Source organism: Carassius carassius, chromosome 49, assembly GCF_963082965.1.
Source record: "Carassius carassius chromosome 49, fCarCar2.1, whole genome shotgun sequence".
NCBI lineage: Eukaryota > Metazoa > Chordata > Actinopteri > Cypriniformes > Cyprinidae > Carassius > Carassius carassius.
The window spans coordinates 2,522,501-2,725,017 of record NC_081803.1 but is presented as its reverse complement, the minus strand read 5'-3'; the positions used below and the strand labels follow the sequence as shown (position 1 = coordinate 2,725,017).

Genomic DNA, 202,517 nt, shown 5'->3' with positions numbered 1-202,517 from the left:
AAAATTGTACCTTTTATACTTACCTGGTTGTCCGTCTGTGGTGTCTCTGGATAAACTCCTCGAGGTGGTACATTAGTGGGGATCGGGAACCGGTCCGTGACAAACTTGGCGTAGTCGGCAGGGTTCCCCCTCGAGTGGAGTGGCCAGAGACCCACGATGGCAGATGAAGACTTGCCGGTAGTCCGGCCTCCGGTTATGCCTGTTTTTATGGGTGCCCCGTGGGGCCAGAAGTATGGAGGACCAGGGTCAGAATGGAGCTTGGCAGAGTGGAAGGCCCAGGTGGAGTACCTTGCGGGACTGCAGGGGTTAAGTGCTTCGCAGAAAACACAGTTTGTGCTGAATTCATTTGAAGGCGAGGCCAAGAGGGAAGTACAAGCCGCACCTGAAGCAACCCGAGGTTCAGCTCAAGCAATCTTCGATTTCCTGGCCGGGCAATACGGTGATGCCACTCCGGTGGCTGTCCTGAGAGCGCAGTTCTTTAATTGTAAACAAGGACCCCGGCAGACTCTGCGGGCCTATGCCTTGCGACTACGAGAGCAGTTTGCTAGGTTAAAGGGGCGACGTGATCATGGCCTAGGGGAAGAAGAGACCTTGTTAAGAGATCAGTTCCTTCTGGGACTCCGTGAGGGGCCCATCCGGCAGAGTTTACGTGTACAGCTTCGTCGGGACCCTGGGCTGACGTTTGAAGGACTACGGCAAGAGGCCTTGGCCCTGGAATCAGGTCATGCAGAGACTGTTGATTCCTCAGTGTGTATGGCCACTAGTGGGAGTTGTGCCCCTACATCTTCGGAAGTCTCCGATTGGAAACAGACCTTGCGGACGGAACTTATGAAGGATGTAAAAGAACAAGTGGCGGAGTTGTCTAGAACGCTCTTGGAAGAGCTGTGTAGGGGACGACCCCACCCCCCGTCTTTACCCCGGGAATGTTCCTATTCTGATGGGAGTCGGGAGCTGGGACGACGTCCTGCCCAGCCAACTGGTTTGAGGTTTCAGTGGGACGAACAGGGACGGCCAATATGTAACAGCTGTGGAGAGCCGGGGCACATAAGCCGCCAGTGTGGTCAGCGCCGTGGTTCACAAGGGGGTTTTTAGAGTCACCGGCCACTGTGGGTCAAGTGGTCGGGATTTCGTCGACGGACCCTTCTTCGTTGTTCGTTTCTAGGGACGGTTTGGTGGGGCACTGCCCAACCGTGGAGGTCCAAGTACATGGCGTCGAGTTCCGGTGCCTGGTGGATACTGGCTCCCAAGTTATCTTGTTTTCCGAAAGCGTGTCCCAAGAGCTCTCTGAGGCCTGTCAACTGCATGGAATGGAAGCCCCATGGCTCACTCTGAGAGGGGCGAATGGCCTGGATATCCCCTACGTTGGATACTTGGTAACTGATTTTAAGATTCATGGAATTACTGTACCACAAAGAGGAGTTGTGGTTGTACGAGATCATTGTCTGGGGGTACATCGAGCGCTTCTGGGCATGAATGTTCTTACAGATTGCTGGGAAGGTGTTTCGTGTCAGACCAGCTCGAACCGTTCCAATGGCAGAAAGGAGAGGATGGGAGAGGATTGTGGCGGATTGTCGTAGGATCCAGATGGCCGGTTCCCAGGAGGATTGGGAGGATACTGGCCGGGTGGCTTGTCGATATGCCCTTTCTGTCCCAGCAAGGAGTGAGACTGTTGTTTGGGCCCGGCTACCCGTTCGATCGTACGGACCAAATGATTGGGTCCTGATGGAGCCTCATTGGGACTGTCAGAGTGTGGAGGTGGCTCGATGACTTGCAGTGGCCCGTGGAGGCCGTGTTTCTGTGAGGGTGCGGAATGTGATTCCCTACCCTGTTACCCTCTATCGCCATCAGCGGTTGGTCCGAGTTACTTCGGTGGGCCCTTATCAGGTGAGGGGAGGCGAAGATGTACACTTTTGTCAAGTGAGTTTCACAGTGGTTGAGGTGGCCCTTGGGCAAGTGGATCCACGGAAGGGCCCCATTGAAAAGGGGATGCCGGCCCATCTCCTGGGGGAGTCGTTGCAAGGAGAGGGTCTGGAAGAGGAACAGGCACGACAGCTCCAGGGTTTCTTGGCCAAGTGGCAGCACATCTTCTCAACTCATGACGAGGATTATGGGTGTACGGATATTGTGAGGCATCCGATCCATACCGGCGATGCCGCGCCCAGCCGGGAACGATACCATCCGGTACCACCAACTTTGTACTCTGAGATCCGTACCTTGTTATGAGGGATGCTGGAGAAGAGGGTTATCCGGGAGAGCAGTAGCCCGTGGGCTGCCCCGATTGCCTTAGTTCGGAAGAAGACTGGGGCTTGGAGGTTCTGTGTGGACTATCGGAAGCTGAATCAAGTCACCAAGAAAGACGCTTTTCCCTTGCCGAGGATAGAGGACTCTCTCAACAGTTTAACACCGGCTGCATGGTATTCCACCTTAGATCTCGCCAGTGGGTATTGGCAGGTACGGGTGGAGGAGGGGGACCTGAGAAGACTGCGTTCACTACCCCCTTTGGGCTCTTTGAATGGGATCGGATGCCGTATGGCCTTTTTAACGCCCCAGCTACATTCCAGCGGTTGATGCAGCGGTGTCTGGGTGGTCAGTTGGTGGATTCTGCATTGGTGTATTTGGATGATGTGATCATTTACTCCCTGGATTTCGCCTCACATTTGCAGCATCTGGAACAGGCGTTCCGAGTGATGGAAAAGTATGGTCTGAAGTTACAACCAGACAAGTGCCAATTGCTCCGAAAGGAGGTGCGACTCCTGGGCCACTGCGTGAGCGCTGCTGGAGTTTCTGTGGACCCGGACAAGGTGGCGGTTGTCCAGGGGTGGGAACCACCTAAGACGGTGCGGCAAGTAAGATCCTTTCTGGGTTTTATAAAGGATTTCTCTAAGACTGCCAAACCATTGAACCCACTCCTTGCAGGTTCAGGCCGCCCTGGAGAATGGAGCGAAAACTTTACAGTAGATGGGAAATCGATTGCTCCCCCGTTACCTTTTGTAAACTGCATTTATGATAAAGAACTGCACAGTTACAGATATTTTAACAATTTATCAATAAACACATCTTGTGTCCTCTGTTTGTGTTTGAGTCCGCTCGCGCTGCTCCGTCTCGGTCTGTGGATTGAAGAACACGCTGAAAACCGGGGAGGAGACCGATCTGTCGCCATTCTCATATGAAATTTAAGAGGACTGACTCTGAGGCAATCACAAATTTGTGTTCAGTTTCTAGAGCTAAATGCTATAGCCCCGCTAAAAAGCCTAGCGACGCCCATAATTCTTGTGTACATTTCGGAGAACCAGGACAAATATTTAAATCAATCGCTCAGGCATTTAATATCAGTGCATACCGGTTCTGTAGGTACCCGACCCTAGTTTTTAAAAAAGTTTGTAAACACGTAAAAATTATGAAACTTTTACTCTATTAAATTTTTGAATTAATCCTCTGAACACATGGGGCCTAGTCATGGATCACTGCTTCCTTCACTAAAATGTCATGGTTCCTAAACATGATAACAAATAATATAGATAAATAATGACTATACATTTATAGTCATTATACATATATTACATATACATACATTACATATATAATACACGAGTCTCACAATTTTAGTTGAAATACTGAAATAAATTACCTTTTCCACATCATTCTAATTTATTGATATGCACCTATATATATATATATGCTATAGAATTTTATTTTGTCATATTAGTGGTTTATGATTTTTATGAAAATGTCGTTTTATAGAATATCTAGGGTATTCGACATGGTTGTATATTGCTTATGATGAAAATTCATTAGCCTGGCCTATTTGTTAATTTGAAATTCTTCATAGCAACTTTTAAGAAGTTAAAAGTCAAAATAAAAGAAATTCTTGTATAGGCTAGTGAAAATTTATTAGACTGCAGATCTGAAGGAAAACAATTATTGATCATCTTTAAAATAAGAGAAATCACTGTCATAATTTAGGCTATACTTTCTTCGACTGCAGAAAAAAAGAAAAACGAAACAACGGGCGCATCATGTACAGTAGTCTACACTTCTTGTAATTTGTTTACCACCACAAGGTGTCACTGTGGCCCCAAAGCTTACCCCTTGTCTACGCCCTTCTCATTACCTTAAGGCGGGCGTACACGGTGCGATTTTTGCTGTCGTACGAGTTCGCATGCGATTTTATTTTTTTCAAATCGTGTGGAAATCGCGTATGTTCGTATGGTCGCGGCTCGTATCATTTGCGATGAATTACGAGCCGAGCAGAGTGGCTTACGAGCACTTCCCGACCTCCCGATCATTTTTAAACATGTCTAAAAAGTTTGTGAGCTATCGGTTTGAATTCGTGACGTGTGCGCAGTTGAACGAGCCGATTTGTTGATTTATCTGAAGTTGACCAATCACGAACTAGGAAAACCACAGAAGAAGAAAGACGAAGACGGCAGTGCCACAGCGAATGTGGACTATTGACCAGGAGGATAAACTCGCTGAAGTCTGACAGGAACAGTGAGCGCTGTATGATGCTTCTAGCAACGTGTTCCAATGCCTTTTTAGTTCTCTCTCTCTCTCTCACACACGCATATGTAGTTTACAGGGACTCTCCATAGACGTAACGGTATTCTATACTGTATATCCCCATACACTACCTCTATCCATCACGGAAAATGCATGTTTAAAATTTCTATTAAACACCGTATAGTATTTTTTAAGCCATTTGGTTTACGAGGGCACAGTAATTGTCCTCACAAACCATGTTTACATTGTAATACCTATTTCAGATATTTATAAACCATATACAAGAACACACACACAGGGTGACCAAACGTCCCGGTTTCCGATTGCTGAAAAATAACCTGTACGTGTAGGAAACAGTCACGGCTCGTATCAATATTTTATATGCAGTTATGAGAGAGGGAGAGCAGTTATATTAGGCGCGTTCCACTTGAAGTAGCGCCGCACAGAATGATCACCTGTATGACATCAAAGTACCGCGAGAGCGATTCGAATGCATTGGATATGTGTGCTCTCTTATCGCTCTCGCGGTACTTTAATGTCCTACAGTGATCCTTCTGTGCGTGCAGCGGTGCTTCAAGTCGAACGCGTCTATCAACTTCGTGCGATTGCTTCTGGAATTCGCAGGTTGTAAAATCGTGCCGTATATCATCTCGTCCGTACGATTTTCATATAAACTCACTCGTGCCATGTGCGTGGACATACGATCTTCCGACCATCCGAATTCGCACCGTGTACGCCCGCCTTTAAGGCAGGGATTCCCAAAGTGTGGTGCGCGCACCCCCAGGGGTACGCGAGCTGCCACCAGGGGGTGCGCGAGAGGAAAAATTTAATGGCGGTCTGTTTTTTTTAAGTGGGTTTTTTCCTTACAATAAAAAACATGAACAGTAAACATTTCCTTTGTAAACGCTTTAATTTTAAATAAAAAACTATAATTTATTAGTTTTCGATGGAATCTGTCTTCTACGCACTGTTCTTCTTTTATGTACTGCAGGCTAATATGCGTGCCAACTCGTTTCATTCATTCCATAATATATATTATAAATATGCTTAACTGGCTGAAATCAGAGAAACTGTCAAGTCGGACATCTTATGATAAAGTTGTTAGCCAGGAGGAGAGGGGCCAAGAGAGAGTGAGGATTTGGAGGCAACAGAGACGATAATAGAGAAAGAAAATGAGCGAAGAAAAAATCTTGAGGAAATCTCTCTCTCGCTGCAGGCTGAGCAACTTTTGCGCTGCACTTGAAAAGTTCCAGATGCATCCTCTTTTATTTTATTTAATGTTTGAGCCTATGCTCTTTGCAGCTTAATTATGTTGTGGATTGTGTGTAGGCTAATTTTATTGTCACACTTGAAAAGTTTCAGATTGATCCTCGTTTTTATTTATTTGGTCTATTTCGGAGCTTATTCTCTTTAATGATGTGGATCGTTTGTAACTTCATTGCAATTTAATTCAATGTACTGCCGTTCTAATTTCCATAACTGTTGTGTTATAGTGGTTCTCACCCTTAAGTAGACCTCACTTCCTTTCTTTGTTTCTCTTCCTTTGGTGGGGTGTGGGTGTTTGAATGGACATCCAACCATGTCCTTTGAGTCCTTTCCTTAGGATGACTTAAGACCATATTGTACATGTTGTCTATCCAGTTCATCCTGTCCATCCATTAACATCTGTCCATCTCCATGCCATGGGAATAGTCTATGAATAATCATCTTGAACTTAACAATAAAAGAGAGCAAAGGACTGGTATCTGTACTGTGTTTTAATCAGACACACCATCAAGTTTCTACACCTCTAATGAACTTTGGATATATTAACAGCTGATATCCTTCAGACAGCTGACTCCTGTCCTGTTTTTTTTTTTTTTTACCTTTACACCATTTTTTCTAAAAGTGTGCACCATCTTTTAGGTCAAATACTTGCATTTTGGTGGTTAACAAGCAAATGCAATCAGTATCAACAAAATTGATCTTTGAGAAAACCATTTAGAGTGCCATTTAGATGTTTTACACACTGTTTAATGCAGCTCGGTGGGACATGGACTTCTTTAACCTGCAGTTACAAATGAATAAATAATGTTTTGATATTTTAAACATAAAACATTAAAAACTGATGTTTGAAATTATTTTTTAAATGAAAAGGTACCTTAAATGTGAAATTAAAACCCCCAGTAGGTGGCAGCGATTCACTGTTAATAAGTGAGTCATTGCGATTGAACCGAATCATTTAAACTGTTGATTCATTCAGGAACTAAACATTTTCATGTTACTCAGAGACGCAAAACAGTGGCTGTGTTTGGAATGATTTTTGTTTTTAGAAATAGAGCAAAAACTGAATATTTTGTCTAAATAGTAAATCTCTTGATATTAACTTGTTTATTGAACTATTGTATAAAATCAGTAGGGGTTAGGGGTGTAACGGTACGTGTATTCGTACCGGACCGTTTCGGTACAGGGCTTTCGGTACGGTGCACGTGTGTACCGAATGCAATATTTTGTTTGCAGAACATAGGTACATTTTCGTGTTTCCAAATGAACATATTAAGTGGCGGAAGTCTCCGCGTTCAGCGCAAATCCCGCCTTGCAGCTGATTCTAAGGCCGGTGACACACTGACTGCGTGGCGTGAGCGTGGTGTTTCTGCTGCGTCTTATCTTGTCTTCACGACAACAATATCTATACTTCATGTTGAGCATAAATATAAAGCCTACAGATAAAGGACACCGTCAACAGTATTGACGGCAAAATAGACTATGTTTAACAGATCCAATATGCCAGTGTGTCACTGGCCTAATGTTCAAAAGGCATCACGCGAGTGTGAACATCACTACAACTAGGAAAAAAACGATTGTAATTCAAATGCAGCTCCCGTCGGCATTTAAACAGAACTTTGCTCTTAATTCCGATCTGTCCAATGCAATAAGAAATCTGAGCAGGTCTTAAAACTGAAACTGTTCATGCTGGACTTTACACTTTGGAAAAGTTATATATATTTGTAAAATATTAGCAGGCCTACAAGCTGGGATTGGTAATGCTGCACTATAGTTATTTATTTATATTTTTCATTATATTTTATTATATGATATTGGTTTGAGACTGAGAGTATTTTATTTAGTGGAGAACTTTGCAGCAGTATTTTATTTCTTATTCTTTTTATTTTATATATATTTTATTAAAAAGTATTTAAAAAAGTGTAAACAAATTGTTAAAAAAAGTTTAAACAACCTGCAGTTTAATGTTTGCATTTCTTTCCCTTACTGTACCGAAAATGAACCAAACCGTGACTTTAAAACCGAGGTACATACCGAACCGTGATTTTTGCGTACTGTTACACCCCTAGTAGGGGTGACCCCAAATAGTAGACGAATCGATGCTTTGATTCGAGGAGCCTGATTCGACTACCAATCTCACAGTCGAATATTCGCGGGCTGTTATGATTATGCCATTCTGACTATATGTGAGCGCTCAAATGTCTGATTTCACATACAACTTTAGGCTTTCTCCCAATAAGTTAATATGCAGCCTATTATGATAAAGCCTGGAATAAGAATCTGGATATAAAGAAGCTTTAAATATTTTATTTATATAAAGTGCGTGAATAAATTCAACCACCCCTATAGATTTATGTTTCACTTTTTTCATAATCCGTGAACGACAGAGGAGCATCTTGTCAAACTTTAACAAGACTCAAACTGACACAGGCAGAGACTGGATTTTTTTTCGAACAGGTATAAGGTTCAAGTGATTTCAAAACATTTCAGCCGGTGTGTATATATATCGTGGATCTATTATTCACCTGATATAAAATGCGTTTGGTTGTGTCAAGTGCTTCATTGTAACGTTAGTAGCCTACTATGATGATTATTATCTTTTTACCGCGCAGCGCTAGCAGGACAAGCAGCAGTGGAGAATATTAATAAATATGACTGGACTGTCACACACATACCGTTATAATGAGAAGACCATTATAATAAAATGCTGAAAATTTTTTAGTTTGGCTGTTGTGTTTCTGCACATTGTTTCGTGAAGAACGCGTCCACAAAAGGCTTCATTCAGGCGCGCAGACAGATCATTTGCACTCGGGCTCTTTTTGCAGATAGCCTATAAGTCTTAATATTACCATTATGTTCTAAAAATAAGTGTATTCAACATTAAATTATGAGTTTAACTGTTTAAATTACTGATTAAAAACTTGCTATCAAATGCTCACTCTACTGGTCATCTTCAGCGCGCGCAGCTCTAAACAGAAATGCAGAACATTAATAACTACTGTCATAACTTTATCTGTTGTATTTATTTATAAATTTCTTTGTCCTTAAAGGTTCCGTTTTTCGTGCTTTTTTGAAGCTTTGACCTTTAAGGACAAATAAATGTAGAAATAAATAAATGTGGCAATAAATGTTATTATTTGTAATTATGGAAGAGATGGCATTCCATAAAATCTTTGCTTGGATCATGATTTAAACGCATTGTGCCTCTATATGGAAAGAGCACAGGCAAAGACTTGGTTTTTGTATATGAAGAGATTTGTTTTGTGTTATTTATTTGATTTGAGGTTGGTTTTAAATTTGCTATTTAGTTTTGTTATTTGACATTTCAATTTCACAAAGAAAAATGTGCAACATTTTGACCAACAAATAATAACTTTTCATCTATAATTTATCTTAAATCTCATTTTGTTGAAAAAAGATTGTGAGAAAATCGTATTGTGAGATCTGTATCATTAATTGTAACACATTGTGAGTTGAGTGAATTGTTATATCCCCACAAGACTGTGATGCATCCGGTCAGCACACAATCTTGCTGGTTTTCTAATTATGAGTTACATTCACTCAGATAGGTTTATGTGGTGAGTTGACTGTTGTCTGCTGATTTGAGGACTTGTGAAAAACATGAATATTCATAATTAATTGCACTTAATTAATAAACAAGTGCAGTGCGGACTGGGCAAGAGACAGCAAAATTAACCAATTTTGGTCTTGTTTACAGGGAACATCACGAAGAAACTGCTGGAAAGCTTGGGTTTGGTGGAGTACTATGATAAGAAGCTCACTCTACACACTGTGCCAGTATGACCAGTGACCAGTATTACAGATGTGACTGTCCAGTCACTTTCAGATCTGCCATGGCTGTTCCTGAAGAGACTGATGATGCTACAAAGGACAGCAAGGAGTGTGAAGTGTTCCTCATCAGAAGGGACAGAATATTCAGAGTGGGATGATGATGATCAGGAGAATGAATCAGACAGTCCTCAGTCAGTAAATCCTTTAGATATTTTGACTGCTGTGTTTCTTTGTTCTGACAGTTTTCTTCAGCAGGAAATGATCATAAAAATGAACATGTGTCAGTTTGCTGTTCCTCTCCTGCCTCCAAACAGTGAAAACAATCAGATCACCCTTATGCTTTGGGCAATGAGAGATATTGTGAAAAAATACAGACCACACACCCTGTCAGATCCAAGTGCATTTGTGGAAGAAAGGATTGCTCTGTCAGAATTACCTTTAGTGTCTTTTGTGAGACTTGGTAGATGCAACATTTCCAAATCGGAAATTCTGAATAAGTTGCTCAGTAATCCACAACAGTACACAGATATCTTTGTGCACTTCAACATGTATTGTGGAAATATCTGTAAGAAAATATCAGATGGCTTAGTTGAGATTGCCTGGTATCTTCCTTGTGGAAACGAGAACATTGATGTCTTTCCTGAACCTGTAGCGATTGCCAACTTGAGAGGTGATATTCAGAGCTTTGAAACACAGTTCACTTTTCTTTGTGAGGCTTCAACTGCTGTGTTTGTGTTCTTTGAATCCAAACTTTTAGATTCACAGTTTATTTCAGTCCCCAGTCAGAAATCTATGCCTCAGTTATTTTTTGTGGGAGACTCCAACAACAAAAGAATAAAAGCTACAGTCAGCAAGCTCAATCTGAAGAAAAGTAATTTCATTTTTAAAGCCATGCAGAATGATGCAGACTTCGTTGACAAAATTCAAAGCAAGTTGCAAGATGCAATTAAGAACAACAATCACAAAATGTCAGTTGTTCGTTTAGCTGAGATTGCACGAAAACTGGGAATCCTGGTGGATGAGGATACTGAAGAATTACAGCGTGCCAAAGCAAGTGCAGATGAAATCACATCAAAAATAAGTGATATAGTGCAGTTCAAGAAGGAGGAGCTGCCCTTGCAAGGAGAAATATTGATGAAACTGGCAAAGTTAGAGAAGGAGGAATGCCGAATGAAGAAAGTTGGGGATAAGAGTGTTGAGGACTACAAAAATGAGCTTCAGATTGAGAAAAAGAAGCTCAGAGAAGAGCAAATCAAAACAGGCATGTCAGATACTATGAGCTGCTTTATCAAAGAAATATCAACACCAGAAAGAGCCTACTTCTTAAAATGGTTAAGAATCACTTTAGAGAATAAATCTCATGACGTATTGCCTCAACTCAGAGAACTGTACAAACAGAAATGTCAAGATGTTTGTGGGAACAAGACAGAAATTGCTGAGCTTGATAAAAAGATTTCAAACAGTTCTTTAGGAGTGGAGCACTTCATTTGAGAGATGAGCCAGCTTTATGAAGCTGCAGTCTCACTCCCATAAGATACACTTTACCGAAAACAGCTGGAAGATTTACCTAAACTCTTTGCTCAACTACTCCTGGATGGATTTTCACTTGAACTTGTGGATGGAGATTATTCAAATATCCCTGAGAAATGGATTACTAGTGTCTTTTCTGAATTAAACACACTCTGTCTGAGCCCAAAAACAAGATTATGGTTGTCACTGTTGGGCGTGGGCGTCCAGAGTTCAGGAAAGTCAACGCTGCTGAACACCATGTTTGGAGTTCAGTTTTCAGTGAGCAGTGGAAGGTGCACCAGGGGAGCCTTTATTCAGCTCATTAACGTAACAGAAGAGTGTGAAGCAGAACTCCATTGTGATTATATAGTGATAATTGACACTGAGGGACTGAAATCCCCTGAGCTCGCACAACTGGACAACAGCTATGAACATGACAATGAGCTGGCAACACTTGTTGTTGGACTGAGTGATGTAACAATTGTCAACATCGCCAAGGAAAACTCCACAGAGATGAAGGACATTTTACAGATCATTGTTCATGCCTTCCTCAGGATGAAGGAAATAGGTAAGAAACACACATGTTTGTTTGTACACCAGAATGTTGCTGATGTCTCAGCTCATAATTCAAACATGAGAGACCGTAAATATCTGTTGGAACAACTGGATGAAATGACTCAAGCTGCTGCCAAAATGGAGAACAAACTGGAGTTAAAGAAATTTACAGATGTGATTAATTATGACACTGAGACAGGTGACCACTACATCCCTGGGTTGTTGCATGGAAACCCCCCAATGGCACCAGTGAGTATTGCCTATAGTAAGACTGTGTATGCTCTCAAAAAGCATATAATGGAGATCTTCAAAACTAACAAGCCCAGTGACATCAATGAATTTCTCAAGTGGACAAAAGACTTGTGGACTGCTGTGAAATTTGAGAAGTTCATCTTTAGCTTCAGAAATAGCCTGGTGGCTGATGCATACATGAAACTGTGCACAGAGTACAACAGATGGCACTGGACATTGAGAAAGCAAATGCACACATGGGCATTAGAAGCTGAAACGAAGATCTTAAACCATGGACAATTTGACAACTGTGAGAAGCTCACCATTGAAGATGTTCACTGTCATTTACTACAAGAGGCAGAATCTGTGCTTTCAAAAGGACAAGATGAAATAATTGACAAGATCCAGTCATACTATAAACAAGGAGAAGGTCATGTTGAACTTGTGGAAAGTTATCAAAAAAACTTTATAAACGCTGCAAAGTCTTTGAAGACAGAACTTTCTAATTTTATCACTAGAAAACTGAATGCAACTGTTTCACGTCGAAATGGAATGATGAAGGTGGAAGGAATCATAAAGACATACAGGGACACAATAGAGAAAAAGGTGCTGGACTTGCTAAAAGACGGTCGGGAGAAAAAGTCAGACAAGTCAGACCTCATGCTGGATGAAGCATTTGAAAAGATGTGGCAGGAGACTGTCAGGACATTTTCATACACAGGGCTCCAAAAACAAGATATCATGACAAGAGTCTTTCAGCATTTGAGGAACAATCTTCAACCTAGGGGAAGTTCAATGGCTCAAAGCTTAGATAAAGTGAAGAATCTGCACAATCAAGGCCATGGAAATTTTGGTGTCTACAAGGCTAGCAAACAAACATACCATTTTGTCTTCACTGACCTTTATCGTGTCCTATACCACTGCTAGTTCATGCACATTTGGTTATAATATTGAAGAATATTCTTGATCTTTTTACAGTTTTTTTTTACAGATGCTAGGACACATTTCTCAATACTTGGTTCACTTTTGCTCTTCACACATTTAGCACAACAGAAGTCTATGTGGGCTAAACAGAGGATCAATTATCATTGCTTTGGCACAAAATGCATTCAACGACTACATCTCTCAAATTTCATGAATTCTTTTCTCACTCAGACACAACAAGAGCCAAAACTATTTGTATGTACAGGCTTATCTGCACATGCTTACAAACTGTTTTCAAAACTTTTAAACTTATGTTCAAAACAATAACACAATACAAAACTGAATAAGACAGCAATTTGCTACATTTCTACATTAATATTTTAATGAAAATGTTTATATAAATGAATAATGTGCAGTAACCCATGTAGTATGGATTAATCTGAGTTACATAATCAGATTACAAAAATCATGATTTGTGATTATATTTTAAATGTTCATAGTCAAATTACAGTTACTTGTGTATCCATTACAAAGTTTTACAAATGCACATTTCCTTTTGTGATACTGTTTGTGATGTTAATTCATGAATAGAAATGGTCTGATCTGTTTCTAAACACAGTTGGAAGACTCTCACAAAACTTTCCCATTAGAAACATTAGATTCTTTCTGTTGTTAAGGACAAACTGCTTTATCAGCATCACTCCCTTCATATTGAGCATGTAAATGCAATTTATGATCCACTCTTCTGTTTGTGACAAAACACAAAAGTAACACACATTCATTACATAATGCCTTTTCATGATAAATAATTATACATGTTACCAAACACTGTTGATGTATATTTGTGAAACAAGCTTACTATTTAATATATCTGCATTTAATTTGATTAACAATGTTTTTTTGTCTCGAGTCTGTTATGAGGACTAGAAAACTCCTTCTAATTTTAACATCCCATTTAACACAAATCATTACAAATCTTCACTTATGGTATTTTATTACCCTCCGGAAAATTCACTAGTTAATATTTTTATTGATTTTTTTAGTCTTTAGGGGCAATGAGCAGTCTTGCTATGCAGGCCTTTGAGAAGAAATCAGAGAACAACTATTCTGATATTTGAAAATTTCCTCATTTCAATGATCCCATCCATCCCTTCTCCAAGAAGCTTTAATTTTCATTGATGGTTTGATAAATGAACACATGATTTAGAACTTCAGTGTACTGCATACTCTCAGTTATTTGCTGTGTTTGAAATCACTCCCATACCCACATATTCACTATTCCCAGTATTAGTCAATAATATAGACTAGTTGAAGATATGAACACAAACAATCAGTGAATTACTACAGAATTTATCTGTGCACATTATTTAAAAAAATATTCATGTCTTCATAATCTTTCATTAAAAAAAAACATTAACATCCCCTTAACATCTTCTCTGATGACTGTGTAAATTGACACAAGAGCTGAACAACAAGGGTGTTCAATTCCCAGATTTATTTCAGTCACTCACTTCACAGCCTGTCACTCACATGAAACAAATAAATTACTTGTCTTAAAATAATTTCTTATACTATTCTATTATCCGTAGAATCCTATAGTGGACAACATTTCTTGTTAAAATTAATCAAAATGGCTTTGATAACTCTTTTTTTGTTTATCTACTGATGATGCAAACCAAATTTTGTGTAAATTAGACTGTAATGAATTAAACCTTCGTATTCATCCGGAAGAAGGAGGCGGGAACCGGCGGACAATCAAAGGACATTTTAATAATAACAAAATAAACACAAAGCAGCGCACCAGCCCCTCACGGACGACTGGTGCGCTCAAATAAAACCAAAACACAACTAAAAGCCCAGGCCTGGTCCTCTCTCGTCCTTCACTGTCGTCGCTCCAGTTTTATATCCTTCCATCTCCTACGTGGGCTCGAGACCGGCAGTGGGTCGCAGGTGTCACTGATTTCCCAATCATTGCCGGCCTCCCTCCTTGTTCCCACGTCCCTCGACCCCGCCCCACTTGCCACATAGACAAACCGTGTTGAAATTGTTAAAATGAGATTGAAAAAGTAGGGTTTTCAGGGTTGTTGTTGTTTTTAGTACACAGTTTGTTGAAATCACTTCTGATGAAATTACTTAAAAGCTATTTTCTGCAGCATTCACTTTGTTATAATTTTTTATTTTATTGATGTTATGTGAATAAAAATGAGACTTGATTCCCCAACTCACCCAATGAGAGAATTGGGTTTTCTCTATTCTAATATCCTTCTCCTTCACCTTCAGAAAGAACAGGTACATGACAGTGACACAAAGTGAATTGTACGCACAGCAGAGAACGCAGTACTCGTTCCCTCTTCTAGAGAGACCCGAGGTTACATTAGTAACCGAGTACGTTCTCTTACGAGAGTTCTCTCGTACTGCGTCTTAGCTAAGACGCTACGGGAACCCAATGTAAAACGCTGTGCGTGCAGAGATCACACACCAATAAACCTGGAAGCGACGCCCAGGATTTACAGTGCACAATCACCAGAGGGACTCACAGAGAGTCCTACAACAGGAGGGGGAAACCTTCCGTCCCATATCTAGCAGCGTCCGTAGACGCGGCAATATGACATCATATATTCAAGGCAAGGCCTGACCAATGTGGGAATGTGGGTCTTACGCAATACTGCCCATATAACAGTCGGCAGCGCATCGCGCTTGCGATCTCAGAGTTCCAATCAGGACACTGATTCAACTATACCGACAACAGCTTTGCTTGCAGAGCGGGAACCTCTAGGTTATAGAACCTGATAAATGTAGACGGCGAGGCCCATCCTGCTGCCATACATATATCCTGTAAGGAAATCCCACTAGACCACGCCCACGATGAGGCGACGCCTCTTGTGGAGTGTGCTCTGACACCCAGTGGGCACTGAAGGCCCCTGGAAGTGTAAGCTAACGCTATAGCGTCAACTATCCATCTGGATAGGCTCTGTTTCGAAACAGCCATTCCCTTGGAACGTCCACTGAACGAGACAAACAGCTGCTCAGTCTGTCGAAAAACAGCGGAGCGAGACACATAAGCTCTTAAAACCCTAACGGGGCAAAGAAGACTTGAGTCTCCATCCTCTTCTGACACCGACAGGGCAGACAGGGAAATAACCTGAACCCGAAACGGTGTGTTGAGGGATTTCGGCACATAACCGTGCCTAGGTTTGAGTATGACTCTTGAGTCATTAGGCCCAAACTCCAAGCACGTCGGGCTCACCGAGAGCGCTTGCAGGTCACCCACACGCTTCACTGAAGCGAGAGCCAACAAGAACACTGTCTTGAATGCCAGATGTTTGAGGCTAATCGTTCGGATAGGCTCGAAAGGGAAACCTTTCATGGCCCCCAAAACCGTCGAGAGGTCCCATACAGGGACTGACGGAGGTCTGGGAGGATTCAGCCTCCTAGCTCCTCTAAGGAAGCGAATGACCAAATCGTTCCTTCCTATTGACTGACCCAATGTTGTCTCAGAAAACGCTGCGATAGCCGCCACTTAAACTTTGAGCGTGGAGGGGGCTCTGCCCTTATCCAACAGCTCCTGTAGGAAGGAGAGAACCTCCGTCACCTCAAAACTAAGGGGTGAACATCCCCGAGCTGTGCACCAGCTGGAGAATACTGACCACTTCGAGGCATATAACCGTCGAGTCGACGGAGCTCTAGCCTGAGTGATAGTATTTAGCACTCCCACTGAGAGATCAGCGGGTAACCGTTGAGTGCCCACACATGGAGGGACCACAACTCCGGTTGAGGGTGCCAAATCGAGCCCCTGGCCTGCAAAAGGAGGTCCCTCCTCAACGGCACTGGCCACGGGGCAGTGTCTGCTAACTGCATCAAATCTGGAAACCATGGTTGGTTCTTCCAAAGTGGTGCTACAAGCAGTACTGAGCATCTTGTTTCCCTCACCCGTTCTATCACCTGCAGAAGGAGGGAGAGGGGGGGAAAAGCATAGAGCGGGCAGCACGGCCACCTCTGTGACAGCGCGCTCTCGTTCTTGGAAAAGAACGCGGGCAGTGAGCGTTTTCGTGGGACGCTAAGAGGTCCACTTCCGCCCTGCCAAATCTCTCCCACAGCAGCTGGACTGTCTGTGGGTGTAGAGACCATTCGCCCGTGGGAATGTTGTTTCTGGACAGTCTGTCTGGACCCAGATTCTGTAGCCCAGGCACATGAACTGCTCTCAGCGAGCACAAGTTGCGCTGAGTCCAAACCAGGAGGCGTTCCGCCAACCTGTACAGGTTTCGGGACCTGAGACTGCCCTGGCGATTTATGTAGGACACCACAGACATGTTGTCCGAACGGACTAAGATGTGGTGGCCCTTGATTCGGGGCCCTTGATTAGGGGAAGTCGTGGCCTAGTGGTTAGCGAATGGGACTCACAATTGAAGGGTTGTGAGTTCGAGTCTCGGGCCGGCAGGAATTGTGGGTGGGGGGAGTGAATGTACAATTCTCTCTCCACCCTCAGTACCATGACTTAGGTGCCCTTGAGCAAGGCATCGAACCCCCAACTGCTCCCCGGGCGCCGCAACATAAATGGCTGCCCACTACTCCGGGTGTGTGTTCACAGTGTGTGTGTGTGTGTTCACTGCTCTGTGTGTGTGCACTTCGGGTGGGTTAAATGCAGAGCACAAATTCTGAGTATGGGTCACCATACTTGGCTGAATGTCACTTCACTTTCACTTTCACTTTTTCACTTTCAAAAGCACGTCAGCGCGTTCTCCACTGCCAGCATTTCCAGACAGTTGATATGTTGGAGCTTTTCCCGTTCTGACCACAGGCCAAAGAACAGTCTGCCCTCGAACAGTGCTCCCCATCCCGAAGTGGAGGCGTCCGTCGACACCACTTTCACTTGCAAGGAAGTCCCCAGGCTTACACCTGATTGGTACCAGTCGTTCGCTGTCCAGGGTTTCAAGGCTGTAACACAGCTCTGATTGACCTTGAGACGCAACTGACCGGATATCCACGCTCTGCGCGGTACTCGCACTTTCAGCCAGAACTGCAAGGGGCGCATGCGGAGCAGGCCCAACTGAAGAACTGGTGATGCTGAGGCCATGAGACCTAGCATCTTCTGAAATTCTCTGAGTGAGAAGGTCGCGCCGCAGCGGAGAGAGCTCGCTGCGCGCTGAATGCCCAACGCGCGCTGTGGCGACAGCCGCGCCGTCATGGAGCGTGAGTCCAGAGCTATACCCAAAAACAGTATCGTCTGACTAGGGTTCAGCGAACTATACGTCCAGTTGACACTGAGACCGAGTTTCTCGAGGTGATCGAGTAAAATGGCCCTGTGTTCCACGAGCTCTGATCGTGATTGAGCCAGAATCAGCCAGTCGTCCAAATAGTTCAGCACTCGCATGCCTCTGAGTCTGAGAGGAGCGAGCGCTGCGTCCATGCACCTCGTAAACGTATGAGGAGCCATGGACAAGCCGAACGGCAGGACTGTATACTGGTATGTCTGGCCCTCGAAGGCGAATCTCAAGTATCACCTGTGACGTGATGCTATCTGTATAAATATGCGTTCTTCAGATCTGTCGACATGAACCAGTCTCGTCTGCGAATATGCACGAGGAGTTTCCTGGTTGTAAGCATTTTGAAACTGCGTTTCGCCAATGCTTTGTTCAGCTTTCTTAGATCCAGTATGGGTCTGAAACCCCCGTCTTTCTTGGGCACTAGAAAGTATTTGCTGTACAGCCCCCCTTCGCTTTGAGCTTGAGATACAGGCTCCACAGCCCCTTTGCTCAACAGTTTTGATATTTCGGCTCGAAGTAGGTGTGCTACTTCTGTTTTGACCGTAGTTTCGACGCGTGCTAAAAAGCGCGGAGGGCGTCGAAAAAACTGTAGCGAGTAGCCTCTCTTTATAATGTCTAACACCCAATCCGAAACCCCTGGAAGCGCTGACCATGCGTCTGCATAAATGGCTAAGGGTTGGATGCGAAGCGCGCTCTGTTGGCTGGGCAACGGCAGCACTTCGATGTGCTGTAACATGGGCGTTATGCCTGTGACATTTGAGGCAGGGAGCGCTGATCACAGCGGGCAGATCGCTCGTCCTCGACCCCGCCACGGTGCTTAACCGAGTGAGGGAGGGCTGAGCGGGACCCGTGGGACTCGTGCTGTCTGTGAGTAATTGTGGGCTGTAAGCATGCACATTTACTGCTTTTGACTATCTGTCTGCCTGGGCAGAACGAACATGCACTGGTTTCGTTTTTTCAGAAACCACATGACGTGTGTGACATAGTGTTTGTGGGCACTGAGGAGTGGGCACGTTTACTATGTAGTGCGCGCGATCGACCTGAGTCGCTTTTATTGGCGCGAGCCCTGTGTGAAGGGCTGTGCTTATATGTGGAGATGGGCACTGAGCAGTGGGCATCGTCACTACATTTATAGCACCATCGGCCGTGGCCGGGACACCAGAAATTACACTCTTTACGGGAAATATCTGGGTAGCCGTGATAACGGCTTTTGTGTGCAGGCAAGCGGGCAACTGTACAGGCTTGCGCGTTGCAGAAGACGCTGAGACAGTCACAACTCCTGGAACTGAAACAGCGGCGCGCTTGGGTGAGAGTTCGGCCGCAGCGGGACTCGTACACCGGCACTTTCCTAGGAGTGCTAGGATGACTTCGGGGCTTCCGGCCTCACCGTAATCCTCTGCTGTGGTCCCCGCGGCGCGGGGCGACGGCCGGTAGAGTGAGAGCGGGGACTCGAGCTGCGTTGCTGACGCTGTTGCGATGAAGCAGCAGGAGGCGGGGGGTGTGGCTGAGAGCTTTGCGGGGCCGGTCTAGCACGACTCGCTCCAGAACCGGAGCGCTTCGAGAGGAAGTGCTTAAACGCTTGAGACGCTTTCTGGTCCTCGACGAATCTCTCAACGAACTCGTTGACAGAAGATCCGAAGAGGCCAGCGGGAGTCAGCGGGGCGTCAAGGAACGCAGTGCATTCAGACTCTGCCATGTCTGAAAGCGTCAGCCATAGATGCCTCTCAGCCACAGTAGTGTAAGCCATAACTTGTCCCATGGCCTGTGCAGCGGACTTAGTAGCGCGAAGAGAGAGATCCGAAGCACTCCTCAAATCCGCGAGACAGATAGCCTCAGGTCCCATCTCGTCCAGCTTATGGAGGAGATCACCCTGGAATATCTGCAGCGTGGCCATGGTGTGTAGTGCAGACGCAGCCTGCCCAGCAGCAGAAAAGATCCACGCAAGCAGAATGACGTCATGAGGCAGGCTTTAGATGGCAACACCGCTTTCGTCCGCCGTCCAGCAGAGGGCGGGCAAAGGTGCGTCGCTATCGCCTGTTCCACCGGCGGAAGTGACTGGTAGCCTCTGTTTTTAGCATCATCCAGTGTGGAGAATGCTGGTGAGACAGACGAACGAGTTCGTGCTGAATATGGCGCTGGTGCAGACCACTCGAGGCCGAGGCTCGTCGCGGCCAGCGTGAGCACTCGCATCAGCTCCTTCTCGATGTCAGCTCGTCTGCTGGGCTTCTGAGCAGAAAGCGCGAGATCCCCGGGGCTGAAGTGATGAAAAATCAGGTGAGTCAGCCTTTTCGAGCTCCCTTTATAGGGCTAGGCCACACCCGTTTCGGCGGGAAGTGGCATGGAGGGCGCGAGCGCCCTGATTGGTCTGATGTTGCATCAGCCAGCGCTCGATAGGCTTATGCAGTTGCCGCAGAGCAGCCAATGAGCGAGCGAGCCTTCTCGCCTATGGCTGTGTGCTGCTGCAAATGCGCTTTACAATATATTTCATATTGTATATATATATAATTTAATATATATATACAATATATATATATAATTTTTTGCTTCAGTGTATCGTGAAAAGAGACTTTTCCCGTAGCGTCTTAGCTAAGATGCAGTACGAGAGAACTCTCGTAAGAGAACACCTCATACCTCTGGGCTGTGCAGTGAAAGACGGCCTTGTCATCATGAATATATTGCCCACAGTACATATATATATATTAGTGGTGGGCATAGATTAATTTTTTTAATCTAGATCAATCTCACTGTGATCTTGAAATTAATATAGATTAATCTAGATTAAAATGGCTCATTCAAATTCTGCCGAAGGCATTCAGAATACGTGTGTTACCCAAATAAAATTGACAAACATTAAGTCTTTGAGAAGGGGTTTATCAAGCTAGGTGGTGCATTAGAAAAGGGGCTCATCTCCTGTTTCCAAAATGCATCACAAAGTGCTTGAAAAAGCTGTAAACTAATTCCACATTACACAAGGTGCATACAACCTTACGCCTGTTTCACACATACTCCATCTGCAGTGTGTATGTGTTGCATATTTTTTTACGCACCCATGTTAACGGATTCCAGTTGCGTTCCAGGAGCGTTGCGTCTGCAGCAGTGCAGTGATCGTTTATGTACCGAGTAGCGAACTGGAAACGTGTCCTGTGCGAAAGCACACGGACTGCATACGCACTGCAGACGGAGTATGTGTGAAACAGGCGTGAGCAGGGCCATAGCTGGGGTCAGCGGGGCCCGGTGAAGGTTGTACCAGTGGGCTCTGTTTTAAATTGTTTAATTTGTATGTTCGTTTATTTTTATTTATTTGTGCTATTTACACAATGTTTAAGTTTTTTTCAAGTTTGTAGGTGTCAAGGTACAGAAACCAAATAATTAAATGTAAAATAGCACTGGATAGTCTTCAGTGTAAAAATGAAATATACAATCAAACCTACATTTATTCAGACACCTTCAACATTTCTCACATTATTACAGTTTTGCTATATATATCAAAAATTATATCTGGTGTCTGAATAAATTTTGGTTTGACTGTTAAAACTACAAAGTAATTCAGTCAAGAGCAGTGAGTGATTTTCATTTTCATTTTCTTGGGTTAACATTACAGCAGCCAGTAGCTAAATTAGGCGCGGTCACTTTAAGAGACGATGAACGCATCCGCGTTCTCAGTGCGCACTATCTTTTTTTTTTTACTTACGAGGAGTGTCCGTGGGTGTCTGAATTGTGCTGGAGGCTGGTCGCTTCTTTCTATCCGCAGAGTCCATTTGAAAACACTATTGCCGCTGCTTACTATAATGGCTGGCGTGCCATACGGTTGTAAGCCCAAGTAGACGAGAACGCGCATGACGTCACATTTTGTGAATTTTCGCGCCAATTCGGGCCCGACTCCTCCACACACAATTGAGCCTACAGGTTGATAGAGGCAACAGTGGTGGACAGTCGAGGTGTCATTCTTTTTTTTACATCATGGTTGGCTCATACATGTACAAATGAAAACTCTATCTTAAATATTTTTTTTAAGTAAAAACTTCCACATAGCTCCTTTAATGTTTAAATCGACAAGCGGTAAGGCTTAAAAACATGTGAAAAAGATAAGCTTTCGTGACGATGTGGAGTGGCTCGTCAACTGTCCTGAGCATCTTTTTAGGCTGACCTCAGCCAGTCGGTTATATAAAATATCAAGGTGAAAGTCATCATAGCTTGCTTAGTATAGACCCAGCTCCCAACCCAACTTTGAGAATAGATTAATGGCGATATTTTTTTTATCGCCCGATAAGACACCAATAACGGCCCACCACTAATATATATATAGCCTATATATATATATATATATATAATTTTTTTCCTTATTCACTCAGAATTGTGACTTGTATTCTTGAATTACATTATATGAATCTTTACAAAAAGAGAAAACAGAAGGTTGGATTTTTCTACATTCATTTTTTTTTCTTCACACAGTCAATGATAAGGTAAGAATGTTTTTACATAAAACAGAAAAATCAATTAATTGTAACTTTTCACTCTTTAAAACCAAATTGTATTTTATTTTTTTCTGAAGAATAAAGTTCTACTAATTTCTATCTCATTCACACAATTGAAAGCAAGAAACGTGAGGAAACAAACAGAGGAAGAGAGTGATATGGAGATCAGAGAAGAAGAATCCCGTTCCTCCAGACCACAGGTGAACCAGTCTGATGTGCTGCTAAAACAGGAGTGCATTGATAAAAGACCATACTGTGAGTATTATGGAGTTGTAATACAATAACTTTTATTTGATATACAAAGTTATGCAAATTACAATTAGCAAAATATGGCAGATATTCTTCCTTACTTTCATGAGCTTCATGTACTTCAGTAGATACTGTGTGTGTGTGTGTGTGTGTGTGTGTGTGTGTGTGTGTTTGTGGGTGTGTGTGCTTCACAAAATCTGATTGATAACAATCATATAATGCAAAAATGTCTGTCCACCACATATAACTGTGTATAAAGAGAATGAAATGTATTGTTTCAGTTTCTCATGATTCTGGTGGTCCAGAACAGTGTCGACCTGATATATCTGAAGAGGTCCATGATAAGGTAATGGGATCACATGCTATTCATTATTTTAAGTACTTAGTATTGGCTGTGGTTAAATGTTTGTGTTGAGAATGTGACGTCATCAGCCTGCTCTACCAACGGAACCCAGTGGAGGAAAGGTTTATAAACTTATTTGCTAATAGAAATGCTACAAAGTGACTCTAATGCTTAATATGTCTTCCCTAGTCTATTAATGGGAATTCACTCATTCAATCATCAAATGTGATGATTTGTAGATTTATATGAATCTTCTGTTCATATTATTTCATACTCTTTTGTAGTAGATGTAAAATGAATAATGGATACTATAGAAATGTATAATAAATTTGTTCTAGATTTTATGTAATCTGAGTTATATAATCAGATTACCAAAACCAGTAAATATGTTATATTTTAAGGCTATCTGTATTTAATTTGAGCAACAATATTTATTTATTTAAAATGTATTAACTACGAAATTCCTCCCAGTTTAACATCCCATTTAACATGAATCAGCCATTATAAATCTTCACTTACTAGTATCCTTAAATTCTATTAACTATAAGTCAAAAGTAAAGTAACCTAATTTAAAAGTAATCAGAAGTAGTCACAGTATATTGACTACATTGTCTAGTGTTTTGACTGCAGTTTACTGACTAGAATGTTAATCGTGTCATTTATAATCATGTGAAGACAGCAGCACTGAATTAACAGGCCAGTGGTTTTCAAACATGTCCTGGGGGCACCCATGACCTGCACATTTTGTATGTCTCCCTTATTACACACACCCAAATCAGGTCTTACAGTCTCTACTACTGAGCTGATTATTTGAATCAGGTGTGTTAGATGAGGGAGACATGCAAAATGTGCAGGGCATGGGTGCCCCCACAGGTTTGAAAACCACTACAGTAGCCTATAAGCTCTCTTAAGTCTTTCTACCTGTTACATGACCAACAGTAATTATGACAGCATTGTAACGGGGGCATCTTCTTCATCAGGGGTCACCAAACTCAGTCCTGGAGGGCCAGTGTCCTGCTGAGTTTAGCTCCAACTCTTATCAAACACATCTGAATCAGTTAATCAAGGTATTTCTAGGCATACTTCAAACTTCAGGTGTGCTGTGGTAAGTTGGAGCTAAGAAATGTGTAAGAAATTGTCTTAGAAATCACTCAAGTAAAGCAAATAAAGCTGTTTTTTCTGAATACTCCATGAAGTGCACTTGGCAGTACTCAATCGGTAGAGGCGTTGGTGAACTAATGCAACACTCCCACTAGTGGCGCATTATCGCTATGACAGGATTGAACTCGTGTTTATTGGAGACGTGCATTAACCAAATATGCAGCTCCTTCACCTGTCTCTTCACCTTGAAATGATGCTGATCATCTCCAGTTTTGCCATCTAAGCTTCCAAATAAAAATAAATAAATTCCAGCATAAGTGAATCTAAACTGAGTATGATCAAATGTGGACAATGAAATATTAAATATGTGAGTCATGTATTATGTTCTAAATTTTTATGACTGAGTTTCATTCATTATTAATGCTGAATTATTTATTGTAAATTTAGGCTGATTTAAGGCCATAATATAATATGTCAACTTTAATACTGAGCATCAGGCATGCCATAAGAAAAAATGCTTTATATTTTCCTCCCCCTCATCTACTGTACAGGGCCGTGCAGAGACCTTTGGAGGGGCAGGTGCTCAAAGTATAAAAGGGGCACATGGAACAAGGCTTTAAATAGCGCTGCTCAAAATATCAATACAACAATATATTGTGTTGCATTCCTTGCTGTGTCACGTATAGATATGGAATGGATGATTATGTACCAGCCTCTTTCTCCATGCTTGCTTCTTTCTGCACTGTTTCTGTTGCTTGTACCTCTACATTTTCCTCTTTCTCACCAGCCTCTGTCTCCTGGCTTGCTGTTCCCTGCTCTCTTTCTGTCACTTGTGCCTCTACATCTCCCTCTTTTTCTCCCTCTATCTCCATCTCCTCATCTGATCTATTAATTTCCACTCTCTTTCCATCTAGGAACAAGGCACAATTTACTATTTCAGCATTAATCTATTATTTTAACCATCACTACTACTCTTGCTGATTGATACAAAACATAAAAACGGATACACTGGAATATAGTGAATAATATTATTCTTACTGTTGTAGTTGTTGTTGTCTAAAATTGAACCTTTGCCGTGTAAACAAATTACAGGCTACATTTTTTTATCCTCTCTTTGCGAGGCATCTTTGCACTGCAGAACAAACGCAAAAGGACATTTCATACCTTTTCCTAAAATCTACTAGGGTCCCATGACCCCATCTCCTTCACACTGCACTTTGATGTCAGCTCAGGTATATTATTCATTTAATACTGACATTGATATTTTTACATAATAAAGAGAGATATTATTGAGTTTACAGGCTAAAGTGGTCTTGCTGTTGTAAACACTGTTGCTATTGTAGAAAAAAATATTTGTCACATTTAAAATATAATTATATTTTAATTCATTTCTGAATTGTTTTTATTTTTATAATGATAATTCAGAGAATGAGAAAATCTGAATAAGCCTTACCAGTGTTGTGATGATCATTTTTAAGGCACTCTACGTTAAAAAATAAATAAATACTGTAATATAAAAATAGTTTAGTCAAATAACATAAAAAAGACCAGACCTCTCGAGGCCAGTGAAACTTTTCTCCCTCAAACAGCACGATAGTGTTACTTCTGCACTACAGGCTACACACAGCAATATAAACAACATATCTGCTTGTGAATAAACCTCAAAATCACATCGCTGAAAATGAAACACCACTTACCAGCTGCCGCGATAGCCGCGGTGTTGTAAATATCCTCTGGCAATTAAAAAATGCGCGTGCGGCGTGAGGAATCGTCCTGGTCGGATAAGGTCGTCGTCGTCGTCAGGTGAAAGGTCATCATGTGGGTCATTTTATTTGCGGCTAAATTATTATCCATAAATTTGACTAATATTTAGATTGGGCATGGGCATGTTATTACAAAACAATTAAAGGAAACTCCTTTGACAAAAGTTAACTTTGGGCACCAAGGGGCAAAGGGGCAGGTGCTCAAGCACCCAATGCCCCCCCCCCCCTGCCCCCCTGCACGTGCCTGCTACTGTACATAATGTACAGTCAGTGACCTGCACATTTTTAGACTCTCATTTAAATTAAATCCTACTGAATATAAATATATATGGAACAAATATTTATTTCGGATCACCAAAAATTTTAATTATTGTTTTAATGAGCCATTTTATTTTATTATTTAAAACATTATTATAATAATATTCAGATATATAAGCTGTTATAGTCACAGCTGTTTGGAGGAAGGGTTAAAATAGGCCACAGTGATCAAGCACATTCATTTAGTCTCCATTTAGTGATTGTGCTCAATAAAAATAAATAAATAAATTTAACTTTAGATTGGGCAATTACGTATTTTTTCCTGCACGTAAAGAAGAGTTGACCGTGAAGTTAGGCTGCAGATTCAACACCAGGGGGCGTATCACTGACACAGATTGGATTTACAGTAAATGTGTTGTATTGATGAGGCTCAACAGAAAAGCAGTCTGTGCGATCTTTTTTATTATTATTATGTTGCCACTGAGCCATAATAAAACAAATTACAAGTTTTGCTTGGCAGTTATTTTTTTCAATATGTTTACCGATGCACATTTTAATATTCAGTACAGTATAAACTTTGGGAGATAATATAATTAAGGCCAGATTTTGTTTAAACAGTTTAACTGTTTGCATATTTTACTATAATGGAGTTACAGTTATTTTGCCTAATAAAACTTTTTGTTTCCACCAGGCCAGAAAAAAAAAAAGTAAATTCAAGGCATACAGATAAGAGACAGATAAGTCACATAACAAGTAAATAGTTTATTTTCAAATAATGCTCTCAAGTCATTAAGATGTGACCAAGTAAAGTCACAAGTTACTGTGGGATTTTGCTTAATCTGTGTCTGGGAAAGCAGCCCTCCTGGTGCATTTAAGGTCAAGGCATTTTAGGACATTCATTTGGAGACAAGCACACATCAAGCATAGACTTGTTTCTATTGGTAATGTCTGTAGGTTCTGCAGAAGGGTCTTCCTTCGGCCTGTGAAAGCTCTAGGTGTGTGGTTCTTTGTGCAGGGGCCACACTCCTGTTCCTGCTGAACTGAGCCAGTGAATCAATACAACTGATATCAGCTCAGAAGGCACCGGAGCTCAGGTCCTGATCAGACACACAACTCTACACAGATCATCAATTTACTGTGCCATTTATTACATTATTACACTTTGAATCTTGTTCATTTGTATCTTTAAAGCCGGTGTGATGTTAAAGAGCTCCTGTCCTATTATCTGAGTGAGTGAAATGACACGCTTAACCTTTAAGAATGATCATCTGCTTTGAATGAAACTTTTTCTCACACAAAGATATCTTGAGCCACAGTCACATGGGAGCCGTGTTCTTTTTCAGCTTTGGCACATTTCTCTGTTTTTAAGCAAGATTTATCATCATCCATGTGTGTTTAATTATGACAGTGAACATTTATCATCTTCAATTTAATATGTTTGTTAGTCGTTATGCTTGGCTGATGCTAATAACTTCCTTGTTAACATTTTGAAAGATGGAAAATATCGAAAAGAGCGGCATGAACATCTTTCCACACAAACAAAGAAAGTCATACAGATTTCAAATAACACAACAGTGAGTAAGTGATGACAGCATTTTCATATTTCGTTAAAATTATAACTGGAACACTTGTAAAAAAAAAAAAAGAAGTATGCATGATCACTTGTAGAATACTTCAAATTGTGAAGTATACATTTTTAAAATTTTGCAGAAAATATCATAGTAATGAACTAACAGGACTATTAAGAGGGTACACTTTTATGACCATTTTTACGTACACTTAAAAAATACATTATAATAATTGCAATAATGTAAAAAAAAAGAAGTATATTTATTTTGATGTGTTGACTAACATGCTAAAGCACATGTAAAATACTTTATTATACATTTAACTGTCTTATTTGATTTTACATTTAAGGTTAATATATTTTAATGTGCTAAATTGCAACTTCATCATTACAAATGTGTAATTATGAATATATTTAAAAACAAATTTCTGTAGAAATTATATTAAAGCACATATGCTTGTCAGTAAATTGAGCAGTACACTTTAACTCTATTTCAAAGTAATTATGAAATTACATAAGTCCTACTTAAAGCACTCTAAAGTTGAGCTAATTGCTTTTAATATACATTTTAACATTTAATTGCAGTTAACTTGTGATTAAGTGTCCGATATCACTACATTCAGTTCACTCTTCAGTATATTCTTTTGAAGTGTGCTTCTTATTCACAAGGGGTATTTACATGTATATACAACATATACATGGCATAGTCTTTCCAACAGAAAATAACTGCAATTTCTTAGTTTCTTTTCAGGTGAAGAACTTAGCCACTGTGAACAAAAAAAACAAAGTGAGCATGTTCACCAATCAGCTAAGCTCTGCACCCGCCGAGAGCGACGGCACAATTGCAGTTGTTTTGCTGTTCAAGTACAAAAACCCCAATGAAGTTCCCCCGTCTCATTCTTCCATGTCAGATGCCTTTTTCCTCAAATTTACTCCATTTGATTTCCTCCATTTTTTGTCCATTTCCTCGTGAACTGCTGGTAAGGCCATGGCAGTGTGGTAATCCCTGGCAATGTGATTTTTCCCTACAGTCACAAATCAGCATGCCAGGAACCCACACAGTCACAACAAGCCGGTAACCCCCGCCGTCCCATCCCAGCTCCTGCTTCTCCCATGCTTGGCTTAACTCTAGGTATTTCCCTAATTATCCACTACACCCAGATAAGAAACTTGATGCAATTTTCTCTCTAAAACGGCAAGAAAGATAAGGGTTTTGAAATGAACAGTTAACATCACTTATTGCATCCAAGAAGATTCATTTGCGGTCTTTGTGAGGCAGATGTGGAGAAGAGGTGAGAAAAAGATGGAAATCTGACTAAGTCTCTGTACATTGAGGAAAATATTGCTATCTGAAGTAATATATCTCTTGCTATAAAAATATTTGCATGGTACTCTGAGATACTTTAAAGAACACTAAAGTATTACCATGTCAGGAAAAACATGGCTATGTTGTAATAAGTGTGTAGCAGTGCATGCATTTTGAATCACAGTCATGTGGGCTGATCAGGTTTCACAGTTTAGAGTGCAACCCTTCATTTATGCATTTACTTGCCACCCAAGTAGTGCAAACGTGATTAAATCATTTTAAAAAATCATTAGTCTTGTGAAATCATGTGAAAATGCCGTTGAAGTTGATGTTTTTTGGAAATAAATTTCCTATGATGTCCTCCATTTGGCTTTTCTCTCTATCAGATGTTTCTCATATCTCTAAATTAAGTAATTTGCTTTCCAATATGTGGGGAGGGAAGTGTAAAGGGTTGATGCCACATTAAACGAGGATGGGTCGAACAGATTGCATCAAATTCTTGTAAAATAAAGTGCAGTCTGGCGTGATGTGGAAGCCTCACAGACTCTCCAGTGATTCTCTTAATGTTCCTCACTCTTCTGAATTATCCATGCCAGTAGGACAGTTGTGGAGTCCGGCGAGGTTATTAGGCTACAAAATAAAATAAAAATACATATATATATATATATATATATATATATATATATATATATAAATCAGAACTCAATGTCAAATTCAAATTTGAAAGCATAATAGTAGTAATAATCAGTGTTGGGAGTAATGCATTACAAGAAAGGGCCTTTACAGTTGCCAAAAATATAACATTTATGTTTTTTGTTATTAAAAATAAATAAGCAAGTCCAGCTCAGGTGACAAAAAGTAAAGCAATATAACGCATTACAAACCTGATTCAAAAAAAGTTTGGACACTGTACAAATTGTGAGTAAAAAAGGAATGAAATAATTTTTCCATTTTCTAACATGACAATGGCAGACCACATACTGCATCAATTACAACATCATGGCTGTGTAGAAGAAGGATCCGGGTACTGAAATGACCAGCCTGCAGTCCAGATCTTTCACCCATAGAAAACATTTGGTGCATCATAAAGAGGAAGATGCGACAAAGAAGACCTAAGACAGTTGAGCAACTAGAAGCCTGTATTAGACAAGAATGGGACAACATTCCTATTCCTAAACTTGAGCAACTTGTCTCCTCAGTCTCCAGACGTTTGCAGACTGTTATAAAAAGAAGAGGGGATGCCACACAGTGGTAAACGTGACCTTGTCCCAACTTCTTTTGAGATGTGTTGATGCCATGAAATTTAAAATTAACTTATTTTTCCCTAAAAAGAGAAATTTTCTCAGTTTAAACATTTGATATGTCATCTATGTTGTATTCTGAATAAAATATTTACATTTGAAACTTCCACATCATTGCATTCTGTTTTTACTCACAATTTGTACAGTGTCCCACCCTTTTTGGAATCGGGTTTGTACTTTCCATAAGATGTAACTACAGTAGCAATTAGTGTCTTTTTTAAAGAGTAACACAATATTGTAATGCATTACTTTTAAAAGTAACTTTCCTTAACACTGGTAATAATAACAGTAATAGTAAATGGGAGATTTGGTGCTCAAGAAACATGAAATATTGCTATGCAGTTGCTAATGTGTTGAATTAAGTCAAAAGAGCAAATTCCAATATTCCAGTCCATAATGCACAGGCTCCATGATCTCATGGTAATTTATAACTACTTCAAGTTTTGGCCAATTGGTGGATATTTATATGAATGTGTACGATTCATGTGCCACACTGATGGTTAGGGGTTGACCTTCATGTGTAATCTTCCTATATTGTACAATGTACAAATAAAATAAGAAATGTATATTTTTCTCATCAATCAAAAATCATTAAATCACTTAGAAAAGTAATAGCAACCAATAAGAACTACAATTACAGTTACATGTCTGAGCACAATGTTCCCAGTTCCAGCTGTGCTGTTACAACTTTTGTCATATTTTATATTTTTTATATATTATCCAACACAATCTCAAGACAATCTGCAAACATTTTTTTGTGTTGGCAAACTGCTGGCTAATTCATATGAATTTGTATGATCTCATTCAGATATTTCATACAATCTGCTTATGCCCTGCTGATTTTTATTTATTTATTTATTTATTCTAAAAAAATCACATATCTTCATACAAACTCAAACTAACCACATTTTAAAATAGCTCTGTTCCTGTGAGATCGGGTTGATATTGCCTGGGAAAAATTTATATTTATACAAACACACACCTCATGGTCACACCTCATCTATACAAAGTATAGATTATACAATATTTTGGTTTTGACCTCCTGAGGCAGACTGCCAAAATTTTCTGAAAGTTAAGCACTTCTTTCACTAATCCAGTTCCTTCTTCTGGTTCCAGCTGAGCTCTTGACAGATATTGGGGCAGTGTGCTTCATCTGTGTGGCTTTGAGTGCAGGCCAGATTGTGTTTTTGAGGGTATGACCTGTGGGCTTTGTTTGATAAGAATCTGTGATACTGTAATAATGTCATCATTGTGTCTGGAGCAGACCCTGATTACAGAGGCTAATCAAACGCTGCTTCCGTTCCACTGTGTGCAGAGTGATGTGGGTGTGAGTGAAGAAATGGCCTTCTGTCCTTAGCAGAACTGGAGGAATATTACATTATGAGATACATTGTGCATGAGGCTGTATCCTGCTCTTCAGGATCATTACTAATATTATTACTGATTATAGTTTTCTCTTTAAAGTAACTTTACTTGATACACATTTAGACTATATTTAGAGGCGACTTTAGGGAGATTTATAGACATAAGATTCTAAACTAGATAGCACTTCATGGCAATTCATACTATTTAACGTTTTGGCCAATTGGTGGTTAATTCATGTGAATTTTTGAATGTTTTCATATTTTTCATATTTGTATTAATTAATGCATTCAAGATTCTTACGTTTAGGGGAGGACCTTTATTTTCCCTAAAAAAATATATATTTTTGTGTACAATGTACAAATTCATTCAATATCACCATCTCTAGTTATGTTTTCCCATGAGATCATACAGCAAGAAATACTTAGATATTTCAAAATATACAAAACATTTTTTTAATAAACTATAATAATACAATTGCCGTAGTATGTATCAAAATATATTTGCTTAAATTAATTTTCTACCAAAATATTTGTTTGGCCATTTTTTTGTATATTTTCTTTATATATATATATATATATATATATATATTAAAAATACATTATTTAAAAAATACAGATATTTTTATATATTTAAATTTAAAAATGCATTAACATAAGTCATATTTAAAGAAAAACTGTACATTCATCCTCCCAGCAAAAACTCATCAATTGCTTTGAAAAATAATATGAAACAACACTAATAACTACACTTACAATTGCAAATCTGAGCACAATGTTCCCATCTCCAGCTGTGTTATAACCTTTTGTCAACACTGGATCCTCTTTACCTCATTTTTTTTAGCTGTGGAATAATGCAAGAGAATTGCTTTAATGTGAAATGATTTATGAGCAATTGCATAACAGACAATTTTTACGATTGTCAGTCACCATGAATTTATGAAACTATAAAGTCATGTGAAAGCTGCCTTCCAATTTTACTTTTTTTTTTTGCACAAACCACAAATCTGAACAGAGGTTTAGGGTCCTAAAAGAAAATTTTATTGTTCAAATGTTGCTCAAGAGACAAACAGGAGTTCTCAGTTCATCATCAATTGTATCTAAAACAGCAACAAATGAAACAATTGCTGACATATTACAAAATTATAGATATATAAAAAAGATTTATATATTTGACAAATTTGTGCACAGTTTGAGTCATTGTTGAGATCATGTGTGATCCTAGGGTCTTTTTGACAAAATGTAATCTAATTTAAATCCCATTTCTGATTTTTGTGATGTGTTGAACAAAACTGCATATTCCAGTAATTTAACAATGTAAATTTGAGCATGTTCCTCACAAAATTACGCTGGAAATTTCACTGAGAAATTGCTTGTAAATTTCACAAATAATTACAAAGAAAATGCACTTAACACATTCAATTAAAACATGAAATGTTGTATTAGAAAGACTCAAGTAGTATTTTCTTGTAAATTATTAAGAAACTTTGTTATATTCACAACATTGAATATTTCATATTTCATGTCTTCAGAAGAATAGTGAGCTGTTTTCCTCATACGTTTTTTTTGGACACTGTGAAACTTTATAGGTCAAAGAGCCACATGCACATTTTTCAAAAATTCGAATTTTTGTGTTATACATTAAAACAACAACAAAACAATAACTGAATGCAATATTTGGGTGAACTATCTTTCTATGTCTGACCTACCCTTTGTAACTCTTTTGATTTTGAACAGAAATCACTTGTCACAGCAAGTCTCCATCCAGTATCTGATGAGTAGTTGTTCACACATGCTTTTGGATATAAGAGACAGAAACAGGGCCTCAAAACATCTCACCCATGACCTCCACACGTGATCCTTTGTTTCACTGCTGTTTTCTGCCTTTGAGCGTCTCTCACTAGCCTAACCGAAGGTTTTTCTGATGGTCTGTCCTGGGAATTAATGACTGCTAATGAAGAAGGGGGGCCAAGCCCAAAGCAAAGTGGTAGGAAATGATCTGAGAAATTACAGTTCCTGTCTCTCAGTGCCTCCATTACCAGCGTGAACGTGCACCCTCTGTACAGGGAAACAGCACTGATCCTCCCCCATCAAGCCCGCTCATCCTGAACACATAAGAGCCCAGACCCCGGTCTAACCTTATCATGTGAGCGAGCTGAGATTAGAGGTATTGGCCCCTCGTTCAAAGCAGAAAAACAACATTGCCTCACTGGCCACGAGTCAAGGGTGCTAGTTTAAATTAGAGCGCAGCCTTTCACACTTGACATTTAGTGTGGCACAGTCAATCTTCACCTTACTTCCACCTCGCCCCCTCCTGAACGTCCACACCCCCTGAGTCTTATTAACACACACAGACTCTGTTCAGTTTGAACTGGATTACTCATTAGACTGCTTAAATCAGCATGACTTCAGTAATGGTTTGATGTCCTCTGAGAGGTTGGTAAAGAAGTCTTTACAGTCACTGCTAAGTTTAACTGTTGGTGGGATGCCACCCATGCGAGGCTGATTTCCTTTCTTAGAGCTGAGATGCATTTTAAACATTTGATTTTTAGTTGTTGGTGTTGTATTTTTGCTGTCTCTTGAAAAAAAGTGCACTTAATTTTATTGAATGTGTACTTAACTTAAAATCTTAAGGCCCGGTTTCACAGACAGGGCTTAGACTAAGCCAGGATTAGACCATAGATCAATTAGGACATTTAAGTAATTTTTATAAACATGCTTAGAAAAAAAACATTACCGATGTGCATCTTAAAACTAAAAAGCCACTGATATATTTTTAAGATCAGTCACTGCAAGTTTATTTCAGTGGAAACAGCTCAGACTTACATTTTAGTCTAGGACTAGTCTTAAGCCCTGTCTGTGAAACCAGGGGTAAAAGTTTTTTTTTAATTATTAAAATAATATATCAATGAAATAAAAGGCTGTTTAAGTGTATTTAAAGAGAGTACACTTTGACTTAAAAGTGCACTTTGTAATCATTTCAAATTAAAAGTTTTAAGTATATTATAAATCATTATATTTTTATGTTTAAAAGTACACTTATTTAGATGTGTTGATTAACATATACTAAAGCACATGTAAAGTACTTGAAATGTAATATTGAATAACAGACTACAGTTAAAATTATGATCAAGTTATATATTTTAAAGTAAAAAACTGCAACTTCATCATTAAATGTGTAATTACAGATAAATTTAAATACATGACACACAAGTTTAAATGGAAATGACATTAAAGTCTATTTTAGATTGCCATAAATACTTGTCAGTATATTTGACAGTAACTATATTTCAAAGACAATAAAAGTAAATATGATATAACATACTGTATAAAGATGTGCTTAAGTCATACTTATATAGATGGAAAGTTCAGCTAACTGCGTTTAATACCAATTTAAACTATAATACAGTTTTCATTTTATTACAATTAACATGCAATTTTTATTTCTGTAAAAAGTCAATAAATGAAACCAAAGTTTCCTTAAAGAAACATGGTCACCATTTGTCACTATGGACATCTATATAAACTTTTTTGAGGAAAATTATTTAGTCTACTGTACATCACACTAAAATGGCAGATACTTATAATAAGATTTAGAAATACATTAAAATACCAGACAACATTATAAGGAGATAAATGAACAACATACCATAAAATCCCGAAGAGAATTTCCCAAAAGATTTCTCATCAATTTTGTCTTAAATGTTTCTCTTAAAATTTCTTGTGACATAAAAATAGACACAAATGAGATAACTTTGAACATACAGTAAGCATACAGCAGAGTTAAAGAGCATGCAATTCATAAGTCAAATAATTTGATTACAGAGGGACTTTACTATCTTGAGCATATTTTGAGATATTGTAGAAATTTCACTGGAATCCTTGATGACATTATACTGGCTTTTTCCCCTCAGGAGAGAAATATGAGAAGCATGAAACTTAAGAAAACTTATCACTTTGCTCTCAATATCATTTCTAACAAGCAACTAACTAACTAACTAACAGTTTGTCGTTTTACTTTCCTCTGAGATATAACTGAGTAATAGATTATTTACCTCTGCATACATCATAAAAACAGAAATCCTTACCTTTTTATAGCCTCTTTTAGCTTCTACGGGATCAAAGCAGAATGGACTGCCTAACAGAGACAAACCAGAAAAGCGGATCGTAGAATCTGAAGGAAACTCCCCACTGTTTACCCCTGACGAGCTCAGCCAGTCTTCAACATCATCCCTTCATACCACTCATTATAGCCTCAGCCCACTCCGCTCTCACAGAGACGCTCCAGCATCCAGCAGTGTGTGTGTGTGTGTGTGTGTGTGTGTGAGTGAGTGCTGGAGGAAACTGGCAGTAATCCTGTAAAAAGTTCCTAAACTCTGAGCCTTGCTGTAATCGAGTGCGGTCGTTAGATGAGGGGCTCATAAAGGAGAACTTGAGGTTTATTCATCGCTGTTTTTCCTGCCAGTCCCACCCTTTTGTCTGTTGGATGCCAAGCATTACTGCTCTCTGCTACTCTGTGTTTCTCACTCCGAAGGTTAAAGGTAGAAATCTTAACTCATCCTGTACCATTTCCATTAGATTAGAAATAGGATTAGAAATCCAGTAGACTTACATTGTAAAAGAGACCCAAGCCAACTTGAGACCAACGTATCGTAGAGACTTGGACCAGTAAGCAACCATCAATTATTGCCTTACAAACCACTCAGAACTGCATAGCAACACTCTGGGACCAAAACACCTTAAAACCTTCAGAAAGCTTAAAATGTAGTTGGTGTTTTTGTAGTACACTTGTAGTACAGAGTGTGAAGAAAAACTAGCAGGAGCCTGAAGCCTAATCATGTGTGTAATGTGTAACCTGAGCACTTTTGCCTTCACAAACTAGTCTTATCCGTGCTTTTATGTAGTCATTGTGTGGATCTTAATCCTGTGCACAAAGAGTAATAAGAGCTCTGGACACAGAGTAACATCATATCCTGTTGTGTTCAGAAAATACTCTGACAGAGGATTCGTTACACGCTCTGCCTCAGAGCTCAGTTCATGTACAGTGTGTCCATGATCATAGGGTGTTGCCATATGATGGTTGCTATGCAGTTTCTAGTGTGTTCTGTGTGGTTTAGTTGCTTGCTTACAGGCCAAGTGAAAAAGACCCATACCCAGGTGTCTATAATATTCTTGTTTATGAATATGGCTAGATACTGGGAATTTTTAATTTCCCATTTTATCATCTTTAAAATCGTCTCAGGTTGCGAATGTAACCATGGTTCCCTGAGTAGGGAACGAAACACTGCATCCTCTAGGGATCGCTATGGGGAACACCCCGTCGTGACCCGTTTCTGAAGCATAAATTGAAAAAACACCAACGAGTTGGCCGGTGACAGCCTCTGACGTCACTACCGGCGCGACTATAAACAGGCAACAGGAGATCACGTCATTCACTTCTTCGTCTGAAAGCTTGCGTCCAAAGCATGGCAGGGAGCTAGAGGATGCAGTGTCTAGTTCCCTACTCAGGGACCCATGGTTACATTCATAACCTGAGACATTCCCTTTCAAGGGAACTTTAAACTGCGTCCTATAGGGGTTGCTATGGTTGAACAGTATACCCACGCCGCCATGCTGAGGGGAGTGCAGGCCAGAATCATGGCGAATACTAAGTACCAACTCTACCATTTCCATGGGAGTTGCCCTTGGGACGTTTAGACGACTGTCTGTGACAGTACCCCTTACGGCCAAAGGCCTAAGCTACATACCCAACTTAATCATTAGGGCTTCGGCTCGGGGTAGAGCTGAAGGCTTGGAATCAGGAAAGATTCCTTTAAAGGGATACGGCTAAGAACCTAGCATTTTATACCAAGTCTTGCCTGTCACACAGGGGCTACCGCTTGCTTTCGCATAAGCTTGCTGAAGGAGCTGTCTCAACAGATTTCCTAGTAGCAACACCCTGTTTAGATAGGTATCCGAGGATACAGAGGAGGAGTGGCGCCCAAGATGAACAGGGCTTTTACCAACTCAAGAAAGGACACAAAAGCAACCGCGCGAAGCCCTCACCATACAGGATTTTACAAAGAATGCAGAATACTAGCGTGCAAACTTACCACAGTGTGGATTTCAGAAAGTGTGCAAAGACTTTACATACACACTTACCATAGCATGGATTTTCAAATACTGTTCTAAGGAGGGGCTCTCGTGGCACTCTGATAGAGCAGCTCATAGATGGAATGGTGCATCTCAAAACAGTATGTTTGAGAGTCATCAACTCGATCTGTGGAAATAATGCTGGAGTGCTCTGGGAAAAAACAGAGAACTCAGTCTCATATGAGAGGAGAACTTCGAATTCAGAGTAGTGCACTCATAGGCTACCCTTCTTGGAAAAGGGGAGCGCTGCTAAACTACCACAAGAATCACCCAAATAACCCCTCGTGTTGAGGGAAGCGATGCATGAAGTGTATAAACAAATACACACTGGCTGAATGGAGCCCAAGGAACCAAGGTCTAATTATCTCAAGAAAGGGAACGAGGCAGAGCACTTAACCCTTACCGTACAGGATTTCAGAAAGTGCACAGAGTCTTGCGTGCACACTTAACACTTACGTGGATTTTAGAAAGTCCACAAAATGTTAACGTGCACACTAACCAAGATGTACCTAAAGGTTCCTAAGGATTGCAGAGGCACTGAACCACACGGGAGAGGCAAGCTCAAATTTTATAAACCTCTATTGAGGGGAGCATCACCTGAGGCAGCATATACAAGAAGACTTCTCTAACTGCAACCTCCACTTCCCGCTGGATGCGACAGCACAACTAAGGAATTCTATGGAATTCCCTGCAGTGCTGTGCCAGGCCTGATGATCAAGGAGGCTGCAACAGAGACCTGTGATCTGAGCCGCCTAAAACCGGAACATTAAGCCGGATGGCTGGTGCTGGCGAGTGTTTAGTAAACACTTTAACTGACCACAGCAAAAGGAAACTCATAGAGTTTATTAGTAGACACATAACCAACAGCAATTTAATACACATAAGTATATACAGAAAGGGTTACATACTCACCCACCCTCCTGCGCTGGAGCCCCGCTCAAGGGGTGCCTCCTTTTAGTCTGGACCATCAGTAAGGTGGTTGCTATGAACATAGAACCACCAAAAACATTATAGGTCCAGCATAGGAGACTGTTATGCAAGATATTTCTACCTAACCGTGATTAGGTGGAGAGCTGGTGGTTACAGGGGAATTAGGAAGGGCAGAAGTTAAAAATCCCCAAAGGGAATGAATAGATACCTATCACTCTGATTCGGACAAGAAAGCTTGCCTCTTCTGGATCACATCCCTTCTGTTTACCTCCTCGTGACCCATGATTCCTCTTTCCCCCGCAGGTGGGGGAGGAGTGCGAGTCACGACATTAGCTTTCTGTGCCCTGTCTTTGATCCTCAGATCGAGACAGGAGAGGACCCCTGTGTTGTTCGTGCTCAGACCTGGACCTTCGTGGAATGAAGGATCTGAAAGCTGCGGAGCACGCCTTCATTTCCCTGAACTTCTCGATCACAATCTCAATGGAAATACAAAAAAGTTCAGAAGGTGAAACCTGAGCATCGAGAAGAAAGACTTTTCTTTCTTCCCGATGTCTGCCAGGTTCATCCACACATGTCTCTCCACTACCACCATGGTCGCCATAGTCCTGCCCATGGCAGAGGTGGCCTGCTTGGTAGCACAGAGAGAGATCCGTGGTGTGGCGCAGCTCGGCTACCTGATCAGGAGAAAGGCCCTCGCCTCTATCCAGGTCTCTTAGCAGATCAGTCTGATATGCTTGAAGCACCAGCATTGTGTGTAATAAAGCCAAAGCCTGACCTGCTGCTGCGTATGCCTTGCCATTTAAGCGAGATGTATTTATAGAAGGGGCCTAGATGGCAAGGAGGGAGATTAAGAGAGGATGTCTCCCCCGCAGAAAGAAAGCTCTTTCTACTGGGCGCATCCTTTCATAGCCGCTTTCGCGCATCGCCTGGATGTCGGCACAACTCTAATGAAGATAACAGCCTCTTTCATTTATTTTCGATCTCTGTATGGAGATCAGGCAGAAATGGAAGGCTAACCTGAGCTGGAAGACTATGGTAAGAAAGATAACACTCATCAAGGCGGCCTCACGTCATCACCTTGTTAGCGCACTTTCATGGCAAGTCCAGCTTTGCTGTGGCGCGATCCATAACGTCCAACAGCTTTACATATGCAGGGCAGGAGGATTGAGATGGTTCAGCCTCTGTTTCTTCACTTTCACCATCAGTGAAAGCAGATGGCTGCCTTTTTTTCTTTTTTTCTCAGAAAGAGAGACAAATGAGAGCTGAGCTTTTTCATTGAAAAAACGCTCACAATGCACGCAGATTGCCTCCTCAAAGACATCTTCACCCAAACAAATGACGCAAAGATTGTGTGTGTCATCGGGTGTCAAATAACGCAGACACAGATGCACACATTGTCTTAACGCTTGCTAGTAGTCACCATGAAGATAGAGAAAGATCGCTCTTACCAGTTCTTTCAGATGCACGCTTCAAACAGAACAGTCAGTTAAGACAAAGAAGAGAATGATGTGTTCTCCCGGTGCCTGTTTAAAGTCGCACCGGTAGTGATGTCAAAGGCTGTCGCAGGCCAACTCGTTGGTGTTTTTTCAATGTATGCTTCAGACACGGGTCACGACGAGGTGTTCCCCATAGCGACCCCTAGAGGATGCAGTTCGAAGTTCCCTTGAAAGGGAACAGACAGGTTAGAAAAGTAATAATGCACCTTTACTTAACAATCTGTAAAATGTGAAGTGTGTTCCAAATATGAGTTTTTAGTATTATTTGATATGCTCCTCTTAGGACTTCCAACCGTTTGCCTTTAAACTCAGTGAACATGATCTCATAATTATTAATTCATAAATATCATTAAATTCATGTGAATTGTTACAAGCCGAACTAGCCCTGCCTTGCAATCAAAAGGCTTAATTATCTGAAATTTTATCTGAGAGTTATTGACCTTAACACAGTCACAGGTATCGTTTAAATGCTTTTTATTTGTGCATGTTGGTGGGACCTCAAGTTTTTAGAATATTTATAATATTTAAAACAAACTGCTCTAATCATAAAATATTATGACAAACTACATAAGATTTTCTTTTCAGTGATTTTATTCTATTTAATTTTCTAAATTTAAATTTAAATTTAAAAGTCAGTTCTATCACCCTGATGTGTATTTATGCCCTCCAAAAATATATTAATATATAGTGTATTTTTGTGTGTACTACCTTTGAGTAATTTAGTTTTAGGTTATTAAGATATAATATGATTAATTAAATAATATGAACACATTTGAAGGAAACTCTATCGCCCCCTTGAGTACTGGAGTTTGTTACCACCACAGAGATAAAAGGTTAATTTAAATATTATTTTAATAGAACATAACAGCTATATGACTTCATACATTTATATTAGAAGCTAACACAAAACTGGTACTTACCACTCCTTGACAAATCACATTAAAATTCAAAAGCTGATTTAATTAAAAAGAAATCCACAATGAATAAGGAAAACCCTGACCTAGTGACTTAATCAGATCAGAGAATGGATAATGAGGCGCCTGACGCCTCCGTGTCGTCCTCTAAATTGGGCTTTATGAGTTTGTATTGTGCTGTTTGTGCATTAATCTCACCCCACAACAATTCAATGAGAGATTTGTTGCTGTGTCCTATGTGACACAATGAGTCTCATTCACCACCCGCTCCCTGTGTGGGAAGATCTAGCCTCTCTCTCTCTCTCTCTCTCTCTCTCTCTCTCTCTTTCTCTGTCCTGAGCCAGTACCAGGCAAATAGTTCCTTTCATTCTTTATACCAGTTGCATCAAACATTCATTGTTATTTCAGTTACATCTGTGTACAAGATCACACATGAGGATTTAATCACCATTGTGATTAAACTCCAGTGTCACCGATTATGAACAAAGTCAGATTATGGTTGTTTGTTTGCCACTTGAATAAATCTCATTCTAATAAACCAATATACACACTTCATATCTCCAAAGTGCAATGAAACGTGTGTTCCTTTAAATCAATGACTTCAGATGTCTGGTATTCCCATCCTGCCACTGCCACAGATGGAGGGCAGACCAGTGGGCGTCTTCTAGAAAGAGCTACCCAACGGCAGACCATGTAAGGCCAGCCAACGTGCCCAAATATAAATATCAAAGATCACTGGGAGAGGGTGGGAGAAATGGATGTAGAAGGAGAGAAAGTAACCTAGCTTCACAGATGTTTTTAACTCTTCAGGAACGACACCGCCACTGCCGCTCGGCCATGGATGCGGTCTGTATGTGCTTCTGGCTGTATGTGGAGGATCACAGAGCACTTCTGTCTGTCTGCATGCAGCAAAACCCCAGTGCACAGTAGTTAATGAGATTGCCCCACTCTACTTTAGAGTAGGGCCGTCTACTTTAATGTAGTTAGTCTGACTTTCCTGCAATTTCGACACTTAGCACATTAAAATAACAAAGTCCAGATGTCTGATTAACGGGACTTTTAAAATGATCACATTTTGTTGCTTTGCAGCTTGAAATGAAGATGGACACAGCAAAAGGTTCAACAAAATACTGAAGCAAGGGGGTGATCCTTTTTCCAACTCTGATTCTGTTATTTATTTTTTATTTTTAATGTTGGTGTTAAATCTTTCACTTGGATGTTACAAGCTGCATAGAGTAAATACAGCTGGGTAAAACAAAACCATTCGTTTCAGACTGCAAAGCAACAAAAATTTTATTATTTTCTACCACTGTATATTGTATCACAGTAGATGCTTTTTAAAACTGATGCTAAGTTTCTGTTTCTGCTCTTCTTCATTCTGTTATGCTCTTCATTCTATGCAGGTGGAGTGATTGTGTATCTTTTGAGTAAGGAAGAAATGCTTCATTTCTGCTGGTATATTTAAGCACTGTCTCACTTCCTTACTTTATTACACAAGCTATATCCCCTAAGACAGGCTGAGGAAAAATTAGGGCCAGGTCAGGGTGCTGATGAAAGCTTTATCACAGTCTTCTGAGTTCTCATTCATTTATGTGAATGCATGGCATCCCTACTTCCACGTGGGAAACCCAGAGGGAAAATAAGCGCCTGAAATAACCGAGAACTCATGAGGCCATCTAGTGTTGAGTATTAGAATTACTTCAACTACTGCAGGACAAATCCTCAATGTACAGTATATAGAGAACCTCAGTGTTCATCGAAAAATATCAATATCTCTTAGAATGAGTGTAAAATATTTTTTTATTGAAAGTATCTATAAACTTTCTAAGATTAGAAAACATTTAAAGGAAGTCTTCATAGGCTAACATGCTTGTTTTGGTGACAAATTATTGTTTTATTTTATTATCAACGCAATGATTGTGTATTAATGTTTGTATGTATTGTGTTAATAACGCATCTTAAACATTTAAAAACAAACCAAAGTGACTTTTTAGAAGATTCTATATGACGAAACAACTGAACCACCAGCAGCGTTCTATTCTAATTCAGAACAGTGGAGAAGATCGCGCGGTATAGAGTTTCTCCTAATACTACAGCTTTTGAAATATTGTTCAATCATTTTAAAGTTGAGAGTTTCAATTTCTCGCTAAAGCTCCACTTAACAACTGAATAACAACATCTGGATTCGAAGATGAACCACAACAGGAACCAACTCAAACATGAAGTTAAGTTATTCAGATATTTCTGTGTTTTGAATCTTTGATATTTGACTCTGAGTGTGAAAGGTTGCCAAAAACACTTGTTTTAATGCAGTTCACTTGAATAAGAAGTGGGTAAAATAATGATAAACATAAAGTTTTAATAAATAAAAAAGGTGCTTTATTGAATGTTACATTGTCATATGTGCATATGAAAACTCAAAAGCTGGAGAGGTAGATCCTGATTTGTCATTTCAGTGTCTAGCTGGTGCAAGAGGACACACAGTGAGGTAAAATAAATCTCTGGTGAATGCCAGGTTAAAAACTCAAATAGGAAAAGTACAGGTAAGTAACGTTTATCAAGCATCTCTTCAGACTGTGGTTTGAAAGAAATAGCTATGGTATATCTTTTATCATTCATTACAGTAGCAATCATTTTGCAAGCGGAAACAGCCAGTCAACAGAGGTAAAATAAAACTCTGGTAAATGCCAAATAAAAATAAAAAGAAGCACAGGTGAGAGATAATTTAAAGCATATCTGTTTTCTTTTGTAGACTCTATAGTTTGATTTGATACTGTGTATCATTTTTCTTTCAGTAGAAAGAATAGTGAAGTTCACTGCCTGAATGTTCAAATCTGAGGAGACAAACAGTAGCCTGCCCACTAAGGTAAAATATAAATTATGGTCAATCCCAGATTAAGAATTTTTTTGCTGTCTTTTGTACAAGTTAGTTTAAATTGATATTGTCTATCTTTAGTCATGCATTACAACAGGGATGTTCGCTGCCTGGATGTTACAAGAGGAAACACTGTCAGTAAACTGAGGTAAAATAAACTCTAATGAATGCCAGAATAAAAATAAACAAGTACAGGTGAGTAATATTATCTCTATTGTACAACCTGTTGTCAGGGTTCTCCTCTGGCAGTTCTGTCTGTGTTGTCTCTGATCAATGTGACCTTGTTTGCATTGTGTCCATGGCTCTGTCTTTCTTTGTGTTTGCCATGTGCTCCTCTTGTCCTGACTCCTTTTTTCTCATTACTTCGTCCCCTTGTTTTGTCCTTGTTGACTCCTCTTTTATCTGAGTGTTTTCACCTGTTCCTCACATCTCAGATCCCTTTATATTATGCTCCTTTTCGGTCGAGTTGCCAGTTCATCTGTCTAAATACTGTGCAACTGTTCTTGCTTGTTGCAATAGCCTGTAGTGTCTTGTTAAGATAGTTCTACCTGTTTATTAAAGTATTTTTTCTTCCTATGCATCCTATTTAAGTATTATTTAATGTTATCTGCTTTATCTTTAGTATTTAGTTTCCCCTTTTAGATTTTCCCTAGCGTTAGTTTTATGTTTTAATTTTCTTCTGTAGTTAAAGTTTTTCTAGTTATTGTTTGGTTTTGGTCACCGCCTTCTGTCTTGTTGTGTCTTGTCCTGTATGGTGGTGTGTCTTGTTTGTCTTTAGTCCTGTCCTGTCCTGCAGGCTGAGCTCTGCTCTCTGTATCTGCCAAGCAGCACGACCTGTGCCTGTAAACCATGAGTGTGGACTCAGCAGCCTCTCTCTCAGTCTACTTGTCTTCAAACCTCTTCCCATCTCATTGTATTCACACCCTCCACACCTTCTCTTGTCTTGTCTTGTCTTTTCTTGTCAGCAGTATTGTCAATGAACCTGTGATTACTCATTCTGCATTTAAATCCTCTCTCACAGAATCCCTGACACCTGTAGTTGGGATTCAAATCTTTCTGTCAGTCATTACAAAAGGGCTGTTCAGTGCTGGAATGTCCAAGAGGAAATGCACTCTGTGCATCGAGGTAAAATGAAACTCTGAGTCTGATTAAAAATAGAAAAAGCACAGGTGAGTAATATTTTTCAAAACATCTTTGTTCTCTATTGTAGTTTGAATCGATACTGTATATATATTTCCTCATTCATTGGGATGGCAACTGCTTGGATGTTGCGAGAGGAAATTGGCATCAGAAGGTGGAGAAGTGTGAGGAACTACCAGATCACCCTAACCATCCATTGTATTATCCACAAGTAAACCTCCTCTTTGAAATGTTGTTAATTTAGCCCAGATCCTTCCAAATCATTTGACTATAACAGGAATGACTGGGAGAAGTCTCAGTCAAGCAGGATGCAGCACCTTTCTCACTGTCCTGCTAGACTTCATCGGACTATCCTTTCTTGTCAGATCTGTGGGAGGACAGGCTAAAAACTGGCATCCAGCCAACTAGATGAATTCTCATAACTTTTGTTGTGCACACTGGTTTGTTTGATAGCAGAATTTGGTTCTGTTGAATGATCTGAATGCTGTTTTCTGAACTCGGTGCGCTATGCAAACTATTCCTGGAATAGTTTACATTGTTTTTTCAGACCGATTCAATCATCAGTCTGATTAATAATTAGATTATTAGGCTGAATTTAAATGTAGATAGTGACTGCATGAACCTGGAATTGAAATTTCAGTGACGGTGTCTGTCTTTCAGATTATCTGTTACAAACCTCTAAAGGAAATTAGACTGTTTATAGTTGTGTATACTGTAATTTTTTTTTATTAAATAAATAAAAAAAGACAAAAAAAATTTACCAGTGAATTAAGAAAAAAGTAGGTATTAACAGATTGTTGTATTATGGAATCACATTTCTTTGTCACCTTATTTCTAAATGTGGTGTCATGTATTTGACCATACAAGTTCCATTTTTAGGCGACCCTTTTGTACCAATCAAAACATTTCTGTAAAACTGTGCTGAAGGTTTTAGCTGTTATTTTTTTAACACTTAAGTCATGACCTGAAAGGTTTCCATAGTTCGGTGATCTGGGTGATCTAAGATTATTGAATAATTGTCACGCCCATGGACAGTTTAGAGTGTGTTTTCCTGTTCCCTATGTCATTTTGGATTCCCTTTGGTTTTTGTTATAAAAAGTATTATTTTGAGCAACCTCTTGTGTCTCCTTGTCTCCTCCCTCTGCGCTCCCTTTGATGTGTGACAATAATACTGTAATGCTTATTACAACTAGTAATATTATTATTCAAGACAGAATTTTCAAGGTAGTTTTCCTGAAATTTTTGGCACAACATTTTTACCAACACCACAACAAGGTTTGCTTTATGAATGTAGAATATGTTTCAACAAATGCTCAACTGGTAAGTGTTAATAACTTATATTTTGTACATTATTTTCCGTTAGCGTCGCAAGTAAAAAGGAGAAAGAGCCCACAGAAATTGTCCTTCATGAAAAATAAAAATAAAAAAACGTCCAGAAAACATTCAGTGTACAAGGCATGGCTCAAAAGGGGCAGTGCGAAGACATCACTTTTCTATTGGACTCAGACTATTTCATTAGTTGACAGTGCTTGTTTCTCGTGTTAAGCTAAAACATTTTTACAATGTATAAACTACAAGTAGGCTGCACGAACATGTGCGCGTGCGCGTGGGCGGAGAGAGTTTGACAGTCAAACTGAAGCTCGACACGCTCGCAAATGTCACTGAGAAACAAACATGACACTGAAATACATTGTGTACTAATAGGCTACAATATATATATATTTTTTTTTCTGAGAGAAACACTAAAGGTAAGTTCAATGTCTCTATATTTTTCTTTTATAGCCTGTTCTGTTTTGCTTAATGCTTTGTTTAATGTAGTTATGAGCTGGCATTCGCGTTTTTGAGCGCTCATCAAACGCGCTTTAATGTTCAAAGAGAAGAGAAACATATTGTTCATAAACATCAACTGAACATACTGAAGTCGAATATGTTTATTTTGTTCATTTAGAAGGCTGAACGGGATCTCTGTGCTTGCTTTAAAATTCTGCATATATATATATATATATATATATAGCTATAGTAACCCTATCTGTTAAAATCTTATGACTGAACTACAGGGCTGCACTTTGTTCCAAGGGAAGGTGGATTAGTGTTAGAGAAACATGAACTTCCTCAAACCCTCTTCAGCATTAGCGCACTAACCTCGGCTACTTTGCATGTTATGCTGCAGAAACTTTAAAGAAATGAATGTTGCATCACAGGCTGACGTTAGTAATTGAACGATGCGATGGAAAATACAAGGTTGTGTCTTCAAACCTGAAGTGCTCGCCCACTGCCTGGCTTTAATGAGCAAGGTGACTGATGGTTTGTTGCCAATGTATATAATACAATTTTTCTCACAAAATTTAGACAAAATATCTGTTTTATAAATTATTTCACACAATATTTATTTAAAATTTCACAAAAACAACAACAACAAAACACTTTATTATCCAGTGAGAGGTGGTTGTCAATAGACAGAATGAGGACTGTAATGGATAAAATATGGAGGATATTGTTCAGTCAACCTGTTATTACACAAAATAAGCCTTGTATCATTCTGAGGTGGTTTATTTTGTCATAACAACTTACTATATGTTATCGGACTTATTACTAGTGTGGTTATAAAATAAATACTTTGGATGTATAAACATGAAATATTGATTTACAGTGTAATTTTTTATTGTGTAAATAAAGGAAGTACACAGAGGGACATGAAGGTGCATTTTAGTGTTCTTTAGCATCATTATACAAACATATTTGACTGCAGAATGTCATTGACCAATCAGAATCAACACTTCCAGAGCACTCTGTAATAGCAGTATGTGTTTGGTAATAAAGCCAATGAGACAGATACAAAAAAAAAATCGTAATTTACCATTTATTTTACACAAATTTCACTAAACATCATTCCATGAAATGCAGAACATCGGACAACGTTTCAATTAAGTTTTTGTGTTCAGGTCAAAAAATAAAAGTAATATGTCAGAATCAACAGACAACATCTAGTGACCACCACCAACTGTTACAGTATAATGAGACGACATGATTATCAACCGATGCACACAATCTAAGCTGGGCTTAAACATTCATATCATAGATGTACACATATGAAAGGCAATATACAGTATAGAAATAATATGGATATAAAGCAGATCTATGCTAGCGTACACTCTTAAAAATAAAGGTCCTTAATTAGCATTGATGGTTCCACGAAGAATCTTTAACATCAATGTCAATGCAACCCTTTCCTTCCACAAAAGGTTCTTTTTTTTGGTGGAAACAGTTTCTTTTAGATTAATAAACCATTCTTGGAAGAACTGTTCACTGAAAGTTTCTTTATAGAACCCAAAAATAGTTTTTGTGTGGCATCAGTGCACAGACACCATTTAAACTTTTTATTTTTAAGAGTGTACGTATATGTTTATAAGTGTTGTACACAGGTTAGTTGCTTGATCTCATTAAGTGAGTTTGATTACTGTGCTTCAAGTTTGACATATTTACAATACATAACATCTAACCCGGGGTCACAGCAACCATCTGAAGTCCGTTGGTTGATCTCCAAAAGCTGTGTTTCTGTATCCTGTTTACACTCTTGCTTAGATCGGTGCTGGTTACTAGTGCTCTGTTTTATTAGGTGCCCCATGTTTACAGAGGCAAATCTGAGCGGGTCACGAGATCATTGATGTCATGACTCATGTGTCATTTGCGTTCCCCTCACTCCACGCCAAATGCAAACAGTCCTTACACTTCTGTGCGTGAATCCACGCCTCTCCCTGCTGATAAAGACCTATTGTTTCAGTCCAGGCCGGGTGTGAGGCTGTAATGATGATGTGATAGTTTAAAAAAATTAGGTTATTGTGCACTTTGTAGGGTTTGAGGAAATTTCAGCCCTGCTGATCCTGCCGTCCTGTGATTTGGCTTGCAAATATCCTTATTTCTGGCAAAGCCTTTGTTCCCTGTCTGAAAAAACACGATTAGACGCTTGAGAACATCTGGTTATTAGATCATCTACCCTGGAAAATTTCCATTTCTGTGTTCGTCTAGCCAGTTGTGGTGAGAAATTTATTCATAGGCTTTTTTAGGTCTACCCACACATACCTGTATAATGCACTGGTTTATTACCAGTCAGAATAGTTATGTAATCATTTGGGTCATGGGAGTTGTAATTAGGGGTCAGAAAATGTAAACTGGGAAGGCCTCGGACCACGTTACATTTCTGAGCTTCATTTATTACTTTGTAAACCTTTTTGGAACAGTACTTTTGACTATACTGCTACATCTCTGATTTAGATTTGAGAGACGAATTTAGATAACCAAACTATTTAGTTCTTATAGTCTAAAGCAACATTTCTGTAGCTAGTCTGAACCTTAAGACGTTTGAGCTCATTATGCAACTGGCTGTTTATGACCTTACATCACCCTTAATAGCTTGAGATACTTTCATTTCTGTCTAACACTCCATACAAGCTGTGAGAACATTTCTGCAAAACCAATAAGGAAACAGATTTTTACACTTTCCTAAAAGTAGTGTTGCTACGTAGTTTATAGTGTGTACTGAATGCTTGTTAGGGTATTACATAGTAGTCTCAAAAATAAAAAATAATCTCACCCCCACCACCAAAAAACAAAATTTCTTTGGCTAGGGTGCTGATGGGTGCTTGGACAGTTTTTTTTCTGTTTATGTATGTTTCTACAATACTTTGATTTGGCAGACAAGTTTATTGACTATGAACAAGCAAACAGTGAAGCAAATTTTATTTTTGCAATATTGCAATGCAATATTTAGTAGAATATTGTAGAAACAATACTAATGCACTTATTTTAAAGAAAATGCTGCTATTATTTTTAAATAGTGACTAAATTTGCACTTAGTGTAAATAGCATATCACTAAGAAAATGCTGAATTTTCACTTTAGTGTAAATAGCATCTATATTGCAAATAGCCACTGCCTTTTTTCTTTATCATGATACCAGGAGAGTTGAGACACATTAGATTTTAAACTTCATATATGAAGTATATGATAATATAGTAATATATAGTATATGTGTGATCCTGGACCACTTATTTTTATTTTATTTATAGTTCATATGAAAACTAATAAATAAGCTTTCCATTGATGTGTCAGGACAATATTTGGCCAAGATACAACTATTTGAAAATCTGGAATCTGAGAGTGCAAAAAAATCTGAGATGTACTGAGAAAATCGCCTTGAAGTTGTCCAAATGAAGTTCTTAGCAATGCATATTACTAATCAAAAATTAAGTTTCGATATATTTACGGTAGGAAATGTACAAAATATCTTCATGGAACATGATCTTTACTTAATATCCTAATGATTTTTTGCATAAAGGAAAATAGATAATTTTGACCAATACAGTGCTTTTTGGCTATAGCTTAAAATATACCCCGGGGACATACATTATCACACAATATTTGGTTGAAAAAAAGAGCACTAAAGAGCACTGACCCATCATTCATATTGTGTCTGTAACAAGCAACACGAATAATTATGTTTATATTTCTACTTTTTTGTGGTTGTTGTGATTCTATTTACATATTTATATACTGTATGTAGCACATTTTCACTGTGTATCCTAATAATTTCAAGAGGTAACCATTTTATGATCCTAATGGTTAGCTATGCCAGCTGTTCATGTTAAAATCCTGTATTCAGTGCTGAGCAATGTTAAATGTCTAAAACTGGTCATAAAATCTGGTTACAGTTAATAATGCACAAAGTATAATAAAGCTCAGTGTTTATAGCTTTGTGTCCTGTATATCTGATCACCAGCAGCGCTGACAAACATACAAGCAAATCAGCAAAGCCGTGAAAACAATAGATCCTTAAGCAATATCCTCCTTACCTTACAGGCCATGCCTCGGGAATCAAGACTCTTACGTACTTACTTACGCCTGCGACTGTTTGCTTACTTTGTGGGCTGGGACATTGAGGACCAGACTATCTTAAGAAAGATTTCATGATTAATTGCAAATCCGACTTTTTTATTTTTTATTTTTAACTTTAAGCCTCTCATTGCGGTGTTGGTTCGTGTCTCTGAGTTATGTACAACTCATTTCTCATCTCGATTAGCAAGTTCTGTTAACGTCATTGAAGAAGCTTTCAACGTCAAATAATGTCTGACTAATCAAAGCCTGCAATGATTCTCCTTAGCTGTGTGATGCTTTAACATTTCAGATCTTTTTTATGTGGGAACTCTTTCTTTTTTCAGCGATTCCTCATCGGCGTGAGATATGGCAAAGAAACATGTTTGATTAGTGGCTCTGCCATCAGATTAATGGGAAATGAGCATCATCTGTTGCATTTGAATATCTTGCAGAGTCTGTTTTATAACATCCCGTGGCGTGTGGGCATGTGATCTGTCATGGAGCCTCACACAGCGCTTGCCATGTGTTTAATGCATGTTTAAATAGCTTTAAACGCTCACTTATTCCATTTCCCTCATAAACATATTCTTTCCATCTTTGTTTACTTTCACTTTAGCACTGTTTCCTTTGCTTGTGCACTTTCTTCATGTCTTTCTCTTTCACTATCAGTCACTGACAGACCCCTGACACCTACTCATGTTCTATTTATTCTTTCTGCACTAGACGCCTGGAGTCTTTTTCGGCTGGATATGCAGCAACTTTAATGTCTAATGAACAGCAGAGCAGTTTACAAGGTAAGGAAAATGCAACGCTGTCAGAAAAAAAGTGCGTTTAAGAGTGCAACAGCTTATCACTAGGGAAGTATGCTTAAAATGACAACTCTATACACCCCAAATAGTGCATATCAGTACTTTAGAGCACTACTATGAAACTTTAAGGGGTAAACAAGGTACAACGTTGTTCTTTTAAGATTTTTGCACACATGAAAAGCATCTGTACCCCGAAAGATATCATTTTTCGGAGAGAGTAAAAGGTTTGAGTTCTGAACACAAAATTGGCCAAAGTGGTGTATACAGTTTAGCATGTGTGTTTATGTTAGGGTTAGGGTTGTATTTGTCTCCAAAATAAGAATGAAATAAATAAAAGAAAGAAATTATATCTGCTAAGGTGTTGTGGGTGGTTATTGCTGGAGTATTTCAGATAGCTGCTTTTTCCTGCATGTTAATATATATGTGACCCTGGAAAACAAAACCAGTCATAAGGGTCAATTGTTAAAAACTGAGATTTAAATAAGCTTTCCATTGATGTATGGTTTATTAGGATCGGACAATATTTGGCCGAGATACAACTATTTGAAAATCTGGAATCTGAGGGTGCAAAAATATCAAAATATTAAGAAAATCACATTTAAAGTTGTCCAAATGAAGTTCTTAGCAATGCATGTTACTAATTAAAAATTAAGTTTTGATATATTTATAGTAGGAAATTTACAAAATATCTTCATGGGACATGATCTTTACTCAATATCCTAATGATTTTTGGCATAAAAGAAAAATCTATCATTTTGACCCACACAATGTAATTTTGGCTGTTGCTACACATATATCCCTGTGACTTAAGACTGGTTTTGTGCTCCAGGGTCACAAATGTTGGTTGAACCTTATGACTTTGATTTGTTTTGAAGTTTTTCATATATTAATATGAATCATATTGTCATATTCATATTAATTTGAAGCATATTTATTACTTATAATAATAATGCATTATGCATTAACTAATTCTTAAGGTTTTATATTTATTTATTTATTTTTCATGATGTCGTCAGATGGAACATACTGGAATTTAAATTATGTGCCCCCCAAAAATATCAAAATGAATTTTATTTCAAAAATTAAAATTAAAGTCATTAAATTATATAATAAATATATTGAGACAAAAAAACTAAATCTAAAAACAGGACTAACACATCATTCATATTATGTATTTAGCAAGCAGTGCAAATAATGATGTTCTTTAATTATGAATTTTTATGTAGCAGATCTATCTATCTATCATTTTCGTGACAATTATCCCCAGACCTTTGGGTGAAATGAGACCCGGTCATGATTTTGTAACATTCACTCATACGGACAGACAGCTTGTATGGCCCTGAGGCTATTGACAGCTTTATTTGAATAGAGCACTGCTCTATGAAAAGGAAAAGTATTAAATTTTGCATGTGTTTTCCCTCCTTTGTTTTCTACCAACATCCTGTTGCTAAGCAGAACTGCAACTTCTCTAGATTTCGTGTGATTATACACTGTATATGCCGCATCATTCAGATACAATCAGACTGAAACGTTGAAATTCACAGCTGAAGCTACCTTTACACATTCTCATTTTAATAGTGCACTATTATAATGTTGATTTAATCTTTTTGGGGCCCCTTGAGACATTCATATTGCATTTTTTATGATTTGTAACTGTTATGTATTTTTTATATTTACCTTAAATAATAGATGAATTCAACGGCAGACGAGACCGGAGGTGGAAGACCTCAAAAAACCGAAGGCAAAGACCACAAAAAGGTGTGTAAAATATAGAACAATGTTTTATCTGTATGTATCGGTGATAAACTGATGAATTGATTGAGTTTATTTACACTTCTAATTTCATTTATTACTGACTGAAGTGGAAGAATTATTTAGATTACACATGGATGAGTCAATAAACTAAAGAAGTTGGACAACATGCACATTTATTTTAAGTAACTTACATTTATATTTTAGGCCTATTAGAAATCTCGAAAGATGCATGCTGCACAAGTAATAATGTATTGCTAATGTAAATAAAGTTCTGAGTTGCATTTTAAGTATCAATGTAAATAACCAAAATTCCTCATAAACAAAATAGTAGCAAATGAGACAATAGTTGACATATAGTGCGAATATACATCTTTAAAATGAATGATAGTGTCACATAGCTCTTCTGAAACTTATTCTAAGTAGGAAAATATACCGCAAGCATCTCTGTATTTAATTTCATTGTTTAGGAGTAATGATTTGTCTTTTTCTGTTGGTCTGGTTTCTGGGCTTTGGTGTGCAATAGATTATTTTTGCTCAACCCAACATATTTTTCTCTGTAGCACAATGTGGCGTTTGTGCTGTGAGCTCTTTTGGGATTTAGTGGGATTTGATTTCTGCATATCCCACTCTGATTTGTCACTTGTGCACTGAAATGCTGTTTTCCTGCTGATTCTTACATAACGGTGAGCACACTATAGCCATGTGGACCATAGATCAGGAGGCTCATGAGATCAGATTAGCACATTCACATAGTGGATGTTTGCCCATAAAATGGCTTGCGGGCTTCAGAGACAGTTTTGTCATTTCCTGTATATAAATAGCTGGAACAAGAGATGACAGAAATAATTGGGCAATAGGTTTAAGAGAAAAAAAGACACAATGTTAAAATGATACATTGTATCATGAATCTTAATAAATGTCACAAACGGTGTTTAAGAATACTTCCAGAATATGGATATGTCCATATTTTATGTATGCATATGCATAAAGCATATCCATATACTCACCCTCAAATCAAAAGAATTAGAAAAATTTGAAATGCATAAAGATTATTTTCATATTAAGCAGTATATTTATATATGAATATAAATATGTGACAACAATATCACAATACTCTACATATGTGGCTTGTATGGGAGGTGTGTAAGAAAAGCCACTCCTCAAGAAAGGCCACATGCAGCAAGACTGAGCTTTGCAAACACACCTTCAAGATTTTAAGGAAAGGAGAGACTAAAATGTAATTATTTGGCTTCAACACCAAACGAAATGTCTGACAGAAATCTAGTACAGCTCACCATCTTAATAACTGCATTCCTGCAGTAAAGCATGGAGGTGGTGATATCCTCCTGTGATGGGGTGTTTCTCTGCAGCAGGGACTGGAGCACTGGTCAGGATAAAAGGAGAAATAGACGAGGCAAAATATTGTCAAATTCTTGAGGAAAATCTGTTGCCCTCTTTCAGAAAGTTGTCAATGGGATGAAGTATTACCTTCCAACATGACAATGATCCAAAACACACAGCAAAACTGAGCACACAGTGACTGAAAGAGAAAGAAGCGGATGTCGTTGCATGGCCTTGTCACAGCCCAGAGCCCAATGAAAATATGTGCAATGACTTGAAGACTGCAGTCTACAAACAGTCACCATAAAACTGAACAGAACTTCAGTTCTGCAAATATTGCATGTCTAGATGTGCAAAGTTAGCAGAGACAGACACATATCCCAGCAGACTAAAGACTGTAATTAAAGCAAAAGGTGGTTCACCAAAAACCTCAGTGATTCTGTTTTATTATTATTATTTATTTTTTTTTTTTCCTGACATGTTGGTGTTCTATCTTTCACTTGGATGTTATAAGTTGCACTGAGTAAATATAGCTGGATAAAACAAAAACTGTCTCTGCTTTATTTCAGGCAGCAAAGCAACAAAATGTGATTATTTTAAAGGGGGTGAATATTTTCTTTACCCACTGTGAATCTAAAATATTTACTTTACATTAAAATTATAAACTAAAATGATTTATTAATAAGATATGAAATTATACTTTGACCAATTGAAAAATACTTATATTTATGATTATTTATAAAGTATTAAATGACTAAGTGTTTATGGTACTACCTTTTATTTACACTAATTTAAATTTTTAAAATTAATTGTCTGGACCAGATTTTTTACTGAATGTATTATGATAATGATGAAAAATATGATAAAAATAATGATAACAAAAATAATGTTTCTGGACACATTATGTTACCAAGAATTTGGTTTTAAAATTTGCTTGATTTTCATGAAAGAAAGCAGCTTATTTTTTATGCAAAATATTTCTTTGGATTGTGAAATATGACCTGGGCATGTGTTTTGTGCATTATTGCTGTATTGGAGGCCTTCATACAGTAAGGTTATCATGAGTCCAGGATTAATTTTCGAAAGTATAATTTATGAAATGTATTGTGACTGTGAAAGAGTTAGTTTGGAGGGATAAATGGACTCATTTTTCTATTTTTACACTTTCTGAAGTAGGCTCGTGGGTGGTTGTCAGGGCGTTGCTAAGTAGTTACAATTTATTTGCTCACATTGTGATACTGTAACGAATTAAAACTCCATGATCACAGGAAGAAGGAGGCGGGAACCGGCAGACAATCAAATATAAACTTTAATTACAAAATAAAGACAAAACAGATAAAAAAAATAACAGCACAAATAAAAACCAAACACAAACTAAAACCCAGGCCTGGTCCTCTCTCGTCCGTCACTGGTTTTATATCCCTCCATCTCCTCCGTGGGACTCGAGACCGGTGGGTCGAGCAGATGTCGCTCATCTCCAATCACTCCACCGGCCTCGCTCTGTTCCCACGTCTCTCGGCCCTGTCCCACTCGTCACAGATACTCTAGCAGAAAATGACTTCTTGTAAATCCAGGCCTCAAACGTGGCCATATTCCCTGACTTCCTTATCTTCAACTTCCTCCCATGTGTGTGCTTTTAGTGCTGATAAGAATGGCATTATCTCTGCAGAGTGCTGATTGATTTCCTGTACTTGTCAGTATTTGTTCATGACCGGAGACCTGTTCTACATTCATTTTCTGTGTGTGTTTCTCTCCAGCCCACAGCTGAAGCCTTGAGAGGAGCCATCCAGCTCGGCATTGGGTACTCAGTCGGCAACATGACCTCCAAACCAGACAGAGATGTTCTCATGCAGGACTTCTATGTTGTTGAGAGTGTCTTTCTCCCGAGGTATTAGCACACACGTACTGTGCTTGACACTTGACAGATGCAATGTGTGGTTGCCATAGACTCACTATTCAAACACTGAGATACAATTGCTCCGTTCCAAGTGTCAACAGTTCTGTTGGAGTTAACAGTTTGTTTAATATCTTCTGCAGAATTAATTAGTACAGCTGGATACCGTTTGTGATTGTCTGGCAATTGGTTGATTCCTAACAATGCTGTATAGGATCACTAGGTTTTGAAACAGAGGTACACTTTATGTTTTAATAACACAGTTTTTAACTATTGTCTTTTGTCTTTCAGTGAAGGCAGTAATTTGACCCCGGCTCACCATTACCCTGACTTTCGCTTTAAAAATTATGCTCCCTTGGCTTTCCGTTACTTTAGGGAGCTCTTTGGGATTAAACCAGATGATTATTTGGTAAGACCAATAAACCGCGGGAGACTTATTAATACTATCATGAAAGATGATGAAATAGTTTACTGTCAAGGATCATGAAACTGTAGACAGTAATCAGATCATTCTCTGGAAATGGTAAAAAAAAAATTGTTAAATCTAAAAACATTTCTGCTTTACTTTTCAAAATCATATTGATCACAAAAACATTTCAATTAAAATGTAATGGTGATCAATTAGACATGCTAATGGAATAAAATGTATATGAATAATGTTTTTTTTTATTACTTTATAAATGTTTAAAAAAATATATAAAATAAATATTTGATATATAATTAATATATCTAATAAATAATAAATAATTTAAAGTAAAGTTTAGCATCCTGTAAATTATATCAGTGCAAAGTCAATGGAAAAAAAAAAGCTATATTATTTTATTTCTTATTATTATTGTGTCTGTGTGTTTGTGTGTGTGTGTGTGTGTGTGTGTGTGTGTGCATGTGTGTGTGTGTGTGTGTGTGTGTGTGTGTGTGTGTGTGAATAGAATAGGGAACACTTATTCACAATTAACTACGACTTTTTCCTCAATAAATTCCTAATTTGCTGTTTATTAATTGTTAGTATGGTAGTTGATAATTTTAGGCATTGGGTAGGATTAGGGATGTAGAATAAGGCATTAATATGTGCTTAATTAAAAAATTGCGAATATTCTTGTAATATGCATGCTAATAAGCAACTAGTTAATAGATCCTAAAATAAAGTGTTACCATTCCATTTCGATTTAACCCTTGTGGATTGTTCAAATTCACTACCCTTTCGGTATGTTCGGGATGAAACATCCACTCAATTAAACTGCTGTAAAAATGTATCAGATTCATATTTTTTTTTTAATTATTTTGCATAAATCTGTTAATCAACTTCAGTTCTGATCAAAACTACCAAATGTTTTTAAAAAAAACCCAAGATTTTAACTCTTTAATTGCCAAGTTCATAAAAGATGTCACTGATTTGGGGGGAAAAAACACACAAAATGACTAATTTTCAATATAAAAGTGATTGTGGCTGGATTTTTTTTTTTTTACTTTTTATAACAGTCTTGCATTTTTAGTTTTTGTGCAGCATTAGATTTAAATTGTTTCTCCCTAAATTGTTGTTGGTGGCTGTTTTTGCCCCATTGACTTCCATTATAAAGACATTTTTTGATTGCAAAGCCATGACACCATATAATCATGCATTCTTGATTGTTTGTGGTTTTCCCTGTTGGGAAGAGGTAAAAATTTGTTATTTTTACAGTTGATCACTAGGTGGGACCATTAACCCTTTAGATAGGCCTGTGCAAAAAAAGCTTAGTTTCTGACTTGTATATGAAGCTACATGGAGTATAACAGCATATTATATTGTGTGTGTGTATGTGTGTGTGTGTGTGTGTGTGTGTGTGTGTGTGTGTGTGTGTGTGTGTGTGTGTGTGTGTGTGTGTGTGTGTAAGAAAGGGAGAGAGAGAGTGTGTGAGAGAGACCTTTGCGCACTTACCTTGATGTATTTCAGAAAATCACAATGTACACCTCAGCTCTCAGAACTACATGGAGTAAACAAAAGTGTATTTATGCACCTGCTGCCTTTTAATGGTGGTGAAAGTATCAGGCCTCAACTCGCTTCACTTGAGAATATGACCTCAGCAGCCGTTAATGAGCACTGTTTATTCATATTGATAATTTAAGCTAAATGCTTTCAAACTTACGATATACACTAGAGCCTCCGTGCTCACACCCAAATAATTTTTACATATTGTTTTTATATTTATATTTTCATTGTCTGGCTATCTGGGACTTCGGTATGGAGTTAAAAGTTAAGATTATAACTTTTTCGCTAGTATTCTATCACATTGTGAGTTTATATTAGCACCTTTTGTTGTTTTCTCGTGGTAACTGATAGAGCGTTTGGACACGGAGGCGCTGCTACGTGATATCAGACTTAACAAGCGAATAGACTAAACAAAAGCAAAGTACGTGGATTTAAACACTTGCATGCCATCGTGCTGGTCATTTAATGGTGAGAAGAGCAGCAAGCAACACGAGAAAGGGCTTGACTTGTACCAAAGTTTTAGAAATGATTATGAAGCTTGACCCCTCCAGCGAGCTGCAGCTTATTTGAAGTTGGTATTGCATTTTGGTTCATAATACATTATGTCTGCATAAATTTGATGCAAAGTAGATTTTTTTACAGGATTTTAAGGTTTTAAACTGGCTTTACCATCAAGAAAAGACGAGCATTTCACATATAGGCCATCTGTACTTTTCACCATCAAAAGGCAGCAGGTGCATAAACACACTTCTTTTTTTATTGTTTACTCCATGTAGTTCTGAGAGCATGAGGTGCATATTTGGATTTTTTCAGATACTGTACATCAAGGTAAGTGAACAAAGGTCTCTCTCACACCCTCTTTCTCTCTCTCCCTCTCTCTCTCTCTCACACACACACACACACACAAACACACACTATAATTTGCTATTATACTCCATATAACTCCATATACAAGCCAGAAACTAAGCCTTTTTTTGCACAGGCCTATCTAAAGTGTTAATGGTCCCACCTAGTGATCAACTGTAAAAAATAACAAATGTTACCTCTTCCCAACAGGGAAAACCACCAACAATCAAGAATCTCCAACACACACAAACACTATAATTTGCTGTTATACTCCATATAACTCCATATACAAGCCAGAAACGAAGCCTTTTTTTTGCACAGGCCTATCTAAAGGGTTAATGGTCCCACCTAGTGATCAACTGTAAAAATAAAAAAAATACCTCTTCCCAAAAGGGAAAACCACAAACAATCAACAATGCATGGTTATATGGTGTCATGGCTTTGCAATCAAAAAATGTCGTTATAATGGAAGTCAATGGGGCAAAAACAGCCACCAACAACAAATGAGGGAGAAAAAATTAAAATCTAATGCTGCATGTGGCCAAAATAAGACTCAACTTTACCCCCTAGTGGACGAAAACGTCCCCAACAACGCATAAGGGTTAATTTATATTTATTTCAGTTTTAGTTTTACTTTCTTTAAAATGAAAATGAACCAAGTGCACTTGTTTTTGTATTTTCCATAGAATCTGAATTAATAATGCATCTTTTTTCATCTGCAGTACTCTATTTGTAAAGAACCTCTGATAGAGCTGTCAAACCCTGGAGCGAGTAGTTCATGGTTTTACTTAACCAGTGACGACGAGTTCATCATAAAGACCGTGCAGCCCAAAGAAGCTGAATTTCTGCAGAAGCTGCTTCCAGGTTACTACATGGTGAGCCACACAATCACCACAATAAAAGGAGGAAGCTGCACTATACACTGCTAGCTCAATTCAGTTGCTCATATTTACTGTTATTATATTAACAGAGAAAAAAACAACTATGGTTAATAATTGTACAGCACAGTTACATTACAGTTGGTTGATGGCCCTGTTTGCTGTAGAAATACAGGACTACACAACTACATATTAAAACACAAAATATTAGGCCTTATTTCTTGACTTATTTTTAATCATTAATGCATTTTATTATTAAATTGTAATAATTTTTTATTATTAAATGTGCAAAAATAATGCATTTAGCTGAGCCTCCACCATTTTCTGACTGATTTACATTACAGTATTTTTTACACTAATAAATGTTGTTTTCTAGACTAAAATTAAATCTATTCTTGTTGACTGCAGAATCTGAATCAGAACCCGAGGACCCTCTTGCCAAAGTTTTACGGGCTGTACTGTATTCAGTGTGGAGGTGTTAATATCCGATTGGTGGTGATGAACAATGTCCTGCCTCGCTCTTTGAAAATGCACTACAAATATGACTTAAAGGGCTCTACTTGCAAACGCAGAGCTTCACGGAAAGAGCGCGCCAAACCCTCCCCGACCTTTAAAGATCTGGACTTCCAGGAGATGCACGAAGGTCTTTACTTTGATGCAGACACATACAGTGCCTTGATGAAGACTCTTCAGAGAGACTGTCGGGTGAGTCGAGCTGTTGATCGCCAAAGAGCTCTTCAGGATTATAAGTGGTTTGTGGTTATGAATTCCATTCATTTTATTCCACAGGTGCTGGAAAGCTTTAAAATCATGGACTACAGTTTGCTGCTGGGCATCCATGTTCTGGACAGGAAGCTGAGGGGTAGAGGCGGGATTGGGGACAGTAAGCGCCAGGGTGGGCAGAAAGTCCTGTACTCCACAGCCCGCGAGTCCATTCAAGGAGACGGCAAAGCAGCCGAGCCTCTTCCTGATGCCGATGACGACACGTGAGTGGAGCTGCTCAGAGTAAAAAGAAAATAAAGACAAAGAAGTTGTTTAGTAACTTTCACCATGCCGCTTGTCCAAGAATCAAGATGTGAAGAATGTCAGACATGCCAAATATTTAATTGTACACTACTGTTCAAATTGTTCGGGGTCAGTACTTTTTTTTAAAGAAAGTAATTTTTTTATTAAGCATGGATGCAATAAATAGATTGAAAGGGGCAGTTGTCATGGTGGGTCAGGCAAGAAAAAAGGATATGTGGAGCTATGTGCAGCATAAATACTTTTATTAAACATTCAAAACAAATGAAACAAAAAATATAATCCAGTAATGTAAGAGAAGCAGAAAAACGCAACAGTTTTACACAAAACATGCAAAGATGATACCGAACAAAGGACTGAGGAACTGAGGGCCTATAAATACACAGGCTGATGAGGAACTAAACAAGACACAGGTGAACGTAATCAGCGAACCAATGAGTAACTGTGGCAACAAACTAGTGATCGAACAAAGGAAACAGGAAACATGAAAACAAGGTGAAACTAAAACTAAAAGGGAACATGACAGCCGTAAAGACAGAAGAACTCTGTTTCAAATAAATACTGCTTTTTGAAATTTCTATTTGTCAAATAATCATGGAATTAAAAAAGTATCACGGTTTTCACAAAAATATTAAACAGCTCAACTGTTTTAAGCACTGATAATAATCAGAAATGTTTCTTCAGCAGCAAATCATCATGTTAGAATGATTTCTGAAGGATCGTGTGACACTGAAGACTGGAGGAATGATGCTGAAAATACAGCTTTGATCACAGAAACACATTACATTTTAACATGTATTCAAATATAAAACAGTTATTTTAAATTGTAATGATTTTTCACAGTATTACTAGTTTTACTATATTTTTGAGTCAAATAAATTCATCTATTGTAAGACATTTAAAAACATTATCAAATATATGTGAAATATAACTTACCTGATGATGTTGAAATGTTGAATAATGTTTAAAAGCTGAAAATATGTCCTCGATGTTTCTAAAATATTTCTAATATACGTTTTATGACTGACCGTGGATTAGTTTTGAAATAATCATGTGTTTTTGTTCTAGATTGGGTGGCATTCCTGCTAAACACAAAGACGAGAAGTTGCTGATTTTTTTGGGGATCATTGATATCCTGCAGTCCTATAGGTATGAATCACCTGACCAAAGATAAGAATAATTACTATTTTAATTAAAGATGACTTATTTGAATATGAAACATTTCTATCTCATTTAAACAGATTTATAAAGAAGGTTGAGCACTCGTGGAAAGCTCTTGTGCATGATGGCGTATGTATTTTTCTTTTTACATTAAATATATTTTTATATACTTCTATTTGAACTTTATCATGATTTATGGCTCTTTGCTACTTTGCATGCTAGGACACAGTATCTGTCCATAGACCTAATTTCTATGCTGACAGATTCCTGAAGTTCATGGGCACCACCGTATTTAAAAAGATTCACCGTAAGTTTAATACTTTTTTATTATCTAGAATGGAATTCAGTTTAAATGATTATGATCATTTGAAATGAAGTACCTCACATTTTACCCTCTTTCTTTTTACCTTTAGCTCTCCGTGGTGCGTCCTCGAGAAGGAAGAAGAACTCTATCCAGCCGTGTCGGTCAGCCTCACAGGAAGTTCTGTCGACTGTAAAAGAAGAGAGTAAAGAAGAGAGAAGAGCACAAAGCCTCGAAAACCTTGATGATACAGGTGCTTATTGATTTTGAAGAGAACTAATACACACATATAAAAATCATACGTTTTTACTTTAAGGAACAGTCCACCCCACAGAAATGGAAATTCTATTTTTTTTTATATACACCCTCTAATCATTCCAAACCTTCATGCTGTTATTTCTGTCATGAGTTTGAAACAATATGAGTGTCAGTAAATAATGACAGAATCTTAATTTATTCAGTAATAATTTATTCATTGTATTATATGTCCAATTAAAGTTTACTTCAAATCTTAAAAGTATATATATATATATATATTTATATATATATATATATATACTGGTGCCTCTCAATAAATTATGTCGTGGAAAAGTTAATTTATTTCAGTAATTCAACTCAAATTGTGAAACTCGTGTATTAAATAAATTCAGTGCACACAGACTGAAGAGGTTTAAGTCTCTGGTTCTTTTAATTGTGGTGATTTTGGCTCACATTGAACAAAACCCCACCAATTCAATATTTCAACCAATTAGAATATGGTGACATGCCAATCAGCTAATCAACTCAAAACACCTGCAAAGGTTTCCTGAGTCTTCAAAACGGTCCCTCAGTTTGGTTCACTAGGATACACAATCATGGGGAAGACTGCTGATCTGACAGTTGTCCAGAAGACAATCATTGACAAACTTCACAAGGAGGGTAAGCCACAAACATTCATTGCCAAAGAAGCTGGCTCTTCACAGAGTGCTTTATCCAAGCATGTTAACAGAAAGTTGAGTGGAAGGAAAAACTGTGGAAGACAACACCTGAGAGAACCGCAGCCTTATGAGGAAAATCGATTCAAGAATTTGAGTGAACTTCACAAGGAATGGACTGAGACTGGGGTCAAGACATCAAGAGCCACCACACACAGAAGTGTCAAGGACTTTGCTGAACCACAGACAATGTCAGAGGAGTCTTACCTGGGCTAAGGAGAAGAAGAACTGGACTGTTGCCCAGTGGTCCAAAGTCCTCTTTTCAAATGAGAGCAAGTTTTGTATTTCATTTGAAAACCAAGGACCTAGAGTGGAGAAGGGTGAAGAAGCTCATAGCCCAAGTTGCTTGAAGTCCAGTGTTAAGTTTCCACAGTCTGTGATGATTTGGGGTGCAATGTCATCTGCTGGTGTTGGCCCATTGTGTTTTTTGAAAACCAAAGTCACTGCATCCATTTACCAATAAATTTTGGTGCACTTCATGCTTCCTTCTGCTGACCAACTTTTTGAAGATGCTGATTTCATTTTCCAGCAGGATTTGGCACCTGCCCACACTGCCAAAAGCACCAAAAATTGGTTAAATGACCATTGTGTTGGTGTGCTTGACTGGCCAGCAAACTCACCAGACCTGAACCCCATAGAGAATCTATGAGAAAGAAGAGACCAAATAATGCAGATGAGCTGAGGGCCACTGTCAGAGAAACCTGGGATTCCATACCACCTCAGCAGTGCCACAAACTGATCACCTCCATGCCACGCCGAATTGTAATTAAAGCAAAATTATATTTTATTGGTCTTATGAAGTATTCTCATTTGTTGAGATTGTGTATTGGTGGGTTTTTGTTAAATGTGCGCCAAAATCATCACAATTAAAAGAACCAAAGACTTTAACTAAGACTGTGTGCATTGAATTTAATACACAAGTTTCACAATTTTAGTTGAATTACTGAAATAAAAAACTTTTCCATGATATATATATATATATATATATACATATATATATATAATAGAAAAATAACAAAGTGGGTTACAAAAGCACACTAAAGTTTTAACTATAATACATTACAGTTTAATAAGTACTCTTAATACAATAAGTGCTCTTACAGTAAGTATGCTAAAGTGAACATTTGTTTCACAAGGGATACCATTCAATACCATATTTTTACACATTGAAGAGTCATCATTTATTCCAATGCTACTTCTTTTTTGACAGAAGCACACTCCTCTCAGAAACCTGATGTTATTCCAAGCTCCACCAGACAGATTTCAGCCGCCACTATGTCTTCTGATTCCTCTCTAGATGATGTGAAGACTGAACCACAAACACATTCAGAATACAGGTGTTTACCTACAAACACACACACACAAACACACACACTTTCCCATCAGACAGACGTATTAGCAGAGGTGTAAAGTCTTTGAGTAAATTAATTACTGTACTTGACTATCTTTTTGGTAGTTTTACTGATTATCAAAGATATTAGCAACTTTCACACACTATTTCACTAAATTTTTTAATACCTGTACCTTTTGCTCCATTTCTAAAGAGTGTTGCAATTACACATTACATTTTGCATGGCACCTAGCTTTTCTGCAGCAATAGAAGAGATATCGCCAACTACAGTGCACTGAAAGTGTTATATCTTATGTTTTTTGAACTTACTCACCCAAACTTGTAAACAAGGCTACTTTATGTGAATGCAAGTTTCTTAGCAAGTAGCTGTTTAATATGCACCTTATTTTTCCTTTGAGTGTAAAATTGTAAATTGTAAAAGTAATGTGTCTGGCTTCCGGTCTCATCTGCTTCCAGCTATTTTTAGCTGTACAATACATCTTGTTTTGCTGCTTGATATTGCAAACTGGTGTGTCTTACCTTATTATATTAACTTATTTTCTTAATTATGAACATACTCTGGTTTGTAGTGCAAACTGTTTTACCACTGCACTTTGTTATTCTTCTCGTTATTTCCCTACAGCGGCAAATGAACAGGAAGTCTTACAGATTCACAGAAAACAGCTTATTCGCATTGAAAAATAAGGTGGATATGAGGAAATGATAGCAGCCAGCAATGAGGCCGAAACCAAACCCAGCACAGTCAGTGCAAGAACGCTTTGACTTTTTAACTTTACTTATCAATATTTTATTTATCCTTTATACTGAAGAGCTTTTTTGGGATTTACAAAATAAAAGTTATTGCTCTTAGAGCTAGATTTACCTATTTTCATGACATAGGCAAAACTAATTTTTGGATAATCCCTTCCCTATTAATATAATAGGCCTAATATTACCAACCAAGCAAACAAAAATATTTCTTAGGAGTGTCTATTTACACTAAGTTCAAATAGCCTGCCTTATTGGCAGAGGCTATTTACACTAACTCCTCCCCCCAACGTGTGATTCAGCTAGTCAACATTACAAAAGACAGCCCATGGTCACGTGTGTCATACTCATTTTAGCCCAATTTCCACCGAAGGAACTTTCCCCAGGTACTAGGAACTTTGGACCGTACTCTGTGTGTTTCCACCAGAGGAACCAGGATCTAAATAAAGTTACGAGTAAAAAATTGCCCCTCAGAAAGTCCCTGCTGGCAAGGTAGTGGCTGGACTTGGGCACTAAACATGCTGATTGGTTGAGTTCACGCAGCATTGTATTTCAACCACCGTATATTTGCATATATATTTTTTTATATTACTGGTATTGTGTCATGATATGTACTTTTAAAAGTATTTCAGGCAATAATTTAGTTGTTTAAAACTCAAATCTGCTGTTTATTTATAAAGACAGTGCCTATTTGAAAATGAGCTTCGCTGATTTCAGAGACATGAGCTCCATGCGATCAGCGGGAGCTTAGTGCTCATGTTTCCCAACGAGAGCATCCTCAACTCAGCTGGTCCATCTGACATTTGCTGCTGGCTCTGATGTCTCTTTAGTCGTGGTTAAACATAAGATATAATTTGTTTTACCCCTATGTTGATCCAAACCCGTAAAAGCTTTGTTCGTCTTCTGAACACAATTTAAGATACAAATCTGATTTCAACAAGTTGGGACACTGTACAAATATTGTGTTTAAAAAAGGAATGATTTAAAAATCTCATAAACATATTTTATTCACAATAGAATATAGATAATATATCAAATGTTGAGAGTGAGACATTTTGAAATGTCATGCCAAATATTGGCTCATTTTGGATTTCGTGAGAGCTACACATTCCAAAAAAGTTGTGACAGGTAACAATAAGAGGCCGGAAAAGTTAAAATGTACATATAAGGAACAACTGGAGGACCAATTTGCAACTTATAAGGTCAGTTGGCAACATGATTGGGTGTAAAAAGAGCCTCTCAGAGTGGCAGTGTCTCTCAGAAGTCAAGATGGGCAGAGGATCACCAATTCCCCCAATGCTGCGGCGAAAAATAGTGGAGCAATATCAGAAAGGAGTTTCTCAGAGAAAAATTGCAAAGAGTTTGAAGTTATCATCATCTACAACCCGAATTCCGGAAAAGTTGGGATGTTTTTTAAATTTGAATAAAATGAAAACTAAAAGACTTTCAAATCACATGAGCCAATATTTTATTCACAATAGAACATAGATAACATAGCAAATGTTTAAACTGAGAAAGTTTACAATTTTATGCACAAAATGAGCTCATTTCAATTTTGATTTCTGCTACAGGTCTCAAAATAGTTGGGACGGGGCATGTTTACCATGGTGTAGCATCTCCTTTTCTTTTCTAAACAGTTTGAAGACGTCTGGGCATTGAGGCTATGAGTTGCTGGAGTTTTGCTGTTGGAATTTGGTCCCATTCTTGCCTTATATAGATTTCCAGCTGCTGAAGAGTTCGTGGTCGTCTTTGACGTATTTTTCGTTTAATGATGCGCCAAATGTTCTCTATAGGTGAAAGATCTGGACTGCAGGAAGGCCAGGTTAGCACCCGGACTCTTCTACGACGAAGCCATGCTGTTTTTATAGCTGCAGTATGTGGTTTTGCATTGTCCTGCTGAAATAAACAAGGCCTTCCCTGAAATAGACGTTGTTTGGAGGGAAGCATATGTTGCTCTAAAACCTTTATATACCTTTCAGCATTCACAGAGCCTTCCAAAACATGCAAGCTGCCCATACCGTATGCACTTATGCACCCCCATACCATCAGAGATGCTGGCTTTTGAACTGAACGCTGATAACGTGCTGGAAGGTCTCCCTCCTCTTTAGCCCGGAGGACACGGCGTCCGTGATTTCCAACAAGAATGTCAAATTTGGACTCGTCTGACCATAAAACACTTTTCCACTTTGAAATAGTCCATTTTAAATGAGCCTTGGCCCACAGGACACGACAGCGCTTCTGGACCATGTTCACATATGGCTTCCTTTTTGCATGATAGAGCTTTAGTTGGCATCTGCTGATGGCACGGCGGATTGTGTTTACCGACAGTGGTTTCTGAAAGTATTCCTGGGCCCATTTAGTAATGTCATTGACACAATCATGCCGATGAGTGATGCAGTGTCGTCTGAGAGCCCGAAGACCACGGGCATCCAATAAAGGTCTCCGGCCTTGTCCCTTACGCACAGAGATTTCTCCAGTTTCTCTGAATCTTTTGATGATGTTATGCACTGTAGATGATGAGATTTGCAAAGCCTTTGCAATTTGACGTTGAGGAACATTGTTTTTAAAGTTTTCCACAATTTTTTTACGCAGTCTTTCACAGATTGGAGAGCCTCTGCCCATCTTTACTTCTGAGCGACTCTGCTTCTCTAAGACAAAGCTTTTATAGCTAATCATGTTACAGACCTGATATCAATTAACTTAATTAATCACTAGATGTTCTCCCAGCTGAATCTTTTCAAAACTGCTTGCTTTTTTAGCCATTTGTTGCCCCCGTGCCAACTTTTTTGAGACCTGTAGCAGACATTAAATTTTAAATGAGCTAATTAAGTGGATAAAAGTGTAAAATTTCTCAGTTTAAATATTTGCTACGTTATCTATGTTCTATTGTGAATAAAATATTGGCTCATGTGATTTGAAATTCCTTTAGTTTTCATTTTATTAAAATTTAAAAAACATCCCAACTTTTCCGGAATTCGGGTTGTACAGTGCATAAAATCATGAAGTGAAGTGAAGTGACATTCAGCCAAGTATGGTGACCCATACTCAGAATTTGTGCTCTGCATTTAACCCATCCGAAATGCACACACAAAGAGCAGTGAACACACACATACACTGTGAGCACACACCCGGAGCAGTGGGCAGCCATTTATGCTGCGGCACCCGGGGAGCAGTTGGGGGTTCGATGCCTTGCTCAAGGGCACCTAAGTCGTGGTATTGAAGGTGGAGAGAGAACTGTACATGCACTCCCCCCACCCACAATTCCTGCCGGCCCGGGACTCGAACCCACAACCTTTCGATTGGGAGTCCGACTCTCTAACCATTAGGCCACAACTTCCCCCAAACTTCCCCCATCATCCAAAGATTCAGAGAATCTGGAACAATCTCTGTGCGTAAGGGTCAAGGCCGGAAAACCATCCTGGATGCCCGTGATCTTCGGTCCCTTAGACGGCACTGCATCACATACAGGAATGATACTGTAATGGAAATCACAACATGGGCTCAGGAATACTTCCAGAAAATATTGTCAGTGAACACAATCCACCGTGCCATTCGCCGTTGCCGGCTAAAACTATATAGGTCAAAAGAGAAGCCATATCTAAACATGATCCAGAAGCGCAGGCGTTTTCTCTGGGCCAAGACTCATTTAACATGGACTGTGGCAAAGTGGAAAACTGTTCTGTGGTCAGACGAATCTAAATTTAAAGTTCTTTTTGGAAAACTGGGACCATGTTATCCGAACTAAAGAGGACAAGGACAACACAAGTTGTTATCAGCACTCAGTTCAGAAGCCTGCATCTCTGATGGTATGGGGTTGCATGAGTGCATGTGGCATGGGCAGCTTACACATCTGGAAAGGCACCATCAATGCTGAAAGGTATATCCAAGTTCTAGAACAACATATGCTCCCATCCAGATGTCGTCTCTGGAGAAGACAGAGAAGACCCGAGACAGTTGAGCAGCTAGAAGCCTGTATTAGACAAGAATGGGACAACATTTCTATTCCTAAACTTGAGCAACTTGTCTCCTCAGTCCCCAGACGTTTGCAGACTGTTATAAAAAGAAGAGGGGATGCCACACAGTGGTAAACATGACCTTGTCCCAACTCTTTTTGAGATGTGTTGATGCCATGAAATTTAAAATCAACTTAATTTCCCTTAAAATTATACATTTTCTCAGTTTAAACATTTGATATGTCATCTATGTTGTATTCTGAATAAAATATTGAAATTTGAAAACCGGGAGGCTTGTGACTGTCCCATAGACTGCCAAGTAAAATACACTGTCAAGGTCCAGAAAAGTATGAAAATCATCATCAGAATAGTCCATCTGCCATCTGTGTTTCATCCGTAACATTATGAAGTGACAAGAATACTTTCTGTACGAGAAGAAAACTAAAATAACAACTTTATTCAGACAGAGGAGATGAGACACAGGATAAGTGAAGCCTGTGATTTTACTCAAATTTGCTGATTTATCTCCCGGATACCCGAATGCCAAGGCTTTGAGAGTTTTTCATCATCACATTTGTAAACCGGACGGCTTTCTTCTTTCATGAAGGAGTTTGGCGTCAAGGCATCTTTGTTTCCAGGAGGAACATTAAAGAAGGTGACACACAGCCGGAAATCCTGTATAATTCAACCAATCCGATGACGACTTTGACACTCCTGAAGTGTTTCCACTTTTGTGTGCCATATGCATCAAATGTTCAGCCAATGATTTAGATCACAGACAATCCCCGCAAATGTTTCAATAAAATAGTTTCACAGCTGAAAATCTACTTGACATTTCTCAGTAGCAAGGTTCTTGAAGCAGTTTAACTTAAAGATTCAAAGTGCTCAAAACTTGCGTTTGAATCATCAGTGGCAAATCCTTTACATATGAAAACATACTTACAGACTGTGAGTCAGAAGCACCGCACTGTCCTTGCAAAGTTGGAACTGCACCATTTTATAGAAGCAGACACCGGCAGTGTAGGCTACTCTCACAGGAAACAGACCTCATCCTCCACAAAATGCAATGCACACAAATTTGGGTTGAACTGTTCTGGAACAGTGTTGTAAACACAACTTAACCACTGATTTCTAGTTGTGTCCTCTTTTGGAAGTCCAAACAAAGCTTTCACAGCGAACACACAGCATCTCCACAACATGGCAGTGGTGAAAACAGCGAAAATAAAAGTTATGCCTTCTTTCTTTGCGTGAACATTTGGGCAGCATTATGCAAATCTTCCCACATCGTCACGTACACATGTGGAGGCGTGTTTGAACGAGCTGTTTTAGGTAGGAGTGGTTGATTCTTAACTTTTATAAAGAATGTCTGTTTGGATTTGAGACTTAAGTGTTTGCAACTTTACAGATCTTCTTTATGCACCGAGAGCTTGTAACACTCCAAGGAGAAAGGAAAAATTGAAATCGCATCATATGACCCCTTTAATATATTGGATGAAAATCGGGAGGCTTGGGACTTTCCCATAGACTTCCAAGTAAAAGCTGTGCCACAAGGATACATTTTCTATGTGTATATATGCTTTCATTTGAAAGAAAATGGTGTATCCTTGTGGCGCGGCTGACACAGAAGAGTGTGTGCAGTTTGCTTGATGTGGGGAGACAGAAAAGAGACAAATTGTTGAATAAGGTCATTATTTTTGTTTTCTTCTTGTACAAAAAGTATTCTCGTCACTTCATAACGTTATGGTTGAACCACTGATGGCAGATGGACTATTGACGATGGTTTTAATACTTTCTGGACATTTTCTGCAGTCTATGGGACAGTCACAAGCCTCCAGGTCTTCATCCAAAATATCTTAAATTGTGTTCAGAAGATGAACTGAGCTTTTAAAGGTTTGGAACGACATGGCGGTAAATGATTAATGACACAATCTTCATGTTAGGGTGGAGTATCCCTTTAATCTCTCTCTCGTTCTCTCGGGATGAGGTGCGTAAAAATAGTTCAACACACTTCAGGATAGAAACATGTCAAATGTCTTGAAAAAATCATCTGAACAAAGTCTTGATTTGTGGTTGTGACACCTGGCCATTAATATTATTAGAAAAATAACTCCTGAAGTGGTATGCTGTGCCTATTAATGGAATGGTCTTTCTGAGTTCTCAAACAAATGAAGAGCTGCATTTGATTTTTATTGACTGAAAGAAAGCGCTTATTGCGATAGAAGACACTGTAACGTTCCCACTGATTAAGAAATAGTCTGTGACTATTTGCACTAAATGTAAATAGCAATAGAGGCTATTTACACTGTGCAAATAGCAATACATGCTATTTACACTAAGTGTAAATATTAGATGCTATTTACACTGAGTGAAAATAGCATATCTTCTATGAAATGGATGCTTTTTACACTAAGTGCAAATAGCAGCATTTTTTTGTGAAATGCAATTTACACTGCTCTCATCACAAATCAACTCCTTCTTGTCCTTCTTAGCATGTCTCTTCGACTAGTGCATCTTTGAGCCTATATTTAGTATAAGTAAAATACTTGCAATGGTTTAGTTTTCACTGTGAGGTATCTGGACTTCTACTCAAGTATGGGTTTCAGGTATTATTTACACCTCTGCATATTAGATTAACTCAAAATGAACTTCCATATTGCTTTACAGATCTTCCTCTTAATGTTTTTTTTTGGGGGGGGGAGGGACACAGTGTGATTGGCACCTTCTTGTTTGACTGATGTCACTGTGTTTTTTGTCCTCAGAGATGATCGTAGGACATCCAGCTCGACTCTTGCATTGGAGGATAGCACTCTTTCTGCTTCACACTCACTGGCGAGCACACCCGAGTCCGGTCTGGACGTCTACTTGGTCAGTAATTGTTGAGTCGAATCACATTAGTTCTCACCAAATGACACATGATCTGAAGTTCCCCTGGAACTCAAACTCTTTTGTGTCATTCACGCCAGATCCGTGTTTGTGGCTCATGTTGTTTTCTTTTTTAGTGAAGTGTGAGGCCTTCTGAAGTGGACCGGACCATCTAAACATGTACTAGATGTAGAAAGAATGGAAATGCTGTCTCACCCACCAAAATTTTGCACAAAGGATATCTCTAGCTGCTAATACACACGGACTGAGAAAGGCCTTATGTTTGAAACAATTGAAGAGCGATTGCCACACTATAGTACTGCAGTGCCTTACACTGTCTGTGCACTTTGTACCCACTTGCAAGCACAAGATTGTTGTATAATAATAGTTACACTCCCATTTGACCAGTGTGCTGTAATTTCATAAGTGTGCTGGATGGTATGCATGTTAAAGGTGTGACACCTGATTAAACCATGTGTCGTATAAAGAAGTCGTTTTATTATATAATTACACTGGTATAATTATATTGTGTGTCCTTCTGACTTGTATTGTGTGAGTAATGATTTCATGTAATCATTACAGTACAGTGACTAGTACCAAAAGTTAGTAGCATTGTCAACAGTTAGCATGAATTCTGTTTGCTCATGTGATTTTGATGCACAATCAGCATAATATAAAAACATGGGGACGGATGGGGTATTATAATGGTAAATGTTACATTTGTGTATAGATTTACATAGGTTCAGATGTTAAAAACCATAAATCTTTAAAAATGTTTTGTAAAATTTATTTAAATTTAAATGTATTGTGATTCAAGTAATATATAAATTAAATGTGCTTTTATGTAGAATGTTTTTAAGTTGTTATTATGTGGCATCTTAACAAAAACTTTTCCATTTTTTTCTGCATCACATAAGCATTGTGTGAATGCTATCAATATAATTCAATATGCCTGTAGAGATGCAAGACACATTAATGCACTAATCATTTTTGTTTTAAGTTATTCTAATACTAATTTATAATTATATCAGAATTAAAGATGGCAGTTGTAATGTCTCACATCAGTGCTCTTCATCTGTTACTGATGAATAAAACTGCACTAGTTTTCACTGCTTGCTTTCACTGCACTGCTTGCCCCCATACTGTCCACTAGGGGGTGCTTTTGTGTTGTTTTTTACAGTAGGACAATGATCTTTGAATACCGTAAGTACTTTAAGAGTAAGAGTATTTTACTATTTATTTATATTAATTTAATGGTTTTGCTTTCTTCAAATTAATATATTATGTATATGATATATTGCATTATATATTAATATGTTTATTACAAGATAATAAAGCAATATATCTCAAACCAATATATATATATATATATATATATATATATATATATATATATATATATATATATATATATACATAAAATGTATATATATATATATACATAAAATGTATGTATATATATATTTTTTATATTATATGTGTATTAGAATAGAAATGTTGATTCAAGCAACACAATTCATGAGAAAACTAATTTTAAAATAAGTTTATATGATTAAAAAACATTTAAATATAAATACAGTGACATTTTACTGCTAAATGTCACCATAAACAAGATATTTTGAGTGATTTTAACTACATACCTATGAAAATGACCTCTTTAGCAGTTTTTGTTTGTTTCAAATCACTTTGGGCATCTGAATTATTCACAAGTGTTACATCACAATGTAGCGTGAAAATCATAATAAATACGATTAATGCAAGGAATATAATTATTTATAAATTATTTTAAAAACATTTTAACATTCAGTAAATGTGTTTTTTATTATTATTATTATTATGACACTTATGATAACGCACGATTTCAAAACATCTAGCCACGAGTCGACACAATACTTTTAATTCATCAGACTTTAAAGATGACATATGATCCATAATGGAGACTAATGTGATATGATTCAATCAGCTGCTCGCGCGCAGGTATGAATCGGCGCGGTCACGTGACTTGGGAATGTGCTGCTCGGACTCACCTGCGCGTTCATGGACACGCCCATACCTGGAAGGTTCAGGAAGTCTGGGATTGTACACAGAATCGAGCTGTTGAGTGTTTGTCTTTAAGTGTTTATTCTCATAAAGACCCCGCCGAACCCCGCGTGTCTCCGAGACTCTGTGGCTCTTCAGTACTGGCTCCTGTAAAGGTACGTGCCTTCCCTCTGGACTGGAGGTTTGGTGTCTGTGTTGTTTCCCTGTTGACTGGTTTCGGTTGTCTATTGTTTAGGGAAGGAGGCGGATAAAACTAAAGTACTGTCAGTTGAACATAAAACTGGCGCTTTTAATATAAACTTGGGATCAGACTTGTATTGGTTTCGTCTTCTCTTGAGCAGTTTTGGCCGCGTGTTTTAGGCCTTGTGTTTCATGTCATGAATATATTGTGCTCCCTGTCCAGCGTGTCTCTCACGAAACTTCACGCGCAGTTTCATCTCAATACACTGCGACGCTGAGAGGTGCAACGAAGCTTATTTTACACTTCGCCTTTGTAAACAAATCTATTTTAGGATTAATCGATTGAATGTTTCAATTGTAAACAGTTTAGAAAATAAGAAAAAGTCTAATAAAGTTGAATTCGAAAGAAAATCTAGCAGTAGTAGTTTCGCATAATCTTGAATATTTTCTAAATAATAATAATAACCTAGTAATTATAATAAACTGCCTATATTTGAAAATGTGACATTTTCTGCCAAATCTAAACCACATGTGGGGGGGGGGGGGGCTAAACATAAAACAGGAAGTGATATCATAGAGAACGACCCATATCAAAATCACCACTAAATTTAGAAGACAAAAAAATCTGAAAAAACTTTTTAAGATCTAATTGTGAAAATACACAACGATTTTAACAAGTTTTTGAATGAATTTCTTATGTTCATGGTTGTATTTAATTGATTAAAAGTTCAATAAAAAGTGTAATACTTTGACTTATTATTATTACAACTTTAAATGTTTTAATATATTTTAAAAATGCAGTTTTATTACTGTAATGTAAAGCTGAATCTTCATCATCATTACTCCAGTCTTCATGATCCTCCAGAAATCATTCTGATATGATGATCAAGAATCTTTTTTCTTCTTATATCTTATTTAGTGAAATAAATTTTTGCCACTTTAATATTTTTGTGTAAACTGTAGCATACAACCATTCATACATTTTGGTGGTAATTAAGATTTATAGCCTTATAAATGATTATTTCAAAGAATTACCATTTATGAAAGAATCCTCAGAACAAATGATAGAAGTTTACATAAAAATAAGTGTGTACAATTTAGGAAGGTAGGAAGTTACATAGTTTTCCAAAAGTAGGTAAAACTGTTCTCAACATATAAGAACTATTATTATTAATTAATAATCAGAGTAACAGTAGTAACTGATAAAAATGAAGGACAAAATCAGCATAGAATATATATATATATATATATATATATATATATATATATATATATATATATATATATATATATATATATAATTTTTTTTTTTTTTTTTTTTTTTTTTTTTCATTACTGTATTTCTAATTGAATAAATGCAGCTGTGGTGACAAAAACAAAACAAAAAGTATGAATTCTCAATTATTCCAAACTCTGACCTGTAATGAAATAGTATTTGGTAGAGCATGAAACATTATTCTGTGTCTTACTGTGATTCACCATGTCCAGGTGTGGAATGTGATGGACTCATAGTTTTGGACAGTGAGTCAGAGTTACTCACATGAGGACAGCAGTGGTTAGAAAGGGACAGACAGGTGACGTCAGTGTTACCCTTTTTGTGCTTCTGCTTGAGAAAATAAACCCATAATAACACCACTAACCTTTAGTCATTTTCATGCATCAAAGGTCATTTTATTTTGAGTTGGACTCTATTTTTAACCTGACAGGATCCTTAAAATCTTAAAGTCATGATACAGTTTATAGTGTAATTAAAGTGAGATTTGATCAAAGCCACAACAGTTTGAAATAAACCGCTTTATATCATGAGTTATTATTACAGGGTTATACATATGTATACACAGTGACGCTGTCTGAGGTGTGTTTCAAATATGATATGATTTAAATGATAATTGAATATACATCCGTCAGAGAACAGTGGTACATGTCATTGCACAATGAAGACGTGATTCAGCATGAGCCGAACACACGGGAAAGACCCCGGCTTACACTGCCACGCAGTAGTCCAATTACACAAACATACACAACCTGTGAAGACATTTCAGAAATTTATACAAGGTTTAAACCATAATGTTGTTTGCTTGCATTTCATATGAGCACAGCAGAAGCAGTGGACTGAAAATAGTGAACCACTGAAAATAGTGACTCACTTTTGTTGCTTCTGCTTTCATAATGCATCTGAGTTCTTTTTTTTTTTTTTTTTTTTTTATTTAACAGACAGACATACATATCAAAATAGTGCAGTAACAAGCAATCTAGTAATTCCAGAATTGAAATAAAAGTGTATAAATGTATAGGTGTGTGTGTGTGTGTTTGTATATGCGTAAGCAAAGTAACCATTTATTCTTTATTACCATCTTCATTACCATCACCACCACCACTCCTCACTACCATCATACTGCCAACATTGTATTAGTCAATTTTTTATTTTTTATTTCTATCTTTTCTCCTATGTAACAATTACCAATGTCAGCCCTCTCTATAGATAAATTAATTTTTAGATAGTAAGATAATAATAGAAGATAATATAAGATAACCCTCCCCCCGCATCTCTTCAGTCATTATTTTCTCCTATACTATATATATATATATATATATTTTTTTTTTTGTATGTTATGTGTAGTGTCTAAGGTGCATTAAAAGAAGGGGTACAGTGTGAGAGTGTCTCAACTTGGGACAGAGATGCTGTCCTATAGAAACTACTTCTCGCCTGTCTTGCCTGCCTGAGTGTTTATGTGGTTTTTCAATTGTGTATATGTGTGTATATATATATATATATATATATATATATATATATATATATATATATATATATATATACTTTTTTTTTTTTCTATTCTACGTTGTGGTGCATTAAAAACACATGAAAAGATTAGGGGGGAATTGGAAATAATCAATTGATTTAACTATAGCAGTACTGACAATAGTGGACACCAGGTTAGTAATTTCAAAATGCAATAATGATGATGATGATGATGATGATGGCAATGGTGATAACAATGAGAGCAACGGCAATAATAAGAGCAATTACAACAATAATAAAAATAATAATAGTAATCATAACAATAACAGTAATGGAAAAAAAAATAAAAATGACAAAAATAACAAAAATGCAGTAATATCTGTGAGTTGATTAAAAGGTGGGAGGAGTCGGAGTTGAGAGGAGAGAAGGGATTCATAGATGTAAAAGGTCAGAAAGTGTTGGATAATAGAGGTCGGTTTCAGATTCGTAATTATAGGGGGGAGATGTATATTCCATTGTAATGAAGTCTGTAATGAGATTTTTCCAGTGGTTAATGTGTATGTTGTTACGAGTTTTCCAGTTCATGAGGATAGTTTTCTTGGCGATGGTTAGAGCTATGAGGAGCATTTTAGAGTTTATATTTTTATTAGTAATTATTGTGAGGTCCCCCAGCAAGCAAAGAGAGGGCGATAGCGGGATGTGGCAGCCGACTATAGTGGATAGTGACTGTGTGACCTCTTCCCAAAAGTGTTTGATTGGAGTGCAGTGCCAGGTTGCATGGATGTATGTATCTATAGTATTGTGATTGCAATGAGTGCAAACCTCTGATGTGAAACCCATTTTAGCTAATCTATTGCCCGTGTAATGTGTTCTATGAAGTGTTTTGTATTGTATTAATTGAAGATTAGCATTTTTGGACATGAGATAAATGTTTTTACAGATTTGGGTCCAGAAGTTGTCATCAGGAGCTATTGAAAGATCGTTTTCCCATTTTATTGTTGGTAAGTATATGATCTGAAGTTGATTTGAAATGATTTTGTATATTTTAGAGAGTTTCTTTGGAGAGGAAATGTTAACAAAGTCTGCTATTGCTTGTGGAAGTTCTAAATTTGTGGCTCTGATGTTTATTTTTGCCAGAACAGAAGATTTGAGTTGTAGGTATTTTAAAAATTCATTGCTCCCGATGCCAAACTCCTGGGCCAATTGCGGAAATGTTGTTAACGTGTTAGATTTGAAAATATGGTTAATGTGGGTGATACCCCTTTCAGCCCATGTGCGAAAATTCAGTATTTTTATAAAGTCACGGTTGTTCCACAGTGGGGTGAGGTTAGATGGAGCTAGTATAGAATTTGTGATTTGGTGAAATTTCCACCAGGCTGTCAGAGTGGAAGCTATAGTTACAGCATTAAAACATGTGTGTTGTTTGATTGATTTGGTGAGGAATGGTATGTAAGCTATATTTAATTCTTTGCATAGTGATTGTTCTATATCTAGCCATATAATATCGGATTGGGTGGGGTGGATCCATTTGTATATGTATTGCAGTTGGTTAGCCATTGAGTAATAATGAAAATTTGGTGCTTCTAGTCTTCCTTGATCCTTGTTTTTTTTGTAGTGTGGTTCATTTTATCCTTGGCGTTTTGTTTTTCCAATCGAAGTGAGTGATAATAGAGTCTAGTGATTTAAACCAGGTGAGTGTGGGGTAGGTTGGAATCATTGAGAATAGATAATTAATTTTTGGTAAAATTGTCATCTTTATTGCTGCTATCCTGCCTATTATGGAGATTGGAAGGTTGAGCCATCGAAGCAAGTCGTCTTCTATTTTTTTTAACAGTGGTGTGAAGTTGAGTGTTACCAATTCTGACAGTCTGGAGGAAATCTTAATGCCTAAATAAGTGATGTGATCATGACATATAGGTGTAGGTGCTTGGTGGGGTGCCACATCCCATTTGGTTTTATGTAAAGGGAGGATGGAAGATTTGTTCCAGTTTATTGCGTAATCTGAAATTTTTGAAAAGGACTGGATTATTTTAATTATTTCTTGAGTAGATGCTAGGGGTTCTTGTATAAATAGTAGAATATCATCTGCATAAAGTGAGATTTTATGTGTTTGTTGTGGTGTTTCAATACCTTTGATTGCTGGGTTTTGGCGGATAGCTGCTGCTAAAGGTTCAATAAAAATAGTGAATAGAGATGGAGAGAGTGGACATCCCTACCTCGTCCCCCTGTGCAGTGTGAAGCTTTGTGATGTTAGTCCATTGGTTGTGACTGTGGCAGATGGTGATGTGTATAAAATCTTGATCCAGTTAATAAATGACTCTCCAAAGCCAAATTTTTGTAGAGTGGTGAATAAAAATTTCCAGTTGACCCTATCAAAAGCTTTTTCAGCATCTAATGTGGCAATGAGAGTATCTTTCTGTTGTACTGATGAGTACTGCATTAAATTATATAATCTGCGGGTATTGTTAGATGCGTGTCTACCTTTTATAAAGCCGGTCTGATCAGGATGGATGATATATGATATAATTTTCTCAATTCTATGAGATAATGCTTTGCTAATGATTTTTATGTCGACATTTATAAGTGAAATAGGACGGTAGTTAGATGTGAGGGTGTGGTCTTTGTTAGGTTTAGGAATGAGTGATATAAGTGCTGTATTCATGTGGGATGGGATTTTATCATTTTGTTTTATTTCCGTTATTGTTCTACTGAATAGTGGGTATAAAGTTGACCAAAAATGTTCGTAGAACTCAGCAGGGAAGCCGGTCCTGGTGCTTTATTATTTTGCATGTGTTTCAGCGCGGAGTGAAGTTCTTTTTCAGTGATTGGTAATTCGAGAGAGGTAATTTGCTCCGGGTTATCGAGGAATTGGTTTATGTCTTCTTGATTTGGGTCCATATCAGATGAGCATAATTTTGTATAGTATTCTTCAAATATCTGAGTTCTTAATCCGTTGACTTTAGGGTTTTTCTGAACTTTATGCTGAAAAATTCATCAGATTAGTGTTTAGTCTATTCTATTCTACTCTAGTCTTATTATTTCATAGTGGTATACTAATACTGCAACATTTTGGTATCTTATAAAATATTATAAAAAAAATATTAACTATTCAACTATTCAGGAGGTGACCGGTTTTGAATATATGTTGTCTGCTTTTCGTATAATAGGAAAAACTTCTGTTACTGGCGCTATTTAATGTTGTTCAGGCATATTTCGCAATGTGTTTGGACAGAGTCTGACATGCCTGAGCAGATTTTACAGATATTTTTTTGTCAGAGTAGAGGACAAAGTTCATTTGTTCATGTAGGTCAACAGTTTGGAAGTACAGTATCAGCAGAATATGACTACAGGTGCATTTCTCAGTTATTATTAATGGTGTGCTTGCTAATGCATGATAGTAGACTTGCTTATATCTTGTTTCATACAAATCCTTGATCTTAGTATTAAACGCTGGTGTGAAACCAGTGCTGCATAAATGACTCTTATTTAGAAAAGTTCAATCAAAAATGAAAGTTAGGCCATCCTTTACACACCATCAATGTTGTTCCAATTCAGCATGACTTTATTTCTTCTGTGGAACATAAAAGAATGTTATTTATATTTTGAAGAATATTATTTAGTCAACGTTTACCCAAATTATTTTGGTTACCAACATTCTTCCAGTTATGTAAGTTTTTTAGAATGCCGGTGATCAAATAATATTGGTGACTGTTACTTCCATTGTATTGCTAAAAAGGTAATTTTTTTTATTATTGTGTGGGTTGCTGATGAAAGGTGCACATGAAAGTATATTTGGCCAGTGTTGTTAAATGCGGCTGTAATGCGTCTCTTAAACTTGTGAAGTGGTTACTACCATTCATAGCATGTGATTTGTTTGTGTTGTTATTGGTAGCTGCTTAGACTCATGTTTGTTTACTCGAGTAGGTTGCTATTATACTTTGCAATTGTTTACCAAAAAATACTTCAGATAGCATTGGCAAAATGTGGAAGCTTGGTTTATGATCACACCTAACAGTCATTGTAGGTGACAATCAATATTAATTTTTCAGTAGGTGATGCAGATGTGTGCAGAATGGCCAATATAGTATAATAATAACAAACTAATGCTACATTTGTGTGGTTTTTACCAAGAGTTCAAAATCCATGACAAAGCTGTCAGATGTTGGAGCCACCACTTCTTTTAAATGGTTAACTGTGGTCTGCATCCATACTGTATGTTGATCAATAGTCAGTATATGATTGCTTTATATTTATATTTAATTTTTATTAAATTCTACATAGGCAAGCTCAGTTCCTTTCAAAAATACTGCCCAAATATTATCCTAATATATTTGAGATATTTAATATGTGAGAGATAGAGAGAGAACATTTCCATTGTATTTGTTAGGTTTTCATGCCATTGTTAAATTCTGTAGCATTCTGAATATTGAAATGATTTTAAAATGCTTATTATTTGGCTATTACATATATTGAAGTCATTAGTTCTGCAACCCCTTTGCATTTCTGTGATTTATAACTTGCAAACAGATACTTTTTTTATTAATTTCTTTAAAATAAAAAAAAGATAAATGTGTAAAAAATCTAAATGTTAATAATATTTATAATAATGTTTTAGATTAAACATCTAGAATCTAATTTGCAGTGGCTTTGTTGGTTTAAATAATGTTTTTTTTTTTGTAAATGAAAAATAAATCTTTTTTTAAGGCCATTTACCGTAAGTTGATCCTGAATATCATCAAAACCCTGAAAGTTGTTTCCAGTATTAAAAAAGTGTTAGTTATATTGCAGTAACTATTAATATCTCTATTTTTAGGTCAAATTATATCACCTTAGATTTTTTGCGATTTACAAGTTACACGTTACAAGTGTTTCCCCCTCACATCAATGTGTGGTGTTATGGCAGCTCAGGTGTTTTGCTGCTAGTCCGCCAGCACACAACACCACACCACACTCTGGTCTCTGTTTCTTGTCTGAAGTCTTAACTGATGAATCTTAATAGTTTTAACAGTTGAGCGGACCTTACCAGAGCTGCTCTGTGGAAACGTGACCTGTCAAAAGATGTCCCACAAACAGAACGTGCATGTGAAACCAACACTGAAAATAGGCTTTATGTGATTTGGAGGGGACTTTAGAGCCCCTGACCCTTGGCAGAACGATCTCCTCCTGCCCATAATCCACTGCACAAACAACTGGATGACAATGTCATCACATATTGGGTGGAGGAAAAGTCCTGGATGCCCGGTTACTCCATCCCTACACCAAAGTAACACGGTGAAAATTATCTCTAGGATGCTGTGTTTGTGAATGGACAAATCTTGCACATATGTGTGCATGTATTGGTGATGGCAGATGGGTGATAATGGGTGCAGGCAAAGCCAGCGACGAAGGAGGGATTACAGAGAAACAGACCAGAGCGCATCCATGATCTGTCACGACTTAGTACCACAATTATCCCCCCTCACAGCATTTTCATTAGACTGATGTTTGAGATCTCCAGAATTATGTAAGAGTGATGCTCTGCCAGCCCTGCCCAGCGTGGTCTTCGTTTTCTCTCTCTCTCTCTCTCTCTCTCTCTCTCTCTCTCTCGTCCTACGAGGAGAACGAAATGGGCATCTATGAGATTCCACAGAGCAGGACCGATTCAGTAATGCAGGTAGTGTGTGTGCAATGATGGGTCTAATAGAAAAATGACTGCTTCCGAGATTACACTTAGCTTTGTCGGTGATGTTATAGTCGGTAAACAGGGAGGTTAAGTGGCACTGAGAGCCTCTGTAGGCCTCTGTAGATCGAAGGAACGGAGAAGAACCAGAAAACATTTAAAATGAAGTACAAGAAATTCATCACCATCATGCAAGCGGCCATCGGGATCGCGCCTCTCAACAAGCGCGAGCTGCTGCCAACCGGCCGGAGGCTGTGGAGAACTTCGGGGTGAGTTGTGTAGATAATACTAGGGAGCAAAACTGAGAAATGAACATATGATGATGTTCATGACAGGCGTAGCTGGTATGGTGTGTTGTTAACGCTAATGATTGGATGTGTTTATTGTTGCTCGTTCTGTACTATAATTGTTGCTCCATGTTTGACATGACCCTGGAAAAATTCTGAAGTGTGCATCAGATGAACACTTTACTATCCCATGAGGCCACTGGAGAGGATTTATACATGACAGAAAAGCAGACCTGTATACCTATAGGGCACATGACAACAACAACATGGTGGATGTAGTACATCAGAATTATTCATACTATACAGAACATACTTTTCTGAACAGTTGAGAAGTAGGTCCTTTAAACAAATGCCTACTCTGAGAGTATTTCAGGCGCAGTCATAGAGGCTGGATCTTTTGACCTGGGCTCTCAAAAAAAAAAAAAAAAGTAATAAAAGTTTTTCCAATAAAATTAAAGGCTGCACCAGTGTGTGCATTTCAAAAGGGCCCCTTTGGACTAAACAGGAATATATAGTGATTAAATCACCAAGTGTTTACAAATTAGTACCTGATATGTGCATATTAGTAGGCCCCAGTGACAGCTTTTGTACATTTTTTAGGTGAGTGCATTTGTGTGGCCCTCTTACATTATAGGTTCAAGACTATCAAAGCAAAGTTAAGGCCGACTCAGACATCAGTGGTGAGTTTAGTCAGAAAGTGTCATTCAGAAATGCAGTTTTCTTTTGAACATTTCTTAATTCGCTGTTCCAGTTTCTTGAAGCTGAGGACTCGCATGACTGAAACAGTAGTTAGTCTGTTACTTCTGCTGGCTCCTTATCTGACCGAGGTCTCTTGAACACATCTGAGCGGTCATGCTGAACAGCGCAGTTCATAATCACCAGTTTTTTTGCCAGGGAGATCAAGTGTGCTCCATTCAGAGCAGGTGCTCACACTTGCAATACTTTTGACATGCTTTGGGAATTATAATACAGCTTCTTTATGTACTAAAAGCCCTTTTGTTTTAGCTAGGCTGCTATTTTCTTGTCAGGCTGAGCTACAACAAAGCTGCATGATCAGCTGTACTTGCAGGGTTGGACATTTTATTTAAATGCATACACAAAAACATTTAGTAAACATGTTTTAGCTATTAACAGATCAATGAGTTCTGTACAAACTGACATGTGTTTATGTGATTAGGACTCATAAAAGTGTGTGATCAGTGTTATTAACTAAACATGTCTTTTTACAGTGACCAGTCCAACCAGATAGAGTTATTCCGATCCAGCCGCTCCAAAAGGTTTTCCTTGACCCACGAAGTTCAGTATTTGTGTCTGCGACGCCTCTCTGTTCCCAGCTACCCGGCCCTTTTACAGGTACTGCACTCTACAGAGTTTCACATGAAAACATTGACATTATTGCTAGAGATTTTTCCATGTTGACATGTATTTTGTTTCCAAACAATAAGTTGGGGTTGAATGTAATGTAATGCACTAAACTAAAATACAACTAGGAAAAAAACGACGGTCCAATGCAATAACGAAATCTGAGCAGGTCTAAAAACTGAAACGGTTGATGCTGCACTTTACACTTTGGAAAAGTTTTATATATATTTTTTTTAAATATGAGCAGGCCTACAAGCTGGGATTGGTAATACTGCACTGTAATCATAGTTATTTATTTATATTTTTCATTATATTTTATTATATGATATTGGTTTGAGACTGAGAGTATTTTATTTAGTGGAGAACTTTGCAGCAGTATTTTATTTCTTATTCTAGAAATAAAATTTCTTATTTCTTATTCTTATCTATATATTTTATGAATAAATATTTTTTAAAAAGTATAAACAAATTGTTAAAAAAAGTTTATAGTAATAAACAACCTGCAGTTTAATTTTTGCATTTCTTTCCCTTACTGTACCGAAAATGAACCGAACCGTGACTTTAAAGGTGCCATGTGCAAATATTGAGCTAAAAATATTCAAAAAATGACCTACACGCATTAAAACTATGAGGAGAAATAAGGGCGATGATGTCATTAAAAAAAATGTCAAGTTATAGTGCTGCAGAGATATCAACCTTAATTAGCAGTAGCATTACTAGTCCCAGCCCGACAGGTGTCGTAATACCAGTTTCGGCCATGGGAGGCGGTATGCGGGCAACATAACCACCAGCCAACCTGCAATACACGAATAACTCGCACGGCTTGTAGGCGTAATCTAACCTGATGTCAATCATGTGGAAAGTACAGCCCACTACTTCATGTGACTTAAGCCCTTGGCAAGAGACCACCACCCGCCACAACCTCGCTCGGAATCACAAATCAAATTCGATAAGAAAAGGAGCCGAACCAGAGTAAACAACAGAGTAAACCAACTGAACTGACACCGAACTTGCACCATTTATTTTGGATTGGTAAGTTAGATGCTGTTAGTATTTTGCTAGAAGTTTGTTTTATATGTTTGTGTATTTTTTTTCGGGAAGTTATAACATAGAAATGTATCGAAGGCTGTTCTATAAACGTGCTAATGTTAGCGATGGCTAACCGTAGCTGCGTTTGATAATTAGCTAGCTGTAACTTACCCATTTTTTTATATCATAAGTAACCTGCCCCGTCTAGTCTGTTGGTCTCCGTGTCCTCTTTGCTTCGTGGTTTTTCTGTACGTGAGAAAATTGATGTGTGGCGTGAAAGCGTGTGAAAAGAGTCAATTGCGTGTGTCTCACGGTGAATGCTTGAGAGTTGGCAGCTCTGGTTACTGTTGGTTGGCGCTAGCTTGGTCAACATCAGCTGTCTGATGTTGACCAATGATGTTGACAGAATGCTGTCTATTAAAATTAATTTAATTCAAATAATGTGTATATACAACTCAATGTAATATGAACAGAACGAATATGAACATATTCACTGGTAAAGGTGAAGGGGAGTAGCTTGAAGATGTCATGTTTCAAAATCACTTGACATCACCCAACGTTCCTCTGGAGGCAAAACGTCCTCTTATAGCAGCGGTTCTCAATTCCAGTCCTCGCGCTCCACTGCTCTGCATATTTTGCACGTTTCTCTTTGTTAACACACCTGATTCAGATAATCAGCTCGTTAGAAATGAACTCCGTTCATGAACTGTTTTTCAAATGTTCATTGCTCCCTACTCTCTGAGCAGGGGAAATCTGTTGAAGTTTACCTCACATCGAAACATTCATTCACTGATTTGTGCTGTGCAGCGTCTTTAAACATGGACAACTGTGACATCATATACCTCTGTAAATCAATACAATTTAAATTCACGTCTTGCACACTTCAATGCACTTTGATTGGAACATATAGCTACGTTCGCTTCGAACTGGAATCATGGCTGAATATCCTGTGATGTCCACTTCGCAGGGCACTTATGTTCGAATAGAACAAATGTCTGAAGCGCTAAGAGAAACGTTCAAAATGTGCAGAGCAGTGGGGCGCGAGGACTGCAATTGAGAACCGCTGTCTTATAGGCTTCAGCTATGCTCTAGGGTTGTTGTGAAGGTAGGGGCGGAGCATAGAGACTATGCCGTTTCTCGTTTGTTACTCTAGAGTAGACCAATTCACTTTATTGAGGCATACTGCCCCCATCTGGTATGGAATGTGGAGTATGACTTGATTTTTTTGCCAGATATGACAGATGGCACCTTTAAAACCGAGGTACGTACCGAACCGTGATTTTTGCGTACTGTTACACCCCTAGTATATATACATACTATTTATTTATCAAATATTAAATATTTTAACTAATTGTTTAACATTACATTTAGTTAAGCACTACCGCTGTTTTTCATAAATTAAGTATATACTGGAGGACGATTTTAATTAATATTTTATTATGTTTTGCACTAACAGCTTTAGAGAACATTAGCTTCTGTAAGAACAGGACAGCTGATGTGTGTTTTATTAATTGTTTAATATGGTTTATAATCATTTATTTAAAGGCAAGTGTCCAATATCATAATCTGTCACAACCCACAACACTTCATAACATGGAGTTATTATAGCTGTTACTATATCTGAAATTAACTGTACATTAGTCTTTCTGTTTTTACACCTTTAGATAGTAGCTCAGGAGAGCTTGTTTTTTTTCTCCCATGTTTACACTCCTTTACCCAAACCTGTGTTTTTTACATTGTTCGTCATACACTTAAAGTCTCAAATGCAATGCATCTTCTGAAATTAGACATTTTAGAAGTTTTATTAGAAACATAAATGATGGGACCTCATTCGTTGAGCGGTCGTTGAGTGGTTTCAGTCTCTTTGAGGCACACAGACAGCTAAAGCTGCTTATCTATAATGCAGAGGGACTTCTGTCTGCACACATTGTGCCTGTTCTGTCTAACAGCAGACAGCATACAGTTCAGTATGTTCTCTGATGGCTACAGTGTCCATGAAAACCAGAAGATTTCCCCCTGTAGTAGTTCGATTATGTATGGAAATTGAAGATTGTTTTTGCTTCTTGTCACACAGTAATATCCTGCCAGTATGATTCTGTCAACACCATGTTTACCTGTTATAGGTGTTTAGTGTCCCAGCTCAGAAATACTTTCTACTGTCATAAGACCAGACAGTGTTTCTCTAAGTTGTTGACTTGTGCTCTAGATCTCTATCTTGTCTCCTTTCCGCAAAGTTCTGCTCTGTTTTTAAAGGTTGTCTTGTTGTTCTTCCTGCAGCACAGTCACATTTTTATTTATGTATTTATTTATTGTATGGTCAGTTTTGGATGAATGTCATTTCTGGGTATATTCACGGTTGTTTTTGAACACAGTCAGTAGCCGCATTTCCACTATCGAGCTTAAACCGGGCGTGCTAGTGCGTGCCAGGGCCAGTCGCGTTTCCACTGTCACTTCCGGGGCTTGATCGTGCCTCGTCGGGGCTTCCTCGGGGCCAACGGCCAGGGTTTTTTGGCCCGACGAAAACCTTGGACCAAAGTGGGCCAGCTGGGGCTAGAGGAGGGGTTATGAACAAAGGCGGAGTTTCTCCGTGTCTGGAGAGCATCAGCGCGGATCATTTCAGAAAGATAACAGCTATAACACCAGCATTAAAGACTTTTTAAAATAAGTTGAGCTCAACTCACTCTTACTCAGCATCGAGTGTTTGAAATAACTAGGGCTGCTCCGATCACGATCGGCCGATCGTTATGCGCATCTCGTCAGTAAAGCCGGTTCTCTAATCAGCGGTAAATTCCCTCAGGTGCGTGATTTCACATAGAGCAGCTGTTACTACACAGAGCCATTGTTAACTGAGAAGTTGCACAAATCCACGTTCATTTTCAGCGTTTATTTGCACATCTTCTCGGTTAACAACGGCTCTGTGTATTAACAGCTGCTTTATGTGAAATCACGCACCTGAGGGAATTTACCGCTGATTAGAGAACCGGCTTTAGCTACTGACGAGATGCGCATAACAATCGGCCGATCGTGATCGGAGCAGCCCTAGAAATAACTTGATCCGATGTGGATTATAATCACTAAACAAGGCAGAAATATTTAGAAGCGATGTAAAAGACTATGCATGCTAAACATTAACGTTACTATAGTAAACATGGTAAATATGACCGCTTGGATAAATCCGACGTTAGCTTCTTATTCTCTATCACAATTGTGTATTTATTAAGTAACATTTTATCTGTCGTCTCGTTTCGAGAGTTTAGCTCCACGTTGCATTTATAAAAATAGAGATATTATCATTCATTCTAAATAGGACGGCTACTGTGGCTACAAGCAGGCTATTTTCATAAGCGTTAAAAATAAATAAAATAGAAATAAGTGTATTTCTGTGTGATTAATTTTGAGTCCTGATAGTAAAACATCGATGCTCTTGAACTGAAATATTTAACAAAGCATGCAAACAAACGGCCGCTGTTATCATGTTCGTTTTGTGATCGTGCATGTTTCAGTGACTTATTTCTTAGTTTTGTGATAACTTCTCTTTGTTGGTGAAATGATGAGGTTGCATGACGTTGTTCTGAGAGGTGTGTAAAGGGCGTGTTTTAGTGATGTGCAGCATACTTCAGGCTCGACTGTGGAAACTCTGCGCTATTCTGGCCTCGGTGCTACTGGCCCGAGGCTATGATCCCCGCCTGGCCTGTTTTAAGCTCTGGCTCGCACTGGAAATGCGGCTAGTGATGGTTTCTTTGTGCTGACCTTTTCAATAACTCATCTTGTATTTCTGTGGCTTTGAGAGCACTTGTTAAAAAGCAGTTGTCCAATTCTTTCCAAGTTGCTTTTTTGAAATTTTATTGATGAGAAATCCTTGATTCTGTCATCATCATCATTTCATGCTGTAACCCCATGTCATTTATGTAATGAAGTGTATGAATAATGTGAAGGTGTAAAGATCTTTTATTTGTTTGCTTTTTACATTTATTTTGTGCTTTCCAAGTTCAAGTTTTATATACATTTATCCTTAAAGAGAAGTGAAGATTGACTTGGATTGGATTGTCTCATTGAGTACATTACCATTCAAAAGTTTGGGGTTTTTTGTTCAACAAGGATTCATTAAATTAGTTGAAGGTGACAGTAAAGAGATTAGTAATATATTTTTTAAACGCATGGTTTTCACAAAAATATGAAACGGCACAAATGTTTCCAACATTAATAATAAGAAATGTTTCTTGAGCAGTAAATCATCATATTATAATGATTTCTGAAAGATCATCTGACGCTGAAGACTGGAGGAATGATGCTGAAAATACAGCTTTGATCACAGGAATAAATTACATTTTACAATATATTATTATATTTTTTTATCCAATAAATGCAGCCTCAGTGAGCATAAGATAATTGTATACATCCTGCAGGCCTTTTGAGCTTTTGAACAGTAGTTTATAGTACCAAGTCAAAACACACTCATTCTTAATTGTGTAACCATAAAAAAAATCATCATAAGCAAAACTATGCAATAACACAAATGTATGCTTATTTTTTCCACTTCAGTTCATCCATTACAACAAAATGCAATGATACAAGCTCAGTTACAGTGAGAAACCAGTTCTCTGGCATCATCCGTCAGTAATCTGTTGGTCATCTCAGTAAAGAGAATCGAGGGCAGCTCATATATCACAAGTTAATCCTGTCTTAGATAAGATTTGAGTTAGAAAGCTATTATAGATCAAAGAATCTTTATGCTGTTAAGTCCTGCACAATTTACTAATACAGCACTTGTGTTATGGCATTCAATTCTATACTGTTTTCGCAAATTAGAAAATAATGGCACTTGGGTGCTTCAAAACCCATAATCCAGGATTATAATTAAAAAGAGATGAAATCACTGCTAAACTGCCAGTCCCTCTTGCACGTTCAAAAGCTCATGTTGCAATCCAAAAGCATCAGTATTCTGAAGGTGCTACTTGACATCCGTAAGCCGCGAAGAGCTTTTAATGTCAACCCAGATAGAGCCGTATCATCTGATGAATTGAAATGAAATTTTAAATTAATAGCTCAGCAGGAGACTGCCCCGCTTTTTTTTCCTTCTTCTCATCGTGGCTGCCGTGGGTCGCTGTGGACAGTGGGATTTGCACAGAATGTAGGCCAGCGGCATCAGTCTTACGTCAAAGGCAGACAGATGCATTGTGCCCAGAGGTGATGTGCTTTGGCCCAGAGACTCTGTGTTCACGGGAGAGGTGACAACATGAAGACGGTCCTCTCGCTGCACAGGAAATGGGCGCACACCATCAAGGCCATTCGCATCCTCCAGGGCATCGTAAGCACGATTCTGCTCTTTCGTGTGAAGTTTTTGTTGAATGGCTTTTCATCTGCTGTCAGCGTATACTGTAGGTTGATTAGACAGAAGGCTGTAGTGATTGGCAGGAGTGTAAGTATGAGTAGAAAACTCTTTAGGGATTCTTTACTAAACAATGTAGTACGTTGTGGCAGTGTAGTATATTTTGCATAAAGTGGTAAAATTCATAATCATTGTAAAAATGTAAAAAAAAAACAGATATATATGGAAGGATATTTACTGTAGCGTTTGATTTTGCCAACTTGGAAATGAGTCAGATGTCATAAGAAAAAAGTTAAATATTAGTCATTATTAAAGTTATTACATTTCCTTATTGATTTGTTGAATTTTTATTGTCAGTGTGAGATATTACAATACACATTTTTATTGCATTTCATGCACTGATGCATTTTATAATTTGATGTAGAAATTCAAGAGAGTAGAGTTCAAGGTTTAGCAAAAGTTGAAAGTTTATGACACCATGATGAAGAAAGTAGCTGGTGATACAGTTGGTTTTCTCGGTAGATGTTATTTCATTTTTTAGAATCAGTGATGAGAGTGATTAAACACTTAAGTACCTGTGTTGATTTACAAAATTGCTTTCCAAGTTTAACAATTGCTCAGTGTTCACAGCAAAGATGTATCAAATAATGTGGAATTATGTTACATTTTTGATCATTTTGTAAATGTGTGCTAAAATAAGTGGTGATCCAGTGCTGGAAGTTGTTATATTTGTTTTGTTGTTGTCCATTCTCAGTTTTCCACAGTTGCAATTTTGTTTCATTCATAAAAAAAAGGATAAAAAAGTATTACTTTAATTAATATACAAAGTAGGTCAGTATAGAGCCAAAACTCCTGTGCATTCCAACTAAAACATTACCTCTAGACCAAGCATGTGTCATGATGACATGAGGAGCGCATGATTGTCTTCAAGGTGTCGCAGTGTTTAGTTTGATTTAACTAGTGCAGTAACGCTGTGACGAAAACCAACAAATTGAAATCATTAATACGTAAAAAGGCATCAGTTGTGCCTGTTGAGAATTATTTAGGGCAATACTGGGATTCATATTTATCTGAGAAGATTAAAGAGCAACAGTCATAATCACCCAGCGTACACGCGGGTGGATGAAGAGGTAAGTAGAGGCGCTTCACGGAGCAGGACGTCACGTGGCTCTCACACTGATCCTGAAGGCCATGTTTATAGTGTTTAGTTTCCTTTTAAATCGGTTACTTCCAAATAACGTAGGCTTTTTATTTTAAATGCCATACATTTGTTTATTGTTTAAGGTGTTTTTTTTTAGCAGTCCACATATTATGTCAGCTTGTTTTTTTTTTTGTTTTTTTTATGAAATTGCTCATTCTTGTAGATCTCTTCCTTCTATTGTTTATTTTCTGGTTTAATATATAGACATATTTCAGATCTGCAGTTCAGTTTGTCTACTGAGTAATCAGATGAGCTCATGTAAATGAAACTCATCTAGTTTTTCACTGTGGCAGGCAGCACCACATTGCAGATTTTGCTCAGAAGATCACTGATATCTGCTGTAACTTGACTCTGTCCACACTGTGTTACATATAAACCTGTTCATACGGTTTCAGAACCCAGTCATGGAGGAGACGGTGTGGGAGCAGTACACTGTGACCCTACAGCGGGTGAGTACGACACCCTGTGTTTATTTCCAGAGCCAATGTACTGTTCCTGCTTATTGGTTTCTTATTAAAATCTTTACATTCTTGTGTTTTTATATTATAATTTTATTTTCCTTGAAAGTGAAGTGTGTGATTTCTGTACCTCTAGCATTATATGTCTACACGTTAATTAGTGATTGCAGCCTGTACATCTGCATGAATTTGAAGTGTTTTATTGTTGTAAATGAATAAATGGCTACCATGGATTCAGGCAAATATTCTTTACCCTTTATATAGGACTCCAAGAAGGGCTTTGGCATTGCTGTGTCTGGAGGGCGGGACAATCCAAACGAAGAAAATGGAGAACCGTCAATTGTTGTTTCCGATGTGCTGCAAGGGGGTCCTGCTGATGGCTTTCTATTGTAAGCTATGAAACAATATTAAACACATCCCAACCTTTTTTAAAAGATTTGTAATCCAAAAGTGAATATTCCAATCAATGCACTCATTTTATTTGAAAAGATACATTTGTATTTATTTATGAAAGTATATATATTATACATACATTAAAAGCTAAAAAAATGTTTTTAATGAAACTGGCACGTAACCTTAAAATATTTTTTAAAATATCACACAGTAAACAGTCAGTAAAAGAAATGCAAGAAATAAGTTATAAGTAGTTGACAAATAAACCCAAATTTCAAAAATACTAAAAGTTTTATTTTAATTTATTGAGTTGCATTTGCATTGCATTTGTTATGTGCCAACACTATCAATTATTAAATTAAAGATTTAATTTTTTATTCGAAGTTTAATATAGATTTTAGTGTCAGCACCAAATGCTGGTACTTCTGATATTCCTCAACTATCGGAAGGATTTGAAGTCATTTTCTCAAATGTAGAGACATTTTCTAACAGTGTTTCATGATGTTGTACAGTGAAAATGACAGAGTGATCCAGGTCAACAATGTGCCCATGGACTGTGTCCAATACGGCTTCGCAGTGCAGACTCTCCGCAAATGTGGCAAAGTAGCCAAAATCGTGAGTGTAACATTTTGAATAGTCATTTCAGCTCTAATACAGATCATGTTTGTGAATCACTGGCAGTTGAAATCAGAGTTTAATGAATGAGTGATTTCATTTTTGTCCCCATCCTTCATCAGACGGTAAAAAGAGCAAGAAAAATTCCTGTCAGCGTGATCAAACGTGGCCCGTCCCTAGACGACCGTGTCTTCAGCGGCGACTACAACGACGACTACGACTATGAGCTCGACCAGCGCAGCGTCTACAGCGGCCGCGGCTACATGGATGATCATGATCGTGACTACGAGCGCAGCCGCGGGAGGAGTATGGAGCGCGGCGTGAGCCCCGACAGACAGTACAGACGAGACGGCAGCCGCGGCCGAACGCTGGACCACGAGCGCAGCCCCGACCGCCGCTACCGAAGTGACCACAACCTGGATCGTGACCACAGCCCGGACCGCCGCTACCGAAGCGATCGCACGCTGGACCGCAATTACAGCCCGGACCGACGCTATCGCAGTGAACACAACCTGGACAGAGAGCGGAGTCCGGACAGACCGTACCGCAGCGACCGTGCACTGGACAGATCACACAGTCCTGAGACGCGCTACAGGCCCGAACCGGCTCGGGTGTACAGCAGAGAGAATCTAGCCAGTGACCACGAGCGCAGGAGGTCTGATCCGCGCCAGGATGAACCCATGAGGAGGAGTAGCAGTCAAGACCAGCTGGATCACTCACCCTTACCACCACCACAGCGACTCGAACCCTTGGAGAAGCCACTCAATGTTACTCTTCTAAAGAGCCGCCCAAATGACGGTAGATATGTACCACCTTCGTTTATCCGTTTCCGGTTTTGACCTTCAACCAAACCACTGACATGATGTTTTCTCATATCTATCCAGAATATGGCCTTCGTCTTGGCAGTCAGCTGTTCATCAAAGAGACGACGAGCACAGGCTTGGCGTTCAAAGAAGGCAAACTACAGGAAGGCGACATCATTCTGAAAGTACGTGTATAACCACTCAGAACACCTTGGCAGACACACTGCAGTGCACGGTCAACCACAGCAGGACCTTTGCATTGTGGCAGTGTGTTCTGCACTGAAAGCACTTGTCTTTTTTGCTCACCAACGTTTAAATGCTCACAACTTTTTAATGTTCACCTGCAAGGCTGCATTTGTTGGATTAAAAATACAGTAAAACAGTAATATTATAAAATGTTTTTACAATTTAAAATAACTTTTCTATATAAAAAAACAGTTGTGCTGCTTCCTAATATTTTTGTGGAAACTGTTATGTTTTTGAGGATTAAAATGTTCAAAGGAGCAGCATTTATTTGAAACAGAAATTTCTAATTGTAAGTGTCTTCACTGTCACTTTTTATCAGTTTTATGCATCATTGAATATTAAGAGTATTAATTTAAGAAAAATATCTTATTGAGCCCAAACTGTCGAACAAATGTATATTATACTGTTGTATCCTCACACACACACACACACACACAGTCTGGTTTACTCTCCATCGGCAGAATGGTTTTTATACTATACAAGTCATATGTTGCGTTACTCTCAGACCCTCAGTGCATACAGATAACACTAAACACTAATGGTAGAACGTAAAAATACAAGCAAATATAATATAAAATCCAACTATACAAATATATAAACAAGGACATGCAAAAAACTAAAACAAAACTATCTTCCTACACCAACCCAACACCTAAACCTACCGCTCACAGAAAACTTTCTGCATTTTTACATTCTCAAAAAATGTATTCTGTATGATTTATAAGCTTGATTCCCCACGGGGACCTCAATTTAGGTCCCTACAGTGACACGAGTCCCCATGAGTCAGTGTGGATTCAGCTTTAAGTCCCCACTGGGATAGAAAAACAAGGACATGTGCACACACACACACACACTGTGATGTAACTACAGAGAGGTTTTTTGACATATCATCAGATCCTTAAAAAAAACTTACTGACCAAAAGTTTTTAAATGTATATATTTTTTTTCTCTTAAATATGTTGTAGTTTATATGTTATTTATTGGTACTTAATTTGGTGTGTCAGATTAACGGTACGGTCACAGAGAACCTGTCTCTGAGCGACGCAGGGAGGCTGATCGAGAAGTCTCGTGGGAAGCTGCAGCTGATGGTGCAGAGGGATCGCAGTCAGGTGCTCATCCGAGTCCCACCCATGGCAGACAGTGACTCAGAAATGGATGGTGAGTGGATCAGAAACACAATTGTAGATGAACGATCACAATATTTCTGATTGATTTACAGCCATCTTTAAATGGCTTTACAAACACCTTTTTATTTTGCTGCTGTTGCATTTCCTATTAAATCATAAAGTTGGGGCGGGACATATACAACCCGAATTCCGGAAAAGTTGGGACGTTTTTTAAATTTTAATAAAATGAAAACTAAAAGACTTTCAAATCACATGAGCCAATATTTTATTCACAATAGAACATAGATAACATAGCAAATGTTTAAACTGAGAAAGTTTACAATTTTATGCACAAAATGAGCTCATTTCAATTTTGATTTCTGCTACAGGTCTCAAAATAGTTGGGACGGGGCATGTTTACCATGGTGTAGCATCTCCTTTTCTTTTCAAAACAGTTTGAAGACGTCTGGGCATTGAGGCTATGAGTTGCTGGAGTTTTGCTGTTGGAATTTGGTCCCATTCTTGCCTTATATAGATTTCCAGCTGCTGAAGAGTTCGTGGTCGTCTTTGACGTATTTTTCGTTTAATGATGCGCCAAATGTTCTCTATAGGTGAAAGATCTGGACTGCAGGCAGGCCAGGTTAGCACCCGGACTCTTCTACGACGAAGCCATGCTGTTGTTATAGCTGCAGTATGTGGTTTTGCATTGTCCTGCTGAAATAAACAAGGCCTTCCCTGAAATAGACGTTGTTTGGAGGGAAGCATATGTTGCTCTAAAACCTTTATATACCTTTCAGCATTCACAGAGCCTTCCAAAACATGCAAGCTGCCCATACCGTATGCACTTATGCACCCCCATACCATCAGAGATGCTGGCTTTTGTACTGAACGCTGATAACATGCTGGAAGGTCTCCCTCCTCTTTAGCCCAGAGGACACGGCGTCCGTGATTTCCAACAAGAATGTCAAATTTGGACTCGTCTGACCATAAAACACTATTCCACTTTGAAATAGTCCATTTTAAATGAGCCTTGGCCCACAGGACACGACGGAGCTTCTGGACCATGTTCACATATGGCTTCCTTTTTGCATGATAGAGCTTTAGTTGGCATCTGCTGATGGCACGGCGGATTGTGTTTACCGACAGTGGTTTCTGAAAGTATTCCTGGGCCCATTTAGTAATGTCATTGACACAATCATGCCGATGAGTGATGCAGTGTCGTCTGAGAGCCCGAAGACCACGGGCATCCAATAAAGGTCTCCGGCCTTGTCCCTTACGCACAGAGATTTCTCCAGTTTCTCTGAATCTTTTGATGATGTTATGCAGTGTAGATGATGAGATTTGCAAAGCCTTTGCAATTTGACGTTGAGGAACATTGTTTTTAAAGTTTTCCACAATTTTTTTACGCAGTCTTTCACAGATTGGAGAGCCTCTGCCCATCTTTACTTCTGAGCGACTCTGCTTCTCTAAGACAAAGCTTTTATAGCTAATCATGTTACAGACCTGATATCAATTAACTTAATTATTCACTAGATGTTCTCCCAGCTGAATCTTTTCAAAACTGCTTGCTTTTTTAGCCATTTGTTGCCCCCGTGCCAACTTTTTTGAGACCTGTAGCAGGCATTAAATTTTAAATGAGCTAATTAAGTGGATAAAAGTGTAAAATTTCTCAGTTTAAACATTTGCTACGTTATCTATGTTCTATTGTGAATAAAATATTGGCTCATGTGGTTTGAAATTCCTTTAGTTTTCATTTTATTAAAATTTAAAAAACGTCCCAACTTTTCCGGAATTCGGGTTGTAGAAGTGATAATGATTTTCTGTTTGTTGTTGCTGTACGGGGGAGGGACATTCCCTTTCTTAATGAGCGTTTGATTGAGCAAGCATTTGTGTACACGATTTCCATTTATCTGGATGTGTGAAAAAAACTTATTTTTCTATTTTAGGATGATTCAAAGTTCTGTTATGGCTGCCAACCCGGTCATATAAATATAAAAGGACTTAAGATTATTTCTTCAATAGTTTTAATTTATTTTAAATGTTTAATAAACAATAATTGATATTATTGTTTGATTGAATATTGTTTGTATATGTATAATTACCTCGTGACACATGTAAAGTGATGATGTATGCTGTCATGAGGTATTCGGCGAAACCCAGCCTTAATCTCTAAGTGACCTCTGACCTCTTGACTTTTTATTTAACTGCTGTACTGTCACTGGATTGGAGAGAAAGAGCTTTTGGCTTTGGGAGGATTACATAAACCCTACCCATAATCCAAAGTTTATGAAAAATGTATTTTTATAAACTCTAGTGAGACTTGTCATATGTTTTGCAAAGTTGTTGGTTCATGTTCTTCTGAAAATCTGTATTGGTTTTTAGATTAAATAATGTAAGATATAAGAATGATGGAAACAAATTTGGTTTTAATTAGTAGCTGGCGTTATATATCTCAGGTTTAGGAGCTTTGGGACCCTGGTGTGTAACCCTTCATGCTCCGTTTGTACCGCGGATATAAATGGTCCCTCAAAGCATGTGCCTTGCTCTAGTGATGATGTCATGTGCTGTGTGTTGCAGATATCTCAGATATTGTGTCGTACCGCTCCTATTCTCCTCAAGAGGACCGACGCAGTCATCACTCTGACCTCTCCTCACACTCCTCTAATGAGAGACTGCAGGACAAAAGCAGGTGATACCCTCAGACTTCAACCATCATCAGTTATTGTTTCCAAACATTGAAGTTACTGTAACACTTTTTCAATAAGGCTCCATTTGTTAACTACATAAGTTAACTTGGAACTTATAATAAGACGATTCAAAAGCATTTATTATCTTAGCTAATTACATTAATAAATTCAAAAGTTGTATTTGTTGATATTATTTAATGGACCTGAACAGTTCATTCAACAGCGTTATGTTTACTTACTATTATAATAACAACTAATTATGGATAATTACATACAAGTAACCCTAAGCCAAACCTGAATCCTAATCCTAACCATATAGTACAAGTACATGGAGTTAATTAAGATTACTCGCTATTTAAATGTATAATATAAATACCTTAAAATAAAGTGTAACCTAAAAATGAATAAACGCTGACGCTGTAACAAATGTGTTGCTCATTGTTACTTAATGTTAGTTAATGCATTAACTAATGGGACCTTATTGTAAAGTGTTACCAAGTAGCTAGTTAATTACTAAGTGACTAGCTTGCCAAGTTAAACGTTAATAATGTACATGCTATTTAAACTACAGTCAAACTACCCTTTAAAATGAATAGCGATGCTATAAGTTACTAGCAAAAACTACTTACATTAGCCAAATGAACATTTCAGAGGGTGATCATTTTCAAATTGAAATAATTTAGTTATTAATCTGAGCATAAAACTATTAGGAACTAATTTTTGGTGACCGTATTAAACAAAAGCACATTTATGTTTGATTCGGCTTATAAGACTAGAAAGCAGGCAGATATATAACTGAATCAGAAACCTGATCAGAAAGAAGCAGAAGCATGATAGAATGGTTTTCCAAATGCACTGTGGTTCTTCTGTTGGTAGAGATGAGCCTCCTAACAGACTGGCTAAAATGGGAGCGATGCCGACTCCGTTCAGAGCGGCGCCGGTGGAGCTCCCGTCTCCACCTGTGGAGAAGGAAGAGCCTCGCAGCCAGTCTCCAGGTACAACACTTCCTCTGGAAAGGGAGTTATGTAATGCAATACTCCTACATCTCATAACCGTGGTCAATTTCTCCATGTAGAATCAGAAGAATAGTAGAAACCGATGATGTGCGTTGTTTTGTATACAGCTCCTGTGGTAAATGCTGCTCCGAAAAGTGTTCCAGTGAAAGCCAAGCCTCTGCCAAAGGTTCCCCTGCGACCCAGTCTGGAGGACCAGGAGATATACGGGTTTGTACTGGATTGACTCAGACTTTCCTGTTATAAAGGATCATGTGCTTGGATCCTAATTATTCCTATATTTAGACAACTTTGTGGTTCTAATTACAAATCTCCCACAGCCCCAACACTGTGATGGTGCGCTTCCAGAAGGGCGATAGTGTTGGCCTGCGTCTCGCTGGAGGAAACGATGTGGGCATTTTTATCGCAGGCGTTCAGGAGGACAGTCCTGCTGAGATCGAGGGACTCCGCACCGGAGACCAGATCGTGAAGGTGCAACTGCACTGGCTCTGCTTTTAATATTATGTGCCTTAATCCATCATACATTTTCCAACATTGTCAAGTGGTAATTTCAAGTGTTTCTATCCTTTCAGGTGAATAATATGGATTTTAGAGGAATGATCCGGGAAGACGCAGTCCTGTATTTACTAGAGATTCCCAAAGGAGAGGATGTGACCATCCTGTCTCAAAGCAAACCTGATGGTACTTCAAAACACTCAGTAGAGTAATATACAATAGAGTAATGTACATAACTGTTCAAAAGCTCAGGGTCAGTATGATTGGAGCAATGATGCTGAAATACAGCTTCGCGTCACTGGAATAAATTAAAATATATTAAAATAGAAAAGTTATTTTAAATTACATTTTTAGTCTGATGACTCTTGATTTGTTTTAGTTTATAAAGACATCCTGGCCTCTGGACGAGGTGATAACTTCTTCATCAGAACTCACTTTGAATATGAGAAAGAGCTCCCTCAGAGTTTGACCTTCTCCAGAGGAGAGGTTTTTAAAGTGGTGGACACCCTGTACGACGGAAAGCTGGGTAACTGGCTGGCCATCCGCATGGACAAAGACAATCAGCTCCTGGAGAAAGGCATCATACCCAACAAGAGCAGGTGAGACTCGTTTGATTCGACTTGAATACACACTGGCTCTCACTGCAAATGTCTTCACTTTACGACTTGGTATAACTGTATTTATTCAGTAGTATTACTAGGAGGAAAAGTTCTCTTAAAGTCAACATAAATCGAAAGTGACCTCACCTGGTCTGCCATTACATGTTGACGTTAAAAGCTCATTATTTGTTAAGTGTTTGTGTGATCGTGTTATTTGCATACTATCAGAGCGGAGCAGATGGCAAACGTTCAGAACGCACAGAAAGGCGCTGCCAATGACAGAGGAGACTTCTGGAGGCTGAGAGGTCAAAGAGCAGCCAAGAAAAAAGACCTTCGCAAGAGCAGAGAGGATCTGAGCGCTACACCGGTCACCACACGCTTCCCAGCCTACGAGAGAGTGGTGCTGCGGGAAGGTGAGTCACTGTACCTCAGACTCTCTTTAGAAACACATTGGAATGTTTCAGGACTAAATTAAGGAAAATATATATATATCATTAAATTTATTTTGTTAATCTATACAGGCCTTTTATTTATGCATTTTATGAATTACAATTTTTTTTTTTTTATTCAAACGTATTTATGATTGATCCTATTCTTTTTTTGTTATTAATTTAGTGTTGATCAGTGTGTTGTTTTTAATACATTTAAAAAATATATAATTAAGTTTTTTGTTTGTTTGTTTTGTTTAATGTCATTTTAGTTAAGAAGCTTGACATGTTTATACACTAAGTGTCTTTTCTCTCTCTCCCACCAGCTGGGTTCAGAAGACCTGTCGTAATATTCGGCCCTATTTCAGATGTAGCCAATGAAAAACTGGCCAATGATCTTCCAGATGAGTTTATCATAGCGAGTAAGCCTTTCTCAACTCTTATGAAGGATCTCTTCAGTTGTAGTGATGTGTAGGTGTGTGGATGAGGCGTTTGACCTGTGTTTCTCCCATGACAGAGACCGAACCGAAAGACGCAGGCTCAGAGAAGTCGTCTGGTGTTGTGAGACTCAATACTATTCGTCAGATCATCGAGCAGGTAACAGCCCACAGTCAAGCTTCTGAAGGTGTGTACATAACAAAAATACATAAATATCTAACAATATTCTTTTCTTGATCCTAGGATCTACATGCTCTGCTCGATGTCACCCCGAAGGCTGTGGACACCCTGAACTACACCCAGTGGTATCCCATCGTCATTTTCCTCAACCCAGACAGTAAGCAGGGGGTGAAGACCATGAGAAACCGCCTGGCTCCCGGATCTAGCCGCAGTTCACGCAAGCTTTACGAACAAGCAGTTAAACTGCGCAAAACCTGCTCCCACCTGTTCACTGGTCAGTCTGATGAGATCATGTAGAAACTACAACCTTATAAGAGCCATTCTATTCTTTCCCAAGTTCCTATTTATTTCTTTTTATTATTATGTCTTCCGTTTTATTTTTTCAGAAGTTTTTTGCCTTTTAAATTTTATTTAGTTTTATTTTTAATCGATGGTTCGATTAAATGTTATGTCTTATTCATATAAATCCATTTAAAAACAATTTATTAAAAGTTTAAGAAAAGTTAGGGTTTAATTTTTTCCAAATTGGACGTTTCCCTTTTTTGGTCATCATTGCATTTTAATGGTTTAATTAAACTTTATTAATCAATTGAATTCATGAAACTTTAACAACTGAATTTATTAACCCTTTTACAAAAATGCTGCCATTTACATTTTTGAGAAATTCTGGGTTGTGAGTTTAAGTTTTCTGGATTTATGAGTACAGTTTTTTTTTTTTTTATTATCAAAAATTTAGGTAATCAAACGAATGCATTAAACAGTAATAATTCAATAAGTATTTTAAAATGTACTCGAATGAAAATGTATCTTTTTTTAATTAATTGTTTTTGGCCAACAAAGTGCTACACAACAGAGGTTTACTCTCAGAATTAAAATACAATTATAGCAGAAAAATAAATAAAAAGCTAAAAAATTATATTCCGAATAAAATGAAGTTATAAATGTCTAAATTACACTTCCTTGTCCAGCTACCATTGATCTGAACTCTTCCCATGATGCTTGGTATGGAAGTCTCAAGGATGCCATACGAGAACAACAAGAGAAAGCTGTCTGGGTCTGTGAAAGCAAGGTCAGCATTTATACATATCAGTTCTACACAACTGCTTTATTCTACACAACTGCTTTTACTCATTATGTTAATGTTTAGCCAGCCTCCGTGTGAAATTACAGATGATCAGAGCTTTCAGAGGTTTTCTGTAATGTTTCAGCTCGATGGGTCTGAGGAGGACCTGGATCTCCATGATGACTGTATGTCGTACCTGTCGGCCATGAGCGCAGACTACCTGAGCATGGACAGCCGTCTGACCAGCGACTACGAGGATGAGGGCGGCGCATACACAGACACCGAGCTTGACGAGACCACGGACGAGCCACAGCCGATGTCAGCCATCAGCCGCTCGTCTGAGCCTGTTAGCGAGGAGGTTAGTGTGCTCTGGAAACTACTACTCCTCTGTGTCCTTTCACCACTGGCGGGAATGACATTTAAGCCCTGCCCAAATGCTTCCTGGAAACATTTAGCACTAAGTCATTCGATTATATTATATCTGTAAAGGTTAGTCATCCTGTTTTCAGTATCATAATCACTGATCATAATGAGAGTATCAGTGATGAGAAAAGTGTTTGTGCACACTGCTCCCTACAGGACACTTGTGAAACTGCATATTCAACACACATTCATGTTCAACATCAGTCTAACACTGGTAGATAGTTTATGTGCCATGTAAAAGGCTTTGATTAATAACTGTAGAAGTCAAGAGGTTTAAATGCATTTGAATGTACACAAAATCTTTCATAACACTTTTAAGGCAAAAAAAATGTTAATTTACAGCTAGCAGGAATTATTATTATTATTTTTATTTTTTTTACAGGATTCATTCTGTGATGCAATTTTATGTTTCATGATGAAAATTACTTGCTGCATGTTGGTTAAACCTCATTGATGTTCTTTTTCTTTTCTTTTTTTTAATAATGACAACATTACTTTAAGCTACTGTTAAAAATTGTTGAGGTTAGTAGGTTTTTTTATTCAGGAAAGAGGTATTAAATTGATTGAAAGTGACCGTAAAGACATTTGCTACACAAGATTTTTATTTCAAATAAATGCTGATTTTATTAACTTTGTATTCATCAAGAAATCCTGAAAAAGTATCATAGTTTCCACTAAAATATTAAATAGCAAAACAGGAGGAATGATGCTGGAAAAATAAAGGAATGAATTACATTAAAAAAAAAATATTAAAGTAGAAAATAGTTATTTTAAATTGTAATAATGTCTTGTTTTTAATAAAAAAAATGCAGTCTTTGTGAAACTACTGAACATTAGTGTACATAAAAAATAATAGTAATAATAATTATTATTGTTCAAATAATACTTTTTTTTTATTTTTTTAAACCTGCATAATGTTTATTTATTTTATTTTTTTAAGACTTATATCAAAGTATATTTTAATTTAGGAATTGAAAACCTTTCTATTGTATAAGGATGTATTAAAGTTTTTATTTTTATAATGTATATGTAAATGAATTAATGCTACATTTATCACTTTTTCCTCTTCCGCAGAGACCCATACCTGTTCCTCATGAGCGTTCAAAGAAGCCTGCGAGCAGAGAGGTGCAGCGGGACCCCAGCCCGCCTCCATCATTTGTTCCTGAGCCCCCGAAGGTCAGTTCCTCTCCTCTCCTCCCCTGAGGCGTTCTTTGGCCCATGACAGACAGTGAGTTGATCAGCTGGTGTTCCTGCAGGTGCGGGCAGCTTCTCGTCCTGCAGACTCTCGCTCCAGCAGCACAGTCAGCAGTGACCCTCCTGTCAGTAACAAACCTCTTCCACCGCCGGTAGCTCAGAAGCCTAGCTTCACAGTGAGGACGGGCTCAGCTGACGAAACGACCTCTGACCCTGTAGATGACCCCGCCAACCGCACCTTCCGGGGAAAGGTGAAGGCCTTTGAGCAAATGGACCACCTGGCCCGGGCCAAGAGGATGCTGGAGCTGCAGGAGGCCGAACAAGCACGGGTTTGTGTCTCGTCTCATCTCATACACACTATACACCAGCAGCCTCATTTATACAACAAATGTTATACATCACCACAAAATCAGCAGGAAAATATTTATATATTTGCATAAAGTGAAGGAAATTAATAAATAAACACATTTTACATTTATTTTCATTATTGTCATGACGATTAAGCATCTTATTTTAGTTTATGCTGATTTTAATTAGATCCAAGAGTTGCCTAAACAGGAAGATTTGAGGTCAAATATATATTAGAATATATAATAATATATAAAATATTTAAATATAAGATTATATTATGTGTATAATGTTTTATTTCATTAATATGTGTATATATGTAAAGTACATATGTGTCTATGTCTTCAATATTATTTCCTGTCATTTTAAATTATATATAAATTAAAAGAACAGAAAATGAATAAAATTCATCTAATAATAAAAATTAGTTTCCAGAAAATTTAAATCAATGAAATTCATAAGAAAATCACTCCAAAATCACTAGGAAAATATGTATACATAAAATATTTATTATTACAATTTTAATATACAATTTATTATAACAATTATAATTTGAATTTATTTTTATTATTGTCATGAGAGTTAAGCGTGTGTGTGTGTGTGTGTATATATTTATATATATGTATATATTATATATATATACACACATATATTTTATACCTGCAATGTATATAATTTTTAGTTTTAAAAGGGATATATATATGTACTTGATTTGAATTTAAAACAAAAAATTGTCTATAGGCTTATTTGGGGTCACATATCCAAAGTACAATTATACAAATGTATGTACGTGGATGTGTTTCTTCGTGCTTTAAACACTTTGTTCTTTTTTGGGGTGAAATATGACCTGGACGTTAAATTCATGAAATTCATGATTTACTGACCAATATAGTTTCCAAAAATTGAATTCTTTGAAATTTACAAGCATTATTATTTTGGTTAACAGCTGGAAATATCTCAGAAACATCCAGATATTTATGCAGTTCCCCTCAAGCCCAAACCAAACCAAAACAGGCCTCAACCAATTGGGTAAGTTTGTTCCTGGGCTTTTTTTCCTCTAATACTCATTTCAACACACAACCGTTCAGTGATGGCTGTATTCCCTTCAGCTCCAGCTCAAACTCTGAGTCCCAGAGCTCCTCCAAAGCGCCGTATTCAGAGAGCCGCTCTCACCGTCGCGCCGATGATGATGATGATGATGAAGAGGAGTATCGCCGCCAGCTGGCAGACCAAACCCGCAGAGGCTACTACAGTGCCCAGAAATACAACGACACTGAACTCTAACACCCTTTGTCCCACAAACAGGAGGTTTCCTGTGCATGTCATGATAAAGCAACTGAATGTGCTTCAAGTTCTTGTGTGAGTAAGAGGGACTGAACCACAGATAAAGCACATGCTAAAACACACAGGCAGTATATACACACCAGTTATAAAACAGCATCTTTTTATACCTGCAATATTTTTATATGAAATATCAGTCTATATTTCATGTCTGCCTGTATTTTTTTTTTTTTTCCCTTTTTTTTTCACAACGCCACTAGCTACTAGATGGAGTTAACGTTACACTGTCCTCATTTACACTGCTGAAGTTTGCCATAAACTAAAATTTAAATTGTTTTAAATGTTATTTTCCAAAACATTTGCTGGAGTGCCTTAATGTCATTGATGTATTAACTTATGCTGAGCTGATGCCTTTAATGCTTGCTCTAACTATGTTAAAAACTGTCTTCTGGTATAATGTCACATCAGCTTTTACATTGATTCTCTGAGAACAGAAGAAGATCATGTGTATTGTTCACACTATTGGTGTGTGTCTGTGATCAGTGCTTTGGGTTTAACCACTAATAAAACAGAGGTGTGGGCTTTTTACTTTTTTTAAAAGACAAATCAATAAACCTGACTTTTAGTGTTACTTTTGCTTGTCGTTGTTCATGCTTGTCTGTTACTATCAATAACCAAACCATATCTAGAGCAGAAATGAACCGATTCAGATGAATGATCATCTCTTATATTATTATTAATTGTGCTATTATACTTACTACAAAAGTTCTGCAATCTAAATGGTTGCAAATTTACATAAATGAACGTTTTTACTCAGCATGAATGCATTAAATAGATCAAATATAAAACACCTTGATACAAACTAGAATTTATATTTATATATAAAATCACCGATCATGGTTCATGTGACACTAAAGACTATTGGTTTTTCTGTGTTTTGTACTGTCCAAATGTTAATGCCAAATACAATGTTTCCTACATTACATAAGTTAGTTTCCTTGTGAATGCTGTCGTTTTCTGTTAAACCCACAACAGTGTGATAGTGTTGAACGTTTGGAGACCCACCAAATCCTTTTATTTAAGAGCAGATTAACCAGAAATGGAAGTAAAGTCAGATTACCACTTTATTCTAGAGACCTTGGGTTTATATAAATGTGTTCAATAGAACATGTACTTTAATGAAAACAAAGCAATGTAAATATTTAGTTGATTGATTCCTTTACTTTGAGTTGAACAGTAGAGCTCATACATCAGATCTGTGTCAGAGTTAGAGTGAATCCTGTGATAGTTTAGGTCCAGTCGGGTGTCGATGTCGGGTGTGATGCCAGGCGTTCAGAGATCAACAAGTCACATGGTGCTGGAATCACATGGTGTTTGGTTTCTGCACTAATGTGTAATAAATAAATACATCCAGTTAAATAAATCTGTAAACAGTTATATTAATCATTCAATAAATAATGGAGGTGAAGGTGTCAGATGTAGACGGGTTGTTCCTGAGCCGTGAGCAGGCGGTACATGGCTGCAGGCATAGTCTTCATATGGATCTGACAAAAACAACATATAACAGTATTCACCTCCACTGGGTCACCATTCATGAGTGCACCATATTTTATAAGATGAGTTTTGAGCAATCCGCTTAGCAACAAGCTATCAGCAAATCCAGCCAGGTTTATTATACAGTAGCTAACTAAGTATAGTTAAAGTGATAATTCTGACAATGTTGTTGTCTGTACATGAAACTTTTCTTAAAACTTTTACTTTTTTAGTACATAGTTGTAGTGCAAAGGCCTTACACACACACACACACACATATACATACATACATACATACATACATACATACATACATATATATATATATATATATATATATATATATATATATATATATATATATATATACTGGAAATAAAATAAAATCTAAAAAAATGTTAACATTTTAGTTGCCAGAGCAACATTTCTAATTTTGAAATTAATAAAAATGATGTGTGTGTATGTGTGTGTGTGTGTTTAAAAAAACTACTAAAAATGGCATAAATGCAAAAAAAAAAAACTTTACTAAAACTTTTAATAATAATAATAAAATGAAAAATACAACAACAAAAATACAAAAACTAAAACAGTATCTCCAAAGTATTTCAGTTATCTAAATGAAGCAAAAATATATTTTTAATGATGTAAAACCTTGTTGTTTGTGGTAAGGTCACTATAACGCACTATAACGCCTGAGGTGCTGTTCTATTGTAATAAAATGACTAATAGAAACATGATGAAAGCCAACCAATATGGAACATATTTTGAACTCTATTAATAAGTCTTTTCCATACAGTTCAACAGTAATTTACAGTTGCCTAACAACATAGAAACTAACTGTATATATAATATGCACATTTATATTAATCACAGATGTGTGTGAATTTAGAGTTGAAACTATCCGAAATCAAATTTCATGAAATCATGCACTCAATTAGCGTGGAATTATCAAAACTGAAGCCGTGCATAATCTAATAAACAAAAAAATCTTTGATTTATAAAACGGATTCAAAAACAGTCATACGAAGCAGCATTTGACTAATTGTTTTGACTTTAATAATTTTTTGAAATAATAAAATATTTCCTTATTTTTACAAAAAAACATACAATATAAAATGTCTTTCAGACTACTGAATTCTGACTGATTTTTCATCTGGTTTATTAATTGTATCGTGTGAGTGAAGTGATTGACTGAAGGAGAGAACAGACATGGGGGATCTTTACCTCTCCCACAGCGTTGGACAGGATGTGAACGATCTTCTCGTGAGCCGTGGCCACCACGCTCTGAGCATTGATCTCAATGATGCGATGGCCGACGCGGACCCCTCCTCTCTCTGCGATCCCCCCTCGCATCAGACTGCAGATCTGAACACAACACAAACTCTCTTAGTGGCTCAGAAAACAGGACAGAAACTGACAACCCATTTCTGATGTCTGGATGTGAATACCCACAATGCCATTCTGTACACTGAAACCCAGCTGGTAGCGTAGGTCTGGTCGGCGAATGAGCACCATGGTCACAGGAGGACACCTGACGATGTTCATCTTGATCCTGGATTGAGCCTTCAGACCCTGAACACACAACAAGCACCATTTGTGAACAAGGCAATCCCGGAATCCACGCCGACCAACTGTAAAAGAAGAAATCTATCCAGAATATAGTCAATTTAAGCTTATTAAAAACATGATTATTTTACCTCACAATTTTGTGTTATGTGTTTTTATGCTCATTATTGAGTCATTAGCTTAGCAACATGCTTAAATAAAACTCCTTTGGAATCCATTTTTGTGCTGAGTCTAAATTGCTAAAGCTTAAGATAAAAGCTGCAACGGTAAGTGTAAGGTTTTTTAAAGAATCTTCGCAAAGTGTAAGGTTTTTTAAAGAATCTTCGCAAATCACCTTTCCTAATAATGTGCTAATTAGCAAGTTTCACAATGAATAAGTAAACAGTACCTCTGAGAGCGGCTCAGAAGAAAGGGGCGGGGTCAGCAAAGCTCATTAACATTTAAAGGGAAATGCCACAAAACTGCATGCCTTGAAAAGAGTGGTTTTTGAAAGTGGAAAAAAATTGTTTTTACACTACCATTGAAAAATTCTAACCAAAGTATGTTAAAGACTTTTAAAGAATCATATCAACGTAAAATGTAAAAGAAACGAGTCCTACTTTAATGATGCTCTGGGAGGTGGAGAGTGGCAGTCCCACCAGACTTGTGCCGTTGACCGTCATGATCTGATCGCCGATGTTGAGACGTCCAGACTTGGCCGCGGGTGCGCCGTGCATCAGGCTGGCGATGATGACGGTGGGGAGGATGGAGCCCCAGCCAGACTCCACAATTACCACACCCAGAATCTCCCCTTTCTGCTTCTCGATGTACACCTGACACAAACACATCCCAAATACTGACGCAGTGTGCATTCATGTTTCAAATGTACTCTAGCAGTGATTTTGTTTAGTGAAGACCCTATGACTCCTGAAGAATGTACAGAAGAAGATAAAGTTATTATAAAGCCATTTATGTCCGATTTGTGTCCAAATTGCATCCTCCTGACTCTTTACTGATATAATTGCAGGTAAAAGCATAAATAATGAACTTAGTCATAATATTTAATAGTTTTAAAATTAGTTAATTAGTTTTTCTTTGGAATATCAGCCAGTTTGCATCATCATCATTTGTTACCAGTGCAAAAAGTCCCGTTCTACCTGCATTTTGCCCAAAAAAAAAAAAAAAAATTTTTTTATGCATATTACGGGAAAATGTAGAATCTATTTTTGTCCCTAATGTTTGTTGTCCTGTACATATTTCTACATTAAAAATGGTTTGATATTCCTGGTATTATATTTATCAAGTAGTTTACCACATTTCAAAAAATTACAGATTTTTTTCTTGGCTTACGGTGTAATATGTAGTATTTTTTTTCTTACAGAGTAATGTGTAGCGTGATTTTTCATGATGGAGTAATGTGTAGCGTGATTTCTTCTTACGGAGTAATATGTAGGGTGATTTCTTTTTAAGGAGTAATGTGTAGCTTGATTTTTTCTCACAGAGTAATATGTAGCGTGATTTCTTACGGAGTAATATGTAGCGTCATATCTTCTTATGGAGTAATGTGTAGCATGATTTCTTCTTACTGAGTAATATTTAACATTATTTCTTCTTACGGAGTAATATGTATTGTAATTTCTTTTTACAGAGTAATATGTAACGTCATTTCTTCTTACAGATTAATATGTAGCGTCATTTCTTCTTACAGATTAATATGTAGCGTCATTTCTTCTTACAGATTAATATGTAGCGTAATTTCTTCTTACAGATTAATATGTAGCGTAATTTCTTCTTACAGATTAATATGTTGCGTCATTTCTTCTTACGGAGTAATGTGTAGCATGATTTCTTCTTACGGAGTAATATGTAGCATCATTTTTTCTTACAAGTAATATGTAGCATGATTACTTCTTACGGAGTAATATGTAACGTTATTTCTTCTTACGGATTAATATGTAGCATCATTTCTTCTTACGGAGGAATGTGTAGCATGATTTCTTGTTACGGAGTAATATGTAGCGTCTTTTCTTCTTACGGATTAATATGTAGCATGATTTCTTATTACGGAGTAATATGTAGCGTCTTTTCTTCTTACGGAGTAATATGTAGCGTCATTTCTTCTTACGGATTAATATGTAGCATGATTTCTTCTTACGGAGTAATATGTAGCGTCTTTTCTTCTTACGGATTAATATGTAGCATGATTTCTTCTTACGGAGTAATATGTAGCGTCTTTTCTTCTTACGGAGTAATATGTAGTGTCATTTCTTCTTACGGATTAATATGTAGCATGATTTCTTCTTACGGAGTAATATGTAGCGTAATTTCTTCTTACGGAGTAATATGTAGCGTAATTTCTTCTTACGGAGTAATATGTAGCGTCTTTTCTTCTTACGGATTAATATGTAGCATGATTTCTTCTTACGGAGTAATATGTAGCGTCTTTTCTTCTTACGGAGTAATATGTAGTGTCATTTCTTCTTACGGATTAATATGTAGCATGATTTCTTCTTACGGAGTAATATGTAGTGTCATTTCTTCTTACGGATTAATATGTAGCATGATTTCTTCTTACGGAGTAATATGTAGCGTAATTTCTTCTTACGGAGTAATATGTAGCGTCATTTCTTCTTACGGTTCTTCTTACGGAAAAATATGTAGCATGATTTCTTATTACGGAGTAATATGTAGCGTCTTTTCTTCTTACGGAGTAATATGTAGCGTCTTTTCTTCTTACGGAGTAATATGTAGCATGATTTCTTCTTACGGAGTAATATGTAGCATGATTTCTTCTTACGGAGTAATATGTAGCGTCTTTTCTTCTTACGGATTAATATGTAGCGTCATTTCTTCTTACGGATTAATATGTAGCATGATTTCTTCTTAGGGAGTAATATGTAGTGTCTTTTCTTCTTACGGAGTAATATGTAGCGTCATTTCTTTTTACGGAGTAATATGTAGCATGATTTCTTTTTACGGAGTAATATGTAGCGTCTTTTCTTCTTACGGATTAATATGTAGCATGATTTCTTCTTACGGAGTAATATGTAGCGTCTTTTCTTCTTACGGAGTAATATGTAGTGTCATTTCTTCTTACGGATTAATATGTAGCATGATTTCTTCTTACGGAGTAATATGTAGCGTCTTTTCTTCTTACGGATTAATATGTAGCGTCATTTCTTCTTACGGATTAATATGTAGCATGATTTCTTCTTACGGAGTAATATGTAGCGTCTTTTCTTCTTACGGAGTAATATGTAGCGTCTTTTCTTCTTACGGATTAATATGTAGCATGATTTCTTCTTACGGAGTAATATGTAGCGTCTTTTCTTCTTACGGATTAATATGTAGCATGATTTCTTCTTACGGAGTAATATGTAGCGTCTTTTCTTCTTACGGAGTAATATGTAGTGTCATTTCTTCTTACGGATTAATATGTAGCATGATTTCTTCTTACGGAGTAATATGTAGCGTAATTTCTTCTTACGGAGTAATATGTAGCGTCTTTTCTTCTTACGGATTAATATGTAGCATGATTTCTTCTTACGGAGTAATATGTAGCGTCTTTTCTTCTTACGGAGTAATATGTAGTGTCATTTCTTCTTACGGATTAATATGTAGCATGATTTCTTCTTACGGAGTAATATGTAGTGTCATTTCTTCTTACGGATTAATATGTAGCATGATTTCTTCTTACGGAGTAATATGTAGCGTAATTTCTTCTTACGGAGTAATATGTAGCGTCATTTCTTCTTCCGGAGTAATATGTAGCGTAATTTCTTCTTAAGGGGTAAAACAGTATGTAGCGTGATTTCTTCTTAAATAGTAATATGTAACGTGATTTCTTCTTAAGGAGTAATATGTGTTGTGATTTTTTTCTTACAGAGCAATATGTAGTGTGATATTTCCTATCTCAGGCATTTTAGAACTAAAATTAAACCTTTTAGCATTGAACATTAGTCATTGGGCAACATTTTCAAACAGAAATCTAATTAATTAATGAATCTTTATCATTTTATATGTATGATTTAATAAGAGGCACACCAAACCTGACTGATATTACCAGAATTCCCCCAGTTATCTTAAAATATATGAAATTAAAACTTAACAAACTTAAGAGATGTAGACTTAAACTTACATCTCTGCAGTTTTCAGACTTGGAGAAGTGAATGAGGTCATCGTTGTACATGTCCTGAGTGTTGAGTAGGTCGCTGTACTCTCTCTGGCTCAGGTCCTCTGGATCGATGCCATTGGCTCTCAGAAACTCCTGATACGCAACGCTGAAGGCCTGACCGATGGACTGAGCAATCAGCTGAGCCTGGCAGAGAGAAACAACGAAGGAAATACAAGAAACATCAAGAATTTGCATTCTTGTACGAATTGCATAATGTAAGAGTTTGTACGCGTACATCTTCTGACTCAAACACGTGGCAGATCATCCTGTACTGGCGGCAGTCGTCCCGCGCTGGGTTTGTGTGCTGCGTCTCTGCGGTGTCCAAGTTCTCCTGTGCGCTCTGAGACCGAATCATCTTCCTGCGAGCCATCAGCACAATCATGTTCCCGATGTCAGCGATGTACGAGATGGTCCTCAGCGGATGGTCCATCATGGTGTCCTGCCGAGATGAAAACGGACAATTTGGTTTTTCGAAGTGCCAAACACTGATCAAAATGTAACTGCATATTTAGGTCAAAGACAAGAGTTCAAATTAAAATTAATTTAATAAAAACAAAAATCTAGCTTAAAACACATGACAAGATCATAGAAATGTGCTCTCTGCATTCATCTAGGCTTCATATTGTTTTGGAAAATATTTCTAGATTTTTTAAAATTGTTTTTAAGTAAAATTTTCATTGTAATAATTATTTTTTTCATGAATTATTTTCATGAATATCATGATTTATTAATTAATAAACATTATAATTTTTGGCAGTTGCACCACATGACATTTTACAACCTGAATAAACATTGCCTTGTCCTGAAAAGGTCAAATTATGTGATAATTTAGAAACTTGCTGACGTTGAAACACATCCATGATGAGGGTCTTCAGGAGTCCCTCTCTAAAACATCACTTCCTGTTTTATGTTCCTGCATGTTTGTTGCATCACATGACTTGGCAGTATACAATATTTTTAACAAGCAGTGAAGCAATGTTTGAATTGTAAATAATGATAAAAGATTATGCCAAACTACTAAGGTTTTCTTTTAAAGAATTCATTTTTTCTTATCAAATATATTTTCCTTCATTATGCTATCATGATTTGCATCACACTAACATTTTTGACTTAATTCTTCAATAAAAATAGCAAAAATTTATTTTAGTACATAAATTTGAAATGAAAATTGAAATGTAAAACATGTAGTCGTGAGTCACTTTAAATGTCGGTCAGAGTGCGTCTTTAGGGACAAGCCTGTCCAGCACAAGACACGTGGAGCTCTTCTCTCATGTGTTTTAAACAGCAAGCTCAAAGTGAGACAAGCATGAAAGTGATTCAAAGAGTGTTGTGCACCTGTGTGTAAGCGCTGAGCACTTTGATCCTCTGTGTCGATATAAAGAGGTCCACTTCTGTGCTGGCCGGCGGCTCACTCTCACTGCCCTGCTGATACTGTAGAAGAAGACAAACAGCTATTACACTTAAAATAACACATCGCCTCCTGTACTAGCAAATACACCGCTCTCTAGTCTCTCATAGAAGAGTTCAGTATTAAAGAGGCAGTTAGATTTGAATTCCTTGCTCCTTGTAATCAGAAATATGCCTGTCAGAAGAAAAAATACATAATACTGCAAAAATACCAAACTTACAAAAGACCCGCACGTATACAGGAACAAATAGCGTACCTTATCTCTGATTTTGGCCTGTGTCTGGGCTGTCTGCTCGACAAGGGACAAATAAAACAGAGAATGGTCAAATAAAGCCTACAAATATAATAGGGCATGGTGGGCGTCTCAGACACAGCGCGATTGGCTTGGAGATGAAGGATACGCCCAAATGAAATCAAACAGGATAATTTGGCTGAAGGGGGACCGGGTGGGTGGGATGTCAGTATTGTGATAGGCTGAAGGTTAGTGGGAAACACTATCAAAATTTGGGCTGTGATCAGAATGACATCAGCAGCCCCAGAGACAAAAACCTGACTCTCAGAATCAACCAACTGTCACTCAGATGTGTTTGTTAGCACATGGACGCTAGATATCCAGAGATGTCTGTGACATGTTTTTCATCCATAACCTCACATAACCTTAGATGAATCATGATGTTAGTGACTGAGTGAGGTGTTGGTGTGTACATGTTTGAGCATGCTGTAAAATGAAAGCAGACAGGGATATCAGATAATTAGTACACCAGAGGAAGCTCCAGCTGGGCGTCCCCAGTCTGTACACGAGTGTGTTTCTCACCCGGACACGGCTCATGGCCTCCTGGGCCTGCTGCATGCGGGCGCTCTTCGTGGGCATCCTCTCGGACAGCAGCTGGGTGGAGCCCAGGTAGTTTGCGGCAAAAATGATGCCATCAATCAAATCGTCAGGGTCACATGGGCCAGGAACTGTGGAAACAGGTGGACCATAAACACAACAGAACATTTAACCTGTTACTGTGCATTCATTTTAAGACACAAATCAGCAGAATCCCTCTGAATGGTTTATTTTTGTGTTGGTTATTCTCATTCTCACAAGAATCAATATCTCAGTTTTGGTATAAATAGTGTATTTTTTGTTATTTAAATCAGAAAAAAAGGCAAAACAACAGATATATTGTATAAAAACATTTTACCATTGAAAGAATACTAATAGAATACATTACATATATTTATGCATTCTTTTATGCATTCATTCCTTTACTAATTTTTGCATAAAAGTAATGAAAATTGAAGGGAAAATGTGCTTCCCGTGAAAACTTCAAATAGAATATTTTAAATAGAATTGAAAATAATACAACCCGAATTCCGGAAAAGTTGGGACGTTTTTTAAATTTTAATAAAATGAAAACTAAAAGACTTTCAAATCACATGAGCCAATATTTTATTCACAATAGAACATAGATAACATACCAAATATTTAAACTGAGAAAGTTTACAATTTTATGCACAAAATGAGCTCATTTCAATTTTGATTTCTGCTACAGGCCTCAAAATAGTTGGGACGGGGCATGTTTACCATGGTGTAGCATCTCCTTTTCTTTTCAAAACAGTTTGAAGACGTCTGGGCATTGAGGCTATGAGTTGCTGGAGTTTTGCTGTTGGAATTTGGTCCCATTCTTGCCTTATATAGATTTCCAGCTGCTGAAGAGTTCGTGGTCATCTTTGACGTATTTTTCGTTTAATGATGCGCCAAATGTTCTCTATAGGTGAAAGATCTGGACTGCAGGAAGGCCAGGTTAGCACCCGGACTCTTCTACGACGAAGCCATGCTGTTGTTATAGCTGCAGTATGTGGTTTTGCATTGTCCTGCTGAAATAAACAAGGCCTTCCCTGAAATAGACGTTGTTTGGAGGGAAGCATATGTTGCTCTAAAACCTTTATATACCTTTCAGCATTCACAGAGCCTTCCAAAACATGCAAGCTGCCCATACCGTATGCACTTATGCACCCCCATACCATCAGAGATGCTGGCTTTTGAACTGAACGCTGATAACGTGCTGGAAGGTCTCCCTCCTCTTTAGCCCGGAGGACACGGCGTCCGTGATTTCCAACAAGAATCTCAAATTTGGACTCGTCTGACCATAAAACACTATTCCACTTTGAAATAGTCCATTTTAAATGAGCCTTGGCCCACAGGACACGACGGCGCTTCTGGACCATGTTCACATATGGCTTCCTTTTTGCATGATAGAGCTTTAGTTGGCATCTGCTGATGGCACGGCGGATTGTGTTTACCGACAGTGGTTTCTGAAAGTATTCCTGGGCCCATTTAGTAATGTCATTGACACAATCATGCCGATGAGTGATGCAGTGTCGTCTGAGAGCCCGAAGACCACGGGCATCCAATAAAGGTCTTCGGCCTTGTCCCTTACGCACAGAGATTTCTCCAGTTTCTCTGAATCTTTTGATGATGTTATGCACTGTAGATGATGAGATTTGCAAAGCCTTTGCAATTTGACGTTGAGGAACATTGTTTTTAAAGTTTTCCACAATTTTTTTACGCAGTCTTTCACAGATTGGAGAGCCTCTGCCCATCTTTACTTCTGAGAGACTCTGCTTCTCTAAGACAAAGCTTTTATAGCTAATCATGTTACAGACCTGATATCAATTAACTTAATTAATCACTAGATGTTCTCCCAGCTGAATCTTTTCAAAACTGCTTGCTTTTTTAACCATTTGTTGCCCCCGTGCCAACTTTTTTGAGACCTGTAGCAGGCATTAAATTTTAAATGAGCTAATTAAGTGGATAAAAGTGTACAATTTCTCAGTTTAAACATTTGCTACGTTATCTATGTTCTATTGTGAATAAAATATTGGCTCATGTGATTTGAAATTCCTTTAGTTTTCATTTTATTAAAATTTAAAAAACGTCCCAACTTTTCCGGAATTCGGGTTGTATGTATCAATTTTTTTTTTTATTGCAATATAACCTGGACATATTTTTTAAATTTATATTGCCATTTAATCTTACAAGATTATTCAGGATAATTAATTCCTTATGAATACTCATGATTCATAATAGTACTAAAAACAGAAATGTCTGCATAAATTAAGATCTACTATAAAAACTATGTATATAACATTTTAACCAGTATATAAAATAATAATTAAATTACTATTTATTTAAAAAAAATCATATTTATAATATAGAAGGACATCTATCTATCTACCTTTCTGTCTGCCTATCTATAAATAGATAGAAAGAGAGAGAGAGAGAGAGAGAGAGACAGAGAGAGAGAGAGAGAGAGAGAGACAGAGAGAGAGAGAGAGAGAGAGAGACAGAGAGAGAGAGAGAGAGAGAGAGAGAAAATGGCTTACAATGTTACAAGACTATGTAAGATTATAAATTCCTTATGAGTCTTATTCGACCAGTATCATAAGAGCCTGATTTCCTTAAACTTACCATCAACATATGTAGGGAAAGAGGCCAAACTTCTCCTCGTCTACAAACCAAAAACACAGTATTGTTACAATTACAGTAAAAGTGTAACAGTTAAGTATAAAATAAATCATAAATGTATTAACTGCAGTTTAAATATAATAAATCACCTCATCACTTGGCACACAGGGACTGACGTCTAGATCCTGATCCTGATGATGGACTCCAGAGGATTCTGCTCCCAGAGGAAGTTCAGCATCTTGAATTGGAGCCTGTTGAAAGGAACCTCTGTTATTTAAATAATCATCAAACGCTGCATTAATACCACTTGTTCTTTTTTTTTAAATTCAGAGTAAATACAAGATTTTAATCACTTGATGAGCAGTAAAAAAAAATTGAAATTGTAAATCTCAATTTATGTGTAAAATCATATATTCAACGGTTCCTACTGTACAGCTTATGTTAATCAAATTCCATGACTTTTCCCGTCGTTCATGATAACTGTATAAGGCTAATATTTAATTCACTTAATTCATTTAATTCAACTCATTTACAGGTTTTCGTGGCTGCAAAAAGGTCTAACTGTGGCCTAACTTTCATAAGCAACTTCACCGCAAGGAACTGTGGTAATTATGCTGGACGACTCACTCACCTCATACTGTGGAGAAGACTGTGACAGCTGACACGGTGACTGTGGATGTGAGTGAACCTGAGGCTGTGGCTGAGGATGGATCTCCTCAACAGGGCTCACGTCCTGTCTCATCACCCACACAGGCTCTGTGATCTTGTCAGGCCTGTAGGGCGAACGCACCGTCTTGGTCTTAACCTCCTCGATAGCTTCCTTAATATCCCTGATGGCCAATGAGACAGCGTCTCCTGTAGCTCTGCAAGACTCTGTTATCTGATCCTGGGTTGGAGTAGATGACATGTCAGGTCTTTCCATCACTTCTTCCTGTAAATCATGTGAAAGCTGAGCAGTTTCTGAAGTCTCCTCTTGGGGGGGAGCTTCTTGAGGAAGGCTAGTCGGGCTTGACGTCTTCCTGAGCTGGGCTCGGACTCTCCCGGAGCTTTCGGCTTCATCTCCTGACTGTTCATCGTAGTGGTGCAGCCTGGAGCCCACTGAACTACACTGATCGAGGTCTTCCTGAGGTTCACACTCATCCGTGGTCATGCTCTGGTTCCTCTCATACGTTTGAGGTCCCTCAAGGGCTGGAGGAGGATCTGTTAGGTATGATTCTGTCTGATATTCTGTTGGACTCTCTTCAGGTTGAGAATCAGAACAGGCTTCAGGACTAGAGTCTGAGAGATCTTCTTGATGGTCTTCAACTTGGGACATGGGACTCTCGAATTCTTTATCCTTGTTTGTGTGAGCGTGACCGGTGTTAAAATGAGCAGGGTACGACTTTGGATCCGAGTTGTGGCTTCGAAGAGTCTCAGGGAAGGTTCGTGGAGATTGGAAAAAAGGTTTGTTCATCATCTGGCGAGGAGATGTGGCGAATGGAGGAACGTCTACTCTTAGCGGACTGGTTCTTTTACTTTCAGGATAACTTTTTGAACCAATCTTAGGAGGAGCATAGTCCTGCTCAGGAGTTTCTCTGAAATGGTTATCTTTTTGGTTCTCTTTCACTAGTTCCTCTTCGCCTAACTTTGATTCTTCACATTGAACCTTCTCCTCCAACTGTTCCATTGAAGATTCTGGATCATGATCAACATGTGTATCAGATGAGTGGGCCAGATCTGGACTGTTTCCATCCAGTCCATCAGTGATTGGTTCTTCCTGAGGAGAAGGAGTCAGCAGTTCTTGAGAGGAATCTTCTGGAGATAATGGCTCTGAAGCTTGTTCTTTTGGAGGAGTTTTGACCACCTGTTCTTCTTCTTCTTTGTGCTGTTGTCTATATCTGTGCTGATGGAGTCTCTGGTGTCTTGACGCCCCCGGTTTGGGCTGTTGGCCAGCTCTAGCTTCTGTATCTCCACTCTCAGCCCGCCTGCATTGTTCTTCACCGGGAGCATGCCGTCTACGGTGACGTGCTGGACCTCGGCTAGATCCAGACGTGTGCAGATTGGCTTGGTGGTGATGATGACGGTGGCCTTGGCCTTCTGCATCCGGATTGTGAAGCTGGCATGGCCTCCATCTGGGTCGACCTCCCTCTAGAGGAGTCCCATTGGGGTGTCTGCTGCGATGAGGGGGAGGACCTCTGAGACCCGCCTCCTCTGGCTCCTCCCTACGGCTCATGGCTCCACCCACTCACTGCTCATTGTCTAGATGCTGCTGAACAGCCTGAGTAACACACAGAAATCAAAAAGCTAGTATATCCAATAATATATATGGGAAAACATGTTATATTGGATGCAGGTAACAAAAACCACATTACCATAGTATAATGTCCACAAAATGTTAATAGCATGATCTAACAGATATCAGTGTAAACTATAAATGCACCTAATGTCTAAACAAGCTATGTGACTCTCATATGTGTCTGTATAATGAAGGAGGAACACGCTGTATTTGTGTTTCTGTGCAGAGACATGGTTTATGTCAGTAGCGCTGTCACAGATGGCCTCACCGTGGGCAGCAGTCATGCTCCACCAGTCCTGGAGTTCAGCATTCATCTGTCAACCTCCCATAAAAAGCTTAAGGGCCAGGGGATTTACCTCTCTATTTAAACAGAGCTCTTCACTTTCACCATGCAGCCTCTTTGTATTGTTTACAACTGAAAGCATGCATGCATATTAGAGTCAGTTCTGGAGGCAGGTGGTGTTATTCACTTTCAGATGGCAAAAATTAGAACTGCAATATACACTTATACAAACAAAAAGAAAATTAAGTAATAATAATAATAATAATAACTGTGTATGAAATGACAATGAATATCAGTTACATAATTGTACTGTAAATAATATTGCAAACAATAATATAATAATATAACTTAACATACAGCCGGGACAATAAAGCACAGTAAGTAAGTGCAATGTAAGATGAGATCCCTGTTAAAAAGCCAAATGCAAAACCTGCTTCAGTTGTAAAATCCTGTTCTTGTTAAAAAAAAAAGAACGAAAAAAGACAGCTGTGATTATAGCAGTTGCTAGAAACTCACCGTAAATAATATGTTGAAAATGTTTTAGGCATTTTGGGGTAACTTTTGGTCCCTGTATATTTTACAGTTAATATCTGTATAAATAATTATCTGATATCAATACAACTATAAACTAACAGCTTCTTTATACCTAAAAATAATCTGAACCACCTTAAAAACACCTTAAGAAACAGAAGGCCACATGATGAATTAAAGTTCATCAATGCTTGAAATCATGAACTCTTTTCAAGCTAATAAATATAAAAATTGTAAATGGTAAAACAACACTATAACCTGCATAAAGTTATAAAAATAAACTTAAATATGAATATATAATCGACTGAGATGGATCTGGCAATGAACAGTGTAATTTTGGTAACCTTTTTTTACTGTAAATTATCCTATAAGGTAACCTGTATTTTATTTTCAACATTTTAACAGTATTTTAAAGTATGCACGTCTTGTTCGATGTATAGCTTTTAATCGTAAATCATAAGATTGTTCTATTTTTTATTTATTGTTTCCCAATAGTATTTAACATAAGATTATATACATATAAGCCTAATGTTCCATTCAATCTAATGTTATCGTTCACTGTATATGTTTAAAAAAATAGGCATTTGTTTTGCATCTTACAATAACATTTCAAACATCTTGCCTCTTAATATCAGGAAATACGCAGAGCCTTAACATGAGCCTGCATTGTTGTTATTGTATCTTGTAAAATGTATCGATCGTGGATGTGTTGATTCACTGCTGCAGTCACGCACAGGTAGACACCGCTAACCATCTGGACATTTCGGCGCCGCGAACATTAAAAACTAGTGATATTTTCAATTAAACACACAATAAAACACCCAAATATGATTTACCAGCGCAATATGGAAACTTTCTCTCGGTAATAAAAGTTAAACGCGTGTTATTAGGTGCGGTATCGGGCCTGCGCGGTGGCAAACACATCTCTCCCCGGTGAAGTGATCAGCAGGTGCAGCTCCTGTGCGGTCAGTCAAACCCCACACCGCCGGGACACAGCAGCTGTCTACAGCATCATCCGCTACACTCACCTGGTAAGAGTACAGGCGATGAAGAAGAGCTGCTCGGCTTGCCTTCATCTTCGTCGGCTGTTCTTATCAACACACAGGGATTAGGCGAGCGGATCTCAGACCCCTCCTTCGGCACACAGACAGTGACATCAGAGCGGATTATACAGCAGTAAACACCCTCCCGCCCCCAAACCATCCGCATCACATCGCACCATCTGCCGTGTGCTTTTGAGTCAGTTACACTTCCTTTGCACATACACAGGTTTTTATTCATATGTGTAGAGGCTGTTTTCTCATACAAGAATTTCGGTCTCGGAATTTAATCTTCCCACTGTTCTTCATCCACTCACAGCGACAAACTCTGATTAACCGGCTGCGTCAAACTACATTCGTTGGTCGCTTCGTTATTATTTCTGTCGCGTCGTGCTGCGTAGCCCCGCCCATAGCAAAATCTTATTGGTCAATGTAAATGTCAGCGTTTATTTAATGTATATATATATATATAATTTTTGTATAATGATTTAAACAAACCTCAAAAATAAAAAAAACTATTTATAAATTAAAAAGGTTTTGAAAATTATATATATATTACATACATGTCATGCTTCCAGTCTTGTATGCTATTCTAGGAAAGCATGTATATATAATTCCTAAATGTCAGAAAGAAGCCTCATTGAGACCCTCTGAGAACACGCAAATCAATAAATATTTGATAGAGTTTAAGAATTCTCTTATCGTTTCAGTTCTGTAGCTAGAATGCAAATACGTTCTCCTGTTTATGATATGATGTATGCAGTAGGTGGCACTATTAAACAATACTGGATAAAAATTTTACCATTTTTTACACATACCCATTTTTTACTCACAAACCTTCATGAAGTTGTTCTATGTCCTGCAAAAAAAAATAAAAATTTTTATATATATATATCGAGCGCCAACCTCCCGCTCTCTCTCGTGAGGCCAATAAGGAAGTGACTAAAACTGCAATTCATCGACTGGCCGCTTGAGGCTGGCTGCAAAAGGGAGTCAGTCCCATAGACTCCCCATGTTAAAATGCCCAACTTTACAGCAGGAAAAAACATGTGTACAGCCTTGTTCAAAAAATGATTTTGGTCTAAATAGCTCATTTTGCCCTTCATGGCAACTGTGAGGGGGGTGAATTTTTTTATAACTCATCCGTTTAAATTATATTAAGACTTAAAGTTCTGCATAATTAAGGGCGTGGCCACTTGAGTGACAGGGAGATTGCCGCTGCTGACACTGCCGTCGCGCTAGGTGGGCGTGGCTACAGCAACTAGCTCCCGCCTTTTTGCCCATTTTTGATTGTCCGGGAGAGTCGCGCGGTGACGCGCTGCCAAGATGGCGACGGCCCGCTCTACACACTTTAGGCTTCAAAAACTCTCTTCAGTAGTCTACGGGTGACGTCACGGACACTACGTCCATATTTTTATACAGTCTATGATATATATATATATAAACAAATAATAATAATACATTTTTCTGTCACAGAAATTGGTACGTTCCTGGTTTTTAGTATATTTTATATTTTTTAAAAATAGCTTATTTTTTCTTTTCAAATATAGCTGCTTTTTAGTCCCTAGTTTCACATGAGATTCTGGTTTGCATGTGGTGCACGGATTTCTTTATCATTTATTTACCTCATTTGACCACATGTTCAACTCGCACTGTAAAAACAGCTGCCTGTCACACAAAAGAGTACATTTGCTCAAGCATTTGCTCAAGTATAATGTATCAGCAATGTGTATGCAAAGGGAGGAATCCAAAACGGGACCTAATTTGAAACAAATCAGCGATTGCGTATTCAGTTCAGGACTCCCCTGGGGAACTTCTTCAGGTGGTCAAGGATCCCACCCTTCCCAAAGAGTTTAGATAACCTGACCTCCAGCCTCCTCTGGCCCCATGCCACTTTACATGTTAATATCATCTTCCAAACTGGACCACATTGTGTGACTTCCATTTGTCATTTGGTTTGGCACATAACATCAAACAGTGTGACTTCATCCCCTAATTGTTTAAGAGTGTCTGCATGAAGAACATTGTTTCAAATCCAGTTCAACACGCTCTTTAAAAAATGTAAAAAAAAAAAAAAAAATCTTTAAACTGAAATTGCACAGAATTTAATGGGGCAGTCGTGGCCTAATGGTTATAGTCGGACTTGTAACCCAAAGGTCTCGGTCCTGGCAGGGATTCCCGGTGGGGAGAGTGAATAAACAGTGCTCTCTTCCACCTTATACCATTATTTTACAAATAACCAACATAATAAACCCCATATTTTGTAAAATATCAATTATGTAGTTTTTCCAATAAATATAATAAGTTCATTTAGATATGAATATAATTAACTGTTTGGCATGCGCTCAGTTATGGTCTCATGTGACATTTTCATTGTGATGAAATGTGAAAGTCTGTTATCAGGCAGTTTTTCTATGTGAAACACGAGACACTATTGAAGGCATGTGTGAAACAAATCACTCCAGATCTTTCCCATATTAATCTTTTTCCCTCTTACATAATGTTTCTGCCTTGTTGAAAAAAAGGGAGCCAAAAATGTGTTATATTATAACACATTATATATAGTTATATGAAACACAGGCTTTCATGTCGATTCCAAAACTCAATTATTGTACTGTAAACTGTGATCACTGATTTCCTGCACAATTTGTCAATGGGGTTTAAATTTGATTTTTTTAATTATTATTATTGTGTTTATTAACCAAATTCCTGTTAAGAACCACACTACCCATATTCCTGAGGAGTGCCCTAAATACCATTATTTTAGTCTAGATTTTTATGCTTTTTGATTTAAATAAGTATTTGAATTGTTGTGATTCATTTCAGAGGATTTAAACTCTTAATTAAACGTAACTTCAGTAGTTCTTCAGTTAGCGTTAGCATCGCTGCTCTAAGAGATAGTTCACTCAAAAATTAAAATTAGCCCATGATTTACTCACCTTCAAACCATCCTAGGTGTATGTGACTTTCTTCTTTCAGATGAAAACAATCTGAGATATATCAAAAAATGTCCTGGCTCTTCCAAGCTTTATAATGGCAATGACTGGGTCTTAATATTCCATAGTCAAACACAAGTCCAATAAAGTGCATCCACCCATCATAAAAAGTGCTCCACACGGCTCCGAGGGGTTAATTAAAGGCATACTCCACTCCAATCTTACTGTAGAAACAGCGCATTCTTGTGGCATGGAGGACACAGAAGAGCATACTCTACAACAGAATTGTTTCTGTTTTTCTTTCTTTTCTTTTCTGTGTTATTTAATATTTACTGTGTAATGTATGTCTGCACTATCTGTGTACTTTCTTCTGCACTGGAAGCTGCTGTCATCAAGTCAAATTCCTTGTGTGTGTAAATATCTCCTTCTGATTCTGATTCTGATTTAAGTATCCATAATGCAACGCTGTTTTATGTACAGTACATTACACTGATACTAGTGAGTTTTAAAGCAGTCTACACAATAATGAATTCCCTTACCTGACCAAAAAAAGAAACAGCATCATTTAGAGCAGTTTGATTCCTTAGTTTTTGAAACCAACTCTGATTCCTGGTTCATGAATTGATTCCTCAATGTTTTAAAGAGTCACAAAAAAAAAACAATTTTTATAAATAGAAATATGGAGAAAAAGAATGGTACAAATACTACTGGAAATAAGGCTGTTGAAAAAGTGAATGGCTTGATATATTTTAATATCTCTTCTGTCAAAGCTATACAGTAGATGTCTCGTAGGAACTTAAGTAAAATCATATCATCAACGAATGTTTCATAACTACACAGTACAGGATTCTTGCCTGAATAAAACGAGAAGGAAGAGAGATTTTGGTGCTCCAGATGACACAGTACTATAATGGAAAAAGTCTGATTTCAAAATGTTACACAGATTTAAAGCGAGAAAAGAAAGATCTGATCTAAACATCCAGCTGATGCAGCTGGTATTGATGCTATGCATAAGTGAAGGTCTGAGGTAAGGGATGGTAACCTCTGAATCTGGCCATCATTACTGAAACCCTCTCCTAATTCCCTCCCTTTTTCTTCTCCAGCACCAGACAGAAGGATCACTTCTGAGCTTCAGATATATGCTGCCAGCTTGAAAGAAGGACAAGATCAGAGAACTAAGATCTCTAGTTTTAGTGCTTAACCAGGTGTAATTTGATTTATTGTTTGCAAGACAAAACATTAGGAGGGAAGATGCTTCCTTTCTACTTTCTGAGCTTGATTGGTGAGGACTCATTGCAGTTAAGTTGTCTGTGTACGTAGATCACTGTACATGCATAAGTGTGTGTTCAATGCTCTTTTCTCTCAGTGACAGCTAAAGCAGAGCTTTTGCCAGGCTCCTGCAGCTTTCAGGACAGCTTATGTGATTATACGTCTGACCTGACCTCCTCAGCTGGACCCTCAAACCTTCCGGTGAGTTTCAGCAGCATGTCAATGCATTGCTTTGTGAATCATTTGATGCCAAGGTCACCATATGAGTAGACCTTATCTCTGTGTGTGTCTTTTTATGAGTCAGTGGCCAGATCTATTAATTTATCAGAAAAATATATTAAAATGCAATTTATACATACAGTGTATTTAAGACACATCTTCTGTGATGAACATTTGAAAAACGTCATGAAAGTAATGTGGTGCAACCAATGTGCAGAAACATGCAGCATATACTTGTAAAAAAAATTCAGACTGTATAGATGTATAGATGTGGTACACCCACACTGTATTGTTATTTTATGTTATGTATAATTAATTATATTTAATGTATATTTTTTTAAATATACGTTCATATATATATATATATATATATATATATATATATATATATATATATATATATATATATATATATATATATATATGTATATATACTTTTACTTTAAAAGTATTTTAATATGTATTTGAAAATAATGATCCAGATGAGTATCAAGTATATACTGTATGAGCATGCAAGGTGTAAGAAAAATATATTATTAAAAAAAAATAAATAAATAAATAAATAAATAAATACAAATAATAAAAAAACACGTAAAAACATCAATGAAAACATTGCATTTCTAAGCACTTGCCACATTTTAAGCAATATATTTATTTTATTTATTTTAAGAGTTTTCATTTGAATTTCCATCTATTTGTCAGTTGTCATATATGGGCTTTTTACAATATACTATAGGATGGGTTAAAGGAATTGCTTATTATTTCTTCCTTCCAAAATTTTATTTTATTTTATTTTATTTTATTTTATTTTATTTTATTTTATTTTATTTTATTTTATTTTATTTTATTTTATTTTATTTTATTGAATGGAGCTTAAAGGGGGAAATTTTGAAGAATCTTTTTGCATTTTCCATATTACAAACCATGTTATAACCATGAAAACCATGGCCTCAATATTTAGAGCATCTGGAGATAGTGAAATAGCACATTATAGGATTGGTTATTTGCTCTGTTTATACGTGGCATGAATCACAAACACACTGAATTTTTTTCTCTTAAATGTATCTAAAGAGCACAGGAAATGAACAATAAATGTAAGGCTCGAATACAAATGTGGAGACATTAGGAGCCCATGACTGACATGTGAAGCCTGGTGAATTATATGCATCTGCAGACAAAAGAACAAATGTATTTTAGCACTCAATCATGAAACAGTAGTTTCATAATAATAATTGATAATTGGTCTTTCAATGCTAAAAATCAAGAAAAATCAAAAGTGAGATCTCTTTAACATCTTAAATATTTCCCCTATAGACATAAATGAGGTTAATTTAAGATGGAGATTTTTGCTTGAGTCTCCTGCTCCTCAGACTTGTCTCCTGAGACAAAAACAATGGTCTCTTTAAAGCTTTAGAAGAGATCTCAAGAACATCACACACTGTGCTCAGATTATTCTCTTTAGCTAAATAATCTATGGGTCTCATATTTGTCTCCTGTAATGCTTTAGAAGAGATTTCAACAACTTTACGAAGTGTGAATCAAGTCAAGTACAGCAAGTTTTCTCATACGTTTCTCTCCCATAGTCATTTTGGATTCCTTTCAGAACTTTCTCATGCCTCATTTGTGTCTACTTTAAGGATTTTAGGAGAAACATCTGAGACACTGTTGAGACTAAAATGAGCTTAGGAAAATCAACCACTGAGCAGTACACCTTTACCTATGGGTTCCCAGCTGTATGGATGAATGTGGTTTTCATCCTGCTTAACACAGGACACTTCATCACAGTTGAAGAGCAAGTCCAGGAGCACCAGGAAAAGGCGGTTCTTTTGGGTCCAGATGTGGATCAGCAGGACTGGAGCTGCTTCAGGATGGTCTATCAGGTCACAGGCAGCGCCTCCCTGCAGGTGCAGAAGCGCACCGACGGAGAGAGCTTCGATCAGGTGCTCTGGACCACCCAAAGCCCGTCTGATAGCTGGCTCATCGCCAGCATTGACCTTCAGAACTGCAACGAAACTTTCAAGGTAAGAACCATTCATAGAGTCTGCATATGCTGATGTATGTGATATCGTCATGTTATCATCTGACTCCAATGACAAGTGTGTTCTATGTCTGTAGATCGTCATTGAAGGCAAACTAGGAGCAGAAGAAGGCAGCAGTCTGTCCATCTTTGAGATCAAGATCTCTGATAAATACTGTATAGGTTAGTGCTGTGTTAACTTGGGCCAGTAAACAGCATGTTAGCAAACACCCAGAGCAGCTCCACAGCCTCCGTTTCTTTGTAACACTTATAATGTCATGCCAAAATCAGGGCCAGCCACATGAAAAGAACTATTTATCACAAAAAAACTGTTCCGAATGCTGATCTTTCCAGACAATGTTTTAATGGCTATTCCTAGGAACCAGCCTGTGTGCAGATTCCTGTGGCAAAAGAAAATCTGTTAAATGAACCCAGATTTCTGTTGTTCAGGTTTTGTTCCTCAGAATTGTCCTCAAATGCTGTTGGCCTTAGAGAGCTTCAAAACCAGTTATTTACATTTTCATGCAAAGTAATTCCTCTTTTTCTGATCATGTGATGCCAAAGAGTGTGACTTTGAAGAGGATCATCTGTGTGGCTACATTAACGAGAGGAACAGATTTATGAACTGGCGTGTGGGGAGATCTAATGATACTGCACTGAACCATGGACCAGGTTAGTCTGATCATCAGCTGCTTTGTGATATAATTCTGATAAGAAAAAAAGATTTAGCATAAAATCAATACAATACAAAAAATATTATACATAGAAATTATATTGTACAATCTTATAATCTTATATGACATGAGAAATGTTCCGTAATACTTTGTTATAATCTTATACAAAAAAAAAAGAAAAACTGAAAAAAAAAAATATATATATATAATGCATATACATAAATACATTATGCAATAACAGTTTTATGTTTTTGTTTGTAACATACAATATGTTCTTTAATAATATATATTGTACAAAAGTGTTTTAGGAATCAAATAATTTTATATAATTAAAAAATCTAATTAAACTAGAATTTTATACTGAATAAATTTTTCAATTATGCAATTCAAAAAAATTATATACAAGTCTTTTTATTAAAACACACACACACACACACACATCATATCAAAAATACATAATATATAATACAAAGTTGCAGTTACAGTTACAAGTTGTATAATTTTATATAAAAAAAACCCTTGTGCATAAACGTTGTATGATATAATGTGTCTGGATGTGTTTAATTGTGTAATATTATAAAGTAAAAAGTATTATAATAAAAACGTATTATGATATAGTCTTTTAAATATTAATGTATCATATTATTTTGAGCCAGTCAGTTGTGAGTAAACACCCACTTCGGTTATACTGTCTGACATCCTGTTATGGTAAAATCTTTTTTTCTCTCTTTTACATAGCCATGGCTGAACAGATTTAGTCAGTGATGCCGTTTCATTGATACACACAGGTCAGTTCATGTATGTGGACTCTACGGACATTAAAAGCTTCCAGGAGGTGGCCAGGCTGGTGTCTCCGATGACCTCAGTGCCCATGTCGGGCTGCTTGAGCTTCCAGTACCAGCACTATCACACCGGGGACCATCTGTTCCTCCTCTTCAGCAGGGATCAGGCCGGACAGTATCAGGAGCTGTGGAGAGCCGATCTACTGGAGAACAACACCATGACCTGGAGTCCAGAAACCAGAGTCTGGATACCAGTACAAGTGGACCTCAAAGCTCCATATCCAGTAGAGGTAAAGACTGACCACCACAAATAAATCTGTTTATTGTGTCATAATCTGTTTCAGATATTAAAAGGCAGGTTAAACTGACTCTGATTTGACATACCAGACAAACAGTCTCTTCCTGTTGAAGTGTGCCGTTCTTGGCCAGAATAAGCTGCCAGCTGCTAAATATGGACTAGTCTGTGTCTGAATCTGTAACACTACGGGCACAAAAAAAGAGTTTGTTCTTTTATTGACGCTGTGAGTCAGGGCGGTCAAGTCCTGGTTCTGGAAGGCCAATGTAAATGAGCACATCTGAACCAAAGTAATCAAGGGAACGTATGGGAACATTACTTTGAAATATTCACTGAATGTTCTGAAACAGTTCAATTAAAAAAATGTAAGATGAATGTCCATGAACATTGCATAAACAAAATTTTTGTGCTAAGATTTGAGTCCATGCAATGTAGCATTAATAATAAATAGATAAACGAACGTTCTTTTAACATTCTATTAACGTTACTTGATATCGTGCCACAATATCAGGAAAGGTTCTCGTAATGTTTTCTATTTGCTGGGTAGATATCAGTCTACATTTCCTTCAGTTGTCTGCTTAACATGTTGCATCCAGACATCAAAGAAGTGCTGCACCCTATTTACTGTTAATTTCTATTTTCTGATTGATTCCGATATTTAATTTTATTATGGCATAAAGTTCAGTAAGACCTTATTGTGGACTGGTTCAAAACAGTTTAAAATGGGTTTTCTATAACCAGAGGTGCACATAAGTGGACCGCAGGTCTGCATGCATGGCCAAAATAAGAAATGCGCTTTGGAAAATATGAGAACCAGGCTGAAAAATGTATGTGCACCCCTGTCTATAACCTTTTCACTTTTATTTTGCCTCAGTTCCAACTTTTTTGGAGTGTGTTGCAGCCATCATCATCATCAAAAAAATGTATATTTACAAAATAAGCTGGTCATTTAAACTGATACATTTGGAAATTTTTGTACTTTTGTAAATTAAAATAAATGGAAAGGGAATTAACAAATCTCAGATTCTTGATTTCACTGCATTTTACAAAATGCCCCAGCTTTTTTGGTACTATATATATATATAGAGTGTGTGTGTGTATTTAATTATTAATTTAGTGGGATTTCATTATCAAAAATTATTATAATTAATCACAGTTAATGTAATAAATGACAGCCCTGACATTTTATTTTGTGTGTGTGTATCACTCAAGTTGGTTTTGGAGGAGACTTTCAACAGTCCACATGGAGGATATGTGATTCTTGATGACATCTCCTTCTCTCCAGAGTTCTGTGATGCAGGCACAGGTATGTTTGAACACCTCAAGCCAGCTCAAAGCTCGTACCCCATACCTAACAAAAATATGTGTTCTCACAGAACCAATATTTGATCCATCTGTTGCGAACTGTGACTTTGAGTCAGGATATTGTCAGTATGTCCAGACACAGACAGACAGTTCACTGTGGAGGAGAGTGTCTGTGAGACCCAACATCTTCACCGCTGGAGACCACACGACAGGAGCAGGTACAGCTGGATCTCATCACACTGACATTCAACAGCTTGCGTTTTTTAATCAGGAAGAATGCAACAATCAAAAGTGACCATAAAGGATTTTATAATGTTACAAAAGATTTCTACTTCAAATAAATGCTGTTCTTTTGAACTTTCTATTCATAAAAGGATCCTGAAAAAATTTCCTCAAAAATATGAAGCAGCATAGTGGCTAATCATAGTTGTTCTTTCTGAACAGGATCCTTCTTGTTGGCCAACTCTCGCTTCAGATTACTGTCTGGATACATCAGTCGTTTGTTTGGCCCAGTGATGCCAGCCAATCAGAAATACTGCCTGAAGTTCTTCTACTCCCTGCAAGGCCTCAGTGGAACAGACCAAGTCTTGGCAGCGTATCTGTATTACAGCGACGGTACTAAACAACAACAAATATGGACCCAGAATTATAAGATAACAAATGTTTGGATTGCAGTAGAACTGACCATTCAAAGTCCGAAGAATGCCCAGGTAAGATGCCATGAGGCTTTAGTTTACCTCACTTACTATTGCTCGCTATTGCCAGTCAGAAGCAGGTGATATTTGGGGGGTGTTCAAGTCCTCCTGGGAAGTTTGTATTTACATGCTAACAGGGCCTTACTAATCATTTAACTGTTCAAACTGTGCCTACCAACCCTTTGCTTACCAACAGCATAGCAAATCATGGTTTACAGCTGTAGACTGAATACTGTTGACTATCTCAATTCCAGAATGACATTTCACAGACTTTTCATGAAACACATATTCCCAGATGACTTAAATTGATAACTGGAAATTGTTTTGGCCCTCTGCTCCAGCATCTGTGAGCAAGACATGGGTTTATGTCTCACATGATTTTTATTACTGGAAGATCCAGATTTAGAGATTAAGAACTTCTGGAAATATAAGGTCTGAGGATTATTCATACTTTAAATCCACTGAACCATACATGAGTTTTTTACTTTTTAAATATAGATAAACTGTCTTTCTTTCAGGCCAACTTACTGATCTACTATTTAAGCTGCTTCTTCTTCTTCTACTTCTGAGATCAGATTTGGACTGTATCATCAGTTTGTTCACAAACTTTACTGATCTAGTTTTTGAGTTGATCTTAATGATGTGATTTTTCTCCATTTGGGCGGTGAAGGTGGTTTTCATCAGCACATGCAAACATTTTTGGAGTTGTAGTTCTGTGGGTCTCGACGACATTAATGTCACGCTTGGCGACTGTGCACTGTTAGGTAAACAAGCTTCATTTATTACAAACCCTGTGCATGTGAATCTTGAATCTTCCTGAATCGTAAATCTTACAATTGATTTTACTACAAGCAGAAAGCAGCTCTGTCTGTTACAGCGTCCTCGGCGTCAGCAATGTGTTACTTTACTAGTTACTTGAAAAAAGTAATCTGATTACGTGACTAATGTTATTTGTGATGTTACCCCTAACACTGGTGACCACATCTTATTGATCCTAGTACTCACTTTGCTTTGTCTTCTGCTTCTAGGTCATTATTTGCACATTGAGGCGTCAGTGATGCAGGCCGGTCACAGAGCAAGCCTCGTCTCCAGCTCTCTGCGCGGCTCTAGAGACACACAGTGCTTGCTGTTCTACTACCACATGTACGGCTCAGGGATCGGACAGCTGAGCGTTTACCTCCAGACCGGACAAGAGAGCCAGGACAAACTACTGTGGACGAGCCGTGGAGAGCAGGGCATCTCCTGGCTCAGAGCGGCAGTGAACTACCAGTTTGACCAGCAGCACCAGGTCAGTCACATGAAGATAGATTATAGAGCTTGACAACTGGTTTTGTTCCTGTACCTGTATTTAACACTGGACATCAAATGAAAACCCAACACAGTACCAAAATGTATTTTTACCAAAAATTGCATAAGCCAGACAATATAATGATGTGACCCATCAGTTAAGAGCTACTTTTTTATTTGTTATTTTATTTAAGTATTATTTAAAAAAATGTTTTAAATTTAGTCAACATTCATTAATATATTATGTCTATGTGCACATACTTAGATTGTGTTTGTAGCCACCAGAGGAGCATCAGCAAGGAGTGATATTGCAATCGATGATGTTGTTTTTGAAAGAGGACCATGCAGAGGTAAGCTGATGATCACATACATCTGTTATTCACATCACCATAAACATCTTTACTTGTCCGTTCATCTTCACAGAATATGCTGATGACCATATCCCTCATCTCCGCCTCTCTGGAAAAAACAATGACATTCAGGCAATGAATTTTAAATAGAAAAGACAGAAAGAGAAGAATGCTGGGAAAGCATGAGAGAGTAGAGCTGGAGTGCAGTGATGAAAGTGTGAGGATGAAAGAGAAGATGACTGCTTCATGAGTGGATATATTCACCCCAAAACTGTCCTTGTGTATTTGACCTTTGAACACCTGGTTCATTCCTGATATACGGCTTCTCAAGTGTGTAGCATGTCTTATTATACTGAATGCATGGTTAAAGATGGACTAGAAATTTTACTTCTGGACATCAGCATGTAGATCTGGGGATTATTTTAATGTCAAATAAAACTGAAAATTGCAGAGATTTCTATTTTATGAGAATAACCTTTAAACAAATATTCTTATTGAGGAATATGCATGTGAATATTGAATATTCAAAAGTCAGCGTATAACTCAATGTCTATGCATTTTTTGTTGTTGTTGCATATTAAAATAAAATCATATTCATAAGCTGATAATGTCACGGAATGCACACAAACAATAAGATCCAAAAGCAGTGTTTTTAATAGGGTAATCCAGAATCATAAATCAGCCAGGCAAAGGTCAAAATCCAGGTAATCAATCCAACACAAGAAACATGAACAAGCCAGGGAACAGGAGAATACAGGGTTAAACATTAAACAAAGGACTCCATGACAATGACAGAAACAAACAGGTGCCAACAATGTGAGTGTGAACAGCTGTGTGCAATGAAGTGATTAGTCCAGATAAGGGCTTGAGTGAAATGCAGTGCTGAAGTGGGGTGACGATAAGGGGAAGTGAGACCTCTAGTGGACACCCAGGGATACACAGACCAGACACTGTGACAGATAAACTGTAGATTTATTTTATTGCCAAATATTATTTTCAGTCAAAACCCTTAATCAAGTTTAGTGTTTTCTTTTTCCAGATATAACACGTTTGTCATATTTTGATGCTTAAACATTTTGAGTTATTAAAAGCAAATATTGTGCAAATGTCCTCTCTCCAGACATAACTTTTGGCCAATACTGTGTATTATATAATTGCCCTCTAAATATATATTGAAAACAATTTATTTATTTGAAATTGTGGTTAAATATAGCTGCTTCGCTGACATTTAATGTGCAAAAACGCACACTTTGGTAAAGAGTCAGGTACATAAAACAGGAGTAGTAAATATAAATATTGAACTTTCAAAATTACAGAATTCAACAGCAAGTTCATGGCATATTTGTCACATTCACACATTTTGTAAGTACAAATTAAAAGACAATAAAAAAATAGAACTTAAAGGAGAAAGAAAAATAAATCAGTGTTGCAGATGCACAGTTCTTTGGGCTTTTCGATTTTTTATTTATTTTTTATTTTTTTACTTTACAGTTTCTAAATAAACTTTAAATGCTGTTTCTAAATGAGCAAAATTGGGTTTTGAGTTACTCCGTTTAGTTTGATGAATGTAAAAAATTCACTCCAAAACAAATATCACAGAGTAATTCTTTACTGCCATCTAGTGCTTATGTGTTGTAAGCGCACAAATCACAAACTGAACCAACCAGACTCTGTGTCCCGCTCTCGCGCTGTTCATCTAAATCTCACGACACAACTGGCAACCCAACCCTGTCAGCATTCAAATTCTGTAAGTTTTAATACGAAATTTAAACAATAAATACAATTATTTACGCATTTAATGTGGCGTAAATCCTAAAATGCAGCGCTTCAGTTAAAGCCAGAGTTGACAAACAGAGTTGCGACACGCTTTGATCTCTTTGATCGTCACCGCGCGGTCACGTGGTTCACACAGCGCTCCAATCAAACTACACATTTAAATGGGTTCAGCAGAATAGACGCAGCTTCACTACACAGCCATTGGCAGCATTTTTTGGTAAACATTGCAGCATATTATGAATTGATTATTATGTCGCTGACAATTACAGAATCATTTTATTCTGGAGACTTATGGAGAGGCAACCTTAATATGGTTTTCTTGTATTTAATCCTCAGGTATTATAATGTGACCATACAGCTTTACTCTTTTTCAGTTAGAATAAATGTTTTATATTTTAGTTCAGTAACATTTATTTAATGTTTTAAGGAGATCTTTTGGTACTAAATACCATTTGTGCAATAATTTGTATTATAATATACAAATTAATTACTATATAATTAGTATTTCTATGACTTATATTACAATTTGTGTAGTATATAAGGTGAAACAGAGGAAGGCTTTTAAATTCCAATGCAAAAAGACAAATTAAGAGTAATTTTGTGTTTAGAAATCAAATTAATCATTAATCATATGGTTAACCCACTGTAGGTACCTTCATGGCTCTTTACTAAATTGTAGAATATTGCAGGTCATACCTGCGTACTTATTTTCAAGTTTTTCATGTGAAGAAATATTTAGACATGATTAAACACTAAACGGCGACCCGAAGCTAGAGATTACAGTTTATAAATGTTTAAAAATCTATATTATAATCTATATTTTTCTATATTTTTCGAGGATGCAGTGAAGGTTCAGTTGAAATTGAGCTGGTAATTGTAAGGCTGTGATAGGGCTTTGATTTCACTCCATGTCTCCTGTTTGTGTTGTTTGACAGAATGTGTGTGAGGAGAAAGCCAACTTCCTAGAGAAGGCCAGACAGTGTAACTTTTACATTTGATGTGCTTTTTATGTGATTTGACCCTTTATGATGCTAAATGATGCACATTTTAGGTTACGTGTGCTGTATTACAGACTAAGAAATTGTATTAAAAATTATTTAAGAAAATCTCACTCAGAACAGTTTCATTCTTTATAATATAATATATATGTATATATTATTATTATTATTATTATTGTTGTTGTTTTTTTTTCACATACAGTCATGAATGCGTGCAGGTTTGATCATGCATCCAGCCGTATAATACTGACTTCATTGTCATAACTCCCTATTATCAGACACTTTCAGCTGGAAATAAATTAATCATTGGTCATAACCGGGACACCTGGGAAAAAGATATTTTTATAGTAGCCATGTTTCCATCCAAAGTTGCAAATTGAACTTGTGTGAAAAGAAATAATAATAATAATAATAAATAACAATAGAGATTGTTTCAATGTAGTATCAAAGAGAAAAGTAACAGGATCAGTGATGCAAACTCTAATGTTCTGAGATTAAGCAGCTCTAGCAAGACAATAGTTTTATTATTCAGCTCCAATCAGTTCAGTTATAGTTATGAAACAGTAATAACACAAAAAATTTGCAAATGAAACTGTTTCCATGTGCTCAAGTGAACAAAATAATTCAAGTATCAAGCAAAGTATCAATAATGAAAATGAAAGTGTTTTCCACATTGTGGATGTTTCCCCATAAATGACTTGAGATGAAATGCAAACACAAAAGCTTTAATGCTGTCTTGCATTTGGATGCCTGACGTTTGGAAAAGCAATCGCGTCAGTTCTGGAAAGTTATCAAATCATTCTGATGACAGACTTTTGCTCAAGGATTTCAGATGGACTGCTGGTTAGTCCAGTTAGCCAGTCACATGATCTGGGGAGGGGAGAATCAGAGTTTTTGTTGCACATTAAGGAATTTATTCAGTAAATGTGTTTCCATTGTAGTCCATGCACTTTTCTTATCTGATTCAATTGAGTGCATGGTTTTTTTATGTGCATTATAAGGATTTACATGCATATCAGATGTATTTCAAGACTTTGTTCTCTGTTTTCTATTTTAGGAGTATGAAACAGCACGTAAAGAGCCCGAGGGGCTGAAGGAGAAGCTCAGGAGCCGCTGCTCAGGAAGATCTGCAGATGAGGGAACTGTGGTGACCCATACTCAGAATTCGTGCTCTGCATTTAACTCATCCGAAGTGCGCACGCACGCACACACGCACGCACGCACACCTGGAGCAGTGGGCAGCCATTTATGCTGCGGCAGTTGGGGGTTCAATGCCTTGCTCAAGGGCACCTCAGTCATGGTATTGAAGGTGGAGAGAGCACTGTACATGCACTCCCCCCTCCTACAATTCCTGCCAGCCGGGACTCGAACTCACAACCCTTTGATTGTGAGTCTGACTCACTAACCATTAGGCCACGGCTTCCCTAATCATGTTCTGTAATCCTTTTTAAGTCTTTTCAACAAAGACATAACATACCAATATATATTTATTACAAATAAATATTTAAATGTACTTCTTTATATTTGTTGTGCGTGTCCATCGACAGCCGAAATCACCGGATCACTTCCAGTTCAGATGAATATTGTAGTCACATGCGGTCAGTCACACAGCATTCAGAAATCACACAAGACACTGTTTTTATTTGAAAGCTGGGCTTGAGGAATTAAATCATTAACCGCACATAAACCGTAGATTATGCTTTATCATGCCTTGAGTTCAGGTGATGTAAAGTGCCTTCATGTCAAATATTAAATTAATAAATGCAACTGTTGTTTCCTCAAAACCAATCTGGGATAAAGCACAGCAGTCTCATATAAAAACATTTTAGTGCAGCGTTTTTGAGATATGGGACATTATTACACTGTAGAGGGTTATAAAACCCCCACCTCTAATAAGTAGAGAAAACAATGATCAGTTCTTATAGGGGAACACTTCACATGAAGCCATTTTACTGAGGGATTTAAGAGAAATGCACCATTATTTGACTTCAGAGGCTTATAGAGAGGAGCAATCTAGTCTCGTCATCTCTCATCTTCAATGCGTAAATCTAAGGAAAACATTTTACTGTATCATTAAGGAGCATTCAATCATTTCAATCATATTAATCTGTTCTTATAAGAGACCTCCCATGATGTGTGCACCCTTTACATGAAGATACTTTACTGCAGCGGTTTGGAGTTGCATGCATTCAAAGTCAATAAATTCTCAGATATTGCACAATTTCTCCAGTGTAATAATGTTATTAGAGATCTAATAGCAACAGGAAGTCATTCCGGAGTCTGGGGACAGCTGGAGACGTCACGGACACCTCTACACTTGATCTAGGAATAACCAACGGTCTCTGGATGAATGATGCTCAGTCAGTAATTCTGAAGGGGATGATTTATAAATGAGAAGTCAGCAGTCATTTTGAACTAACTGTAATCGAGACAAAAGCCGAATAGCCAAATCCCAACATAAAGGGAATTACAGTAATCCAGCTTGGCAGAGATGAAGGCATGGATTACAGTTTCAGAAGGACAGAGATTACTTTAACTTTTGTTAACATGAAGCATGATTTCAACACCAAATTTATCTGGAAAACCAAGTTATGCTGGAAATACGTGTACCTTTTTAAAACAAAGAACAAACTATTCTCTTAAACCTGCTGAAATACAAGCATCAACTTAAAATCAGTTCCACGCACACGTCTCAGAAACCAGCAATCTCGTAATAATGGACATCATAAAATGACAAACTACACATTTTAATGATATTCTCTGTACATAATTTTATTTACATGATACAATTTCGCAGTAATGTTGGGTAACAAGATTATATGCGCAATACATATAATAAATAAAGATGGTTTGTACAAACTTGCATAACTAAAATCAAATCTGAACAGATGGTTAGTTTTACCGTGTAAACTCACAAAGCTCGAAATAAAACAGCGCTGTGCAGCCAGATAACCCCCCCCCCCCCCACCCGCCAAAAAAAAAAAAAAAAAATAGAAACTGAAAGGGACTGAGCCTCAGATGTAGAAGATGTTGACTAACTCATACACTGACACGAACACTCGCGCACACACACGGCTGATTAAATGACACTAAACAATACCAGCATGAAGTTACCTGCATTTAACACTCAATACCCACTGAAAAGATCAAAATCACACACACAGGGAAAGTGAATTAAAGAGCAAAAAGAAAAAAAATGGACTTCTAGTATGTAGTCACCTGTAAAATACTCATTTCACTAACCATGCAAAACACCCATTTAAAGTCCAACAAACCCTCAAGAATCCCATAAATCGAATAGGTGTCATAACTCAATGAAAATAATCAAAATGATTCACTTCAATGTCTTCGAGGATCATGTGGGAGAATGAAGAAACAGTTGTGTTGCTGCCATGTCCAACCTCATCTGAACTTGACACTGTATAGTGGATGCAGTTGCTCAATTAATCATGAAGCATTCTGGCCTGGCTGCATTAAACCACCCAAATTGGATTATATATTTTCACAGAGTCTGTCAACGGTTTAAAAATGACTTAACACAGTTGAATGAAAAGGAAACCCCAGCATCACTCCAACAGCTGGATAACTGATGCTCAAGCAGAAAAGGTGGCTGATAAATGTTGTAAAGGCTGACTCTATAATGGCAGGGCCGAACCTTTGACCCGGAGGAAACAGAAGAGCGTCCATTTGCTACATGAGCCAGCCATGCACTGCTGCTCTGACGGCGCTCGGGTCAGAGCCGTAACAGTCTTCAGAGAGTCCGAGCGGGAGACACGATCACAGAGTAAACTAATGACAACCACGACGGACGTCAGCCTTCAACACCACAATCAGATTCCAGGTCACAGCACATAAAACAGATGTCTCCGGCTTCACACCTTTTATAGAGATTCCTTTTTTTTAAGCACTTGAAGCTTTATATACCAACAACAGAAAGCAAAAGAAAGGTGGAATCAAAGTGATCACTCATGCACTGGCTTAGAAACGAGATTCTTTCCCATACTGTAATTTAAAAAAAAAAACCCTAGTCTTTAGAATCACAGGTCAAAGTGCGAGTCCTTGTATCCAATCTCTCGCAAAGTCGAGGTGCGATGGCGAGCGCTTTATATTCTCTGAATCTTGTCGGCCACCACCACCGGGTTCTCTTTGCGGATCTTGGCCGCAGCCGCAGCCTTGTAGTCGTAGGGGCAGTTGTGCTTGTCCGAGTAGCGATGGAGTCCACAGAAGAGATTCCCACAGCGGCAGTCGAACCCTGACAGAGCAGACATCAGCATCAGAACCGGTGTAGAGAACAATCACATCGGAGCTGTGATGTAACGTGTGCTCACCTGTCAGGCCGACCTTCTTGCGGCACATGAAGCACCGGTTCTTCTTGGGTTTGGAGGCATCAGGGGTTTTGGGCTCTTCTCCTTCAGCGGTGTTCGGAGGTGTGGCGGACGCCGTCGGCTGAGTGACAACTGGAGAAACATTCACACAATCAGCAACTAACAAACAACTACATGCCAAGATCACTGGAACGGTTTCATCTGGAAGCAAACAAAGCGAATCACTTTGACGGCAGAACCTCATGAAATGTAGACCTAATGCAGCATTTGAACCCAGAAAGAGAGGTCACATGGTCACCTTATACACACATGAATATGTACACCGTTTTAAAACGTGCTCTATTCAGACTAGTTGCAGTAAGCTAGCATTCGATACTGAACACAGTTCTTCAAGTCTGAAACACAAACACCAACCTGGCTCAGGTACATCGACTTTAAGCGAGACCACCTCGTCTTCACAGGAAATACTCATCTCCGTCATCTGTTGTGTGACAGGAAGGGCAGCAGTGGCGGCGGAGGAGTTGGGCGACTCAACACTAGCCAATGAGGAGCTGTTTAGTGTAGCTTCGATGATCTGGATGGCTGAGGATTCAGAGGTAGGACTGCTGGAGACACTGCTGGAAGCTGCTGGAACAGACAAACCCCCTCAAGTTAATGAGACGCTTGAGGAACAATCTCACGAATGTGTCCGACGACCGGTGAAGATGTTCAAAGAGTAGAAACACGTACCCATTGTGCTAATAGGACTGACTCCCCCATTGTTCTGCCGTGTTAGATGCTCTTTGTAACAGACCGAGCACATGCCATTGGTCCGAGGGTTGCCGTAGAACCCGCAGCCGGTGGCACAGAGCATGGGGCTTTGATTGGTCTCCTGGGCCATCTCTCCGAAAACGAGCGATTCCTGTCGAGAGCAAAGCACAAGAGTCATGAGTGTAACAGTGTGTGAAGGAGGAATCAAAGACTGGCTTCATTTAGAGGATTTGCATTGGTAAAGGAGCAATGTTGCTGCAGACGGAAAATCAGATTTAGAGTCAGACATCTGAAAGATTTGATGGCATCGGATTGGCACAGAATCACCCTTTCCTGCGAACTCACACCACGGATCATCTGATTGATTTACAACCAGACTGAGCTGATGCCTGAGGGTTGTTTCACTGTTAACCAGTTAAATCCTTCATTCACACATTATGGCAGGAAGACAAGACCGTATTGACGTCAGGAGAACTAATCTCAGAACTAAGATCATCTGCCATGAAAACACTGCAATACCAGAGAGATGAGCAGCACTGAAAGTTTAGTTTAGTCTACAAGCTGTAAACACGTGCATTATCTGACATAAGCACTCTCATCTGAATGGCAGAGATCAGTGAATCAACCTTTTATTTCAAACCCCCTTTTGACCGTGATATTTGAAGGCCCTCTAAATCTAAACTGATTCAAGCCGCGGACAGTTCAGTTTTAATGAAAAAAAAATAAACCTACTCAATTTAAAATGTTGTGCATCTATTTTTAATGTTTTTAGATCATTTTAATGAAGATTTTAATATAAAATGTGAGTAAGGTATTAGGGGTTGACGATCACTGCTCTAGATTATAATGTTTACTGTGTGCACTTTTTGGTAAAAAAAAAAAAAATTCAAAAGTCTCAAATTATGTTTTTCCATTTTCGCAATGGTTCGGTTTTTAATTTGTCCTTCTGCTTGTTTATTTATTGGCTTGTTTTGTAATCATTACGGACTTGAAACACTCAAACAAAAAGTAAAAAAAAACACCTCCCATGGAGTGACCTAAAACCTTGATATTAATTAGGACTGGGCTACAAGAAATCATACTGTGGACATAATACGAAGTATCAATCCACAATGTTGCAATAAACAATTTTGAGCTGCATGGATGTAAAGCTATTGATATGTTAGTCACAAAGAAATTAAGTCCCCATTCAGTGGTAACTAGTGTTTTTATTCAATTTCTCTCACTTTTTATACATTTAAAGGATTCCTAGAGCTCAAAAAAATACTGCACAGCCTTTGTCCTGCCATATCAGCATCTAAGCCTTATAATACAAGAGTTACATAAATGCAATAAATACCAATTACAATCCGTGTTTGTAATTGGCTTATGTTCTTATTTTTTATAGACAACAAAAACATGATATAATGCACATTACCATGAAATATTATTGGTTATATCACCAACCCCTGGTCCATAGTCACATTATCAATAACAGCAAACCAATTAAAGTGTTAGATAACTTTCTCTGCTGTATCAAATTATAACTCAATACCAATTTCAGTGGAACCAACTATTGAAATGTCAATACTATGATCACCCTGCTAAGTAGATAAAGCGTGACTATTGTGTCTTGAGGGGTAAATGCTGACTAGCAGTGTGGCAAGTTAATATATCTGTAGGAGGAACATCTTGAACATTGTGTTCAGATGGAGACAGACAACAGCAGAAACGCCATCCACATCCAACGCTTTCCAGCAATACACCTGAAATCTGTCAGAAGTGACAAGTCTCGGGAGTAAACACGAGATTGCACCATTTCACCCTCCCCAGCACCAGAGGTTTTCCCCGAAAAGCCACCTCATGGGTCACGCGTCGCTCTGGCTCACATGGACGGCTGGATTAGTGTTCATCTGTCACAAGGGTGCAATGTGACTGTTCAGAACAGCCTCCACCATGAAAACAGCTATAAATACCCGACAGTCTTGACCTGCCTCCATCACACACACAGACCTCGAGTAGGAGCCTGTTTGTGTGGCACCTTCCGCTCTACACATGGCCTCATACAGTTTGATAAAGCCAAAAATAGCAAAGCCCCAACAGGCCACAATGACGTCAGCCATCCGTGCCCATTCAGCCCTGTCTGGATGACAAAACACACGGCATATAGAGCAACACACACGGCATACAGAGAAAAACAAAGACACGAGTGAAAACAAAGTCAAACCATTAAGCTAAAAAGAGGAAGAAAAAGAACTCCACAGAACAGCTCATAACTAAGCACCAAGCATTTAAAAAGACATATACAGCTCATACAAAGTACACTTTATCATGCAAGCTTGATTTCTGTGATATTCACCAAGCATGTGTAGATTTCATCGAGGTTTTTCAGTGTTTGAGGCCTCGTAGTGAAATCCACTGAGTCATGCTAACACTAGCATCACGGCTAACATACAGACAGTGGTTTATAAAGCGCATAAGAGTCTCCACACAGTTGTTGATCTCCTCAAACCCCGTGTTGTGTTCCGTGTGAGGGGTTTGTGAGGGTGAAGGAGTGCAGATGGACGGTGATGTAGAGGTTTATCTGCTGTTTATCTGGGTCGGGGTGAACATATCCCGTGTTCGCCTTTGTTTAAACACTCTTCCTGTTTGAGCCAAAGTACAAACACTGCTCATAAAAAGACGATTATACTCCCTCAGAGTGTCAGATCAGGACAGATCCGTCCCGATATAGAGGAACAGAAGTGAAGAAAAGGTTTTTAAAACGTGTTTATCAGCTCACTAGGTGATGAAGACACACTAACTACCCGGGCTTTGAGTTTCCTGCATCACGTTTTATTTTGTTACTGCAGTGACCCTAAAAGACAAAACCGGGTTAAATGCGAAGCAAACAGCTGGTTAAGGGCCAAACTCGCGTGTTTAAACACAAACGTGATGGTTTCGCGTCAGATTTCAGCGTTTAGGTCGAAAGGAACAACAGGCTAATGTTACTAGCTAACATGCTAGCATCGGCTAACAGCCATATTTGGTGAATCTCGGCGAGTTTATCGTTTTAAATTAACAACTAACACATTAAATAACATAATCCAAGCGAATTACGCTAGGAATAAGAATATTAGTCTTTACTACCCTGTCATTTCACCAAATCGAGTAAAATTTCCCTATAACCTTATCACGAGGTTTCAAGCGCTGTAATGTGAAACAAAATGTGTTATCCTTGCCTTATCCGAGCAAAAAGAGAAGCTCCCAGAATATAGAGACTTCGTGTGAACCCGTCGCGACGGTCCGAGCTGTTAGTCCGCTGATGTTTGTGTGTTTCTGGCCGCTGTTTGGTGGTTTTCTTTAATAGCGGGCGTGACGTCACGGAGACTAACACGTCCGCGGGGCGGGGCTTAACGCGCCATCATTAGTTGACTGTACAAAAACAACCTTCTGCTCTGAAGCAATAGTTCTAGTGCAGCGGACAAGGGCTGGTTTACAGTGTCTTGTTTGTCAGGTGCTTTTTATTGTTCTCTTCAATTTCAAGGAGTTGTAAATGCGAGTTTGACCTAAGGGTGATATTGTTTTGTGATAAATGGAGGCAGAAAGGTCTAGTCAACTACTTGTGACAATATTTCACAGAGTTCTAGTGTTTTCCAAATCAGTTCTGAGTATTGTGACAGTACTGATAAGAGAGATCTCCACACTCATTTATTTTCGTCCTGTAATACCAGTTAATAGTTAGCTGATATTAGCCTCCACAGTCTGTGATTTTACTGTAATAATGTGGTGTTTTAGTAAGATCAGGCACTAAATGTGTTCAGAAGTTAAGGCCGCATCAAAAGCTCCTATCTTGATGAGATCCAAAATGTAAGGTTGAGTAAGAAAAGCATTTTTAAGTGGACGCTTAGTGTACAGTACTCTGGTCTGCTGAAGGTTATTTTTACATCCGCAGTGTTTGTATCAGATGTCACTAGAGTGATCTCCAGACATCTGAAGGACACATGATTCAATCACAACACATCTTGATCAAGGCCATGCAGACGTGAGACAACGGCACATTCTGGAAACCAGCTACCTCAAGATGTAGAGTTGCCTAGCTAGACAGCATTTTTGGGGTTTTATAGGCAAATTTAAATGGCATAGCTGTGACTGGGTGACCTTTATCATAAAGTATTTTTTCAAAACAATCTTTATATGTCGCTCCTCTCTTATTAATGATTTAACATGGAAGCAGATGGAAATAAATGGACATAAAACACAAATAAGTGTGTGTATATATATGTGTATTTATATATTTATACGATTAAGCTGAGAGTCCATTTGATTTGAAATCTCTCATATTTTGTGAACAGGAAACAATGAAATGAGGATGTTGTTGGATGACTTTTCATTTCACATCAACCATGAGTCTTGTTTTGAAAGAACTCTTGTATTTTGCTCCTGGTTATATATAGAGCAGGAATCTGAGACGAGACAGTGAAAGCACTGCAGCGCTGCTTTCTAGTCTTGAAGTGATTTCAGTGAAGGAATGAAGGAAATAAAGGTGCTGAAGGATGGGTTATAATCTTACCTGTGTGATCACTGAAGGCATTTCCTCTTAACTTCAGCAGTGTAGTTGTGTTATCAGTAAACAGAGTACTGAGCTATACCTGATAATGATTTAATTACTTTAGTCATCTAATGACCCAAATCATCAGTTGACCCAAATGACAATCTTGTTATTTATGCATCGTTCCAAACCTTTATGACTTTCTTAATTCTGTAGAACACACAAAACATATATTTCAAATAATTGTTTACTGTCTTTGTCCATTCAGTGACTGATAATGAGATCCTAAACATCACTGGACCCCATCACTGACTTTCACTGTAATGACAAAAAAAAAAAAAAAAAAAAAAAGTATATATATATATATATATTAAAAAAAAAACACACATTGAAAGAGCATTAGTTGATTTATTCTTTCCACAGGACACCATGGAAAGTAAATTTATTTACAAAATCTGGAATGTTGAATAAATGCATACCAATCATCTTAATAGTAGCTGCTTGCGGTGAAACCTTTCACATAGCTATACATTAAAAAGGCTGCTTCTGTGACTCAAATTATTGCTGGTTTTAAAAACAATCACTAATGCAATGAACAAATCATAAACCTTTTAAAAAAGTATTTACATTTTGATTAGTAATGTCTAAAGTCAAAGTAAAGTGTACTAAATAAATAAAAAGGTGGGACATAAAACAAAAAAACAAAACACCAGTTGTTTTTAGTTGATGTTTTTACAATGTCTTAAAAGATAAAATAAAAAAGTGACAGTCAAGGGATTTATGCTAGACTGATTGGTGACAAAATGGAAGAAACAGAGTCCACAAAAACATTATGCTGAATGAATAATTCACAGCAAAGTTGGAGGGCGTTGTTTTATCCACTAATGTTGTACTTCAAATGAAAAAAAAAAATGTAATTCATCATTTTTTTTTTTGAAAAAAGTTATCAAATGTAGAAAATTCCTTTCCAATTCATTAACAATAATGACTCATCTGAAGCCTGAATCTTTTGAGCTCTTGTAAAAATAGTGACAGCACTTTCACATTTAATTGTGGATTTGTTACATCATCAGTAAGTTAATTTGATTACTTTGATTCGTTTAGCGCTCCAGTCTACCGAATAATATAGTGAAGAATGATCAAAAAGAGGAACTTCATGCAGGTAATACACACAGTAGGTCGTTCTCCTCATATGCACACATAGCTAAAATCTTTCATGGACTTTCGATGCGACTACTTCATCAAACATTACGATTAACGTTTTACAAGGCTTTGTTGCTTTTCGAATCTCTTTGCTATTGAAGAAGTCGATGTATCCACATACAATGTTATGATCATCTTCATAGGGATGTCTGGAAACAGCAGTGCAATCGCTAATGTGGCGTGGCAAGACATTCATTCGCGCACAGATTTTTTCATTAACAAACTTTTTTATTTTTTACAAAAAATCTGAAATGCAATCTCCTGTTTTCCTCCTTAAAAGATTTACAATATAAAATGCTTTATCAATCGAGAAAAACTAAATGGGTTTCTTTTGTTTATTTTAAAAAAACGCAACTGACTACATCCTGCGAATGGAATAAAGCAGTGGTTCCCAACATTGGTCCTTGAGGCACCCCAACACTGCACATTTTGCATGTGTCCTTTATCTGACAGGCAAATTTCAGGTCTTGGAGTCTCTAATAATGAGCTGATGAGCTGAAGCAGGTGTGTTTGATTAAGGAAACATGCAAAGCGTGTAGAGTTAGGGTGCCTCAAGGACCAGGGTTGGGAACCACTGGAATAAAGGACTTCCTATTGCTCTTTCGCCACTGTGTCATTCGTCAGCCACTGAATATGCGGCGTGGATCTGAATGAGTATTGCTCTGGGTCGAACCCATGTCTGACAGTTCAGGGTCTATGGCACTTGACATATTGTTTCTCAGCCCTGCTTCGAAGCCTTCAATAGCAAACTAACGTCCATGAGTGCACCACTAGTCGAATGTTAGAATGTTTTCGTAAGAGAATAAAATATTACGTTTACAATCTTCTTCAGAGTAGAAAACAAGTTTCGATGACCTCCAAAATGAAATAAGAAAAAAATATATATTCAAATATGAGTGCTTCGGATTAATTCGGCGGGGTTGGGATCGTGGCTGTGTTGTAGGAGGAGGAAAGATGTTGACATGCCAGCAGTTTCATGCCACCTTTGTCCCAATATGCTTTGGTTAAGAACCACTTTTTGTTTCTGTGTTTCTTTTCATCTTTCGAAATCCTCATTTAAGTTCTTCATCGTGTTTCTCTGCAAGTTTTACGTACAGGGAGCATTTCGGCACATCATTACTTGTGGCGTTCGTCTCACTCCATGGAAGTTTGTAAGAAGAGACTCTTATTTCACTGGAGGAACATTGCAGAAAGTAGAGAAAGATGATTTCTGATCAAATTGCGAAGACTAGAAGAGTTGCTAGCATTGAGCAAACAAGTTTTTCATCCAGATTAGAGGGGTTTTTCTTCACAACTAGGTGAGAACGGTGACCACCAGGCCAACAGATTTCACATCCAGTTCGGTTTAGCTCACCACAGTTCTACATTCATTACCACAGTTAGCATGTAGCATTGTCTTCTAGCTCAGAATCTCACACAGGCTATAAAAGTGGTTTTAAAAATCTCTTTAAAATAATAAAAAATGAGCGAGTCTTGACAGAGCCCTGCCCTCAAACGGTCAGCTACAGCTAATGTCCCACAAGAGCTCTACACACAGGTGACGTCTTAAAAAAGGAAAACAAAAACTTTACAAAAAGCACAGGTTTTCATACCGGTTGGACTGCGCCAACAGATTATCCCACAGCGAAGGCGCATGCTTCTGTCTTCCACTTGAAGCAGTGGTTTCGCCCCTCTTCACTGACGGTCGTTAAGATCAGTTCAGATTAACTATATAAAGCACTGGCTCCTCTCGGTACAAAAATAAGACGGTGCTCATTCAGCTTCATCTGTTATGCGGCCATCTCTCGAAAGATGATCAGGTCGACGGTGTTGGGGAACATCTTCAGAAGGGATACTGCGTATCCGTGATCAATGTTGACGAAGCTGTATCCGTTCGCCTGCAAAGAGGAAGTTGATTGATTGTTAGTGAATTACTATGGTATGGAAAGACAAAAGTGTGTATAGTAAAAGAGGAGATGACAAGATTGAGGAGTAGAAATGACCTGGATGATCTTGTCCCCAGACTGAAGGAGTTTCGAAGCAGGTCCCTCCGACTGGACCCTCGTCACAAAGATGCCCTGTTGATCATTAATGATTTAAGAATGATTAATTAGGTTAGGCATACTAAATAATGGCTTAAGTGTGAGAAACTGACATAATAATAATAATAATATACACTATCGATACATTTTTTTAAATTCTGCTCACAAAGGCTGCATTTATTATCCAAAAAATACAGTGAAACTAGCACTGTGAAATATTACAATTTAAAAAAACTATTTTCTAATTAACTATATTTTTTAAATATAATTTATTGCCGTGATCAAAGCTGATTTGCAGCTCAAGAAACATTTCTGATCTTTATCAATGATGAAAACAGTTGTGCTGCTTCATAATGTTGTGGGAATCATGATTGGTGTATGCAAATACTTATTTTTCATATTCAATTATATGCATTTTTTATTACGAGTTATTCCGTATGACTTCTTTATTGATACTCATGAACAAATTCATATTACTGTCTCATGTTACTCAATATTATTAATTTATTCTTTATTTACGATTTCTGTACATCATCATTTTTCATAGAAAATGAATATGCTTTCCTTGGTATGACATATCAAAAGTACATCTTATTATTAGATCTGTTCTTCAAAAATATTTTGTCTATGCAAAAAATGTTTTGCTAAAATTGTCTTTTCGTTTCTCGTGATACTAGATGTTCTTTCACGAGCTGGTATTTGCAAGATGATATCTGAATATTGCTTAACTTTAGATTGTTGTTTCTGCTAGAAGGATGTAAACCACAACCCATGTCTGTTTTTATTTGACGTCTACCTGCTGCATGTCACAGGTCATGTCAACGTGACCTAGTCCTGAACTGAATTCAGCTTAGTAGATAATGACATGACTTCGATAAATTCGGTTAACATTTATAATCCAGACACTGTGATGTTGTAAGAGGATGTAAGTCTCTAATCTAAATATTTTCTATTTTTAGGCACCTTCTTTTCTTCTACTTGCATCGCATGACTTCTGAAGATTATTATACTTCGATTAGATCACTCATTAGAATATATTGAGTTTGGATTTTGGATTCATTCATTAAATTTTTCATCTTGATTATTTCTGTAATTGTCATCATTTATGATCTTGTCTTAGAAATAAATTACAATTTTATCTGAAAGACTTTGCCTGGGTTTCCAGGAATCTTTTATGAGTGAAAATAACAGCATTTATTTGAAATGCAATCTTTTGCAACATTATGAATGTCTTTACTCTCACTTCTTTTGAATAATAAAAGTATAATATTATTCAAATGATATATTATATTACGCACAATATAATATACTGGATTTAGTATTTATCAATCATTTCAAAGACCTAAATGGTTGTTCTTTTGGCCAAGTGAAAATTATGTATTGTATATATTTGTCTAATTTATATTTATATTTGTATAATGCTATAGCCTCTAGATACTACTGAGGTTCATTGTTCTGATTAAGATCATGGTGTTTTTATGGTTAAAAAAAGGTAGATGAACCTACAGATCCAGTTCCACACCTATTTAACATATAAAAAAAAGAGAACGAGAGAGAAAAAGTGAAATATTTACGTTGTCGTCTGGGTGGAAGGGATTCCTCCGTCCACCCACTCCTCCTGATATACTGAACCCCAGCTCAGGATTCTTCTCAATCTTCACATGGAGCTGCGGACAGACGCACGCGTCACACGACATGTTCTCCATCAGTCAACATGATGCTTAAATATCTATCTAGCTTAGATAACATTATCAAGGCCAAAATCTAGGTGACATTGGAGGAATAATTTAATTTTAGAGACTTTTTAATAAAACCAGGAATGTGTATTAAAGTAAACAGCGTTCATTCTGATCTAATGTTAACATGATGATCAATAATTGTGTTTGTATGTGCACTGTGTATGGGAGATTCTGGAGGATATGTGGCCACCTCCTGCTGCAGCGTCTGGTGTGGGACCCGTGGAGGCCCCGGGGGCTGCTGGGACACTTTGAGCATCAGATAGTCGATGAGCTGCTCTCGTGACGGGTGACGTGCCATCGGTGGCTGACCGCAGCTCATGGGGGATCTCACAGGAGGACACATCTGGCCGTTCATCAAAGGCACCTGACAGATGAATGCACACTAGAACTATGAGACATGCACTTAGTATTTCAGCTCATCAGATCACTACACACTTCAGTGAACTCAACCAATCAGCCTCCTCAAAGCCAAAACAATCCAGCGTTTTTTCTTTTTTCATCACTGAAACAGAGTTAAAGAGACATCAATGGGTTTTTTCTCTCATAAAAACCAAAGGATGGTCCTTTTCCAGCATTTTTCTAAATGTCACTACATGTGTCCTGCTACGACGTGATGCATTTCCAGACACCAGGGGGCAGAAAGTCCCCAGTAAACAATTCAATGAACCATGAATAAGAAGAAATCCTTGTTGACTGATGAAGCCTCATGGTTTTAGACCTTTAATTCTAATTAGAGCTTTACTTCTAATTAATCCACCTCACTTAAATGCCTTATTTCCCCAGAGACTAAGAGAACAATGTTACACATTGGATTTCGTCTGAAAGTCATGAACTTAGTAAAAACAGCACACAACAAACAATACAGAAAATAAAATTAATTAGTAATTTTATAATCTGATCAAAATCAAGATGCATCTTTGATTTTTTTTTTAATAGAGGTGCAGAGAGACAATGACAGACATAAAAAATATGCTATATATAAAGTATAAAGCTTTTAAGAATGATCTGTAGCCAGTTAAATTACAACTGCAATTACATGGTTTTTAAACGGTAATTTTGGCCTTCTTTCATGTGTGTTTATTGCAGTGGTGAGCACATCCACTGCTGGTTTTAATGTGCTCGAAAGCTCAGCTATCATTAAAACATGTCTGAGGCTTCTTCAAAGCAGTGCTTGTTAATTACAGCTAATTAATCATTGCTAGAGTCAGGCTTCCCCACTGGGTCAGTATCTCAATCCGGTTGATATTAAACACACTATACCACAAACGAGGTTGTATAGAAAGTGTTCATACGGATCACATTATGAGTTTAAATGTTATTCGTGAACATCTCCACATAATGTATACCATATGTTTACATGTAGCAACATGCTTAAAAACATCTGAATGTCATCGAAATTCGATAAAAATGGATGCAATTCTACGGATGACTAAATTTTCCGTGATATAGTGGTGAAAAGCACTTACTTTTCTAAGAGTGTCGATATGGTAGCCCTGTTGTCCTTGAGGACTGAAGACATCATCCTGCAGGGAAACAGCACAAAACGTCTCAACAAGCTAAGGGAAAAGGTGTACCATAATTGATGATGCTATTTAACCATTAAGGGTCATATTTAGAGCATTTCTAACTACAGTGGATGACTACAGCACTAAAACATACATCTACGTAAGAATGAGATTAGTTTGAAAACACTCCAGAGTGAAACTGAAGGTGAAACAACGAGCATATGCATTATCTAATAATGACTCCGTCTGGAAACAGGCTAGATGTCACTTGTGATTGGGACAAGGAACTACAGCCGTTTCCCATAAATGTGGAATTCCCAGTGAATTTCTTAAGCGTGTGTATATTTATGTTGCAGTTCATTGTCATTTCAACCAACAGGAAAGTTTACTTTTGGTCTTCTAATCAACTAGGTGAATCAGAAAAAGTGTTTACAGAGTAAAAATTACAAAAATATAATTTCACATGACAGGATTCATGAACTTTCCAACTTTTTCAATAGAAAAGAAAGTGTTTGTTTCCAGGAATTTAGTGTATATGGTTTAGTGCTTAGGAATGTTCTTAATCTCCTATTACTTAGACAACCCAAAGAAGCAGAAATTGTGCAAACCAGCCGACACTGGATATAAGCTGAGAAGTGTGAATTTGGGATGGGGTCTGAGCTCCATAAGGGGCATTCTGTTCAATGCTTGACTAATAATGAGCCAGTTTTCACAGAATTTTGCAGAATTGTATGGAAAAGAGCAGTTTGGGCATTCTGCTAAACATCTTATGTTGTATTTAAATGGAAAAAAAGTTAGTTGTACAGGTTTGGAACCACTTAAAACATACAAAATTATATTTTTAAACCATCTTTCCCAACCCTGTTTTTTTCTGACTCATTCATTTCAGGCTGTGGAGACTCTACAAATAAGCCGATGAGTTGAATATGTGAATGTGATCGATTGATTAATGTGTACTGTTCATGTGCCTCTATTAATAGTGTTTAAAAACTCAACAGATATTATAAGATGACAAATGCATCACAATTTGCTGGGAAAACAGATTAAACAGCAAGCAGAGCGGATGACCCTTTGAGAACCGAGAGAGACTCTGCTGTGCCTCTGGGAGTTTAGGGAGGTGAGGTCTCAGTGGGGTGATACTCACGCTGGGCCCATGAGCTCCAAACTGCCATCCGTCTATGGCACTAAAGGCCAGAGAACTCTGACTGCCATTGAGAGTAGCCAAAGACCGAGAGAGAGCGCTCTGAACACATGACAACACATGCACACAAACACATGCATTTAATAATGACATATGTGAGAAAGCAGTAACCATGAGTACACTGAAACATGCAAGGGTTAAAGGAGGTTAATGTGTTAATCTCCATATGCAAACATGCAGAAAAATGCTGGGTGAGGAGAGGAAATAAACTATACTGTATTGCATGCAGTTAATGCTGAAGAATGGTGGAGCTTCAGAAACTTGATCGTGAGTAACCGTGAAAGACTTGTCTTCATGATATCAAGATGTTGTGAGTGGTTGCGATTTTGGCTGCATCTTGAGTTTTATTTTTTACCATACTATGTTGGTGTTTGCTGGCCCAAATTAAAAGAGCCCACCCTAAAATCACAATGGGATAGCCAAGCTGCTGCTGGAGGGCTACCTTCCAGCAGATTTCAGTTCCAACTCAGCGCCAACACACCTGCCTCTTATTTTCAAGCAATCCTGAACACCTTGATCAGCTGGTACAGATGTGTTTAATTAGAGTTGGAGCTAAACTCTATAAGACAGTGGCCCCCCAAGAACAGGGTTGGACACCCCTTATCTAAGTTATATTGTCCCACTACCAGGAATGGGCAACTTGGTTCTGTTGAAATGTTGATCTCCATCCAAAATTAAACAAACCTGCTTGTAATCTTCAAGCAGTCCTGAAGACACAGGGTGGATTGATCAGGTGTATCTGATTAAGGATGATGCTAAACTTACAGGACCTGAGTTGATAACCCCTGCACCTGACCGAATTTTAAAGTCCAAAAGATTACAAAACTCTTTCCCCAACGATCCACCTACTATCTGAACAAATCCGTAACTCTGTGTATGACGAACAGCTATACTTGTCTTAGCATACACTATTTGTAAGAATGGCCATACCTTTTCCATCTTCTTGGCTTCAATGTGTCTCATGACCTGATCCCTCCAGTCTGCTGGAACCCTGCCCCCTCCGCTGACTGGCCCATCCAGCAACGAGTGCTCGGACTTCACCCTCATGCTGGGTCTCTTGCTGGGGCTGACGTGCTGGTAGTTGAAGTCGCTGACAGACATGGTCCTCTCTGGAAGCTCGTGAGGTGGGGGCCGGGCACTCTGCGGCCGGGGAGCGTTGGGTCCGTCTATGCTATAGGTGCGGGCCGACAAGGGTCTGTGGAGAGCCTGGCTCATCTGCAGAGGCCCACGGCCTGCTGTATGAATGTCCCGGTAGGTCATGTACTCTCCTTCCACTCCTGGCATGCGACGTGGGTCCGGCATGGACATTGGGCTGCCAGAGGATCCACTACCTTGTCTCTGCAAGGTGCCTCGCTGGCCAACAGGTGGCAGCATCCTTTCCTTGGCCCACATGTCCGGGGTTTTGGGCGGGCCACGTTGTTGGGGCTGGGGATATGGGGGGGCGTTGTTGCGGTTGGAGAAGTTGGTGTTGGCGAGGGAGTGCTGTGGTGGGAGGTAGGGCTGCTCAGGAGGTACGGGGGTACGTTGGCTCCACAAGTTGTCTTTAGGCACAGTGCTACTGGCATACTGGATGTTGTACTGTGGAGGGGGGCCAGTGGGGTAGCGGGCGCTGCTAATCGGAGGTTTGGAGCTGGACAACAGGTCAGAGGATGATGCAGAGGAACCAGGGTAAATCTGCAATGGCTGATCGTCGAGCAAGGAGGCAGATTTGGAGCGGACGATACTCTGGCCTTGAGCGCCACTTATAGACGTTCTGGCTGCACATGCCACTTCATAGGGAGGGCTTTCTCTCTCGATGGAGTACAGCTTCATCCCTCCACCATCCATGTTGGCAATGCTCTGAGATTTCACTACTGGGGCTGGTGGATATTTCTTCTCTGGCGACAGCTCCTCTATACTACGAGAAAGACTCATGTCGCTTAAGGCTGTTACACCTGTCGAGACGGTCCTCGTAGACTCATACCGCAAGGGAACTTGATCCGTTCGGCCATTAAAATTCTCCTGAATCCGATTCCCATTCTCAAGGTTCTCGAGTGACAGCATGGCATTGTTGTTGCTTGACATGGACTCCTTGGCTGAGGGACTTTGGGTCCTTTCCAGGTCCTCATATGACACCATGTTGTCAGGTGGGAGTTTGGCCATGTTCATGTTGATCTGATCCCACTTGCTATACTGCTCTGCCATACCGTTCTTTATGCCCTTTTCAATGAAGGCAAGCCTCTCCTCCATGGAGAGACTGTAGTCGGTCATTTGGTCTGACTTGCTTTCATAGCTCTGCTGGTTCTTCAGGATGGTCTGTAAGGACGTCTCGGAGCCATTACAGTTCTGGAGTAGAGGGGTCACCTGCTTCAGCTGGTTGAGGTTTTCATCCTCTTGTCTGAGTTTGAGGAAATCAAATCAAGTTAGAGAAAGACTCCATTAAAATCTGCCCTCCTGTGTACTACCCATTCTAAGAAGGACAATGCCAATATAATCATATATTAAAGGGGTCACATGATGCATTTTCAACTTTTCCTTTCTCTTTAGAGTGTTACAAAGCTGTTCGTGCACAGATAAAATCCTTTAAGTTGCAAAGAGATATTCTATTTAAAAGTTAAGACTTGTCCACACCCTCCTAAAATGCTTTGTTCAAACCTGGCCCCAAATGTCTACATCAAGGGAAGATTTGCATAACACTGCCCGAATGCAAAGAAAGGAGGAGTAACTTTGATTCTCGCTGTAGTATTGTTGCTGCTGCCGCCACTATGTTGTGGAGATGCTGTGTGTTTCTTGCGAAAGCAAAAATACTTCGTTTGGTCTGTCAAAAGGGACTAGAAATCAGTGGTTAAGTTGTATTTACAACACTGTTCCAGATCAATTTGACCCAAATATTCAGATGTGTGCACCACATTTTACAGAGGACTGTTTCCTGATCCTGGGTGAGAAGACTACAGCGCCAGCTGTTCCGACTCAGTCTGTAAGTACGTTTTCATATTTAAAGAATTTGCCACTGATGATTAAAACACGTGTTTTGAGCAGTGTATAGAAGTTCTTGTTGTTTGTAGTTTCTCTGATCACAAATGCAGACATGGTTTTATGTTTATGTGGCGCAAAGCAACGTGTAAAAAGACATATAAGTCATTATAATAAGTATAAATCATTATAATCAGTAATTATGTCCCCACTAGATGCAGCAAATGCTTTATTTGTAATGGGTGTCACTGGTTTTGTCTCGTCGCGCTGGGACACGGCATCACAGTATGGTGAGGGGCGTAACATTTCCGTCACACTATTGGGGTATTCGGCCAATCACAACGCACTGGACAGCTGCCCAATCAGAGCACACCTCACTTTTCATACCGATGAGCTTTGTAAAAATTGAAAGGCAGGGCATAGAGGAGAAACAATAATGTACAGTATGTGGAAAATAAAACGTTTTTTGAAACTTAAAGCACAAAAACATTGCATTACACAAAGTACACAAAATAATGTTCTTTTTAGCAACATCATATGACCCCTTTAATACATTGTGATTATTTTTCTCCACAAAATTACATTGATACTTTATGCTGATATTGATATAGTGTCTATAAATTCATATATATATATCTATCTCTCTCTCTCTCTCTCTCTATATATATATATATCTATATATATATATACACATATACACATATATATAAATATATACACATATATACACACACATATATACATCTTTCTAATAATAAAGGGATGTTTTTGACACCTTTTACACTGAACTTGGGTTGCCCACATGAGCACAATCTTAACTGTAGCTCATTAACATGCAAATGGACTCAGTACATAATGGTTCATATTTAATTTTCAATATTCTAGTGAATCAATTTATTTGGACAGTTAATGTAAATGACTTTGGTGACTATTTGCTGATTCAAGTCCCTTTGTGGAAGCCACAGTACTGCATTTTAGTTCTTTTCCATAAAGAAAGATTTAGTTAAACCGCTGTTGATTATTACATTTTTGTGTATTCTGTGTGCTTGTACCTGTTCTTGGGGACGAGAGGCATCTTTGCCTCTCTCTCTGGGGTGCAGAGGGAGTTGTCCTGACTGCTGTCTGTGGTCAAGGACACTGAATCAGACATGCGTGATGGTGAAGAGCAGTTGCTGTTGTTCTGGTTACTGTTGGCCACCGTCTCATCCAGCAAAGAGTCGGCATCTTTCCCATCATCTACATCACCAGACAGGAAAAACATCACTTGCATTTAATTCTACAGTTCAATCACACACCCTTTTTTGAGAAACAATTATCCAGTTAATGGGAGAATTATTAAATTATATTAAGCAGAGTGAGAAAGTAAGGCAATTATACCTTTTTTGTCCTTGCTGAGGGCCACTACTTTAGGCTGGTTAATGGAGATTTCGAAGAGTGGAGGTCTCATCTCAGCTATCTTCATTTCCTCCTCCTCCTCCTCGTATGACAGCTCCTCTGAGTCCTGAGCACACAACCATATCATAACAAAACCTACATTTCATTTATACTCAAATGTTCTTCCTGCTTCCATAGTGGTAAACCGAACTCATTTTCATATAAATTTGTTCAAATGACGAACCCTAATGATACAGCATGTCTTGACATCATTAAATCTCAGAAAATACAATAGGAGCAAATGTATCCTGACAGGAACTTAACATCCACTCACAGTAAGAGAATAATATGTGTCAGTTGCTAATTTCATTTATTGCATCCAATTTTAAAGCGCTGAGTCTGATGAAATGCATATAGTATACTGTGAAACGGGCATAATTTGCCTTTTTTTTTACACTTTACAATAAGGTCCCATTAGTCAATGCTAGTTAATGCATTAACTAACAATGAGCAACACATCTGTTACAGTATTTTTTTTTATTGTTAACAACTATTCATTACCAATTCATGTTAGCAAATCCATTGAATAATATTAACAGAAAATTTTTTTAAAACGTTTTTTTATTTTATTTTATTTTTATTTACTAATTTTTGGTTCGTTCATGTTAACAAATGCATGTAATATTAACAGATGAAACCTTACTGTAGTGTTTTCTCTACTTCTGTTTACTAACACAAGTCTATATATTATATATAGCACATTTGTAATACATAACACAACATCAAGCGTTAAGTTACTATAGTGTTCATCTATTACTGTAATTCAAATCCCATACAATTTCTTACATTACAACAGTCACAATTACAGCTACTTCTATGTTACTTTTATGTTTTTTTTTGCCATTTTGGAGTCTGACAGCCTGGTCTACATTCACTTTTATCCTCTTATAGGTTTGAAACTACACTAGAATGAGTAAATCATTTTTTTTTTAATCTATTTGATTAAAAAAACATATATAACATTTAATTCTGTTACTCTGATGCAGTACCTCAAGGGTGTCATCGTGGTTCACCATAGCTCTCATGTTGTCTGAGGTCTTGAGAGGGATCCTTTCAACGCTGTGGTTGTCTAATGAATCTATAGGCTCATAGTTTTGACGACTGTTCATCATTGCTTTAGGCTCCATTTCAACAGCTCTGCCATTAGTGCAGGAACTTTCGATCACCTGACACACAGGAGAGTCAAGTTCATTCCAACATCTGCACCAGGATTCACAAAAATAACACATCAATAGAAAAAAAAAATATTTGTTTTCAAAATCCTACCTTCACGCCAACATCCTGCACTCCGATGTGGTTCCTGTCGCTGGCCCGGGTCTCTTTTCCTGCCTCGTCCCCGGACTCGTCCTCTTTGAGTCTGTGAGCCACGGACTGAGCCGTTTTCACCATGTTCTTCAGTTCATCAGGATACGGTGTGGGGTATCGCTTCAGATTGCAATCCTGTAAATTCAAAGCCACAGTTAATTTACTAGAGAAATTTAAGAATAGGACCTGTAATTAATGACAACCTAATTTATTATTACATTTATATTCATATTACATATAAACATTATGATATTTGGTATTTTAAATTAGCTTAAAATTCCAAATTCCTTTTTTTAAAATAAATAATATGAATGAATGCATGCATGAATTAATTAATACAATTGCAAGCAGATTATTTAGGAACATGCAGTGTGGAAATATAGGCCAGTTTTTAGAGAGGGTCGCTGAACCCCTGGCCAAACACTGATACCATTTAATTGCAAAAGGCCACAGACAGGGCCACACTGACACTGCATGCTCTGTCAGACAGCTTGGGAGTCTGCATGTGTTCCTGGCACAGCGTACAAGCCAGACAAACATATTGAGTCATCGGGGGTGCAAGACAGGACACGAGAGGGAGGGAACGAGATACTGAATATGTAATATCAGCAAGATGAGGGGTAGAAGGAAAGAAAAAGGTGGACGTTGTACGCTCGAGGGCTCCTGAGACAGTGAAGGCTTCCATTTGAGTTTCTGACAGGAGTCATGTCAGGGTTACAGTGTTAATGAGATTTCCACTGCAATGCAGTGAAGCGCAGGCTCTGACATGCGGAGAAAGCAGGCGAGGCTGTTCCACTGAAACCGCTTTACCTCAAGCTGCCAACAAATCCCGAGAGAATTTACCCCAGAAGCGACATCATTTATTTACTCTCATGTCACTTCAAACCTGTATGAATGACTTCCTTCAGTGGAGTGAGCTTTTAAAAAGCACCACAGGTGAAGACATCGTGAATGTGGTCCATGTCACAAGTGCATTATATTTCTCAATTCTTCAATCATACAGATGAACACATCTTCAAGCTGTACAGAAAAACCTAGCGACCACTTTAGATCACTTTAGCTTCCCCAACTGATAATTTTGTGAGAGTAGCAGTGTTGCCAGATTTGTAAATGAAACCCTAGCTTGATTCAATTCTTATCAGTGAATCAGTTGACAGTCAGTTCATTTTAGTATTATTTATATACTATTATAGTATTTATTAATATTTTGAATAAGCTTTTGCTTTTATACTTTGTTTACATTAGAATTTAAATTGACGTTTTAGTAATTTTATGCGTTTTTGTCATTTTTATTAGATTTCTGTATTTTTAAATGTATTTAATTTTATAATTTCATATATAATTATGTTTACATATATTTTATTATTTATAATAATAATAAAATATAATTTATATAATTACTATATAATTAATTTATCTATTTAGCTTTTTTCTTTTTATTACATTAACCAAGGGAACATTTCTCACTTTTATTCAAGCTTTTTAAGTTTTTCATCTAATATTTATATTTAATTTTTTTTTCACCTTCATTTCAATTAATAGCAATTAACAAATTTTTTTTTTTATTATTATTTTTTTTTACATTGTCATTTCAGCATCCTTTGTCGGGCTCATTAATAATAACTGCATGCAAAAGAGCAGCCAGCTTAGTCACAAAATATCTCCTTTAGTGTTCCCCAGAAGAATGAAAGTCATATGGACTATGAAGGTGAGTAAATAATGACAGAAATGTTTTATAATGTCTAATTAGCTGTATGTTTTTTGCAATGAAAACAAAAAACAGCATCTCTTACATGTTAAACCTGTACCAATCAACTGCAAGGACATTTTGTTGGCAAGATGTGTAAGTTAGCTCCATCCACAGTGAAATCACACTGGTCCAAAATCACACTCATTTAAGTATGTTCCAAATGACTGGGATTTTGTGGCTTACAGCAACATTTGAGACAAAAAAACCCCATGATTTAAGCAATGCCAGGTTAGAACAGAACAAAGACCGGGACGGTGAGACGGGTGATATGACCGTGCAGGACATGCTCCAAGGGAAACAGAAACTCGAGAGTGTCCCCTGGACAGAAGTGGAGGGTGGGAACTGACCCGCGGGGGCGTTTCTCTCTCATCCTTGTCCTCGTCACACTCGAAGGCCACTTGTGCCCGCTGCTTGCGCTGCTCCTCCCACAGAGACGGGTTAAAGCTCTCGCTGTCTGAGCTGGGCACATCTGTGAGAGACAAAAACCCAGAAAACCATTAACAAACAATCAAAACAACAACACTGCCATCGCTGGAGGATGGATGACAGTCTAGAGTTAGTTTCGATTCATTTCAGTGCGTTTCTAAAGCTCAATCATGCTAACAGACTGAAGCGGACTCCAGAGAGCCGCAGCTCCAGTGCGCCTGTCTTCTGGAGAGTTTAGAGCGGGGTTGCTAGGAAACAGGTTAAGACTTATTAATCTCTTCCCCCTCTGGAATCCAGCGAGACGCCCATTTGTGATTTGCAGAGCGAAATTCCCAGCAACACCGCAGACCTAGTCTCAGAGAGAGAAAACAGCAAGTTCTGGCTGCAGGTAGCAGACATTTCAGGATTTTAAATAAGTCTGTCTGTCTATCTATCAAACAAGGGAACTCTAGTGACAGGAGGATGCGACAGATGCAGGTTCTGCTGGACTAGATACTCACAGTCCTCAGTTCTGGGCTGTTGAGGGAACATGTAGTTAGTGAGTACGGTCTTGTGCGTCTCCGGATCCTCCTCTTTTTGCAGGGGAATGAGGGGCTTCGACTGGAGAAAGACAAAAAAATGATCAAATACAGGATCAGTGATTAGTAAAACTGGATGAGATGCCTTGGGTATGACACTTCTGAACTCTCACACACAGCACGAGGACTCTGGACTGCTCTCATTATAGATTCAGGCCATGCAGCTCTGGCTTTAACTCATCTCATCTCTAATCAAATGCAGCTTTATGAAACCACAGTCGATAAAGAACAGAGTGCCACCTTTATCTTCATCAGTTATTGTTTCCTTGAGAGCAAATATCACAACAACATGGATTTCACTGCAGTCTGACCCCGTGCTTGTGAGGCTTTCAATTACAGATCACCCCCTTACACCCACTCACCCCCTTTTCAGTTTAGATAATTTATTTCTGTTGTTTTTTTTATTTAAGCTAGATTTAATTTATTTTAATAAATGGTTAATTATTTAAATCATAATTAATTATTTGTAATTAACTTAATTGTTACATTATTTTATTAATATTGGATTCAGTATTGAGTATTTTATATTCATTAAATTATATTAATTTATCTATTTATATTAATCTTAAATTAAATTAAATTAAATTATGGGCACAGTTTCTTTAAAGGGCCAATTCTCACTATTAACTTCAACTTTTGCCTCAAACACCAAATTTGCTGTTTTTTAATATTAAGGTAGTTGTTAAGTTTATGTATGGGGTGGATTAAGTAACTAAAAATGGTCATGCATAACCAGCTAGTAATATGTGCTTCATAGGTACTAATAAACAGCTAAGATTGCTAGTAATATGCCTGCTAATAAGCATTGCACAAGTTAACTGTGAGAATTGGTTCCTAATATGGTGGTAACACCATATTGAGCAACTATCAACCAATATCAAATCTTCCTTTTATAGGCAAGATTACTGAAAAGGTAGTTTTTAATCAGCTGAAAAACAACTTACACTGAAATGGATACCTGGACAGTTTACAATCTGGTTTCCGCATCACAGCACAGAGACAGAGCTCATTAAGATAATAAATGATATTTGCTTTAACTCTGATTCTGGCAAAATATCAGTGCTGGTAATACTAGATCTCAATGCTGCGTTTGACACTGTGGACGTCCATGACATGCGGAGTCCAACAAGGGTCGATTCTAGCACTGCTCTTGTTCAGCCTGTATATGCTCACACGAATCAAAAAAGAACCAAATTGGTTATCACAGCTATGCTGATGAAACCCAGATTTACCTAGCCTTATCTCCAAATGACTACAGCCCCATTGACTCCCTCTGCCAATGCATTGATGAAATTAACAGCTGGATGTACCAGAACATTCTTCAATTAAACAAGGAGAAAATGGTCATTGCATTTGGAAACAAAGATGAAGTTCTCAAGGTGAATGCATGCCTTAACTCTAGGGGTCAAACAACTAAAAATCAAGTCAGGAATCTTGGTGTGATTCTGGAGACAGACCTTAGTTTCAATAGTCATGTCAAAGCAGTAACTAAATCAGCATACTATAATTTAAAAAAAATTGCAAGAATTAGATGTTTTGTTTCCAGCCAAGACTTGGAGAAACTTGTTCATGCCTTTATCACCAGCAGGGTGGACTATTGTAATGGGCTCCTCACTGTCCTTCCCAAAAAGACCATTAGACAGCTGCAGCTCATCCAGAACGCTGCTGACATGATTCTGACTAGAACCAGAAAATCTGAGCATATCACACCAGTCCTCAGGTCCTTACACTGGCTTCCAGTTACATTTAGGATTGATTTTAAAGTACTTTTACTCGTATATAAGTCACTAAATGACCTAGGACCGAAATATATTTCAGATATGTTCACTGAATATAAGCCTAACAGACCACTCAGATCATTAGGATCGAGTCAGTTAGAAATACCAAGGGTTCACACAAAACAAGGGGAGTCCTCCTTTAGTTACTATGCCGCCCGTAGTTGGAATCAGCTTCCAGAAGAGATCAGATGTGCTAAAACACTAGTCACATTTAAATCTAGACTCAAAACTCATCTGTTTAGCTGTGCATTTATTGAATGAGCACTGTGCGATGTCCGAACTGATTGCACTGTATTTTATGCATAATCATTTTCGATTTTAACTGTTTTCAATTCATTTTAAATTCCTTGTTTTATTGTTGTGATTATTTTTTCCTTTTATGTAAAGCACTTTGTATTACCACTGTGCATGAAATGTACTATGTAAATAAACTTGGCTTGCCTAAGTGTTACCTATATTGCATTACATTAAAACAGAACATTGTTAGATTTGAATTAAAATGACTTGTTCAAACCTTTAAATACTAATTTTACATTTCTAACTTTTCGACAAGCATGGGAATCCTATTCTACACAATAAATGTCTATGTATTTCATTATTTATTTAGAAAATAGCTAAGTAGCTGTGTAATAAACAAGTTCATGTCCAGTCTGTTGGTCATTATCGCAACAAACAAACCCCCTTCAGAGTTCAAATCAACCCTTCGCTTTTACTGCAGTCCTGATCACTCTGTTGATCTTTATTTCACACTAATGACTGTATAATGTGCCTCGTGCATCTGAACCTTGCCCACCTGGTTTTCAGACAGCCACATTGCGGTCATCTGGTTGAGTTTAGTGAAGCTGTATGGAAGATTCTTCAACCTGTAAAGAAAGAGGACAAAGAGCACTCGGTAACTTAAAACTTGATTACCGTACGACAAATAAGAAACAAGTAAGAATGATAGTATGCTAAACTAAAATAAAAATAGGACATGATTTAATAAGAACACAATAAATTGAGAAAGAGTCTGGTATAATTTGTATCAAGGCTTATAAATAAAGCACAGAGAGCAGAAAATAGAGCTATATTTTCCAGCCTGTTGAATCACAGCCAAATGCATCTAAGTGGTTCTCTCAGAAAAATGTTAAAGTAATGCCTCTTAGCCACCAGCCGCGTGGCCAGATTGGAAATGTCTGTCACTGAAAGATTTCATACGTGAAGAGTGTCAACTGTTGGTTCATTTGGTTGGACAATTATAAAGAAAAATGATTGTCCTTGGGTCAAAACAATGTACTATGACTTGAAAAAGGTAGTCATTTTGGATAAAAGTTAAATTATTAGTAGAAATTAGCAGGTGATGTTTAAGCATACGCTGCAGGCTGTTGTGTGATATGATGCTTGGCACAGAGGCACGTACTTGTTGTCGCTGAGATTGATGACCTTGAGTTTCTGCATGTCGCCCATCTCCTCCGGCAGAGTCTCCAGCTTGTTTGAGTGCAGGAAGAGAACGGTGACGTTCTTCAAACTGCCCATCTGTCAGATGCACAAACATACACATTAAGATGCGCTGCTGATATCTACCGCGTCTCCTGGTCGATGCTTTGATCGGACTGCAGGATCGATGCGGTCGAGATTGAACCATCTTGTAAGAGTAAGAGTTTGTTCAGATGGTTCATTTCTATGAACCAATTCAATATCTAATACACATTGCACTGGTAAAGCTAATTCACAATCCTGACATGTTTCGCACAAAACAAGGCTCTAATGGATATGGTCTATCCTTGCCTTTAAAAGCATCTGAATGCGCTGTTGGTACTTGATGGATATATGTTGGATAAACTCACGCCTCAACTGGATTATTTATTTAACATGCTATCAATTGTGATACAACTTTCCAATCTTATGGACATCGCCAATCTTTGATACTGTCAATATGGTTAGTTTGATGCGGCTGTGACTTCAGCTGTTCGCTACTACAGGTATGTATTCATTCAGTGTTCAGTTTGTTCAATCTGCTGAATGAAGAAAAAGTTTCAAGACTCACACCTAAGCAAATGCTACAGTCAATCCCAAACAGTGGCTGTGAATCCAGCACGGACATTTACTGAGAGATGCCTTTTAATTCTCGCCACTGTATCTGTTCATGTTGGGATTTTTTTATTTTTATTTATAAAGTATGTATTGTGTGAGAAAATGTTAAGTAAAACATGAAAAAATTCATGTCATAAGTTTTAGAGTATTTTATAGAAATTATTTATTGGTTATTGGTAAGGATTAGTTGACTAATCAGAAGAAAATAAATGCATTTAATGTAAATTAATCATCAAAATAGTTATTTATTACAGCCCTAATATTTATTTAAACACGGTGCTTCCAGTAAGATCTGTGGGGCATTTCACATCATTCTAATAGCAAAATTAATACTTTATCACTATTTCCATTAAAAATGAATGCTTAAATGTTGTATCATTATGATTCCTGCATAAGTTTAATAAAAAAAAAACTTTACTCATTCTTGGCGAATCCGTCTGACTGAATTATTAATAAAAAATTGGTTAAGAGCAATCTGTTTTGTATATTTTATAGCTATTAAAATCAGACTTAAATCCCATCCTGCACTATTTATATATATATATTTTTTTTTTTTTACATTAAAATGCATGATATTAGGGAAGTAAACGTCATTTGTTGTGGTCTTAAATCACCTCAGGAGGCATCTGTGTGAGCAGGTTGTGATCTGCAGCAAAGGTCCGCAGGTTCACACACTGGCCGGTGGTGGACGGCAGTGCCTCGATCTCATTGAAGCTGCAGTCCAGCTCATCCAGAGTCGTGAGTCTACAGAGAAGAAAAGATGTGCATGTGACAATCATTCAAACTCAGCAGTTCCCCGCTGATGCACTATAGAAATCTGTTATGTGAGAAATTGTGTGTGGTCTTTAATACAATAAGGCACATCAAAATCTACAGGCCTCTATTCTGATGGTTCTGTGATCAACAACCTTGATTTATTAACAGGCTGATGTCAAACATTTTTCTAGTATGACTAACAAGCAGGTGTGCTGAATAAACCATCAAACCAACAAAGAACCAAGGCTGAATGAATCTGATTTTCATTTCTGAGAAAATGGTTTTAGCCGTGAAACAAACAGTTGTGCAACTCTTTATAAAGTTTTGCAAGCACTGCAATACTGTTGAGGAGTAACTATCTAAAAGTTTTGGATGGGTTCTGAACCAGTGGATCTCAGTCCTGGTCCTGAGAAATAGCCCTGAGAACTCAGATGCATTGTGAAGGCAATTAAACCAGCTGTCGGTGTTCACTGAAGTGCTTATTCTGTCCTACACCAAAATAAATCTTTTCTGATCCCTTGTATAAATTGTTGATAGAACTGGTTGGCAGAGTCAATGCTTTTTATGCCAAAATGCCAAACTGTGGAATAAAAGAAATGTGTTTAAGAGAGAGAGAGAGTTTAAGAGACGGTGCAGAGCAAGAGACACTGACCACTGCTAAACTGAAAATAACATTAATATCCAACTGATTATGACGTCAATCAATCATGTCATGTCATATTTAAGCGATCAGAAATTAATGTGGTTTCTTTACTTATTTAAAATAAATTTGATGCGAGTTTCATAATCTAAAAGATACAAAAAGCTCATGTAAAATCAAATGTCTTTTATAACCTATAACATAAAACTTCCCCAGTACAAAAAACAAACAAAAACAAAACAAAAAGACAAAAAAAACTAAACATAAAACAATTTTGAATGTTTTTTTTTTCATCTTAGAACCCCAAAAAACATGGACAGAAGTTTGGCCCGCCAAAGTATGGACAGGCCTACTTCCAAAACACCCACAAAATAAAAAAAATTATATATATATATATTTACTGAGTCGTTACACATTACAAAAATGCAGCCATATCAGTGTGATGGGAAAAGACAGTGAGACTAATGACAAATGAATCGTGCTTAATCAGTGTGCTTTACAATCCTGGCTGGGATCGAAACTGAATCCTTGCAATCACATATTCATAATCCCTCCTGGCATATTATCTTAACCCCGGACTATGAAATCTAATCGGACATCAGGGATAGCCGGCATGATTGGAAACGAGCTCAAAGTAAGAGGTGGTGAGAATCAGGTACAACGGTTGGCTTCTTTTTTGATGAATACCACAGTCTGTTTCTCTCACACTCACACTCTCTCACACACACACACACACTCACACACACACACACACACACACACACACACACCAAGCAATGCAATCCCTCTCGGTGAGCCCATATGGATGTGCACTTCCCTCGTTCACACACCCGTTACGAAGCCTTCTGTCTGTATCTCGCAGTGGCTTATGGGTCTGCTCATTTACAGCATTCACTCAAACAAAATGTTGGTCTGATTCTCATTTAAAGCTACTGTATTATTCACTTGACTACTCAATACAATATCACATGATATGTATTATTTCTCTGTGACTTCCTGACATGCATCATGAGGTTTGAGAGGTAATTTGTGACGCTCAATCCTATTCGACTGCTTTCAGCTCTCATGTAGCACTTGTAGTTCACATTTGTGTGGAATTTATATCATTTCTGCACATTTCTCACCACCATCAGCACAAAACATGAAAAAGCATGCAAATTTAGTGCGAGTACATTGATGGGCTATAGAGAACTGGGTCATGGTTTAGGCACAGCTCATCAGATTGGTGTTTAAAATGGTGCTCACTTACCCTCCTATCGTGTCAGGCAGGTACATGAGCTGGTTATCATCCACCTTCAGAGCGGTCAGTCTTTTCAGAGAGCCTGTGGGGGGGGGAGAGTTTGTATTGCAATCTGCAATTTATACATGCAGACAGAAACTGGCCGTTCCATATCCACTTGCATATTCAGCACTTTCCACAGATAGGGTGCAAAAGTTCACTTAAACTTTTCCTATCTCAAAATATGGTCAGTGAAAGCAGATGCTTAACGGTCAGAAAATACCGACCGTCAAGTTCAGGAGGTCGAAGTATTGCAAGAACTGTATTATTTTCCATTTTATATGAATTTTGCACCAAAATCTGGGATCTCTTATGACATTTAAAACCTTGCTTTGTATGACTTCACAATTTTTCTAGACACACACATTAAATAAACATTATTGAATTTGTGGTCCAGGGTCACCTATACCAATGAGGTTTAATGATGTTAATTACTTGATACAGCTGAGATGGTCATAACCCAAAGGTGAAACCGGTCAGATTCACCATTTTAAAGGTGGTGGTCAGATCAGAGACACTAGCTAAAACTAGCTACTTAAGTTTAGTCTATGGTAGGTAGTCGCTAAATCTCAATCTCCAAAAAACTGTCAAAGTGTGCCCTGACTCATGGAAAGCTCTTGCAATGAAGGAATCTCTAAACTGGATTCATGAAGTGTTGCCTGCTCACTACTGTCTGTCTGACCGGGTCATTCATTAGGTAATGAGATCGTATTACTGTTCTACCCATAATCCTCCTGTTCATTTACACATCTAACCTGTTCATTTGTTTCAAAGCAGATTAGAGTTGAGGCATGCAGGATAAACCCGAAGACATCTGATCTGAAGCACTGTGAATATTAAACATGGAGCTCATCTTTGTGTTTTGGTGTGTGTTTTACCTATAGAACCTGGCAGCTGCGTCAGAGCGTTGTTGGACAGCAGTAAATCCTGCAGGTTTTCACAGCCAGATATCTGCTCGTCAACCATGTCCAAACTGTTTTTGGACACGTCCAGGTAGCGGAGCTGCTTCAGTGTCCCGATCATCTGCACACACATGACTCTCCATTACTCACAAACAAACAACTCAAATTTTCATTCATTTCTGAGATAAGTTTGTGTAATTGAGCAAAAGCAAGACACGGGCTTCATTCTGTTTGAACATCTTGCTTCGGGAAAAATTCACTGATTTCAAATCTCAATTTCAGTCAGATTTGGCGGGTGAAGTCAGAGCCATATACTTGTGGGCAGTGCTCTGACATACTGGTGTCTAGAGTCTAGACGGGTTCCTCTGAAGGGAAAAAGATGGAGAGAAGCAGTGGAGAAGCAGAAATGGTAGATTTGAGGAGATGGAGGGATACGGCTGAGAAAGATAGATGAGAGAAGCCAAGCGTGAACGGTCTCAATCCATTTCTCTCGTGCTTGAGGGCAGACTGTGGGCTTGTCCTGTTCTCAAACACTCTCATCCTTCAGAAGCTCCTTTCCAAGAACAGACTGAGCTCTCAGACTAGTCAAACTTTTTCCATCAAGATAAGAGTACAAGAGATAGGGCTCGGATTTCTAGCACAGGTCCAGTACAAAACTAGTGTTTATAGGCCATTTTATTCACCAAAGTTGGAGGGACTACAGAAGGGATGAGGATAAAGAAGTACAACGGTTAATTCACGAATTAGTCAGTTTTGATGTGATGTTGATTTTAAATGGATAGTTCTTTTAATTAAAGATTTCAACTGAAAACGAGGTCCTAAGTGATTCATAAAATGCAAATCAGTGGCTACCGTTACTTGAGCATAAAAAATACAAGCAAAATAAAATGAATCTCCGCGGCTCCTTTTGATATACTGAGGTTTTAGGAAGCAAAAAGATCGGTCTGTGCAGGAAACTGAACATTATTACCTGTGATCCAGATCCCAGATCCTCTGGTTCTTTATGGAAGCTCATTTCAAGGAACTGATTCAAATGACAGATTCACCAATTTGCTTACGTAATCACGCAATGATGTAACATATACACAATTATAGTATTAAAGCACCCAATAATGATTTGAAACATGGATGTTTTACATGACTAAACAATATAAACTGAATAAACAAGTCTTAATTATTTTTACATTAACAATGAGAAATAAAAAAAACCCCGTTAATATCTCCCTTTCTTTCACTAGCTTTTTTAATCTTTTTTAATCTCAAAGACAGGCAGGCAGCCATTGACTTCACCAAGGACCACAGTTTCATTTAAATATCTTCTTTACGGTTCAACTGAAGACTTAAAGTCTCCTACATTTTGGATGGTCTTGGGGTAAATAAATGTAAAGCAAATGTTCATGTTTGGGTGAACTATCCCTTTAAGGGAACATGAGTAAAACTGCAAAGGACACAGGAATTTTGAACTTCAGATGCACTTGGGTGACGACCAATTAGAAGCGATCTGCCAAAAGCTGCAATCAGTGCCTGTGTGTGACTTTGTGACAAACCCTGATGTTAATCACCAGGAGTGAGAGCCGTTCTTCTGGGTGGGGTGTAAGAAGCTTAATCAAAAGCACTAATAATGAGAGAGAAATTGAATTCTGCACAAAGAGGGGACCATATGTTGTGCAAGGACATGCCATCAGTAAGCTGGTCTCTGTGGTCAGACAGAAGGAGGTCAGGGTGCCGCCCTAATATCCGGGCTATTTGGAGGTCAGTTTTAGCAGACGTGTTCAAAAAGATGTTCTGAGAACTCCTAATCTGAATCCTGCCAGCGAGGCCCACAGTTACTGTCAGTCTAATGCCTTAATTACGACCTATTTAAAAAGAGCTGGCAGAGGAGGAGAAGTACAGGGATCCTGAAGAAATGTTTAGGAAGAAGATTTTCTCCAGCTGCTTTGGATGTCTACTTGTCTAAACTGCAATGCACCCGTGACAAACAGCAACTAGAAACATCTCATTCCTCATTCATGAAACACCAGCAGAAAAACTGCCTGTGGAAAACTTTCACAAAACTATCCAGCATCAATGCAACAAACGCAAACATTCCACGTTAAACTTGAATTCAACAATTTACATATTAAAGATTATACAAATGATTAACATAGAAATGGTTTATTCTATGCTTCAAAAACAGTGGAGAAATTAGCTCAATTTAGCATTTTACACGAAACATGAAAGGATGGTTTAATGAATGATTTACATTTATAAATGTGCTATTTATCTCATTCTTGAAACACGAGCAGAACATCACGCAAATCATTTTTATAAGCAATTTTTATGTTGCACGTAATGGTTTTATGGTGATTTACGCTGTATAAAATTAGCTGGGATTTCAAGTGCAACATGAACAAAATTCACATATAAATAGTTTAATGAACAGGCAGCTCAGTTTAACTATCAACATATGAACCATCAAAGAAACAACTTGTGCAATAATTGTTTAAACAAATTCAATTTAGCGATTCGCGATTTTTGTAAGAATGGTTCCACAAATAAATTCCTTTTAGAGATTAGTTTTACCAAAATCTTAAGAATTTCGTAAAGCAACGGTTATGTAATCTTTTGCAATCATTAATGTTTTATTGTGATTTAAAATGTATAAAATTAGCCTCATCTAGAAATTCACATTCAGCATGATCGCAATTTACCAAAAAAGTTTTCTCAGTTTAACAACAATTGCAACAATTTGCTAAATAACTTGCTTTACATTGAAATCAACTCACATAAAACATAACTGCAACAATTTTCCTAAGAAATGTTTAAATATTATTTTATGTAGGAATTATCTTAGTTTAGCATTTTGTGAAATATAAATAATAACACAGGTAAGAATGGTTTAGCAAATTACTTATAAAGTAACTAACAGTTTAGCTTTTTACGTAAAATATGAATGCATTTAGTGTTTTAGATTCAATATGAATGTAAGCATAGTAGAGTTGCACTCTAAAAATAAATAATTTACGCGAAAATACACAAAAAATGTTTATTTCAAGCATTATACACATTCATGTTTCATGAATGAGTTCAAATAAGTAATACAAAATAGTCAAAAAAAAAAAAAAGTATAAAAACAACTTGTGTCATTATGCACTTGCTATTTTAAATGAAAAAAAGAAAGGGACAAGAAAGCACAAAGAATGAGTGCAAGACTCACCCCTGGTAAAAACGTCAGCTTATTTCCATCCATCCACAGCTCTCTGATTCCTGTAAGCTGCTCCAACACTTCAGGCTGGAGAGAAAGAAGGCACAATTCAGTTTGACATCCTCAGTTAAAGGAAAGCTGCCACTACTCTCAATGAATATCATTAGAGGAGAAAAATGTGCATTAGGTGCAGTCTAACAGAGAAAGACTGGAAGGTGAACGCAGGCTGCAGTAATGCAGGTGATACTCACCACTTCAGTGAACTCATTACTGCCCAGATCCAAGCGCTCCAGCTGGGTGAGCTTATGCATGCTCCTGCAAACACACACACACACACACACACACACACACAGTATTACTAACATTACTACCCATGGATTAAGCACATTTAAGCTTTGCACATAAACATATCTGAGCACTCATTGGTTTTTGCAGGAATACATCAGACAGGCTGGTCACAACCATAACTTGTATTTTTAAGACTGCGCTCAGTGACTCCCCAGGGCAAATAAACGGCCCACAAAGACATTTACTGAACAAGTAGTTACTGCTAATCCACATTTACTGGCAGTTTTAGAGCAATGCTAGATAGACATCAACCCCCAGCTTCACATAAAATCAGAGCTAGTATATAAAATAAAAAACACACCAAAATATATTCTCCAACATCATGTTTATACTTAAGGGGTCAAGCTATGGAGTTTATAGACGTTCAGCAGCCATAATTGAACAACAATAACATATATATATATATATATATATATATATATATATATATATATATATATATATATAAAGTTTAGGATCAGTAAGATTAGCAATGTTTTTAAAGAAGTCTCTTCTGCTCATTAGGGCTGGATTTATTTGATCAGAAATACAGAGAAAAAAACAATACTTTGAAATATTATTGCAGTTTGAAGTAATCATTCATCATTCATTTAAAATGTAATTTATTCCTGTGATAAACGTTGAATTTATTTCAGCATCATTCCTCCAGTCTTCAGTGTCGCATGATCCTTCAGAAATCCTTCTAATATGCCGATTTAATATCAATACTGGAAAGAGTTCTTTGGAAACAATGAATATAATATATATATATATATATAAATAAATGTAAATACAATGAAGTTTATTGGCCTTTTATTGCAAGCGAATATGTTAACTTGTTTACTTTTTTGTTAACTTTACATATTTTTAAGCTGACTACATTCAAAGATTTTATAGTCACCTTACTAAATGCTTACAATTCATTTTAAGTATTCAACTGAGCTTTTTTTGCAGAATGCTGAATATCTATGTGCGTGTTTTCAATCTGTATAACACGTTCTCCTGTTCCAATCTGCTTCTGCAATCTCAGTATCTGCGTCAATCACTGAACTAACATCATGTAGTCGGGTAGGTGTGCTTCAGGGCAGGGTGTGCTTTAAACCGCTGCTGACGTGGACCTGGACACAGATCAACAGCCTGCGGGCGTATCCTAACCGTGGAACAGCTTGAAGAACAACTGATACATAGCTCTGGGAACTGTATTAACAAATGGTTATAAAAGTGAAGGCAAACTCTGTTTTTTATATAGTGGATTTTGTACTGAAAGACACACTGATTGTTGGCTTAGAGGATTGTAAGAGGGATTCATTCATCTAGGGTTTGGAGGCAGGCCTGTGTGAAACCAGCCAAAAAACTCACTGACCCCCAGAGTGCTGAGCAATCCACAGCTCATTAGAAACACAGACACACACATCATGAGAACAAACCACACAGTGAACATCTGAGAGGACGGGGCTCAATGTGAAATCCGAGTGATAAAGTTATCAGAGCACAGGGTAATAATGGTAAATGAGTAAGCCATGAGTCCGTCTGCATTCCTGCTGTACTTCCTGATCCAAAACAGTCCATGTATGTTACATGTGATATTTCTGAAGAAACTGTGAGTAGTGCAAACCTAAGATGTCAGTATATAGTTGCTAGGGATGTGTTTTGTGTGGTTGACAGTGTGTTTTATTGTTGCATGGGTCTTCTAGAAGCAAGCTCTCTGTCCCATAAAAAAACTGCCTGCCCTCAAAGACTCCATGATATTTTGGTCTCTAGATATGGCTCAGAAGTTTAATGTAAAGTCTAAAGGTGTGGTCACATTTACTGTTGTTGGGAGAATTTTCGTGGGTGAAACCTATTCATTTCACCAGGACTCCATGCAATCATGGATGAAGTTAATTGCACTGAATTCACCGCACTGACCAACAGAAAGCTGCTCGGTTTGGAAGTGAATTCAATTCTGTGAAAATGTGGTCAATATCAGATTTCTATCCCAATCGCACTGTTATGATACGAGCTCTTATGTTTTGCTTGTATATGGAGTTGTCATTGTAATACTTATGAGTTCTGACACGTCACTGTACTTCCACTAACTAACTCTGGCAATGGTCTAGATAATCCTGACTCCCATGAGCACAGAAATGCAACAAACGTTGATCTAGAGTGGCGTAAAAGTTGCATGAATTCCGATATGACTGTTCACACTGCGCTCACATTCCAAAGCATCTGATGTGTGTCGGATGTAGTACTCCATATGGAAGTGGCACAAATCAGAACTGAACAGATCAGATTCCATGCGGTCTGACCTGTGTTCTTAATGACAGTTTTTCATCACACTGTCATGAGAAAAACAGATCTAGGTCACATATGAGCAAAAATTAAATCAGATTTGGGACACATGTTCCACATGTGCTTCATACATCACTACACTACTGACAATGGATGACTTTTTTTTACAGATGTCACAAGAGAATTTTTGTCCGTTTTTTCATCCGCCATGTAAAAAAAAAAAAAAAGAGTGCTCATATGATGCAATATTGGCTCCAGAGCCAGAAATGATTTTAAAACCTCTCAGCATGTCACTTCAGAGCCTCTTACGTAAGACTGAACAACATGATGCCACAGAGGGACAGAGAGAGAGACGTTTGTATGTATTTATAAAGCGATTATCAGAAGGGGTGCAGCAGCACTCATCATCATTTTAATATTTTAGTAATTCAAATCAATCCCAGAAGGGCACTTACTTTGGCAACATATTTAACTGGTTCTCCCGCAGCTCCAGAATCTGCAGTTTGGTTAGTCTGAGGAAACAGAGGGAGAGAAAATATATTTAAATTATTTATCTAGAAAATATAAAAACACATGCATTTAATAAGATACATAATAAAATAAAATAAAACGGTGCTTGAATTGATTTTTCAACTGGGAAAGATATTTTTTATTTACAAACATGTTTAAAAATGTTAAGTAGCAATGCTTTTCAAGATAATAAATATAATAGCGAGATGAAAAATGCTATTTTTTTTCTAGAATAAAGGTGCTTATTTAATGTCCCATTACTGGTCTAGTGACTTACTACACATTCAAAATATACTGTCCTCTTTTTAGTATTCAGTATAAGTATGTAAATGGTTGTCCTCAGGTGACCTTCCAGCAACAAACAGGAACTGAGCTGCATGCTGCGTGATCATCTGAAGTCTATTTCAGGCTGTGGGTGCATGTTTATTATGTTAAAAGTACTGCTGCACAACATTTCACAGCAACTGCACTGCATTTTCATAGGAATGCACGATTCCTGAGGCTTTAGATATGATATGAGCTCCAGGAAACATAAGGAGGTGCTTTCCGAGGAAATTTCCCATGTGTTATTTTAACTGATTAACAGCTGCCATAAATCAACAAGCTTGATGAACCTGTTTTTCGTGTCTTTGGAAAAACACTTTCAGTGAATGGGGAGCAGTTTGGTCTGTTTTATATTTGAATGTAGTACATACTCTGGCCAGTTCTGAATCTAGAATCTGTCTGATCTGAAACAGGAGCTTGTGTGATCTTGTTCTGTCGAGGACTCTGTGTGTGTGTGTGTGTGTGTGTGTGTCTGACCTGCCGAAGCTGGCCGGTAGGAACTCGAGGAAGGCATCGTTCAGGTAGAGCTGGGTCAGGCTGAGGAGCTGTGTGAAGCCTTCTGGGAGTCTGCAGACACACGAGTGTTTCATCATTACATCACAGACAGAACACACACACAGTTCATCTCTGCTGGCTATGGACTTACTTTGATATAGGGTTCACACTCGCTTCTACGACGGACAGGACTTTACAGTTCTTGATATTTTCAGGAAACTCCTGGATGCCTGAAATTTTAAAGAAACAAAAAAATGATTACTTATTCAGTTATTAATTGCTGGTTTTATGTTTTCTCTGGTCTTTGTGCTCAGGGTTTAGAGAAAACACTTAATCTGTACCACATTGGGTTCCATTAACACGTCTTCATTAACTACAGACAATAAACATACAAACACTTCATTTATAATTATGATAGAAATCCTATTTACAGATTTCAGCTGTGATACATCTTTGAGTCTACAAAAAATAAAAAATAAATAAAATAGTACTTGACCTACACTAGCTGTTATTTTTATTTTTTTTTCTATTTAAAAAAAAAAGTCTTGTGCTCGCCAAGGCTGCATTTCCATTTTCTTTTTTTTTATAAAAATGCAGTAAAAACAGTATTATTTTTGAAATATTGCTACAATTTAAAATAACTATTTTCTTCTATAGTTTGAAATCTAATGTATTCCTGTGATATAAAGCTGTATTTTCAGCATCATTCCTCCAGTCTTCAGTTTCACATGATCCCTCAGAAATCGTTCGGATAGACTGATCTACTGCTCAAGAAACATTTCTCATCAGTGTTGATGCATTAACAGTTTCACTGCTTCATATTTTTGTGGAAACTGTGATAAAGTACTAGACAAACGTTTGTTGCAAAGAACATAAAAAAAAAAGAAAGAAAGAAAAGTAATGAACACTTCCATTCAGCAAAAACGCACTGAATGATTTAAGTGCGGCTATTTTGAACTTTCTATTCATCATTGTTCCCACAAAAATATTAGGCAGGAAAAACTGTTTTCAACAGTGATTAGAACTACTAATATTATTTGAGCTCCAAATAATAATTCATAAACTTTATATACATGTAGTATAATTCTTATGCTAAATATTTCGGGGGTTTGGGACTAGAAGTATTATCTAGAATCAGAATTTAAATATGCCAACACAAATAACTGAATTTGCTATTCAATATTTGTGCCCCACTTAAGTAATGACACTTAAACAACAAGGTCTCTATCAAAATCGACCACCAAAGAAAACTGAAACCTAACGCTGTTTTTAGAAATGCAGCATTACAGCTAGACTGCTTACTTCCTGTCCTACTAACCACAAGAGCTGGAGTGTGACATTAATGTTATCTTAAGATACCTTCCCTCCAACGCACTCAGATGCAAACTAAACCAGCGCACGCCACACATAGCAAACCACACACACACACACACACACACACACACACACACACACACACACACACACACATACATACATACATATAAATAAGAGCTGTGAGCTCTCATCCACCAAACAATGTGACCCACCTTTAGTGGCTCTGCTAAAAATGACAAGTTCCGGTCGGGAAGGCAGCATCAATTTAAAGTCATGTAAACCTGCAAGCGTATATCTGTGCAGTAAGGGCTGTGGAGTGATGTGTGCAAAGCAAATAAATGCTACAACCCATATAACTTCTGTATATCAGACTGGTCGACAAGAAGAGAGAGACAGGATGATGAGGAACGTGTATTAATAATGTAAATAGGGTCTAATGTAAATGGTTTTCATGTTGACTTTGTTTTGGTTAATTTGATTTGATTTGAGTGTGATGTATACACTACTCTTCAAAAGTTTGGGCTCAGTAAGATTTGATTTATTTCTGTAGTATTTATTTATTTTTGAAATTAATGAATACTATTCAGCAAGGATGCATTAAACTGATCAAAAGTGACAGTAAAGACATTTATAATGTAACAAAAAATTAAACTAATTCTATTTATCTAAAGTTCATCAATATGGTTTCCACAAAAACATAGTGTTTTCAACACTGATAATAAGAATAAGAGAATGGGCCGACTGATTCAAGCTGATAGAAGAGCAACTTTAACTGAAATAACCACTCGTTACAACCGAGGTATGCACCAAAGCATTTGTGAAGCCACAACACACACAACCTTGAGGCGGATGGGCTACAACAGCAGAAGACCCCACCGGGTACCACTCATCTCCACTACAAATAGGAGAAAGAGGCTACAATTTGCACAAGCTCACCAAAACTGGACAGTTGAAGACTGGAAAAATGTTGAGTCTCGATTTCTGTTGAGACATTCGGATGGTAGATTGGGCATTGTTTAAATGCCACGGCCTACCTGAGCATTGTTTCTGACCATGTCCATCCCTTTATGGCCACCATGTACCCATCCTCTGATGACTACTTCCAGCAGGATAATGCACCATGTCACAAAGCTCGAATCATTTCAAATTGGTTTCTTGAACATGACAATGAGTTCACTGTACTAAAATGGCCCCCACAGTCACCAGATTTCAATCCAATAGAGCATCTTTGGGATGTGGTGGAACGGGAGCTTCGTGCCCTGGATGTGCATCCCACAAATCTCCATCAAATGCAAGATGATATCCTATCAATATGGGCCAACATTTCTAAAGAATGCTTTCAGCACCTTGTTGAATCAATGCCACGTGAATTAAGGCAGTTCTGAAGGCAAAAGTGGGTTAAACACAGTATTAGGATGGTGTATATATATATATGATATTCTAGAACTGCAGAAAAGACATTTTGCTTGTTTATTAGCAAATTAAGGATGTGTAAACTACATAATTTCAGACTAGTCAGCTACGGAAACCCTGAAACTATTACTAAAAGTATAAAAAAAAAAAAGCCCAAATCTAAATCACTACTGTTAGGATGTAACAGCATATTACATAAAAAAGGTTTTGAATGAGACTTCCTGTGCTCGGCTGAGCTTGTCACTATCTGTCATTACTTTATCAGATCCTGCAACGCACCAGCTGAAAGATGAAGTGATGTGTAAACACAGACTCCGAGATTTGAGCATGTGTTTGTAGTGTTGTGGTCTTCGCTCATTCGCTCAGAACAGCACAAACTGTTTCCAGTGACATATTTCTGATCGCCTTCACAACATCAAATCGAGTGCGGCTCTGTTCCAATCCCTAGAGAGCTGCTGTCTAGATAGGTGTGTGATCACACAGAACACATTCACATATTTAAAGCTGCTAGATGAAGAAGCACAGTGGTCTAGAGATGTTAACATGTTGCTAAACTAATAGCGTAATACTACAAAACACATTGAATTGCACATTAATTTGAATGAAATGCTGTTAATTTTGGATTTTTCAAATTGTACTGCACACAATTCTAAACCAATGAACAACACAAATGTTAACGGACTAGGATTTACAAGTGTGCAGGCTGGAGTTAATGAATTGTGTGTTTCAGTGTAAAGTGTAATCCAAAGCGTGGAGCTGGCCGTGATGAGTTGAGTTGCAGCAGATAAGAGGTCAGTGAGGATATCAGTGTGCCTCGGCTTCGGTCCGATAGCGTAACCGGACTCCAAAAAGGAAAACGAAAGAGGAGATGAACTGGCTGCGTTTCTTACTGTTCTTGCTGACGTCGAGCTCCCTGAGGTTGATGAGGTTTGCGATGGCGGGCGGCAGCACCGCCAGGTCGTTGTCTGGTAGACTCAATCGGTAGAGCATCTGGCAGTTGAAAAGTTGCTGTAAAGAACAAGAAAATGTTAATAAGATCAAACTTCATATTAATATGTAATGAGCAGTTGGATTTACTTCAAAAACTGTAAACACTCGTAGACATTAATTGTAACCAGCATGCATTTTACAAGACATTTAGGCTAGCAAATATTGAATATTCTTCATTGCTTTGCTAGCAACATCAATTAAACAACACAGTGAATACTGCAATGATCTGACCCCATCTTGTCTCATAACTTGCAAATATGAAAGAGCTGGATGTTGAGCTGATGTTTTAGTAGTGTAATGATGTTTGATTCATTCAGTTTGAACTTTCGCTTATGATGAATCGCTTCAAAAATTTGATTCACTGACAAGATCTTACTGCAAATATTACTATTTATTGCTATGTTTTGTTATGTTGGTGCATATTGATGAAGAAAATATAAACATTTTCTTATACCCATCTAGTTAAATAACTATTTCTTACATCAAATTACTTACATTTTATGAAAAGCGCATTTCTGAAACGTAATAACACGTAATAGTTGTCGACCGATGCCTATGCTGATATCTTGGGAAGTAACAGTATTATGGGAAGTTATTGTGCATTGGGAATCATATTTTTCAAATAAAGCCAGGGTAACCCTCATTTTACATACAGCACACTGTGAAAATGACATGAATATGACAGTGGGCGAATGCATAAAGCGCAGCATAATTTGAAATCACGAGTTTAAAGTATAAAGCATTCAATTCACACAGACCGACCGTCACAGAGAAAACACGCGATCATGCTGGATAAAAATACACACTTTACAAGATCTCACAGCTGGATTCAACAGAGCTTGCAAGGTTTGTCAAATTAAATGTTCATAAGTCATTCAAAGATTTCTTCAAATAATATAAATGTGTATTTGCTTAATGCTGACGGCAAATGAGAAAGTATTATAATGTTTGCCTTTCTATTACTAATAGGCCTAATATAAAATAAATCGTTATAATACTTTCTGTATACATTAATTCTTGATTATCAGATAGACTTCTGTCTATATTAGACAGAACTGTTAACGATGACAGTGAACAAGAGAGAAAGTGTAAGAACTGCGTGCGCTCAGGCGCTACTGCTCTCAGAGCCGTCAAAATAAAAGTCCCGCCTCTAAAACATCGAAAAATGCCAAATATCGGCTCATATATCGGCCCTGGCGATATATCGGTCGACCACTAATACGTAATAATGGATTTTAAACTTAATATTCTGATAAAGTTAGAATTGTAAGTTTAAAATCCATTATTACATATTAGTGGTCGACCGATATATCGCCAGGGCCTCGTGTCAAAATGATGCGTTTTTTTCTCAGAACTGTCAGTTAATAATTCGTTTATGACTTTATTGCGCACAGTTCAGAGTTTATATCTTACAATTTGGAGTTAACATCTCACAATTCGGACTTTATTCTGAAAACAAGTTTATATCTTGCAAAATGATTCTTAGAATTGCAAGTTTATAACAATATCTCATAATATTTTGTTAAACTGATGGTTGTCGAAAAACCAATTCAGAACAAATACATAAGTAGTTCAATGTATGTATCTATCTAGAATACCATAACAAGGCAAAAACACATCTGCTGTGTAAGCAAATCTACTGCTTGTAAACAGCATGCCAGTAACAGACCAAAAATGGTATCATTTCATCGACTAAGCACTGATTGTACTTTTTGGAGACATGCAGTTTAAGAGTGTCTGTGGTGCACTCGTACTTTGGGCAGCTCCTCGATCTGGTTGGCATCGAGGTAGAGCTCCTCTAGGGTCTTCTCGAAGCTGAAGATCTCTTTGGGGACCTGCTCCAGGCTGTTGTGTGAGTAGTCCAGCGAGGTGACGGGCTCCTCCTCGCCCCGCAGGCAGCGGCACGGCACCAGCCGCACAAACAAACTCCGCTTGCTGCTCATCCTCACAACAGCTCAGGCACTGGACAGGAGAAAGAACATGATCAGCACCTCATGAACCTTAATAATTCATGGACACCAACACTGGGATACAGGATAGCACTGTCAAAACAGCTTGGTTTGCAGCTAAGATGAACACGATGAAGAAAAAACTGCTTTTTATGGTTCCTAATTGATCTTGGGCAGGTATTATTCAAGTAGGTGTTGCTTATTTAAACATTTTGTAAACTTTTTAAAATAAAGGACTCATAGAGCTTTTTTCTTTTGGCAATGTTTTTTTTAACAAAAGATTTTCATGTTATGACTGTGAATGTGTAACAGATGAAAACAACCAAATTTTTCAACCAGAAAAAAAAACAATTACATTGATTTAAACAAGTGATATAATAGTTAACTAAAATAAACTAGAAATATTTTAAAAACATTTGTTAATCGAAATAAATGTTAAAGAAATAAAAAAAGATATATATTTTTATATAATACTATTTAAGCTAGTTGCCAAGTCAACTAAAATAACTAAGACTGAAATAGAAATTAATAAAAACCTATACAGACATATATAAAATAAAAATGACTGAAAAATGACAAAAATAAAACAATTATTAAAACCTTTAAATTGAGTTGAAAAAAAGAAATATAAAAATAAAAACTGATTCTAAATATGACTAAAAGCTACAGTAAACGGGATTTCAATGATACAAAAATAACACTATTAAATCATAAAAAGATTTATCATGTGTGAAAACTGTCCATTTATGAAACTGAATTGCGTGTCGTGAATATATTGTACAGAATTACTAGAATTTAAATCTGCTATTTATTATCATAAACCTGTTTGTCCCGTCTTTGACAGTTCGAGAAAGTGCTGACTGAAATGTGTGCTGTTAAATTTTTTAATTTTTTAATGCCATTTAAAAGTATGAGCCATGTTAAAATCTGCTGAGAAAACATCTGAAAATTATGAAAACGAGAACACTTGTCATACAACCAGAGCCACGGGAATTCAGTTCTGTATCATTAAACATAAATTTGACAACCTGACTTCCTGAATGTCTCATGTTTTCCTAGTGAAACAGGATATTCGATAAGAAAAAACAGTAACATGGAACGTTATCTATTGAAGTCGACTGGATCATGAACTAAGGGTGTTACATACTAGAATAAACCGACTGAATGGAAGTCACTAAAACAATATATCTGGATTAGGACAAAAGGTTGTGGGTTCGATTTCCATGGAACTGGTAAAAAAAAATTATAACTTGAATGCACTAAGTTGCTTTGGATAAAAGCATCAGCTAAATGCATTACATACTGGTTAACATTAGCCTATTTATAATGATAGTTCACTCCTATTGCTAATGAATGGGAGAAACAGCCACGCGCAATTCTGCAGAATACACCCCGTCTTCTTAATGAAAGAGCCAATCGCTGACTGGAAAGGAACAACATTTAGAAGACAGTGCTTTTCAGATTTGGTTGCTGATTTGAAATGTCGTTTAATTGTGAGTTCAGCAAGCAGTTTTTTTACATTTCAGGATTCCCCCATTCATTTAGATTCAAGTTTATTTGTATAGCGCTTTTTACAATACAAATATAGGATAGGACCTGGTCTTGGATGCCCGGAGGCGCTGCAAACATGGCCACCGAGTGAACAGAAGATCCTTGAATGGGACTTTGACATTATGCAACAGGACACATAAAAAAAAAAAAAAAGTAAAGTTGTTTCGCAAAAAGAAGAGGTGGCTACAGTTTGACGAAATTACAAAAGACTTCTATTCTTCGAATAACACTGGTAATAAATCAAAAAGGGAAATTTGAATCTTTTTTAACATATAACAGTATGTGGAGTATGAAAAACCAGAGATGGGTATCAGGTCAGACAAACATAGGAAAGTCATTTATGCATTGGGTGAAAGCTTGTTGTTTTATCTGGTTCTGTATTCTGTACCTGTCCACGTTATCTATTTATGGCATCAATACGAAGTGAAGTGAAGTGAAGTGAAGTGAAGTGACATTCGGCCAAGTATGGTGACCCATACTCAGAATTTGTGCTCTGCATTTAACCCATCCGAAATGCACACACACAGAGCAGTGAACACACACACACACTGTGAGCACACACCCGGAGCAGTGGGCAGCCATTTATGCTGCGGCGCCCGGGGAGCAGTTGGGGGTTAGGTGCCTTGCTCAAGGGCACCTCAGTCGTGGTATTGAGGGTGGTGAGAGAACTGTACATGCACTCCCCCCACCCACAATTCCTGCCGGCCCGGGACTCGAACCCACAACCCTTCGATTGGGAGTCCGATTCTCTAACCACCAGGCCACGACTTCCCAATGGTAAATGGACTGCATTTATATAGCGCTTTCAACAGACCACATGGCCATCCAAAGCGCTTTACAATTTGCCTCACATTCACCCATTCACACACACTCATTCACACACCGACTGCGGTGTCAGCCATTCATGGCGCCATCCAGCTCGTCGGGAGCAGCTGGGGTTAGGTGTCTAGCTCAAGGACACCTCGACACTTGATCAGGTGGAGCCGGGGATCGAACCACCAACCTTCCGGTTTGTAGACAACCTACATGAACCACTGAGCCACTGCCGCCCCTAAATACACCACAATCTGCAGATTTAGAGCTGAAAGCCTTGACGACTACTGGATCACATTCATCTCATATCACTGCTGAATGACTCTCAGTGTGCTGCTAGCATCAGATTGTTTCAGTATGAATGCAACAGTATTTTTCAGAGATACACAGATATATGATAACTTTGACCTGTATTTCTTTAAGACATTGCACACTTTCAACTTGGTTTTATCAGTTCTTTAATATCAGGTCTGTCGATTACCGTCACCATTTGATGGGCTTCAAGTGTCTATAAAGAAAAAGCTCCCGACAATATCTACAGAGGGAGCGATTATTAATCTATTAATGAAGATAAGATCAGATGTCACAGGTGGAACGTGTAAGAGGTCTGATGCTCAAGGCAATATTTTCTTTTATTTACAGTAATTACTTTACTAGTATTAAATATTCAATTACATTTTATTTATTATTGTAACATACTGTTATTTCCAATAATTACTCTACTTTTTAATAATCTTCTATTACAAGACAAGCTTATGTAGCTTAAAAATGAGACAAACTAAAAAGTAATGTTTAAAAAACGACAAAAAACATTTTTATATGATTAATTAAATTATAATGCAAGACATTTAATAAAATGTAATACAATAACAATAACACGTAATAAACAAATACTAATTAAAATTTATAATAAATGTTATTATTATTATTATTATAATAACAACACATTATTGTATACAGCTAGTATTACTATTATTACTACTACTACTATTAATAATATTATTAACCAAACTTGGTAACAGTTTAGTTTAGGGACATATTCTCACTATTAACTAGATGCATGTTACTAGCTTACTAGCTGTTTATTAGAACTTATAATGCATACTAATGCTTTATTCTTCATCACCGTATCTTAGCTCTTCCGTAATCTCTACCTCACACCTAAACTTAACAACTAATACGCACTATTAAGAAGCAGCAAATTAAGAGTTTACTGAGGCAAAAGTGTTCGTGAGTAGTTAGTTAACAGTGAGAAGTGAACTAAAGTGTGACCCAATACACATAATACATGTTATTATTTTTCTGAAGTCTAATGGACCTGTAATCATATCAAAAGCAGAAAGTAAACAACTACAATCTAGAATCTAAAAACTAGGGCTGTGCGATTAATCGAAATAGTCATAAAATCACGATTTGAGCGTGCACGATTTCTAAATCGCTTTATAGCACGGTTTTCCGCGGCTCAGACCTCCCACAGTATGCTATCTGAACCAATCAGAATGCAGCGCACCTAAAAGGAGCGCGAGAACAGAGCAGACCGGGCATAGGTCTACGTAACGCCAGGTTCACACACCGTCTGTGGTGCGTTTTTTTTCCGAGCCCATGTTAACGGATCAGAGCGTTCACACTGCACACGGTAAAAGATGCGAAAGATATGAACAGAAAAGGATAGAAATAGGAAAGTGCAAAAATAATTTATATCTAGCGCATGAGCATAGAGAGATTTGTGGGTGCACAGGACACATTTAAGTGTGCACACTCTCTCCGAGCGAGAGAAGCGTGTATCTGAGCATGCATGTCTGGTTTTGTAACAGAACAAAGGAAATCCACTTGCGAGCCGAGAGATTTGGGCTCGCGCATTATATTAATGTGCTTTTACTAATAATGCTCTCTCGCAGATGCTTCTGCACCGCATACATGCACTGCAGACGGAGTACGTGTGAACCTGGCGCAACAAATATATGTCAACACCTGAGGCACCGTTACAATGTGCTCTATGACCAATGCATGGCAGAAAAAATTACAATTTCGCCATATGTCTAGACATTTTGCCACACCTTTACTTATTGATTATTTTGACTTGCGTCTGTTCTAGAGACATGTTACTTGCAACTTTTTAATAAAGCTCTAATTGGTTTTCTTTTGGAATCATGTTTCAAATTCATACTGAATGCATTTAGGACTGTAAAGCATGTTTGTGTGTGTCAAAATCGTGATTAAAATAGAAATCGCAAAATTGATCAAAGATATCGCGATAGTTTTTTTTTTTTTTTTTTCATATTGCACGGCCCTAAAAACGACCTGTGGTTGATCAGTAGGATCAGATCAGCCTAGTAATCCTGCAAGCTGCTGGTCAGAAGCCCAGATCGTGAACCACTAGTCAACACTGTCCCAGACAACAGCAGCAGTTGTTTCTGTGATGTAGGGTCATTAGATATTAAACACACTGGCTACGGTAATTCACCTCTCAAGGTCAGGCATACATGGGTAATGTGACATGAAAATGACATGTCAACAGTACTGGATAATAAACCAATAGAGTCCTATTGTATGAATGATTTAAGGAAAGTAAAAACACAGGCCTCGAGCCTAGCCTCTTGGAGCAGGTCCAAGCGCACTATTGTGTGTGTTTCCACACATGTTGTCCTGCAGTATTGTGACGGGTCGGCTAGAGTATCCGCTTTTACACGTGAAGTTCAGCGCACAAAAGAGACGTCTCGCAAGCAGAGCAGGAGGGAAAAACACCTCCCAGTCTTGGGCTTTATTAGATCGCGTCAAAGCGAGAAGTGTGAAAATGTGCGAAGGATATCTGCTTCCAACCAGATGTGATGTGTGCAGCTTCAGGGCTCATGTGATGATGATGATGATGATGAAGAAGAGGCACTGGATTACATCACAGATTCTGGATTGCAGCTGCGTCAATGAGAGTTTTGTGGAGGAGTGTGGAGAATGTGACCTTTCTCCTCCTCCTCCTCATCAGACAGAGACCAGCTCTTCGTCATGTATTTGGACCGAGAGAGCATCAATGGACCGCTCACATCCAAACAGTGTTTCTTCAATGAAAAGTCACTGTTTTACATGAGTTTGTGCTCTGTACACATGTTCTGTGAACATGTGTGCTGAAAGGCTTTAAAAGGATTTTGTAGACAAAATACAAATTTTCTTCAAATACTAATTTCTTTATAAAATGCTTTAAAATGAAAGAGATGAACTGGACCATTCATGTTTGCCTTGAAAAACTGCAAAATAATATTAATAAAAATGAATTACATTTACTGACTCTTAAAATGTCATGTTTTAAGGAGTCTATTGATAAATAGTTACATATTTTGCATTACACCTTGAATACATGTGCATTATTTTAAAAAGATTAAAAGGTATTAAGTGGAAAAAAAAATATATGTATATATATATATATACACACACACACACACACACACACACACACACACACACACACACACACACACACACTAGGGATGGGACGATAACCGGTTTTATTGATAACCGTGATAAAATGTGCTGAAGGTTAGTAATATCGTTTAAAAATGAATTATCATTAAAACCGTGTTTGATTATCGCGGTTTTAATAACTCACTATTAAATCATGTCCAGCCAGCAACAGTCTGACGCAAGCGCAGCGCACAATGTTTTTTTTGTTTTTTTTCGAGAAGGAATGGCGAAAGTCAGTGACTTTTCTATGCTTCTACACTTTTCATTGTAAGGAAGGAAATGCCACAGAATTTAATCTTTCTTTAAATTAAGTGCATAGAGTTGCTTGTTTTATTAGTTGTTTGTTGATTATTAAATATAAAACTTGCTGAAATGTTTTCAGTGTGAGCATCAACTATTTTTGAACACTTTCATCTCGTTTCAACAAAACCGTGATAATATTGATAATCGTGATAATCGTGATAATTTTAGTCACTATAATCGTGATATTAAATTTTCATACCGTCCCATCCCTAACACACACACACACACACACACACACACACACACACACACACACACACACACACACAGTACAGACCAAAAGTTTGGAAACATTACTATTTTTAATGTTTTTGAAAGAAGTTTCTTCTGCTCATCAAGCCTGCATTTATTTGATCAAAAACACAGAAAAAAACAGTAATATTGTGAAATATTATTACAACTTAAATAATAGATTTCTATTTGAATATACTTTATTCAAACTTTATATTGAAGGAACTTTACTTTATATTGTTATTACAAAATATTTATATTTTAAAAACATAGCTTCTTTTTTTTTTTTTTTACTTTTTATTCATCAAAGTATCCTAAAAAAGTATTACATGTTCTGAAAAAATATTAAGCAGCAGAACTGTTTCCAACTTTGATAATGAATCATCATATTAGAATAATTTCTAAAGGATCATGTGATAATGATCCTAAAAATACAGCTTTGCATCACAGAAATAAATGATAATTTAAAGTATAATAAATTTAAAAACAATTATTTTAAATTCTAATAATATATCACAATATTACAGTTTTTTCTGTATTTTTGATCAAATAAATGCAGGCTTGATGAGCAGAAGAAACTTCTTTCAAAAACATTAAAAATAGTAATGTTTCCAAATTTTTTTTAAAGTGAAGTGAAGTGACATTCCGCCAAGTACAGTGACCCATACTCAGAATTTGTGCTCTGCATTTAACCCATCCGAAATGCACACACACAGAGCAGTGAACACACACACACACACACTGTGAGCACACACCCGGAGCAGTGGGCAGCCATTTTTATGCTGCAGCGCCCGGGGAGCAGTTGGGGGTTCAGTGCCTTGCTCAAGGGCACCTAAGTCGTGGTATTGAAGGTGGAGAGAGAACTGTACATGCACTCCCCCCACCCACAATTCCTGCCGGCCCGGGACTCGAACTCACAACCTTTCGATTGGGAGTCCGACTCTCTAACCATTAGGCCACGACTTCCCTCGATTTTTGGTCTGTACTGTATATATAAATAATCATGGTCACACCACATATTTTACTACCTGAACTATCCCAGCCTTGTCAATTATTTGATTATCTGATAATGTGATTTACTCACCTTGACTTTTGTCATGAGGGTCTAATATAATTTCACATGTATTTGTTTTGTACATTACTGGACACTGGGCGGCTGTACTGCGTTTGAGCTCCGTCACTATATTCTTTTCATTGACTTTTTCTAACTTAAAAATCAATTTTATACATCATCGTTTCCGTTTATATAACGTGTGAATATATCCTCTATTGGATCCTCTACAACAAAAACAATCAGAGCGCCTCGCTATTACTAGTTTTATTTTGATCTCCCGGGTCCGCTATTAGCTTTTAGCCCGTTAGCATCAGCAAGCGTGGTTGCAGCTAACTGCGCTAACATTGCTAATACTCTATTCACACACATTACCACTGCTGTACTCACTGTTACTTGCTTTAATGGCGGATGAATGTCTCCACTCTGTGCAGCTCGAGCTCGAGGCCGTGGGGAAGCAGATTCGCGACCTGGAGGAAAGGCAGGCCCAGCTGAGAGAGCGGAGAGCCGCGCTGGAATCATCCCGGGCTGACGCTCACAAGTCCGGGGTAAGTATACAGCGTGTTGCTAACAGTCCCACCACGTCTACTCCGTGTGTTTCTCTGCACAGGCCCGGTGCACCCAGGACGCGATCTTCCCAGATGTCCTTCACTGCGACGTCGGGACACCACGGACCCTGGGTGCATCCACAGCGGAGGACGCGAGCCGGGTCCCGGGCGACGACTTCTCCCCCTCCTGCCTTCGACATCTCCATCCGGAACCGCTTCGCTCCCCTCCGCGAGACAGGACGCGACGCTGTGATCATCGGAGACTCCATCGTCCGACACGTAAGTGCTACGTTAGCCGAAGGTAAAGTGCACACTCATTGTTTGCCTGGTGCTCGTGTTCTCGATGTTTCTGCGCAGATACCCGCGATCCTGAAGGCCGATGAGAGCCCCAGAGCGGTCGTGCTTCACGCCGGGGTTAACGACACCACGCTGCGGCAGACGGAGACGCTGAAGAGGGACTTCAGGAGCCTGATCGAGACGGTTCGCAGCACAACGCCTGCGGCGACGATCGTCGTGTCAGGACCACTGCCCACGTATCGACGAGGACACGAAAGGTTCAGTAGACTTTTTGCTTTAAATGAATGGTTGTTGTCATGGTGTAAAGAACAGAAACTGCTATTTGTTAATAACTGGAATCTTTTCTGGGAGCGTCCTAGGCTGTTTCGCGCTGATGGATTACACCCCAGCAGAGTCGGAGCGGAGCTGCTCTCTGACAACATCTCCAGGACACTTCGCTCCATGTGACTAGTAAGACAATTCTCAAATAACTATTATGATGACTTTTGTTCCACCCGCTTAAATGATAAAAGTACTTGCGCTGTAAAAACTATTAAGATTGTGTCTGTTCCCCGAATAGTGAGGTCAAAATATAATGTAGGATCTAGAAAAAATCTTATCGTAATTAAACCAGAAAAATGTAAAGTAAATGAACAAAAACAATTTTTAAAGTTTGGGCTCATAAATATTAGATCACTCACACCCAAAGCAGTTATTGTAAATGAAATGATCACAGAAAATAGTTTTGATGTACTCTGCTTGACTGAAACCTGGCTAAAACTAGGGCTGCAACTAACGATTATTTTGATAATCGATTAATCTGTCGATTATTTTTACGATTAATCGATTAATCGGTTTATGTACTTATATTTTAGTTTTTTCCATTTTTCCCCCAAAGTAAAGTATTAATAAAGGGTCTTTATCATTCAGCATAGATTTTTAAGAGATTTTTATAATTTTGCATTGTCATATCCTCATCACAAATATACCTGGAGTTGTTTTATTATGTTTTAGTGATCCCTTGTCGAACTCTTCTGCAATCAGAACACTGACCCATACTCTAGCAAATTTCACAAGGAGATTTCAAATAATGTTTTCACCATGGCAGTCCTTAGAGCTCCTAAAGTAGTTTAACATCCCGAACAAAGCTTATTAAGGAATCTTTCAGAACATATTTTCACGAAGAATAAGGATAAAACAGAATAAGATTGCAGTGCGTTGTATTTTATTATTTACAGGGAAACAGCTTTATAGCTTATGCTGTGAAATTGTAAACAATCCTTCGAATAAAGTGCCAATGGCATGAAACCTGAATGGAACTCAATATTTAAAGTAAAATCCATCAGAAGGTTGTCCAGAAAAAAACGGACACACAAAAAACCTGCTGTGTGAAAAAGAGCAGTGAATACTTAGAAAAAAAAAAAGTGCATTTCAAATATCTTTAAACATTTACCTCTCTCTTTCAGTCATAATTAGGCTGCACGACTGAATTATGAACTGGTAAACGACAAACTGATCACAGAACATGTTTGTAAAGCTTTAAATGTTAACTGTTAAAAAGCAATGTTATCAGCTTTTACAACTAAACATTTGCAAACAACATTGTACTGGAGAATCTGCACAAATAAAAGGCTTAGGTTCACATATCGCGCCTAAAACGCTAGGCGCACCCATAGACTGTGCGCACCGCTTTCTCCTCCTTTCCAAAGCGCTCGTGCAGAAGCGCCCCTGAGGCGTCTGCCTTTGCTAAGCAACCATGACGTGCTCTCTCCTTGAAGACGCGGAAATTTCAGCAAAGGATAAATGGATTTGCAGCTCTAAAAATCGCTTGCAGTAGCTCTGCTACTAAATTTATTTCAAAATGGGAATCCATATACAGCTATGATCAGCTGTTCCTTCATCTTGGCTGAGCTTTTAACGTTGTTAGGGGAAAGGATGAAGCTGATTGGTTAGTTAGCGCCTGGAAAAACGGGTGCGTCGCGACCGCGTCGCTTCCATACTGCGCGCCTACATTGGAAATAACGAACATGAGCACGCAAAAGACGCGATATGTGAACGGTCCCTTAAACAGTTCAGTAGTGCAGAGTTTACAGGTTAATCTTCTTTTTTGAAGGCTCAAAATAAAGTACTCCCACATCCTGCTGAATGCTGCAGAGACGCCGTTCGGGAAGCACGTGACATAAAACGAGGCCAGCTATTGGCTATTCGCTACTTCTCCTGTTGTACTGGCTGAGTAAATCCTCCGGTGGCTCATTACTGCCACACTTTGGTCACCGCAGATCTGAAATATGCACGAAATAAGCCGCTTACGGCAAATAAATTATTTAGCAACGAATCGATGACTAAATTAGTTGACAACTATTTTAATAATCGATTTTAATCGATTAAATCGATTCGTTGTTTCAGCTCTAGCTAAAACCGAATGATTATTTTGGTCTAAATGAGTCTACTCCACCAAACTACTGTTATAAGCATGAGCCCCGTCCGACTGGTCGTGGCGGAGGTGTCGCAACAATATATAGTGATATTCTCAATGTTACCCAGAAAACAGGATACAGGTTTAACTCTTTTGAAATACTTCTGCTAAATGTTACACTGTCAGACATGCAAAAGAAGTCTAATGTATCTCTTGCTCTGGCTACTGTGTATAGACCACCAGGGCCGTATACAGAATTCCTAAAAGAATTTGCAGATTTCCTCTCAGACCTTCTAGTTACAGTTGATAAGGCACTAATCATGGTAGATTTTAATATTCACGTTGATAATTCAAATTATACATTAGGACTTGCGTTTACTGACCTAATAAACTCCTTTGGAGTCAAGCAAAATGTCACCGGGCCCACTCATCGTTTTAATCATACACTAGATTTAATTATATCGCATGGAATCGATCTTACTGCTATAGATATTGTACCCCAAAGTGATGATATTACAGACCATTTCCTTGTATCGTGCATGCTGCGTATAACTGATATTAACTATATGTCTCAGCGATACCGTCTGGGCAGAACTATTGTTCCAGCCACCAAAGAAAGATTCGCAAATAACCTGCCTGATCTATCTCAACTGCTATTTGTACCCAAAAATACACATGAATTAGACGAAATTACTGACAACATGGGCACTATTTTCTCTAATACATTAGAAGCTGTTGCCCCCATCAAATTGAAAAAGGTTAGAGAAAAACGTACCGTGCCATGGTATAACAGTAATACTCACTCTCTCAAGAAAGTAACTCGTAGTCTTGAACGCAAATGGAGAAAAACTAACTTGGAAGTTTTTAGAATTGCATGGAAAAACAGTATGTCCAGCTATAGACAGGCTCTAAAAACTGCTAGGGCAGAGCATATCCACAAACTCATTGAAAATAACCAAAACAATCCAAGGTTTTTATTTAGCACAGTGGCTAAGTTAACAAATTACCAGACGCCACCTGATTCAAATATTCCACCAACGTTAAATAGTAATGACTTTATGAATTTCTTCACTGATAAAATAGATAACATTAGAAATACAATAGCGAATGTAGATTCTACAGCGTCTAACACTTCAGTTTCATCCATCGCACCCAAAGATAAACTGCAGTGCTTTACAACTATAGGACAGGAAGAGCTAAATAAACTTATCACTGTATCTAAACCAACAACATGTTTATTAGATCCTGTACCCACTAAATTACTAAAAGAGCTGTTACCTGTAGAGGAAGAACCGCTTCTCAATATCATTAACTCGTCGTTATCTTTAGGTCACGTCCCAAAACCATTCAAGCTGGCGGTTATCAAGCCTCTTATTAAGAAACCAAAACTAGATCCTAGTGTACTGGCAAATTATAGGCCTATTTCAAATCTTCCATTTATGTCTAAAATTTTAGAAAAAGTTGTGTCTGCTCAATTGAGCACCTTCCTGCATAAAAATGATCTGTATGAAGAATTTCAGTCGGGTTTTAGGCCCCACCATAGCACAGAAACTGCACTTGTTAAAATTACAAATGACCTGCTCCTTGCGTCAGATCAAGGCTGCATCTCATTTCTAGTTTTACTTGATCTTAGTGCTGCGTTCGACACCATAGATTATGACATACTCATAGATCGATTACAAAACTATACAGGTATTCAAGGGCAGGCTCTAAGATGGTTTAGATCCTACCTGTCCGATCGCTACCATTTTGTTTACTTAAATGGGGTGTCATCTCATTTATCATCAGTAAAATATGGAGTGCCACAAGGATCCGTCCTAGGTCCCCTTCTATTTTCAATATACATGTTGCCCCTTGGTAATATTATTAGAAAATACGGAATTAGCTTCCACTGTTATGCTGATGATACTCCACTATATATCTCAACGAGACCAGATGAAACTTCCCAATTATCTAAGCTAACAGAGTGTGTTAAAAATGTAAAAGATTGGATGACAAATAATTTTCTCCAATTAAATTCGGATAAGACAGAGATATTAATTATTGGACCAAAAAACACTACACAGAATCTTGTAGATTACAATTTGCAACTAGACGGATGTACTGTTACTTCCTCTACAGTCAGAAATCTGGGTGTTATATTGGACAGCAATTTGTCTTTTGAAAATCATATTTCCAATGTTACAAAAACTGCATTCTTCCATCTTAGAAACATTGCCAAGCTACGAAACATGTTATCTGTTTCTGATGCAGAAAAGCTAGTTCATGCATTCATGACCTCTAGACTGGACTATTGTAATGCACTTCTAGGTGGTTGTCCTGCTTCGTCAATAAACAAGCTACAGGTAGTCCAAAATGCAGCAGCTAGAGTCCTTACGAGGTCAAGAAAATATGATCATATTACCCCAATTTTACAGTCTCTGCACTGGCTACCTATTAAGTTCCGTATCTGTTACAAATTATCATTACTTACCTATAAGGCACTAAATGGTCTAGCTCCTGCGTACCTAACTAGCCTTCTACCACGCTACAACCCATCACGCACCCTAAGGTCACAAAACGCTGGACTTTTGGTAGTTCCTAGGATAGCAAAGTCCACTAAAGGAGGTAGAGCTTTCTCACATTTGGCTCCCAAACTCTGGAATAGTCTTCCTGATAATGTTCGGGGTTCAGACACACTCTCTCTGTTTAAATCTAGATTAAAAACACATCTCTTTCACCAAGCATATGAAAAATGTATCTTTTAAATTGTGAGTGTAGTTGCATCTGATCAAATGTGCATTTTTATTCTTTAGCTTGTGTTAAACTAATTTTACTTTGTTGGAACATCAGCTATGCTAATGATGTCTCTATTTTGTTTCTATGTTTTGGTAACTAGGATTTACACAAGCTCCAGTCTGGATCCAGAACACCTGAGAAGAGATGATGCTGACCCTCAGAGGACCCCAGATGATCCTAACCTTGAATCAACAACAGAACTAAATAATTATTGCTACATGTGTGACTGCATCATATGATAACTATTAATTAATAATATTGATAGTTCATCGTCTGACTACGTCTTGTATTATTATTATTATTTTTTATTTTTTCTAAAATCCTGTCAAACGTGCACAAACTACTAGCTACTACTAAATATTGTAGAAACATAATTTTCTGTAAAGTTGCTTTGTAACGATTTGTATTGTAAAAAGCGCTATACAAATAAACTTGAATTGAATTGAATTGAACACTGGTTGCACAGTGTGTGACTGATTAGCTTGACTTTCTTTTTTTTTTCTCCAAATAAATTTAGTAAAACAGCTTCATTTTTTTTCTCAGAGAGATAACAAAATATTATAGTGAACTACATGGTTTCTTTTCAAAGATTGTATTTCTTAATTATGACGTAAGGACTGTTTATGCCCCCCAAAAATATGAAAATTAACTTAAATAATAAAGTAATAATAAAAAATAATAATCATTTAATTATTTACAAATGAAAAACATGTTCACCCTAAAAAAAGGTTGAATTTAAGAAAATACACTTTTTAAATTATTTTTGAATTAAATGAACTATAGTGTTGTCAAAAGACCCGGTACTTCGGTACCAAGTCGGTACTAAAAAAATGTAAATGTGACGGTACCAGGTTTCTTTAAGTACCGGTAGTACCGAGGTCCTGTTCAAACCCGGTTCATCGCTATGATTTCCGCGAAGAAGAAAACGAGGACGGAATCTCAAAATCCAGTCATGAAAATGAAACTTACATTTTAATATGGACAGTCATAGAATTTGTCAAAGTTAGCATAAATTAATCAAATCAAATCTCCATATGGACCAGTATCTGTAAATGTTGAGCCGCAAAAGTTTGAAATATGAATCTGTGTTCTGCGCGTCTCTGTGTGAATTAATGAATGGCAGAGACGTGCGGGTTTGTTTACTACATAGACTGAAGCACGTGATGCTTGCATTAATTTCAGCATCTGAGCTTCAGAGTTCTCTCTCCATCAAGCGATCTTTTCAGTTTCTCACACATGCAAAAGAGAGAGAGAGCGAGAGTCTTACCACGCTGAATCGACACGCTATATGTAAACTATTCTTTATTGTCTTTTCCTGTCAAAATAATGGAGTTCATTTAGAATTATTCATATTCATTTTTGAACAAGCAGAAGACATACCGGTTTTTTCCGGTAATGGGCGGAGCTAATGCGCAAATGGCAATTTCATTGGCTGGCGCTGATTTAGTACCGTCCCTGTTTTGATTTCAGCAAATCATTTTGACCGAACGCAGACAACGTGATTAATATTCATGAACCCAGCAGCTCATCAATTCATAGTGCATTGGATATACATTAGTATGATAGTAGGATTAGTAGTAGTATTATCTTTTAATAATTAATATGAATAATAATTAATATTATCTATTACTTTTTTTTTTACAGAAACCATCAATGACCAAAAATATCTTAAGCATCACCACCAGTCTTAAGTTCAGTTAAAATGACAAATATGCATTCATTAGGCCTAAACGTTAATTTTTACATAAAGGCATTGTGCTAGAAATATTACTATTATTTAGTAAAATGTATGTGATACTGCTACTACTGTTGAAAAAATTTATAAAACTTTATTTTTTAAAGAAATAAATCACAATATTTCTTACATGTTTTAATTTTAATAGTTTAAATTTCATAAATTAAAAGACAAATTAAATTTGGGTGAAACTTGTTTACTGTTTTTCATAATTATATAACTTGTAGAAAAACTTTAAACATAGTTGTAAATAAGTATAAAGAATGGCATTGGTTTTATTTTTAATGCTAAAAAGTTTTTTTTTTAATTAGCATATTTTTGTGTTTTGCTTTGGTACCGAAATTGGTACCGAGAACCGTGGATTTTCACTGGTATCGGTACCGAATATTGAAATTTTGGTACCGTGATAACACTAAAATGAACAGATCTGAAAAAATAAATAAATAAAAAAATCACTGACATGTATTAGTTAAACTGAAAAATGAAGAAGAAGTTGCCAAAATTTCTCAGAATCCAAATTATGAAGTTGGTTAAAAAAACACTTAAAGTATTAGTAACACTGCTATTATTATAGTTACTGTAAACATTTAAATTCATTTTTTTATACTTTAATTGTTGTTTGTTAATTTTTTATTAATTAATTTATTAGTTATTAGCTGTTTCAGTTCAAATTTAAATAAATATGAGTAATGTTGCCTTGATTTATTTATTTTAAAAAAAATTGATGTCAGCTAACATTTATTTCACTTCAATTCTTGAATGCATTTTTTTTATGGTTTTAGTTTTAGTTAACAGTTATAACCCTGGTCTAGACAAAGAAGTTGATTTAATTACCCAAAAGTTGAATGAAAGGTAGAACACTGTGGGCTAGTTTTACTGTGCTTTCTATGTTGTATTTTGACACTTTTTCAAGCTCAACAGTCCCTGCTTGTTTGCAAAGAAATGATGGAAAAGAAGACTAGAACCTTTTTGCAAGACATCTCCTTACAGATCCACAGAAAACCATCAAGCATCACTTTCTGAAAGCAACGCTACAAAAGCACTAGTGAAACTGTTGTAACAGCCGTGGCAGCTCTACTTCCACAACGGCTAAGCTTTGGTTGTTGTGGAAAGTTTGTGCCGACAGTGATAGTGAATAAGAACACGCTGCTCTCCAGAGGCCTGCTCTTATCAGTCAAAACAAACACACGCTGCTGACGTCGCCCTGCGGAGGGAAATGGGCGTGCTCGGCTCCAATGCAAGCGGTCCGGGGCGGAGGTCGAGGGCTTCCCTTTTAACACACTGGCAGACAATGACAGTCATATCCTGTTGCAATCAGCACAGCTGACGTTAAGACGTCTACAGAGTGTGTGTAAGAGCTAGATGGATGAGGAACAGAAGACAAGACAGCGCTCAACTACACTTCCAGCAACGCTCAGATTATGCAGAGCCCGTACAAACCCACAAACGCTTCTATGTGTCCCTTTTATAAACTGCAATTTCTTCTCTTTTCATTCCAGGCATTTACTCTCTGGAGGCTTATAAACAGGCATGGATAATTTAGCAATTTGCAGTGCATGGGAAAATATGGTTTTACGTCCTATTGGTGCTGACAGTGTCATGTGACGCATGCCATGCGATGGAGCGCTCAGAGAGGATGCGACGGTCTCTAAGGAGCGATGCAGCACAGCAAGCCAACAGTAATGAACACCACATGGCCTCTGCACCAACAAACACACATACAACAGACCCGAGCCATATCTACAGACCAGACTATCATAAAGACCCAGAGCTACATACAAACTACAATCTCAGAAAGGTACAAAACTGTCACTGGAGTGAAATATAAGATACAAAGGCTATTCGACACACCTTTGTACCTTTTATACCCCTAAATATTAGTACCATAAACATATTAGTACTGTAAATGTACATATTATTACTTTAATAGTTCAAATGAGTAATATTAGTACCTAAAGTGAACACATTAGTATCTTTTGAAAGGATCCCACACCAGTGAAAGTTTTGTACCTTTTTTTCTGAGTGTAATTATTAAAAAACGAATTTCGAAGGTGAAAATTAATATTCGAATTTAAAAAAAAAATGTGGAAAAAAAGGCCCGCGGTAGTAGAGGCGTGGCTGTCTGCTTTGCGAGTGGGCGCGCTAGCGCGCCTGAGGGTTCAGGGACAGGTCACAGCCTCACAGGAGTCGCACTGTCTGGCACAGCATCACTGCTGAAAGTTGACGCGACTTCATGGAAGATGGCAGCAAGTGCAGAGCCCAACTCGACCGCAGCAGAGAAAATGAGGTAAAATTGTTGACCCGCGAGATTGTTGTATGCAAGTAAGATAAAGTTAGCATACCATTCGACAACTAGCAACATGAGGTCACATCTCAAAAATGTGCACCCGAATGAGCATGGCATAATGTGTGGAACTCCAGCTAAACAGTCACGTCTTGACACTTAACGTTACTTTGCATCGCTCGCCGCAAGCTCTTTGTCTGCAACACGACAAGAGGCCATAATGGATAAAATAATTTCGTTCATTTTTAAGGACATGAGACCGATCAGTATCGCGGATGGGGCACGCTTCGGGGAGTTCTGTCAAGCAATGGATCCGAGGTTTGATTATTTATCGTTTCATGTCAAGGAAAAGTTCCATGTTTACCACAGCACAGCTCGCTCGGCGCATTCAATGTCAGTTCTATATGCTGTAAAACTTCAATTAATATTAATAATATTTGTTTCAGTCACTGAATGAAGCCTGCTATATTTGGGACAACAGTCGTGACCTTAAATTGCTTGCACAAAAATGTGTTTGTTCATTTAAACCATTATGCGCAGAGAACGTGAGGGTGAGAGAGCGTGAGGTCTGCAATCTTGGCCATTAATTGATTTCCTTGTTTTTGTCTAGGTAATACGTTGTCATATATGTTTAAACTTAAATAGACTATCTATACAAGTAGTTATGTCTCTTTGTATTATTTTTGCCTGTTATTGACGTAATGCGCGTCATTGACAACATGCGCTACCAGATGTTCGAATAGTTTGAATATTCATGTATTTTTTAGAGGGAATATTCGAACGTCAATTTTGAGCAATTTTGACAGCCCTAGTTTATATATAGAATTTTGAATACTTTATTAATTATTATTACAATTGTAGTGATTTATACTAAGCTGTTTTGCAATAGAAATTATTGTGAATTTTTTTTATCTTTGTTTTGGGCTGTTTTATGGAAAAGTTTTATGAATTAAATTGATTAGACATGCTTTTTGAAATGTAATAAAACAATATTGTTTAATACAGAAAAAAAAATTTAAACAAAACACTGAATTTGGAAAAAAATTATAATTAAGGATTTCATAGTGCCTTAAAGTTTTATGTTTGTTACATTTGTAATCAATTGTTATTATTTCAATTAATCGTGCTTTTTTATTATTACACCTTAACAATTAAAAAGGAAAACACTACAATTTAACTACAATTAAGAAAAAATTAAACCATTTTCATAAGGCCGCACATTTAAAAAAAAAGGTATTTATTTTAGTAAAATTTAAATAAACATTTAATTGTTGTTAAATTGTATTGTTAAATCAATCAATTTCAGTTAATAAGACATGCCTTTTGATTAGGGCTGCACGATTAATGCAGAGGACGCTCAAGGCGGTGGGCTGGAGTGAGTTCGTCCGTCCCCGGAGCCAGACTCCTTCGCCCTGCTCGATGGCACCGTAGATTCACCACAGCGGCGATATGGCGTTATTTCCCTGTCAAATGTCGAGAGCGCTTAATTGTAGCGCGAAAGTACATTAATATAATGTGCGGAGCGCGAATCTCTCTGCTCTCAGATACACTTTGCTCTTGTAAGAATTTTCTCTGGGCTCGCTCAGAGAGTATGCCTGCACTTAAAACGTGTTCAGTCAGTGCAATTGCGAATCTCTCCTCTTCGCTTAAAGTAAGCGTCTATGTGCTTAGACTGCGTTCAGTGCGTTCGCGCATGGCCAAGTACTCTTCTCTTCGATTTCTTTCTCTTTGCTCTTGGCATACTA

At 37.8% G+C, this 202,517-nt stretch overlaps 6 protein-coding genes, 1 long non-coding RNA gene and 1 pseudogene across 10 annotated transcripts in view; 4 read left to right on the top strand and 4 right to left on the bottom strand.

Annotated features, from left to right (window-relative positions):
* The first annotated feature begins 9,578 nt into the window (after positions 1-9,578).
* Positions 9,579-12,548, top strand: LOC132132812 (up-regulator of cell proliferation-like). The gene has a single exon (XM_059545340.1). The coding sequence runs from the start codon at positions 9,640-9,642 to the stop codon at positions 11,044-11,046; it is 1,407 nt and encodes a 468-aa protein (XP_059401323.1). The 5' UTR covers positions 9,579-9,639; the 3' UTR covers positions 11,047-12,548.
* A 16,625-nt stretch (positions 12,549-29,173) lies between these two features.
* LOC132132633 (uncharacterized) lies at positions 29,174-36,043 on the bottom strand. Its single transcript, XR_009429058.1, has 3 exons — positions 35,851-36,043; positions 32,519-32,606; positions 29,174-29,730 (listed from the first exon to the last, which is right to left on the bottom strand). It is a non-coding gene; the product is annotated as an uncharacterized LOC132132633 (long non-coding RNA).
* A 17,574-nt stretch (positions 36,044-53,617) lies between these two features.
* Positions 53,618-73,830, top strand: LOC132132744 (phosphatidylinositol 4-phosphate 5-kinase type-1 beta-like). Its single transcript, XM_059545252.1, has 13 exons — positions 53,618-53,686; positions 56,782-56,912; positions 57,210-57,327; positions 60,453-60,605; positions 61,017-61,313; positions 61,398-61,594; positions 62,700-62,780; positions 62,873-62,921; positions 63,015-63,099; positions 63,206-63,346; positions 65,278-65,404; positions 72,878-72,983; positions 73,118-73,830. Exons 1-13 carry the CDS (start codon positions 53,618-53,620, stop codon positions 73,118-73,120), a joined length of 1,557 nt encoding a protein of 518 aa, XP_059401235.1. The 3' UTR covers positions 73,121-73,830.
* A 1,138-nt stretch (positions 73,831-74,968) lies between these two features.
* Positions 74,969-107,004, top strand: LOC132132112 (tight junction protein ZO-2-like). Its single transcript, XM_059544368.1, has 24 exons — positions 74,969-75,175; positions 85,116-85,239; positions 93,203-93,256; positions 93,530-93,654; positions 94,171-94,273; positions 94,396-95,071; positions 95,158-95,261; positions 96,327-96,480; positions 99,006-99,117; positions 99,992-100,110; positions 100,239-100,338; positions 100,449-100,599; positions 100,701-100,809; positions 101,003-101,222; positions 101,451-101,635; positions 101,977-102,072; positions 102,168-102,247; positions 102,332-102,542; positions 103,237-103,337; positions 103,477-103,689; positions 104,829-104,930; positions 105,011-105,277; positions 106,243-106,325; positions 106,412-107,004. The coding sequence occupies exons 3-24, from the start codon at positions 93,212-93,214 to the stop codon at positions 106,578-106,580; spliced, it is 3,525 nt and encodes a 1,174-aa protein (XP_059400351.1). The 5' UTR covers positions 74,969-75,175; positions 85,116-85,239; positions 93,203-93,211; the 3' UTR covers positions 106,581-107,004.
* Positions 107,005-107,902: 898 nt separating this feature from the next.
* Positions 107,903-122,945, bottom strand: LOC132132077 (amyloid-beta A4 precursor protein-binding family A member 1-like). Of its 2 annotated transcripts, XM_059544312.1 has the most exons (13): positions 122,809-122,945; positions 119,323-120,948; positions 118,841-118,942; positions 118,695-118,734; positions 116,052-116,197; positions 115,494-115,526; positions 115,165-115,260; positions 114,065-114,268; positions 113,794-113,973; positions 110,276-110,488; positions 109,563-109,682; positions 109,335-109,475; positions 107,903-108,121 (listed from the first exon to the last, which is right to left on the bottom strand). In XM_059544312.1, the coding sequence occupies exons 2-13, from the start codon at positions 120,901-120,903 to the stop codon at positions 108,050-108,052; spliced, it is 2,928 nt and encodes a 975-aa protein (XP_059400295.1). In that variant the 5' UTR covers positions 120,904-120,948; positions 122,809-122,945; the 3' UTR covers positions 107,903-108,049. The 2 variants fall into 2 exon arrangements, with proteins under 2 accessions (XP_059400295.1, XP_059400296.1); XM_059544313.1 differs by lacking the exon at positions 115,494-115,526.
* A 3,490-nt stretch (positions 122,946-126,435) lies between these two features.
* Positions 126,436-135,033, top strand: LOC132132328 (MAM domain-containing protein 2-like; annotated as a pseudogene).
* Positions 135,034-140,518: 5,485 nt separating this feature from the next.
* On the bottom strand, positions 140,519-145,856 carry zfand5b (zinc finger, AN1-type domain 5b). 2 transcript variants are annotated; one of them, XM_059544218.1, is made up of 5 exons: positions 145,699-145,856; positions 142,478-142,649; positions 142,163-142,375; positions 141,752-141,880; positions 140,519-141,675 (listed from the first exon to the last, which is right to left on the bottom strand). In XM_059544218.1, exons 2-5 carry the CDS (start codon positions 142,626-142,628, stop codon positions 141,527-141,529), a joined length of 642 nt encoding a protein of 213 aa, XP_059400201.1. In that variant the 5' UTR covers positions 142,629-142,649; positions 145,699-145,856; the 3' UTR covers positions 140,519-141,526. The 2 variants fall into 2 exon arrangements, with proteins under 2 accessions (XP_059400201.1, XP_059400202.1); XM_059544219.1 differs by having other exon boundaries at positions 142,163-142,372.
* A 1,540-nt stretch (positions 145,857-147,396) lies between these two features.
* LOC132132630 (erbin-like) overlaps positions 147,397-202,517 on the bottom strand; it is a 90,053-nt gene continuing 34,932 nt past the window's right edge. Inside the window, exons 2-26 of one of the 2 annotated variants that reach the window (XM_059545071.1) lie at positions 183,139-183,346; positions 181,285-181,402; positions 177,816-177,894; positions 177,647-177,736; positions 176,791-176,847; positions 173,986-174,049; positions 173,747-173,821; positions 170,527-170,671; positions 169,619-169,691; positions 167,588-167,717; positions 166,300-166,415; positions 165,694-165,763; positions 163,045-163,144; positions 162,466-162,587; positions 160,330-160,503; positions 160,053-160,229; positions 159,007-159,130; positions 158,682-158,865; positions 155,608-157,054; positions 154,621-154,719; positions 153,438-153,494; positions 152,162-152,335; positions 151,807-151,899; positions 150,194-150,268; positions 147,397-150,088 (exon numbers count right to left, since the gene is read on the bottom strand). In XM_059545071.1, coding sequence (XP_059401054.1) covers positions 149,981-150,088; positions 150,194-150,268; positions 151,807-151,899; positions 152,162-152,335; positions 153,438-153,494; positions 154,621-154,719; positions 155,608-157,054; positions 158,682-158,865; positions 159,007-159,130; positions 160,053-160,229; positions 160,330-160,503; positions 162,466-162,587; positions 163,045-163,144; positions 165,694-165,763; positions 166,300-166,415; positions 167,588-167,717; positions 169,619-169,691; positions 170,527-170,671; positions 173,747-173,821; positions 173,986-174,049; positions 176,791-176,847; positions 177,647-177,736; positions 177,816-177,894; positions 181,285-181,402; positions 183,139-183,327 — 4,140 coding nt within the window. In that variant the 5' untranslated portion in view covers positions 183,328-183,346 and the 3' untranslated portion in view covers positions 147,397-149,980. The remainder of the gene's footprint in view (positions 150,089-150,193; positions 150,269-151,806; positions 151,900-152,161; positions 152,336-153,437; positions 153,495-154,620; positions 154,720-155,607; positions 157,055-158,681; positions 158,866-159,006; positions 159,131-160,052; positions 160,230-160,329; positions 160,504-162,465; positions 162,588-163,044; positions 163,145-165,693; positions 165,764-166,299; positions 166,416-167,587; positions 167,718-169,618; positions 169,692-170,526; positions 170,672-173,746; positions 173,822-173,985; positions 174,050-176,790; positions 176,848-177,646; positions 177,737-177,815; positions 177,895-181,284; positions 181,403-183,138; positions 183,347-202,517) is intronic. The other variant, XM_059545072.1, reaches the window with a different exon arrangement.

What these genes read in the sequence shown, in the direction of transcription:
- LOC132132812 (XM_059545340.1), top strand. Translation starts at nt 9,640, where the DNA reads ATGATGCTACAAAGGACAGCAAGGAGTGTGAAGTGTTCCTCATCAGAA.
- LOC132132744 (XM_059545252.1), top strand. Translation starts at nt 53,618, where the DNA reads ATGAATTCAACGGCAGACGAGACCGGAGGTGGAAGACCTCAAAAAACC. An exon ending in AAGCTCTTGTGCATGATGGC is followed by an intron (nt 62,922 to 63,014) that starts GTATGTATTTTT and finishes TTTGCATGCTAG; the next exon opens with GACACAGTATCTGTCCATAG. An exon ending in CGAAAACCTTGATGATACAG is followed by an intron (nt 63,347 to 65,277) that starts GTGCTTATTGAT and finishes CTTTTTTGACAG; the next exon opens with AAGCACACTCCTCTCAGAAA.
- LOC132132112 (XM_059544368.1), top strand. Translation starts at nt 93,212, where the DNA reads ATGGAGGAGACGGTGTGGGAGCAGTACACTGTGACCCTACAGCGG. An exon ending in GTCTCAAAGCAAACCTGATG is followed by an intron (nt 100,810 to 101,002) that starts GTACTTCAAAAC and finishes GATTTGTTTTAG; the next exon opens with TTTATAAAGACATCCTGGCC. An exon ending in AGGAGGCCGAACAAGCACGG is followed by an intron (nt 105,278 to 106,242) that starts GTTTGTGTCTCG and finishes TTTGGTTAACAG; the next exon opens with CTGGAAATATCTCAGAAACA.
- LOC132132077 (XM_059544312.1), bottom strand. Translation starts at nt 120,903, where the DNA reads ATGAGCCGTAGGGAGGAGCCAGAGGAGGCGGGTCTCAGAGGTCCTCCC. An exon ending in TGCTCAGCGCTTACACACAG is followed by an intron (nt 114,269 to 115,164) that starts GTGCACAACACT and finishes TCATCTCGGCAG; the next exon opens with GACACCATGATGGACCATCC. An exon ending in CCTCCCAGAGCATCATTAAA is followed by an intron (nt 109,683 to 110,275) that starts GTAGGACTCGTT and finishes TTGTGTGTTCAG; the next exon opens with GGTCTGAAGGCTCAATCCAG.
- zfand5b (XM_059544218.1), bottom strand. Translation starts at nt 142,628, where the DNA reads ATGGCCCAGGAGACCAATCAAAGCCCCATGCTCTGTGCCACCGGCTGC. An exon ending in CAGTCCTATTAGCACAATGG is followed by an intron (nt 142,376 to 142,477) that starts GTACGTGTTTCT and finishes TGTCTGTTCCAG; the next exon opens with CAGCTTCCAGCAGTGTCTCC. An exon ending in CAAGAAGGTCGGCCTGACAG is followed by an intron (nt 141,676 to 141,751) that starts GTGAGCACACGT and finishes CTGCTCTGTCAG; the next exon opens with GGTTCGACTGCCGCTGTGGG.